The sequence below is a fragment of the Apis florea genome, unplaced genomic scaffold (assembly GCF_048593485.1).
Source record: "Apis florea isolate Af1SG1 unplaced genomic scaffold, ASM4859348v1 contig_3803_pilon, whole genome shotgun sequence".
In the NCBI taxonomy this organism is placed as follows: Eukaryota; Metazoa; Arthropoda; class Insecta; order Hymenoptera; family Apidae; genus Apis; species Apis florea.
In genome coordinates this window covers 1-233770 of record NW_028256864.1, presented here as the reverse complement: position 1 = coordinate 233770, position 233770 = coordinate 1, and the positions used below count along the sequence as shown (strand labels likewise).

General features: G+C 23.1%; 23 protein-coding genes and 2 long non-coding RNA genes across 81 annotated transcripts; 12 read left to right on the top strand and 13 right to left on the bottom strand.

The window, feature by feature from the left end:
• The first annotated feature begins 5610 nt into the window (after nt 1-5610).
• On the top strand, nt 5611-9089 carry LOC147656108 (uncharacterized). The gene is made up of 3 exons (XR_015295012.1): nt 5611-5948; nt 8215-8378; nt 8796-9089. It is a non-coding gene; the product is annotated as an uncharacterized LOC147656108 (long non-coding RNA).
• LOC105736725 (uncharacterized) lies at nt 6726-8369 on the bottom strand. Its single transcript, XM_031919554.2, has 2 exons — nt 7831-8369; nt 6726-7724 (listed from the first exon to the last, which is right to left on the bottom strand). Exons 1-2 carry the CDS (start codon nt 7972-7974, stop codon nt 6861-6863), a joined length of 1008 nt encoding a protein of 335 aa, XP_031775414.2. The 5' UTR covers nt 7975-8369; the 3' UTR covers nt 6726-6860.
• LOC100865754 (uncharacterized) lies at nt 8958-13860 on the bottom strand. 2 transcript variants are annotated; one of them, XM_003697973.4, is made up of 9 exons: nt 13661-13860; nt 12246-12894; nt 11930-12175; nt 11151-11848; nt 10915-11082; nt 10575-10815; nt 10348-10474; nt 10099-10280; nt 8958-9996 (listed from the first exon to the last, which is right to left on the bottom strand). In XM_003697973.4, the coding sequence occupies exons 2-9, from the start codon at nt 12810-12812 to the stop codon at nt 9757-9759; spliced, it is 2469 nt and encodes an 822-aa protein (XP_003698021.3). In that variant the 5' UTR covers nt 12813-12894; nt 13661-13860; the 3' UTR covers nt 8958-9756. The 2 variants fall into 2 exon arrangements, with proteins under 2 accessions (XP_003698021.3, XP_086772882.1); XM_086916756.1 differs by having other exon boundaries at nt 10360-10474; nt 13661-13831.
• LOC147656107 (uncharacterized) lies at nt 13770-14489 on the top strand. Its single transcript, XR_015295013.1, has 2 exons — nt 13770-13968; nt 14205-14489. It is a non-coding gene; the product is annotated as an uncharacterized LOC147656107 (long non-coding RNA).
• On the bottom strand, nt 14027-17053 carry LOC100865637 (putative fatty acyl-CoA reductase CG5065). Of its 5 annotated transcripts, none has more exons than XM_086916761.1 (10): nt 16881-17053; nt 16557-16781; nt 16240-16488; nt 16019-16164; nt 15820-15929; nt 15530-15722; nt 15214-15462; nt 14958-15137; nt 14789-14869; nt 14027-14334 (listed from the first exon to the last, which is right to left on the bottom strand). In XM_086916761.1, exons 1-10 carry the CDS (start codon nt 16884-16886, stop codon nt 14220-14222), a joined length of 1554 nt encoding a protein of 517 aa, XP_086772887.1. In that variant the 5' UTR covers nt 16887-17053; the 3' UTR covers nt 14027-14219. The 5 variants fall into 5 exon arrangements, with proteins under 5 accessions (XP_086772887.1, XP_086772885.1, XP_086772884.1 ...); XM_086916759.1 differs by having other exon boundaries at nt 16863-16991; XM_086916758.1 differs by having other exon boundaries at nt 16019-16488; nt 16881-17043.
• Nucleotides 17054-18417: 1364 nt separating this feature from the next.
• On the top strand, nt 18418-40191 carry LOC100865406 (dynein axonemal intermediate chain 7). 4 transcript variants are annotated; one of them, XR_015295011.1, is made up of 17 exons: nt 18418-18621; nt 18785-18947; nt 19019-19042; nt 19269-19396; nt 19486-19672; nt 23632-23772; nt 23839-23913; nt 23991-24214; nt 24294-24475; nt 24577-24864; nt 24957-25118; nt 28250-28403; nt 28509-28800; nt 28925-29020; nt 29116-29347; nt 29433-29540; nt 39958-40191. XR_015295011.1 is itself a non-coding variant. In XM_086916754.1 (17 exons), the coding sequence occupies exons 1-17, from the start codon at nt 18497-18499 to the stop codon at nt 40096-40098; spliced, it is 2700 nt and encodes an 899-aa protein (XP_086772880.1). In that variant the 5' UTR covers nt 18418-18496; the 3' UTR covers nt 40099-40191. The 4 variants fall into 4 exon arrangements, 3 of the variants coding, with proteins under 3 accessions (XP_086772880.1, XP_086772879.1, XP_086772881.1); XM_086916754.1 differs by having other exon boundaries at nt 29138-29347; XM_086916753.1 differs by having other exon boundaries at nt 29126-29347.
• A 4387-nt stretch (nt 40192-44578) lies between these two features.
• Syt7 (Synaptotagmin 7) lies at nt 44579-55600 on the bottom strand. Of its 6 annotated transcripts, none has more exons than XM_086916764.1 (11): nt 52537-52670; nt 49703-49850; nt 49165-49176; nt 47653-47950; nt 47427-47567; nt 47175-47322; nt 46934-47043; nt 46692-46860; nt 45416-45628; nt 45153-45255; nt 44579-44799 (listed from the first exon to the last, which is right to left on the bottom strand). In XM_086916764.1, the coding sequence occupies exons 2-10, from the start codon at nt 49765-49767 to the stop codon at nt 45155-45157; spliced, it is 1257 nt and encodes a 418-aa protein (XP_086772890.1). In that variant the 5' UTR covers nt 49768-49850; nt 52537-52670; the 3' UTR covers nt 44579-44799; nt 45153-45154. The 6 variants fall into 6 exon arrangements, with proteins under 6 accessions (XP_086772890.1, XP_031775412.1, XP_086772891.1 ...); XM_031919552.2 differs by having other exon boundaries at nt 47653-47938; XM_086916765.1 differs by lacking the exon at nt 49165-49176.
• A 5494-nt stretch (nt 55601-61094) lies between these two features.
• LOC100865519 (vanin-like protein 1) lies at nt 61095-83688 on the top strand. 2 transcript variants are annotated; one of them, XM_003697972.4, is made up of 8 exons: nt 61095-61303; nt 80173-80279; nt 81102-81242; nt 81597-81743; nt 81828-81988; nt 82049-82263; nt 82346-82450; nt 82562-83688. In XM_003697972.4, the coding sequence occupies exons 2-8, from the start codon at nt 80220-80222 to the stop codon at nt 83278-83280; spliced, it is 1548 nt and encodes a 515-aa protein (XP_003698020.1). In that variant the 5' UTR covers nt 61095-61303; nt 80173-80219; the 3' UTR covers nt 83281-83688. The 2 variants fall into 2 exon arrangements, with proteins under 2 accessions (XP_003698020.1, XP_086772889.1); XM_086916763.1 differs by lacking the exon at nt 61095-61303 and adding an exon at nt 79258-79341.
• Nucleotides 83689-84574: 886 nt separating this feature from the next.
• Nucleotides 84575-85839, top strand: LOC100865282 (cytochrome b-c1 complex subunit Rieske, mitochondrial). Its single transcript, XM_003697970.4, has 3 exons — nt 84575-84900; nt 85008-85185; nt 85278-85839. Exons 1-3 carry the CDS (start codon nt 84684-84686, stop codon nt 85567-85569), a joined length of 687 nt encoding a protein of 228 aa, XP_003698018.1. The 5' UTR covers nt 84575-84683; the 3' UTR covers nt 85570-85839.
• On the top strand, nt 85429-86814 carry MED11 (mediator complex subunit 11). The gene is made up of 4 exons (XM_031919449.2): nt 85429-85867; nt 85954-86078; nt 86145-86285; nt 86369-86814. Exons 2-4 carry the CDS (start codon nt 86003-86005, stop codon nt 86488-86490), a joined length of 339 nt encoding a protein of 112 aa, XP_031775309.1. The 5' UTR covers nt 85429-85867; nt 85954-86002; the 3' UTR covers nt 86491-86814.
• Nucleotides 86596-92003, bottom strand: RtGEF (Rho-type guanine nucleotide exchange factor). Of its 5 annotated transcripts, none has more exons than XR_015295008.1 (12): nt 91418-91998; nt 91211-91337; nt 90933-91110; nt 90530-90745; nt 90247-90445; nt 89890-90126; nt 89718-89796; nt 88152-89627; nt 87486-87720; nt 87291-87392; nt 87121-87205; nt 86596-86984 (listed from the first exon to the last, which is right to left on the bottom strand). XR_015295008.1 is itself a non-coding variant. In XM_012492765.2 (12 exons), exons 1-12 carry the CDS (start codon nt 91484-91486, stop codon nt 86822-86824), a joined length of 1815 nt encoding a protein of 604 aa, XP_012348219.2. In that variant the 5' UTR covers nt 91487-92003; the 3' UTR covers nt 86596-86821. The 5 variants fall into 5 exon arrangements, 1 of the variants encoding a protein (XP_012348219.2); XR_015295009.1 differs by having other exon boundaries at nt 91787-91990; XR_015295010.1 differs by having other exon boundaries at nt 91211-91321; nt 91787-91976.
• Nucleotides 92004-101049: 9046 nt separating this feature from the next.
• Nucleotides 101050-111891, bottom strand: LOC100865163 (uncharacterized). Of its 2 annotated transcripts, XM_031919462.2 has the most exons (12): nt 111742-111891; nt 109891-110539; nt 109478-109804; nt 108924-109354; nt 108171-108457; nt 107848-107913; nt 105564-105771; nt 105150-105401; nt 103733-103935; nt 103488-103579; nt 102313-102505; nt 101050-101989 (listed from the first exon to the last, which is right to left on the bottom strand). In XM_031919462.2, the coding sequence occupies exons 3-12, from the start codon at nt 109547-109549 to the stop codon at nt 101664-101666; spliced, it is 2130 nt and encodes a 709-aa protein (XP_031775322.1). In that variant the 5' UTR covers nt 109550-109804; nt 109891-110539; nt 111742-111891; the 3' UTR covers nt 101050-101663. The 2 variants fall into 2 exon arrangements, with proteins under 2 accessions (XP_031775322.1, XP_031775324.1); XM_031919464.2 differs by lacking the exon at nt 107848-107913.
• A 6866-nt stretch (nt 111892-118757) lies between these two features.
• On the bottom strand, nt 118758-128139 carry LOC100864924 (uncharacterized). Of its 4 annotated transcripts, XM_086916708.1 has the most exons (14): nt 127715-128139; nt 127065-127118; nt 125993-126093; nt 125466-125598; nt 125298-125365; nt 124949-125209; nt 124698-124800; nt 123489-123619; nt 123183-123432; nt 123047-123114; nt 122894-122968; nt 119439-119810; nt 119086-119346; nt 118758-118913 (listed from the first exon to the last, which is right to left on the bottom strand). In XM_086916708.1, the coding sequence occupies exons 1-14, from the start codon at nt 127801-127803 to the stop codon at nt 118795-118797; spliced, it is 2085 nt and encodes a 694-aa protein (XP_086772834.1). In that variant the 5' UTR covers nt 127804-128139; the 3' UTR covers nt 118758-118794. The 4 variants fall into 4 exon arrangements, with proteins under 4 accessions (XP_086772834.1, XP_086772835.1, XP_086772836.1 ...); XM_086916709.1 differs by lacking the exon at nt 127065-127118; XM_086916710.1 differs by lacking the exons at nt 127065-127118; nt 127715-128139 and adding an exon at nt 126637-126704.
• Nucleotides 128140-129057: 918 nt separating this feature from the next.
• On the top strand, nt 129058-140236 carry LOC100864807 (5'-3' exonuclease PLD3). Of its 15 annotated transcripts, none has more exons than XM_086916714.1 (13): nt 129058-129220; nt 133099-133185; nt 133862-134003; nt 134223-134462; nt 134542-134726; nt 134817-135186; nt 135269-135403; nt 135544-135735; nt 135841-135969; nt 136078-136217; nt 138317-138482; nt 138588-138729; nt 138824-140236. In XM_086916714.1, exons 3-13 carry the CDS (start codon nt 133887-133889, stop codon nt 139018-139020), a joined length of 2013 nt encoding a protein of 670 aa, XP_086772840.1. In that variant the 5' UTR covers nt 129058-129220; nt 133099-133185; nt 133862-133886; the 3' UTR covers nt 139021-140236. The 15 variants fall into 15 exon arrangements, with proteins under 15 accessions (XP_086772840.1, XP_086772850.1, XP_086772842.1 ...); XM_086916719.1 differs by having other exon boundaries at nt 129140-129220; nt 132977-133185; nt 134838-135186; XM_086916725.1 differs by having other exon boundaries at nt 129182-129545; nt 133012-133185; nt 138588-138687.
• Nucleotides 140237-142166: 1930 nt separating this feature from the next.
• LOC100864688 (fatty acyl-CoA reductase wat) lies at nt 142167-148542 on the top strand. 4 transcript variants are annotated; one of them, XM_086916730.1, is made up of 10 exons: nt 142260-142464; nt 144104-144274; nt 144359-144720; nt 145250-145498; nt 145610-145755; nt 145890-145999; nt 146973-147168; nt 147283-147540; nt 147616-147873; nt 147960-148542. In XM_086916730.1, exons 3-10 carry the CDS (start codon nt 144400-144402, stop codon nt 148045-148047), a joined length of 1626 nt encoding a protein of 541 aa, XP_086772856.1. In that variant the 5' UTR covers nt 142260-142464; nt 144104-144274; nt 144359-144399; the 3' UTR covers nt 148048-148542. The 4 variants fall into 4 exon arrangements, with proteins under 4 accessions (XP_086772853.1, XP_086772854.1, XP_086772855.1 ...); XM_086916727.1 differs by lacking the exon at nt 144104-144274 and having other exon boundaries at nt 142167-142278; XM_086916728.1 differs by lacking the exon at nt 144104-144274 and having other exon boundaries at nt 142194-142308.
• A 3181-nt stretch (nt 148543-151723) lies between these two features.
• On the bottom strand, nt 151724-155050 carry pasi2 (Protein). The gene is made up of 5 exons (XM_086916732.1): nt 154927-155050; nt 154467-154780; nt 154257-154386; nt 152034-152365; nt 151724-151893 (listed from the first exon to the last, which is right to left on the bottom strand). The coding sequence occupies exons 2-5, from the start codon at nt 154662-154664 to the stop codon at nt 151792-151794; spliced, it is 762 nt and encodes a 253-aa protein (XP_086772858.1). The 5' UTR covers nt 154665-154780; nt 154927-155050; the 3' UTR covers nt 151724-151791.
• LOC100863239 (formylglycine-generating enzyme) lies at nt 154927-158661 on the bottom strand. 2 transcript variants are annotated; one of them, XM_086916731.1, is made up of 5 exons: nt 157002-157919; nt 156761-156932; nt 156481-156667; nt 156217-156355; nt 154927-155050 (listed from the first exon to the last, which is right to left on the bottom strand). In XM_086916731.1, the coding sequence occupies exons 1-5, from the start codon at nt 157588-157590 to the stop codon at nt 154983-154985; spliced, it is 1155 nt and encodes a 384-aa protein (XP_086772857.1). In that variant the 5' UTR covers nt 157591-157919; the 3' UTR covers nt 154927-154982. The 2 variants fall into 2 exon arrangements, with proteins under 2 accessions (XP_086772857.1, XP_003697932.3); XM_003697884.4 differs by lacking the exon at nt 154927-155050 and having other exon boundaries at nt 156152-156355; nt 157002-158661.
• Nucleotides 158662-160065: 1404 nt separating this feature from the next.
• On the top strand, nt 160066-162192 carry meigo (Solute carrier family 35 member B1 homolog meigo). The gene is made up of 2 exons (XM_012492660.3): nt 160066-161148; nt 161489-162192. Exons 1-2 carry the CDS (start codon nt 160762-160764, stop codon nt 162065-162067), a joined length of 966 nt encoding a protein of 321 aa, XP_012348114.1. The 5' UTR covers nt 160066-160761; the 3' UTR covers nt 162068-162192.
• A 219-nt stretch (nt 162193-162411) lies between these two features.
• Nucleotides 162412-171768, top strand: LOC100864569 (sodium/potassium/calcium exchanger 4). Its single transcript, XM_086916750.1, has 6 exons — nt 162412-163575; nt 166015-166511; nt 167545-167761; nt 167888-168076; nt 168189-168497; nt 168673-171768. Exons 1-6 carry the CDS (start codon nt 163476-163478, stop codon nt 168987-168989), a joined length of 1629 nt encoding a protein of 542 aa, XP_086772876.1. The 5' UTR covers nt 162412-163475; the 3' UTR covers nt 168990-171768.
• Nucleotides 171769-174840: 3072 nt separating this feature from the next.
• On the bottom strand, nt 174841-184783 carry Hk (potassium voltage-gated channel subfamily A regulatory beta subunit hyperkinetic). Of its 6 annotated transcripts, none has more exons than XM_086916743.1 (10): nt 184711-184783; nt 181993-182071; nt 180857-181122; nt 179334-179547; nt 178615-178742; nt 178309-178515; nt 176915-177012; nt 176667-176723; nt 175864-176073; nt 174841-175767 (listed from the first exon to the last, which is right to left on the bottom strand). In XM_086916743.1, exons 1-10 carry the CDS (start codon nt 184766-184768, stop codon nt 175666-175668), a joined length of 1419 nt encoding a protein of 472 aa, XP_086772869.1. In that variant the 5' UTR covers nt 184769-184783; the 3' UTR covers nt 174841-175665. The 6 variants fall into 6 exon arrangements, with proteins under 6 accessions (XP_086772869.1, XP_086772870.1, XP_086772873.1 ...); XM_086916744.1 differs by having other exon boundaries at nt 175864-176070; XM_086916747.1 differs by lacking the exon at nt 184711-184783 and adding an exon at nt 182854-183650.
• A 183-nt stretch (nt 184784-184966) lies between these two features.
• Nucleotides 184967-193181, bottom strand: zyd (sodium/potassium/calcium exchanger zydeco). Of its 3 annotated transcripts, none has more exons than XM_003698013.4 (8): nt 193103-193181; nt 188950-189123; nt 188655-188842; nt 188261-188501; nt 187312-187437; nt 186850-187065; nt 186641-186742; nt 184967-186515 (listed from the first exon to the last, which is right to left on the bottom strand). In XM_003698013.4, the coding sequence occupies exons 1-8, from the start codon at nt 193149-193151 to the stop codon at nt 186172-186174; spliced, it is 1440 nt and encodes a 479-aa protein (XP_003698061.1). In that variant the 5' UTR covers nt 193152-193181; the 3' UTR covers nt 184967-186171. The 3 variants fall into 3 exon arrangements, with proteins under 3 accessions (XP_003698061.1, XP_012348111.1, XP_012348112.1); XM_012492657.2 differs by having other exon boundaries at nt 187312-187434; XM_012492658.2 differs by lacking the exon at nt 193103-193181 and adding an exon at nt 191136-191266.
• Nucleotides 193182-194050: 869 nt separating this feature from the next.
• LOC100864328 (sodium/potassium/calcium exchanger 3) lies at nt 194051-198317 on the top strand. Its single transcript, XM_003697963.4, has 9 exons — nt 194051-194393; nt 195127-195357; nt 195486-195673; nt 195801-195948; nt 196309-196410; nt 196504-196557; nt 196653-196862; nt 197057-197158; nt 197630-198317. Exons 1-9 carry the CDS (start codon nt 194252-194254, stop codon nt 197962-197964), a joined length of 1512 nt encoding a protein of 503 aa, XP_003698011.2. The 5' UTR covers nt 194051-194251; the 3' UTR covers nt 197965-198317.
• Nucleotides 198318-198325: 8 nt separating this feature from the next.
• LOC100866709 (peptidyl-prolyl cis-trans isomerase) lies at nt 198326-199483 on the bottom strand. The gene has a single exon (XM_012492661.3). It carries the CDS (start codon nt 199212-199214, stop codon nt 198720-198722), a length of 495 nt encoding a protein of 164 aa, XP_012348115.2. The 5' UTR covers nt 199215-199483; the 3' UTR covers nt 198326-198719.
• A 632-nt stretch (nt 199484-200115) lies between these two features.
• Nucleotides 200116-202506, top strand: LOC100866863 (cdc42 homolog). Of its 6 annotated transcripts, none has more exons than XM_086916740.1 (5): nt 200116-200244; nt 200804-201005; nt 201345-201454; nt 201521-201718; nt 201822-202506. In XM_086916740.1, the coding sequence occupies exons 2-5, from the start codon at nt 200828-200830 to the stop codon at nt 201825-201827; spliced, it is 492 nt and encodes a 163-aa protein (XP_086772866.1). In that variant the 5' UTR covers nt 200116-200244; nt 200804-200827; the 3' UTR covers nt 201828-202506. The 6 variants fall into 6 exon arrangements, with proteins under 6 accessions (XP_086772866.1, XP_031775339.2, XP_086772864.1 ...); XM_031919479.2 differs by having other exon boundaries at nt 200194-200244; nt 201818-202506; XM_086916738.1 differs by having other exon boundaries at nt 200205-200291; nt 201818-202506.
• Nucleotides 202507-203501: 995 nt separating this feature from the next.
• LOC100864210 (uncharacterized) lies at nt 203502-213604 on the bottom strand. 5 transcript variants are annotated; one of them, XM_086916735.1, is made up of 4 exons: nt 213458-213604; nt 210988-213256; nt 208749-208868; nt 203502-208647 (listed from the first exon to the last, which is right to left on the bottom strand). In XM_086916735.1, the coding sequence occupies exons 2-4, from the start codon at nt 212021-212023 to the stop codon at nt 204656-204658; spliced, it is 5148 nt and encodes a 1715-aa protein (XP_086772861.1). In that variant the 5' UTR covers nt 212024-213256; nt 213458-213604; the 3' UTR covers nt 203502-204655. The 5 variants fall into 5 exon arrangements, with proteins under 5 accessions (XP_086772861.1, XP_086772863.1, XP_086772860.1 ...); XM_086916737.1 differs by having other exon boundaries at nt 203502-208122; nt 208291-208647; nt 210988-213598; XM_086916734.1 differs by having other exon boundaries at nt 210988-212236; nt 212830-213598.
• Nucleotides 213605-233770: the final 20166 nt, after the last annotated feature.

The following is a 233770-nucleotide window of genomic DNA, read 5'->3' as shown; positions in this document are numbered from 1 at the left end:
CAAATGATATTTTGTAAAAAAGATAATGTTTAATTATATAATGTAAATATATTTTATAAAATATATACAATATTAATTGATAATATTTTAATAAAAAAAATGTTTTACATACCTCCAAATATTGATGTAAATATCAGTAATAGCATCTACAAATTTTATCATAGATTTTTAATTTTCATCAGATGTGATAATAGTACTTGATTTAATCTACTGTTTTATGATAGTAATTAGAGTATTATTTTTGTTGTTTGTTGTTGTTTGTAACAGGCATTTATAATATCTTTTCTCTTTCCTATTTGATATTATCAAATATTCATTGCCTTTTGTGTATTTTTATCTTTTAAATTTTGATCATCTACTTTTATGATTCAATGATGATTGATTATATGATTCAATCACTTCACAATAATTATTTAACCAGTCATGACTTGTTGAATAAAATATAATCATTGCTAAATAGTACTTTTATTTAATTTCAATTCTTTTATAATATTAAATTGTTTATAATTGTATATATAATTTGTAATGTTAATGTTAATATTAATTTTAATATAATTTTAATATCTTTAATATTAAGTTTTCTTTTTGAAAATCATATATCTTATTTTGAAATTACAAATTTTTTTTTCTTTTTGATTTACAAATGTTGAAATCATCAATTTCCAATTTCTATCTTCTTATCTTATTTCTTAATATTGCTATATTATGAACAATTCATTTCTTTATCTTATAAATATAACAAATATTTTTATCAACATTTTATCCTTCCAAAAATTTGAAAAGTGATTTTGACAAAATTCACAAATTTTAATCAAATTTTATATTTTTAAAATATCATATATCATTAACTCATTTTTACAACAAAATGAATTTATTAAAATCATTAGAATATATAAAATTTGAAAAACAAAAAAATCATAAGTGTTAATTTAAGAAACAAAAAAAGATCACAAATATTTGAATCATTGTTTGATCATTTGTTATTTGAATTTTATTTTTCAAATTCCTATAGGATAAAATGTTGATAAAAAAAGAAATGAATTGTTTATTTTTAATATGCCAATATTATGAAAATGAAAAATTAAAAATATCTTTGGTATTTATTGAAAGTAGAAATACAGATATTTTATTTGATTTATTTTAATTATAAAAAAGTGAATATTATCATTAAAATATTAATAGTAATAATCCTTGTTGAATTGCTATTGATCAATTCCTACCAGATGTAGATTAATATAGTTTAAATACCTTTGTATTATGTAATAGTCTTTTTAACATTAAATTGCTTAAAAGGAATATACTATTATTTAATGTCATTTCTCAATTATTTGTATAAATTCAATATGATGGAAAAAAAATAATATATTATCATACTTCATGCATTCATGCATAACAAATTTGGACATTTTATGGATCCGAATGCGAAAAAAAAAAAAATAAAATAAAATAAAAACAAATTAAACAAAAATAAAACAATCGCCTTGGGTAATTGAACATTTTCTATTGTATATATACCATAAATAAAGTCTTAAAAAAAGAAAAAAACAAATTTTCATTCAAATCTACGAGAAAAAAGATTTTCGATAAATTCATTCATATATAGTTATATATTATATGTTTTCAAAATAATTTGAAAATTAAGATCATTCATTATATACAAAAAACAATATTATTTAAAATATTTAATTGTTTACAATATATTTTATTAAAATCGATAAGGAGAGATAATTGATAATTGAGATTAACTGGAAAATATGAAATATATATAAAATTTTTATGATTTCAAAATTTTTCAGATAGAATTTTCATTTATTACATTTATTTTTCTTGTTAAAGTTTATGGATTATTAGAAAATATATGTTAATATAAATAATTTAATATTATTTGTAATTGGTTTAGTCTAATGTTTCAAAAATATTTTCGTAAATGTCAAGTTGTGTGAAAATATATTTGTAAAAATATATTTGTGAAAGTATATACAATCAGAATACATATTATTGTATATCAGAGTCGTCTTAATAGAATTTTTATTATATAATACAAAATAAGTAAATATATCAATTTTTTCGTTGCTTATAAATAATTTGTAAATCATTTTTTGTAACAATAATTTGTCAATGATTGTTAGAAACTGAATAAATATTTTTGTCATTATAGTTTCTAAATTTGAAAAATCGAATGTGATTGATCGCTCTCAATGATATAAATTATTAATAACACATGTCAATATATAAGTTATATTTCTTTTACAAAACATTAGATTTTCCAAAAATTATCAAAAATATAAAATATCTCGCGAAATATTATTTTTTAAATCTATATATACTAATAAAAAATTTTTTACGCGGAATATTTCAAGGAATCAATAGAATAAAATAATATATGTAATTGTATTAAAAAAAAATGCATTTATATTTTTTAGATTTTTTTTATAAAAAAAAAGTGTAATTAGAAAAATTGTCACTATAATGTCATTCAAATTTTCTTTTTATAATTTTTTTCTATCTCTTACTAAATTCAACTTGACCATTTGCTGTATATATAGAATATATATTGAATATTAGAATATATATTAAAATATAAATTGTAGCTCAACAAAATGAATTGAACAATATATAATTTGTTGCGATTACTAAAAGGGTCATTTCTTAGGAATATAAAAATTAAACAAAAAATTTAATCAATAGCAATAATAAAGTGCATAGGAGAAATCTTTAGAGATCAATCAATTAAGTAGAAAAAAATAGTATCATAGATAAAAACCAAAACAGATTCAAAAAAAAAAAAAAAGAGGAAATAATATATAATATAAAAATATTAATAACAAATACTAAAATCTTAATAGCATTCATTGGTATTATAGTATTATTGGTATGTAATCATAGTAAATTCATCAAGGAATTGTAACCATATAAAAAAGAAATAATAGAATATGATAAAATAAAAATATATGTATCAAACAATTATCAATAAAAAGATAAAAGATCCATTTGAAATCAGTCTTTAATATTTTATGATTTATATATAACAGGCATTATTAAAGACATAAAAAATTTATATTAAGCAAGAATATACAATATGATATTGTAATATATACAAGCAATATCAATCTTAATAATATAAGAAATATGTAACAGGTAATAATTAAGCTAAATTTAGAAAAAAATCTAGAAATTCTTATAGAAAAGTGTGTAATAGATTCTAGAAATAGATTCTAAAAAAAGGATTTTAGATTCTCTAAAATCTAACCAAAAAAAATATGTATTAATAAAAGTAAATAAAAACAAAATATAAAAAAAATAACAAAGTAAAATTTTTAGAAAGATAAGATAAATAATCATGTGGATAAAATAATAAGAAAAACAGCTAAAATAACAGTCATATTAAAATACATAATAATAATAAAAAAGATACATATTCAAAAATAATTATTAATAATCAAATCAAATAGAATATGAAATATGATTTTATTTAAATACTTTAAGAAAAAACAAAATAATTGTAGAAAGAAAATAAAATGCAGGAATCAAAAAAAATTGTAAGTTAGGATAATCACATTAACATATATAATGCACACAGAATCAAAAATAATAGATAATTACAAGAACTAAATTAATCAAAAAAAAAATGCAGAAAATACGCTATGAAATAAAGAATAACTTAGCAAAGATTATAAAAGATTATAATAAACGGGATAAAAAAATAGAAAAAAAGAAATTAATATATAATATATCTTGAAGTCTGGATGAAAACAAAAAAATGAGAAAAATACATAATAAAGAAAAATAAAAAACATCATTATTAATTAATTAAAAACTAAAATACCTAATTAGAATAAATGAAATATGTAAAAATATGAATATTACAAATAATAACTAGAAAAAAAATAAGATAAATCTTAATAAATAATTAATAAATGATGCAATTAATAATCGCAGAATGAATCTCAAAAGTACAAATATATATGATAATAAAAATATAATTCCAATTCTAATATAATTCTAGCTTATATGTAGTAAGAATTCACAATGAAAACAACATTGTGAATGTAAATAATGAATAATACATTATTACATTAAATTATTATATTATGTATAATAAATTAAACAGTAACAATAGCAAAAAAAGAAATAATAAACAAGTAATACTTTATTATCAGACAAAATAATAAAAGTCATCATTTTATGAATTAATAGAAAAAAAATCCTTTTTTTTAAAAAAAGAAAATTATTTTATGATTTAAAAGAACAAGCAAAGAAATAGAAAACAATACAAAAAGAGAAAAAGAAACTAACAAAGAAATAAAAATGAAAATTGCATGAATTCCGATACACATAAAAATTTAGGAGAAAAAACTAATAAAAAGAAAATTAAATATAATATAAAAGTAAATAAAGCAAATAAATCAAACAATTCAAAAAAATATATTAAAAATAAAATTCAAAATATTCTTATTGAGCTTCAAGACAACATTAGAAAAGGACAGGAAAAAGAACGAGAAAATAAAATATATATGTAATATTAAATACAAAGAGAATGGAACAAAAAGAAATATTGAAACTGTTCTTGTTTTCTGTTGTTTATCACATATATTGTATTTTATTATATAATTTTTTATTATATAATATTATATTATAATAATAATTTATATATATATAATAAGTAACAAAAAATGAAAACAGTGATAAAATTATAGAAAATAGTTAATATTAAAAATAATATCTAAAATAAAAGTGTTAACTTAAGTGTTAGATTAATAGAAAAAAAATATTTCAGCAAAGTAAATTACAAAAATTTGGAAAAATTAAATCATTAATATATTTTAAAAATATGCATACACATTATAAATTAAAAATACCTAAAAAAATAAATAGAAAAAATAAAAAAAATCATATTTTTATTATTCATATTATATATTTATATATTTTATAATAATTTAGTATATTTTATTTAAATTTATAGATAAAAAAATAAATATTAAATGTAATTAAAAATAACATATAGAGCGCAAAAATCTAAACATAAGATATAGTAAAAATTTTTATTTTATTATTATTATTTTACATATTCTTATATATTATTTATAACTTTTTTACTTTATAACTTTTGTATTATATATTATAAAATTTATAACTTTATACAAAAATGTAAGAGAGAAAAAAAAATGTAAATTGAAAAACAATAAAAAATGAAAAAAAAAACACTAAAATTAAAAAAATAAACATTAATATAAACATAATAATTTTCGTGAAATAAAAATCCAATACCATATGTGTAGTAGAATTATTAACAATGTGAATTTTATAAAAGAAATTTATTTTTTTTTTAATCGTGAGAAAATCTTTTGATAGTTTATAATGGAAACAAACAATAATTATATATATAGTTAATGAAAAAATATATTTTATAATTTTTTTACGCAACTATTATACTCTATATATTTTACTCTACTCGATAACTATATATATTTAATAAAATTATTCGAAAAAATGCTTTTTTTCTCTAAGATTTGGATAAATTCTCATATTGCAATATCGGCAATGCTGACACTTTCCTAAATTTTAACCGCACTTTTTTTATAACTATACAGCAATGCTATCTTCCGACAGAAATTATATCCCTATACCAAAGGAAAAAGTAAAATTAAATTAAATTAATTAAATTAAAGCTATAAAATGTCTCTCGATATATACAATATTATCAATAAAAATCATGATTCATGATTTTTATTGTCATTAAATCATACATTGAATTTAGTCTTGATTTCCCTAGATTTTGATTATGTAGTTTTATTTATTTCCAATATAACTTGCAATGATTTAGTAAATACAGACAAATGTATTATAAATTTCCTTTTTATAAAAATAAATTTTTGTGACAGTAAATGATTTTTGAGCAATAATATCTATAATTTTTTATCCAATAATTAAATCGTGTTGTATATTAAGTAAGTACATATTTGGTTTAGTACATTATTTATATCAATGATAATGATTCTGGATTGATTATAATTTAGTGCAAATGATAAAATTAGTAGTAAAATATGAGAAATACTTTATGTAAATGTTTCTTTCATAATATAGATATAGAAGAAACAAAAACTTTCATAAATAATTTTAATTTTCAACTTATATATATATGTATTTGTAAAGAGATTTGTTAATTCTACATAACCTATATTTTTATTTTATAAATTACATAGAGATTATTTCTGTGATTTTGTATAGTTTTAAATAATATTTGTGCAATTTAAATGAAATTCTTTGTCAAATATTCAACATCATTGCATTTCTTTTTTTAATACTTGTAATTTATCAAAAATAATTTTAAATAAATAGAAAGATAAATTTTTCTTTTTGTTTATATTTTGCTATATTAAATATTGTATTGTTACTTGTTTTTAAATATAACATGTAATGCTAGATTAGTGAATTTATACATATTATATTATATTATATTATATATATAAAATATATATATATATATATATATATATATATATATATATATATATATATATTAATATAATATGTATGAATTTTTATGAAAATACAAATTATATTTTATTATATATATCTTTTTAAATAATTGAAATCAAAATCAAGACATGCATTAAGAATAAATGGCAATATGGAATAAATGTAAGTTTTATGTAATTAATTAATAAATATTAATTATTAATTAATAGATTAATATATAAATTTGAGAAAAATAGAATAAAAGATGCTATATAAAATTATTTATTATAAATTATTTTTTATTTACAAAAAGTATATTTTGTGGAGTAATATTAGTTCATTAATTTATAAATTCAATGATTTATATTTACTTAAAAAAAGAAAAAATACTTTATATGAAACTAAGAAAACATTGATTCCAGAATAATAATTGGTAATAAATATCGAAAAATAAATGCGAGAAATAAATTTATCAAATGCATATTTTGACCATTACTTTTTGGACATTTACAATTTCCAGCGATACATACCGTATTATTTCGGTAAAAAAAATGTTCTAATTTATCCTTATTCTTTGTGTAAATGATTTCGGTAGGCAATCGATTATTCATGCTTTTAATATTACTTGATAAGAGTCTCATAGAACTTTTTCCATCTGCACAAATACTGTTTATTTTAATGCTATCTGTCGCAACTATATTTGCACTCGAATTTGAAAAAATACAGTTTTCAATACAAACAATATTTCCTTCGATTAATATATAACCAGGTTTTTGTAACTGAAACTTGGAATGAAGAATATTTACCGTTGAAAAATATGCGAAATTCAATGAACCAATAACATTTTGAAATTCACTATTTTTAATATATAGACTTTCACCTCGTTCTAAAAAATTTAATTCATGAATACGTTCAATTGTAACATTGATCATAGAAAAGTTGGTTATTGCTATATCAGTAAATCGCTCTTCAAAATTATCAATTCGTGTGTCCTCAATACGAAGCGTTTCGATGCTATTCAATCTAACGAATGTGTCATGAGTAATTAATGGTATTCGTTGAATTTTTGATAATTTTAGTTTTTTTATTTTTTTTGATGTTAAAAATAGTTCGAAGATCAAACGCTCACTGATATTTTGCACAATTATTTCTGTTATTTTATTCGCTTCCGTTAAACTGGAAAAATGAAGATTCACAATGGTACAAGATGCAATTCGTATACTTGTCACATTTTCATAATTGTATCCTTCCGGCAAGAAAAATTCCTGTAAAAGAAAATCTTTACAGCAAATTCTTTCATAAATTTGAAGCATTTCTCACTATTTAAGATCCATTCGATCGTAATGATAAATTGTGTGATATAAAATTTACCTCGTTTCCGATACAATGACAATTTACTGTTGTCATTTCATAAATTTTACATTGTTTACTAATATTAAGTGCAGTTGTTAGTAATAATAATATACAATTCATTACTATTAATATTATTTTCATCTCATTTCTTTTCAATTTCATATCAAAAACAAATATTTGAAAATTTCGTTTCTATAGTAGATTTTATTTAATTTTTGATTATATTATATAATATCTCGAAAAAAACTGTTTTACAATATTCAGCAATCGAATTCTTCGGTTATTATTTATTTAAAAAATTACAAATAATATTTTAATTAGTTTGCTTTTTCTTTTTTTTTTTGTTCCACTAAATAATATCACTGCAATGGAATTATCTTTTAATTTTCACAATTTTTACAGCATAACAAAAATAATAAATGATAGAAACTAAAGAAAAAAATGTAACGTGATATTAACACCGAAGTCGAACAGCGAATAAACATACCGATCAATGGTTGATCGTCAGGATTAAGATGGACACTTGTTTCATGCCGCTTTCATATTGAGTGACATGCAAATAATTCGTAAGTAACGTAGTCCATATACTAAACTTTCAATAGGGTAACATATATTAACTCAGCTATATGAAATGAATCTTCATTTTAGATTACTATGAGTCATTATAAATATATATATATACAAGAAAAATCAATTTTTTTTATATATTTATCCATTTATAATAATTTATAATAATTCAATTTTATATTGAAAAAATATATTGCAAAAACGAATTCGCCAGATATTTCATTAAATTTAAAATTTATATTATTTTACATTTTTTTTTATCATTTAAAATAAATTTATTTAATTATATGATTGATATTTAAATCTTAATAAAATCCAGATAAGAAAAAATATTTACGTAAGTATTATGATATTTTCTCAATCCTAACTCATATTTATATTTTATTTCTTTTCGATTTTTTATGCGCAATCGATAGACGATCTATTGGAATCATCTAACCGAATATTTCAAGAAAATACAATTAAACTTAACTCTGCACTTCAGGCCTTTTTCTCTCGGGCGAATCAACAACTCCAGATGATTTCCCGCACTCGTTCTGTGAATTTCTTAGCTAACTTAAAATGATTTCACACACAAATTAACGTATAAAACTTTTATATTTTAATATTTTATATATCTTTACATATGAAGAAAGAAAATTTATCGAATATTAAAGTTTATATTGTTGTTTTGTATGATATTTTAATAATAATATAATTACTAAAATGCATCTTCGATTTGTCAGAATTTTATAATTCCAATAATGTGCTCTCATATTCACTATTATTCTTATTTTTCATCTTTTCTTATTACATCTCTATTTTCCTTCTCTCTATTGTCAATTTCTTAATGAATAGAAATAATTTCGTTATTTAATAATGAAAAATCAAATTCATCTTCACTTAAACTAATTTCATTACCATAATTTCATTACGTATTCCATGCTTATAAAACTCAAAAACTTTGAAAATAATATTTCTATTGCCACTATCAAACTTGGACTAACGCCGAAAATATTCGCCGACCGTAATTCGATCCGCGATCACGGTCTAATTTCGGATAAAAAAATCTAATCATTTGATAGTATATTATTCTACACTTTATAAGATTATATCTAAAGAGTTTAGGAATCTATTCATGATATTTTAAAAAAATCAAACATAAATAAATATTGTCATTGTTCGAATTGCCGCATCGATCCAAATGATACTTGAGAGTCACTTCTGGAGTTATCGCATCGAACCGATAAGTGACTGAGACTCAAAGGAGAGCGCAAAGGATTAAATGAGAAGTCTTATTGTTGCAGATTATACATGATAATAAACGAAAAATATAATAATGATATTGAAAATGATTGAAATATTGTAATATTTCTTCATTCGTCTTTTCAATTATTCTTATGATGCTTTATAAAAAATCCGTTTTATAGCTTCTTTTCCATCTAGGCAAGCAAATGCTAGCGGTGTTTTTCCTTGATGATTCGGCAAATTAGGATCACTTCCAGCGTTAAGCAATAACCAACATATTTTTTTTTGTTTTTCCGAAAAAATATTAGATGATATAGCTAAATGTAATGCTGTATCATGATTATAATTAACGGCGTTTACCAAATCGGAAGCACAAGTATCCAATAATAGCTATTGTATGTAGCATATATAAAGAAAATAGATTAGAAAATGTTGGAAATAGATCTATAAAATTAAATTAAATACTTGTCAATGAATAAAACAATAAAATACCTTGATGAGAATAGGATCACTGTCTGAAAAAATCGCCATATGCAAAGCATTATTGCCATATTTCATTTCTTTAATTTTAGGATTTGCTCCATATTTTAAAAGCAATTTCACTGTTTCTAATGATGTGATTCCTTTTGTAAATGGTTTATGCGATTCAATCGCAATGTGAAGAGCTGTTTTACCTATAAAGAAATGATAAACATGAGAAAATTATAATTTGTTTGTTTTTTTATTTGAATCTAAACGAACCATCATAGTTACGTTTTGACAAATCAAATAGCATATTTCCTTGAATTGTTTTTAAAGCCAATAATTCACTTAATACTTCTTTATAAAAATCCCCCCCTGCCGTGATTGAATGTATCAAAGTATTACCCTATAAAAATAATAAAATTTTTAAGAAACGATATTTATTTAAGAAATCAATCGGTGTAAACAGAAAAAAAAAGAGAGAAAGAGAAAACGCAAAATCGTACCCAAGTATGATACAATTGTTGACTGATATCGATTCCTTTTTCTAACATTGTTGCAGCTAAATATCCAGCAACAAAAGAAAATTGTGGGCAATTTAATGCAGCTAAATAAAGCGCATCCTCACCGCGATTATTCATAATCGTTAAAGCTCCACTGATTGTACTCAAACGTTCTACAAGCGGTACCAGATAGGCTAGATTTTCAAGAAGTTCATTCGGATGGCTGACCAAACACATCAATTTTCTATTAGAAAGAATACAAACAATTAAAAAGTTAATAAAATTGTAAAACAAATTGTAAAATTATAAATCAAATTAGTGAATCAAATTGTAGATTTTTTACGTATATCCATCTTCGTCTTGTTTAGTGAGTGTTTTTGCTGGTTTTTTAAGTAAATTAATCATAGCCTTCTCCACTTCGTCTGGATTCAATTTTTCTTTTAATTTTTCACTCGCCTTTACAGATGGTAATAGTCTCAATAATCGAAATTGTTTATCTTCTTTGGAATGGCTAGAATCATATAATAAAATCTTGGATAATAGAATCGATGAATTTCAATGATTAAAATCAAAACTTACCATAATAGTTGAAAATATTGATTTTTGAATGAAATTGCTTTTGATATTTGAAAATTGTTTTTCAAATTCGTTATTAAATTTTTTTTTTGAAAATCATGCAAATTCAAATTTGGACTGACAGATGTGATTAATGAAGAGTCATTGTACAAAGAAGAAAAATTGTGCTCTTTTTTTGTTTCTATCGAATATTTAATATTATTATTATGGTCATCTTTTGAACAATTTGAAAATATAGGTATGTTTACAGTATAATCAAGTTCGATTGGATTAATCGTTTGAATCTTTTGAGTTTTTTTTTTTTCGGAAATATTAGTTTGTATCATATATGGTATGTTTGACCAAGACAAAGTTTTCGTAATCGTAAAATTATTACATTTATTACAATTCGAATGAATATATGATTTGTCAAAATTGTTGCTTTGAAAAGTAATTGCATTCTTCTTCGTTGAGAAATTTTGTGTATACGTTTCATCGACTTTGGGTAGATTCAAATCATCTAATTTCTTTTCAATCAATTGGTCAATGTTATCTAATAAGCTTTCATTTATTAAATCTTGTTCGAATCGTTTCTCGATTTGAGAATCGGATATCATTCGATTCGAATTTGAATTTGATGTGTCACTATAAGATTGATTTAAAGAAGATGGCGAACAATTCGAAGAATAGATTTGTACCGGTGTCCATGTTGTGTCAATCACCTGTGAATTTGTAATACGAAATTATATGGGTATTATTCTGAATTTTCTAATATAGTATATAAAAAAAGATTTATCGTTTACCCGAGAAGAGTCGATTATATTGTAATTCAAATTTTGTTGCATCAACTTAGGAGAATGCATATGAATTGCTAAAGCCGGTAAATGAGTATGACTAAATTCACTTTTCGAATTAGAAACAATTGTATTATCATTATTTAATGAGAAACTTGAAGAATGTTGACCTTCTTGAAATGCCCCATATTGGACTTTTTCTAATAACGAAATTTCTAAATCATTGTTTGAAACATTTCCTATAGGAAGTGAAAACTAAAAAAATTTTTAAATTAAGTTTTTTATTCATGTTTGATCACAAAACAAATATAATCATTATACATACATCTTTTTTTAAATTATATAATTGCGACGTATTTTGATTATTATTTTTATTAGTTTCAAAATCTTGTAGTAGATTAGACGAAGTATCTTTATAATCTTTTTTATCGATTTTATCATAATCGCTGAGAAAAATTTCGTTTGCTTTCAAATGTTGCGAGTGTTCTAAATTTATGCAATATGGTTTAATGCGATTTAACGAAGAAAGTGGCGATTTAATCGGTCCTCGTTCAATGAGATTTTTTGATTTGTGATCTTGATCATGATCGTCGTCATCGTCATGATCGTGATCGTCATCATGATCATGATCTTGATCATGATCGTAATAATTATTTTGATTAAAATCTTGATCATAATCCTGATCATAGCTTTCATTGTTGTTTAACGTTTGACAAATTGAAGTAGGTTTTGTTCGATAGGAATCACGTTGATTATCAGAATAAGTGGATGTGTGTATTTTAATATGATTTACTACATGAAAATGTTGATTATTATTAAGATGAAGATTTTCAACTTTCTTAATTATATTTTTCATATCATTCAATAAGTGAAAATCAATTAAATGCGACATGGTATTTTGCTTTCGAGATATGAATATTGTACTAATATTCGTCACATTTAATTCATAGCTTTTTATAACAAAAATATTGCGCCTGTAAATAGATTCAATAGTTATACAGATAGCTATTTTTAGTATTTTATAGTTTTTTATTTTGCTTAAAAATCAAAAAAGAAAATTGTTAAAAAAGTTCATTAATTAAAAAATCATGAAATTAGAAAATAACAACTATAAAACAAAAAATAATAAAAAAATATTCAGTAATCAATTATATAGTAAAAATTAAAAAATGAAATTAATTAATTCTTTTATTACGTTTTTATTATTGCAAATAAAAATTTTTGTTATTTTAAATTGATAAAAATATTAAAATATTAAAAAATATTCTTAAATTATTTCATAATATTTCATAAATATTCTTTTATATTATATCGTATTTGCAAATTAATATTAACGAATAGTAACTACGAATTGAATGCAATTGTGTATATATATATATATATATATGTATAATTATTTACGTATTATTGATTTATTGATCGTTTTATAAAATCGTTTTGATTAGATGGTCTATTATAGCTAATCATCAGTTTTAATGATTACCATGAATATATAGTTCATTCGAGAAGATAAGAATGGCAATAGATGGTGATAATAGTTTGTTGTTTATAACAAGGAAACTGCTTATTATTATTCCGCAAGTTTATTACATGAAAAATGTATTTAATAAAAAATTTAAATCATTATAATAGCCGCGAATATCATGAAAATCAAATGAATTTTAATTAGCACTAGTTTTATTGAAAATGTTATATCGTTTCACGATTTAAAAGATTTTAAAAAGAAAATTGTAATCTTACCCATTTATTTAAAGATAATCCCATAGCAATTTATGTATCTATTTTTGTCCGAATTTTTTCAAATTTTGATCCTCAATAAGATTTTTTCCTTTTTCTCATAAAATTATAGCAATAATGAATATAATCTAATATTTATGCACGTTAAATTAATTAACTGATCTGCTGACTAATGATGAACTTCTATTAAATGTGCGATGAATAAATATGCATGCGCAGATATCAATGACGTCTTTCAATTCCATTTACATATGAATATGTATGTATGTTGATAAAAGTATTATTCACTTTTAATCACAAAATTGATAGAGGTAAGAAAGAAAAAGATAAGAAAAAATAGAAATAAATAAAAAGAAAAAGAGAAAGAAATTGATTAATAATATTCTGAATTTATTTTATTTTGTATAATGTTATAGTATAATTATGTTTATAAAAATAATATTAAAATATATGAATAGATTTTTTTTTCATAATTGATTATTGCGTTATTCTTTTTTTTTTACTGGCATTTCCTTACTAATCACATGTTATTAAATAATAATTTCAGATTATAAACAAATCATCACAAGCTGGTTAGAAAGCGATTTGAAAAGTATGAAAATATTCCGATTTTTCCAAGTATCCATATTAACATGATAATTAACCAAATGTTGAATATTTTATTGATCCATCGCATCCTAAAAATTATTGTATTATTTTTAATGTTCTGTAACAAGTCGATTCAAAATTGAACCGAAAAAATGTTAATATTAGTTTTACACAAAAATGAAAATAAATAAAAGATATCAAAAGAATGGTATAAGATATATAATATATAATTGCGTTATTTAAACTGGATTTCTTATTTTCTGATTCCCATTTCATTTTTCCTTTTTCTCGCAATCAAAAATTATCAGTCATTATACCATCTTGATTATTAAATTATTTTTTTCTTTAACTTTTGTTGACTATTGATTCGATTACTAACATACAGTAGCATGCGCCAATTGAAATGTGAAATTGATCAAACAAATTTCAGGAATGGAATATATTCGAGACAGAGAATGAAATGCGCAGTTAAAGAATGATACGATAACACGATCATGCAATTTCCAATGAATAAGTTATTTTTTCAAAGTGAGTTCAGTTTACCTATTAAAATGTTGTTTTGCTTCTTTTAATCGATTCAGATCTTCTTTCAAAAGATAATTTTTCGCTCCAGTCAAACAATTTCTAATCAAGAAAATAATAAATTAGAAAAGACTTATTAAAAAAAAATTTGCTTGTGTGTTTTTTAATCGTTCATATTTCGCATACTCACGTATAGTATTTATTTTTATCAAAATTGCGATAATCATAGCCAAAGATTTCTCGTTCTGCCATTGGAATTTGCGTATCCAAAATGTCCAACATTTTGAAATTATAAAAAATCCATTCATTATGTAAGAAATAACTTAATTGTGTTACATGTGAATAAATAATTTTATGAAGTTTCATCAGTCTAATTAAATAAAAAAAAATTTCTGGAATGAAAGTTGTAAGTAAAGAATAAAAATAGTGTATAACAATATATTTACATCGGCTGACGACCCATTATTTTAAGAATTTCATCTATAATCAAGGCTGGTATTACATGAATCAACAATGTCAATAAAAAATAAAGAAAACGATTCGATATTATAAAAGTCTGGGGATACCAAATGATTCCTTCAACTGGTATTTCTTTATTTACTTTTAATCCTATTTCAACCATTTCTTTATGTGAAGTGCGAGCTATTTGAGAAGAGGTGCCATTGTACACGTGAGTAGTTGGATCCTTGGTAACTCTATAAATATTTTCAAAAACTTAATTTAATTTAATATTTAGTTGATTAATATTATGAATTCTTATACGTGTTTAATCCTCGTTTCCATGCTGCTGCGATTATAATTTTAATAGTCAAGTCAACAGGAAGAAAATCTCCACTTTTGTGCGGTTCTAAACGAATTACTCGTAATATTCCTTTTGCACCAGCAATCATCATTGCTACAGGTCCATTGAAGTTGTCTAGCCAGCCAGGTATGGGATCATTGATTGTTGAGATCACTATACCAGAAGAGATAACAATTTTATTATTAAGTTTTTTCTATCAACTTTTTTCATATCGCATCTTATTGCGTTTAATTTCACTATGGATGTGTACCTATTCCGGGCCGAATAATTACAGTAGGTAAATCTTTCGAATAATCATTTATCACCTGTTCCGCTATTCGCTTGGAAAATGTATATGTATTTGGCATTGAACCCAAATATCTATAAATGAAATAATCCATTCATTAAATTTTAATTTTTAACGAAGTCAACCGAGGGAATTGGAAAAGATAGGTTAATAATTTACTTACTTAGAAGTAAATACTTGCACAATTTGTTCGTCCAATGATTCTACCATTTTTATAACATTTCTCCAATCGGTTAAGGGAGGGTATACAATTTCGTCGATCACCGGTTTATCAACATGTGCGTATGCAGTACTAATGTGCACTAAAACCTGCATAAAAGTATATTTTTCAAAATAAACATTGAATACAAAATATCCAAGAACAAAAAGAATAATTTTACTTGCCGCTAAGTTTTTCATGCTTTTTGCAAGAATACAGATATCCTTTGTTGAACGAACATTAATCAATATATCGTTCTTTAGATTTCCCTCGAATCTAACATTTGCAGCTATATGGAAAATTACCGAAACTTGTTCGATTATTTTTTGTCTTTCGATTTTTGATAAACCTAAATCCTCGACGCTTATATCACCAAGAACCGGAATTAATTTTTTGAAACTAGAGTGGTTTTCTTTTCTCAATTTATCAAATAACTAAAAAAAAAATAAATTATGAAAAACACGAGAACATATATATTACAGTTAAATATTTTTCTACTAACCGGTAATTCACACATTTTCTTCAATCTATCGTCGATAGATAATCCTTTTCTTGGCCGCATTAGAATAAATATGTATCCAATTTCGGGACAAGATCTCAATAATTTTTCGATTAATACCTTTCCCAAAAAACCAGTACCACCGGTTATAAAAATATTCCGACCAGCGTAAAACGTAGCTATTGAGGCACATTCCATTGATTTCATCTTTGTATCGGCTTCGCAATTCTGAAACCAATAATGAATTTTCGACACGAATATTTCTCATTTTTACTTCTGAATGAATCAAAAAAATCGCTCGATAATTACAATTCGAATATAACTTACAGACATAATGTAATGATCTTAATGTATCTTATTTATTTTTAGATTAATTTTTTTTAACACTAAAATTCTTTGCTTCTTTTCTTATCTTTCTATCAATCGATTAGCAAAATAGCAATCTAAGCGATTAATTGTCTAGCTAAGGATTGAGACTTCAGAAAATGACGCAGAAATTGACCTTTTGATAATGTTATTTTAATTCATACGGTTCAAAGAGCAAATTCTTGAATATGTATTTATACTTGCTTTTAAACCGGATTTATATATTACCGGATATTTAACATTTAAGTGAATATTTAGTTAACCAATGAAGAATATTTCTTATTTCATGAATAGAATACATTCTATTATAAACATTCTTATTAATATTCTATTCTAATATTCTATTATTCTAATATTCTAAAATATTCTAATATTTTATTCATTATTACTTTGTATATTTAATCAAATGATTACCTTCTATCGACAAAAATATCATTTCATCAGATTTTTTACCAAAAATCTTCCAAAAAATAAATTATTTGACAAATTTTTCTTTTTAAGAAAGATATATTTTTTTTAATTATTATATTATTCATATAGAAAATAAAACACTAGCTTGTTTAACAATTGTATTAGAATTCAAGTTAAAAACTATCTGAAAAATTGACTTCTTATCTAAGAGATAAAGCTGTTTTAGTTCTATTTTTGTACAATTAATTTTATTTTTTAAATAAAAACAAATAAACTTATTTTTATTTATCCTTTTGATTATTTCTTTATTTAATATTTTAATTTTCATCATTTTTTCGAAATTAAATTATATTGCTGACTTTTTTTTCTTTATTCACAATTTTTTCACAATTTTGGTATCATCTTATTTATAGTTACTATTAAGCAACTAATTAAGAAAAAAATAGTACAGATAATTGAATAAAACAATGAAATATGTTTATTCAAATGATGCAAAAACATTTGTATTTTTTTTATAAATATTCTATGAATATTTTTATACTAAATAAATAATTTTACAAAATAATTATGTATAGTTTTCGTTAAATATAAAATGTTTTTGCATCATTTGAATAAACATATTTATTATGAAAAATATAATAATTTAACATTGATTCAGAGTAATATTGAAAAAATATTATTGCACGAATTATTATGTGTATATATATTAGTTAATACGTATTAGATGTAGAATTTAAGCATTAAATATATATATATATATATATATGAACAATTTCATCAAATCATTCATAAAGATTTATGGCAAATTCGGATATACCATAATTGTAATATAATATAATATATATAATTTAATATAATTTAATATATATAGTAATAAATATATTTAGTATAAATACAAGTATGTTATATTATATATAGATTTTTAAATGAAATTACGAATGTTGATCTTATTTTATTTTTTTTCACGTATGCCTTAACATTATGCTTTTTTTTTTTTATTATCCAATCACATTCAATATTATAAGTCTATTATAATATGTTACACATATATTTATATATTTCGTACACCCGTATCATTCGTATCATTGCTATCATTTGTTTTGGTAATGGTTAGGAATTTTTTTGTCGATCGGGATCGCCTTTTGTAAAAAAAAATTTTTCAAAATATGAATTCATCAAATCATGTTTCTTCGGAAGCATCGATATCAACATCGATTGCCCGACAAAATGGAATACAAACACCATTGACTTCTTTACACTTTAACTTAGATCAAGAAGAAATTTTGAAAAGGTATAGAATTAACAATAAATAACCCTCATATCAATTTTTCATATAATATACATATATGTGTATATATATGTGCATTCATGAGATGGGTGGAATGGTTCGATGGAATAATAGTTTACTATTATGTAATATAGTATGTAAATAATTAAAATTGTTGATATCGTAGAGAATCGAGTAACAAAGCATCAATGATTGATCAAAAAACCAAAAATCATGAACATGTTGTTTTTAATAACTCGGAAATCTCTTACGAGGAATATATAGAAGACATAGAAGAGGAAAAAGAACGAGCGAAATCCTTCGATGCACCACGTCGCGTTTTATCATTGGTAAAAAAAAATATTTATATATAATTTTAACTTTCAATTCATCATATTTAATTTAAATTTTTTTATTTCAGGTGGAAAAATGGCGAGAATGGCAGGTTATTTCGATGTATTACGTATCGAGATCGGCAACGATCGTGATTGATCACGCCGATATCTACGGCATAGCGACGTAATGCGATTCAAGCCAGTCAATCTGATTTATTTGTGTTCGGTATTTTTCAATCAGTCAGTTTGGCAAATGTATTGATATCCAAACACCGCGATCGTTTTCGAAATAAAATCTTTTCGAATCGCGAAAAAAAACATTTTTGATTGGTTTAGAAGGAGGCAATGGCAGCGTTAGTGATGGAAAATGAACAACCTGATGTATACAAGCCATGGAAAATTTTACCTATAGAAAAAAAGATTGAACCTGGTGTTGAAGTTCCTATTCGAATTGAAGATATCAGGTATTATAAAGAGAAAACTAACTCGTTGTTTTATCTTAGAAATTGTTCTATAGATCTTTCGTTTTTTTTTTTTTTTTGATATCATACAGAGATAAAATAATAAAGGACTTGCAAGATAATATCCGTATGGAACAACAATATGAGAAAGAAAGAAAGGAATTCGAAGCGGAAGAAGCGAAAAATCGTCAAAAACAATTGGAACAGACGCATGCAATTCTTTCTCGACACTGGACTGCGTATATGAAGAATATATTAAAGTTGGAAGAAGAAGAAAATGTTAGTATTTATAATTTAATTGAAAAGCTTTGTTATTTAAATGATCGAAGAATTCAGTAATTATATAGAAAGAAAATTGCCTGTCGATTTTGAAATATTATAATTATATAAATATTAATTATAGAAGAAAAAATTTTGAACAACTTTTTTTATGTATATAATTGCTTTTAGAGCTTAGTTTTCGAAATATTTGCAAAAAAAGATTGCTATTATGTAGAATTTTATATATATGCATCTGTGAGTATATGCATAAATATCTTTTTTTTATATAAACATATCATGGCAATATAAATGAATAAATGACTTAAAATGAATAATGGATGAATCAGTTAAAAACTTTTACAATATATTTCAAAATTATCGAAATTGATGAGAAGTTCTCTTGATTGTAGTAGTACCGAAAAGGTCAATCGATACGAAATTTAAGGAATGGTAGGGGAAGAGAATGAATCTCCAACTATAAAGTTTTAATTAATTATAAGTTTTCGAAATATTAATAAAAAATTTTCAGTACCATATATTGAATATATGATTATTACGTTATTACATTAAATAGAAGTTTATCTAAATATTACTAAACAATTATCTTTGTTATGATTATGATTTTTGTTAATTATTATGATATTAGTATTATACTATACTTTAATATCTATGGAATGTTTTATATCAATATCAGTGATAAGTATTATAAGTAATAATGAATGAAATTTTTATTAATTTTATATGTGTGCAGAAGATAATGTTAATATAGGATAACTCCAGATGATTCGATTTCGAAAAGTTATAAAACATTTTTTCAGATATTTTTAATAGTATATTGTGTATTGTACAAAATATGTACAAAATATATTTACTAATATTTCTGTTTATTTTTAATTGAAAAATTATACAAGTTATATCTAATTTAAAAATTGTATATTCCGAAAATTTTTTACATATTTTTTAAATTTACTGAAATTTTACCAAAAAGTAATAATTTTTTCAGAATATAATGCGTTAATATAATGTTCAGTGATTATATTTATGTTTGTATTATGAAATATTATCATATTATTAAAAAATGAGTAATCATTTTTTTATTTTTGAATTAAATGGTTTGATTTTTTACGAAATAGATGATCTACCATAAAAATGTCTATTTTATGATGTATATGTCTAATTTAATTCAAATGCAATTCCAAATTTCGCTTTTTAAAATGAAACAGAACAATCAGAAGAAAGATTAAAACATTTTACAAATATTATATTTTACAGTATAAACGAAATTATAGAATCAAAACTTAATAGAAACTTTTGCAGTAAAAACAATAGATATATTATTAAAAAATAAATTCCAATATCTCAATGCATACAGTTAAATAAGAAAATATAAAAAACAGATTGCTATCATTTTAACATTTTCTGAAAATATCAGTAAAAGAAGAAATATTGAAAAAGAAAGCTGCAACTCGAAGAATTTCAAATAAAAAAAGTAAACAGATGTAAACAGAAAATAATTTATATGCAAAATAATTTTCTAATGTAAAAATTTTACAGATTTTCATGCAGAAAATGATCATATTTTTATATATATATATAAAAAAAAAAAAAAATACTAAATGGAATATGAGGAACAATATCATATATCAAAATAAGATTACTGAATTCAGTATTTGACTTGTGAAAAATTGTTTCATGAAGAATATTCAGAATTTTTGAATATATGTTATTAATATGCAAATATTTTATGTCTTTATGAAAGAAAATAATTTTTTTTTTACTAGATTTATAACATGTATTTTTATCTGAGCTACAGCTTGAAGTGAGCATTTTTATTCCGGATGAAATAATCGTATGCATAGAATACAATTATTTTTTTTTTCAAAAACTATGATTATTTTTTCTTTAATATATAAATCTATATGTATTTATATTTGCAAATATATTTTTTTGTTTATATATCAATTAAATTTATAATATATTGATCATTTTGAAAAATTTGGATCAAAATTATCTTTTTTTATTCATAGAACACTTTTGGAGAGTTAATTAAATCAAAATAAATATAAAAGTTGATATACAAGACTTATTTATTAAAGCTTGAAGTTTATTTATTAAGTTATAAATATTGAATTTATTATGAGTTAAATAAAACGAAATAAGAACAAAATATGATATAAGACAAAATAATTTTATTTTTTTTACAAATTTTATCAAATTTTATCAAATTTTTTGTGAAATACAAATTTCAATTTATAATTTAATAATTTAATAAGTTTTAACTGACATTTTTATATATCTTATAATTTTTATGTTTGCTTTGGTCTTTAGAATCAATTTTCCAAAGACGATTTTCCATGAATATATTAACATTCTGTAAAAGTAGTATGAATAATGTGATTGGTTTATGTTTTATTCATTGTGAAAAATACTTAAGAAGAATAGATAGTCTGAATTGTATGAATATTTTAATGTTTATTCGGTCCTATAATATTAATTGTAATGATTTAACAAATGGTCGTCTTTAAAAAAAATATAAAAATGTAAAATGTAGAAAAATTTATTTTAAAAGTGTTAATCACGAAAGAAATATCTTTGAAATATTGGATCTTATCTGAGAAGAAAGTTCGAAGATAACAAATATCTCATGAGATTGACGAAAAGTTTAATAAGTTTTTAATAATAAAAAAATAGCAATACATACATAGGCAAACAATAATGATGTTTTAAACATTTCATAGAACGATTCATGACAAATAAAATTAACAAAAACATAATTTAAATATCATAATATCTCCATGAAACCTTTTAAGATTTAAGATTATTTTTTAAGAAATTTGAAGTGTTCTAAATGAAATGAAGAGTAATGTTTTCTAAAAATTTTTATTGTAATGAGATCTGCTAATCATAGAAAAAATAGCTAACAATGACTCAATTGATGAAATTAATTGAAATTCATGAAATGAAATTTGATCATTAAAAAAAATATCAAAGAAATTACATCGCCAAAGATAAATAAGATTTCATAAAGAGATTCAAGAACTTGATTTGAAGATATCATTATATATATATATATATATCAAAAACAAGAAAAAAATACATTGCTTGGAGAACAATGATTTATTTTAATTATTGAAAAGTTTACAATTGTTTGAAATATCAACACTTGTCAATAAATTAATTTGTCATCAATTTTTTAGATTCTAAAAAGGAAAGGAATTTTCAAAGAATCAAAAATAAATGAAGACCAATAAAATTATATTTTCAAAATAGAGAATTAATAAATTTAATAGATTTTTTTTAATTTTATTAAAAAAAATTTAATTTAATAAATGGATTTAATTTAATTAATAGAGGATAATTATAAAATAATAATAGAATAATTAATAGAGAAGTAGCAATTTAGATTAATCTATGTGATGAAAACAATTTAAATAATAATCTAATAAATAAATATAATAATAATCTAATAATAAATAAATAATTTTTGTGTATAATCTATTGATTTATCTATCAATTTAGATCTATAATGAAAAGAAGTTCAAAAAAAGATTTGTTCTCTGAAATATTCGAATAATTCGAATAGTTTATCTAAAAATTAAATAAATTGTTAAATTGTTCGTCATAACTTATTTTATGTTATATTAATTTTTAATTTTGATTGACAATCAAAAACTGTATAGTTATAAATTAATAAAATCTGGATAGACAGCATATTTAAATAATTATAATAATTATTTGTATAAGTAGTAAATAATTATTTGCATTTATCTATATGCAATATTCAATGTGGTACTAAAAATTTTTTATTACTATAGAAACTAGCTGAAACTAAACTTTTGGATGATATGATTTTATTAAATTTCTTTCTTCCTTAAAATTTCGATTCAATATGATACTTAACTCATACTGTATTTTATTCTTCTTTATTAGATAATTATTAAAAACTCATTTCTGCTATTTCTGTCAATGAATTTTAGTGGATTCGATATATGACTTGTGATGGTCTTCCGAATCCTGGATTGCTATCTGACATGAATACTTTTTTGTTTCTTTGGTCATTGGAAGATGAACTTGCAACTATGGATACCATAGAGGAAAAATGTCGAGTGATCATACATGTAAGTAATATCGTTTCAGCTTTTAATTTATAATTATGATTAATAGATTATAATATGGCGTTTCAGTTATTAAATAAACTTGATAAAATTATTCGCTTTTCCACGCTAATTACAAAAGAATATGTGGCTGAATGCGAAACGGTAAGCGAATTCTTGACAAGATTTTATTCCATTTCTTTTACACTCTTTTGTAAAATATTCAGTTGATTATTGAACAGATCGCTGCTCAACTTCGATTAAAGCTGCAACAATGGATAGATCTTGCATGCTATCGAATGTTACGTAACATCGAGACAAATATGACTAGAGAAAATACAAAAACAACTAGATACATTCGAACTACGAACAAAGCAATATGTTGTGTTTGGGCTCCGATCACATTACCAATAGGAATGAAACGACAAGTAGAAAGAGATCGACCATCGATATTTCCTGTAGTTGGGTATATATTTTCTTTAATTTTATTTCCAGTATTATTAAGCTATTATTAAATATAATATAATTCACATGTTGTTCAATAGAAAATGCATTGAAATAGAATTCAAAGAAATAAAGTTGAGAATTAAAATGCCAAGTGATATAGATTGTCATTGTATGGCGATTAGAGGTCTATGGCTTGCTTACGATCATTATTCGATTGGATCAAATTCTTATTGGATGTCCAAACTTCCAGAGTTATTCGATTTATGGAATCCTACTCTCGGTCCGTTATATGTATACTATATATTCTATACTAATTTTTCATTCAAATCATATCGATACATCGTTTATAATTTAATTTTTTTTTCATTTTTTTTTTATTAGGTCTTTTTGAATATTCAGTAAAAGAATATGATGAAAAAATTCGAATAGGCGAAGAACAAGCAGAAGGACGACGTTTGCGATTAGAAGAAAAAAAAGCGATACTCGAGAAGTTAGAGTATCCTTCAGTACCGCGAATCGATAGAAGAAAACGTGTTAGAAAGCAGAAAAGATCTTCGCCAAAAGATCATCAAACAGAATTCGAATCCATGTTGACTTCAATATTACCTTCAAAATCGGAATTATTACCCTATTTACCCACTCCAAATGAGATCATTCTTGAAAGGGAAGGTATAACTTTCATTTAATTTTCATGAAATGTAAATTTTGTTTAATTCTCGTTTAGTAAAATTATGCCAGATAGAATAAAATTTTGTTCGCAGAAAAAGCTATGTTAGAAAGTAAAAAACTACTATTCACTCGATGCGAAAAAACGGAAGTGAACTTGCGAAAATATAGAATTCTCGGTGGAGTGTTTCGCGTGGATATTCTCTATCAACCACCGCAACCGAAGGATCTTGGAAAAGACACTTACTTGACAACTCGTGAGTTTATATATGTCTCCTATACCATTACTCTTTAGAATAGTAATTATTCAGCAATTATTGATATAGACAATGTTAAAGTCTAACAGCCTAAAATCTAAAGTGATCTAACAAGATGATTTTGAGATTTAATGAGTTTCTCAATTGAATACTATCGTTCAAAAGACCACTTATGATTGTAATACATTTTTATATTGTAAATTTTAATTGAACTTAATAATAATTAATTTTAATTGTTTTTGTAACTGACGATTGATTGAATTCCGCAGTTTCTCACTTGTGATTTAATCTGTATTAAATCTTTCTGACTTTTATGACGACTGTTGTGACTAATTGTGATCTAATTGATAATTGAAGACTATGAATCAGAAATTTAAAAATGCCTCAATAATAAATAATCTGTTAATTATAAATTTTCGTGATAAAGTGTACGAAAATAAATAAAATTTTATTATAATTTTGCTATAGATCACATGTACCTAGCCTATTCTGAAGCTTTGAAATATCTTACATATTTTCTTACTATTTGTTTCATTGAGAATTTGCAGACTATGGATCAATATCACTCGTGCAACGATTATTATTTGTTGGCATTCCATATGTAATAATCTAATCTACTTCTGTTTTATTATAATTTACTTATGTTTTTATTATATTTTATTATGATTTCTATAATTAGATGTTTGAAGGATAATTCGTTTAGCAAAGAATGTCTTTTCTGATAAGTATTTTGCAATCTATTACTTGTTCTAATAATTCCGGTTGCTAATTTTTTCTTAAAAGATTATAATTTTTTCGACATGTTCACGTGAGTTTAATTGTAGCACATCATCTCAAAATATATATTGACTATATAAACGTTTGTTATTTGCATGTTTTCTAAAAAATAAGATTTACAATAATCCTGTTTCTATTCGAGTTTTGTGAATATTATCAAAATTTTTTATTTCCAAAATTTAGCAAATTAGTTGTCATTGTTTCTAGTGTGATACTTAATATCAAACTTTACCGATTATATCAGATAAAAGTAATGCCAAATATTTACTCAATATTTTGCTGATAAATGAAGATTTGCTCAGTGTTATATCCTATATACAACAAAATATATCCATTTCAATGAGCATATCTATTTTCCCACATTGATTAAATTAAGGATCGCCTAATTTATGTGTAATATTTTTAATCTGTTTTTCGCTAAAAGGAAATTCGGTATATCTACATAATTTTTTTAAACATAGGATGGTAAACTTATTACATTTAAAAGAAATACTAATTTGGATTTTTCCTGTTATGAAATTAATTAAACTTTTGATATTCGAAATATTCGATTTTGTTGATCTAAATTTTATTTCTAACCTATTACATAATCTGTATGTAACAAAATTATACTGAAAATTAGAGTCTAATTTCAACATTCTTACTTCAATTATTCTTCAATTATCTTAATTCAATTATCCCTCTCCATTGAAAGTTTAGAAAAGCATAATATGAATCAATAAATTATTCATATTGCATATAAGAAAATCTAAATTGTTGAAAAATGCTGAAAATGTTGAATAATCTTGAAAATGCTGAAGTTATTGAAAAATGAAATTCAAATTATCTTAATTGCTTCATAAGTCAATCCTTAATGAACAATATGACAGATAGCTGCAAATAAAAATAGGATTCGTTCATTTAAAAAAAAAAATTAATTTTTTGCATTAAAGAATATTTTTAAGTTTCATTTTATCAGTTTTATAATTAAAGATTGAAAGTAAAAGTATACATACAATGATTTAATATAAATAAGAAATATGATTATTATACATTTTTATTATTATATTATTAGGGATATATTATAATATAATATTTTTTAAAATAATTTCCTAAATAAACTCAAATGATATATTTTATTACGAATATTATAAAAATAATTTATTTCTTTTCTTTCTTTTGTTCAATTTATTTAAGATATATTTAAAGTATATAGTATATTATATTTAAAGTATATAGTAACCTTTAATATTTTCACACTTATTTACTGTTGCTGTTAAACATTGAATTTAATTATAATTTCGAAAATCTGTAATTAACTGCATTAGAATTTTTGCTAAAATATAGATCTTACACTTTATAGTTTTATTAATTATTTATTAAATTATTATTAAATTATTAAATTATGATAATTATTAAACTATGATAAAAATATTTACCATAATATTTATTTAGGTTGTTTTGATATTCTTGATCTAATAATCTTGACATATATTGTTGAGAACACTTTCTCAATTTTTAGAAATTTTAAAATCGCTCGTTATTCCTTAAAAATGTAAAAAATAAAGATATGTAATTAATTAATAAATTAATAAAGAGATATATAATAATTAATTAATATATATGGAAGTGATTAAATATCTATAATTAATATATATGGAAGTGAAAAAATAAATAAGATTAATGAATTAATTAATGATATAAAGAATAAGATATATAAAGAATAACGATATGATATAAAAATAAAAGATATAAGAATTAATTAAACTTAATTAAAAATAAAAAAAATAATAAATAATAATTATTTATAAAAAATAAAAAATATCGAATACTTATAAAATTATAATAAAATAAAATTATATAAAAAATTAATTACTATTATAAATTTTATAGCTTTTATACTTATTATTATCAATAATAATTAATTGCAGAAAAATAATTAATCGTAGAAAAATAAATAAATTCTGTTGTATTTTTTATTTACAAAATATTAAATGTTTTTCGTTTTTATGCTTTAACTCTAATAACTCTATTGATCGTGTCAGATCAGGATATTGATATAACAGACATAGATCATATTATTTTATCTGAAGGAAATTTAATTGTTTATAATTTAATAAGTACAATTTAATTTTTTTTTATATAAATTATATTTTTATTTTGCTCTCTAGAATTGACCTTCCAAAATATCATATAAACTATTACTTATTATTGAAGCTATTATAGTTTGCATTGCCAAGTCAATGTTGTGTTTCATACATTAGATATACATATACTAAGATATACATATACAAGCAGGTAGTTTTAAATCATATATTAATACTTAAAAACATAATAATTTCTAATCAGAAATGAAATCACATTCATTGTTACAGTCGAATTACCGAAAGAACCAAAATTTGTGCCATTTTATAAACCATATGAAACACCTCAGCCAGATCCAGATTCTGAAAGAACGCCGGAAATTATCGAGGCTGAAATGAAAGCTTTGGAAGTGGCAATGGATGCATTAGTCTTGCTTACCCTCAAGTCAGTTTGCGCAAATTTCTTTTCTTATACATTTCTATTAACACAAACTTGTTCTAAGAATTTGTTAAAAAATTGTTGTTGCTGTTTGTTTTGTTCTTCTGACAGATTGCCTGATTCAGTTTTTTGGTTTGAACCACCAGTGGTCGCTCATTGGTTACCAGAAAAAAGGATATGGTCAACAAAAGACATTCACGATATTAAATACAATGAAGAGAAACAAACAATTGCTTTCAGAACTGGAAGATTGGGTATTCATGGATTAGCTGGATATAAATATGCAAATCTTCCATTTCAAAGTTGGGAATTGAAACCAGAATCGAAAAAAAGTGGCTGTGTTCACATTGGAGTAATTCTCACTGTTACAGCTGCTATAGTTCAAGTTGAATTTGTTATCAGGGTACTTTCTCCAATTGAAACTTAAAATTTAAATTCGAAATTTGTTTACTTGTTTATCTAATTAAATTCTTACTTTTTTATTTACAAAACAAATTTGATTGCGAATCAATTTTATTTATACACAGGAAGATCAAGTTTGTTTAAAATCATTCACTGGTACTACATCTACACCACTTGAAAAAATTCTCGGTGAATATTTCGAATTAGAATATTTAATCGAGGTATGTGACAATTTATTTTGAATTTTTCTTTAAATCATATATTTCCATTTATCTTCTCGCGATAATCAAATAATTGACAGTAAGTAATGCAAAAGCTGCTCACAGCGGTTACAACAGGTTGGATGTGATCTCTTTCCGGAACGAGATGCTGCCAGTTATTTGAAAGGACTCCCAATCAAACACCCGATTGCAGAGAAACACTTAAGAGAATGTATGGCTCTTTTATCTACTTCTTATATTTTTTCGTGGTCACGATGGAATGCGACTCGAGACTTTCGAGAAATAGTTTTACAATTCAAAGAAGCACATGGTTGTATTGCTAAAGAGGTAACGGAAAGTCGATTACTCTTTGATTATTATTCAAATATCGTTTTCAAATTGAAATTAATTACTTATTATATTTTTTTTTCAGCGTACGAATCTGACGCTCTTGGTGACACCTTCTCGAACTATGCGTATACGTTGTACTGAAGTCAGTTCCGAATTTTCCGATTTACCGCTCGAGGATCAAGATACTAAGGTAAAGAGAAAATGATGATTATTTAGAAAGTGATTGTCATCTTCAATTTTAAATATATTATAAAAAATAACAATTTTTAACAACTTTTTCCAATATATGTAATTGTTTCTTGGCTTTAATGTTTGAGTTACTTTGTTTCTAATATTGAATTTCAATTATGTGCGTTCATGACAATGAATGCGAACCATTTATTTAATGAATTATTTATATAAGGATATTAGACAGCCAACATTCATATATACATAACAGTAAGCAAAATATATAATAAGCAAATTAATATCATTATACATAATGAGAATATTTATTTAGAGTAAATAAAATAAAACATAAAACCTTATAAATATAAATCCTTATATGATCGAAAAATGATAATAATATTTTTGGTCACATGAGACATATTTTTCGCGTTACTTTATTTATTTAATTATTATTATAATAACGAAACGAAAAACATATAATAGCTAATCGAAAGCTATCTCAAGAATTATTATTTAAATATTTATAGTTTTCAAGATATTAATAAAAATATATATATGCTCATATTTATAATAAAATGTACATTAGTATGCGATTGCTTATCTATAATCATCTGATGATCTAATGTATAAAAGTTGAATTATTATGTATGCAAATAAGTTCCTTCCTCTTTTTTTCTATGATCATAACTTCTGACTGAATTACTTCTCGTTTGTAGTACCATCTGAAAGAACGTTTTTTTATTTTTTAAGAAGAATTGTGATGAGTGCTCTAAGAGTTTCCAGTCCTATGCAACAATTTCAAGCAATATGCGAGAAACATCATTGTCATTGCTTACTTTTTGCATTCCAGCTTAGGAAATCAGCTGTTGAAATTATTGAAATGATTTGTACGGCATTGGGAGAGAACGCTTACAGAACATAAAAAGTACCAAAAAGTACCAAAGATTTAAACCCGGAAATTTTAGAAAACGATAATCGTTTAGATGCACCGAGAAAGTTTGATGACGGTGAGTTAGAGGAATTGCTCAAAAATTCGACTCAGATGCAAGAAGAATTGGTAGAAAGATTGGAAGTCACCAGACAAGTAATATCTATCTGATTGAAACAATTGAGTAAGATTTACAAGTTAGATGGATCTCACATGAATTAACCAAAATGAATAAGAAAAACAAGCTCGAGATTTTTGTTGCCTTGCTTTCATAGCATAAAAGGAAAAAGAAAATTCTGTACAAAATTGTTACTGGCGATAAAAAATAGGTCCTATATAACAATCCCAAACGACGGAAATCATTAATTCTGGAGAATCGTCGACTTCAATTTGCATTACAAATAAATTTTGCTGTTTATATCATGAGATTTCTGAGGAATTATTCATTATGAACTGTTTCCATCTGAAAGGACAATAACTGCCGAATATTATCAAAATCAATTAATGAATTTATATAACCAGCTATGGCCGTTTATTAGATAAGGAACAAGACACGTGATTTTGTAATATGATAATGCTCAGCCACATTTATTACAAATAAAACGCGGGACACAATTTATGCATTGGGATAGGAAGTTCTGCTACATACTCTTCAGATCTGGCCCCGTCAGACTATCATTTTTTTTTAAATCTGTAATATCAATTGTCGAGAAAATACTTCAATTTGAAAGATGTCCGAAAATGTATTGATGATTCATTAAGGATGAAATTTTTAATTTATTCATCAGGTGGGAAAAGATTATAGAGAATGAGAATAAATACTTTGAGATGTAATCTTGTATCTGATTATGTAAAATTTTGAATTTGGAAAAAAAAGGGGAAAGAACTTATTTGCATAGCTAATAATACCAATAGATCTGCAAAATATGAAAATGAAATATACAACAATCCTTGGATAATTGAAATTATAATAATAATGAAATCAATCATATATTAAATAATTTAATAATAGTCATAATTTTAAATAATTTTAATCTCCCAAGGATTATTTTATTTTATTTTATATTATTTTTTTATTTTATTTTATTTTATTTTTTATATTATTTCGTGAATTCAAAGAATACATGGAATATTCAATTTGCATAGATAAATACTAGTTATAAACAATAAATTATATTAGTTCATCCATTATGCATTTTAAATACTAGTATAATTATATATATAAATATATATATATATAAATATATATATATATATAAATACTAGTATAATTATATTATATATATATATTATATATAAAAATATAATTTATAAAAATAAACAGCAATCCTATATTGACGCCCTCATATATATATTTAATGCATATGTATAGACAAAATTCTGTAATAGTAATAACAATTTTTGTTAATTTTAGAAACTATGAATTTGCGACAATTACAAACATTATAATTCTTGAGGTAGTTAATTTTAAATTTTCAATCGAACTTATTGTATCAATAACTAAAGTTATCCTTGTTTTATATTTAATTTTTGCATTTTGAATATTAGAGTTATTTATTAAAATATTTTAAGTCTATTATGAGGACATAGTTTTTTGACTGATTGATTCTTTATATTTTAGATACTAACTTCTGCGGTATTATAGAAATAGTAAATAAATGGTACGGCGGTCACATAATTAATCATATTAGATATATTGCAAAATTATATATAATAATAATAATAATAATATTTATATAATATTTACAAATATATCTAAAATTAAGAACGAAGATTGCATACAAAAAAAGTTGTTAAATATTGATTTCTATCGTATAATATAAATATTTATTGTATTTGTATTTATTGGATTTATATATAAATATATATAAATGATGATCGTTTTCGAAATATTTATCGAGAAAATAAAAGTTCCGATATAATATTATTATATTATTATATTATTATTGAAATAACAAATTGAAAGATATATGATAATTTGAAAGCTTATGTCTCCAAGATTACAATGATTGTAAATATTGAAAATTTATATTTTCGATATGTTAACAAAAATATATTAGTATTTCATTCTGTTGATATATGTGTGTGTGACTGCATATACAATGCAACTAATACAATATTCATTTTGCTTATCGTTCTATTCGATTATGTTTCGATTAATTTGTGAATGATTGCTAAATGAATTATAATAATTATAATAATCAAAGTTATAATGACAGTAATATTAATATTATAATTTTGATCACTGGATGTTTTATAATTTTATTTTTCAAAAAATTTATGGAATGCCCAAATTCATTATTATTAGAAAAAAAAAACGAATCGAACGATATTATATATTTATAATAATAAATCTTTTTCTAGCTATCGAATAAACAAGATAAATTTTTCATTCGCTATAATTTATATAATATATATATATATATATATATATATTATCAATGCAGTCTAGTATATAAAGTAAAAAGCGTTTCTTTAATATTGAATGGCATTTAGTATGAATATCAACTATATCTTTGATGAAATGTTATTAAGTTATTATTTATATAAGTCGTGGAATAGATAAATATAAACATCGATTTTCTTTCGATACATTTCAGTTTTATGTACAAAGTTCAGGAGATCGATTAATTGTTATATTTACAATAATATAACGAAAATCCGTGTATCGTATAAATTGTAGACAATTATATTTACCAATTTGATCAAAAAATATATTTATTGTGTTATTATATTTTCTGATAGATATTCTTTTTTGATTACTTTAGTATTTTGTTTATATAAATATAATTTTTATAAAAAAACAGTATATAAAAAATAGTAAAAAAAAAATTTTTTTTTTGCTGACTTCTAATTCAATATTTTTTTGTATTACTGTTTTAATTTTAAATTTGCTTTTTATTTGTATTTAAATACTAATATTATTTCTGTTATTTGATGCTAAGAAGAAATGAACAAAAAAAAGAATAAAAATCATTTGAAAAAAGTGAAATTCTCACTTTAACTTTTTTTATATTAATGAAGAATAAGAAAATAAAAAGAAAATTAAAAATCACAAAATAAACTTGAAATGAAAAAATTAGAATTCTAAAACCAAGAAAAGAAATAAAGAAACTATCTGTTTCATTTATTTAGAAAACAATGAAAAAGATTGAATTCAATATTTAAATTACCAAAAATGAGTATATGAAGCTTGTGCTGATATCCCCGAATATTCTGACAATTATATTTATAATCAATATAATTTTTATTAATTATATTAAAACTATTTCGAATTATATTAACATTTTTATTGTATCCAGTACTTTAAAGTATTATTTTATGATCTCTCAAAATATACAAAAATTTCAAAATCTTAATTTAAATTAACTATTACGATGATGATTATTTTGTTGCTTTATTCTGATTAATTATAAATAAAATAGAACAAAAAAAATAAAAATATTATATTTTTTTATTTATTTAAAAAGAATCTTAAACATTGGACACTAGAAGAATTTCTATAATAATATATATATGTATATATGTATATATGTATGTATATATATTATGTGTGTATGTATATCAGCAGTGTTTCAGATTATATATATATATATATAATCATATAAGTATGTCATATAAGTATGTGTCTATATATTTAATAATATTAAGAAGCAAGCAAACAGAAGCAAATTTGAAATACTGTCAATACAACTTAAAATTGGAAACAATTTGGATTATTGGATCCCGATTTGTTTCTAAAATGATATTTTATTTTTATTTAATTAAATTTAAATATACAGAATTATAGAAAAACAATGATTTCTATGATTATTCGTATAATCATTATGAAAATAATGATATAGGACTCGCCCTTGTATTTATTCATCATTTTTAAGTGAAGAAATGTGATAATAAGATAAAAAAAAAATTTAATGAAAAAAAAAACGAAAATTTAAAGAATGAAAGTTTGGAATATGGTAATTAGAGTTCACATAGCTGATTCATATGCAAACAGCATGGAATAATATGGAATTTTTAGATTAGTTTTTTGAGTAGATAAATAATTGATAAATTTTTTTATAACTCAATTAAAAAGATATAAAAACAATAGATATCATTGTAGATCATTTATAAACATGAACATAACTAATAGATATACCTATAAATAACATATAAAATATTTTATTAATAGATAACATTCCAATTGTCATCATTAATATAATCGAAATAACAAAATGATTCATTCATTTTAATTCGATTAAAAGATCAATTAAAAATATAACTAAAATCGACAAAACATTATAGGAAAATAATGAAAAAGTTAAAAAATAAAATGCAAATTTTTACATTTATCAATCTAAAATAAATAGAAGATTTTAAAAACAAACATAAATATGAAGAATTAAAACAGTATTATTCTATTAAAATAATATAGTTAAATACGATAAATTATATTAAATTAATCATTATTCTTTTTCGTCATCAAATATTAATAAAGATATAACATAGAAAAATTAACATAGAATCGCCGAGATAAAAATTAATATAGAATCGTCGAAATAAAAATTAATATAAAATCATCGACATAAAAATTAATGTAGAACTACAGAGATCGAAATGTAAAATATCACAGTATCGATATCAAACGTATAACAATACAAAAAATTACTATAATAGATTACCAGCTTATGTTAAATGTATATTTTACAATACTGTGGACAAAGTAAAATAAAAAATATAACTAAACGTAATAACTAAAGAATAAACAGTAATTAAGCAACAAAAGAAAATATCTTGCAAATTACAAAAGTTATGTAAAAACAGATGTAACAAAAACTTCTCTTTCCCTTTTAAAAATTGAATGATTTCAAATAGAAAACAAATAAATAATAATTTATACTAGTATAAATATTATAAATAATATATACTAATTATTAACTAATCTAATACAAGCTCTTTTACTTAATCACTTTCAATCTTTGTAAGCAAGAATTTATTATAAAGTATAACAAATATATAACTTAATAAAAATAAACTGTTGAACATAATACATAATAACAGAATTAAAAGAATTGCATCAGAAGATCTAGAACTTAGTTCTAGATGATTAGATTTTCAACTTTTCACGATTTCACGTTTTCGTTTTTTGATTGATGCAAATTTCATTTTTCATTAACCACTCAATTATTTTGGAAATCTGCAGAATTAAAATTATTATTAATTTAATCGATCAAAAAAGATATAAAGTTTATAGTATATATTTATATAATAAATAATAAATAATTTTTATGATAGAATTATTTACATTATCAATCATAAATAATAGATTGTTTAATCAAATAATATGGAATAATAAGAATAATAATAATAACAGAAGAATTTACATTATTATAATATTATTATTGTGTTTTATTAATGTATTATTATTGTTATAATATAAAAACAAAAATATCTATTTACATTGATGGTAATTTCAGAAATTCATTTTACAAATAAAAATCACTATAGTATATAATATAAAATCTCATTATAGTATATATGATACGAAACATTAGGATATGAAGGATATGAAAGAACCACCATCATTATTAAAAATATTATAAATATTATAATAATTTACAAAATTGCATTAAATGTTACATAAAATATCTGTAGAATACATATGATATACTACATATGATTACTGCAATATATATAAGTAACAATAGCAATAGTATAAAAGTGATGGAAAATCACAAAAATGGAAAATCACAAAAAATGAAAAAACAAGTATTGATCTTTTTTCATTTTTAAAATATAAATTTAATTCAGAACAATATAAAAATTTTTTTTAAATTTAAGTAACAATTGTATAGTAACAGAACCAAAAATAAATTAATTAAACTAGAGATTAAAAAGAACATCACTCACAGCTAAAATACTATTACATAGCTAAAATACAAACCATAGAAAAACTATCATTAACAACATAGTTGATGAATCTATTTATTAATCAACAGTAATTGAAAAAATACCAAACTTAATAATAAATATATTGATAATATATTATTTCATAATAACTAAAGAATAATAATAAGAATAAATAAATAGAATGCATTTCAAATTATTTTAAAGTTCGGAATTCTGATTGATTATTTACAAAATTCACGTCAATTAAAAAATATGCACATATTATGTAATAATATCATAGATTAGAATAAGTTTATCTATATAAATCAATAATTAATAAGAAATTAAATTGTAAAATTTCTTTTAAAAAATTTAAATACATTAAGAATATAAGATCTAATCCAAATAATTCAAAAAGTAATTAAGTAACTTAATTATCCATTAATAAAAATAAAATCGTTATAATAATAATATAAAACTAATAATAATATCATAATAATATAAAATTAGAAAAAAGAAAACATAGGTGAATATACATATTAAAGAAGTTAAAAAAATTATACAGATATGTTGCAAAATATAATAAAAGAATATAACAAATATTTCTTCAATGCAAATTATTCATTATGAAAGACGATATAAAGATTAATAGTGCCTATAATATATATATTCTTATGTAAGATTTATTTGATTAATTATATAATTCCTTATGTAATAAACACTTATTTTGAATAAGTATTAAATTCCAGAATATTGATAAAAAATTTGTATAAATAACATTTTATTTTATTTAAATCCATAGATAAATTGTTGTATATTTTATTTAATCATTGAATTTTTTTTATAAGATTTCAGATTATGAAGGTATTTTTTTAATACAAATTTATTTCTTTTAATTATTCTCATATAAGAAAATCACTAATAATACTTGATTAAAATTGATTTTCATAAATGCATCAATGAAAAACTTTATTACTCTAATTCTGATATGAAATTACTAAACAGAAAGAAATAATAATCGAAATTTAATATCTATATTTTAATCATATTAAATTACTATTACGTTTTGTATTTATTAAAAATCTGGATAAACATTTTATTATATAATATTATATTATATTATATTTTTCCTTTTTTCTAACTTACTGCAATATTTTATTCATTAATTTTTTTCGAATAAAATTATTTCGATTATCATTATCATATAATTTAATTTGGATAAAATGCCGTACGCATTTCTTGATCAAAAGAGCAAATTTTGAGACAGAAAGAAGTAGAAAAAGAAGAATATTAACTTTTTTTAGTTTTTTAACTTTTTTAGTTTTTTAGTTTTTTTTTGAGTTTCCAAGATATTAATAAAAAAAGTTTTGATACTGAATTTTGTCTATATATTGCTGGTTGGCAATATATGTGTCAATATGATATTATTATTACTTATCTATTATTTCTATAAATATATTGCAACGAATGATGTCTAAAATGTATAACAAATCATTAAAAATCTGTTTCCTTATAGATAAGTTTTTTTTATATAGATTTCAATTTGCAAAATTAAAAATAATTTTATTTTTAAACGAGATAAGATATCTTACATAGTTATACAATATTTATATACATTGTATAGTATATTATACTAAAATTTAGAAATAATAATTTCTATATAAAAGAATATCGATATATTTATTTTTTGAAGTATTCTGCTACGCAACAATACGATATTACTATGTATTGAGCATTCTTCTATCAGCACGATACACTATCTCTATCTTACAATAATTATAATTTATTAATTATTATTAAACATGTGTATATAAACTTTTTTCATTATTTTAATATCTAGAATCTATCAAAAATGTTATATAAACACTATATATATATATATTTTAACAATTATTGAACCGTAACCTAATTTATTTTTTCATGTAGATAATTTTTCTTAATCTAATACTTTGTTTAGATATTTTGTACGTATTTTCTACAATTTTTCACAAAATATTTTACATTGTTACAACAAATTGTTTATGAATAATTGCAATTCATTATTTTTGATGGTTGAATTATTATCGTGATATTATTCATATTCGCAATAATTCAATTTTAAATAATAATAAGTATGTCTATTTTTCCCGTATATCTTCCTCTAGTATCATGTAAAGTAAGTAAATGAATAAGATATTCGTTCAGTTGAATATTGAATAAATGAAACGGACTTTATAATTCATACAATGTCTTTGTCGCTTATTTCCGACAATTATTATGTCGTAAGTAAGATATATAATTATATCTAACTTTTTTAACTTAAGTTTTTGAAAATAGTTTTCTAATGATTCTCTTAATCAAATTTCATAGAGAACATCTTTGAAAAATTTGCAGAAAGAGGAATTTGATTTATGGAATTGCAATATTAATTGTCATTTTATCTCTGTCCAAATAACAATGATTTATTGATGAGCCAAATCATTGATATATATAATTTTGTAGTCGACTTATTGTGTAATCATCCCCATTTATATTGCTCAATTACTTAATCTACAACCAAATCGTTCTTAGATGTATTATTTTTGAAAATTAAAATCATTTGTTCATCATTCTAACAGTAGACAGAATATTAACTATATTTGCAGATAATAATCCAAATAATTCTAGATATTTGTTTTTTCTAGTTTCTATTGTTTGATTTTAATATCATTGTTTTTTCCTTTTTTTATTGATGATTTCAAGTTCAAGTCTGGCCAACTTTTTCTCGCTTGCTTCTTTATCTCTATTACAATATGTCGATTCTCTCATTATTAACTATTCCATATTCCATATTGCTAATTGTAATTATGAATATGTATATAATTATATTCTAGCTTTATTTTTTTTCCATTATTTCAAGTATTAGGGGAGAAGGCAGGGAGAGTAGATAGCTTACGAATCGCCAATTGAAAAATATAGAAATAGGATTTTTCAGACGAACATCGCTATGCATCCAATTATAACGAATAAAATATAAATGGTTCAAGAATCGCAAGATCAGCAGCGAAATATGTTTAAAAAATTCTATCTTTAGACAAATGATAAATAATACCAATCCATCATTATAATCACTATTGTTATCTAACACTTATAAAATATCAAATCGATAGATATTATCTATATTGTACATTATATATAACTATTGTATAAAATATTATTTATGTATTATTACTTATTTCAATATAATAACTTATAAAATGTTTATATATATATATATCATATAAAATAAGTAAATATCTATCATATCTATCTCAATCTATCTCTCTTTTGATAAAGAATAAAAAAATGAAATTTCTGATATTGCAATAATTTAAGATCACAATTGTTAATAATTAATTTGTTAGTTTAAATAAAAAAAAAATAAATATCGCCTTGTCTTTTCTAAAAGTTCTTATCTTTCATCTGACATCTAAGCATCTATATATCTATCATATGATTCATCATTAATTTCTTTTACATTAAATATAATACACAATAAAATTAAATATTTTTGTAATATCTCATTGATGAATTATAACTCTTGAGACATAAGCTTTCGATCCTACTATCATACAATTCATTGTTCCAATAAATGAATTTCTTCATCTTGTACTTATCTTTTGTCTTTTTTTTTTATGTATAGTACTATGCTGATCTCTATCAGTTGGCATTACATACTGCCGGAATCAAGACTCGATTGTTAACGAAACAGATTACATATAAATTAGTATCAACAGTTACTCAGCTTCTTGAACGTACCAATGTAATCAGCATGTCTTCTTAATCCGATTAAATCACTTGTCAAAATGAATACTATGTAAATGTTTCATAAAAAATAAAAGGGAAATAAAATTCAACAAAAAATTCGTTTCTCAAACGAAATTTTCTTTATTCGGATATACAACGTATGTCGAGCATCAAGCAATATTCAGGAAATAAACATCTCCGTTCGATCAATTTATTAACGATATTAGTTTATAAAACAATATTTCGAAGGAAACACACAGCGATATCGAATTTATGACTAAAAAGTTAATGAATGCATTTCATTCTTGGGTTGGCTAAGGGGAAGGATAAAATAACAGAATGAAATAGATATGTAGATACGATCGAGTCGGTTGTTAAATCGCTCAGAATGAAAGAATGAAATGTGACGCAAATAATATATTCATTAAGGATTCATGAGATTTGCTCGATAAGGTATAATAAGCAATACAACAACAAGTAAACGATAGAGCATTAAATTTGTATGATCAAAATAGTATTCCACGAACTTGACTACAAGAATTTGACTAATGCAAATATCTTGTTAAGCAGATATTTGGCTAAGCAAATCTAACTACTCGGATTTATTCATACGATTTTCGACAATGAATGATCTGCATTGTCGCGAAACCGCAATTATATTTCGAACGGAGTTCGTTTCTTTTTTTGTTTATTATTTCGCTATATATCCCCCCTCCATTCCTCCCCCTCCTCTCATTTTCTATCATTTGTAAATACATAGTATTTATTAAAAATTTTTTTTTTAACATCTTGCTCTATTCATTTTTCTTCTTTTTTCATTCTTCTCTTAATAGAACAATCTTGTGTGTATACAACAAGCAAGAGAAGTTAAAAAATATATCATGTATTTACAAGGATAGGACATAATCGATTATGAAATTTCTCTCCATTATTTGTTCGCTTTTATTTTGCCTTCTTTTTTCTTCTTTTTTTTTTTTTCTTTTATATTCTTATATTTGCGCTTACTTCTTTGACTTGATCAATAGAATTCTGTTCATTTTATCTATCATTTCTACGCGTATAATATTTTCACTGTATATTCTAACGCACAACATATCAAATAATAAACACTGTCACAAAAATTTCCTCTTCTGTTTCAAAGAGATGAAATGTGATCAAGGGCTGTATATTATTTTATATTTACTATATTTTCTATCTAACATTTATGTTTCTACGTGCTTTCTTCCCTAACATTTTTCAAATTGTTTTATTTGAATGAAATCAAGTTTGTTTTTCACCTTTTCCTTATTTTTCAACTCTTCTTTTTTTTCCGTTTAGAACTTTAAACGAAAGCTGATTCATATATCAATCAAATAACTTATATATATATATAATTAGAATTTGTCAATTTAAAAGTTGATATATATACATATATATATATATAATATAAATATTAAACTTGAAAAAAAAGTCAATAAGTTTTTTTCAGATAATCATTCGAATGAATATTGAAAAAAATGGTTACGAAATATACAAATATTGTTAAAAAAAAAACAGAAGATTTCACCTTTTTTTAAATAATTTGGTTAAACGAAAAATCGAAAATCTAAAAAAAGGAAATAATTGCGTTTTATGCGATGTCCTAATATCGTATCAATTTGATTCCATGTTTTGATCAAATAATGCTATTCTTATTCTCAATTTACTATCAGATAATGACAAATTGTGTCACGCCCAAACATAACAATAATGCAAGATGAACATCTAATTTCAATTTCATGTTTGATTTGTTATATTTGTTAAACATTGAAGAATGAGTGGTTTTTATGAAATCGGTTTAAAATCTTATTAACGCTTTTATTGTAGTCGCAAACTAGAACTTGACTGGCAAGTTGCTTACGATTGAGGTAATCCATGGTATAAGGCCCAATTCGCATCCAATTCGAATTAAATTTGTACACTATGTAATATACATATAATACATATGTTGATTGAATTTAAAATATACGTTTAGAATTAACATGTGTTCCATCTATGTGAAAAAACAGAGGAAAGACAGAAGAAAAGAAAAAAATAGAGGAAGAAGAAGAAAAAGGCGAAGAGAGAGAGAGAGGGAAAGAGGTGAGAGAAAAAGAGAAATAAAATTTCGCAATAGATTGTTTGAACATAAATCTTTGGCGCCAGACAGATTAATCGCGATATAAAGCGATTATATTTTATCATTATACATCTATCTTCGTTGTTAATTTGAAAAATAAGGAAAGATATGCAATTGCAATAATGTTATGTGCACATTATAGTTCAATCGGCCACCGATCATTATTGTTGAACGAATCATGCGAAAACTTTTTCATATCCTATTGCAATTTAAACAATTGCAGTTCTTAAACTTTCTTAAATTGTTAAACAAAGCAAGTATAAAAAGCTAAAAAAAAAATTAAATAAAATCTAATAAAAAAAGAAAAAAATGTAAAAAGAAAAAGAGAAAGAAACATCCAGGAGCCGGAAAACATGTTCGATCCGCCATTCACGTTTACTTTTGGCACTTTTTTTCCAATTATGGACTAATTTTCTAAATGATCGTGTATAATCGCGTATAATCATTCAAGAACACGTTTACATTACGATAGTTGACTAAACACGATCGAGCGACGATCGAACAACATATGTATATACTTATATATTTATAAACGCATGATGAATGTATTCATTTAACAGCTAAACGCTATAAATTTTGCACATGACATTTATCAGATGCATACGCTCGCTCGTCTTCGATTCGATCAGTTGAATAAGATCGTTACAACATGTTTTTTTTCTTTTTATTTTTTCTTTTGAGGGAGGGGGGAATTTATTTTTTTCTAACAGATTTATGCCAAATTATAATATTTTTTTGTTTTTGCATTTCAACTGTTATGCAACAGTATAATATACAATCTACGATATACAAACGTTAGTCTAATTGATTTTTTGTGCTACCTGATAATTAGGTGTACACACATATGCGTATTTGTGCAAATTTTTTTAATTTTATATGCAACAGGCTCGTGTATATATATATATATATATATATATGTATGCGTATGTATATGGACAGTAAGTATATACGTGCGTGCGTGCATGCGTGCGTGCTCTCGTGCGTCGTGTTTAATGCTATCAAATATGGAAATACACATTCATGCGATGGATTCAGACGAATTTAATGTAACACGAGAAAAATCGATTGATTCTCGTGTAAAAATTCGTCGCTCGATCTCGCTAGCGTGATACGTAGCTTGACTAAAAAGCGGCACGCTTTTTACACACTCAATTATTATACACTAGTAATTTGTTAATTTGTAAAACTACATAATGTAAAAATATTCGATCAGTCATCGATCATGCTGCTCAGAATATATCTTTGCTGCAATATCGAATTTTACACTTTCAGCCTACAAACGCATCTACGCTCGTAACCTAAAAGCGCTACGCTAAACGTAGCTACGTAACGCTTTTCAATTTGGGAATAATTAGAATTATCGTTGTTTCTTTCACGACGCACTGCACATTCGACACATATACAAGAATATTCGTATTTCAGCACACAAATATCACACGTATATGCAAACGTACATGTACACGCACACTTTACGAGCGCAACATACGTATGTATAATATATGCAAAATCGCCATCTGAATTTGATCTCAAGGATCTTTCTACGTGTTATCGTCAACAACAGCAAACTATCGAATTTAACGCTTAAGATTAATTCAAGGTGTAACACCGATCACAATTTTCATCGTTTTCAAAAGATTTCCGACTAAGTCGATACAAAAATTCCGTCAAAAATATCGCTGTTTTATGGATTCTACTTATGAGAATTCAACATTATATTCCAGTGTCTTGTTCCGATTGTATTTCTATGCGATGATATATCATAAAATAAAGAAAAAAAAGAACAAATGATAAAACAAAAATAAATGTTTAAGAGGAAAAAAAGAAATGATTGATTTGATCTTGAATACAAGAATATATGGTAAACGAAAGAAATACAAATAGTGTGAAATAAAGATGAAAAATCATCACATCTATTAGTAATCTATTGATTGAATGCAACATTATTAGAAAATAATTACAGAGAATTTATTAAATTTTCTATCGTTAAATTTTTTTTTTTTTTAGAAAATACCATAATAGCATGATCGGAAGACACCGGATATAAATAGAGTTAAGATGCTTGACGCATCAAATATGGAAATACACGTTACGCATTTCGAAGCAACAGTATTACTTACTCGATACGTATTTACTCATGCAAAACAGTCATAAAAATAACATTCGATGTTAAATGTTGATAAAAATTTAAAAATAATATTGATTAATTACGCTTTCGAGCGTCTTGTCGGTTCCTCTATGTATATTATATATATATGAAAACATTGCGATGTATGAATCATGTGAGTTTGTATTGTTACGCAAAGATGAATTTGATATATTCATCGTGAAATCGTTGTTGTACATAAAAAAAAAGAAAAATAAATAAATAACCAACGAGAAGTACCGATAATGAAGAGAATAATTTAATCGTAACATGAGAGAAGTTCTTCTCGATAAGAATGTTTTACATGATCATATAATCTTGGAAACGAGGAAATCTCTTTCGTAACTTCAATCTTTTCCTTTTTTTTGTTCTGCGTTACAATCAATCAAATAAGAAGAATTAAATAAAATAGCAACCATCGATCTTGTTACTTTTAGATCTTGGACAATTATTGGGATCTGAAAAAAAATCGAATCTAAAAAACTAAGTATATACATCTATTATATGTTATTTACATTCATATTAATAAATCATAATAATATATATTTAACAGTTTTTTATATGAAATTCCAAAAAATTTTAATTAAAAAACAAAGCGACAAATAGACAAAAAATATACGATTTCGAAAAAAAAATTGAGAAAAGAAGAAAGAAATAGAAAGAGGAAATAGAAATAAAAAAGAGTAAATGGTAAAAAAAAATATGTATTTAAATTAAATTAAATTTAGATTATTAAATTTAAATTAGATTTAAATTAAAATTTTTGATTAATATTCTAAATATAATATACAAATATCAGATATATTTTAACCTTTATTCCGGTTTTAATCGATGCCATTGTACGATTGTTTGTCGTGGCTTCGTAATCATATCTTGCCAATGTTTTGTTTCGCTTGCTCCACTCCCGTTTTTTCCTGAAAGTTAACAAAATATTATTATCATTATTTATCATTATTTATCGTTATAATCATATAAATATGCATATAAATTAATCATTACTAATATCAATCAATATCAAATTTGTATAGATAATTAAACTAATCGATTGACTATTCAAAAAAAAAATCACTTTACCTGCAAGTTGAATTCGCCCAATCAATTCATTTCGGCCAATATTATCAAAGTCCATTACCATTACGTCTAACGAACATTCGCGAATTTTTTCCCACGGTACGTTGAATGAGAAGGCTTCATTAAATACTGGATTTAAAGTACATTTAAATATAGGAGTTTTTCGTTTTTCAATTCTCTTATCTCCAAATTGTAACCATACTTTTACGTACGGATCTAAATATAGAAATCGAAGAAAAAGAAAAGATTTATCGTTAAATTTTTCTCTGATTCGCAGTTTTTATTGATTTTTATTGGTTCTGTAGAAATGTCATAAAAAGGAAATATATCGACATTAAGGAAATATAAGACATTATAAATTTCTTTAAAAGTCTGCTTAGAACAATTATCTTTTTATTTTATAGCGATACCGCATATGCAATTGTGATTGTTGATAGATTTTCCATTTATAATTATCATTCTTATAATTATTCCTTTCAAAATTGGCTCATTCTGAATATATATTTATTGTATATTAAAAAATTCTTTTTTTAAATATTTTCTTCATTTTTTTTAGTTCATATAACATATAAATAAAAAATACAAAAAAAAATATAAGAAGCGTAAACAAAATAATATATTACAAAATTTTTTAATATAGCCAAATTATATTTGTTAATATTAGCTAGATTAGTTAGGCAAGCTATCTTAGAAACTACTTTATTTATTGAGTTAAACGAATCAAATATTGGTAATAAAGAAATATTTATTATAAATAAATCTTCTTTCAAATTATTTAAAAATTTTTTAAAAATATACTACGGATTTAATTACTATTAAAGTTAGAAGACTGACATATTAATATACTATATATATTATGTATACTACATATATATATATATATATTGTAGTATACATATATATTTAAAAAAGTTGTAAAAAAAAAATAAAAAAAAATTTAATCCCGACAAGAGTTCATTAAAAAAAAAAGAATATTATATTAATAATAGTAGTTGATAATACAATATATTGTGATCTGAATAATATAATAATATTTAATAAATTATTTAATAATGCTTAAAAAAGAAACACGTCTTTTATAAATGTCACTATCTTTTTCAATACAATCAATTTATGAAGAGGTTAATAGTATTGCAAATACATTTATAATTAAATATTTTTCCAATGTTGTTATCAATTATAATAATTTCTTAGTTTTTTTTTTTTATATTTTGTTCGAAACAAAAATATTCCTTTCATGCCATTTCTTTGCTATATAAAGAAATGATGATTTCTTTACCTGATTTCCCATTAATATCCTTTGCTTTCAAATTTCTAGCTTTCAAGAGTGTCAAAGTTAATACGGAATTGCTTGGATGATAACACAAAGAACACAATAATTCTCCACATTTATCTTTTGCTGGAGGTTTTAAAGCTTTCCAGAATGAAGGTTTGTCCGAAAAATCAACCTATTAAATGATCATTGAATATTTTAAACAATTTGAAAGGAAAAAAAATCGATAATCCAATAATAAAAATTACCTGACATAGCGGAAGAAACATTTCTCCAATGGAATCATCTCTTGAAAATCGATCGTAATCAAATACATGTAAATGTAACACTCGACTTTGTAACTTTTGAATTGGAAAACCTATAAATAATAAAAAAACGAAAAAAAAACATAAAATAATAATTATAATAATATAATATAATATAATATAATTTTCAATGCGATCACTGAAAAAAATCCAATTTATCAATCTATTTTAATTCGATACTTACCTTCGAAATAAAATGTTTCGTTCCATCGAGGATTTAGCGTGCGTCTCTTTATCTTCGTCTCGAGTCGGTGTTTTTTGTCCGGCAGAAGAGTTACGCGAACATAAGGATCGGACGTTCCGGATAAATCCTTTGCTGGCAAATCTTTACCCTAAATCCGAAGAATAAACTTTGTTTATATGATGTAATAATTATCTTGTAATATCAATATACATTATGTATATATGAATATATATTATATCAATATATATTAACCTGTATAATACGTAGGATAAGCGTAGTATTTTGAAAGTCATATTCCAGACTAAAATGAATTTGGCCAACGTTTTCACTGGGTTCCGAATTATCAATATACATGTCTACTAAAGACATCGATCTATTTTGTAGGAATGCTTTCTAAAATAATAATGAAGATATTTTTTTATAAAGAAAAAAATAATTATTTCTGCAAAAAAAAGAAGAAAATATGAAAAATATATACTGAAGGATGTTCTCCTTTGACATTTTGCAATTGTTTATTTTGTACTCCGATCGTTGGTGTACGAGATTCAACCGTTCCACTGGCCACATTTCCGGTACCAACATTCGTCCCGATGCTGATACCACTGGTCCCTGCATTCACAGTACCAATACCAGATACGGTGGCGCCAGATCCGCTACTTCCTGTGGCTACTCCGCTTGTCGTTAAGTTATTCGCACCGACACTTGTCCCACTAGTTCCACCAGTGCCACTTCCACTCGCCGATGATGCTGGTTTATTCGCTGGACTACCGGTTGTTCTACGACAAAATCAATTGGCCACCGTCTTTTTAAATCTCGAAATTCAACTATACATAATGTTATTCATTCCCATGTTTATGTTTTAGCCGTCATTATCATCATTATTATCATTATCTTTATTATTATCATCATTAATATCAATATCATTATCATAGTCTGATAATGATATCATGATATTGTGTTATCGTCATTGCTGTCATCGTCATTGTTGCTGTCACCGTAATTGTCATGCCATATGTATTTATATTTCAGTTTCGTTTTTTCGTCTTTCACCAAAAAAAAAAAATTATTTCTCTATTTCACATCATTTCGATTTTGTTTCACGTGCATTTATCAACTACAATGAAATCTAAAGCATTTATGCATACAATTTCTATTTTGGCATAGCTGAAGCAATCGTGACAAGATTATAGGATTTTGTCGTTGAAAGCGATGGCAACGACGATCGTAACAACTACAAACTATGAACAAGATTCTGAATGTCCATATATTTAATATAAATATATTTATATATTATATATATATGTGTCGCAATTATATAATGGCTGTCTATGTTTATTTTTCTATATAACGTAATATAACCTAATATATAACTAAATATATAGATAATATATACAACTTAAATATTCAAGTTTAAACATTTACAAGAACACAAAAAAATAATTATATTTCGAATCATTGGAATATACATTGTCAAATTTTTAAATAAATATGATTTTATTATTTTATTGTTAAAGATATTTTGATAATCAATTTCGAGAGATCAATTTTTTGTTTGTCTCTCTCTTTTTCTCTCTTTTTCCTTTGTTTTTAACGTTCAATTTCTTGTCTAATTAATCTCGATAAAAAATATTAGAGAGAATTAAGAGAGTATTTCGAAGAAACAGCGAGATAAAATAGTTTTTCATAATTGTTAAATTTGCTGGAAAAAACGTCTAAAACTTGCACATTATTTTAAATTTGACATTATTTTAAAAAAAAAATGAAAGGCTATTGTTTAAAAGACAATTTAAAATCGAAGAAATTGGAGTTTAGATTTGGGAATTTTATTTCAATTGAATTACTTACGCAGATAAAGCAGCGCCCATCCGCGAATAAGATATTCCCATTAGGAAGAAGAATTGAAAGAGAAGATAGAAGAGTCAAGTGAAGCAATGTGAGAAAAGATCGATTAAAAAATTTTAAATTATTCTCTAACTTATGATATACTTACTCCAGTTGCGCTCTGGATTCCAATAGTAACCCCAAAAGGATGCATGAAACACAAAAAATTAAAATAAAATTTTTTGAATTTTAAATCTTGATCTCGAATTTGACGAAAAAAAAAAATGAAACAAACATAATAAAAAATTGTTCTAATTCAACAGAACCACAAATATTTTTCTTGATATCATAAACCAAATATTCTTAACTTCCATTTTTATTCTAAAACGTGACTCGATTTATATTTGCAATAATAATAAATTTAAGAAAGAAAAAAAAAACAGAAAAAAGATTAATTAAATAAAAAAGAAAGTTAGCGAATTGTATGAAGGAGAGGAGCAGAAGGATAGACAAAAGACAGAAAAAGACAGAGTAAAGACATAGAAATAGAGAGAGAAAGAGATAGAGAGAACGTACCCATTTCACGAGTCATCGTTCAGACAAACATACTCCATCACACCTTATGTTCGCAAATCTTTATCGAGAGGATCATTATCATGCTAATTTTATTCTTAATTTACGTTGCCGAGTTAATACACATTTCTTACCTGGTAGTGTAATATTCGAAGAAGGCAACCAGTATTTCCAAAGATCTCGTGACTGCAGCCCACATGATTTTATTGTTCCGAGTGTCTTTAACCACGATTATTGCGTGGACGCGTTCACATTCCCGTTATTAAGCTTTTTAGATATAATCTATTTGAATAAAAGAAAAGAAAAAACGAGAAACAAAAATTCTTTCTATTTATATATGCATTTTTAATATCTCCCTTAGGTTTTATAATCTCTTTCTTCTATTTTGAATATAGATGTTTGATATAGAATTTTTTGAATTAAATATTTTTTTTCAAATCACAAAACTCGATTCACAATTCTATCTAGTTTTTAATATTTTAATAAATTTTATTTATATATAAGCAATAATATATGATAACATTTTATTTAATATATGATAATATTTAAGTTACATTATTTATAAATATCGAATTCAATGTGAATAAAAACATTTGCAATTCAAAATTGTGAATATTTTGTATTTGTAAAAATTTACATCACGACATCATTTTAAGGCATATTTGGCATCCATGCATGAAGTTTTTCGAGTAAAAATATTTCAAATGAAATAGTTACTATTATTGCGCGTACTCACAGCTTTTAATGTTCACGAATATAGAAAAAATTAAAGAATCAAACAAACTTAAAAATGTATAAGTTTTTAAGGAACTTAAAAATTTAGTTAGTAAAGAACTATAATAATAATGGTCGATAGTATCGAAAAAATCCCAAGAATTTGTTCGATTATTCAGTTGTTCAGTCGGTCGGTTAGCCCGTTAGTCGGTTGGTGGATGGAGGGGTTGAAAGAAGGGGATACGATCGATCTTAGCTACATTCGCTGGTACCACTGCCACTGTTCACGCCATCGTCGACGTCATAACCACCGCCACTGCTGTCATCGTCAACAACTGGGATAGCTATCACTATCATTTCAATTCATTATATTATTATTGTTTTTGTTACCAATCACCGCCCACAAATAACTTGATTGTTATTGCCATAACGTTGCTGAATAGCAGCAGCGTGACCAGCGACAATCATGCGACACGTGAACGAAATTAGACATACATTATTGATTTCTATACCAAAACTATGTTACAGATTAAGTCTTCTGATATTATCGATGTTTAAGAAATAAACGACAAAATTTCAAAGCTAATAGAAGATATATATTAGGTCACGCATGTAACAACGATGTTTGCAAAAGTCGATAAATAAGGCGCGCGCATACTGAGTATGTATACATTTTTGTTACGATTAAACGACAATATCGAAACAAGAGGCAATTCATTTTTTCATCTATGTATATCAACTCCGTCTCCTCTTTTTCTTTCGTCATCATTCTTTTTGAAACTTGTTATACAAAATGTTGTTTAAATGACAAAAATGCCGATTGATTCATTACCAATAATAATAATAATCATATTTGTCATATATAGGAAAATTCTATTTTTTGAAATTTTCTTTTTTCTTTTTTTTGTAAAGTGAATCATTTATATTAGTTCTTTTTTTTTAAATTTCTTTTAAATTTTAGTTAAAAATATTAGTAATGAAAAGTGCATTTGATACGAAAGAAAATTGTGAGAGAAGCGATCGATTGAAACGCACGCGCATGATAAAGGTAAAAGTTCCTGGCCGTGATATGGCTCGGTCAATGCCGAAGAATATCCAAGCAACAGGTTCCTAGTCGATGTACACGCGGACTATTAAATTTTATAAGAAAATACAAAAATATCTTTCCTATCATTGGATATTAAAAACTTAAATATTTAAATATTTATTATAAATTTAAATATTTAAAAATATTTCGCTTTTTTCACTATGAACTTTCACAGTAATCACATACTCATAATGAAATAATATCACTTCTTCAACTAGAGAATATCAATCAAAACATCAATGATGAAATTTGAGTAACAAGTTTTTATTATGAAAATATATTAGATATTTTATAAACATTCCGCACTTTTCAAAAAACTTATTATTACTACTCTTATTTATTTATCAATGCATAATAATCCAAATGTTATCAAAGATATATATTGTATTTTAATAATTTTTTATTTTGAAAATTTTATATGAGAAAAAAGACAGAAAAGAAAAAAATGGAAATGTAATATACGAGAGCATATTAAGCAAAGCAGTTGCAGAGAGAAAGAAAATAAATCAAGTAAAAAATACTTTAAAAGAATTAAGAAAAAAAGGAGAACTTATTTATTAAATTATAAGTAATTTAAATTTGTGTTAAATAAAATAGACGAAGGTAAAATAGAAAAGATAGAAACTGCTTTATTTTTTTTTGCCGTTCCATCTAATGCAAACTTAAATTACTTAATAAATAAGCTTAACTTAATAAATCAATATTTTTTTGTCATATATATAATATCAACTTTTGTATTTATTTTAATCTCTAGAATCGATTTTTGAAAAGTGTCTTATAAATACATTAACACTCTATATATAAAATAATATAGAAAAAAAATATTGTTCTCATAAAAATATTGACTTATAATCAATCAGATCGATAATTAATTATAATCGATAATGAATTGTATTCATTATATAATTCAATTGAATTATATTCATAATCGTTTCGATTTAAAAATTTTAATTAATCTGTAATCTTAAAATTTTTTAGCCACTTTTTATTCAATTCATGTATATGAAAAACATGGATAAACATTAATTTAAGATAGGACATATCACGTATATGCTTATCGTTTTTCCAATTCCACTACATCTATATTGCGATGTCGTCAAAAAAAAATTGTGTATTTTCTATATTAATATTTTTGTGCTTATTCCTTGTCATTCTTTAATTACTCACCACTCACTTCTTTAATATTTCCAATTGAAAATAAACAATTAATCAACAATATAAAATTTAAATGGAGATAAATTTAATAAAAGATATAATAGCAAAAACATGTTATCGAAGAATAACACGCAGGAATCGGTATATAAAAAAAACAAAATGCATTTAATAATTAAGACCGAGAAACGAAAGTTAGTGAACTACACAATCGTGAACTGTAAGCTGTAAGCCGTAAGCTGCAAGCCATAAGCCATAAGCCGTAAATTGTAAATTCTTCACTGCAAATTATAAATTGTCGATAAATTCAAATAAGAACGCGATGCGAAATTCTCGTTATACAATCGAAGAAGAAATTGAAATATATCACGTTCGCTTTCATGCGAAAAACGTGCACATTTTTCTCTTTCTAACTGCAATCGCGTCGCATCACTGACTAAACTTTTCTCCTAGATGGAAAAGCCCTGGTCACATATACACATCAATGCATTCAAGCCTTCGATACATTGGCGCCACCTCGCTGCTCACCAAAGGAGTATTCAGGACGCCATAGAAAATTTCTCCTACGCACCAGGGATCAAACGTTTGCGCCCCTCTTTTCTTTTCTCTCTTTCCTTTTCTCACTTCTTCCTTCTCTTTTAACCCAGACCTACCCCTCTCTTCTTGGTCAATTTCTCCGCCATGGTTATACTACTTTATCATATTCTATCTTTACCCTTTTCTACCTACATATTACTATCCTCCCTCCAATTCTATCCCCTCCATTACCACTACCACCATTACTAACTTTGCCAGACTTCTCCCACTACCGTCACCACTACTATCACTATCTTTACCATTATACCACCACCACTATCGCTTCCTACCCTCATCCTTATCAACCATATATATTTTCTTGGTCGGTATTTCATTGGCTCCCTTTCTCTCTCTCTCTCTCTCTCTCTCTCTCTCTCTCTCTCTCTCTCCCGCTCCCTCTCCCTCTTATTTTCTTTAATTTTTTTTGTTCTTTTTTTGCTTTCCTCTCTCTTTGGCTTATCTTTATTATTTTTTCTAAAATCATTATTTAATCGTAAATTTCGAGTTATTTATTATCAACAAATTATATTGCTTAATATATTCCAATTATTTAATAATATAAATTTTTTATGGATTGTGCAGTATAAATTATAAAATGATATTTCTTAATTTTTAAATATATAAAAAAATTGATTAAATAACTAAAAATAAACGAAAAAAAATATAACGTAGAAATTGTAGAACAAATTGAAAAATATCTATTTTTATATGTGAGAAAAAACCATAAATTGAAATGGCAAGTTCGATCAAAATTTATTTCTTGTTCTTCTTTTGTTTAAAAAAAGCCCGAGGCATCGTTGAATAAAGTGGGCCAGCTCCGTTCTTTCAATTATTCGTATATATCTTCGTTGTTAGATGAGAAATAAAAAAAAATGAAAATGGGTTGCAGACGCGTGCGCAACCAAGATGACTGACCGAAGTCTATTTTACTAGATAATAAACGCTGATATCACAAATTATTTGTTATATTTAACATATAATTTTATATTTTAAAATACTCTAAAATTCACGAAAACATGCAAATAAAAATTTTTAATATCCAATAATAATTAATATTAAACTAATCCATGATTTAATAATCTTAAATTTTTTTATTTCAAAGAGATAAAAATAAGCATTGTATATGTATATGATTATAGTTTCGAAAATATAGACTTGTATATATATAAGACTTGTATATATATAAATACATAATTTATGTACATACTTAAAATGCATTTTTTTACTTATTCTCTTTGAGACTTCATATCAATGTATTTTCGAATTAAAATTCGAATCATTATATTAAATTTTTTTATATGATAAATAATGTTAATACATATAAATTTTAAATATAATTTTAAGAGCAAATAAAGGAATAATTCCTTTTTTTGCTTTTTGATTTATTCTCTCTCTCTCTCTCTCTCTCTCTCTCTCTCTCTCTCTCTCTTTCTCCCTCCCCCCCTCTTCCTCTCCCTCTCTTTTCCCCTGTCTTTTCCTCTCTTCTCTCTCTCTCTCTTTCTCTCTCTCTCTCTGCATTTTCTCTTTCTTTCTTGTACATTTTCTTTTTCTTTTTTTTTTCTTTTTTTCCCTTCTTCCGTTCGTTGCTACCTCCTCTCTTCATCCCTTCGTCCTTTCTCTATAGTTTATTTTATCAATTTTTTTTTCTTTCTCATTTACGAATTTTTTTTAATTATACCACTTAATTATACTCATGAAAACATATTGATTATAAAAGAATAGAAAATGTTTCTTTTACGAAAGAAACAAAAAGAACGAAAAATGAAAATTGAAGAATAAAATCGATAGTATAAGTATTACTTCCATAAAGAAATATTACATTCTCAGCTAGATCGATTGACGACATCGGGATTTTTATTCCGAATTTTAAAATTCCTTTAAAATTTCGCATGCTTTGTAAAATTGTTGCTAAACAATTACAAAAAAATATATTCTATATAGACAAGATCAAAAAGACGAAGCAGGTCGAAGAGAGTTGATATAGGTAGCAATATAATCATGTTGTGCCCATCGTGAGAACGCGAACGATTCGCGCGTGGATAATCAACTTCGGAGCAGCGATAAGCAAATGCGCGTGATAAATGTTAAAAGGATCGAGAATGCGTAGGTTGGGAAACTAATTAACTAGATGACGATGAGACGCAATAAAAGCATAAAAAAGCCAAGCAATCAATTATTGTGCGCGCTACTGTGCCGATGCTTTCTAGCATCCTGGTTACTTGTACCACGTCGAATCGATTACGTGCTCGACGAACGGCCGAGTTAATTTACTCACAGACTCTGCGACAAGAACCGCGACAGTGCCAACTTGCTGATTCGATTGTTTTTCAGGCCATCCAACATTGCAGAGGCTGCGATTTCCATATTCGATCGTTCCCTGAACCAAACTAGAAACGGAACTACTTTTCGTATTCGTTTGTTTGTAGACTTTCTGAGCTGATTATCGAATAATGAAAACTTTTGATGCTTTAACGAACGTATTCATCTCGTATATTCTTCTAACGAACGAAAACGCGTCTCCGCTTGTTGTCGATACCGAAGAGGATCGATATATTACAGTATTATATCTTAACCGATGATGATGCTATTCCATGGGAGTAGTTGTTCGAAGAAAAATATATAAATTCAATAGCGAAGAGCGAATTACACAAATACTATTATGAATTTTCTTTTTTAATTAAATGATTATTTATTTTTCTCGTTTTTTTTACTTCGACTTGTTGAATTTGTGATACATTTTTTGTCAAATCGTGTCGCATGATTCAAACTTTTTTATGTTAATTTTGATAATTTTCTATCTTCTTTTTTTTCTTTCAGATTTCATTCCATAATATATTTATCACAAATATTAATGTAGTAAATATTGTATAATAAATACCATTGTATAGATATTGTATAATAAAAATACTTCTCTTTTATCCTTTATTATCCTTCTTTTTTTCGTTGTCGCTCTTTCTTTCAATTTTTTTTTTGTTCTTTTTTTACATCTTCTTTTCACTTTTTATAATTCTTTTTCCATTGCTATTTTTTGCACTTTTTTGAAAAAAGTAAGATTTAATCCGAAAATATCGCCCAATATTTTACACGTTTGAAATCCGCTTCTCTTTAGAGGCACTTTTATTTTTTCATTTCATTCGTTATTCTCCTTATATTTTCATATTCTTTTGTTTTTCTCTTTCAAGCACCATTAATTCCTTTTTTTCCTTTATACGAAAGATTGAAGATAAGAGAAAATCAATTTCACGACAATTTATATTACGAAGAAAAATTGTTCCGTCTACAAAAAATGATAATATGATCAAAATGTATAACGTAGACTTTAAATGAATAATCTATGATAAGATTATTTGAAACATTCGATTAAAACTAAAAAATATGTAACTTGATATACATTAAAGTATTAAATTCATCGATAACACATTAATATTCTTTAAATGTTCTATTAATAAAATTAACATTGATCCGATCTGATGACTCATTTATCTGATTAAATTCACGGGATAAATAGAATTATTGAATTATAATAATCGATAATCAAATTAATAAATATATAAATTGAATACAGAATTAACAATAATAACAATCAATGTTATAATTTTAATACAAATATTTCCTAACGAAATTGATTTTTCGCTGGAAGAAACAAAAAAAAACTAATCTTTTTTACAAATATTTTATAACTTTTCAAATATTTCTCACTTTCTTCTTTCTAATTTTTCTCTTCATTCGTTCTTCTTTTTTCTCTTTGTTTTTTCACCTCCACTTTTCTTCTTTTTTTTAACTTTCTTTCCTTTGTTTTTGTTTCATTTGTTTTTTCTCTATTTTTAAATTTGAAAATATTTTTCGAGGTAAAATCAAATGTTTATATTTCACTGGTTTTCAAAAAAAAAAAGATTAAAATTAATGAAAAAATTAAAGAAAATATCAAAGAAATTTTTTTAGTTTATTCTTCTTCTATCCGATAATAATTTTAATCTTATCATGATTTGATCAAAGAATTCGTACAAATTTGACAAGTTTAATCGAAGATTGATCAGATCAAATGTAAGGATAGTGGTGTACACGTTTGCTTTTCAATGAATCTAACAAAATGACATCAATGTGAGGAAGAGTAAGGGAAAATGGTGAAAAGACAAAAAGATTGATCAATGACTGAAGATTAATCACTGAGAGAAAATGCTTTGAAGATGTTGACTAACATTAGTTTATAATTAAAAAAAATTTGAATTATTCTAAATATTGAATTATTTTGAAAACCAATCAAAATTAATATGCTTTATATTTAATCGATCGGATCAATGTCGATTCTTCATTATATGATAAATATATTCAGCCATTGCTCTTCGATGGGAATATCCATTTCCCTCGATTTTCTATTATATTCTCGGCAAATAAGGACAAGGATAATAATAACAAGGACACATCAAGGAGTAAGTGCAACACAGAACGATGAGAATAACAATGACAACGATAACGTCGAAAAATATAGAATGACAAAGACGATAATAACGACGAAAACAGTAACGACGATGATGATGATAATAACACTAATAAGAAAAAATGAAGATCGATATTAGAAACGAGATATTCTTGAAAAAGAGATACGAATGAAAAATGTAGAGAAACGGTCCAACGATTATTATACGCTTTGTCCAACGAACGAGTCGTTTGCTAAACGCGAACTACCTCTCTCCTCTGGTATGACCTACTCGTACACTGCTCTCAGCTGCTTTCAACCCCCGGAATCCTACCGTTACCCCTATGACCAATCCCCACTTTCTCCTTCCTTCCTCTTCTCCTCATCTCTTCTCTACGCTCCTCATCACCACTTCCTTCTCCTACCTTTACTCTCGTTCCCACCCATTTCTATCACTCTGTATCCCACTCCGAATTCTCCCACTCTATACTTGCACTGTACCCCTCGATATGACTCTTTCTGGACTTTTGCTTCCCCTCTCACTCCTATCAGGATAAACTATATATACATACACATGTATAGTCTCTTTATTTTTCTGCAGTTTTCTCTTTTGTCCTCTTTTTGCTCGCATTATTTTCTTTCTTGATAGATTGCTTCGTTCGTTCCATGATTCTACCATTTTTTATATCGAATATCCTTTACCGTCCAACGATCCTGCACATATTATATAAATATATGTATATCAATTGATATATTCTTTTGCTTCTTCATTTATTTCTCTATAATCTTAATATTGTGCACATTTCTTTTCTTCTATTATCCTTTCAACCAATCCTTTCCTTATTTTCCTTTCATCCTATTTCGTTTTGTTTTTACATCCCTTTTTTTTTTACATTCTCTACATTTGTTTCTTCTTTTATTTTTACTCATGTATTTATTTTTTATTTTATTTTTCCATTTTAGTTTTTTGCAAATAACGATAATTTGTTCGTTATTCTTTTTTGTTTGACATGTTATTATATTATATTATATTTCATATTATTATATTATAATTCAGTTTCTTAAATTTTATTGAAAAAATTTTTTGCAATTTTATGTTTTTTATAAAAATTTCACATTTATATATATATATATTTTTTTGCTTTTATTTGTTATATTTGCATATATAATTCAAAGAATATAAACAGTTACAATATTTTTTTAACATATTTCAATTAATATTACATTTACATTTACATTTACATTTACAGAAATTAAATTTACTGATAATCGAATTGATAAAGTTCATAGTCGAATAATTAATTTAATTAATTCAATAATTATTATAAAATTTATTAAAAATACAGGAGAATTTAATATCTTAAATGGAACAAAATGTCTTAAAAATTGTAAAGAATTTTTATAAATTAAATAAATTAGAAATCTAAATCATAAAGTTAATGATAAAATTATATTTAATAATAAATGTCTTGTTATAATAAAAATGTTATGGAATTAATCTAAATAAATTTTCAAATATAATATTTTATAATATAAATTATTAATCTATAGCATTTCTGTAAGAGATATTTTGATACTGAAAGAATTATATACAATTAATAAGTAACATTATGATGTTAAGAATAAATTTATGTTTTTTAATTCTTAATTATAGAATGTGAAACCATAATTTTTATCTTTGCTTACGATAACTTATGATTCATATATCTTTTTATCGTTATGTATTTTTCAATGAAAATCTAATGTTCAATTATTAGCGGTTTATATGTTTTTAATTATTAGTGTGATTAATTTATTTTTTAGCAGCATTTGTTATTTTTTTACTCATTCTACATTATTCATTATTTTTGATTTATTATATTTGATATAATTGAAACACTGTTAATTCTCTTTTATATTTATTTATATTTATTTTTATTTTTATTATAAATTGAATATCTATATATCAAATGAATATCTGATCTTGATAATTATTCTTATATTTTTATTTGCTATGGAAATAAAATCTGATTTTTATTATTTATAATTTGGCTTTATTTTTTTTAAGTTTATTTTTATCTAAAATTAATTACCTATTATCTTAGTTTTATTTTTTTTTAATTTATTTTATCTAAAATTAAGTACCTATTATCTTTTAATATACTTTTTACAAAAATTAAAAAGAAAACAGATATAAACTAAAACCATATAAAACAAAATAAAAACTTCATAAATAGAAATCATAATTAAAAAGATATAAATAATAAAAGATAATAGATAATTATCAAAAAAAGATTTCCAATATATTTATAATGTTTAATTTTAATAATTAATTATAATTATTTAATTTTGAATCAAATTTGGATCAAATTTCTCTTCGTTATTAATGTTAATTATTAAAAAACAAAAACAATTAGATTTGATTTTTATTCGACACTTATATATATATAATACACAACAAATTTTATAACAGTCTATACGACTTCTTATAGTAATTACATAAGTTTTAATACCTATAATAGTTAATGTATCAAACACATAATCTGTCAAATATATTATGATATGCCAAATATTTATTATTATTATTATTATTATTATTATATTATCAACGCAAGGACAAGATTATTTTTATTTTCATTTCATATCATGAAGAATAGCAATAAATAATGATAATATGAATAACAAAACAATTGCGAAAATATGTTTAATAGTTTATCTTAGTTTTTTTTTCTATATCAAATATATATATATATATATATATATATATATATCAAAATATATATCAAATAAATAAAAATTTTAAAGAATTACAATTCCTATATGCGCAATGCACTATATGAATTTTAATAAAAAAAAAATTATATATGCAATCTATAATGTAACAAGTGGAATATCTGTTGCATTTCACCAATTTAAGTGTTGCGAAATACCAGACTTGGCAGATTTCCAATTGGCATCTTGTCTGAAATTACGAAATTTATAGCATACTACCTCTTCAGATCTTTCTTTTTTGTGATTTTTTTTTTAAGTTTGTCAGTCGATCATAGTTTCGATATTCGATAAGAACCTATCTATCATTAGCAATAATGACAAATGAATATATATGGTTTTAACATTGATTCAAATGATTTCATTTATAATTTAATGAACATATATACATACATACATATATATATTATATTATATTATTTTATTATATTATTATTGAATATATATATTCAATATTTCATATTTCATTTTGATGATTGAAAAGAACAAGAACTAAATTTCAAATAATATATAATAAATTTATTTATTAAATTTACATTATATTTATTTTTAAGACAATGTATCACGTATAGGTATAAAACATAAATTTTATGAATTATATAATCAATTCGATGAAATGTATGTTCAACTGAATATAATAATTGAAAAAAATTGCGCGCGCAATACTACGTATAATTATATTTCATTGTCTTTTTCAAAGTATTCGAATTTTTTCAAATATAATTTAAACATTTAAAACAAGAGATAAATTATATAAAAGATAAATTTATATATTATAATGACTATGTCATCATAAAAATTAATCAATTATTTAATCATAAACGAATTACAGAATAAACCTATCTATTATCTGATAGAATTTCAAGTTACATGTGTTCGGAAAAAAAATTAATTAATTATTCAAGAATTATATTCGGTTTAATTACGAAGTTAGTAAAATCATCAAAAGTAATGTTTATCTTTTGTTATATTTGTTATATATGTAATATTCATGTTTGACATGGAATATTAAATATTTATATTTAATATTTTTTATAACAAGTAAGTATTTAACATATATTTTAGTTTTATTGAGGTTAGAATTGCTGTTATGTTTTTGTTATTAATAAATATATACATTTAATAATATATTAAATAATAATTATATAAATTTAAATTTTGACGAGGTTAAAAATATAGTTATATTATCAAAACTACATGTACACATAAATATTTTTTAATGATGTATATTCATAGTTTTGTAATTTATCTATTATTTTACTTATTTAATTAAATATTTAAGAGGAAGAATTTAATAAATTATCCTATGATTTTTTCTTATTTTGAATTAAGTAAGTAAAATTTATTTTTTATTTTATTATATTATATTAACTTTAAGATTAGATTGATTAAATTAAAAATTTTAAATAGTTTATTTGATAAAAATTTTTTAAAGAATATTAAAAATATTAATATTTAGAAATTTTGTAATGAATTTGAATGCGAAAGCCTATATTCATAATTTTAATAAGTATATATATTGTTATATTGAATATATGTGTATATTGAATATAAATAAAGACACGGTTTTATTTAAACCATGTTTGATGAAAATTGATATTATTACACATTGTTAGAATAATTTTAATTTATGTTATTTATAGAGTTTACTTTATAGAATATACTTTTTTAAAAAACGTTAAGAGATATATATAATTTATTAAATAAAGTTTATAGTTATTTCTAAATATTTGATCATATCATCATATAATATTTTAATATTATCACATTATTATAATATGCGTATACTTATTTTTATTCAGATTTAGTCCTGATAATTAATATCAATCTTCTGTTGTCTATAAATAAATAATGAGTCCATATATGAATTAGAAAAATATATATCTTATAGAAATTATATTTATTATATCTACAAATTTAAAATCCAATGAGTGAAAATTACATAGGATAAATTGATTTTTCACTTTTTAATCTAGTGTTTTTGATAATTGGCTCACTTTAACTCTTTTGTGATTAAAATTTCTTTATAGTATTCTAAATATGTATAATATTTGTTATAATATTTGTTTATATTATTTAATATTTATTATATAATATTATTTAATATTTGTATACATAATAATATATTGTTTGCAAAACAATATATAATAATAAATTTGTTTGCAAAACCTTTTTGATGTAAGCAATTTATTTTTTGTAGATATTTAATTCATAAGTTTTTAGAATTCATTAATACAATTCATTAATACAATGTATATTGAAGCACCATCTAGCAGTAAATAGGTGAAACTATTGAGTTGCTTTTAGATAGCAAAATCGAAGAATTCAAATATTTAGATTTTTAGATTAAAAATTCAAAGAAATTTTTAAGAACTCAAATTAAAACCTAGATTTTAAATAATAATTCAAAATTTATTTTATAGATAATTGTAGAAAATATGAATACAATTTTTACTTTTTAATTTATTTGCAAAATCTATATATAATTTTTATGAAAATCTTAAACATAAAAACTTTACAAATTTACCTCTATATATTGAACTTTTATTATCGTTATTTATGGAATTTGAAATTTATAGCTAAAATTATAACATAACAAAATATAAAATCAATTATTATTCAATATTGTTTTTTTCTTTTAACATGTTCACTGTCCCATATATCATTGTTGCATCGATGTTTTACTCTGCCATATGATATATATATATTATTGATTCATAACACGTTCTAAATATCATTTTTGCAATGATTTAATCAATATTAAATTATATCTTATACAAAAAGATATCTAGATATATAGTTATTAATATTACATTTTGATAGGAGTTAATATTGATTGGATTTTGACACATAGAATGTGTTTGTGTGTTAAGTCAACGTGTGTGTCAAAGTGTATATATCATGTATCAAAATATCATGTATTATATCTGATAACAGAATAGTAAACGTGTTAAAATATTAACAATCTTGATACATGCAATTGAATAATGTTATCTTTTCCAAATATTTTAAGTTTATATTTTCGAAATGGATATTAATTTTTGTCTTTTTCTTTTAATAATCTCATTACACACATATACATACAAATATGTGTACTTAACATGTAATTTATATTACATATATTTTATATTTGGAATGGAATGCAACCTAAAATGATTTTTTATTTTTATTGATTTTTGGAGATACAATGTAATCTTTTACACTCTAACTTTATATAAATTATAAAAAATGAAATAAAATCTCTTGTTCGATTTATATTTTAAAACATTTCAAATATAAAATTTTATAAGATGATAGCTTTTTTGTTTGTATTATTATAATTTTTTTATTATTTTCTTTAAAAAAAATACAATTAATATATAAGTGGATAAACAAAATATGATATGAAATTAATTTTTCTTCTTATCCAAAAGACTTTATGTTAATTAAAGGTGTCTTGAGATTTAGAAGACCATCTTTGTTAATTTTCTATGTTGATTATACATGAAATTATCTCCATGTCCGTTCTGTTTTTTGATCCGTTGTTTAGTTTTCTTTGCTTAAAGATAAAACCATGCAGCTATACCGAAAACTATTAATATTGCGAAAGCACCAATAGTTTCAAAAATTGTTGTTAAAATTATATTTTTTTGCTCCATGTCAAATTCCTTTGGAAAAAGAAGTTTAAAAAAAGAAATTTCAAATAGATAAAACTAATTTACATTTAAACTAATTTATATTTCAATATTATATTTTTTTTAATTTCTTTTCATTTTTCCTTACCCTCTCAAATATATATTAAAAAATGAAATTCGCGATTACATATCTTACATATCTTCGATAATCTTTATCGAATATAATTATATAGGAAATTATAAGTTTTATATATATGATATTAAAATATAAATTTTTTAATATTTTAATATAAATTAAAATTATATATATATAATATATAAATATATAATTATTATTATATAATATATAATTATATATATTAATTAATATAATATATTAGTAAATATATATATATATATAATTACTAATATAGTTAATATATATATGAAAAATTTGGTATAGTTACAAAATTAAGTGAACAAATGGTGAAAATTAATAAAATGAAGTGAAGTTAATAAAATATATTGTTATATAATTAATCAAACATATTGTTATATAATTAAATTTTATTTTTTACACATCTTTATAATATATAGAATATATTATTTAATTAACTATTATATAATTATAAATGGATATTACAAATAATTTAAAATTAATGATTAGTATTACTATGTTTTGCTATAATTATATATATAATAAATTTTTATTTTTTATTATGTTTTAAAATCTTTATTAAAGTTTTCAAATATTTAAAAAAAATGTTTAAATTACTAAAAAAAATTAGTTAAAATTAATTAAAAAAAATTTAGTCACATGAATTATTATCATGTTGAAAAATTTCTTATCTTTATCTTTTTATAAAGCTTCTTCAAAATTTATTACATTAACCTATTTATTGATATTTCTAATTTTATTAACTAAATCTAATGATTCAGTTCTTTTCCAGAAAACTTTAATCATCTTGCAATAAATTTAATTATTTATATATAATAAATGATTTCTTTGTTCTCTCCAAATATTTTTAATTATTGTAAATCAAATTTGATTCTATCAATCGATACTAGAATCTTCTATCAGAGTGGTAACAATATTGTAAATTTGAAAAATCCATAATTAACAAATTTAATTGTTAATTTTAATTGCTAATTAAATAATCTATATGAATACTATAAAAATATATAAAAAATAAAACTTAATCATGTAATATCAATATAATTTTGATTAAGCTTTATCAATTTATTTTTATCATTTAATTTCATTCTTGATTTATTTATTATAAGTATATTAAATTTATATTTTAATATTAAATTTTAGTTAAATTATGTATTATAGGAAATATAGTTTCAATCATTTGATCTTGATATACGTATATTGTCAAGTATATTATTTCAATTAATATTTTTTTTAATTTACTGATTCTATGTTGGATCAAGTAAGTCAAAATTTAACATAATATAAACCCACCAACCCACCAACATATTCGAATATTGTTATTTACACGTTTGCTGATATTTATCTACGAATCATGACGGATAACATCTTCTGTATTATTTTTATATAACTATCTTAATGTTTATAGTAATTATTTATTATATCTAATTGTAATTGGCAACATTCAACTCAGGAAAAAAATTGAGAGCAAATGATAACTAAACATTGGATTAATAAACATTGGTACCCATTAATAAATTATGTTTACATATTGGTATACATATTACATATACATTATATATACGTTGGCTTAACATATGAAAATAATTAATTTTCGAAATATTTGCCAAAAATTATTGCACAAATTATTTACTAAAACTTATTTACTTTATTGCATTAATATGTAATGTGATCACTAGTTATCTCTTATTTTTACAGTGATCAACGTTCAAAATATATAACGAATTGATCAAAAAGTTATTTTTTTGTAGATTTTGATAGAATTAAACTATCTCAATCCCAATTTATAACAAATATATAGAATAAATACTAATGCTATTATATTGTAATTTCAATCGCTTTATTGTTTTATATTTTTTTTCGCATTTCACGGATCCAAAGGATTTATAAATTTATAAAATTTATAAAATTTATAGAATATACAATAATATCTTGCTATTAATAGAATAGTAATATTAATTCATCTATTATACATTTTAGATACTGACTATCATGTATATACATATAAGCAATTAATAAACATGTTGGCAGGCAATATATTATCATGAATATATACGTATAGGCAAAATTTAATATAGTAGTAGCAATTTTTTACAAATATCTAAAAAACTGTAAAATTTTCAAAGTTTGTATTAGCAAAATAAAAAGAAAGTGAATTCTCACTCTGTCCTTTTATTTTCTTCATTTAATTTGTTTTCAATTGCTTAATAAATAATATTCAATTAAGCTATTTTTATATATCAACTTTTATATGATTTCTAGAATTAATCTATTTATTATTCCATTATATTAACATTTTGTATTATTAATAAATTATAATAATGATTCCAGAAAAAACTATGCAATATGCACTTTATCGATCTTAAAAATATATGTATAATCCCTTCACTTTTATATAGATATTTTCCATTTTTTATACTGAAAGGAAGTTGTTATTCACCGAGGACAAACCAGAAATAAATAACATGACGATCAATTTTTTTATTATTTTGGTTCATAAAACAGAATGAAGATAGCCCTATCAAACAAATATTTTATATATAAAGATAGTAAAATTTATTTCATTTGATTTCGAATAATTCAATTTTTTAACGATTAAGCGATTATTATATTGCAACAATATTGTATCATTTTTCCTATTATTATATATATTAATTAGATTGATTTATTGATTATTATATTGATTATTAATCAATATTAACAATTTCCTTATACTTTTCTTTCTTTTTATCAATTTTTTTTTATATATTTTATTTCTTTTCTCAATTTTCTTTTATTGTATTTTTTTTATATTCATTTATTTCTATTGAAAATAATAAAGAAAAAATCCTAAAATCTTTAAAAAAATCTATATAGTTATGTATATATATCCCAAAAATATTGTAGAATTATTAATAATTATTAACAAAAAACATTTATGGAGGTTATACGGTTAATTACGAACCACATTTTAGTCAAACCGTGATAGTAGTATTAGCTATGTGTCGCCGACTAAACAGGAACAAATCTATTTCAAGAAAAGTGTGCTGAATATTATATTTATTTATTTATTCATTGTTTGTGCTATAATTTGATATAACTAATATTATTATTAAGATTTATGATTGAATGTTTTTTAATAACTCTTTAATATAATGAAAGTTTTTGCAAAGGAAAATGTTGTTCGAAATTACTCAAGAATCTCCAGTGAACGATGATTGAAAATAACGTACATTTTCGAAGTCCTCTACTTTTATTAATTCTATTTTATATCGGAATTCAAAATAATCATCATTAATATTAATTTTTAATTATAATTATCTTCTTTGATTAGATATAAATTCCATAATAATGATAATAATAATCAATATTTAAGATAATGCGAGCAAACTCATTAAATTTAATTAATAATAACAATATCTAGTATACCAAATAAAAAAGAGAAGAAGAGAGAAGAAAAAAAAGAAGAGATATAATGAGAAAAGATGAGATAAACTATTTTTCAAATAATTTATTTATTTATTAATTTATTTTATACGGGATAAAATATATACAAAATTATAATAATATAAAAATTATTTAATGATTAACTAAATAAATCGTTAAAAAAACAAATATTGTTTTCATTGATGATTACACAAAATTAATCAAATTTCAAGAAGAATATAGTTAACAGCAATAAACATTAAGAACAAAATATATATTCTTAATGTATTTAATATTAATAAAATAAGAAAATAGGTTTCATAATCAATCGATTGATTTAATAATTACTGTAAAATCACGCGTTAATTAATTGATTTTTCTTCTTCTATTTCTCAATATTCAATAGTATTCGATTAACGAACAATATTTTCAATAGTTTCATATATAATATTCATTATTCATAAAAATATTTATTATACATTTAATATATGCTTTATTTTAATAATCTATATCTATATTATTTATAAAATAAATTAAAATTTTTTTTTTCAAAAGTGCATTTATTGTATTTTATAAATATGATTTTATAATTTTAAAATTGTATTTTACAATTTATTTGATATAATTACTAATTTGATATAATTAAAATAATTTAAAAATTAAATGAAATCACAATTATCAAAAAAATATTCAGATACTTTAAAAATTTATATAAAACAAAATAATAATTTTTTATAGAAATAAAATATTGATTTTTATATATTCTTGCTTCTATAATAAGTAATAAATTTAAATAGCCAAAGATTTTGATGAAATTATTTATTACTAATAATTTATTTTATATTTTATTCCTATTTTAGATGAATTTATCATTTTTAATGTATATTACTATTTTCTATTCATTTTAAAATCTAATTGTATGAAAATGATCATGCAATGTATTAATATCATTATTTATTTAGTTTGATAATTTAAATTTGCTAATTAATGTATTTGATTATACTACTAAATTAAAAATGCATATTCTTATTAAATTCATAAAAGAAGAAATTGGAAAGGATTGATATATTTTTATATTTTACACATTAAAAATAAAAAAGAAGTATATGCTTTAATATAGAATGTTTTATATAAATTACATTAAGTTGAATGATTGTTTTAAGTAAATTTATTAACTTCTTTACTAAAAATCATATTAGTAAAGAAAGTTTCTGTACTGAAAAATATAAATTTTTATTTTATTTATATAAGATTTTTATCATTATATATTGATTTTTAGAAATTAATTTTTATAAAAATATTAAATCAATATTAATAAATTAAATATAATATATAAATTAATATAAATTAATATAAAATAAATTAAATATTAAATATATACATATATACATATATATGCCAATTCTTATTGCTTTCAATTTAAGATTAAATATTATTAGAATTATATAATTTCTAAAATTTTACATTTGAAATAATTAAGGAAGATTAATAGATATATTATATGTTTCTAAAATAATTTATCTTATGTAATCTGTAATTGCGATATGTAATTAGATGTTCTTCAATAAGTAACTTATAATGGAAATAAAATTATGATGGAAATTTATTTAAAGATATCGTTTAAATGGAAATCTAAAAATTACCAAATAAATTTGCTTGATAATTGACATATTAAAAATGCTGTACTGAAAATTAATAAAAATAAATGAATAAAAACAATTAAAAAGTTCAAAATCAATAAAATTACATATTATCTAGATATATAATTAGATATAAAAATATCAAAAATATAGTTTTTTATCCAAATTTTATAACATTATAAATATTTATAAATGAAGAAGAAAAGTTATTAATAGAATATTCATTAACTTCAGTAAATTTTAATTATGGTTTTTGTTATGTTATATGTATATATTAATGTTATAGATTTTGAGAATAACATAAGTATTGATAGTGTAAATGAAAATGAAAATGTATTTTGTATTTATTGCAATTCTTTATATTCACATTCGAAATCAAATGAACATTGGATTTAATGTCAAATGTATTCCAAATGGTGCTATACACAGTGTACTATATATAATATTTGATTGAAATTTATATGAAATAAACTATTTTTTGTTTTTATGTCTCATATCTTCCATAATTATGAATCAAAGCTCCCTCCTATATATATATATATTTAATGTGTATATAATGCTCAAATAATAAATCAGCAGATTTTTTATTTTTTAAATACTTATATACAATACTGTGACATATGTTCAAGAATATATAATATTATTTTATCATGGATATAGATAACAAAAATAAAATATATTGATTTATTATATTAAAAATAAAAAAATCTGTTAATTTACTATGTAAATATTACAAGATCAAAGAAATCCATTTTTAATAAATATAATTAAATATATTGCAAATTTATCAAACTAAATTAACGAGTGTTAATTTAATTAAGTATTTTGTGCAATTGCATAAGTATTCTCATATAAATAATTGAATTATCGAATGAATAAAAAACAATTTATTACATAAACATTAAAACAATTTAAACATAAAATAAAAATAATAAATTCATCTAAAATAAGAGTAAAATATAGAATAAATTATTAAAAAGTTGTAAAATTATAAAATAAGATATTAAAAAATAATTTTTAATATTTTATGTTGCTTAAAATCTATTATAGAACCAAGAAAATATTAAATTAATTAAAAATTCTTTAATTTTTATAAAAAATTGTTGTTTTAGTTATTTTATTATAAATTTTTAAAATATCGAAATATTTTTATAATGCGAAAAATAATTGTATTTTTTTTTATTTTTTATATTATTTTTATTATATCAAGTTAGTTAAATAAGTTGTTTATATTCATAAAGTACAATAATATAAATACAATTTCTTTTGAAAAAAACAAATTTAAATTTTATTTCTTTTATAATTAATATATATATAAATCGTTAAAATAAAACATGTTAATGTCTAAATAAATAATTCTATATATATATATATATGTGAAATAACAAGCGATGCTCGGAAAACATAAAAAATGTAAAAAGTATGAAAGATTAGACGGCTTTAATATTTAACCAATTTGAATATTAAAAGTGAAACGATATTTATAATTGATTCTTCAGAAATTTTAAAAGTCTTAAAATTAGATCGAGCAAAACTTTTTCTTCTTTATTCAAAAAGCTTGTGCGCTTTTCGTAAATCGTAATTATTAATCGTAAATATTAAAATAATTTTTGGATGTGATGCATTCCATAGCCAAATAAACTGAAATTATGAAGAAAGAAGAAAAAAAGAGGAAGAGACTCTTAAATTTTAGTTTCGGGTTTTTATTAATTTCCAAGATATTATAAAAAATTTTTAGTATAATTCATTGAATTCTAAATATAGATATATATCCATGATAACATGATGCGATTGCTTATTTATTGTTTCTATAAATATATTGCAGAGGACAGTATCGAAAATATAATGAAAATCCAAAAATGTATAATCAATAGAAATTTATTATATGTAAATTATAATTATAACAATAAATATCAAGAATGATGTTGATATTCACTGTAACTTCGATCATTATAATTTCAATCATTTAAGGATTGTTTTATATTTTACTTTTGCATTTTGCAAATTCGAAGGATCCATGTAATGTCCAAATTCGGCATCCGAATCAAATCCTTTGAAACATTTTAAACATGATATTATTAATAATTGTCTATTATCATATTAATATATGATATATATTGTAATATATATTATTATATTATTATTTAATATTAATATGTTTATTATTATATTAATATTTATTATACTATTATTATAAAAAATAAATCAAGTTAATAATTGAAATTAATCGAAACGCTTGTCAATATTCATTTCATATTATTTCGATTCTATACAAATTTTCTTTTATATTAAAGTAAATTCTAATTTTTTTTTATCAATATTAAAATTATAAATATAATAATATTTTAATATTGAAATATAACATTATAATTGTTACAGAAATATCATGAATGTTCGAAAAATTAACAAGTTATATATATCGAGATATTAATTGCGATTTTTATTTTTATTTTGACAATATATGATCGATTTTTGCTAATACTTTCTATGATATCTTATCCATATAGTATTGTAAATATTTAATGTTATTCGCGTAATATTAGAAATGTTCAGTCAGAAATATTTAAATGGTAAACTGATAAAAATGATAATAAAATAAATATTAACTTAAGAGAAGTTTTAAAAAATCTTAGTCATAAAGATAACCCAAGTTTTATAATTTGACTCTATATGAAATGATATAATAAGATACAGTACAATGAAATAAATATAATTACGTATCTATAATGTTATATAGTAACATTGATTGATGTTAGATACAAGTAAGATATTGCAACTATAGATATTATTCGTGATTATTGTTTAATAGATTTATTTAAAAATTTTGTTTGTCATTTTATAAATTTATACTATATTACTAAATTTATACTTATTAAATTTATATATTATTACTCACTTTCGTTAATAATAAAAGCTTATTTGTTTATTCTTGTATATTGCCAATCATAGATTTAATAAATTTAACAATTTAGAACACGCACGAATAAGATTATATATATACTCGTATATATCACGATTAAAATAAAATTATGAAAAATTATTGAACTAATAATTAATATATTAATATGAAACAAAAGAATAAATTCAATTTGAATTATTGAATCGAAAATTTCGTTTTGTTAATTTGTTAATATGTTAATTTGTGAATAATATTGCAATATCGATTTCAATCATTTTTCATATTTTTATAAATGAAATTTATAAAAATTTAATAATGGAAATAGAAATCCTCATTAATTTCAATGATATATTGTAGAAATCAATATTAAAGAATGTTTTCTTGTATGTTACCATTATTCACTAATTTATGAGATTTGCAAAAAAAGATTACTATTGTTAAACATTTTAGATATTTATTAGACATTTATTATTTATTATTTCAAATCAATTATAATCCATTAGGAAATAGATTTTTTACTAATTATCCATTCTTGCCTGTTGCCGCCATGTGTTTATATTAAGAGGAGATAATAATTATATGTATAATAGCGAAAATTCTATATAATAATAATCTCTTTTTTTTCAAATATCTCGAAAATTCAAGATGCAAAAAAGAAATTGTTCAAAATGTTAATTTCTATAACATCATCGAAATCAGTGACAATCCTCTTATTTCGAATAAGGAAATCATTTTTTTGTAGGAAATACTGCATCTATTATTGCAAAAAAAATATATATATATTTCATAATTACATTTTATTTAAGAAATTAAAGTTATTCTTTACATTATCTCTACATCTATCTTTAAAAAAACTAATGTGAGATTTTATGATTCCTGAAATTATTTAATTTTTATTTGAAATATTATATAATTATAAATAATTAATAATTATAATAATTATAAAATATTATATAATATTATATATTTGAAATATATCATATAATTTTATATCAATAGTTTGGCAAATATTCGATTGGATCGTTTTAAATGTACACTATATATATATATAAAATTTAGATATATCATATAAATAGTAAATACATATATAATGACAAAATTACATACATACAATGACAAAATTTTGATTTTATATTAATAATTTATTGTTATGAAATATATATATAACATTTTTTTAATTTATATTTATACAATTTCTTATTTTATTTTTTTAAATATGAAACAAAAGTCAATTTCTCATATATTTTTCACTGATAAAAAAAATATTTATAATATATTATGATCTTCTTCATAATCATATTAAATTGAATTGTAATTAAATTGTATTGAATTGAATTTCTTCATAATCATATTGAATTGAATAATTCAAATTTTTCTTGTATTTTTAATCCTTTTTGAAATATTCGATCATATTCAAATAAAATAAATACTTTATATATATATATATTTATATACTTTAAAGTTTTTTATTTAAAAATTTTTTATTTAAAAGTTAAACATGTGTAATTTCTAATATTTTAACATACAGTTAATTATTACGAAATGAAAACAATAAAATAGATTAACAAACGAAAGAGAGAGAGAGAGAGAGAGAGAGAGAGAAAAGAAAAAGGAAACAATAGCATTGAAAAATACTCACCAAATAGAAAAAGAAATTGTTTTTTATCTCATTTTTAAATCCTAAGCACGGCAAACTTAAGAAACACTTTTTTTATCGTAACAAGAATAATTAATTATATTTCATCACGTTTATATTCATTATAAACATCCACTAAACTTTCAATGATAATGTTCGTCATTAGTATTCTTTTTTTTAATCGATGTTCAATAAAATTCTTATATGTTGTTAAATAAAATTTTTACATATGTAAAATTCACTAATCTACTAAAAAATGCAAAAATTAAAAATGATTATGAACGGAAATTTTTAATAGATCGAAAAAAAAAACAAATTTTAAAAAAGATTGAAAAAAATAAGAAAGAAATAAAAGCGTAAAAAAATATTTTAAAAAAATAAAACAGAATAAAAAAAGAAAGAGAGATTGAATTGATTTAAAGAAAGAAAAGAAGAAAATAGAAGAGTTGAAAATGAAAAAGTATAAAAAAAACAACGATTAAAACAGTGAAGAAAATGGTAATCGAAAAAAAAAGAAAATCAATCTTTGATACTGATTATTAATTTGAAAAACAAGAAAAAAGTTAAGATACAAGAAAAACAACTGCATGGCAGACAGCGTCGCGACGCACTGCTGCTTCGCGACTGCTAATCCCACCGCCGCAACATCGTCAGTTTTCCATCCATATATGAACTCGCGCTCTTGCTCTACACGATCCCCACTTTTTTGATTATGGCATACCTTGCGAAATTCAAGATTTTAAGGTACACTTTATCCATAATATCCCTAACATATAATTCACATGCTTTTTTTCAAACTTTTCTCTTAGTTATATTTTTTAATTTAACAAAATTCCATTATTTTTTTCTTTTTCTAACTCTTTCTCATCGTTAAATCTCATAAATAATTCACATTAATTTAGTTTCTTTCGAAATTATTTTCATATAGATGTTCATGTACCTACACACAATAAAATTGGATATTTCTTCAAAAAATTGAAATCAAAATCAAACATTACGGAATAAAAAATCAGAATTTTATCTTAATATGGCTATTAAAATCAGGAATTCTTATATTTTGAAATTTTTTCCGAACATAGAAAAATCAGTGAAAAATGAAGAATTGAAATAAAATATTCTTCGTTTTATCGTATAATGTGGAAAATTCCCTTTATAGTAAAAATGATACATCATTTTGAATAGCTATATTATCTGTAATATAAAAAATATAAAATTCTGCTTTACGTAGACTTAATATAATGTAAAGTACTTTCTTTGATCTTAATTTTGAGTTTGAAAGATGTTGTAAAACATTATTTTGAGTAATATTTTTTTTTATATCAATTATTTTTCTTTATGTAATTAAATTTATTATCAATTTTAGTTTAGTAGCCATAGTTTGCAAAATTATAAATAAATTTCTTGATTTTTAAAATTTATCTTTATATGAATTTTTTAAAGATTTTCTTTATGATGTATGACGGAAAAATTATTAAAAAAATGCAAAACGATTGGACTCCTAGTTAGAATTAAAATTTCATAAATTGATAGATTTGTTTACGAATGTATAGCGATTATAAGATATCGTAGATTCAATAGTTTTTAAAATTTTTAAAATTAAAATTTGCTCGAAAAATTCTTACAATAAAATACAATAATAATTATATATTTAGCGATATTAAAATTGTACGTTGTTAATCAAAGTTCAATTTCTTTTTGATGAATAGTTTTTTATCAATTAAATTATTTTTATTTAATTATTTATATTTATATTTTATTAAATTATTTATATTTATATGCTATATACTACTTTATATATACAAACACATATTTAATTTTGAATAAATTATAATACATTGTTTTGATTAAAAGACTTTAACTTTATTTCATATAAAATATATAAATTAATTGACCGACAAATTGAAAATCTTCATCGAATTTACAAGTTTTATTACTTGAAGTTTTATTAATTGAAAAGAAATTTTGAAAAATAATAAATTCATTATTTTTTAATTTGATATAAAATGTATAATTTATTGATATAATGTATGATATAAAACAAATCTAAGTTTTAATAATTCATAGAAACAGTAAAATGAGAAGTTCAATAAAATTGTAAAGAACGCGAATTTAGAATCCTATATTGATAAATATTATTATTATACATAAAGATCTAATATTTTTTCTCTATAATAATATATATTATTTTTCAACTTTTTATATAATAAATAAAAATAAAAACCTTTAAGAAATCGAAACAATATATTTAAAATTTATTTGAAATAATATGCGTTTATATATTTAAAGTATAATAAATAAGAATAATATCATTGAAAAAAATTATTTATCGAAAAAAAATTGAATTTAACCAACGATATACAACTTTAATATGTTATCGCTACAAAGATACATTTAAAATTGTATTTTCAATTATAAAAAATCTTAAAAAATCTTAAAAATTTTAAAAATCTTAAAAACTATTAAATATTTTATAATACTATATATTCGGAAACGTCAATATATAAAATTTCGGAGATTTAAAAGTCTTGTATTTTTCTTATAAGATTAATATCATTGTCATTGTTTTTTCAATCATAATTAATTCAATCGTAATTTTTAGTTATTATATATTATTTTCATGTTTCTTCAGATTTGTGAAAAGTCACTATGAACAAATGGAATGAATATGAGTAAATATTAAGTATAATATTAATTCAACTATATATATTCAACTTATATATATAATATAATAATAGTGATATAATAGTAGTAGTAGTAATATATAATATATACAATCTGAAAAATAGTATATTCGCTATATTTGCTGCTACGAAAACAATATATATAGACAGAATTTAATGTATAGTACTAAAAATTTTTTATAAATCACTCAAAAACTAAAGTCAATTGCCGATTTTATAGTAGGCAAAAGTTATTCAAAATGATGCAATATATTTAAAAATTATTAAAATTAATAAAGAGGAAACTAAATCAATTAATGTTTGGAAAAAATAAATTAAAAATATTTTATAAAATCGGTGCAATTTATTACAAATATTAGAAACATAAAACAAGAAATAAAAGATATTTTATTTTATTGTTCAGATTCAAAATTTTTTCTTTTATATTTCATAGGTTTAATACATGTTTTTATACATATGTATATTTTCACATTTTTTATTTATTTCCATTATTAAACATTGAAATTTTAACATTTAATAAATAAAAAATTGAATAGTTTAAAAATCATAATAATATTGTATTATTATTAATTATATATATATTTTCGTACACATATAATATACTTCAGGGATTTGAATGTCAAATATATCTTATTAAAATATAAAATTATCATTATGTCATTTTCAAATATAAAATCGTAGAATAAAGAATTCTAATACGAAAAATATCTATTATTAATATCAATATACTTCTATTAATTTTGAACCATTTTAGTAATCTATAATATACATATTAAATTTATCAAATGATTGTCATAGTTAATATTCTTAGAAAAAATTGAGCAAATATAAAACTTCTAAATTTGAGAAAACATAAAAAATTAAAATAAGGAGCTGTTCTTTTCATTAATTTAAATTTTAAATAATTTAAGTGTTAAATTTATTATATTTTAAGATTTTATGTTTTATATTTAATATATTACAATAAATTTTTCATAACAAATCATTTATTTGTGGTTGATCGAAATGGAATAGTTAATTCATGTAATTGTTACTGCATTAGAATAAGTTATTACTAAGAATTAAAAATCGCTTTTTAATAAAATATTTCATTTTTTAAAAAAATAAAACAAATTTTATTTATTTTATTCATAATATTTATTTTTTAATAATAAAAATATATTACTTCTAAAAAAAAGCAAACCAATATAATAAGCATAAACATTATCTTTGATATAATAAAATAATAATCTTGATTAGTCTTACATTTTACTAATAATAATTTAATAATATAATAAATAATAATTAATAAAATAAAATAAAAGTATAAGAAAATATAATATATATATATACATTTATATATATAATATATAATTTCTTATATATAATATATATAAAAAAATAAAATGAAATGAAAAGCCAAAGTTTAAAATTTCTAAATTGTTAAAAAACACAGAACAATTTATATATTTGCTATAGAGATAAATTATTAATATCATCATGTTTCAAATTACGGTAACAAGTTTTCGCATGTAATTTATAGGAATATTTTACTTATTGAATTATCATTCAATATATCATATCATACATTGAATTATCATATTACATTTTCTATTATAATGTTTTTAAATGTTATTTGATATTATGATTTGATTATAAATGTAAAAAAAATTAATGTTAAATAATTAAAATAGATCAAAAAATAATCAAAAAATATTTATCTTTATTATATTTTATTCTTATAATTGTATATTTATCTACATTATTAGATTCTTATATAAAATCATATTCACTCTCGAAAATGCCATTAAAATGGATGACGTGATGAATGGATGAATGGCATGATCGATTCATGCATTGATAATGATCGAAAGTATGACAATTATTTTTATTTTGAAAATATAATTATCGCAACACCATACTGTCAGAATTTTTAACTTTAATCTCATTCCACTTATTCACATATTTTAATTATTTTAATAAAATAAAGGATTAAAAACTGGGTTTTTATTAAAATTTCATTATTTTAAATACCATCAATAATATATATGTCCTAACTTAATATAATCTAATTATATATATAAATCTTGCAATGAAATGATAATTAAATTGCATTTACACATAATAACACGATGGAACCAATACAATATTGACTGAATCGTATTTTCAAAAAGAATAAAAATATTTCGATTATCGTATTTGGATTGGAAAGGGAAGAAATGAACATAAATCTAAACTTCATCTTCGATTATTTAATATTTCCAAGATAATAATAAAAAATTTTTGATATAATATATTGAATTCTACTTATACGAGTACGCACATGTATGTATCAGCACAATGCGATTACTTATGTATTATTTTTACAGATATAGTGAGTTGCAAATCTCGGTAATTTATTCGAAATAAGAGACTCTTCATTCATCTCGATTATTTTTTAATATGTGAAATTGTGGAATTCAATATTTTGAATAATTTTTTCTTTTACATGTTATCATTCTGTCTAATTTTTGAGATATTTAAAAAAAAGATTACTACTATCCCATTTTATAAAATTTTTTTTTATCTACATACAATAAATAAAAATATAAACTTATTTATTAAAATTTATTAAGATAATTTATTAAAAATATTAAGATAACTTTTTTAAAATTGGATCAAATAATTTGAATTGTTTTGAAAAATTAGAAAAATTAGTTTACTAGATAATGTGTAAAATTTAAAAAAATAAAATTTTGAAAAAATTATATAACATATATATATATATATATATATATATATATATATATATATAGAGAGAGAGAGAGAGAGAGAGAGAGAGAGAGAGTTATAAATGTTTCAAAATAGAGTGGAAACTCAATATAAGAATGGGAATAGGAAACGTTTGAAAATTTCTCCCACTATTCGAGTATTGCTTCATATCATACAACTGCAAAAGTAAATAATAGATAATGATTTCAATTAATCCTCTTGCGGTGCGAATATAAATGCAAGATAAGTAAAAAATATCATCAGTATATTGTGTATATACAGACTTGTGTATTCATTGCGGAATATCTTCTTAATACATGGTAAAATCTTATTATAATATTACATTTTGTTTTATTTTTAAACTATCGACAGACATCATAAATTCGAATATATTTAATCTGATAATAATACTAATTTTGCTATTTTATTTCATTAAAAATACATTATATATAATATATATAATATATTTGTGGAATATGTTTCAAAAATTGACTCTAGAAATAAAAAAACATAAAAGTTGATATACAAAAATGTCAATTAAAATTTATTTATTAAGTTATAATTTTATGTTATGAAATTTAAATGTATAAAAAAGTAGAATGAGATCGTTCTATCTTCATCATATCATTCTTTTACTTTGTCTTTTCTTTTCATCAAATACAAACTAAAAATATATAACTATACTGCAGATTTTATTTTAAATCTATAGAATAAAAACTTAGAAAATATTCAAAGTAGTAGTACGCATCATGACATTTTAAAAATAAGATAAATCTTTATTTAAATCATATATCTCCATTTTTTATTCATAAAAATTTTATTTTACATAAACATTTTTAGTAACTTAATAATTTAAACTTAATAAACTGACATTTCTGTACATCTTTCCAACTTTCATGCTTATTTTGACTCTAAAATTCTTCAAAGAATTTGTTTTACAAATATCCATAATATAAAAAGAAATAAATATATTATAGTAATAAAAAATATTTATAGTTTTTTAAAAAATTGCTAAGTCTTTTTTAATTTTGATATATTAAAATAAGAAATGAAAATTGACTTACATAAATATTATAATACATATTATAACACATATTTTTCTTATGCTTTAAATGTTCTATTATAATTTTATTTTAAATTTTCTTTTTTAGATTTATTATACAACATATGATATAAAACAACGAAAAGATTAAATAACATGTGTGGAAAATTGAACGAAGTCGGATTATTATTGATTTTCGCACAATTTTCATATCAGGTAAAATCTAAATTTTTATATAATAAGTGTGGATAATTACACAAAAAACTTTTTATGAACATGACAGAAGAAAAATTTAAATTAATTAAGAATTAAATTAAGAATTTTTTTATCAAATATCATAATTCGTATTTGAATATTTTGTGCTTTTTTGCATATCATATACATTTTATTAACTTTTGTACATTTAAATTTTATAAATGTATAAATATTCACAATCTAATTATATATAATATAATAATCAATGAAATAATGTACATATATTTATTATATTATGTATATTATTCAAGAAATAAATTAATTTGTATAATAAATTCGTATAGAGTATTAATATATTCATGAAGAGTTAGTAATATATTTCTGAAAAGTTAATTTTAAAGATTAGAGTGAACACAAAAATTAATTTATGATAAATAAATAATAAATTAATTATAAATAGTTAGCTTATTTATTAAGTTATAAAGAATTTGCGTTAGATAAAATGAAACGGAGATAACAATAGGAACAAAACAATAGTGTAATAAAGTTAGAATTGTTTCAATTTACTTTCGTCTTATTCTTTTTAAATCAAATTTTAATTAATAAAGTTATAATTAATTATATTAATTAATTATTTAATTATTATAATAACTATATATAATAACTAAATTATTAATTAATTATTTATTAAGTTATGATTAATTATAACTTAATAAATTTCATAATATTTTTGTACATCAATTTTTGTATTTGTTTTTTAACTTTTAAAATAAGGATTCTCTAAAAATGCCCTCCCTCCCCTCAAATATAAATACATTAACATTCTATATATATATGAAATAGATAACTATACAGAACTCAGCAGATTACTATACTGCAGCTGTGGTAGAATTTACACCAACTTATATCAGAGATAATGGACCATTAACATTATCAAAGAATACAGATGCATACATTAAATATATTGAAAAAGCAAGTAAACAGGTAAGCTCAACTGATTATTAATTTATCTATTATTATATTTTCTAATAATTTACTTTTTTAATAGTTGTTTGTCCTGCATTGTTTTATTTTTTCCAAGATTTTATGTTAATATTTTATCAGTTAATGTATTATTTTCATTCTTAGATATCATATTGTTTTCAATAACAAAACGTTAAATTTCGCATTGAAAGGATTCAGAGAAGATTTCGATATTTTGGAATTACATTCTCAAGCTTTTATCATTACACAATTGATTTTCCGTATCCTATGTACCATAGTTCTAAATAAGTACTTTTTGAGTTGCAGGACACAATACAATTTGCTTTTGTAATATTTTGATCAAAAATTTTACAGAATGCTGATATTATCGTTTTTCCGGAAGATGGACTGACATCATTTCATATGCCTAATAGATCACATATGGATTCCTGGACAACATTAATTCCTTCCGTTCATGATAATTATGTTCCTTGTACAAATAGAAGTATCGATGTCAGCGAAGTAAATACTTTATATATTCACATTTAATAAACAATTGTTTTCATCTCAATCTTTATTTTTTTTATTTAATGTTTATATTCATAGACATTAAAAAAATTATCATGTGCTGCAAGACAAAATCGTATTTATGTAGTAATAAACATCGCTGAAAAACGACTTAACAATGATGAATGTTCTTCGAATCTTACATGGCATTATCATAACACCAATGTCGCGTTTGATCGAATGGGAAAGATAATTGCTAGGTAATTATATTTCAAAATCGATTTTATAACAATTTCTTTATTCTTTATCTTCATATATAGATATCGCAAAGTAAATCTTTATATGGAAAAACAATTTGATAAAACCAAGATACCGGAAATTGTAACTTTTGATACTGATTTTGGAGTGAAATTTGGTACTTTTATATGTTTTGATATATTATTTTCGGTACCGGCTTTAAATTTAACAAGAACATTAGGAGTTTCAAATATTATATTTACCACTGCCTGGTTTTCGGAAGTACCATTTTTAACTGGTATTTTTATTTTTTCACTCTACATATTATTTATTTTAAAAATGATTAAATATTATTTTTCATTTGTAATATTTTTTTTCAGCCGTACAAACTCAATTCGGATGGTCTTTTGCCGAAAACGTAAATTTACTCGCGGCTGGATATCATCAACCGAATACAGGAACTCTGGGAAGTGGTATTTATTTAGGTAATAATATTATGTATTAATGTTACTTTTTCATTTATAAGAAACAATTTCTTATCATTCACTATTATTATCATTATTTTCAATGCAATTAATTTTTCGATATTTTTTTAGGTCGTAATGGATTAATTAATGCTACCATGTTTAGTAATCCTAAATATCGACTTTTAATATCTCAAGTTCCAAAATCAACTAAATCTAGAGAAATTAAAGAGAGACAAATAGTACAAAAGTTAAGAAAAGAGAAAAAGAAAAATCAAAGAACGAAAAAATATATTATACGCTATGAACCATTCAACTTTTACAACAAGCCAAAGAAAGGAAATATTCTCGATTCGATAAAATTATTACATGATAATGTTACATCATTCGAATCTATTTTGTTCAATAGTTCGATAATTCAAAGTGTTTGTTATCGTAATTTTTGTTGCGATTTTGAAGCTCGTATTGATACTATCAATTTATCACCAATCCATTATCGTGCAGTAGTTTTTGATAATGTTCGATTATACGGTAAGGAAGTAGAAGCTGGTGTTCGTTTATGTGCTTTGATCCAATGTTCTAATGATTCAATTCGCTCTTGTGGTTTCATTGGTCAATCCAATACTACGTTTTTTGCTTTAAGCATTACGGCACGATTTAATGATTATCCAAAAATTTTGGTAATGCCTAGTGTACTCAATTCTTCGCTTCTTCCTTTCGAACAATGGTCATATATTGAACATACATATGGGAAACAAACAAATCTAACTATTGTTTTAAACGAACCAACAAAAAATCTCGTTACATTTGGTATATATGCTAGAGATTTTGAAAAAGATAAATGGTATTAATTTTAACAGTTAAATTTATTATTTTTTTTTGGTTTAAAATTTTTTTTTAAAGTAATGTTTCAATAAAAATATTACGCAATGTTATGAAAATATATATATACAATATATATATATATATAATTTATTTCAACTTTACATGATTATTTGTAATGATACGCAAAAATAGCAAAGAAATGAATTTAGTTTAGTCAAAAAGATAAAAAAGACATTTTTTTAAGTCATATTTTTTGAGATTTTTAATTAATTAATTTTTTAAATAGAATTATATATTATATTAATATATTGTTATAATGTGATAGTTGAATCTAACGACTTATAATAACTATTACATGATTTTAATACGAAAAATATAAAAATGTATATAATAAGTGCGAATAATAAAACAATTACAATTTATTGAAAAAAAAATTAATTGTAATAATTATTCAAAATTACATTCATTAGTTTTTAAGTATTTAAGCTATTACAGAAACACAAGTTTTTCGAATATTTTCTTTCATATTATATATTGTATTTTGTTAAAAAACTTTTTTTTAAAATCTCATAGAAAAAAGAATTGTAAGAATAATATCAGGAGATTGTGAAAAGATTCCGACTTTCTCTTCCTATCCATCTATCTAGATATGAAATATTATACTGCGAACGAGCATAATATAGTAATATACTATCTTATCGAAATCATATTCAAATGTAATATTAATGAAACATCTTTTAATAACATCAACAATATATTAATTAAGAAATTTGTTTGCAAATCATTATTAAATATTGTATCTAAAAAGTATGATATTTATAATAATCACTTATAATATTATATTATATTCAATGTCTAATAATCTTAAAATTACATGCACTTAGGATTTACTGCAGACTAGAAATGCATAATATGACTATTTACAGCTTCAATATTATAAAATATTTCATTTGAAAAAAAAATTTTTTACGAATCATTCTGAAATAATTTTTTTATTCGGTTACGAAAATTAGCTTTCTAGATAAAATGTAGTTGACGAAAAATCTTAAAAAAAACGAAAGATGCCTTTCTTCAATACATAATATTATGGTCTTATTTTATTTAATTATAGATGTGACTAATATGTATTCCTTTTTGAATGATTAGAAGCGTCAAAATCAACCAATCAGACTAGTATTTTTTTCAAAGGATTTATTATTAACCACGAATAGCGTTATATATTTATGACAAACTCTTCGTTATTTTTTCTCTTTCTCTTTTTTTTTTTTCAATTTCTTTTCTTTTTGTGATGCAGTCGCACTCTCGATTATTTCAAAAAACAAATATGAATCACAACATGAAAACATAACAAAACACTAAATAAAACAGAATTGAAAACGCAAACGAATTCCATGTTAATAGGTGATGATTAATAGAAAACTAAACACAAATGTCGTTATCTTTCCTATCGATTTTCTCTCGATTTCCAATCGAAAACTGCTTGAACGCGAGTGTATTGACATTTTATTTAAAATATCGATATGCACACACTGATTTACCGAAACCAGACTTTCAAGAATATCGTCGAAAATCTCTTCTTAATTCAAATATATCGGCTAAACGAAGCACCGATGAACGAAGAACAGCAAATTATGCTGCATCTTTCGGTATGTTTTCATAAATATTTCGACTTAGTGAAACAATGAAATAGAAAGATTGCTTTCATTACCAAAAAAATAAAAAAAAAAAATTAACATAATATTTTTACAATTAGTGGCCGGTGTTGCAGCACTTTATGGGTTAAAATCTCATATATTACATTATATATTCTTTCTTGCCCCATCACGAGGCATTTTAGCGGAAGCACAAATTGAAATTAGTTTACGAGATATACCAGTAGGAAAAGTATCAATATTTAAATGGCAAGGAAAGCCGATTTTCGTTTATCATCGGTAAGGAATCATATATAAAGATTTTCATTAATTTAGTTTTATTTCAACTTCAGTTTTCAACCTAATATTCAAAATATATTAAAAATTTTTAGCTCCCAATCCATTATAGATCAAGAAAGATTAGTAAATATTGCGGAATTAAGAGATCCTGAAAGCGATAATGAAAGAGCTAAGCGACCTGAATGGTTAATTGTCATTGGAATTTGCACGCATCTTGGCTGTGTGCCAATTCCTAATGCCGGTATAATACGTGGTGGATTTTATTGTCCATGTCATGCATCTCATTTTGATGCAGCTGGACGTATACGTAGAGGACCAGCACCTACCAACTTAGAAATACCTGAATATAAATTTCTCACCGATGATACCATTCTTGTTGGCTAACTACCGTACTTGATATTTATCACTGTTCTTTTAATTACTTTTTATTCTATTTAATATTAATCTTTATTATTTATTTCTATAAAAACTATTTCTTTTCTTTCTTTATTATTCTTATATTTTTTACATATTATTATTATTATTATTATTATTATTATTAATATCATCGCAATATCTGTTAATTATTATCTATTATTATCTTCGTTGTCTTGCTTAAAAAAATATATAAATAAATAAAAATATATAGATGGCGTTAAAGCCACATTTCAACCATTTCATGTTCGATAATTTTCGATTGTTGGTTAGTGTTTTATTTCATAATTGAATTCCATGATTGAATTTTTCATTTTTTCTTTTCTATTTATATTTTTTTATATTTTTATTTAGATCAAACGTGATACTAATTCGTCATACTTCATTTTTAAAAAAAACCAAAATGACACCACCAATGGAAAGAATACAGATTCTTGAAACAATTGAAAAAGATATTATAGTGTGTTTACAAAGTGCAGGTAATCGACAAATCTTTATTTTTTTATATACATTGATCTTCGTATAAATAAATATAATTTGTATAGGACAAGCTTTCGTAGAGCTTAGTAAAGAAAAATCTAGTTTAAAACAAGCTGAAGCACAAACTCAACAATTTTTGAAGACATTAGGACATGTGGAATCTAAATTAAGTGAACAAATTAATTATTTAACTCAAGTTTCCACAGGTAAAATGGAAAGAAAAAAGTTTGAAAAAGTTCTAATAATTCATTTAATATATTTCTTTTTTTAAAATTTGTCTTCTTCTCAGGACAACCACATGAAGGTTCTGGATATGCCAGTCAAAAAGTATTACAAATGGCATGGCATAGGTTAGAACATGCACGAAGCAGAGTAAATGAATTAGAACGTATCAAAAACAAATCAAGATGAACATATCCAATCATCTTTCTCAATTATTTTCAATGTATCAATCATAAATGTTTTAATTGAAAATTATTAGTTTTTATATATGTACAAATAATATAAAACATTTAATTCATTTATAATAAATATATTTGTAATTTTCATGCAAACAACATAAGTATCTACAATGAATGAAAATTTCAAAAATTGTATTATATTAAATAATTCAATTAGTTATTTACGTTTATATTTTTCTTTACAAATAATAGAGTTACAAACATTTTAAAAAAAAAACATTCCTATTATATCACATTAAAAAATATAAATATAATAAAAATAAACATCAATAAATAAGCATTTAAGATACCGATCCATCCATTATACCAATACTACGCTTTATTGTAGCAGCTAAAGAAAGTCTTGATCGTCTCTCTTCATCTAATTGTTTTGTCAATAATGACATTTGTGATTGTAAATTTGTCATTTGATTTTTCAATGTCATAACTGTTTCTGATAATAACCTATTTCAAATGAATATATATATTAGATTCACATTTTTAATGATGTAATTTCATATATATATTTTTTCATCTATAATACATATATTATTTATATATATATATAAATTATAATAATATAAATAAAACATTAATTTACCGATTAGTATAAAAATCCCAATTTTCACGATTATTCATTAAAGATACTTTTTCTTGCATTTTATGTGAATCATATTCCAATATTGCTAAAATGTGAATAATATTCGAGATGTAAAGATTAATCATCAATTTAAATATTTCAAAAACAAAAAAATTTAATTCACAACCTACAAGTTGATTCTCCAGAATGCATGGTAAATCTAGCATTAACAGAAAGACAGTATGCCTCAATCACTTTTAAGATGATCGCATCTTCTTCAAATTGTCTTTCATCTGCAATAGGAAAAATTGATTATTCTTTGTATTAATATATATTGTATTGATATATATATTGAAAAGTTTAATATTTTATATTTATATCCCTACTACATGAACGTGATGAAGATAAATCCAAACTGATGTCAGTTTTATTAAATATTTTAAAAGCATAAAAAGGAGGTGCTGGTCGTAATGAAGCGATATTCCAAGGTGTTTTAATTCCTAAGGTGGAACAATGTTCCATGATTGATTTGTGATGTTGTTGTTGTTGTTGTTGTTGTTGTTGTTGTTGTTGTTGCTGCTGTGCTTGTAACTGCTGTTTCCCATTTTGTTGGCTGCAAATCTGGCAAAATGAAAAAAGAAATGCAAAATAATAATTCAATAATTCATCATAATTATAATTAGAACAAAATTAATTACGAAATGTATTATTCTACTAATCACATATTTTAAATAAATAATAAAAAATTAGAAATAAACCAACAGCATATGCAAGTTAATTTTGTCTAATTTAACATTTAACATTAATCTTGTTTTTCAATTATTTTATACAATACATACAAATGTTAAAACTAAAATTTACTTCACACAACATGGCTGTAAAAAAAAAAGCATATGCTTATGTGCACTAAGCGCGCGTATATGCATCTCTCTCTTTCTCTCTCTGTGTGTCATACGCGCGCTCTCAGAAGAACATAATTAGTATTAAAACAAGCAAAAACATTAATTAAATGAGAAAAAAAAAAATAAAACAGCCATGCCATGGAAGCTTGCCTTGATCTGAGCATCCAGACAATGGTATAAATTTCTTCAACCACCAATGGGCATATAGTCCTGATTTATATATTTGACTCGTTCCGTTGTAATTGTTTTTAACAATGGGATGATTTGGCTGAATTACTCTTCTTCCAACTTTTCGTACTATAGTTTGATGTATGTACGGTATAGGTTGCGTAAATCTTTTTTGCACTTTATGCTCATATTTATTTAAAGGTACATAAATTGTATTTATTTGTGTTTGTATTTCATTTGTAGCAAGAATATGCTTAGAATTATGATCTTTTATATTAGTTTTGCACATTGAAGGATCCTGAGCATTTTCAATATGCTTCGATAAACTGCACAAATGAACGCTATTTCTGGGAGTAGAACCAAAAGGTGATGTACAAACGCATTGATATTCAAATTTACTTTCATCATTTTCACTTTCGCTAGAATAGATTCTTATAGGATGTTCAACGTTATATTTATTATTGACATATGTGCATAATTTACAAGAAGAATTAATTTCAGATGAATTCAAGCGATAACTTTCAACCATTCCTGAATCTAATGATCCAACACTAATTACATTTGCTTGAAAATCAGATGTTTGATATATTTTTTTTGGTATATATGTTTGAAATTGGCAATAATGTTTATTAATGTTTGAATTACACATAAAAACAGATGAATGATGTATAGAATTTTTGGTAATCTGTTCATCAATGAATTCTTTTCCTTTCCAACACTTTATTGAATCTATATGCTTTTCCATTTCATTAAATGATGGATATATATCTTGATGGAAGTTAGAGCCAATTGGATATGAATGAATAAGATTAGTAAAACGTGATCGGTAAAGAGATTGTGAAAGATCAACAAAATTATTATTTATATTATTATTATTCATAAAATTATTAATTGAACTTTCAATACCAATAAATGGTAAACTTTTACTAATTTCACGTATGCCATTTTGTGTTGGTTCTGTTAAACATGAATCATGTGCTAATCCTATAGTACTAAGATCAATATCTTCTAATGCATATTTCACTTCTAGTATCAGAGTAGACTTACGCAACATTGTTTGTGTCGTTTCAACAGGTGAATGTTTCGTTTTAATATTATTTAAAGCGATATTCTCTGAATTTTGAGAACAGCAATCTTGACTGTTTGTTTGCATTGGATGAAGAATATATGTTGTTATATTAGTTTTTCGCATTTTTACGTTACTCATATCTGGTTTCAGAATGTATTGCAAATAAAGCAATTTTTTCAGAATTTCAAGACGTATAATTTTTTTCTTGACTAATTTTGCAAAATATCTTGAAAGACGAACATATGGAGGTAAATTGTAACTCACGCGTGATGTCATTGATGATTTTACAAGATTACTATTTGTTGTTTGTTCTTGTATTAAAAGTTTAATCCAACGCTGTTGATCTTCTTTAGTAGCACAAAATACAAGTATATTCTCAATCATGGGCCCTAAGGTAAAATCGAAATTTTATTAATTTTTAATGTTTCATTTTGAAACGAATAAATGGTTTTAATGATAAATAAATAAATATCTCTTGCCTGTAATTTCGAAAGTATTTCTTATTTCATCTGTATCTTCTATTTGAATAATGGTAATACCTGTTAATGGAAGTTTTCCCTACAAATAAAAAAAGTAAATTCTTTTATTTATATATATTTATGAATGGAAGATATAAGAAATATAATATATAAAGAAAAATTTTGAATATACTTCATAAACAAAAGAACTCATTCTTGGACTGATACTGAGAACTAAAAGAGTTGTTGGAAAAAGAACAAAATATCTATCTCGACGATCTAGACTTGTAGTTCCATTTGCCAAAGTGACTGAGCCAATGTAAAGAATTTCTCCAAGAGAACTTAATTCTTCTCCCTCCCATCCTTTAATACCACTAGTTAAAACTTGGAGTGCTAATTCACGTTGTTTTCGTATAGATATACATTGATCCTATACAACAAAAATATATGTATTACATCAAAATACAAAAAAAAACATATTACAAAAAATTTCAAACATTTTTAAAATTAAATATATAACATGTAGATAATATTGAATTCTTTAACTTACAGCTATTTCCCTATATACAGCTATACTGCGTTGAATGTCGCCTCTATCAGGATGATTCTTTTCCGTATACCTTTCCAATTCTTGAAGCATAGCAGAATATTTGTCCAATCTTCGAAAAGGTTTACTTAAACTAGTTGTTAATACTAATATACCCGGTGATATTGCTCCATTACATTCCATGAAATTATTCAATTCATCTCTATATAAAAAAAGTTTTACTAATTCTTTTTTTTATTTAAATAATCTAAATAATTATAAAAATCTTTTAATTTTTGTAACATACCTGTATTGATCTAAAATACATACAGCCTGTGGATGATTTCCACAATACGTTATATGAATAGATTTTAATTTTGGTGCTAATGTTAAAAAGAGATTTCCAACTCTCAAAGCACAATCTTGTGTTATAGTTGCTTCCAAGTTAGATAACAATAATTGATGTATTTCAAGAACTTCATGTATATTACCTAAAAGTTGCTTGTATTCTTCTTCTTCTAATCTAAAAATTTAACATATAAACAATTTTATTTTTAATATTACAAATTTTCAATATTATTAATAAATATACATTTATGTATATACAAAAATAATATGTACAAATAAATTAATAATCAATAATTAAATAATTTAATACATATATTTTATAATTATTATATATATATTTTATATATATTATATAAACTTACATATTAGCAGATTCTAAAGGATGTAAAAAATTATTTATTAAACCTTGCAATTCTGCTACATTCACTCTTTCAGAATCTATTAAATCCTTTAATACAATATCTCGATTTAATTTTTGATGCACAGGGGATTCTTGCAAAATTTTTTCAGGAGAAGTCTTCATAGTTGAAATATTATTTTCTTTGAATGAAATAAAAATAAATAAAATAAAAAAGTAACAAAAATATAATAGAAATTATTTGATGAATTAAAATAGATTATTTTATTTTATGCATAATACCTGAAACTCTACATTCCTTAACATAATTAGATGGAAACCAACCAGTTTTGTCATGCAATGTGCCTTCCCACCAGCCTTCTTCATCTGTTTGTGTTATTGTTATTACATCTCCTTTTTTAAAACATAACTATGATAAAAATATAATAGTATTTAGAAAATCAAATTATAAAAAAATGATAATATGATACAATAGAAAATCAAACATACTTCATCATTATTTTTTCCTTTAAAGGAAAAAAGTGCAGTTACGAGTTTTGGCATATCAGGTTTTGACATGATTATTAATATAAATTAATAAAGAAAGAAAAAAACAATTCAGAAACAAATTTAAAAATGAATATATAAAAAACATAAACAATCTTTAATCAAACAATTTCATTTTACAAAAAAATATCTCTAATTTTATTTGCGTTTCTTTTTTATCAATTCATATGTATCATAAAATTTGAAATAATATAATCTTGAATACATATTCATTGAATATATGGTTTAAATAATATTTTTCAATTTTCACAAAATTACGATTCATATTGCCATTCTTGAATGTTTAATTGCATTTTTATTTATACGTTTCACCTTTGTTCTTGAATCATACGATTCGTATTCTTTTCTGATTACACGTTACCGCATTTGATTTTATTCAACAATTAGTTTAAATATACTTGATGAATTATTATATACAAAAAAAAAATTGAAATTATTCAACAATGTCATTGAGTATTCATCTAGGAAACAAAGAGGTTAGTCTTACATTCAGTTGCAACTATTAATATCTAACGTATACATTTCATGTATATGTATATGTATATGTATGTATATATGTTTCAATTTTATGTATTACGTAATGTAACTATTCAACTTATATAAATAAATAAGTAAACATATATTACGTACATATATATTTATGATATCTTCTTTTTTCTTTTTTATTTTTATGTAATATCCTGTTATAATATTTTATAAAAAAGAAAAATTTCAAAAACTTTTTTTTATGAAATTAAATATCAATACAAATTTGTTGTATAAAATTTATATAAAATTATATAATACTTACCCACATAAACAAATATATACTATAAATAAATACATATGAAAAATATATGATATAAAAGATAAGTTTTTTATAGAAAAAAATAATACGTAAGTAAATGAATTATATAAATGAGAAAATGCTGTACTTTTATTGTACCGAATTACATGCATATGGTATTACTTACATTCGCGTTCTTAAATATTACTAATATATAGCTATGATATTTTTGAAAACAATAGTTTTGATTTTTATCTGATTTTAATACGTAATAAATTCGCAATTATGATGTTAGCAAATATCTATTTTCGACAATATATTTTTTCTTGATTTTATAATTTATAGTATATATTACATACTATATAAATTAAATGAAAAGAAAAAATGAGCATATTGTTGACGCATCAATATAATAATTCGGTGAACACAATCAATCTCATAATCAATAAGTTGAAAATAGAGAATGTGCAATACAATTTTAATAAAATGATAATTTTTTTTAAATATATTGGATATACGTACAGACAGAAATTCAAATAGAAATAAAAAATGTTTAATGATTATATTATCGAATTATTATCAACGTTTTGTCATGGTCATTATTATCGCTAATACGGGCATCATATGATGAAAAATCGGGATCATAAATTCGATCGAACTATATTTCTCGTTGTATCCCGATTTTCCGTATATATATAATAGAAATCATTTTGCTAGTAATAGTCAATATGCAAATAACATTGTTTAATAACACTAATAACAAGTAAAGACAATAAAATTGGCGCGGTTTTACTACGCACACAGGTACAAGGATATAATATAACATCGATCGAAGAAATCGCCTAATCGGAAGGCTCTGGTCCGCAAAATATGGGTATTCGTCGGTGTATCCAATCGCATACATACATACATATATACTTATATATATATTTGTATTCACGTTTGTCAAAAAACAAATAAATTACTTATCTCATTTATTTGTTTTCTTCTTTTTCAAAATTTTTTCAGCTGTAGAGAGCAATACACGCGATCCATGTCATATTCTAAGAGACGGTACTCGGGTCCTTTAAACAAAATTCATTGATGTTGATGAATTTTCAATTAAAACCGACAATATTATTCACGAAGGATCCTTGAAGGTTTATGTTGATGGACGGATAATCATCAGTGAACATTATACTTTGTTTTCTTTCTTTTTTTCTTTTTTTCTTCGCTCTCTCTTTTTCTTTTCTCCCATCTCTTACTCCCTCTTCTTTTTTCTTGCTTACATGCTCATCAACTTCTGCTCTAATGAATTACTTTTTTACTATCGCTCCTATCTTTTCTCTTCGCATATCTTATTTCTTATCGAATTGGTCCTTATAATTACGATCAACTCTCTCATTCTATAAATTCTTTAATTTGAAATATTATGTACGCGCATGTTACTAACGTTTAACGTCGCTGCTCTTATCATTAATATGGTCTAAGAAAAGAGCAGAAGACGATTTTTCGTTGAAAGAGAAAAAAATGAAAGTAAAAGAACATACATGCGCATATGGAGGACGTTTGCTCGTATTAGAAAATATAATTTGTATCGCAAACAATATTTTCGAAGAAACAAAACATTTATTCGTCAATGATATTGTTCGATATTTGAAATCGAATGAAGATCAGTCTCGTGCGCGTGTTTTGAAAAATTACAAGTTAAAATTCGAAAAAGACAATTAGCGCGGTTCTTAACCACTAATTATAATCGACTAATTATGTCATTCATGCACTCGAAATATTTGATACGTTCGTTACAATGCCATGCATTAATGGCGATCTAAACAATTGCCATAGCTCGTAGAAATTTTTTTTTACTTGATGGACGGGAAGTTATTATAAGAATGGTATAGACCAAGGTAAAATTGTATACTTGAAAAGTATAATACACGCGATTTACGGGACAGTCTTCCAAAAATCTACTTACATCATATTTGCAAAAGCTTATAAGCAAATAAAATTTCACACGTGTATTACACTAGTGCAATATGTTTTCTTTTTTAAAAAAAGCTTTGTTTTTTTTTATATATGTTTAAAGACAAATTTATCTCAATGATATATCAATTCATTCTAACTTTTGATAATTATATAGAAAAAGATATACTTCATAAATTTCGATGATTTTCGAAATGTTATTTTGAATAATTCTTTCCTATACCGCTACTTAATCTTGAGATATTCGCGAAACATTGTATTATAATTTTGTTACCTTATATGTAACCTTCTGTAGTAGCAAAAGTAACAGTAAAATGAAACTTATTGTTTATAGTTTATATATATAATACTATATATTTATATAGTATATATATAAACATATTATAGCAACAGGCAATCAAAATATATAACGGATAAAATATTATTATCATATTTAATATTTATCAATAACAAGCGAGAGAATGATAAAGTGATAAAAATAAAATATAAAACAATTTTTCAAAATGTCAATGATAGAACTTATAAATTAATATTTTATTCATTGATTTTAATGATTTTAAAATATAATGTAAAGGATATGATTTTAAGCAATTCTCTATTTTCTACATAATAGCGGTTAGTTTTTTGAGTTAATAAAAAATTTTTCATATTATATCATTGAATTCTATATATGTCTGTACGTCAATATGCAACTTTAAGAGCAGTTAGGATATGATTTTTATTATTAGAACAACAAATTGAAGAATTATGGATTTATATATAAAAATAGTTTTGATCCGAATTATTGCAAATTCATAATTTACGAGATATTAACAAAAAATTTTTGCTACTATTTTATTAAATTTTAATCTATATCATTTTATCTATATCTATATATCCATATATCCATGAGAATATAAATCAATATACGATCATTGTTTATATATCGTATCTATACATATGATGCCCGGCTTTTAAAATAACGAAATTAATATATAGAGAGAAATTAGACATTTTTTTACGAAAATAAATATTCTGAAATGTAATATGCTTTCAATTGATATGAAATTAGAGAGGAACTGAATAAAAAGAAATGAATCTAAAATTTTAATTTCGGGTTATTAATTTTCGAAATATTAAAAAAATTTTGATTTGATAATTATTTAGAATAGGAAAAACCTCACTAATTTTTATATTTTTTGGAAATCGCAAAAAATCATAAAATCAATATTTTGAACAACTTTTTTCTTTAAATATATATATCATCTTCGTATATTATCGCTCTTAGTTTTCGAAATATTTGCAAAAAAAATTATTATTATTATATTATATTATTATTATTATATATTATATTATTATTATATTATTATTATATTATTATTATTATAGAATTTTTTTTATACATTCGTAACTGTATGCGATTTTCTATAAATATAAACAACTAAAATATATAATTAGTGAACTAATAAAAAATTATTATATATATTATTTTATATTAGATTTAAAATCTTAGTTTTAAATCTAATATCGAACTTGGTCAAAATTAAAATATAAAATAATTCTAGATAAATTATAATAATCAATGAATAATCATCCAAATTTCGATTTTTTTTTCGTTTCGGTCATTCAAGGATCTGAAAAATTTATATAATGCTCCCGGCATTAGATTTGAGATATTTTAAGCATATAATAAATATCTATAAGCAAATAGATTTTTGACCAGTCTACTCATTATATATTTTGGATGCCATCCGCTGGAATATTTATAAGAATAATAAATGATTGTAGACTCACACACATACATAGTATAAAATTTCTTTTATACATTTACTTATAATAACAATCTTTTTTTATCTCGAAAACTAAGAGTAGCGGTAGGAACATATAGAAAGAAAAAAGTTTTTTTAAAATAAAACGGCAAAAATCTTTCTATTCCGAATAATTAACAAAAATTTCAATACAATATATTAAATTCTGCCTTCAGACATATTATGAAGATGTATTATCTTCGTAATAATAGTCGTAATTTAGTGTTAAGTATCAAATAATTAATCACAATAATATGACGATAATAGCAATAATAATCTTAACATTTATAAGATATTGCATAAGTATCGGCAACGCGTGACTTCTAAGCCAGCCTAGTAAGGCTCAAAATATTTTAAAACCAAACTAATACTTTTTTATCTCCATGATAACACATTTATATGTTGCTGAATGTCTTTCACTGAAATAAAATAGCTAAAAAAAATAATAATGAAAATAAAAATCATTATCGGCATTGGTAACTATCTATAATCGGGAAAAAAATTTGTTCTAACCAACTCAATAATTCTGTCAATAAATCTTAAAATATAATATAGTTTAAAATAATTGCAGATAAAAAATAATCTTAAGCAACTGAAATTACGATAATGGATTTTATTTGAAGATACTATTTACTTTAGAACACACTGTGAATGAAGTATCGCTATTATATTATGTTATCAACCTATATATCAATCTATACTCGATAACGATCCATAGAAAATGCAATGATAATAAGCATTTAATGTTAATTATATTTATATTATACCAAAAATTTTATTAATATCTTAGAATAAAGTATAATATGCGATTCTAAACGATTGAAATTTTGAGGGATCAGAGAAAGATTCCTGAATATAAAATTTTAGCTTCGAATTTTTATTAGTTTCCGAGAAATATTAATAATAAGATTGATAAAATGTATAAAGATGAAATAGTTAAAAATCTATTTTCTCATGAATTATGATAATTAAAATATCTCAAATTCAATGCCGAGAAATAAAATAAAACACAAAACAATCCTTGAAATAAAAATAAAATATAAAATAGTTATAATAAATATCAACATTTTTTAAATCTATCGGATGGTAATTTCCATCATTCAAGGATGTTTTATATTTTATTTTTCAAAAAATCCAATCGTGAAATATTCAACTTCAGCATCGAATAAGACATTATAAATTCATTATAATCCATAAAGAAGCAGCTTTTTAACGAATCTATCTGTTATGTATTTCGCTGCCCATTGCAATATATTTATAAAAACAAAGGATAAATACTGACACATATATTGACAAAAACATGCACATACAGGTATTCATAAAAATGTGGGACCTTTGAAGGATTCTAAACATCAAAATGATGAAAAAAATTCATATATATATATATGATAAGGCTTAACGATATTATATAACGATATAATTTAACGATTATAAGCATTTTAAGTTTATATCAGATAGAGTAAGACGGCGAAAGAACTCAGCTGAGTTCTTTGAATGCGTGGCAGTACCATATTACAATGTTGTTTGCAAAGCAGAGCTCCTCAAAATAAATATACTGATATTTTTATATATATATCAAATTTAAATATAATATAATATACATATTATATTATAACTTCTTTTATCATTTTATATTATATTATTTAACATTTAAATCGAAATTTTATGGGAATGTATTTTGATTTGCTTCTATTTTTGATTTCGATAAGTAAATAAATAGAATGTCATACAACAATTCAATATAGATTTAAATAAAATGTTTGTATTATAAAATGATTTATTTATGGATTTAAATGATTAAAATAAATAATGATAAAAAATAAATAATATATTAATATCCTAGAATTTATTAAAACTTATTCAAATTTTTGTTAAATAAGAAGTTACATAATACATATATTATATTACATTATACTGAAATTCATTTGAAATAATGAATTAAAAAAATATATATATTATATAAAAAATATATCAATGTATTTATTTTTATTGAAAAGCTCTGCTATGCAATCGACATTGCAATATGGTAATCCCGTGCACCCAGTTTAGCCATTCTCTTCGCTATCTTACTCTATTTAATATAAATATAAAATGTTTATAATTCATTAATTAAACTTTATCGGATATATATATATATATATATATATATAAACTTTTTTTATCATTTTGATATTTAGAATCCTTCAAAAGCATTCCATATTTTTATGAATACTCTGTATAAACAGAATTCAATATATCAAAAATTTTATTCGGAATAGAAATCTTTATTGATTTCGATGATTTTTGAATATATTTTAGAAATCAACATTTTGAACAATTTTTTTCTTTGTATGTTATCACTGCAACATGTTTATAGAAATAGATAAGTAGTTGCATCGAGCTGATGTATTGTCAAAGAGCGTGCACGTATATAATATAGATATAGTATATAATATAGATATTTTATCTATATAAATAGAATCCAATGTATTATACAAAAAGTTTTTTATTAATTATTTTGGAAACTAATAAAAACCCGAAGCTAAAATTTTATATTTTGGACTCCTTTCTCATCTTCTATAATCTTTCAAATTTTCAATTCATTTTTTGAAAATTGTTCCAGAGGATTCATAATATATTTATATGTATTTTAAGTTGATAGAAACAATAAATAAACAGAGATCGTATATTGATCTATATGTAATAAATAAGTAAAATTTAATATATAATAGCAATAATTTTTATTAATATGTCGAAAATTATGAATTTATATCAATCCAGATCAGTTAATAATATAAACTTCGCTATTATGTTCTTAAATTTGTCTCAATAACTAATAAAATGAAATCATAACTGACCAACAACGTATGAATGAACTTATCAAAAATCTATTTCCAAATAGATTTGAATAGTAGTATAGTGATATTAGTTTCTCCATACATTTTGATTATCATGATATGTTTAAAACAATAAATAAACAGTATAGTAATTGCATACATTATCACAAATATATAATATAGACAAAATTTAATATAGCAACAATTTTGATAATTATTAAAAATAGAGATCCTCATCGATTTTGATAATTTTCAAGAAAAGATAATGTTCTAGAAATCAACATTCTGAATAATTTTTTCTTTTGCATGTTTCTTTACATGTGTCGCTCGGTCTTTGAGATATTTACAAAAAAAAGATTATTATTATTATATAGAATTTCTTTTATATTTATATATCTACAACCATTACTATTAATATAATAACATAAAATGAAATAGTAAAAGATTTTTTTTCATGGAATATGATGAGTGTAAAATGTCATAAATTTAACGCTGTACTTGAGCATTCCGCAGATCTGAAAAATCTATGGAATGCAAAAATAAAATATAAAACAATCTTTGGATAATCAAAATTAAACCAAAATTCCAACAATAAATATCAAAAATGATGCTGTTATTCATTATAACTTCAAATGAATTTTCGGTTTTATATCTTATTTTTATATTTCGTAATTATTTGTGGAATGCCAAAACTTTATATTGATATTTGAAATATATTAAGCTATCATAATCATAATATTTTTGTTAATGTTTAGTTATATAATATTGAAATTTGAACAATTCGGATTACCATCATTGTAATTTTTATTCCATAAATTTTCTATTGATATTTCCCGCTTCCCTAATCGATATATCAAATATTATATATTTTTTCTATATATATATATATATATATATATATATATATATATATATATATATATATATATATATATATATAAGAGAATCGTTCAAAATGTTATCTTCTATAATATATTTCAAAATCATCGAAATCAATAAAATATGCTTTCCTCTATATAATTAACATTTTCATTCTATAATTAACAAACGAAAAGAAATGTTTATTATTCTATTATTTTCCTGTATTATTGTAAGAAATTAATAGAAAATGCAATTTGAAATAATATATATTTTATGACATGAAATATATATCATGTCATATATTATAAATATTTTTTACTTATTAATTTTTTATCATTCTTTGTTTTTTCTTTTTTCTTATCTTTTCTGTTCCTTTCTCTTTCCCTTCTCTTCTTTCTTTTCTGAATCATTTAAACGACAAACGAAGTAAGGCGACAAGCTTTTTGTATTATTTGTTTACAATTATATTTAACTGATCGAATATCGAAACAATATTTATCTAGTCTAAAATAATCTAAAATATATGTATAAAAAAAAAAGAAAAAGCGTAGTTTGAAAAATATATAAAAAATGAATATATATGAAAAATGAAAATATGTAGAAATCGAAATAACTATATATATATATATATATATATATATATATATATATATATATATATATATATATATATGTACATGTTGTTTGAGTTATCATATAAAAATATCATATAATAAATTATTATTTTTTTTGTTATTTATTAAAATTTAATAGAAAATAAAAATAAGATTATAGCTACGTATCACTCATACGAGTTTTAAAACACAATTTGTTTATTTGATTTATCTTTACATAATATAACCGGATAATAATATGTATATTAAACATGCAAAGAGAAAAGAAATCGATAAGTGATTGCATCACACAAAGAAAGACTGATATAAGAGGGAGAGTTTTAAAACAAGAGAAGGGATGAATAAGCTAAAATAGAAAGATAAATAATATATATATTGAATATATAATATTTCTTATAATTTCGAAATCATAATACATAATTTTAAATAAGAATTAAAGAAAAACAAAAAACTTACTAAAATTATTTTCTATTTATGATAGAAATCTTCCCATAATTTCTTTCCAATACAATTTCATTATTATAAACATTTTTAAGCTATTCCATTATATATTTAAATATATTTTTTATCTAATATGTTAATTTTCTATTAAAATTACTTTTGATCACTATAATATAATGATTAATATAAATTATTACAAGAAATATTATTACTTTACAGAAAATGATTCAATGTATAAAATGTTAGAGATATTATGAATGTAAAATGCATATTAATATATATACACGAAAATATTTACAGGTGTCGTCTAATAACAAGATACGTACTGTAGAAATGAGAAATTGATAAATATATTCTAAATACTATTTGTACATAATATATGTATACACATGTGAATTTTTATATCTAATATTTTTGTATATATTTATTCGCAAACATAAATAATTGACTATTCGATAATAATTGAAATGCTAAATTTTATAAATTTGAAACTGAATTTATTTGCATTGGTCCATTTTTCCTTGTTCTTATAATATGTTTTTATTTTGGTTGTAATTATTTATAATTTGATGATTGATGTATTTTGTTTTTTTATCATTAAAAGAAACTAAATGATAATATAAGAATAAAACATAAAAGAAAAAAATCTGATTTGTGATTTGACAAATGTTCTTTGCAAAATTCAAAATACAAAATGGAGAAAAAATAAAAATAAATAAAAATAGAAAAGAAAGATAAAGAAATGTGTGATGCATATGTTTTTGAATAAATGCGAAAAGGATAAAAGAAAAGACATGAAGAAAAATAAAAAAAAGAAAATATAATGAAAATAAAGAGATAGAATAAAAATAGAAATAGAATAGAATAAAAATTGAAAATTAATGATTAATTGACATTTTGACTAATAATAAAAAGCCGTGTCGCATTTCTTCGTCCAAACAATTAAAGAACGTGTAAATTTTCACAACTTTTAGATTTACTATCTCTTGACCATACCTTACCTAATAAATTTCGTACTTTCAAACTGGTACTTGTACGACTACCTCGATATTTTTTCGGCGAATTATTTTCAGAACAAGATCCTAAAGGTGATTTACTACGATTTTTTCGCGATCTCTTCCGAAATAAATCTCTTGTTCTTTCAGGATTTTCAAGCTTCAGCCGAATTTGTGTAAGTAAGCCAACAAGAAGTTCGTCAACATTATGATTGATCCCAACGGATGTTTCAATAAATTTACAATCATAAGATGTAGCCATAGATTTTCCCTCTATAACATAGAGATATAAAGATATTCGTGTTATTTATTTTCGTTATTTCGTTTCAAGTCAAAAAATCACATGCTAATATGCTTATTTAAAAATATGGAAAGAATGAGAAGAAAAATACATACTTAAAACGACATACTTAATACAAAATAATATTATTTTGATATCGATTTTATTAATCTAATCTATGTACGATGGAAAGTCGATATTTCTTCATATTCTTACATATTTGAAAACTTCAAAGAAATTTATTAAATTTAAGTAACGATATAGTTAATATGGAAAGACTAAGCACAAAAGTTGGGGATCCTATATAGCCTCTTACCTTCAGTTGAGACCAATCGACTGCGAACAAGGTCAACTTTATTTCCAACAAGGATCACTGCTCGAGCTGATACATAATCGCTACGCCAAAGTGTTTGCAAAACTTCTTCTGCTACACGTATTGAAGCTCGATCGGTTGTAGAGTAGACGACGCAATAAGCATGTGGTTCATACGTAGTTATACAAGCTTCCGGCTATAAAAAATATTATTCGAAGAAATTTTACAAGAAGTAATTCAATAATTTTCATTATGATTATCAATATATTTAAAACATTAATCACATAGTCTATATTGATTATATTCGATGAATTAATGTGAAATATTTTTTTCTTTTATCTGATTTCATATGTTTGAACAAGATTCTAAAAATAATTTACAATTCTTTCGCGATCTCTTTCGAAATAAATCTCATTAATAGAATATATTATATATTCTTATATATATAATAAGAATAACAGTCGAGAATCATAATAGTTATTAAAATTATCAAAAGTTCTTTTTCTCATTCACTCATTCATTCATTCATTCTTTCCCCATCAATTTATTTTTCAATTTTTAAATTGTTGTTTTTCTTTGTTGAGACACACATTATACTAAATATAAATTATTATTAATATATAATCTAAATTATCGAAAAATAACTGTAAACTGATTTATATTATGATTTTTATCCATATTGATCACATACATATACACGATATCGCGGTTCGATGGTTCAATCGATCTCTGGACCGTTTTACGGTTGACCGATAGTTATGGTTCGATGCTTGTCAATCGCTATTCAGCATGACATACCGAGCTTTATTAACACGCTTCATATTTAGTACATTCGACCGAACACTATTATTTCTTGTCTTTCACATTCTCTTATTCAATCTTATTTTCTGTCTCTTTTTCTTTTTTATTTTTTTTTTATTAATTTTATGTATCTATCTATTTTTTTTTATTTTTCTTTTTATTATAATTTAATTTTGATTAAATTACATTATATGTGCATCTTATTATTATGAATATATTGAAATTTAATTGTGTCAAATATATTTTATCTTATAATGACTAAATTTTCTATTGAATGGGAATATTTGATAAAGAAAATTCGAATAATTAAAAGATAACTTGACTTTTTCGATATTTCTTTTCATTTTTCACATGTAATTACATATTTCATTACGTACCGTCATTTCCGCGCTAGAATGATCGATAAAAGTCAGTTCTGATTCTTCCCCAGCTAAAAGGACGCTAACAGTTTTCTCGCCTGATTCATCATCTATAAAGAAAGAATAAAAATGTAGAGGTTTAAAATAAAATTTATCATAACGTGAGAAAAAAAAATAAAAAAAGAAGTTTGAGGATTTAGAATAAAAAAGAAAATGAAAAAAAAATAATCATTATTGAAACATAATGAATATATTTTATTTACCAATTGATGTATCGTATGCATGAAGATATTCCGATGTCATAAATTGAGAAACTAACGAACTTTTTCCTACGGCTGGAGCTCCCAGCATTAAAACACGATATGGCGTTGGTCCCTGAGACGCGCTGCTTTCACGGGAACTTGCCAATGAACCCGCAGCTGAATTTCTTGCTGAGCCAGGATACGAAGCTGTTAGATGTTCCGTGCTGTACCATCATTGATAATCACGCCATGGAAGAACCGATAAAAGGACGAAAAAACAGAGAAAGAAAGAAGTACTATATAATCGATATTTATATATTACATCAACAATCAAATAAATTTGTGATTTTTTATTATGCTATTATTATTGTTTATATCATTTGCTTAATATTATTTTAACTTCAATTTTATTTCAAAGTAATTTATATTTTATAAAAAAATCTCGATGACAATCGGAAACGATGGAAATTTGTTCTTGATATATTTTTGATGTAGCATTTAAATTCTACTCTAAGGTCCAACACGTGTGTCTACGTCGCTTAAATGCTCAATGCTACACGTAAACTCACGCGTTCGATTTAGAGTAGAATCGAATAAAATTTTAATTTCCAAAATCCTTTTTTCTTTGTTATTCTTTTCTTCATCTTCTTTTTCTTCTTACTTCTTTTCTCCTTCTCCTCCTATAACAACAATAATAACAACAACAACTACTACTACTACACTATTATCACCACTGCTACTACTACAATTACTGCTATTACTATTACTACTATTAATATTACTACTATTAATACTACTACTACTGCTACTGCTACTGCTACTGCTACTACTACTACTACTACTACTACTACTACTGTTACTACTACTGCTACTGCTACTGCTACTGCTACTGCTACTGCTACTACTACTACTACTACTACTACTACTACTACTACTACTACTATTACTACTACTACTACTACTACTATTACTACTACTATTACTACTACTACTACTACTACTACTACTACTACTATTACTACTATTACTACTACTATTGATACTATCACTACTATTACTGCTATTACTGTTATTATTATTATTACTACTATTACTATCACTACTACTATCATTATTATTATTACTACTTGCCACTATCATTACCATTACCATTATTATTACTACTACTATTATTAATACTATCACCACTACTATTAGTATTATTATTATTACTATTTTACTGCTTCTATTACTATTATTATTATTACTACTACAATCACCATTATTACTACTATTTCTATTACTATACTATTATTATTGTTTCTCCTTCTATTTTCCGATTGTCGTCGTTTTCTTCTATTCCATTTCATTTGGTCTCGATATTTTAATTTTAATTGTGTTTAATTTTCTTTTTTCGACAGAAAAAAGAAAAACGAGATATAAAATAAGAAAATCTCACCTTGAATTGCTCGAAGCAACGCTATTGTTAGATCGAGATCTTCGACTTTTCAACGAATCTCCTCGATTTACAATTCCTTTACCAGTTATACTGAAATGTCGAAGCCTGTAATATTCTTCCTCTACACCAGTGTTTGGCATGCTTGCAACTCTTGATCTCTGTTGAGGAAGACATAAATAATTTGGTCTACCAGATGAACGACTTCCAGGAGTTTTAACCGATTGAGATCTACTGTGATGTGGACTGCCATATCTAAAAAATAATAATAATATCAATAATATTAAATTTAATAATAAATGAATAATAAATAATAAATGAAGAATAAAATTGTATTGTTGCAAAATATAAATACGCATGAATAAACATAACGAATAATTATAGTAAACTATATGATAATAATGATTATAATCCAACCTCATTTCAAAGTCGTGTATCTCTTGTAATGTCAATGTATTCGCAACATCTAATAATTGTCTCATATTTTCTTCTCGACGTCTAACATCCAACTCCGGATGTAGCAGTATCGTAGCAGCTCCACTCGATCCGTCCAATGAGAGTGATGGTTGTTGAACCACAATCGTTGCCGCTTGCGTTGATCTCTTATTTCCACTCGTGTTGCCTCCTTTTCGATATTAGAAAGTAAACATCCGTTATCTTCGTCCCTCAATCTTGTCTGTGATTTAGTTTGGTATTTACAAAAAGATCTCCGAGCACCGAATATCAAATATTTTTTCGTCTTTTACTTTTTATTTCCACACATATCTCTTTTTTGCCTTTTCGCGGGGTTGATATTCCCGTCATAAATCTGCCCGCGTTCCCTATCTTCATTTTTGCCAATTTCTCTTCTCGCTTGTGTAAGATGTATTTTAATACGCGATCGATCGAGAGGAACTGATTGCACGAACGAACACGGAATTGATCATGCTCATCGTTCAATCTTCCATAATTTGTACCTTTTCTTCCTCTTCCTTCATCACTTTTTTTTATTTCCTCCTTCTCCTTCTCTTTATCCTTCACCATTTAATTTTTTTTCCACCTTCACCTTCACTTCTATATATTACCACTATTACCACTATCATTACGTTCATCTTCACCTTCACTATCTTTATCAGTTTTTTTTTTCCTTATTTCCGTTTCCGTTCGTCGTTTTTGCATCTTTACCAACTATTTTGATTTTCACCGATCTTCTATCTCTATGATAATTTGGTGTAAAGAATGGATTACTCGTTGCCGCAAATTTCATAAGCGTTCCTTCATTCGATCGAGAAACGTGCGATGCCGGGAGAGTCTTTTTAAAGCTTTGAACATATAGGCGTGCATTTTTCAAGCAGAATTGCCACCCAGAATAGTTATCATAAAATTAATTTTCAAAACTGTACCAAAAAATGTTTTTCAATCATTAATAGTCATATTAATTTTATAGAATTATACATATATTTTCATCGATTTGTTTTTGCTTTTACTTGTATTGCCCTTTTTTTTCATTGTTAATATTTCAAAAATTTGTTTCTTATTTTTGAATAGTAACAATATAATTAATAAAAAATCGATATATATGATCAAACAATTTGAAGCGAATATATATAAATAAGATTATATATAATATAAGATTATTCACAGGAAAATAAACTAAAATATCAAATATGAATTCGAAACAATGTTACAAAAAAATGTAGAAAAATAATAGCAAATAAGATAAAAATAAGCGAAAAATATTATAAATATTGTTTGTCTTCAATATCTTCAACAAGAAACGTATCATAAAAAAATATCATAAATGTGGAGAAATCGAATGCAAGATAAAAATAAATATAATATTCATTAAAGAAATTTTTCAGTATAAAGAAAAAAACAATTAGAAAAAAAAGAATATATAGATACTCTTGAGATTAAGGGCGGCAATTCAATGAAATTTGCAATATGACAAATCGAGGCACTATCACCTATATTATTATAGCTAACTGATAAAAATCGGCAAATCATGCGCTTTTGGATATCGCAATATACTATCACCTCAAGCTTCGAGAAAACACAGCGATGCAACGAAAAGATTGTGAATGATGGTTCTCCTCTCCTCGAGATATTCCTTTCTAAGTACTTACAACATTTTTCACCTCACGCTTTATGCGTCTTTTTTTTTTCTTTTTTCGATTAATATCGATTCTTATATACCTCAATGATCAATATTACAACTATTACAAATATATACATAAATATTTTTTTATTTAATATAAATTAAATTATTTTATCATTTTCTATCTGTGACGAGGAGAGAGAGAGGGGGGGGGGGGAAGAGGAGGAGAGGAAAAAAGGAAGAAAAATAAAGAAAAGAAGAAATCGAAAAATCAGAGATGCAAAATTGAAATTAATCAACTAAAAATGACAAAAATGACTGCTAATATTGCTCATACTTTGATTTCCGAACGTATATGTACAAGAAAATGCTATAACAGTATGCTATATACGACAAGGAGCGAAAACGAAGGTAATCGTGAAATTAATTTCGTAGACAAGACCACCAGAAATCCGAGACACCACTAACCGAGTCCAATCAGTAATTGATCATCGCAATTTATTTCTTTTTAAATTAATTCGTTATTCTAGAATTTAATTATATTTAAGTATATTTAGTCTAGTGATTTCTCGGTTTCCGAGATAAATATCTCGAAGCAGAATTCGATCACAATCAACTTTATACCTATTGCGCAAAACGGGAAAAAGAGCCTGACCCATGAATGAATGGTTGAAACGAGGGGATGCGATTCTGAAAGAAAACAATACAATTGATATTCTTAACGAGAACAATTGCAAAAACCTGTCTCTATGTTGTCCATTTTTTTGTCTCTTGTTATTTTGTATTTTTATTTTTTATTTTTTCGCGTGCTATAGATTCTTACAAATTATTGTAAGGGAATAAATCATCCATCCCTATTGAAATATTTTAAACAAACGTGATTGATTAATTTAATCGACAAAATAATAACGCTTTATTGTTCATTTATAACAATTATTGTGACTTACCAGTTGCTTTTCTTCGAGATTTAGTCGAACTACTACTAGGTCTTCCAGAGCTGTCGGATGACTGATCATTATTAGTACGAGATTCTATTAACGATATATCCAAAGGATTTGTAGTGACGTTCATATTCAGCTTTCCTTCCTCATATTTTCTCTCATTAGATATAATATCGTTTAATCGATTTTCTCGATTTCCATCTTCTCGAGATCTACCGACGATTAATGTTAACATCGAATTTGAACTATCTCTCTCTGACTGACCAGCATCGATCGAACCTCTTACAGGTGTGCTGAAAAAAAAGTCCAAAATTTGATACTAATAATAATACTAATAATAATAATCAATGTGGAAATAAAATATATAATAGTGTTCCAAGAAAATGTCAGAAAGAAAATAAGAATTTCCGTTTGTTGTGCCTAATATATTAATAATAGCGTTGATTTTTGTAAATTATAAAGATATATTTTGTCAATAATTAACATTATTTAAGATATGAATTTGCCAATGCTTTGAAATCATCATTCCCGCATCGTTCTATTTAATCACAATTTATATATTCATTTGTTTTTTTTTGTGGTTACGTAATTCGATTGTAGATGTGTTTATAGATATACCCAATTATAAAAATACGTGATATGAAATAGGATATCAGATACTATCCATATTTTTATACTTAGTCATTTTCTGAGATGATGAGAATAATAAAATGAAAAAAAAAATGGACGAAAACGTAAAAAAAAAGATGATATACAAACCTAAAAAAGTCTGTTGTTCGAAGGTCTGGAAGAGGTGGAGTTCTTCCGGAAACAGATACCTTGATAGTTTCATTGACAGTACTATGGATTATAATAGGCGTTGAATCAATTGAAGGAGCATCGGTTTCATCAAGGAGATTTGAAATACTAGATGCACGAATGTCAAGGCAAGTAATAGGTATATCTGATTTCAAACCAGTGCCAGTTAAAGGTGGACACATTTTAAGTCCTTTCTCATCTTCAGTTGAATATTCCATTGATGGAGAGGAAGAAGTTGGAATTGGCGAAGATGAAGGAAGTGGAGCAGATAAAATTGGTTCAGATAATGGTACATCCATCGATGATGTAGCAGCAGTTGATGGTGACATCTCCGATGGAATGTCCATTAAATCAAAACTGTCATCTGGTTGTTCTCCATCCGTTGTTGTTACCTATACAATCAAATACTTTTTCTTTATTCTTAATTTATAAAATTAATTATAAATATTAAATTATAAATATTAATATTTTTATTTTCTTATAGTATAGCATAATTTTAATTTATATAATTTTACCATTGTAAGCATTGTATTAGCACTATCAGTACTAGTGTTAATTGTTGTTTCGGAAGCAGTACTCGATCCCATGACGACAACTTTCGGAACAGTGCGGCAACTTCGACTTCCGCCTGCAGATTTAAAGTGCAATCTCCGTAACGCAGAGGCAGCATGCGACAATAAATCGGTTTCGCGGGAATTTTCTGTTCCATTATAACGATGCGTAGCATTAGAAACACGTGATGTTTGCGACTGTGATTCAGCCGTTGTTGAATCAGTCCCATCATTATTCCTCGAATTGCCACTGCTTCTACGATTTGACCCACGACCATCCACCAGACATCCCTGTTTTCGAATCGATAACGCAAAAAATAATTGTTATTACTTTTTATATCAATTTATTTCTATATTTTTATTTTTCTAGTACTCACGTGATTTCTATGTTCCGGTGTAGAAGGAGAGTTTGGTGAGTTTGGCAAAGAACCCCCTGTGGGGGTGCAATGCCGCAGTCGCGCCAGGGCCGTACGAAGCCCCTCCGTCACGAGGCTCTTTTATTTGGTCCTCGCAATGCCTCGCACCCTTTCTCTCTTCTTCAATTACTTTCTTTTTTTCTTTCTCTTCCTTTTTATTTCTCTTTTATATAATATTCGTTCCCTTTATTTTCTTTCTTTTTTTGTTACACTTGTTTTATTCCTAATCTTTTTTTACTTTTACTTTTTGTTTCTTTACTTTTTTTTCTATTATTTACTTAACAATCAGTTTTTTGCAATATATCGATTAAAAAATTGAAAAGAAGAAAAGAGATTCAAATATGTTACAATACGTAATATTAATTTTATTTTCTTTTTTTTTTAACCCAGATCACCGAAATAACGTAATATATTAATCAACATTTATATATTTTTCAAATATATCATATAATTATTAATTGAATTTTATTTGAAAATTTCTATATAGTTGGCTGATCATCCATATGAAATTTGAACACCACATCTCTATCCTATTCGATTTTCACCTCTATTCTCCTTCATACCAATAACCTTTTTTCTTCGATCAACCATTGATTTATGAGCTGCGTCTCTGTAACGCAAAATGATATATTCATCTGAAGTTTCAAATGCTATTTGAATAATTGCAGAATCTTTTATTTCTTAATCATTTAAGTAAGATCCAATAAGAATTTAATATTAAATTTCATTGAATGTACCACTAAAATATATGAATATATGTAATAAGAATGCAAATGGATTCATCATACAAATGAATATTTATATCGTTTTAGATTTGATTTGATAACTACATTACCAAATATTACTTTCTTTTACGGAATCATATGTATAAAATATTTAATCTTTCCACATCCATAATTAATTAAAACTTGTTATTAACAAATATTCATTAAGTTGATATTTTTTCTTCTTCTTTTAGGTTAAACAAAATTTTTTTCGTATAATCATTAAACTTATTAATTATTACTATGTATCGAAAACAAAATCTGCGAAATAAAAATAAAAAGCACAAAGATAAATCAAAGTAAATATATCTAGAAATCAGAAATAATAATTATCAATATTATTACAAGAATCAATGATTATCAATAATATATCATTTCATTGATTGTAATTTAATTACTCAATTTTTAACAAGATATGCACGCTAATTATAACGCCATTGACGTTTTTATATAAATATATTCACATATTCACAGTATATATTACATTATATTATATATATTCGCAATTTTTAAAAAACAAACCGTTTTTTATAATTAATTTCTTTTGTCTTATTTTTTTTTATTTATAGAGATGCACTTTGCTATATATGTATATATATATATATATATATATATATATATATATATATATATATATATATATATTTATTGCAGATTTTAACTTAAAAGATGAAATTTAAATAAATTTATGAGCGAGTTTAAAAGAATTTGAATTTCTTATTTTTTATAATTTTTTATAATGCATTATGAAGCAATTACATATTTGCATGAATAAAACAAAAAAAACGAATAATACAATATGATTGAACGAATCAAAGAACAATAATCAATCGTGATGAAATAATGAACAATACTGTAAATGGAAATGTACAAAGAAAAAAAATATACAAATCAAATGAACAAAAAACAATCCACACCTAATAGATCGATCAAAATATCATTAAAATAACATTTTTTTTTTCTTTATAATTCATAATATGAAAGATAACAGGAGAGATTTGCTATATTCCTTTGAAATAATATTTATTATAATCCTTTGAAATAATACCTGCTATATCCCTTTGAAATAACAGCACTTTCTACCTTCACATTCCACGGATTACTGGCGTGTAGTAAGAGCTTCGGGAAAGGATATTAGCGCTTGCGCTTTTGCAAAGGGTGAAAACTGCTAAACTAGCAGCACTGTCGCAACCAATCTGCACCATCCCCCCACTTATTCATTTCTTTTGTTTTTTTCTATTAACTAGCTTTTTCTATTATTATATTGTTTTCTTTTTTATTTAATTCAATTTATTTTGTTTCGTATTATTTCAAAAATTTTTTATTTTGCGTTCTCCATTTTCCGTTTGTCAAAATTATTTATTTTTCCTATTTCTTGTATTGATACTAAATGGACAAGTTTAAATAAATTTTTTCTTATTTTTAAAAATCTAAGTTAAAAATCTTTCTCATTTTATAAATGAATAAATCAATTATATATTATATTTTTTAAATATTGTTTAATGCACGATGTTAAGCATTAAAAAAAAATAAATAAATAAATAAATGAAGAAAAATATAAAGAGAAAAAAAAAATAAATGATATCATATAATTAAATATATCATATAAATCATATAAATAACATTATAATTGAGAAAAATAAAGAATTATCAATTTTAGTTCAATTAAAATTAAGTATGCAATAGTATAAGTATAAATATTTTCAACCAGTTGACTGATTTTATAATTTGCTTGCATAAAAAAAAAAATAAAAAAATATTATAAATATGTATATATGTATACATATATGTATATATGTATATATGTATATATATATATATATATATATAATAAACAAATGAAATTTAATCATTTTATTGAATAATATCAAATGTATAATATCAAAAATTGAGTAATTTTATGAGATATGCACAACATCGAGTGAATTCTTTTGAATAAAGACCATATTCGTGACAAAATATTGAACCTCATAAATCTGTACATCTGCGCAGATGCACAACCATTTTCTATATTACTAGTGCCATTCACCTCATCTTTGCCCTACATTTTATCTTCCATCGTTCTACTTTTCAATTTTACATTTTTCATTTTTTCTTCATATAAAATATGTAATCATAAATTTAAAAAAATAATTTCTAATAACTAAAAAATATTTTTTCCAATCAAGAAAAAAAAATAGAGACAGAAACGTAGAGAGAGAGAGAGAGAGAGAGAGAGAGAGAGAGAGAGAGAGAGAGAGAGAGAACACAAGGTTAACAATATGTAAATGGAAGATACTCACACAGTCTCTATAATCAAACGATTTAACGCGGTTACACATACATGTTAAATCAAAACATATGCAAGTTGATCGATCGCTTTATCAAAACATTAGACACATTTTTATCAATTTTTACGTTCCACGTATTTTCGTATATATTTTATGGATATATTATTTTTCATATTTATAAGAGAATATAATAGAATATACTGAATAAAACATGAATATGGATAATGGAATATGAATAAAAAAAAAAAAAAATTAAAAAAAGAAAATAAATGTATAAAACATAAATTACTATGAAAAAATCTTATTTGCAAAACAAATTCAATATACAACAAATAATTTATAATTTTTTTTTTGTCTTTGTTCATTTCAATTAAAGAAAATCTCGTTATTGATTATATATTTATAGATATAATATAATTAATAATAACATTCACATGCAATATTGCATCTTAATTAAACGATATCTTTTTTTTTACATATAATAATAATCATTTGTACATTTATACAAATGTAAGTATTTACTTACGTGTAAGATAAAATATGCATAGATTTCTTTATATGATAGTATAATATATGTATATTTTCTCATATTCAAAATATAATAATGAATGTTATACATAAGTATAACATAAGTATACATTAGAATTTTAATCAGGAATCTTTACAAAGCAAAAGTGACAATATTCTATTTCAGATCACTAAATCATAATCTCTATCTCTTTTTACTTATTCTTACAATCGAAATCTATTATATTATTTCGCAATAATTTTCTTTTGTATTTTCATTGATTTTTCATTTAAAAAGAAAAAGCAATTGTATATACATATTAAACAATATATATTGTCTAATATATTATTGTATTTATCTTTTTTTATAATACTTATATAATCGATCCATTTTCAATAGAATACACTCATTTTTATTACTTTAATACTTGTAACATAAATAATATGTGAGTTTTTAGTTGAAGTTGAAATCTTGTATACTTCTTGCTTTTATCTTTATTTTCATTATTCATTATTCTTGTTATCATCACCATTGTCGTTGTTGCAGTGATATTATTTTAATAAATAAAAAAATCATGATTCTTAAGTATATATATTGGTTATTTTTAACTGTTTTTTCTTTTTCTTTTTCTTTTTTAATTTTACATTCAAATTAATAAATACATTCAATCAATATAAAAAATGTAAAAAAATTGCATACGTAAATATAACATATAATTTTTTGTAAAAAATTATTATTTGAATCATGAGTATTTTTTTCTATGCTTACATCGAATTTTATTTACATAGAAAGTATAAAAATTTCAATGTACATTAAATTTATAATATTTAATTATAATATTTAAATTCTAACTTGATTAATATTAATTTTGCTAATTTTTACGTGATTTATCAATACTCACTCCACAACAACAACAATAATTTTCTTTCATTCATTTTTTTCATGTATATATAAAAAAGGATATGATCGTTAATAATTATCAAAACATGTTAAATTGTATTTATAAAATAGATCAAATCAAGTTTAATAAGACACACGATAAAATATGTTTAATTTCTATCAAATGAGTACGTAACATATCAGGAACTTAGTGAAGTAGAAATAAATTTTGAGTTCATCAGAAGTAAATAAATAAAATAAAATAAATCAAATAAAAAAGTAAATATAAATATATAGTGAAGAATAAGGATCGAGCTTGGAACGATAGTTTTATGCGTATAAAAATAAGAATTTATCTTAAAAATTTATCTATCTTACGGATTAGAACCAGCACATTATCGTACTTGAATATTATACGAATTTTAGAACAGTCTCAATTGTTTATAATATAATATATTATAAATATAATTAATATATATTATTATATAATATAATATAATATATATATATTATATGCATGATGTGTATATGTGTATATGTATCTGAGAGTATGTGTGAACGCGTGCATATCGTATATATATATATTTTCTTTTTTTTGTTTACACGCGTTTATTTTTAAATTCAGCATAATTACACTCTATTTTCATTTATGAACAATAACAAATAGATAAAAATACAATGAGACTAATAAATAGTATACTCTCATCGTAAGAAAATCTGTCACTAATCGAAGAAAAATAATATTTTGATTAGGCACAATGCGTTATCAATATATAAAAGAAAACAAGAGCATCATAGATCGCTGATGCAATTCCAGTTTATATTTTAATTGTATTTTAACGAATTTTAATCAATCGCATTAGACCATACATTATTTTGCGTATTTTGAAATGCATTAATCGAGTGTTACTCTTTCGTTATCATTCTTTTCGATTCATCAATTTTTCATAATAAATGAACGTGGTAAAAAATCACTTCTAAAGTAACACTCGATATTTAATTATGATAACTGACTATGTAAGTATATATAATTCATACCCTTTTTAAAAATCTTTATACAATTTTTAAATTATTATATACAAAATGTAGCTGGTTAAGAGATAAAAAGTATTTTCTTTCTTACTGTTACACATTAAATTAATCAAACTAGCAATTATAGGATTACATTAATTTTGTTCGTGATGAATCGAACATGGTCTTATTTCATTATACCCTGCTTATATTTACAAAAAAAGCGGGTGCATAATATTTTGTCAGTTAATATAGTATATACTTTATACTGTATACTTTAAATCTTTAATCTCGGTCTCACAAAAAATGATCGAGGTATCGTTGTTTTTATCCTTAAATAGAAATTAATACTTGTGTTTCTTAATATATGAGCAAATTTTTTGCTCGTTTTCAACATATATTTATATAAAAAATACAAGTGCAAATATACAGATTTATAGGATGTAAATAGATATTTTCCGGCAAAATTTCGACCATTATATGAAACGGACGGGCATAAGATCTAAAATCTAAGATCTAAGTACATCCCTACCTATATCAGACTGAATCAACATATACATGGTTCTGCATAACTAATGGTATAACTAGAAAAAGTATGATTCTACATAAAAAAAAGTAAATCGAAAATATAGAATAAAATTTTTTTATATCAGATTTTATTTTCTACTATAGAAAATTGATTTTAAATATTCGCCAAATACATATCACTTGACTATGTCTTGAATATTTAAAATTGATTTTCTAGAAAACATAGCATAAAATTTTATTCTATAAATTCGATTTATTTTTTGATACAAAATCACTCTTCTTCCAATTACATCAACAATTAGCAATTAGTATAAGTACGATAATAAAAGTTGATTAATGTAATAATAAAATAAGAAAGAATATAATTACATAATATTCATAAAAATGTGGGACATCTTCGGAGGGTGGATTCTAGATATCAAAAAATTTATATGTACATATATTCGATAAAATTTAACGAGTTAATTAAGCATTTTAAATCTGTAATAAATAAAGTAAGAATATTTAACTAAGTATGCAGTAATAATACTGTATTGCAATGTCGCTTATGAGTCGCTAACAGAGTCTTTTAATGAAAGTAAATACATTAATATTCATTTATATATAAATTATTCTGAATTTTTTACTATTTCAATGTAATGTAATATATAATGTATGTAAATATCATATAATATAAAATAATTAACTGTGCAACATTCTTATATCTTTAGTTTTAAAAAAAAAATTTGTTATACAAATCGAAATTTATGTAACTTGTTATTTAATAAAAATTTATCTCGAACAAATTATAGCAAATTCCATAATATTCGACGTTACATGATGATATTTTAAAATCATAAATGAATCATTGTATTATATTCAATTTGCCATATTTGCCAAATCTAAATAGAAGCAAATCAAAGCTTACTTATAAAATTTCGAATTAAAAAGATTGAATGTTTTTATACGCATAATTGCTTTTTGATTATTTTTACATATATATCTGAAGTACTAAAACTACTATTTGAACCTATTTAAATTTCAGATTATTAAACCAAATAAAATTACTAATAAATTTTTATCTTTATTTCACTTATATTCAATATTTCTTATTCTTATGCAAAGAGAAATAATCGATTTGAATATTACATATTAATATCACATATCCATAAAAAATATATTCATATAGCAATTTTATATTTATATTATATACGAATGAATATTATAAATTCATTAATTTTTTTTTTTACATGTTTATTTCTTATTTATATGAAAGACCAGAACAAAGCAATACTTTAGCAATAGGAGATTATTGATTTATACTTTTTATAAATATTTTTGTATTTAATACACACAAACATAAGATTCGATTTCGAATATTTTTTTTTTATATTGATATTTTTATCTTAATTTTTCTTTCTATCTAGATTCTTTTTCTAATGCTTATAATCAGCGTTCAATTGTTAGCAATGCTATTTCAGTAATACATTATCCTATCGCGAAATTCAAACAAAATTTTAATGAAAAAATAAAATATATAAAATTAAAAGTTATATAATAATAAATAATAATCAATTACCGAAATAATTTTATTTAAAGAAGTTTATGTGAATAATGAATAAAAAAAATATCGCTAATATGAATATCGCAATAGAAACATGAAAAAGAAAAGTGCAATCCTTATATGATTTTTTTAATGGATATAAAACGCGGTATTACATATAATTAAAATATAAATATTAAATTTTGACTATTATTTTTTTCTATTTAATAATTTTATATTGAAATAAAAAATATTGAATTTAAATGAAATAGAGATAAAGATTTTTCAATTGATCTGTAAGCTTCAAATTAATCCAAGTATCATTAATGACTTTCTTGTATATATGAATAGAAGAAGGAAATTTATAATTTGCAATTGAATATATAAAAAAATACATTCAATCTTTCTAATTTGATCTTACGGGAATTTTGATTTGCTCTTATGGATTTCGATAAATAATCAAGTCATTAAGTGTCATACAATAATTCAGTTATGCATTTAAATAAAATGGTATACATTAATATTGTGAGATTTACTGAAATTTACTCGAGATAAGTTTTTATTAAATAAGAAGTACCTAATATTACGATATACTGGAATTCAAAAATAATCATTTATATGTAAAAGAATGTCAATTTATTTATTTTCATTGAAGAGCTCCGCTATTGCAATACGATACTGTGCATCTAATTGAGTATTCTCACTCTTTCGCCATCTCACTCTAAAAATAATAATAAAAATAAACTTAAAATACTTATAACTCGTTTATTAAACTTGATCGGACATATATGTATATGAATTTTTTTCATCGTTTTGAAGTCTAGAACAAATCCCGTATTTATGAACATACACTATATATATATATATATATATATATATATATATATATATAAGAGAGAGAGAGAGAGAGAGAGAGAGAGAGAAAGAGAGCAGCGCGAAAATTTTCTTTGTAAAAAGAAGAATTGAAATGAAAATGAAAAAATTATTAACTACTATCAAAAAAATTATAAAAATTAAAATACTATAAATTAAACCCTGATATGTCACGAATTTCTAAACCTAATCAATTAAATAAAACTATTCATTCTTGATTTTGATTCTTAAAAAAATTAAAAATAATTTTGATTTTTACAAAAATTAAAATATCGTATGGATTTGTTGATCGTTTTCTGTGTTTAGTTTGAATCCAGTTTGAATAATAATAGTAAGAAGAAGAAGAAGAAGAAGAAGAAGAAGAAGAAGAAGAAGAAGAAGAAGAAGAAGAAGAAGAAGAAGAAGAAGAAAAAGGAGGAAGAGAAGAAGAGGAACAAGAAGAAGAAAAATTATTAATAAGATAAAAAAAAGAATTCCATTAAAAATATTAATTCACGTGGAAGTGGCATATCATCTTAATAAAAATATGTATGCAGCATAATTTCCTACAACTGCGATATATACGATTCTAGAATTAGAAAAAAGTGATGCTAAACTGGAATACGCTTTTTCCACGTCTTCGCAAATGCCTGAAATAATAATAATAAAATTATTATTAGATCATAATCTAAAACGTTTCATATTGCAATAAATATTTCACAAAACAACTGTAAATACAACGAAGAAATATATGAAGGAAAAAAAACTAAAAAAAGTTGGAAATAAAAAAAAAAACTAATTTACATTTTTCGTTTGAAATACCTTGATTAATAAGTGTATAAGACCGTTCATCTTCAACTTGTTCTCTACGACAGATGCGATCTAATTTAGTCAACCAAAGTTTCTGTTCAGAGACTTTCATTTTAACCGCTCTTGTAGTCATAGATGTTTTTTCTATATTATTACTAAATCGCATAGAGAAACAAAAAGTTTGTTCGAAACTTAAAGAAGCTTGATTGGTTTTTAGTGATACTATTGTATACCAACTATCTTTTTCTTCCCAACTGCCATGACAAAAATATGCTACAATAATAATATTTATTCATTTTTTTTATATTTAAAATTCATGTAAATAAAAAATATAAAAAATAAGTAATGATATAAAGAATACTTACTTGTTTCTTCAGTATCACATGTTTTTCCAATAACAATTTCTGTCTGATTTGATGAGACACAACCTATTTGAACATTAGTATTCTTACAATCTCCTCTTTGTTGTTGATGATGTTCTCCTTCATATTGTTGTTGTTGTTGTTGTTGATGATGCTGATGATGATGATGATGATGATGATGATTATGATGATGTATTTGTTGATGTTGTTCATGTAATTCTTTTTGAGGTACATCTTCATGCCAAGTTCTTCTTTTAGTAATTCTAGAATGTCTTTCACTACGATGTTGTTGATGAAACGAAGTAGATATATCAAACGGTCCAAGTATAATGTATCGTCCAGGATTAGGACATTTTCTTTGACGTAATGAAGAACCTATATAATAAGAAATGGATTTATATATGTTATATTTTGTAATCATTTAATTGAAATTGAGAAATTTTTTAAATAAGAATTTCTCGAGATATTCCTTTTTTCCAATTATCGCATTTTTTGATGATCTATTGAGCTTATTATATATATATGCCTTTAAACTATCAATAGTACATATAAAATTGTTAATATTATCTGTAATCTTGTAATAAAAAATTACCATTTACAAAAACTTTAAATTTCACTAAGTAAACATAAATATGTCATTTAGTGGTATATTTCCTTTATATTATCAATAAAACTGCTATATATTTTTATAAAAAAAAATTTTAAGTTTTTAATAACAATAATCTTTTCAACAATGAATTCTTAATTTTTTATCGAATAAAAACGTAATCCTTTCGTATTTCGCTTTACTTTATTTGCAAAATTTATAATAAGAGCATTTACCTGTTTTCAACGTATATTTGTTATTGCTTAATTATAATTAAGTATTCTGTGAATGTCTAATTTTTTAAAATTAGATTCCTCAAATAACTATTATTATTTCTAGATAAAAAAAGTATCATAATATTATAAAAATTAAAAATTAGTGAAAATTAAATTTTAATATTTTTTTCACTATTGATATAATTTAGTATTAAATTAAATTACAAATATAATTTTTTTCCATTGTTTTATTTAAATACAAATAAAAATTCCTATATACAAGATGTTTATAAAAATATGGATTAATTTCAGAGTGAGTTCTAGACTTCAAAACGATGAAAAAAATTCATATACATATATGTCCGATCAAGTTTAATAAACGAGTTATAAGTATTTTAAGTTTATTTTTATTATTATTTTTAAAGTGAGATGGCGAAAGAGTGAGAATACTCAATTAGATGCACAGTATCGTATTGCAATAGCGGAGCTCTTCAATGAAAATAAATAAATTGACATTCTTTTACATATAAATGATTATTTTTGAATTCCAGTATATCGTAATATTAGGTACTTCTTATTTAATAAAAACTTATCTCGAGTAAATTTCAGTAAATCTCACAATATTAATGTATACCATTTTATTTAAATGCATAACTGAATTATTGTATGACACTTAATGACTTGATTATTTATCGAAATCCATAAGAGCAAATCAAAATTCCCGTAAGATCAAATTAGAAAGATTGAATGTATTTTTTTATATATTCAATTGCAAATTATAAATTTCCTTCTTCTATTCATATATACAAGAAAGTCATTAATGATACTTGGATTAATTTGAAGCTTACAGATCAATTGAAAAATCTTTATCTCTATTTCATTTAAATTCAATATTTTTTATTTCAATATAAAATTATTAAATAGAAAAAAATAATAGTCAAAATTTAATATTTATATTTTAATTATATGTAATACCGCGTTTTATATCCATTAAAAAAATCATATAAGGATTGCACTTTTCTTTTTCATGTTTCTATTGCGATATTCATATTAGCGATATTTTTTTTATTCATTATTCACATAAACTTCTTTAAATAAAATTATTTCGGTAATTGATTATTATTTATTATTGTATAACTTTTAATTTTATATATTTTATTTTTTCATTAAAATTTTGTTTGAATTTCGCGATAGGATAATGTATTACTGAAATAGCATTGCTAACAATTGAACGCTGATTATAAGCATTAGAAAAAGAATCTAGATAGAAAGAAAAATTAAGATAAAAATATCAATATAAAAAAAAAAATATTCGAAATCGAATCTTATGTTTGTGTGTATTAAATACAAAAATATTTATAAAAAGTATAAATCAATAATCTCCTATTGCTAAAGTATTGCTTTGTTCTGGTCTTTCATATAAATAAGAAATAAACATGTAAAAAAAAAAATTAATGAATTTATAATATTCATTCGTATATAATATAAATATAAAATTGCTATATGAATATATTTTTTATGGATATGTGATATTAATATGTAATATTCAAATCGATTATTTCTCTTTGCATAAGAATAAGAAATATTGAATATAAGTGAAATAAAGATAAAAATTTATTAGTAATTTTATTTGGTTTAATAATTGAAATTTAAATAGGTTCAAATAGTAGTTTTAGTACTTCAGATATATATGTAAAAATAATCAAAAAGCAATTATGCGTATAAAAACATTCAATCTTTTTAATTCGAAATTTTATAAGTAAGCTTTGATTTGCTTCTATTTAGATTTGGCAAATATGGCAAATTGAATATAATACAATGATTCATTTATGATTTTAAAATATCATCATGTAACGTCGAATATTATGGAATTTGCTATAATTTGTTCGAGATAAATTTTTATTAAATAACAAGTTACATAAATTTCGATTTGTATAACAAATTTTTTTTTTAAAACTAAAGATATAAGAATGTTGCACAGTTAATTATTTTATATTATATGATATTTACATACATTATATATTACATTACATTGAAATAGTAAAAAATTCAGAATAATTTATATATAAAAGAATATTAATGTATTTACTTTCATTAAAAGACTCTGTTAGCGACTCATAAGCGACATTGCAATACAGTATTATTACTGCATACTTAGTTAAATATTCTTACTTTATCTATTACAGATTTAAAATGCTTAATTAACTCGTTAAATTTTATCGAATATATGTACATATAAATTTTTTGATATCTAGAATCCACCCTCCGAAGATGTCTCATATTTTTATGAATTGAATATATTTTTATTATATTATATTTACTTAAATGTGTATTTAATAACATATTATGCACGTAATATATGACTTTTAATATAAAATGAGATGAAATATTAATATAAAAATTATGAGAAAATTTGATATTTGGAGAAAGCACGATCAAAATCATTTTTTAAAATGATTTAGAAATTTTATTATTGTTTACTAAAATGAGAAATTCATCCTTTTTTATTATTTTATTTTATATCAAAAATTCATATACTATTCATTTTATAATCTTTTCATAATCATGGCAATTTTATAAAAAAAAGAAATTTCACTTTTGAATACCTTAAAACATGATTTTAACAGATATACTCTTTTAAATTTCAAGTTACTTACTTATTAAAGTGGTATATGGCATTGTAGATGTATCTATAAGAGAACATGCTTCATCTGGCATTATAGCTTTTTGATCTAAAAATGTTTAATTTTTAAAATAATAAAGTAATATAGTTTGAGTGTTCGAAAAATAAAATGTCAAGTTGAACTTACTTGATTGCTGTAACTCTATAATATGTTGATCTCTTTTGTGAAATATCATACAAACATAACCAATATCACTGTAATAAAATATTCTTATTATACATTATAGTTTATAGATCTGTAACATGCTATAATCATTACTTACCATCCACTAGTAACATGAGCAATTAACTTTACTTTATGACCTTGTGAATTTTCTGTCGGATATAGTTTTTCTAAATTATGACAGACAATCTTTTCTTCGTGAAACATATCTCCATCAACTTTTTGTATTTTAATTTTAAGTGTTGCATTTTTATTTGTGAAATGATAAATTTTAGAACCATCTAAAGAACGCCAGTCATGATGTTCAGTAATCCATGAAGGATATTTGCATCTGTTATGTTCTTTATCAACTATAAATAATATAAAAAATTAAAATTTTTGATCAAAACAAAAAATTTTTATATACCTTTTGTAAGTTTTATAGTTGGTGATCCTTCAGAAACAGTAGTTAAGCCATTACAAGTTGGCTCGCCTGATTGAGCGAGTAAATAAACTACTTTCCCCTGATGATGTGTTTTTTCTTCATATAAAAAACATCTAATTCAAAAAAAAATAAAAAAAATCGATACTGAATATGAAAATCAATTTTTATTATATTAATAATGACTAATAATATACATGCATATAGGAAAGACCGAGACAAGTTGATACATTTCTCAGTTTCTAATTTTTTCAATTTTTGTTTAAATTAATTACCTAATAAATATACTAAAATATTGGCTCTTCTATATGTGAATATTTGAGAAAATACATATAAAATAAATTAGAAAATTTTTATTTAATGAAATCAAAATGCATCAACTTACCCCATAGCAGGACAAGTTGATACTGCTCTGTTATTAAATATTAATACATATGTAAAATATCTTGTTATTATTCCATCACTTAATAACTATTTTTATTACTTAAAATATGTTACTTCAGTCATGTTGATTATAATATAATTATAGTTTATATTCTAAATTATTATTTAAAATTTGATAATATTTCGAGTAATTTATTTTTACATCAGGATTCCTATTTTTTTTAGTAATATGTCTTAATAAAATCATTTTATCTGTTTTATATATATTTGCATTTTGATAATGAGCCTTCTTTTGTAGTACAAGCTTTGTCAAAAATATCTTAGAATATTTCATCATAATATTCTTTACATAATTGTGAACCATTTTTCTAGAAAAAAAAGAAAAAATCTAATTAGAAATAATTGGAACAAATTGATACAACATATTTCAAAGAAGATGTATCAATATGCCTCACAGAAAATTATTACATAAAAATATCTTCATAAAAAAATATATATATAAATAAAATAAAAAAAAAGTATTTATTTTTAAATAATTTAATGTAAAGAGTAGACTAATTTGAATTATAAAATTTTATGTAATATCTCTAAACAGATTAAAAAATCGACATAAAAATTTTTTTCCATAGAAATAAAAACAATGTAATATTGACATTCTATAAACAGCAATTAAATAAAAAATATATATCTATATAAATATGAAAACTATATATATATCAATATGTATCTATAATCTAGTTGTATATATAGAATGTGCAAATAATTTTACTGTATCAATTTGTCTTGGTCTATCCTATATATAGTATATACCTATATGTTTTTTCAGCACCCGATATACTTCTTCCTTTCAACGTTCCAACAAGATATTTATTACGACCATCGTTCCATACAGCAAGACATTGTAATTCTTCCGCTAAAATATGAAAAAAATGCATATCAATAAAAATAATATAAAATATATAAAATAATATATAAAAATAATATAAAAACATACTTATTCAAGAAATTTATTTTTATAATAATAATGCATATTCAATAATCAATTTATAACAATAACTTACTGTTACTCTCACTTCGTTCAATATCCGGACAAGCCTGATATTTAAGAAGTAATTTACTTTCATCAGTGCATTTTTCTCCAAGACTAATAGGCATTGCACATTCACCAAAACCTTTATCATAGGTAAATGTAAATGATGGTCCACTGAAAGGGCAAGGTATTGGTTTAGAATTAACACGAAACATTGAATATAAAGTATCATCGGATTTAATTGTATTTGAGCACATATCATCCAAAGTGGTTTGTTCAGAATTGCACCATCCTGACAGAAAAAAGAAAATAAACTACATTTGAGAAACAAAATATCAAATTATAATACATACATTTCTTGCAAAAAAATTTGGACTAACCTTCACGAAATTGAATCACATTCTCATGTCGATCATTAACAATTATACAATAATAACAATTATCACCGCTGAAATATTATATAACAATTATATAATTTTGCTTGTATCTTGTATATTAATCTTTTTCTATCTATTTATTCTCAAAAGTATTATTATTCCAATACTTACTATACAATATAAGAATGTTCTGATCGTTCTACACACATTCTTTCACCCAAAAATGTTGCATTTACAGTAATTGATACCGGTTTTCCATATTGATACCATTCTCCAGTCCATGCAATGGGAAACTCGCATAAGCCTAAGATAATTTTTTAAGACATTATTTGTTATTTCACTTGTTTTCAATTATTTCTTTAATATCATTTTAATTGTGAATTTTTTTATAAATATTTAACTTCTTCAAAAATAAAAATGCAATTGAATCAAATAACTATTCTTGTCTATTAAATAGAAATTTGCACTTTTTAATGGTATTTGTTCTGTTATCCTAATATATTGTCGAACATATAATTTCACATATTATTATATAATAATTTATAATAATTTATAAAAAAGAAAAATAAATTGTTCTATTATATTAAATCACAAAGATAACAAGAATTAATTATTTTTCTGCAATTCAATAAAACATAATATTCTTTAAAATTTGCTTTACATTTGATTTGATACGAACAATTTTTATATATACTTACCATTTGCAAGATGTACATCACTTAGATATAATAGCAACAATATTAACATTGTTGCCATATAGCAAAGACGTTTTTCTTGATATAAAAAAAATTCTTGCATTCTGAAATAATAAAATAAATATTATAAATAGATATTATAAATAATTGAATATAGTAGATAATAAATAATCTTTGTTATTATTATTATTGCTTTCGTCATTTGCAGTCATTATAAAATAATTTAATCATTTTTGTTCAACCACAAAAAATTTTTTTTCATATATAATAAAAGTAGAATTTTAATGTATTATATAAAAGATTAAAATATCATAAAATGATAATAGTATATATACAATAAACAATGGTTTCATTTATAAAAATATATATTATCTATTTATAAATATTTATATATATATTTATTTTATAAATAAATATAATAAATATAATATTTTTAAATTGTTAATATTATTTGTATCATTCTTATTATAAAATTTCCGCAATATCACAATTTAAATACATTACTCATATACTTTTTTAAAATAAAAAAATCATAATAATGAAATAAATGTAAGGAAATGTTACAATTATTAATGATTGAAAAAAACGTATGTAAAAAATTTGACAGGAGAAAATTTCCGAGAAAAATGCATTATTTAGCAAAGTACACGTGTCTCAATTGGTTTCGTTCAGTGTTTTCTTTACCGCGAATCTTGTGCATTGTATATATTTTTTCATACCCTATTATTCGTACGATGCGCGAATAGGAATGGATCTGCGCATACCAATAATTCTAAATGTTAAATTTTTACTTCATTTATTAGTCTTATTTATTGTTTTTTAAAATTAAAAAAAATCAAATTTTTTTTATTTCTATATTCCTTTTAATTTTTATATTTTATTTCTAAAAGAATATTTTCATAACATATATTATTGTTTTTTCTATCAAAATGTGTTTAATCGAATTTGTATTAATGTTAAGATGTATATCCATCCTAATTTAATTAAATCTATTTGTCAAAACAAGATGATACAAATTTTGAATAATTAAATTTATTATTTTCTTACTTTTATTATTGATATTAGAAATACTAACCTTTTTATATTGATCATCACAAACGAAAATGATGGAAGAAACAAATAGTAAGATCTAGAAAGTATCACATAATGTTCCACAAAATTCAATTTTTAGATATAAAAATATTTTTCGAATTTGCTTCAAGCAGATTATAATATAATAATAATAAATAATTAACAATTACAAAATTTGTAACACTATATAAACAATAATTTTTAAAAAAGAAAAAAATAAAGAATGACTGCAAGAAATGAAATTTTGACTTTTTTAATTGTTAAAAGTTTTTCCTGCAACAATTAATTCAATTAATCAGCAATCAAAGAAACGCATTAAATATAATTGGATTGTCTATTAATGAAGATTTTTCTTTCACTGATTCTAGCATGGAAGAACACTTAGCACCATTATTATCACTGCAGAAATTATGAAAGCATCACATTAAGAAATAAATATTGAATGTATTTTTTATCTTCAAAATGCGATTTCTAAATTCTTTTGTCGATTTTTTTAATTCTACACAAGTAAATAAGAAAATAACATAAAATTTAAAGCATAGAACATGCTATTTATTATTCCTAATTTTTAATCAGTTTCTATTGATAAGGAAATACAATATTCACTATTGTATATTAATTTTAGTCTCTTTGTTCGTTTATTCATTTGCTCACTTTAAGAAACAATGGCGACTATAGGCAGCGAGCGGAACGCCGCTGCAACTATTCTTACGGTGCGATATAACGCTGCAGCCAGTATACATTGCTACATTTATAGTCTGCTTGCCTATATATCACAAAACCAGTGTGTAGAAAAGTATTAAATTTTTCTTTTTTAAATTATATTTTATATTTGTTTTTCTTTTTCTTTTCTTTTTTCATTTTTTATTCTTTACTTTTTTCTTTTTTTAATATTTTCCTTTTTCTTTATTTTTCATTTTGAAATTTACTATAAAGATGTTACGAAAGATTTATTATTCAATTTATATATCATATTATTCAATATATTGTATTTATTGTATATATTATTATATATCATATTATTCAATTATGTATTACTCAATACATGTAATCGTAAGCAACGAGTAAAAAAACTTGAATATCAATTTTATTTCAGTTTTATTCAGTATATATTATTATATTTTATCAAATATTATATATTAATATAATATAAAAACAATTTATAGTATTTTTAAGAAAAAAAAATAATATGTTTTTAAATTATAAATTAAAAATTAAATATCGATACAAAATAAACATATGAATTGTATCATTTTAATAGACTAGGAATTTTCGTCAAATGTTTCAATACCAACATAAGAAAAATGCATAAAAAAACTAATAACATGGAATTCTAAATATATATATTTATAGACATAGTTTCAGATATTACCTTGAAGTAGAGATAAAATCATGAAAATTAAATGAAAATTAAAAAAAAAATTTTAATTATTATTAATTATTATTAAAAATATAAATTTTATTTTGCTTTATTATATTATATCTTATATCTAATTTTTATTTTATTCTTATAATTTTAAACATTATAAATAATTTTAAATATGTTTATTAATAATATATAATATATATCTTTTAGAAATTACATAGATTTTTATTAAATATAAATTTAATTTCGAAAAAATGAAATTTTAATTGAGATGTCTATTTATAATAATCTATTTAATCTATAATTATTTCTTTATAATTTATTTTAGTTTTAAAAAAATAGTAAAAATAATATTTAGAAAAAAGTTATTTATTTTTGTAAGTAATTATTGATTTTAAAATAAAATAGTTTTAATGTTTATTTCTCATATAAGATTCAAGATTGAGATAGGATATTATGAAATATATCTTTGAGTATTACATTTTTATCATTTTTTATAATTTATCATATAGCATATTTTTGTTGCACCAACATTAATAATTAAAATTAATTATAAAATTTTAAAAATTATTCACAAAATAATATTTACAAATATGTAACTTTATGTAACAGTTTCTAACATATGTTTGATAGTCCACCATTTTGAATTATCTTTTGTCTAGTGATGTTACATTTTTCCTATTATCTTTGTTCAATTTGACTTATGAATCTATATAGATTGTGCTTATAAGTATATATGATCTAAGCATAAACTTATAAAGAAAACAATAATTTGATTTATCTCAATTCTCTAGGTAGTCTTCATATAATTTGATATTAACTGGTGCTTAGTTATAATATAATCTAAATAAGATTCTTATTATTACATTGTAGTGTAGTGATGAACATTTATTTGATTCATTGATTCATAAAAAATTCATACAAATATATAAATTGCTTCAAAAACATAATAAAAGCAAAAAAATTGGTATCATGCATTTTTATAAAAAATAAAATAGAAAATTTAATGCTTGATATAAATTCTGTTCAATTTTTTTTTGGTAAATTTTGTTTGGACAATTATTTACAAAAGGTGATCTCAATTTTATGAAATTTTGGATATGTGTAGAGGAAGAGGACGTGAGTAACATGTTCTTTGTTTAAAGCATGAAACAATTGCAATTTGAAACTTATAAAAAAATATTGTATAAGTTAGTTAATAATGTAACATAAGTTATTATGTTACATTGTTCGAATATAAATATTTAAAAATGAAATTATAAATGCATTTGTAATTGCAATTAAATTGTAATATAATTATAGTAAATTGATTAAATTAGATTTTTTAGATGTTCTGAATAGATTCCCCTGTAAATAAAAAATTGCAAATTTTGATTAAAATAATATACATACATTTTTTACATATAATTTAGCTATATTTCCGAAAAATTATAATCTAGCCTAACCATACTTTATATATGTATATAGAATTTTTAAATACTTATATATTTAAAACTTATATTCGAATAATAAATATAATATAAATATAGCTTTTTTTTTTAAATAACTTTTAAACTATGATTTTCCCATGCTTTGAATAAAATACATCTATTACTCATAATTATTTTTATAATATATAATATAAAATCTAACAAAATTTTTATAAATAATTATATACGTTTTATTTAACGTTATTATTTTTCTATATATGTTATTATTGAACAAATTGATAAAAAAATTTATTATAATACTTATTTAATCCTTTAAATATTTACACTATATAACTACAGTTCGGAAAAATAATGTTTATTTATCACAGGAGAGATATTGAGAATTGAAATTAATGAAGTGTAAATATAATATAAATATAATAAATAGAAATAAAATCGTTATTCATTTCAAATATAATATGCATCAATAGCAATATTGATATCAGTGAAACTAGTTTTTCAGAAATTAGTAATTATTTTTTAATGTTAATCAGTATTTCATTTCATTTAACTTTTTTGATATCATGTGTTATACGTATATTTACTTACAAAAATATTCAAACTTACATATGTTTAATTTTAATGATTATATATATATATATTATTTGTTTGTTAATTAAAAAAGAAATTAATTCAAACTTATTTTTTTCAATAAAGTATTTATTATACTTTACAATAAATATAACCAACTTAGTTAATTAACTTGATAATAAAATAATATTAAAAATTAAATATAAAAATTATAACTATTTTTTTGCATTGTAAAAATATTTGGACTTTTTAAAAATCTACAATAAAATAGCAAATTTTTTATAAAAATTAAGTATGATTTTTATATCTTTTTGATTTTATAATTATATTTTAAGTAATCTAAAAATTAAATATTAAAAATTATTTCTAAAAGTTAATAATATATTGTATATTTTATCCTTATTTTAGATGAATTTATTTCTTTTTTTTTTAGTGTATTTTGTTATTTTTTATCAATAGTTTGAGCATGAGAATGTTTATATAAGATTCCTCAATTAATTTAAAAATACAATGTTCTTGAATATTCTTGTGAATTAAATATGTATTTTTCTTTGGTTTATTTTGTAATTCTCAAACAATAAGTCACCTTATTTTTTATTTTATATATTCTATTATAAAATTATATGTAATAATTTTTTATAACATTATATAATATATAAAGTCTCAGAACATGAAAAATCTGTTGATTTATTATTTGAAAAATTTTTACATTATGTTACAGGAAAAATAATTATAAAAAAAAAATTTTTATATTTACAAAAATATTCATAACTCACATTTAAGTTAATGAATTCAATTAACAAATATTATATATTATGCAGTTATATGAATATCCATATGCTAATAATTGGACTATCGAATGAATAAAAGATAATAATACATACTAAAAAACATAAATATATAATAAATATAAACAACATAAGATATATAATATATTAAAATAACAAATTAAAATGAAAATAAAATATAAAATATATTGTTAATAAAAAATGATCTAATATTTTTGATATAATATCTTAACTCTTGATTATTCAAAATGTTATGATTAATTAAAAAAATATTAAATTAATTATTTTAATTATTTTATTATAAATTTTTAAAGAATCTGAATATTTTTTGACGAAAAATAGTTATTACTTCAATATTTAATTTTTCAATATTTAATATTTATAATATTTAATTTTTAATATTTTATTATCAAATTAGTTAACTAAATTAACTATTGCTTATAAATTAATTAAAATTAACTAAATTGTTTATATTTGTAAAATATAATAAATATTTTATCGAAAAGAATTCAAGAATAAATACATAAATTTATTTTCATTGTAAAATATTTTTATATATTACTTCTATATATCAGACAAAAATAAATTATTATTAGTTTACAATATATTGTTTTTAATTATTTTGAGTTGCGAGTAATCACAGTGTTTTCTTAAACAATAATAGCAGAAGAATAAACTGACTCTTTCGTAATTAATATTATAAATAATATTGTTTATAAGTATTCATTCGTTTTGCATTTTTATGAATGTATAGTTATGTATTATTTATAGTTTATTTATTAAAATTATTATAATATACGTATATTAATATCAATTTTTTCTTTTTTATTAAATAGGAATAAAACATGCATTTATGTTCATCAAAATATTTTCAAGATTGCTATAAGATAGATAAATGGAACTTTTTCATTTTTTTTTTTAATAATATAGTGTATGTGATATATGGTATTGGTTATTATTCAAATAAATTTATTTAGAATATTTTATTAATATAGATAAAAAATTATGATATATATAAAAATTATTTAAATAAATACTTATCAATATATATCTTGAGTGATAAATAAATATAATTGAAATAGATACAATTTATATTTAAAATCATTATATCAAATATTGGATCGTGTAATAGTTCTCAGTTCATATACAATATTATTAAATAAAGAATTGATATTTTTTTGAACTTCATAAAAAATCTTTATTTCTTTAACAAAAATTTTTTACAAACACAGCAAATTATTATTTATATTCTATTTATTTAATACCATATTGTTTTCTATTGATCATTTATTTGAATATGATATTGAAGTAAACTTATATATATACATATATATAAATGTATAAGACAAATTCTTCAAAATTTTGTACATGTAAAAATAGCGAATATATAGATTTTCAAGAATTTTTTCAATATCAGTTTATTATTATTGATGGTATTCAATTATAAAAATAAAAATTATGAGATTTTCCATCCATATTATTAAAATTACTTTTTCTTATTTTTATCAATTTACTTTTTTTCCAGTCTTTTTATTTCTGTTTTTTTTTAAAGTTCAAATAAAAACGATAAAAATAATAATAAAAGAATTATCGAAAAAAAAATAAAAAAATTAAAAAAAGAAAAACATTTAATAATTCTTTTTAAATGTTCTTATACATTTAGTATATATATATATATATATATATATATAACTAAGTTAAATGTACATTTTATTTCTTTTTTCTATTTAAAAAAAAATACATACAATGAAAACTTATAAAGTATATACAAATTAATACAATTCACTGTGCCAATAGAGTTTTAATAAAATTAATGCAAAAAAAATGAAATGATTAGTATCAATATGAAAAAATATTATTTTGAAACTTAAAAAGACTATCTAGGTCACAGAAAGCTTTTGAGCGCAAGTCCGTCGTGAAGCAAACATCATTTTTCGATCGACTTTATTCACTTCGTAAAATACATTCTAAGTAAGTAGTTACTTAAAAAGACAGGTTAACGAATGCAAAGCTTACAATTTATATGTATATAAATTATTAGTTACTGAAAATTTTTTTCATTACAATATATTTTTATTAAATTTAATCTCAATATATTATTATAAATACTTAATTGTTCGTGTGCATAAACATGTATTCACCGATTTTTTTTTAAAGAAATATTCTTTTTTATTCTTTATTATTATTATTCAAGTTTTAAATGAATAATCAAATAAATAAAAAGTAATGAGATGATGTATTTATTTATATTATAACAGATCATATTTTCAATCCTTTAAAATTATTTTTATTTCAAAAATAATTTAAAAAAAAATCATAAAAATAATTGATTAAAAACTTGAAATTGATATTAATAATATACAAGTAACATAATATTCATAAATATATATATAGTCATACATATTTTAAATCGGTTATCATAAATATTTTTAACTAACATAAGAATTAAAAAAAGTGGATATTATACTATTCATTGTAAAAGTAAATAACAAAAATAAATAAAATATTTTAAAAAGATGAATGTAACATTCATTTTTTTGACGCTATTGTGGTTCCAACTTGAAAAGTATTGTAAATTGACTGTAAATGTTTCGTTCATTGTTTTTTTTTTTTATTTGTACAAGTTCTACAAATAATTTTTTTATAGAAACATTCGTAGTAGATGCATCGCAATGTCTTTTTTTACTTGGAAAGGAAGCAATCGTTCCGAAAATATTGAACATGCTGGACACAACTTACAAGATGGTCTTTTTCAAATCGCATCTCAAGCTTGTCATATTTTAGTACAAGTAAGTTTAATAGAATTATATAAATCTAGAGTTTCTTTTGTTTCTATTTTTATTTTGTAAATTTATGTGCATACGCTTGTGTATATATATTTGGATATTTTTTCTTTCCTTATTTCCTTACTTTATTTATTATATTCTATTTATTAATTAATTTTTTAAATTATTTTAATTAATTAACTTGTGTACAATTTTATTAATTGATGAAATTTGATTTAAAAGGTAAACAACACGCATAATATTTCGTATGGTGGAAACAATAATGTAAGAAATATTGCATATTCCAAATGTTTAAACAGTGATGAAGATTCAACACGATTGGCAGCTTCTTCTACAAATAAAGGAACTACCACAATCAAATCTTATTCAAAATATATGAAAGATCAAAACAAAGATCAAGATGTTGTCGTTCTATTACCACATCGCAAAAACAGAACACCTCTTATTAAACATAAATTATCCGTATGTACACTTACGTAAGGCTTTTTTCCTTTTATTCCAAACATTTTTATTCTGTATGCAAAATAAAATTTTATCACAGACAGTTTCGGAAAATGCTAGATTGGAATTGAATTCAAAATATACTAGCGGCAGTGAAAATAATGGTAATCCTGCTGGTGGTAGTACGAACGGTAATAATATCGTATCCGACGATGATTTCGAATTATGGGATCATTCTGGCTTTATGTTGAGAAACGATGCAGATGATCCAATAATGAATGGAAAGTTAGTATATATTTTTATTATAAATTTCAATTTTAATAAAATATAAAGAACAATTGATAAAAAAAAGAAATGATTTATTACTTATGTCAGTATTATGTGTTATCGAAACAGATGGGGAGGTGCTCAAGGATGGTGTAAGCCAAGTTGCATTCCAATCACAGTTATATTAATTTTGATTGTGCTAGTTGTTTTATTACCATTATTAGATCATGCAGCAGACAAATATGCATTAAATGATACGGATTTAGATTTCGATTCTAGCTGCATGGAAGGCTGTAATTTATCTTTTGTAGAAACTTTACCAGTAGGCATGAATTACATCAATAACACTGTTTTCCTTGATAATACTTATGATTCCTGGAGCAAACTTATTTCATTAGCACGGCAAAAAATAGAAATAGCATCGTTTTATTGGACTATGAAAAGAGAAGATGTATATTCAGACGATACTGCAAAACAGGTAAGAAATTGAATAAAGAATAAATAAATAGAGTTTAAATTTAAAAGTTGTATTTTTTTTTCAATTATATGATATATTTCAGGGTGAAGAGATTTTTCGTTTGCTTCTCCAAGCGGGAAGAGATCGAAATATTTTGTTGAAAATAACGCAAAACATGCCATCACAAATTAGTCCGAATATTAATACAGAGGTTTTGATGAAAAAAGCACACGCTAAGGTAATTGCATTGCTTTAAAAAAAAAGAAAGATACATTCCAAAGTAAATATACACACTGTGATGTTATATTGATGTTTAATAATAAAATACATCTTGACACTAACAATTTATCTATATAAATGTTAATAAAATTTCGATAGGTTAAAAGTTTAAACTTCGCGGGATTATTCGGAGGAGGAGTACTTCACTCAAAATTATGGCTTATTGACAGAACACATCTATATGTAGGTTCCGCGAATATGGACTGGCGTTCACTTTCACAAGTAAAAGAGCTTGGTTTAACCGTTTTAAATTGCAGTTGCCTAGCAAACGATTATGCTAAGATTTTCGATGTAAGTCAGTTACATCGAAATTATTTCTTTTTTTATATGAATATATAGTACTTTTTTATATGAATATTTTGAAATTAAAACTAAAATTTTTATAATATTTTATAGATTTATTGGGCAATAGGTGAAAATAGTAAAATACCATCTATTTGGCCAAACACTTTTAATACAAAGATCAACTTAAAGAATCCAATAAACTTTACTTATATGAACAATAAATATAAAGTATTTGTCGCTGTAAGTATATTTCTATGAAAATAATACTTAATATGAAATCTAATTTTAAATAAAAGAAAAAAAAAAGAAAAAAATAATATTTGTATTATACAACACCATGTATTTTAGAGTTCACCTCCACCATTTTCGCCCAAAGGTAGAACCAATGATGTGGATGCTATTCTTTATTGTATCGAAAGAGCAGAGAAATTTATTTATATTTCTGTAATGGATTATTTCCCATTGACTGTATATACACCTAAAATAAAGTATGTATTTATCAATATAATTATTGATACTTGTTAATTTACTTATTTATATTTTATTTGTATTAATAGATATGAGTATATAAAATTGAATATATGCATGTATAATACTTTATGTAGTATACTCAGATGCAGAATTAAGGAATTAAATTTTCATCGAAAAATTGTTAATATTTAAACTATTATAATTTTATAAAAAATAATTATACAACAATCAATCTGAAATCATTTTAAAAGATGAAAATTTGTTCTACTTTTGTATTTTTGAATTTAATTTTTTCAAAGATTTCTTTTTATTATTAGTATGAAAATTGAGATTTATTTTTTTTTTCTAAAATTTTATAAATTTAAATAACTACGATTTTAAAATATTTTTGTTGAGATATGTTTTAAAACTATTTTGTATAAAATTTCTTCTTTATAGTGAGCTCTGAAAATTTAATCTACAATTTTTTTTTGTTCTTTTATTGCATTTTTAAATGAAAAGTGGATTACGGTATTGGAAACATAACTCAAAGAATATTAACGAGAAATTTGCACGATCGGATATACATCTTGTATATTATACATGTGTTTAATGTAAGTGTTTAATATATGTATGTAGTCTATACTTAATGTGTTTTATATTTATATGTATTCATGAATAAATATATAATTGAATATATGTATATATAGTACTATATTTTACTATAAATATAATTATAATATATATATATATATATATATATATATATATATATATATATTTAAATTATTATAACTTTATATGAAAAATAATCATACAACAATCTATTTAAAATTATTTTAAACTTAAATTAGATTTTAAACGAGAGCAAAATCAGAAAGGATTATATAAATATTATTCTTTTTTTATGAATATTCTAGATATCGTTCTTGTGTATTGAAATATTGCTTTTATTATTGAAGAATTTCAAATTAAAAGTAATATTCGTTTCTGTACATACAAAACACACACATGTATCTATAAATCCGATCGTATAATTTTTTCGTGATGTACATTTATTTACAAAAATATTCAAACTCTTATACGTAAATTTAATTTTAATGATCTCTTTTTGTAAATTAATATATTAATAATAAAATTAATTATAGAAACTCAAATTTGTTTCTTTTGATAGAATATTTATTCTAGTTTATAAATATGTGTATTTATATATGCATATGTTATTTTATTTAATATGATAAAATAATATTAAAAATTAAATGGAATCTTAATCATTTTTTATGTCACAAAAATATTCGGATTATACTTTAAAAATTTATAGTAAAACATGTAAAATATTAAGTCCAAATATTTGTAATGCAAATAACATTACAAGTTACGATTTTTTTTAACTTATATTAATTAAATATTAAAATTAATTAAATAATTAATTAATTAATTATTATAAAATATTATATTAATATTACCATTTTATTTTTAATATTATTTTATTTCGTTTATAGTTGTATATGCATTAATAATAAATAAGTTAGTTAAATAATTAAATTAATTAAATAATATATAAATAATATATTGTATATAAACAATATATATATACAAATATATATATATATTACAAATCTATCAAAAAAAACAAGTTTGAGCTCAAAACTAACAAAGATATAAATTATTAAATTTAAGTATGTGCTCAGTTCCAATACTTGTTTACTTAAGTAACTATACTTTGGATTATGGCCGGCAATCTAATTTTCATTTAAAGTGCGATAAAACAGTAAAAAAAAATTATAAATAGTTTTCAGAATTCGTTGTAAAGGAAAGATTTTTCTATATAAAATAATATTTAATGAATCGTAAAAAATTTTTTGAACGTTGTAGAATTCGTAAAATTTTAGAAAAAAAAAACTTCAAGATTTCGCATTGTATTTGTAATAAAAAATGAATTTAATTTTTAAAAAAATTTAATTCATATAGATTTAAAATGATTGTTGTATGATTTCTTTTTATAAAGTTATAATAGTTTAAATATCAGCAATTTTTGCATGAAAATATTTCTTTAATTTAATTTTGGACATAAGTATTTCTATATTATAAATTTAACATTTGACTCTTTATTCATATCTTTATCCATATGATACAGATATTGGCCGATAATAGACGATGCATTGAGAACTGCAGCAATCGAACGTAAAATACATATACGATTGTTAATATCATCATGGAAATATTCGAGTAAATTAGAGATTCCTTTTTTGAAATCTCTTGTGGAATTAACAGATAGTTACACAGGTGTGAAAATCGAAGTGGTCAGTTTTTGCATTTATATTTGTTTACATTTCGTATATTTCTATAGTATAATTATATTCATATTTTATACATGATATTGCATTTATATTGATTTTATTTTTCAGAAAAGATTTGTAGTTCCTACTAATCCTGATTTTGATAAAATACCATTTTCAAGAGTAAATCATAATAAATATATGGTGACTGATGCAACTGCATATATAGGTACAAGCAACTGGTCTGGCGATTATTTCATAAACACAGCAGGCAATTGTTTTTTTTTTTCTTTTTTCTTTTCTCTTATTCTATTTGAACATTTACTCATGAATAAAATATATAAAATTCGTTATTAATGCATTAGGTATAGGTACAGTATTTGAGACAATCGGCGATCAAACTTTGGACAATCTTAGGCAACAATTAGAAAATATTTTTCATCGTGATTGGAATTCCGAATATTCTTATTCTCTAAACGGAAGTTTGCCATTCGTGGAACGACAGATAAATACTATTGAAGATGACTATTATCTACCATCAGCACGCTACATATTAGCGTGATAACGTCAATGATTTCATTAACAATTATACGTGCCTAATGAAAAAAAAAATGAAAATCATTTTTCATGCTTAATATTTATAATTAGAGATGAATTTGTTAAATTTCTAGACTTTCCATTTTTGATAAATATTAAACTCTTTTTTTTTCTCTCTTCTTTATTTTTTTTTATTTTTACGCACATTTTTACGATTATCTATATTCAGCAAATATCAATTTCATGCTGACGTTTTGTTTGTTCCGTGTACATTACATACACGCAAATACAGACACATTCTTCTTCCATTCTTTTTTACCATCTCTTTTTATGCTATTTCTTTGAAAATATATACATGTGCAATCGCGTATATGTCATATATACATCTACATGTGAGCATGCTCCATCTCTCTTTTTCTTTTCTATGTATATGTCCGTCATACATAAATATATATAAACTACGAGAAACGCACATACCTGAAATCTTAAGCTTATAGGAATAATCTTACATAACGGACGTTTGTGTGCCTTGCTTTAAGTGACCTTGCAAATGTCTTCTATGAAAAATCGTTTTAATGCCAGTGCCCCATGTTCCGTCCATATATGTATAATTCTTAAAAAGATATTAAATATTGTAGCAATTAATATTTATAATTTTTTGTTTTTATACATTATTAATTAAGAAAAATTGCATGAATCTGTGACATTTATTATGTGTTAATAATATATGTTTTGCAAATATAAAATATGAAATGTATCGTAAATATGCAAATTATATTGACGTATCTGATTATAAAAAAGTAGCTTCTAGTATGTTCATATAACGCTTAAAAAGTATCCATCTTTGTGCAAATACACATAATTCCACAAGAATAGCCTGATAATCGTGACAAAAAGCAATGTTTTTTCACAGCTACGTTCGAATTTGCATGACGAATTATATGCTTGCAGAACATGTTAGTTTGCATCATGTTAATCATGTTAATTTGTTTATCTATTACGAAATATAGTTCTTTTTAAACATACAATATCATGACTCGCAATGATTCGTCGTTGGATCTTTCTTTTCTTTAACTATTTTCAAACGAATTTTTCTCATTTATTATACAAATTATTTCCATCTTTTCTAAACAAATATTTTGTTTGTATTTTTTATTTTATACATTCTTATACAAAAATATATTATTATATAGTATATATAATGTTATACATAATATACAATATACAAATATATATAGTAATTGGTCTGTGTAATTATTAATGATTAATTATATTAATTATATATTACGAAGCAATATTTCTAGTAGGAGGTTATTATTCTTTCTACAGCTGAATAAGCAGATTGTCACAGAATACGTCACATACCAGAAAAAACGTACGCGTAAGCGAATAATGGCGCGATTTACTTTTAATCGTCTCTTTTTATTTTAAACGTTAGATAAAAAATATATTATAATAAATTATATATATAATGAAAGATATGTGTTCAATATATTCAAAAAAAGATTTATGATATTATAATAAATTTATATAACAAGATATTTGTTATTTATTTGTTGAGACACATATATATATATACATATACACACACATATAAATTTTGCAATATTTGCAGAAATTATTGTTCGCTAATGAATGTTTTGTAATTAAGATATCTATTTATGAATTTAATAATTATTATTAAATTATTTTAAAACATATGAATGAAGATATACAAACTCTCATATTGATTCAAATGCTGAAATGAATATTTCAGATAATCGAAATCTTTTTTGTAAGTATCTAAGTCTCTTGTCTTTCTAGCGCTTTCTCTTCCTTTTTTCCATTATTTTTTTTTTATTTCTTAATTTCAATTTTTCAATAATAAGTATATAATATTTCTATTAATATTTTCATTTTGATTTTTTATTAAACAATTATTTATAATATCAACAAACTACATTTCTAACATTTATGGACAAATTTCATGAATGTGATAAAATGAATTTTATGAATTAAAATGTGACAAATAGAACGACTAATCTTCCGTATTATTAATATTGCAATTTTTAAAAATTTCTTTTATATATTTCTATTTTTTTTAAATTTTGAAATATTATTAATTATTAATATTATTTTTATCATTCGATTTGTTTTTAAAACAATCATTAAATCTTTTTAATAACAATTGAAGTTTGAATTAAAAATGAAAAAAATAAAAATTTATTTCCTTCGATAGAAATAAATATTAAGAAAAATTATTGCAAAAAACTTTTATTGTAAAATTTCCATAACAATATATTAATTATTAATATCAACTTGAAAAATTATTTATATTAAGAGACGTTATTTTAAGAGGATTATTATTCATAATATTTCATGTATATACTAACGAGGTATATACTAATAAAATTATACTTTTTTAATCAATATTATAAAATATCTTTTAAAAAAGATATGTTTAGAAAATACTACATAAAATAAAAGAATTTTCTATAAATAATAAAAATTACTATATATAATTAAAATAAATAAGTTCTATATATATATATATATATATATAACATATATATATTATATGTATATTATATATATATTTTATATATATATATATATAAGTAAAATTTTTAAAAGTTCGAAACTTATACATTATTTTATATAAAACAATAACAATTAATTTTTGTGTAAAAAAAGTATACACTTTAATGTAAAATGAAAATTGTATAAAAAATTGAATATAAAAATATAAAAATTAAAGTAAATAGTTTGAACAAATAAACTAAAAATTAATTTTCATGATAAATGAAGAAAATACTGACTTACAAATTAATAATGAAACACTAATATACTCTGTAATAATTTTGAAATCATTTAGTTTAAGTATATGTAAGCTTTTCTTCTTTTCTTTTTTTAAATAAGATTATTAAGAAAAATTTTTTTTATCTTCAAAATGTTCTTTTTATAACAAAATGTTCAAAAATGAAATTTCGCTTATGCATATGTGTCATCAAGGGATTAAGAAAATCTGAATTGAAATGCAAAAGTAGCTGAAATAAAATGAAATAAAAAAATATCAAAGAGAAATGAAAGGTAAAAAGCATAAGAGAAAAGAGGTAGTTGACTGGGGCCGCGTGTGATTGAACGATTAAGGAAGGGGAAGGAGAGTTAAAGGGTAAAGAGAAGGGGCAATTGATGAAACAGAGTAGAAGGAGAAGAAAAGAAAAGTAAGACTGACGATGCCAAGAGTGACAATTCTGAGGTATATCGCTTGCAAAATACTCGAGGTGGCATAAGAGAAAAATCGGTAGGTTCACGTGAGGAGAAAGTTTTCAAGGTATATCTAGTGTTTGTTTGTTCTTCTATTCATTCGATCGTTTGATTGTTTGTTTTTCATCCGTTTTTATGCTTTTTTATTTTTTTAATTTCTTGGTGTTGTTTTCTTAATATTTTGAAAGTGTGGACATTGATTTCACGAAATATCACGGATAAGGTCAGTGAAATTGTGTTATGATTTATCATATAAATTTACTATTCCTGACATTATTATAATATAAAATATATAAAATTGAATAGTATATTCAAATCGTTAGTTGGTTATAAAATTCATTTTATTAATAGAGACATAACATTTAATTAATAATCTATAATCGATACAAATCAATGTCTAATGGTAGAAATGTTTCATATAAAGTACATATGTAAAATAAAATATAAAATTGAATGAAGAATAAAATTAAAACAATTCAGTATTTAATAATAACTCAGTCCTTTTTTTTAATGATTCTAAAATATAATATAATCTTCATTTCGTATAATCATATAAAAATAATATTAAAGAAAAAAGAATGGAAAAACATATCTGTCATGATGCAAAAGGATGAAACTCTAAGTAAAATGTATATGATATTTCAATGTAAGAAGTTATTTTTCTGATTTTCGGTATCAACTTTAATTTATGTCGGAGTTGTATTTCAATCATAACTTTCTTCGTCAGACATTCACTGTGAGTTTACCGCCAGTTAAAATTCGTGTCGAGCTCAGCAGGAAGGAATCGTTTAAATGTATTATTTGTTGAAATATATGTATATGTATATTCATCGAAAAGTTACGAACAAGTTTGATAAGTAGGATATTTATTGTGACGATTCGATATAACGGTTGATTATGAGATGATCATATAGGAATTCGATAAAACTGTGACGCAGATTAATTTAACACTTTTCATATAGCAATAAAATTTTGAGCTTTGAAATTTTTCATATCAAACAGAATATTTAATAAGGAATCTTCTAAAGTTTACTTATACAACATTCACAAGTATATTATATGATATGTACATATAAATATAATTTATATAATATAATATATTATAATATAATAAAATAATTATATAATATAATATAATATAATATATATAATATATATATATATATACATATATATATAATATATATATATATTTATTTATTTATTTATTTATTTATTTATATTTACGGATATCATTATTGAGTAGTATTTCTTTGAATATAGACCTTTGCATAATCACGAAATATTTTCATTGATTCCAAGAATGATAAACAAAAATTGCATATTATTTCATAAATTATTAGTTAATTATAATTTAAAATTCTAATTCCATGAAATTTCGAATCAACTATAATAGTATCTCCTTCTGAATAACATTTTCATTTTTGTACTATTTGATTTCCATCTTTATAAAAAGGAGATTGCTAATAATGAAATATCAAAAATTGATCAACAAATGTGAAGATATATACCAAAAATTTCGAAAAATGGAATTTTTGAAAAAACGAATGAATTTTTGGGTTTTGTGATACTATTTCAATAGATAATAATTTTATTTAATAGATAAGAATTTTATATAATTTTTTAATATTTCTGAAACTAATTATTTTAACATTTACCGAGGAAATAAAAAGAATTAATGATTTAAATAGACAAAGAAAACGTTTCTAATATAACTAATTTTGCATAATAGCATCTTTAAAGATTACCTTAAAACTCTAAATTATAAAATAATAAAATATATATAATATATAATATACATTATTAATATAATTACATTACATTAAAATCATAAGAATCGAATTTGGAACGATCTTTTATAGTGAAATGATGAGGGCAAACTGCCGATTGGCAGTATGACTTTCGATTTGGATTTGGAACATGGTAAAAGACGCTGCGACCAAGTTCATGATCAACTTTCACTCCGTGACGATATATGCGGTTTCTCTCACACTAGCAACCGCGAGAGTTCGAACTGCGGTGTGGAACGAATAGTAGATTTCAGATTAACATCTTACAGTTGACGTGTAATATCACGCGTATTAATTTTCTTCTCTTTTCTGATTTGTTTTCTTTAGTTGTTTGATCATTTACTTCGAAACATCACGCAACGAACACGATGGTGGAAGTTTTGGTAGAACCGTGTGGTCAAGAAGCAATAGTATCAGATAAGAGTTGCAAAATAAACGATAGCCCAATGGAACGTTTGACTGAAAGTAATGGTTGTGATTTGATTTTGGAAAAATCTTCACTCAGTCCTATTCAGAACTTCTATAATGGACAAAGCATTTTCGTTACTGGTGGTACCGGATTTATGGGCAAAATTCTGATCGAAAAACTCCTCCGGGAATGTCCTGGAATTTCATTTATTTATATGTTAGTACGTCCGAAGAAAGGCAAAGATATGCATCAACGTATCGAAGAACTTTTTGATGATCCGGTAAAAATTTCTATTATTTTTTTTTTTCTATTTCTTTTTTCTTTTTTCATTTTTTTGCATTTTCTATCTTCTATCATCTTCATCTTTTCACATTTTTATATAGTTTGTTTACATTCTTTTATTTTTTTATTAAATTTTTCGACTAAATATTTTTCCAAGCACTGTTTTTCTTTCCGACACTATCGATCATGATATTCGCTTTTCCTCGACACAAGATCGATTATGATCTATTTTTTTTCTTCTTCACTTATTTATCAACTATATATATACTCTATTATTTTTTTAATATCTTTTCTAACTTTGCAATTTTTTTCATAATTAATTCTTTTATAGACATAATCCATGAAGATATACATACATATATTTATATTTATAATAATCATATATATATATATATTATATATATATATATTATAACAATATATTATATCTATATGAAAATTTATAAATAAATTAACAAACTCATAATTAAAACTATAAAGATCGATCATATATAAATACTATTATTAATGATCAATTTTTTGCTTAGCTATTCAATAAATTAAAAGAAAAGCATCCAAAATTTCGATATCAAATAGTTGCGATAGCCGGAGACTGTGTTCAACCTGGTCTCGGGTTGTCTTCCGCGGACAGACAAATGATAACGCGAGAAGTTTCTATCGTTTTTCACGTTGCGGCTACGGTCAGATTTGACGAGAAAATGAAACTCGCTGTACCTATTAATGTTCGTAGTCCCAAAGAAATGATAGATCTTTGCAAGGAAATATCATATTTGAAGGTAAGTTATTTACATATGTGTAAATAACTAAATAAATATCTATATGTATAATTTATTGAAATTATAATTATATCGTAAAACAAATTTAATAATAATAAACGAAATTTTCAGTCGTTTGTTCATGTGTCGACTGCATATGCCAATTGCCCGCATGATCTTATTGAAGAAAAAATATACGAAGCACCAATGGATGCGCACAAGTTAGTAACAATCATTGATTACATGGACGATAAATTGGTTGAAGATATTACTCCGAAGTAAGAAATTTTTTTAAACAATTATATAATTTAAACAATATAATAATTGAATTCGAAATAATCAAAATTATATTCGATTTGTTCATTTTTTTTTCATTATATTTATTTATGTTATAATAATTTAATTCCTACAGATTATTAGGTGCATGGCCGAATACATACACTTTCACAAAAGCAATAGCAGAAAGTGTTATTGTAAAAGAGGCCGGCGAATTGCCTATTGGAATATTTCGACCTGCCATTGGTTAGTAATTTACAAATATAATGCTTAATATCATCCATGATTTTAAATGATTTTCTGGTCATTCCAATCGTCTTTTTAATTTGTTTCAAATTTCTTTACTCTCATAATTACTTTTTATATTTTACATATATATATACAAAATATATAAGATATATATGTCTTATTCAATCGATTTATTCAAATATGTATTCAAATTATAGATAATGTTTTAGAAAAATGTTTTAAATAAAAGTTTAATAATTCCAAAGAGTATATAATTTTACACAATTAATATTTTTACGGATAAAGAGTATATAGCATCATTTATAAACATATGCAATTCAATTTGCAGAAAAATTATTTTTTTCTTCATATTCATTTTTTATATTTAAATTCACTACATTTAGATATTTAGATATTTTGCATATAATATATAAATATATTCATAGGATATCTTTAAAGAATCAATTTTAGAGAAATAAATATAAAAGTTAATATATAAAAATATTGGTTAAAATTTATTTATTTTAAATTACAAACAATTAAGCCTATATTAGATGAAGTAAAGCGGAAATAGAATGCAATAGCTGTGTAATAAAAACAGATTCTCTTTGTCTAGCTTTATCTAACGCAATTTTAATTGTTTATAACTTAAAATTAATGAATTTCAATTGACATTTTTATATATCAACTCTTGCATTTATTTTGGCTTTTAGAATTAAACTTATAGAGTTATAAATTTATTTTATAGAATTAAATTTCTAAAAGTGTCTTATAAATATAATATTTTGTATATAATAACGAATATATATTTTGATTCATATCGTGTTTATTTTAAGTAGAAGTAAAATATAATAACATTATTGGGAAAAAAAATGATATGAAAATAGCAACATATCTATTATAAAAGTATAAAGTATAAAGAAAATATAGAGAAAGGAGGATATCGGTCAAATATAAATAGAATATAATTAATTGAGTATTGAATTTTCAGTAATATCAACATATCGTGAACCAATTCAAGGATGGATTGATAATCTATACGGACCAACGGGTGTTGCGGCTGGAGCTGGTACTGGAATTTTACGATCAATTCATTGCGATGGATCTATACAAGCCAATGTCGTTCCTGGAGATTTAGCAGTAAATGCTTTAATAGTTTCCGCTTGGGATGTAGCGGATCGTCGAAAGTGAGATATGAAATTAAAATTTTTCTATCTGATATTTGATTTCAATCTCCCATAACATTTTCCCTTTTTTCTCATGCGTGATTTATTTATTTAAATCTTTATCTACATTTACAGATCTACAATTAGTAAAAAAGAAAAAAATGATATACCGGTTTACAATTATGTTTCAAAAGATAATCCTATAACATATGATGAATTGAAAGTTTTATCTGAAAAATATGGACTTGAATTTCCCACGAGTAGAGCTATATGGTATTATAGCTTTCGAAATAACAAATACAAGATTATTCATTTGATCTATGTCTATTTATTACATTTATTGCCAGCACTTTTAATCGACACAGTCATGATCTGTTTAGGAAAACAACCTAGGTAATAAATTTTTATTTTTTCCTTTTATTTCATTTTTTTTTATTCTTTTATTCTTTTTTTTTAATTTTTTGAAAGGATGTTAAAAGTTTATAAAAAGATACATAAATTTATGAGTGTAATCAATTATTTTACTGTCAAAGAATGGAAATTTGCGAACGATAATGTTAAAGTGTTAATAAATAAACTATCAGAAGAAGATCGTGAAAATTTTGCTTGTGATATTACTCAAGTTGATTGGGATCATTACTTTCGAACGTATGTGCGAGGACTTCGTATTTATCTCATAAAAGATTCTTTAGATACTCTTCCACAAGCACGTATTAAATGGCAAAGGTAAATTTAATTAATAACCAATTTGATTTTTTTTTTAATTCTAATAATTAATAATTCCAGTTCATGATTGAATGTTTGATTTACAGATTATACTGGAGTCATCAGGTACTAAAATTAATTCTTGCATATGGCTTGTTGCGAATATGTTGGTTAATTATATCTTTTTTCTTTTGAAGTGATATATGTTAATTTGCGTATTAAATGTGTTTTATACATATATAACGAGTGCGCTCAATTACGTACATGTATTTGTATGTGCATATGTATTATTACATCAATTATAATATTTATGCATTTTTCATTCATCAAATATAAATTAAAATCAAATTTGTTTTAACTCACACTTATAATCTAAAGTGAGATTATCTTTTTGGATAATTTTAATAATTTAAATAATTTTGAAAAAATAAAAAATAAAGAAAGAAAGGAGAAAAAAATATGGGAAAAAATAATCAATTTCAATATTAATTTGTTAATTAAACAAATTTATTATTTCATTTGCATTTTTTGTATTTCTTATTTAATTTTTAAGAACATTAATTAACTTAAGATTTTAAAATAATGAGTAATAATTTTTTAATAATTTAAAATCTTCGATTTAAAAAAATGTATGAGTGTTAGAAAAATTTATATAAAGATAACTAAATAAATATAATTTGCTTCTTTTCATTTTTTTCTTTTTTTTTTTGTGATGTATTTTTATAGGACGATTTTTTGTTTACTCAAAAAACTCAATTTCATTCATTTTTTTTTTATTCAAAACTTATATTTTTACAAATTCATTTTTAATAAAAAATATATAATTTCTTTTTTCTAAAAATCAAATTAATTCGATTTATTTATTTTTTCATTATTGTTCATTGAAAACATAATTAATATGTTTAATTAACAATTCTACATTCTTGAGATTTATATTTGCATATAGACCGTTAATATATTCGTGAGAGTATATCTTTGAAAAATTGATAGCAAATATAAAAGTTGATATATAAAAATATTAGTAAAGTTAGACTTATTTATTTTATTTTTTATTTATATTTTTTAAGTTATAATTGAATATAAATAATCGAAGAAAGTTTATTGAATATAACAAAAATTTTTTTATTGATAAAAAAATTATATTGATAATTGATAAATTATATTATATTATATCACGAATAATGAATAAATAAATAAATACAATATTCAACACATTCACATTTTTTTCGAGATATGTTATTTAGATTTGATCATGTTCAGCTATGATGAATATTTTTTGTAAAGGAAAATATTGCTTAAAATTATTTTAGGAATCTCCAGTTTAGAGATGTTCCAACATTTTTGGAACCTTCTATATTAATTTTTTTGTATCATTATTTTATTTATTCATTTTATAACCTTTTAAATATTAAATATAGCAGTAATGAAAGTAAAGAAAAATATTGCTCAAAAATTATCTCAATCTCCATTTTACGGATATTTCAATATTTTTGGATATCAATGATATTTTGCATATCAATTTCGGTTTTTTTGTATCATTATTTTATTTATTCATTCTACAATCTCTTAAATATTAATAATATAATAAAATTAAAATATTAATTAAAAAATTTTATGTTTTATTTAATAAAATCGCTCAAAAGAAATATAAAATATATCTAAATAATCATATCTATAAATATAAAGTTTCAATTCATCCTCTTCTAAACTTAAAACATTATATTGATTATGAAATCAATATAATTCAATTTAAATTTGTTTAAACAAAGCGAAACAACATAATGGATATAAAGTCTCTCCTTATTTCTTACAAATTTTAATTGTTTATAGTTAATAAGTTTCAACAATATTTTTATATACAATTTTTTATGCGCAATCGACGATTTATTGGAATTAACTAACCGAATATTTCAAGAAAATACAATTAAATTTAGCTCTTTGTACTCCAGGCCTTTTTCGTTCGGGCGAACAATTCCAGACGATTTCCTACATCCGGTGAATTTCTTAGCTAACTTAAAATGATTGCACAAATTAATGTATAAAATTTTTATATTTTAATATTTTATGTATCTTTATATATAAAAAACAAAATTTATCAAATATTAAAATCTATATTGTTGTTTTGTGTGATATTTTAACAACAATGTAATTATCAAGATGCATCTTCGATTTGTCAGGGCAAGTATTATAATAAAATATCGTTTGATATCTTTCACTTTTCTTATTTTATTGAGAGCAAATCTTATAATCCCAATAATGTGCTCTCACATTCACTGTTTATAATTCTTATTTTTTATCTTCTTATATATCTTTATTTTTGTCACTATTTTCCTTCTCTCTATCATCAATTTCTTAATGAATAGAAATAATTTCGTTATTCAATAATGAAAAACTCATCTTGAACTAATATCTCAATAATGTGTTTTCACATTCACTATTTATTATTTTTATTTTTCATCTTCTCTCATTATATTTCTATTTTCCTTCTCTCTATCGTCAATTTCTTAATGAATGGAAATAATTTCGTTATTTAATAACGAAAAATCAAATTCATCTTCATTTAAACTAATTTCATTATCATATTCTATGCTTACAAAACTCAAAAACTTTGAAAATATTTCTATTGTCATGACTGTCAAATTCGGACTAACGCTGAAAATGTAATTCGATTTGCGATCACAGTCTAATTTCAGATAAAAAAATCTAACCATTTGATAGTATATTATTCTACACTTTATTATTAAGATTATATTATATATATAAAGAAAGAAAAAAAAAAAGATATAAATATAAAGATTTTAGGAATCTATTCATGAAGCGATATTTTAAAATATCAAACATAAATAAATATTATCGCCATTCGAATTGCCGCATCGATCCAAATGATACCCGAGAATCTACTATAATATATACTCTACTATATATAATCTACTATAATAATACTACTTCTAGAGTTATCGCATTGAACCGACTGGAAAATTGGAGCGCAGAGTTAAGTTTAAATATCTTTTATTATATAAATTCTTTATATATAATTATAATTAAAAACCAAAATTAATGTTAACATTTATTATTTATATTTTTCATTTTTTTATTGAAAAGAGATTATAATAAAAATGTCTTAATAATAAAAGTCTCAAAATTAGTTATTATTATTAGTCTTATTAATATAAATTTCGCATAATATAAATATTGTAAACTTTTATGAATTTCTATACTTAAAAATTCATTATTCATTATAATTTTGGACGAAATATTAAAATAAATGGACGGAAAAATGTACTTATTTAAAATATTAATATATTCGTGTAAAATATCTGGAAACCAAATAAAATTAATATACAAAAATGTTTATTGAGACTTACTTAACAAGTTATAAACAATTTGGCTTGTATAAGATAACTATAAAAGCGAAGAACGAAATTATAATATGACGAAACAAAGGAGAAAACAAAGCTATTCATTTTATTTTATATATTTGTACATTTATTATAATGTACATTTTTTTTATTTTAATTATTTATAAATTAATAAATTAATAAATTAGTCTCAATTGGCATTTTTGTATAGCAATTTTTATATTTTTTTTTATTTCTAAAATCGATTTTTCAAAAATGTCTCACGAATATATTAATAATCTGTATACATTGTGATACAAAAGCATATAATATTAATACATGATATATCAATTTTTCTTATCTTATGCTCATTTCATTATGATATTCAGTATATATATATATATATATATATATATATATATATATATATATATATATATATATATATATAAAATATATATATATATATATATATAAAATATATTCAGTTAATTTTTTTATATTAACGACATGATAAATATAAAAAAGATGAGAGTGAAAATGACAACGGAATGAAATATATGATAATAAAATTTGATAAAACTTAAAAATTATTTAATTGTTAATTTGCAGGCAGTGCCGATACTGCGCTATGTGGTGTTGTTGGACGAGAACCTGCGATAGAATGTGTAGTAGATGCATTCAATGATTGCATAGTACCGATCTAAAATAAAAATCGTCAATTATACACAATAAAAAATAAAAAATAAAGACAGTTTTAGATATCAAAAAAAAAAAAAAAATAAAAAAAAAGATAAAATTTAAATAAAAAAATTTCAACATTAAATAAAAAAAAAAACTTACTCTCAAATGAGCCAAATCTTCTAATCTTGTAAGATCACATAATTCCACATATAGAGAATAAACGATTAACCATCCGTAAATAGAAAAGCAAATGAATATTATCCATAAAATACACATTGTAATATTATAAGCAAATATCATATCATTTACTACACTATAAAATATAAAAGCAAATAATCTGAAAACAGTGAAAGCTGCAAAACTGTAAAGCCATGGTATCATTTTCCTTTCATATTCTTTTCGTAAAGCAGCTATTAACATTAAGGATGTTGCAAGTACTGCAATTCCACTAAGCGTAGAGAACAAAGCAAACACAACTAGAGTATTACGTACTGTAATAAAACATTAAATTAAAATATTACAAATAATTCATTATTTATTCTACAGTAATAGATAAAAATATTTGCATATTTTTTAAAATGGAATTTTAAAAATTAAATCAAACAATTTAAATTTTTTTGAAATGTTAAAAGAATTAGTTGAGAATGTATAAAAGAATTAAATAATATGTAAAAAAAATTTTTTAAAAATTGCTATTAATTGGAATTGTAAAGAAAAAAGATTATGATTTTTTTATTTGAATCTATATCTATATTTATAATATATTATTTATAATATATAATAAAAATTTAAAGTCATAATATATAAACATTCATAATTAGCATATTTTAAAAGCATAAATAATAGTCTATATATAAGGTACTTAGATAAATTATAAATATTTATGCTTTTAAAATATGTTGAAATAATAGTAACTTTATATATTATTAAATATTATTATAATTCATATTATAATAAATTATTATTATTATAATATATAATATATAAACATTTTTTTCATATTAGTTGCAAATAATTGATAACATTTATTACTTAAAATTAATTTGCAGAAAATGATCGCTCGATATTATACAATATAATTAGATTTATTTAAATTTATTCCAAAACAATTCTCAATTTCTATTGGATTCTCAACAATTCTTTTTCACATTTATTTATACAGATTTTGTATTATTTACAAAACTATTATCTTCTATTCCATTTAATATAATCTTGAATTAATATTCATTGATTTTTTCTTTCATTAATTTAAAGCGTTAATTAATATATATTATATTGATTTGTTATTTCAAATTGTACTTAATTTATATATTATATAATTTATATAATTTATATATGATATGATAAATTATAATTGTATAGATTCAAGAGCAATATTTGTTGTCATTTCCTAGATAATTATTTGGTATTTTATAATGTTGTGTAAGTTATATTATAAAATGTATTATAAAATGATATCAGTCATATTAAATTTTAATGAGATTGTAATTTCATTTACAATAAGTTGATTTGAAATTTCAATAAAAAATAGCAAAATTCAAAAATTCAGAAGAATAATAAATATTAATGACATATGCAATATATTTTTAATATATATGCATTTAAAAAAATAAATTTTTGTTTAGGTTTCATTTCATAATTTGTTTCTATAAAAATATGCTTTTTTATAAATATCTGCAGTCTAATTATACAAAATGTTCCAAAAATATGAAAATATTTGTATACTGAAGATTCTTGATAATTTTAAATATTTTCCTTTGGAAAAACTTTTATTATAACTTTCTTAATAAATTATTAAGAGAAAAATCATGGAAGGTGTCAGTATATATATAGTTTAGTCAAACTGCGACGATAATGTTATTTATATATTGTCGACTGAGCATAAATAAGTCTAAGCAACATATGTAAAAGAAATTTTTTTATTGAATATAACAAATATTTTTTTATTAATAAAAAGTTATATGGAATTATCTCATGAATAATGAATAAATAAACTATTTTACATTAGATTACAATTATAAATCAAAAGTCGTAAAAAATTATAATTTTCATTATACTTTTAATTATATCTATATAGGAGCATTAATCGATTTGATGAAATTTATAGTATATATATTTAATATATTTAGATTTACGAAAGTACGTTCTAAATTTTTATTATAAATTTAGATAAGAAAATTAAAAATTGTGATATTTTTTTCTGTGATTATTTTTTTTACACATTATCTAATAAACTAATCTTCTAAAAAAAAATTAAGTTTTTTAAAAATTTTTTTTTAATTCAATTTTAAAGAAATTATTCCATTTTATTGTGCAAATATTTTTGTTCATCATTGTATTAATTTTATTAAAAAAAATTATTGAAAAGATATATTTTTTTACCATGTCGATTACCCACGTAAACAAATTCATAGGATATTATATAATAACCATAATGTGTTGAACCTGGTGTAGCTTGAGAGAGACAATAAAGATCGAATATTGATGTACAAATAGTAAAGATAGCTAATGACTGAAATAAAATAAAATATCAAATGACAAAAATAAAATATCAAATAGAACCTGGATATTATTTTTAAATTGCATATTTACCAATGAAAATAATGCTGTAAACATAGCACCTCTTTGAATATCTAGTAAATAAGCATTTGTTAAAATTGGTTTTTGATACCAACATGTTTTAACGCTTCGCATTGATCGCGAAGATTTTAAATTTGCGCTGCTACGTGTAGTAACGTGAGAATATAGCGATGGTGTACCCATACTAGGAGATTTCTTTCCGTAATTCATTTGAAAATTAATATGTTTTCTTTATCTATAATTTCATATAATTTTTTTCTTAATTTTTTTTCATATATTTTGTTCCATTTGTTCAGATTAAAATTTTGAAAGTATTCCTTATTACACTGTAACAAAAGAGGTTAACACTTTGAGAATAATATATCATATTATTTCCATTTTACGATGATATAAAAAAAGATATTCTAATGATAATTTATAATAAAAATTCAAATCAATTAATTCACAAATATATACATAAAATCATACTTACCGTTTTAATAATCATCTATTATAATCATAAGCCAACGCCCGATGTTTTAAATTCTTTTAACGAAATATGTCGACAAAAGGCGAAGACATCCGAAATAAATTATATGTAATTGAAGGAAAATAATCTAAAAAAAAATGTGAATTTTTGTCGATTTTAACAAATCGAAATCTGTTAAAAAAATTGGTACATATTGGCCAAAAGTATCATATTACATTAACATTATATAATAACATATATAAATATATATAAATATTATATATATAGTATATACATAAACAATAGCATACATGACAATAAGAAAAAGTGGAAATATTATTTCATTTCTATATGATTTTTTGTAGCGACAAAATAAGAACATATTGATTTTTAACCATATATATATATATTTATATTATATATATATATTATAGACACGATTTTAATTGTCTTGAACTAAAAGATAAAAGTATATAAAAGTATAATAAAAGATAAAAGCTTATTAATTACAATTTATAAATACATATTTTATTTTATTCTATTATTTATTAATTTTTATTTTTATAAAAATTATTTATATAATTATATATATTATATCTTAAAGTGTTCATTAATGTATATTTTGGAAAAAATAATTTTGCAAAAATTAAATTTTAACTGAAATTGATATATTCAATCTGTAATTGTTTTGTTATAATTTATTTAAAAAAATAATAAGAACAATATTTAAAGAAAAATTATTTATTCATAATTGTTGATTATAAAATAAATAATTTTTATGTCATATAAGAAATAAACATGTTCAAAATCAAGAATATAATATGAAATATTATAAATATCTGTAACATAATTATGATCTTGATGAATAAAACTTTACATTCCTTTCAATTCAATTCAATTCAATTTTGGATTTAAATTGCATTAAATATCTCATTTATATATTACTATTTGTAGCATATATTTGATGCAGTATAAAATCATTAAATTTAAAAATTTTTTTTTCTTCATAAATAATATATTTTCTTCAATATCTTTGTCTTAATTCGCGAATTATATTTATAGTTTAAAAATTAAATAAATATGTATATGTACATATATATTAAATAGAATTAAAATTAAATTAAAATAAAGTAAATATTTGGATTGTAATAAATATTTGTATGAAAAATAATTTTACTTTTAAAAACTAAATCTTTTTTTTCATTTCAATGTGTATATACTATATAATATAAAAAAGTAATAAAATATATAATAAGAAATATTCAAATTATTTATTTAAAAGTATTCATTTATAAAATTAAGCTGATAACGCACATCTAAAACCAAGATTTCCAGCTGTTGTATCAGGAGTATTTTGGCTCCGTGCAGCACATCTATATCGAAAACAATAACTCTTATGACAAAGATAGGAACCACCCTTTTTTACTTTGTTTGTACCATGACTTGGTCCAGTCTGAAAATATGTTTCATATAATATAGAAACGTTGTCAAATAGTTTAAATAAAGAAAGAGAAAAAAAAAGAAGAAAAGATAGAAAAAAAAGAAAAAAAAGATTAGATATAAATAACTCTTATATACAGGATTAACAGATCCGCCTCGTGTTGTGATTTCAATTGTCCACCAATCAAATGTCCATTCCCAAACATTTCCTATCATATTATATAATCCATATTTATTTGGTGGAAATTCTCTAACAGGTGATGTACCTTCATATCCATCTTCTTTGGTATTATTATTTGGGAAATCACCTTGCCATGTATTTGCTCTGAAAATTATTTTTAGATATATATATTATTATATTTTATTTTTATTATATTTTGATTTTAATTATCAAATTTTAATATATAGTTTTATTCACCTGTATTGACCATTTGGAATTAATTTATTTCCCCATGGATATAATCTATCTGACAATCCTCCTCGACATGCAACTTCCCATTCTGCTTCAGTAGGTAATCGTTTTCCTAACCAATTGCAATAGGCAATAGCATCGTTCCATGATACATGAACAACAGGATGATCCATTCTATCTGGATTATTCAATTTTAATTGTTGCTATTTCCAATTAGGTAACAAGCAATCAAAAAGATGAATCATACTCTTAATATCTGATTCAGGACCCTCTGGATGTAGCCAATTTGCATTTTTTACTTGTAACCACCAAGGAACTTGAGCAACAACAAGCGTTACATTCTCTTGACTTTTTTGTTTTAATAGACTTCCAAATACGAATGAATCTCCGAATCTTTCTGCTTCTGTTTTATACTTAGTGACATTAACAAATTTTGCAAAATCGCGATTACTTACTTCCGTCTTATCTATGTAAAAACTATTTAAATATATTTGCTGTTTTGGTCCTTCGCCATCAGCAATAAAAATTGGATTATTTGTACCAATCGCGAAAATACCCGTCTTTATCTTAATCATGTTTTTTAAATGATTTATAGAATTCACAGATTTTTCATAAACACGAAGAATATCATTCGCTAAACAAGAATCTTGTATTTCTTTTTTATAATAATTCTTTATATTAGTTTGTCTGTCAAAACTGCAACTATTACAATGACAAGATTCTTCATTTGAATCATCTATTTCAGAGCTTTCAGCTATAGAACATGATGTTATTATATTTGTGAATATAAACAATACAATCAATTTCTTTTTTATAATTCTTATTGAATTTTTCATTTTAAAATAGATTATTAAATAAAGTTATTAAAAACTTTTTAAAATAATTTAAATTAATTAAAATATTGGTTAAGTGATTGTAAAATTATAAATATATTTTATATAAATTATAAATATTTATAATCAAATGTTTAATTAATAGTAAAATTCATTATGTGCCGAAAAATTTAAGTAATTGTAAATATATATACATAAATACATATATGATAAAAAAATTAAAATAGCAGAGATTAAAATTTTTATATAATAGAGAAAAGAATGTCACATAGAACTACATACATTAATGCAATTTGAGCATACTATGCAATGAATAGTACAATAAAATGTCACTTAATATCTTCATAATTCACATATTCACTTATATATATATATATATATTAATATGAAAATATTTCGTTGCAATATCAATTTTCAAATTCTTATCTAAAATCTTTTTTAAATAAAAAAGATATTAAAGATTATGATTTTGAACTCATTCTTTTTAATTTATAATTATTTTAATTAAATATTAACTTATAATTTGAAATTATATTTTCAAAATTATTGATAAATATTAATTAATAATAAATATAAATAATTAATAAATATTAATATATTATTTTCATTAACAAAATTCATTCAATAAATTCTTTTTTTTGATATAAAAATTAATATATTTATATATGTTTATTATTCGGTAATAATTTATTGGGAATAACTATATTCTCAATAGTTGAGAAATATTTTTCAGAGGTAACATTAATTAAAATTTGAGAAAATATAAATTTAATTTAAATTAATATCAATATTTTAAAAATTAAAAACATGAATTAAAAGGAGTATAAATACATATATATTTAAATATACATGATAAATATATGTATATGTAATTATGTGTATTCATCCATATTTTTAAAATGACACATACTGAAATATATATTTCTATATATGAATCGATTTCTAATATATCTAATACAAAATTAAATGCAGACTTTTTGCAATATTTGTATATTTTTATTGGATTATTTAAAAAAAACTAATTGAAAAAAGGTCAATAGAATGTGGTTACTATGTAATATAATCATGTTATATATATTAAGGAGCGTTTTCATGTGAAATTAAGTATTATAACTTTCATTATCATGATTTTTATGTGATATTAAATTTAATGTTATGACAAAATCATGATATTTAATATTATGATCGAAAAATCATAATTTATCATATGAAAACATATACATCTCAGATGGCATAATAATTGTATCATTTTAGTCTCTCCTCAGTTAATTTTTTTCCTTTTTATTTTATTTTTAATTATGTGATCAAATTCTATAAATTTAAAATGTGTCTGGCAACTTTGTCTTTAATAATAGTAATAGTAATAATAATTTCAAAGAATTGATAACTAAATATGGAAAAGGAAAATTAAATTTCAACTATATTTTAACTATATGTTGTATTTAGCTCAAAGAAGTAACTATTTGATGTATATTATCTATTGATGTATGCAATGGTTATGGAATACTCGACAAAATGCACGAAAATTAAATAATTTTTATTAATCACAAGATTATTTTTATTATAGATGTTTGTTGAAATGTAGTCAAAATACAAAAATATTTCATAAAAAATTTTTTTTTTAAAATCTCTCAGAATTTTTTGATGTTCATTTCTGTGTTCCAATAATAGATTCTATTCCATTTGCGAAAGATATATCAATCAATCAATCATGGATGGATATATTAACTCATCAATTTCTTTATAAATCAGTAAGAATAAAAACGTTTCATTATTACGTTCGAATGTCAAAATATAGAATATACAAGAAAAAATACATAAAAGAAATTTAAGTTGAAAAAATCAGAAGACATTCTTTATCATTTTTTTCGAAATAGCAAGTAGCAATAATACTTTAAAGCACTTAAAGGCATTTACTGAATTTTTAATTAGATAACAATGATAATTTAGTTTGGAATCTTCAATAAAGAATTTTCTGTCCATTGAATTTTAATTTTCTTTTTGTTAGTATTACTTTCGTCATGAATTAATGTATTCATTGTTATTATTATGTATTTATATATAATTAATTTGAATTTTGCCCTAAATTTACATATTAATATTGTTAATTGAAATCAAGTTCACATGAAAACAATCAATTTGAATCTAATTTTTCATATTGTTCAGGTATTAATGTTAATATTTAAAAAAATATAAGTTTTTAAATACAAATCTATATTATAATATTTTTTTAAAATCTTTTATTTTATAAAATTAAAAGTGAGAATTTTGCAAATATAATTTTCTTCTTAATATATACAAATTATATAATATAACTTATAATGTAATGAAAGTAATATATATATATAGAACATACAGAAATTTATATACAAATTTATATAACACAATTATAAACTATATTAATCTAATTTTAATATACATTAAAATTTATAAATAAATGCATAAATAATTTTTAACTGAATTCTTTAATTGAAAAATAATATAAATTTGGCAGGTATATAGTATTTATATTCTCCAAGTGGATTGGATAAAAATTCAACATAACATTATGCAATTCATAAAAATCCTAGAAATGAAAAAATTTTATGCAAATAATTTTGAAATATTGAATTATTAAATATATTCTGATATTTAAAATAAAAAATCATTTTGGATTTTATCAGAAATTTATAAATAATGAAATTTATAAAACTATATATAAAAAACATTCACAAAATTTTAGTAGCAGTTTTAGTTTCAAATTAAATATCAACCAAATGTCAATTTATGTGATCAAAATGATATCCTAAAATAAATAATAATTTTTTCTCTTTTTATAAATCTTATTATTAAATACATAGTATATATTCTGAAATATTATTTATAGAAAAATATTATGTAAGTATATATATAAATATTTCTAATTATTTTCTTCAAGAAATCGATAGTTCATCGATATCGATTTTTTGATACTTGATATTAGCTTTTCATATGTATATACACATGTATGTATAATTTAAGTACAATTTAAAACATAACCTATAGTTAAATGCCACGTATTATTTATTTGTAATCTATGTATGTAGAATGTCTCCAACATTTTTCTTTTCATCGTGACATTGGTTCATGATCAAAATAATAATTATATCATAGAACTTATGATTATTCTAATATATTAATACATATATAAGTACAATGACTTCTACGAAACAGTTCAAACTTCTGTTTTGTGCTCTCGGCATTTTTGTATGTTATTTTCATTTTGGTATGTTACAAGAAAAGATCACACGGGGACAATATGGAGATGAAAAAAATAGTGAAAAATTTACGTATATGTTTTCTTTAGTTTTCTTCCAATGTTTAATTAATTATTTATTTGCCAAGACTAGTTTATTAACAATCATGAAGCAGGACGAAGATACTACTCCAAAAACTTATTATGCGCTTTCTGCCTTAACTTATTTGCTTGCTATGGTATGTAGTAATATGGCATTACAATTTGTTAGTTATCCAACACAAGTTATTGGAAAAGCTGGCAAACCAATTCCTGTAATGATACTTGGTGTATTATTAGGAAATAAGGTATTTTTTTTTTATTATATATTATATTGCTATTCATTGCAATTCTTTTCATATTTCTTTTGATTTTATTTTAATATTTATATAAAAAAAGAATTTTCAGAATTTGTACATATATAATTTTTAATTATTATTATTATTGTTGTTGTTGTTATTGTTATTATATATTAATTTTTAGTTATTTTTCTATTAATATCTATTGTTTTTTTTAATATTTAAAATTTATATGTACTTATATTAAAAATATTATTCATAAATATTATATTATATATATATTATAAATTTGATTTGCCACAAGTTGTATATTTTATATTTCATAAAAATTTATTATATTATTTTACAGGTTTATCCAGTGAGAAAATATTTGTTTGTCTTCTTGGTAGTCATCGGAGTAGCTTTGTTTATGTATAAAGATGTCAATCCATTAAAAAAGCATTCAGAGGGACAAACAATCATTGGAGAATTATTGTTATTACTTTCATTAACAATGGATGGTTTAACTAGTGCTGTACAAGAAAGAATGAAATCTGAACATAATTCTAAATCTGGCCATATGATGTTGAATATGAATGGCTGGTCTGTAATCTTTAGTGGCATCGTCATTATAGCTTCAGGAGAACTTTTGGAATTTGTTCAATTCTTACACAAATATCCTTCTACTATATGGCACATAGCTACTTTTTCTATAGCAGGAGCATTTGGACAATATTTTATATTTCTTACTGTTGCAGAATTTGGTCCATTACCATGTTCCATTATAACTACAACTAGAAAATTCTTTACAGTTTTAGGTTCAATACTTATTTTTGGTAATAGTTTGACTTCTAAACAGTGGATGGGCACATTAATAGTATTTTCGGGATTACTCTTAGATTCTATGTATGGTAAAGATAAATCTCCTAGAAAAGATACAACGAAGTAACAAATGAATACAAGCATATTAATCAAAAGATTCTAATTTGTCAAATAATGATCTTATATCATAATGTTTGTATATATACTACATGTTGCATTATGTTGAATTATATTTTACGAACATTATAAAAATATTTTAATTTTATTTCGTTTGATATCAATATAATATATGTACTTAAGAACGAAATTTTGAAGAAAAAATCATAGATTACATATTAAAAATTACATATAAAAAAATCATATTTACATATTATATATTTTGTATGTTATATATGCATAATACATATAAGCATATGCTTGCATATATTTAGGAATATATATATATATATATATATATATATATATTTTTATTCATACATATTATATCTACATAATATTTGAGATATAACTGATGAAGAAATAGCAAGATTGCAAATATAATAAGTATTGATTAATGTTACTCCTTCATCTTCTCTAAAATTTTGTTAATTTCATTTTATAAATCAAAAAATGTGTAGTTTTGTGCTTGAATAAATTTTTTATCTTGCTATTTTATCATTATAGATTTATCATATGTAAAATTATATATGCATCTTTTTCACTCTCATATTAATTTTATTAGACAAATAATTTTATAATTTTTTATAGCATATATTTATAATAAAAAATATAAATAATATTATAATTGTTAATATGAAATAAAAAAGAAATATAATTATTCGATTTGCGAAATTTAGTTATTTTTATTTATATAATTTATATAATTAAATTTTTCTATATCATTATTATTATATAGAGTATATAAAATCAGAGTATTCAAAAATATATAAAATTAGTATGATTTACATTAAAATATATAAGTTAACAAAAAGAAATATGAAGTATGATAAAATTCTAGTAATAAAAATTTCAGATTACAATTCTAGTAATAAGAAGTTCTAGATTATTAAATGTGCAGGATTATTGAATTATATTTCTAATATAATAGAATAAAATAAATAATATGAAAAAAACAATTTTGGTTAATGTAATGTAATTTGTAAACAAAAATAAAAAAAACAGTATAATATAAATAATAAAAATATAAAAATGATATTTGAAAAGACATAATTATGATTAATATATCAAATTATTGGAATGTTATTGTTAATTGAGAGATTGTTTAATAGTCTTCTTTTAGTGAAGATATCTAATTTGTCACACAATTACTTGTAAAGAGATTTTAAAATCGGATTTCGTTATTGTTATCGACTACTGACAATATGTTGACGATGATTAAAGAGATAATAACGGCGTTTAGATGGCTGTTAGGAAGGGAGTAATCAGTTGAACGTAATATAACATAAATGCGAAGACCATTTCTCAAAAAGTAGTTTAACGTATTTTAGCAAACAATTCACATTGAGAAACAATATTTCATAGATAACGAAAGGTATATGCGAAATGATTATACAATGATTATATCCTTGAAAAGTTACACGTGTATCATTGTGCTTTTGATATCTGTTTCGATAACTTATGCGATTCTCGAAAATGGTAAGATTCAATTAATTTAATACATAATTCTTTAAAAAAAATATATATATAAATATATATATATATATCGTAGTAAAAAATATTTAAAAAAAGTTAAATAATTTTAAAGGACGTGTTCTGATATCTTTAGTTCTTTTTATGTGGATGTGTCAAGGATTTATGAAGGTCAATTTTGCTTTTTAAAAGAAATATATTTTTTAATACATTATTTGATGTAATTTAATATTTTTTATAAAAAAAAATATTAAATAGCATGTAAAAAAATTAAAAATTTAGGAGATACCGATTTGAATTTATTATATGAAAGATAAAAAAAACATGACAAGCAAATATAACCGTGTGTTTTTTATCTTTCATACAATAAGATTTTACAAAATTCAAATTGAAATATATTCTAAACTAATCATTTTTTAACAGAGATCAATATAGTTTTATAAAAAATGTCGAGCTACATCAACAAAGTTGATTTTCATAAATCTTCGATACATGCACACATAAAAACATCAAAAATAGTAGAATATACATTTTTTCAAATCATTCAACTTTTTAAATAAAACACACGCACACGCACACGCACACGCACGCACGCACGCACGCACGCACGCACGCACGCACACACACACACACACACACACACACACACACACACACACACACACACACACACACACACACACACACACACACACACACACACACACACAGACACACACAGACACACACAGAGAGAGAGAGAGAGAGAGAGAGAGAGAGAGAGAGAGAGAGAGAGAGAGAGAGAGAGAGAGAGAGAGAGAGAGAGAGAGAGAGAGAGAGAGAGAGAGAGAGAGAGAGAGAGAGAGAGAGAGAGAGAGAGAATATGTTAATATATTTGTGTAATATTTTTGATCAATTTTAGAGATTAAATTAAATATACAAGTTCAATATACTAAATATATTATAAAGTTATTTATTAAGTTATGACCAATTCAAATTTGCGTTAAATATAGACAATACACAATAATAAATGCAGATAGAATAGTATAATTTTATTTTTATAAGTTTTTAAAAGAAACTTTAATTTCATAAAACTGAATAAATAAGTTTTAACCAATATTTTTATATAGGAAGTTGCGTTTTTTGTTTAATTCCTTATTTAGAATTACTTAAAAGAATATATCTCATATAATCCTAATATATGTGCCAGAGTTTTTCTGGTCAAAATTTGTGTTTGTGTATATTTATAGTATATATATTTATAGTTATAATTATACATAAATGCGTAAAAAAAAAAGAATTAAAAATTAAGAATAAATAAAATAAAGATATATTGATTAAAAGATAATAAAAAAGAAATGAGAAATGTGACGGAAATATTTATTGCGAATAATATATATATTGGTCTTAAAATTACATTATTTTTATTTAATTAGGATATTTTGAATAAATATAAAAAAATTAAATGAAAAAGTGCATAAAAAATTATATAAAATAAAACGATAAGAATAATTAATTAATGTATTGAAAATGAAACATAATTAAAATTATGCAAAATAATTTTTTTGTATTTATTAACAGAGAATGTGAAATTTTTGAATAGATCTTATTTAATGAAGATTACATTGATTAATCTTCATAAATATCATAAATATATCATAAAATAATAAAAATATCATTTTGTTTATATAATATTTATATATAATAAATTTATATATAATATAATAACACAAGTATACTATTATATTTTCTTTATTTGTATTATTTATTTATATTTCTTTCATATTTTTTTATGATTTTTTAATAAAATATTTTATCGTTTTTTTATTCATAATTATAGTATCTTTTTTTTTATAAAATGCATATAATATTGCAATATTTTATAAAATATTCTCTATATGATGAGACTTGTCTCACTAATATAAAATAACTAATGTAAAATTGGAATAAAATCAACATTTAAACAAATTTGTTAGAACAATCAAACAAATTGATAATATGAAAGTGTATTACGTGTTTTATTCATCAAATGTTTTATGAGTTTATTCTATAATATATTTTGAATTTATTCGTCAGAAAATGCATTCATTATAATTTGGTGCATAGTTTAATAATATCAAATATTAATAATGAGGATTGTATCGAATAAGGTAAGTATATATAAGTTCCTTATTTCTATATGATGAGATCTTAATTTCGTTCTATCACATACTTCTAAGGGAAGTCTTACTTATATAGTATAAAAAACATTTAATTCATTAATTTTATAAATTCTCCCCATTTAAATGATTATCGAAATCAAAAAGATTATGTTTTTATAAAAATATTGATTGATATGTTTAAATTATTTAAATAAATCTGCAGTTGTAACTATAAATTAAAAATTTTTTGTACGTATTCACTTGTTTTTTACTATTTAATATTTTTTATAGCTTTGAGAAAGAGAAAGAAATGTTTCACTTATAGAATCGTTCCCGATTTCGGCCAATATTATTCGAGCGCATGAAGTGAATAAATCATTAATGAAAAACGAAATAATAAAACAAGCGGTGAAAGATAATGGAAAACAAAGATACTTTATAATTGAACAGAAAAAAGAAGACAAGAAGTGTACGGATCGTTCGATACATGATTTTCCTGAGGATTTGTTCACACACGAACAGCGACGTCATGGAGCAGTAGTATTACATGCTTTTCTTGGATTATATTGTTTTTTATTGACGGCATTCGTTTGCCATGATTATTTATTACCAGCCATTGATTGTATATGCACTAGTTTGAATATAAGCACCGATGTTGCTGGAGCGACATTTCTTGCAATGGCTAGTTCTTTTCCTGAATTGTTTGTGAATATTATTGGAACGTTTTTAACCGAATCAGATCTTGGTGCCGGTACAGTTGTTGGTAGTGCTGTATTCGATACCTTCGCAACTCCAGCTTGTGGAGCGTTGATGACTTTTTATGTAAGTATATTGTTTATTAAAAATATATTATATTTATATATTTGAAAATAATTGTTATGAAAATTATTATAATTATGATAATCAAAAATGAAATGGTTTGTTATATAAATGATATTAATACCTGTCATATGACTAACGCATAATATTCTTCTTATTTATAATAATCAAATATATGCATGCATGTACATATAATCAATTGAAAAATCTTCATACATTATATGTGATCTCAAATAATATAATATTAAATAAAAATTTAGTTATTCAATTTTTGATGAAATTTTGATTATATTTGAAATATAGAACAAGAATGAAATATATATTAATATAGATTAATATAGAAATATATATTAATATATTATATATAATATAATGAAACATTTTTGGAGAATTAATTTCAGAAATCAAAACGAAAGTTGATACACAAAAATATCAGTTAAAGTTTATTTATTAAGTTATAAGCAATTTAAGTTTAGAGTTAAAAATTGAGACAAAAATAGAATGCATAATGATGTAACGAAGAATATTTTTATTTCAATTTTGTTTCACTTCATTCAATACAAATTATAATTATTAAATAAATTGTATTTAAAATAATATAAAGAAGTACTAAAATTTTTCATTCTTTCAAAAAGACTTTCCACCAAAAAAAAATTATTTTATATATAATTTATTAAAAATAGAATTTTCAGATTAGGAATTTTTTTGTAAGATGATATACAAAAATTTCTATGACTGATTGTATATCCATGTATATATATCCATATATACATGAAGCATTTTTTAGCAAATACTGATGTAAATATATATATATATATATCAATATTTCATATAATCTTGTCGTCAAGGTAAAGATTTTTAGAGCACAATAAACATCTTTTTAACTATATTTAAATCGATCATATCGAATTTATTTTTTTTATTTATTATATAATCTCGTTAACGTTATATTATTTATTTGTTTCATTCAAATGTATCTCTATCCTTGATGTTATTTCTTAATTTCTAATTGATTTTTTATTTTTTTTTGATATAGGCAATACCATTAGAATGGCAAGTATTGTCACGAGATTGTATAATGTATGTGATATCTGTTGGAACATTAGTAATAATAATGTGGGATGCAAAGATTCAATGGTACGAAGCAATGATCTTGTTAATATTGTTTTGTTTTTATCTAATTTTGCTCTTTTGCGGTAAACATATTAGATTATGTTGCGACAAAATTTCTTTTAATTCCAACTCTATAAAGCGTAAGTGATATTAATATCTATATATATTTTTCAATTTTTATATCATATACTCGGTTGTTCGTTGAAAAATTTTAGAAAATAACTGTATATTAAATAATAAAAAATATTTTTTATTATTGATCATAGTATCCACTATTGATTTGAATGAAAATTTACCTCCTAATGGCTCATATAAATTGCGTCCTCAAGACAACGCAGTTGTTGTAGACCATAAAAAGAATTTGAATATCCAGAACTTAGAAAGGCAGCAGAATCGGATATATGATTCTGAAAATGTAGAAAATTTTAAGAAATCGATGAAGCGTTCAATTTTTGGTATACTGTAGTATAATTTTATATAACATTATATTATCTACATGATATTGTTTTTTAAATAGGATAAAAAATATAAATATAAAGGAAATGCATTGTATTATTATGTTTGCAGAATATTTATTTACTTGGCCAATAGAGCGAACTATTATTGAAAAATGTTGGTTCATGTTTGGTTGGCCATTAAAATTTTTATTATTTATAACGATACCAGATCCTAAGATTGAACGATTGAAACATTGGTATCCGTTGACTTTTATCATGTGCATGATTTGGATTGCGATATCTTCGTATTTAGTTTCTTGGATGACAACGGTTATCGGTGATATCATAGGTATCCCTGATTCCATCATGGGTCTTACATTTCTAGCAGCTGGTGGAAATATGCCAGAAGTTGCATCAATTGTAATTTTAGCAAAACAAGGTAAGTTCTCTATTTTTCTTTTTTTCTTTTATTTTTTGCCTTTAATATATATATATATATATTTTTTTTTATATATATTTTTTATATTTTTATGAAACTCAAATAATTGAATGAATATATAAAAGATTTTGTACATAATATATAAAGATTTTTTTATGAATATATGTATGTATAGGCGACGGAAATATGGCAATGAGTAATACATTGGGAGCAAATATTCTTGACATCTTACTTTGTTTGGGTTTACCATGGATAATAAAATGTCTCATGGAAAAAAGATATGTGGAAATCGAATCAGGAGCTTTAAAATATAGTGTATTTTCGACAGTTATTTGCGTAATTATTCTTTATACAGTTATAGCATGTTTTAAATTTAAATTGAACAAAAAAGTAGGAATTATATGTTTATTTCTATATACGATATTTATAATATTTGCAATTCTTATAGAATTGAATGTTTTTTTCATTATAAATTTACCAATGTGTGATTAGTGAATTATTAATTTCTCTCATACATTTCATTCTCATATACAGTTTATGTTTACATTATGCATTTATATTTGTCTATTCTCTATGCGATTCTTAGATTTCATTATTGAACAAATTTCATAATTTTTTTCATTTTCATAAAATAAGGATTTTATTTAAAATGAAAAGAACGAAAATAAACTTGCTTTTATTTTTTAGGGATTTTAATCACTGATAACATATCGTGGCTAAATAATATTGATAATTAATGATAGATAGATAATTAATGTAGAATACTGATCATTTTCATACACTTTAAATTTTATCTTTATTAATCAATAATTCACTATATTAAATTTCTAGTAAAATAAAAAAATAATAAAACAACAATGTTATTATAAAATAACAGTTTTATATATTTTAATATATAATAGCAAAAAATAAATTATTTATTCTAAAAATTTAAAATGATATAAAAATATTCTTTTATCACAAATGGTTTTACACAGACATATACTTAAATAAAATCTTATCCTCTACTTTTATTTAGTATTTAAGTAAACTTTTTAAATATATTTTTAATAATTTATATATAATTTTTTATTTTTTAACACTGCAGCAATTTCTTTGTTATGTTAATTTAAATTTGTTATAAAAATAAATAACTAAACTTTTTTTTACTTCGTCTTCTATATATTTTTTATTTTATATGTTTTTCTTTTTTATATTTTATATTATATTTAATTATGATCTAAAGCATCTTTATTGAATTTATATCACGAGTATAGATCTCTTATCGTCTTTCATTGCAGGTTTGACATATTGTTTTTTAAATTTTTTTAATAGAACGACGTTTAAGAATTTGTATAAAGAATCGTATTGGCAAATAATAAAAATTTGACATATTTTTTATCAAAAATTAATATGTCAAATGATCTATATCTGTGTGAAATGCAATAACAATGAACAGAATTAATAGATCTCGTTTGTAGAATATAGCCTGTGATACAATGATATATAATATAATAATATAATATACATATACATATAATAAGAATATTCTAATATTTTTTGCAACAAATTATATGAGAGAGATTTGCATTGGATAAACAATGATTCATGGCATTTTGTCCGTGTTATCAAACTAAAGTAAAATAAAATTTAGATTAAAATATTAATTTTATGAAATGACTTGTATAATTTTTGGATAGAGATTTTTTGGGTCAATATAGAAAAAGATATAAAACAGAAAAAAAATAGGGAAGATTTATACATAACAATGATATTTTATTTTTATATAAAGTATTGCAAATTATACGAGTCAATGAATCATAACGAAAAAATATCGTAATAATAAAAAAATAAAGAATTGCATATAAATTATTAAAAATATATTATTAAAGTTTAAAAAATAATTGCTTAAAATTAAAAATAAACAAATTTTTTGTATTTAACTAAAACTATGTAAAACTGTCTATAATGAAAAACAAATTTTGTTTTAAGAAACTATTCTAGATTCTTAAAATAAATAACTTATTTTATTAATTATTTTCTATATTAGAAAAGTAATACTTTGTAATAATTTTAATTTGTTTTTATTTTATTATATTTTTGTTTTATTAGATGTTTAATACAATAAACTATTGACATATAATAAAGATAAAATTCAGAGTATTTGTAAATATAATAACTATAGATAAATATTTATAATTATTATAATTTTGAATGTTTTTTAAAAGAATACCAAACGCTAATGATTAATTTCGTCTTATTCCTTAATCTCATTAATCTTATAAATAGTTGATCTCATTAATTTTATTAGTTCAAAAGAAAAAATTAATTTCTGAAGGTTCAAGTAATAAGATATATTATCTTGCAGTATTTTTTTCACAGAGCAAATCCATCATCAACATTTGTATACAATATCTTTAATATTATACACATGTTAATGATAGATTTGTTATCGAAATTTCAGTGTCAAAACTAACAATTAAAAATGGATAAAGATTATCAGTTAAAAATAAAAATAAAAAAGAAAATACAAGTTAAACATAAAAGACATAAAAATGAAATGAAGAGAAAAAAGAAATGCTTAATATAAAATATATATGTCATAATATATGTCAAAATAAAGATGATCAATTTTATCTATTTGTTTTTTATCATATTATAGCACGATTGCACATCATTCAGTAATATGATACAATTTAATAAATTCTATGATATCATTATTATATCATATATAAAAAAAAAATATGATGTAGAAATGATAAAATGTATTCATGTCAGAAATAAACAAGTAAGATAACGTTTTCCGTCTAAATAAATTTAATAATATATTCAATTACTTCTTTGATGCGACGGAAAAAAATCATCACGTTCATATTTATATTTTTATACAAAATTTTAACATGTACGGTGAAACTTGTTAATATTTATCTGATAATATTAATATATAATGATATAATATATGTAAAAAAAAAAATAAAAGATATAGTATGTATAAAAAATAAATAAATTAATATTTTAATAATTATGAATTACATTAATATAAATAATATATATTTTCAATATAAAATACAATTTATTTTTATTCAAAAAATGTATTGAAAAAAATTTTTCGATATTAATTAATCAAAACAATGTATCATTAATGTACATATAATTTGTTTCGATAGATTTATAAATTGAAGAAAATAAATTCTATTTTTCCACACATGTACACATATGTGCAGTACATGTAAACTTATTATGTAACTAGCAAAATGATAATAAGAAAGGTGTAATGGAGTAATGCACAAAATAATATGTTTCTTTTATTTATAATCATTTCAAAATAATTTTCTAAATACTTAATACATTGCTTAGAATGTATAAGTTTTCGAAAAATTTTGAAAATGTTTTTTTTTATGAAAATGTGTTTTACATTCTCCTAATCGTAGCTTTATTTATTTAATGAAATATATATTATTCTGTTTATTTCGATCGTGATCGTGATCAAAGGAAAGAAAGAAGTCAGAAGGATAGAAAATACATCTAATAAATCACAAATATCAACAATTATGATAATGATTAATGACCGTTTTTGGCCCCTATAATTTTAGGGTTTTTTTGAAAATAACAATACAATTGTATTCTTAAAAAATAAAATATTTTACGAAATGTATAAAATATATATAAGATATATATGTCATTTTGAAATTTTAGCGTAAATAATAAATTTGCATATAATTATAGTATAATTGATAAAATTATATTTATATTGGATATATTTATTTGAATTGGATTTTATTATATCTTTCTTTTTATCATATATAATATATATCTATATAAAAAATATAGATAGATAGAAGACATGTTAATTTAAAAAAAAGTCACTATTCGATGAGCATTTATTCTTATTTTGTGACAATTGCTAAAAATACGCAATAAATAGATATAAATATATATATATATATATAATTTATAATATAACTCTCAATCTTATATAATGCGATTTTAAATCCAATTCGATAACATTATATACTTGACTTATACATGTATAATATACACTATTTGTTAATTAAATTTTTTTTTACTTAAATATTTTTTTAATTAAGTACTCGATTGATATATTATATCAATTTATAGATTTCATTAAGAATAGATAGAGACTTATTCGATTTAATCACATAAAATTTTATTGATCTTCAATTGTAATTGTAATTAATCAGTTTCTTGTACTTTTTTTCACTTATAATTAAAAGATAATAATTAGTTTTGAAAAAGAATAATTAAATAATTAAATAATTAAATAATTAATTATATTTAAATGAATAATATATCAATTCATAGATTGATTATATATATATATATATATTAAATTAAATAATATATAATATAATATATAATATATATATATATATATATATATATATATATATATATATATATATATATTCGAAACGAATATATCTTTTCTTAAAGACTTTCAATAAAAATATTAAATCTTATATCAATTCTTCATATGCATATTCTAGCTATCTATTTATAAGAGGTATAAATCATATCATTTAAAATAAATACATTTTGAATGAATATCAACTTTGAATATGTTCAATTCAAAGAATCATTAAATAACGAATGAACAATCTTGCTTCGGATATAAAATTGATAAAAATATTTGAGAAGAATCAATTATATAAAAGATCAATCATTCATATAAAAGATTTATCTATTTATTTCCAATTTGATAATTAAATATATCATATCATGACAATATTGCTCTTTTCCGACTTCTTTCTTTATCCTTACTCTTTTTTATTTTCTTTTCTTCATTTCTATTTATTCTTTCTTATCTAGCTTTAAATCATATTTTATCAATTATTATTAATTACACTGAGATTATTGGCGCGGAACACAATTGAGGCATTTCGTGTATTTTAACGATCGTTCGCACCATAATTATTTAATTAACAACAAAACGATCGACGTTTTGGCAGTTTAATTTCTTTTTAACGATTTGAAATTCTTGAAATTGTTGGATTTTCTGAAAAATTTGCATGACAGTTTTCTAATTATTTAATTGCCATGTTTTTGAGATCACGATAAATATATGCACGTCTGTATATGTACGTTTATTTAATGAATTTGTTTATATTATGAAGTTATTATATATAATATATTATGTTCTGATAAAAATTTGAGTGGAAAATATAAAGATTGTAATTTGCATGAAAAATCGTTAAATAATTAGCGCTAAGTAATTAGTGAAAGCTTAGCTCTACAACTTAGCTAGCGTAACTGGCATACTTATAATCATATTCGTAATGATTGGTATTCGAATTTTACCATTTTTTTTTACCGATAGTTAATCTCATAATTATTATCAACCAATCTTATCAACGAATATGCCATTATTTTGAGTGTGTATGTAATATACGTATATTTATCCTATTATAATACACACTATAGATCAAAGAATCGCTAAATGTCAACGTAATTGTAGCAGTTAATAATTACGAATATACTAAAGTATTATATATTTACAATCATTAACAATTGGAACTTTTTATTATTTCATCATTTTTATATTTTATCGGAATTTGATTAAATTTGAATTTAATTCAAATTTTATCCAAGTCATATCTTTCTCCTCATCTCTTTTTTATTTTTCAATTATCATTTATTTATTTCATTTTTTTCACACCCCCATTTTTATTTCATTATGCATTAAATATACATAAATTTTATCTTCATGAATACTTCATTTATCCAATTTATAAATGATACAATTTGAAAATGACTTTATTAATTTACGAGGTTTTACGCAGTATGTCATTAGGACGGTTTTCATTCGAAAAATCAAATGCAAAAATGACATTGCTCTAAGACATTGCATTTAAATATGTTATAAATATTCATAAAAGATAGCGGATAGTTGAACGAATCCAACGAGAATAGAATGGAAATGTTCTTATATCACACTTCTGCTACGTGTATGTAACAATCTACAAAATGTTTATTCTTTATCATTATCTTTTTTTTCGAGTATTATCACGTATTTCTTCCTACGTGAAATTTCATGTAATTTCTATGTTTATCGCTGTTCGTGCTTTCATATATCTAACTATTTATTTACATTCTTATTTAACAACTTACCTTAAGTACGCCTATTTATTTATATATTTATCCGTCTATACCACTTACCTATCCTTACATAATTTGTTCGGTAAGCTAATTAACTAGCAAAATGACTAGTTAACTAACTTGAGCCGATCTGTAATTATGAAGGACATAGCAAGAATTATTTACGTGATATTTGATAAAGGGTCGAACAAATGATTGAAAGTGAAAGGAACAATAGTGGTAAGGTTTGAATTAATACATTGAAAAATATATCAGTAATGTACAAGATCACGTGAATTTGCCGCGTTTCATTCAACTTATTCTTGTGATGTATATATTTGATTTTTTGTAACATAGATAAAATGTGTGAAAGAATAAAATAAAATAATATAAAAAATTTTTTCAAATTGAAAAAAATAATTATACTATCTTATATAGTTTCAATAAAGAATTTACAATAATTTTATCTAATTTCGAATGAACTTTGCATAGGAAATCGTGAACTTATCATTTTTTTTTAAAACTTATAATCAAATAATTTTAAATCTTTTTTTCTTGTATTTAAATTTATCTATAAGAAAATTGCAAAAAGAATAATTGTTCAGATGCATCAAGGAATGAAAATTATGTTTGGAATTTATCTTGCAAATATTTCTCGCTAATTATTTATAATTTTAATTGCAATTGCAATTGCAACTGCAATCGTATCTATAAGTATTGTCGTTGATTCATTTTTATGTGGATATAAGTACATAATATGTACATGTATTCGCGCTTAACACGTTGAGTATGGGACAACGTGCACTAATAATTAATATTTCTCTTTTTTTCATTTAAATTTATGTGACCTCTCTTGGCACAATTTTGTCATCTTCAATCCAATTTTAATCGATCCAATTTCATTCGATCAAGATCAAACTATATCTAAATATACGTAAATATATCTAACATTGTTTCATTGTATTTCGCAAAATGGTAGTTTGCCGGTTAGTTCTTTAGTCTGTTCTTGATCTTGACTATTAGCACCTTCGCTTTTTGGGCTACCTCCATCCTCTAAAGAGCCCCCACCACTTCCGTGGGGGCAAATTGATTGTCATCTGAGTGCCAATGTTGAAATCATCGGAGGTCGTGATGGTTTATTATCGAGAATTCTTTCAATTTCGTTCATTATATTAGCATTTAATTTTGGAATTAGCTGGAACGATGTAGCATTTATTGTCATAACGTTTTGCATAAAAATAATAAATAATAAAAATTCAATTTGAATTTAAGAATATATTTTATGTTTTACCTGTAAACTTTGAAGACTCTCGTATAATTGATCAATATTTGATGCACCGAGAAGAAGGCACTGAACACTTTCATTTTTTAAAGACCATGCAATAGCCAATTGTCCAAAGGAACAGCCGAGTCGTTCGGCAAGTGCACATACGTCTCGTAGTTTATCCGAATATTTTCGTGTTTCGTCATCGGCTGATTTCTCTTTCCAACCATATTCCTGCTAGAACAAGAAAAAAAGAATGTATAAGTAATATTTTTTAGACGTTATTTTTTTTAATGTCTAATGCTAGTTATGTCATATTTTTACATAATAACAAACATAAATATTATGAAAATAAATTTATTAATATTAGTAGTTTATTAGTATTAGTAATTATTTTAGAGTTTTAAAAAAATTTTTAAAAAGCTTTAAAAAAATTTTTAAAAAGCTTTAAAAAAACTTTCAAATAGTATGCTCAAAATTTCTTTAGAGTTAGTCAAAAAGATGATTTTTTTGATAAGCAAAAATTTGATTTTGATTATATTTATTTAAAATTTTGTCATTTTTTCCGTTTCAAAATATATTTTTATTATTATAAAAAGCAATTATAATGTTATAATAAATGTGTTTAATATGTGATTTTTATTTAAAAATCTTTTTATTATTTTTAAACTTTAAATAGTAATACATATATATAATGCATTCTTAATATGCAAAAATATAAACACACACACACATACACACACACACACACACACACACACACATATATATATATATATATATATATATATATAATATATATAATAAATTATATTAGTTTAAGTACGTACTTCTTTATACAAAGATTGTGTTTCGTCTTCTGTCCAACTGAATGACGAATACTTGTTCTGGAAGTAAAAAATAAACGTTGCGAGAGAGAGTCGGTGGCAATAGTCATCTTTCTACATATTCTTCCATCGCCGTTAACGTGTTGTATATGTATGTATTACCTACATATATTTATCAAACCAACAGCATTCTTGCATTGTGAATTGTCAATTTTTCTACATTATAAAAAAATTATCTTTTTGAACGTTACCTTATAGGAAGATCTTGAAAAAAAGGAGACACCACAATCTTCAGGTTTCGAGGAAACCATACCAATCGTTACCGTGGACCATGCCATCAGACCAACACCTAAGATAAATAATTTCTTTAATTAGTAATTAATTTAAATAAAAGAATCCTCACTGATTTGGATGATTTTTAGATATGTTGTATCAACATTTTGAATGAATTTTTCTTTTATATATTACCGTCGATCGATTTTTAATTTTCAAAATATTTGCAAAAAAAGATTGTTATTATTATATAATTAAATTTCTTTTATATCTATGTGTCCGCAGTTGCATGTATATAAACATGCAATAACCAGTTATTCTCTTATATTAATTTAATTATATAATTATATTACATTAATTTAAACACATGAAGTGAGTGAAAGACTAAAACAATCTATTTTTTCATGCATTATAATAAATTTAAAACATTTTAAATTAATTTAAACGAATTCGAAGAATCTATGAAAAATAAAATATAAATTTTGGATAATCGCTATTATAATGATCGAAATTCTAATGATAAATACCAAAAATAATACTGATATTCATTATAATTTCAGTCATTGTAATTTTATGAGAATTATTTTATATTTTATTTTTGCAGTTTGAAAAATGGAATGTTTAAACTTGATATAAGATATTTTAAGCCATAACTTATAATCAAATAGTTTTTTGACCGATCTACTTGTTATATATTTTGGATCCGATATTTAAAAAGATAAATAAATGGTGATCACGCACATTCAGTCACTAATGTACGTATATATATATATGAGAAAAATTCTATATAACAATCTTTATATTCTAATAATAATCTTTTTTTATAAATATCTTGAAAAAGTCAAGTGACTGTAATATACAAAAGAAAAAATTGTACAAAATTTTTTTATAATATCTAAAATTATTAAAAGATGAGGATTTCTTTATTCCGAATAATTATTATCTCTTTTAAAATTGTTATGTTAAAGCGATATATTTTCCATATATAGTAAATTTATACATTTATGGAATATCTTTGAAAAGTTGATTCTAAAAATCAAAACAAATCAAAACAAATACAAAAATTAAAGTTATTATTAATTATTTATTAAATTATAAGCAATTTATGTTTGCATCAAATGAAATGAGATATAATATAATAGAATAAATGAAAATTCTATCTCTATTACTGTGTCATCTTAATTTCGTTTCATTTAACATAAAACTTAAATTACTCAATAATTTAATAAAACCTCAATTGATATTATATATCAACTTTGTTTTGATTTTTATAATCAACATTTTTACGAATATATTAATCCTTCTACATATATGTATAATTGAATAAAATGATAAATAAACATATATTCCAATAATATATTCCAATAATTACCGATTTTATTATATAACTCTGGCATATAAAGTTCTGGTTTTTCTCTATAAAATAAATGATATTCGGCTTGTTCTACAATTGGTGTGACACAATTAAATTGTCGGCAATTCGTATAAGCTTCCATAATTTCGACTGGAGTCCAACGAGATGTTCCCCAATACATTACCCATCCTTTGCTTATTACGTAATTCATAGCACGTACTATCTCTGAAAGAAAGAAAACGTTAGAAATATTAAATTTACAATCATATTTTTAATTATTTAATAGTATTGATATTGATGTGTAATGTAGTAATTGCAACGTACCTTCCATGGGACACATTGGATCTACTTTATGAATCATTACAATATCGATATACGATAATTGTAACCTGACTAAAGATGCTTGGACTGATTCGATTATGTGTTTCCGTGATAATCCACGACCTTCCGCTCTACGATCAAGTTTTATAAATTATAAAATTTTACATAAAATATTAAATAGCATTTGTTCAATTGTTCAATAATTTGACAAACTGACAAACATTTTTCAGTTTTAATAGATTAATCTTTTTGCATTTTATATATATATATATATATATATATATATATATATATATATATATATATATAATATAATATACATATTTAAATGTAATAATTTTCTTAAAATTTTTTACATAATATATTTATGATATATTTTTAAAGAACTAATTTTAAAGATTAAAATAAATAAAAAAGTTGATATGCAAAAATGTTGCTTATTTATTAAATTATTGAACAATTATATAACGTTAGATGAAGCAAACTAGAAACAGACCAAATTAATTCGATATAAACAGTACAAAAATAGAGCTATATCATTCTATTTTCTTGTTTCATCTAATATAAATTTAAATTACTCATAACTTAATAAATAATTATTTTTATTTTTATTTCTATTGTATTTGTTTTAATTTCTAAAATTGATCCTCGAATGATATTCGATAACATATTAACACTTTTTACATATCTATAACTTCAGTAATAATTTGACCGATACTTACTTCGTATTCCAATATATTTTAGTGGTAACAACGTAACTTGAACGATTCCAAGCACGACGTAATAAAATTCGTCCAAATTGAATTTCTGCTCTATGACCGCTATGGGCTTCGCTCAAATCGAACACATTTATTCCACTTTCGTAAGCTAGGGCAACTACAGCTTCTGCTGTTTCTTCATTACTGCAACCTCCCATGCCAAAAGTTGTCCATGTACCTAAAGATATAAAGTAATTTTATTCATTCAACCGTTTTCAGTTGCCGCATATGATTTAATTTTTCATTTCTAACAATTATTTTAATATTTCCATGTTTTTATACACCGTTTTCATACAAGATTCAAAAATAGATTTTAAATCATTACACATACCTACTTACCTCTTAGTTTTTATTATCATTATTATATAATCCATGAATATGCTTAACTACAAAATCATAATTTATTATCTCTCGTATATAATAATCAACTTTTTCTTATTTCTTTCATTCCTTTCTTTCCTTCATTACTCACCTAAGAAATCCATTCTTGAATTTTATATATTTATAAAACATTTGTTTATAACAATTTGTTGTATCAATGTTATCTTAAATTAAAGCTTCAAATAGCATTTTTTATTGCATCTTCTATATACAATTTTAATAAGCAGTTTCGGATATAATAACAATAACAACAACGATGACAACAAAAATAACAATAAATATAAATATGCATATCGTTATATTCGTTTTTTTGACTACATATAGTATACATTTTTATTTATTTTTTATTCATTGCATAAATTTGATTAATATCTATTCAACGAATCAAGACATTATATATAATTATAAATAAAAATATGTATATGTATCTATATACATATAGGTTACATTTATTAATTAGCATGAATTGCCACTATTATTGGTTCCAGTATAGAATTTGTCATTTCATAAAATGAATCAAATCATTATAGTTGATTTTTTATTTATTTCTTGCTTTTTATATACTTATTATGTTATTTTTTATTATTTTTATTATATATTTATATTTTTATTTACAATAAATAATCTGATAATAATAATGATAATAATAATAATACATAAAAATTTCTGTAATAATTATAATCGTTTGAAAAGTTCATAATATATTCTTATTCTACTTATTCACGTGCATTTGTTTAAAACAGCTGATTTGTTGAATAGATTTTAGAAGAACATACTTACATAAAAAGCTTGTATGTTTACATTAACAGATGATAAGGTTCCATCAATAAATTCCAATGTGAAAAAGAAAAAAAAAACAAAAAAAATAAAGATATAAACAATATAGAAATAGTAAAAAGTTAAAAGCGTCGAAAAATTGCTGATGGATCATAGAAAAGCATAATTTTCATTTTATTCTAAAGCATAAAAAAAATATTGTTAACATATTATTGGCAAGATACTACTTAAGAAAAAGATATACTTTAAAGCATACATTAAGAATAAAATAAATGGGTAATCGCGATTCTGATCGTTTCTACGAAAGTGGAGGAAAACATTCAGCGTACCTAATCCAACATTGGAAACACGTAGACCGCTTTTGCCCAAGTTGCGGTAGCGAATACCTGGCGAAGGATGCTGTAAGCGTTGCGCTTGTGCGGCAATGCAGTTAGTCAGTAGCTGTTCCTTCGTTCCAGCGGTATTACTGCAGTGTATACCAGAATCCACAGTACCACCACCGCCACCGCCACCGCCACCGCCACCACCACCGGCACCACCGCCTCCGCCGTTGAATTCTTCCATGCAATCTAGACTCGCTATAGGTGCACGGCAGCTGCGCGTATAAAATATATGGAGTATTAATAGAACAGGATCGATCGAATACTCGATACAACCATGTAAACATTTAAACGTTCATAGCAAGTCATTTTATGAAATTTTTATCATTCATCTATAATACGTTTAAATCAAAAATTCATAGATCATAAACATTTTTCCTTTTCATTATATACTTATATATATGATCGCTACGAATTGATTTTATATTATTTATTGGTTTTCCCATCGAGAATACAATTTCGAAAGAAAGTTTTATTATAACGAAGTAAAATTTTTAGATTCGAAAATAAAATATAATATATAATATTTACTATTATCATTATTCTCACTGTACATATGCATGCGCGTGTATACATGTATGTTGAAATATAAAAGCAAATAGATAAATAATTTTGACTGTAAAAATAAATATTCATTAATTTAATAATTCATTAATTGTCAATAATGGTCAATTATTAATTGTTAATGATTAATTGAGATTATTAATTTGTATTGGTTTAATTATTAATATTATTAATAATATTTGTCTCTTATGTTTCATGACCTTTTAAATCAATTAAAATATCAATTGTTATATTTTTAATGATCACGACAATGATTAATCTGTTTTATAATTTTATGATTGATTTGTGATATCGATACATGCGATATGCATACATATATATATATATATATATACATATATATATATATTATAAAATATGCATATTACACGCTAATAGAGAGAAAAAATTAATGCGACAAAGAAACAAGAACGAAAACGAATAATAAATAAATAGATAATAATCTTTACATAACTATATATATATATATATATATATATATATATATATATATATACGTTATCGATCAAGAATTCACTCACCGATAAATAGTAGGTAGCGGATAGTAGTCATCGTCCTCCATGCTACTATTTGTATTCGCATTGTTATTCGTATCATTTCCTGCCGTGGATGCATTGCCAAGGTTACATAACATTAAACGAGACATTTCTTTATATCTTCAATAAATTTGTATACGCATACACACGTATACATACGATGTAAACGGAAATTTTTTGAAGAGAATAAAAATTGCAAAAAGACGCGAAGATGAAAGGTTTAATTGAAAATGATTTAATCAAATAAGTTTCGATTCAATTCGAATCCGATTTCGCTTATTTTTTCGAATTCGAAGACAAATGTTAAATATCATTTCATAAATTCTATATTCATATTTGTTAACAAATCAATAAAATTCGTGAATCATTTCCTGATTCTAATTCTAATCTTAATTGTTCGGCGATCAAAAGTTTATTTTCAGAAAGAAAAGTTTTCTCACACAATTGATAAAACTTAAATATTAAAAAGATGGAATTATTGATATATGTTGAAAAGCATTATTATATCACTGAACTGAATAGAATGGAACATTGAGCGATTCAGTTCGACGAGACAATCTGTATTTTCAAATTACGATATATATATGTACACATATATATATATATATATATATATCGTATCGTATATATATATCGCATTTATCGTGCGTTATGTAGGCACTAGTTTTTCTTTACTTAAAATATTTAGGCACCACAGTAAAGAACATAAGTATATAGATATTGTTCGCGATTAATTTCATACGTGATATTACAACATTTTGTAAAATGTCTTTCCGGTTCGATCACAATGTTGGTCAAACACTATAACACAATGAATATTTTGTTTTAAAAGATAGACGTCGTTACCTAAAAACGAACGATGGTCGATATGAGTATCGATATGTGGTACAATTGCTGGTGTGAGAGAGATAGGGCACAATAATTATTAACCCCAAATTGGATATTAACAATGTCACTAAAAATCCATTTATAGATTATTCTCTGGTCCAACTGGTAACTTTGAAAATCCAACAGATATAATTTTATAGAAGGAAATTTAGCAATCTTAATCTTAGTTCTTATAATAGTGTTATTTTAAATTCTGGTTCCATTTTTTCTCTTTTTTTTTTTTATTTCTGTTTAGAATTCCAATTCCAACTTTTTATCACTCTTAAAATTCAAATCTTGATTTGATATCGATTTAATTATTTATCCGATTTGTAGTTATGAAATATATGACAATTTCAAATCAATTCTCATTGCTATTCGCAATATAAGTATAAATATTTTTCATAAAAATATTCGATGCGAATAATTATCTTTGTGATCCTTCGTTTTAATTGTTGTTTCAAATCGTACTTGCCTTTTACGATGTGTCTATCAAAATACCATTTTCTTAACGATTGATCTTGCGTAACAATTTATGAAGATATAGATGACACATTTCTTGAAGAATAATAAAAAGAGAAAAATGTCAAAAAAATAAAAACACCGAAACGTAGAACAAAAAAATTTGTGAAAATATTAGGATCTTATTGTAGAGACGGCGAGTGTTATGCCTCCTACGTGGTAAGCAACACTGCACAACTTCGATATACTGCGACTCCCTCCTTTACAGCAGCTACGAGCTACGAGCGTGCGTGCCTTTGCGTCTGTTTCGCTACGGGCATCTTCGAGACTATAATGCGCGCGTGCGCGCTCGTGTACCGATTGCGCATCGTAGCCTGTGCATCACGCCACGTTATCCCTACCGTTCTTCCTCGATTTCTAACAGGGGGTTGCGGTTGTTTTCAGAGCGCATGACGTTACCGTCGTCGCATTCAATGCATTCAGCGCATTCGCCGCATTTGCCGCATCGAGCCTCTCTTGGAATTATATCTCTTACTCGCTTACTATTTATCCCATATCTCACTCATTGTTTAATTTTTTATTATATTTTTATTCATTTTTTCCGACTTTAGTTTTTCCGACCGCGTAGAATATAATTGTTTTTTTATTATCTTTCTTTTTATTTGTTTTTGCTTATAAATTTGTTTATTCATTCAAAATGTTTCATCAATAAATTCTTATCTAATATAAATATATTTTAATCATCTTATGTTTTAGTTATGTAAATATATATAATATACAACAAATTTGTTTCTAAAACTTTACTAAATATATAACATACAAATGTATAGAAATATATAACAAATCTAAATATATATAAAATATATATTTAAAATTCATGAATGTTAATGATATAAGGATTTATTGTTAGAAATTGTAACAATAATCATTTTGCGACAACACCGCATTGCGGATTTAGCGTGGTGACGTGCAACTGACCCCTTCCTGAACAGTCACGTTGTTCGACCTATCAACCTAATATGCACTCGACTTATTGTCGTTTAAAATAAGAAGATATCAAAGATTCATTTCTTAATATATTCATTCTTTGTTATGTTTGTTTGACACATGTGCATACTTAAATAAATATAAGATAAGGAACATTAATGTATTGCAAAAATTTATTAAATCCCCATGCTATAAAGATTTTGATTATTTTCTATATATTTATTATATTAAAACATGTCGAAATGCTAAGATAAGCAAATGTATATTTAAAATTTATCTGTGTTTTATTCGAAACAATAAAAATGCTCTTCAATCTTATTAAATTATTTCAATTTTTCAAAAACAGAAGGCGATTATTTATTTACTTACTTATCAAAATTTACTTACTTATCACAACGTGTTCCGACGTGTTTCTGTTCCTTGCTGAAACGAATCTGCGCCGCATAACAGTCGTGTACTTTTCTCAATTCACAAATCAACTCCTTCATTGAAATCGTGCCAAAGATTTCAGAAATATTGATTACAATTTCCACCTATATATAACCATATTGCAATTGTATAATTTTTCAATTATCAATAGGATTTTCGAGTTATTGACATTTTTTCAATAAAAATCGCTATAGGATTCAAGCGAAATAATCGATTTTTTTTTTAATAACTTATTACAGTACTTTATTAAACATGTTAAGTTCTTAGAGATTACCTAAATATACATCCTGTGGCGAATTTCAGTACACGTCAATTTTATTTTATCAAACAACCTTGATATCAGTTTCGATATATAATTATCAAAACTTTCGTAATTTCCTTATTCCGATAATCAATTATCATGATATTTCGTAACGATAACCGATTATCGAAATTTTATTTAATCACTCGTACTTAATAACATACGTATCTATATTTAATGTTTGATGTACATATGTGTTGTATTCTCGAAATAAAATGTAAAAGCGGCAGTCTTTTCTACGCTATCGTATATCGTATCGCATATGTATATTTACATATAATGTTTAGTATACAATATATTTAATATATACATATTATATTTTTATTGACATATTATTCTTTGTTTCTCATATTTTATTATATTTTTTTATAAATTTAAATTTTTTTTATCGAAATTTAAGATAAAATTATAATCTTATTTTATTTAATAATAATATTATAATAATATTTATTAATATATTATTATTATATTATAATTTTATTTTTTCTAAATCCATTTATATATTAATACTTTCCATTGTTATGAACATGTGAATATGTCTTACTCTTCGAAATATGTACGCATAAATGACAAACTTTTATTTATTTATTTACCAAAAAATAAAATTTCTTTCTTTCCTTTTTTTCATTTACATTTCCTAATCACGTTAAAAATTGATATTGTTCACAATAAATCAAATATTTAGACGATAGCGCAAGAGAAAGAGTTTGAGAGATGAAGATGATTAAAATGCTTGTTATATTTTGATCGCAATGAAAAAAAACGGATAAAATATACGAAAACCGAATGATAATGATCATGAATAGAAAACGAAAGAAAAACGAAAAAAAAGTTTCAAAAAGGACAAAAAATTGATGGAAATGAAATTATGAATTTACAAGATAAAAGATATGTATAGTTGGTTACCGATTATAAAGAAAAGAATATGATATGGAATAACGAAGCCTCGAAGTAAAAGGCTGTCTCCTTGAGAAATGAGACGAGAGAAGAAATAGTTTTATATAATGTAAAACAGCATTCTTCAATTCACAATGTTGTTCGTAAGTTCAAGAGAACATACGAAGGTCAACTAAACACTGTATCAAATATCATTAAGCAAGTCTACTTTTGATTTCAGATCATTTGACCGTCCTCTGGCACGTGGGTAAATTTACCCTGAAGAATACATTGAGTTCTATCAACGAGGCTAATATGAGGAACACAGCATACATACATAAACAAGCTCGGCCAACTTTTCTATCGAGCTGAAACTTATTTGAAGCAAAAGCAATGTAAAGTAACATTAATGTCGACAACAATGATATAGCACTGTATTCAAGCCCACCAGAATTTATACTGATATAATGTTTTCCTGGTTGTGTTGGTGAAAATGAAGATTTGATTAGCCATGGTAGACCCAAACACAACAATATATCGAAAGTGTTCGATCCTATCGAGTTGCTAATACCCATTGAACCATGTCCTGAAACAAAATAAATGGAAAAAATTTAATGTAAGAAGTTTCTGTAAGCTATTTCTATATTTTTTTTTAATATTATTATAGAATATGATGAATTATCTTTTTCTCATATTCGCATATTATTTTACCTTGTTTTGCTACTATTACACTTGATACAGCCTCTGGCACGCTAGTACCAGCAGCGAGAAAAGTAATACCCATAACGGAATCTGGTATTTTCAAAGTGTCTCCTGAAATGAAAATTATGATTTTTTCTTTTTTTTCTAGCTTTCCTTTAAGCCAATTCAAAAAAATTAATTTTTTTTTTTTTTTTACTTGGTATCACTTTTTTTATTACCAATTATAGTGATCATCCATGCTACTACATAACTTAAGGATCCAATCCAAATAATGCACATAAGGAATGTTATTGGAAACCAATTTTTAAATCGTGGTTTTTCGCAATCTGGTATTGTACACATAAAAATTAAATGAATCGGCCAAGTCATAATCCATGCTGTTTTTCTTATCCATCCAGCTCTTGCTGGCCATACCAATAATTCGTATTCATAATCTGAAACAATATAAAAAAATGTAATTATTTTATTTTATTTTTTTTTCTTATTTTTGATTTCTTTTACTTTTCTTTTGTATTCTTTCTAACCTTCCCTTTCCTTTTCTTTTTCCTTCTTATCCTATCATTCATCATCTCATCAAGATACAATATTGAAAAAATTTAAATATTATATGAAACAATTATTATTTTGTTTAAATTAGGAAATAGTAAATTTTTACAGCTATAAATTTTTATTATACTTACTAGGATCAGGATTTTCTTCTTGTGTTTTTGTACCTCCATTTTGTAATGGTACATCTATATGTTCGACTTGTTCACCGGTCGTTTGTAATTTATCAGATCTTGCCATGTGAATTTCTGTGCTGTCTTCTAGAAGGATTAGCACGTTATATTATATATTAAATTTTATTGAAATGAAAAAAATGAAAGAAAAATTGTAATTCGATAAAATATCTTTCTTAAATAGATTAATATTTATAATTTGCAATTATACATTATACATATAAATATTTCAGATAAATATATATATATATATATATATTTATATTATATATTATATATCATATATGTATTATATAGGATGTAATATATATTGTGTATATATATATATATATAAGTGTTAATATATTTGTAGAATACTTTTGAAGAATCGATTTTAGAGATAAAAATAAGCATAAAAGATGTTATATAAAATGTCAATTAAAGTTTATTTATTAAGTTATAAATAATTTAAGTTTGTATTAGATGAAAGCAAAGTAAATCGAGACGAAAATATAAGAGATAGAATTGTATCATTCCATCTTGTATTATCTAACGAAAATTTTAATTGCTTAATAACTTAATAAATAAATTTTAATCGATATTTTTATTAACTTTTGTATTTGTTTTGATCTTTAATCAATTTTTAATTCTTTTCACGAATATTAATATCTTATATATACATTCTGTATATATATAACTACAACATATATATATATATATACAAATAACATATATATTATATATATATGAATTTATATTTATAAAATATATGTATACATGTATATGCGTATACATATATTAAAATAAAATAATTGTAAGATTAAAACATTATTAATAATACCATTCTCTATTAATACTTAAATCTACTTGAAAAAAATATTCATCATTTAAAATTTATTTGCTTTATTGTTAAAAACAATGTAACTCTTACCTGTCGCATGTCGATGGTCATCCGATAAGGATCGGTCAGCGTTATGTGTACGAAATCGTGTGCATCGCTGGAATGATTTATCCCAATACATAACAGCGATGTATACGATGTACAATAATACTAGCGTTAACGCTTCGTACCATTCTACTCGCTCATCGTGTATAATACATATTAAAATAGCAACTGTAACACCATAGGCAAGACAATCTCTGCTAACTGGCCACCAGTCTAAAGGAACTACCTGTATATATTTAATTAATATATACAATATCTATAATTTTAGTTATAATATAATATATAACATATATATGCTATATTAATATTAAATTTATCTTAAATAAATAATAAAATTTCATAGAATGATTTGTTATTGTTCAAATTGTTAGGAACTTACCATACCAGCACCAATACCGCAACAAGCCGGCACTGCGAGAATATTGAATACAGCCGAGCCTACTATTGTTCCGACACCGATGTCACCTTCGGTGATAAATGTACCGATTGCGTTTACGAACAGTTCCGGTGCCGATGTTGCTGCAGCCATAAAAGTAGCACCTGCTACGTCCTTGGACATCGAAAGTGCTGAAATTGAAATTTCAAAGCATTAAGTAGCATTGAAAAATTTGAATTGTTTATTTGCTATTTCTTTAATTAATAAACTGCTTAAATTGAATAGCAATTGTTCTTACCGTGACATATCTTTTCTACGGCGGGAACAAAAAACTTGTCGCAAACTACTGCTAACGCGATAAACAGGTAAAGCGAAACGATTACGTGTACTACGACAGCTCCTCCTTGCCTTTGCTTCTCATCGAAAAGATCGTGTGGAAAGTCTTCTATTGCTGCAGGTGTACAATTTGTACCTAAAATAGAAAAAATTTTTAACATTTATATATATATATATATATATATATATATATATATATATATATATATATATAACATATATCGTTAAAACAATTAATTAAATGAATAGCGAATTTAAAAAATAAGTATCTAATTTCAATCAATCAAAATCATTCAATCCAATTAAATAATTCACCATGAATTACCATTTATTATTATTATTTTTTATTTTTCTTAGTTTCTGTTATATCTCATAAATTTTTGTTTTACTTTTATTTATCTTTTTTCTTTTTTGTATCGAAGAAGGAGAATATAAAATATCGCAAGAAAGAGAAGGATGGTGGATAGAATTCTTGCATGTCACATATTTTATTTTTAAGATTATCTATTATATTTCGCTTGACTTCCGTTTAATTACTTAATAAATTTTTGTCATTCAAGAAAACGTTTTGGACGCTTTATTGCAATATTAAAATATCAAATAAAATTTAAAAATTATTCGATATTGTTTATATTCTATCAGTATACAATTTTGGTCAAATCTATTACATAAGTTTCAAAGATTTTGCATATTTTGTATACATATAACACGCTTGGATACAACGTCAAACACTCGCTCTGTTCTGTAATTACGAATTTATATAATTGATTGCATTCGCTCTAATAAAGTCATAAAGATCATAAATATAATCAGTCCATCGACCTTCATTGTTTTTTTTATTGAATTTTTATTTCTTAAAAAATTTTTACTCTGAGTAATTGAAATTACTATGATGTAACGACTATGATAATAATTGTATATAACAAAAATAAACAATTGTCATGTTTATTGAATACAAAATCTATTGTATATATAGTGAAATAAATATACATATGTAATTTTATATCATTGTAAATTATTTTTATAAATCTTCGATTCCTTTTTTAATTTTCATCTTATTTTAATTAATTTCGAAACGAGATAATAAATTTAAATAAATAAATAAAATAAAAAATAATACGATGTATTTTATAATGTAATTATATATATATAATAATAGAATACATACCATCTTACACACTTTTCTATTGTTATGTTTTATAATATTGAAATATAATTAAAATAGAATTAATAAAAATATATAGGATTCAAATAATCGTTCATGTCAAAATTTATCAAGAGGTATTTCTTGGTTATACAAAGAATTCAATGAAAATCATTTTCATGCATACTTAAAAGTATCTAAAGCAACATATATATATATATATATATATATATATATATATATATATATATATATATATATATATATATATATGCAAAAATGTGTAAACTTAAATACATGCAAATACATGTGTGTGCAAAATTATAGAGATTATATGTAGATTTTGCATGGATTCTATTAATTATACAAGATTTTTAGATAATATGTAATTATAATATGTAATAATATGTAGTTAATAAAGCGATTGAAAAAATGGAATATATGAATATAAACATGATTTGTATTTTTACTGATAATAATAAAAAAATCATTTAATACATAAATGAACCAATAAACATTGTATTATGTTCAAATTAGTAATAAATATTTTATCAAAATCTTTTATTTTAAATTGTAAGAAATTTGTTATATTTAAATTGTAAGAATTTTTTTAAAATTCCATGTTTTCATTAAATTTTTTCTTTTAAGAGATATTAATATCAATTGCTCGCTAATCGTTGTTAACTAAAGTCATTGTAAATGCATTCTTTTGATAGATTTCATATATTGAAACTTGTATATACTCAAAAGTCATACAAAAGACAATATTAGATATCAAGATATTTATATAATAATCTTTTTAAAACAAAAACTGTCAAGTTATACATTATTGTTTCTTCAATTGTATTGATTTTTATTACCTTTATTAATTTATTAAATTAAGTTAAAAATAATATAAAAATTAATGTATAGTTATATCTATCATAATCATTAGAAATCAGATTTAATTCGAAAAATGATATTCCATAATTGGTGTATATACATGAAAGACCTTGTTTCTTCACCTTCGTTCTTAGATCTTAGTAATTCTTCTCCTATGACTTCTTACAGCCGATGTAATGAAGAAAATGATGCACGTATTGGTGTCTTGTACAGGTTACACAGCTGTATAGTTGATGTGACTTCCTACCGATTAAGCAACCTAAAGAAGTTAAATTGCTCTCATTCAAGTTGGCAGAGGAGATGCCATTCATGTCTAATGTACGTCGTATAAACTAGATATAACGTGGCTTGACCATTCGGTGTCGAACCATTTTGTCTCGTTGGAAACAAACGATGATCATCGACTCGATCATCGATCATTAAATGTTGATTCTCAATCAACAATCTTTTGATTTTTTTTTAATAGAATATACTTTTTTTTAAAAAATATTAAAATTTTGTTATATATTGTGTGTTTTTATTATCAATAAAGTCTATCATATATGATGCCGTTTTTAGCGTTAATAGCGTTTTTAATTTATCTTTCTTTGCCTTTCTGTAATTAATGTTTTTTTTTATTTATTATTTATTCAATATTATATATGCATTTTTATTTCTTCATTTTTGACATATATTTCTTTCAATGTATTTATTTATTATGAATCGTTTAAAGAGAGGAAAAAGAATTTTTATTACAAAAATTTTAACGAATTCCAAGTAGATTTAAAATTTCTTGAATTCTGAATTTTAGAGCATCATGAATAACATCGCTCATTTTTAGAATTCGTTTCTTTATTCATTTCCTCTTGGATATGCTCTTAAAAATTGTAATGCTAACATTATACATGATCGAATGTATTTTAAAAAACATATTTAAATATAAAATCATATTTAAGTGAAAAAATAATAACAATTGATGAAAATACAAAAATCAAATTAAAGTAAAGAACGAATCATGCAAATATTACATATATTCATGTTAAAGCAAATTATGATACAATTATGACATAAATAAATCAAATTTTTTAATGTATCATTAGAAGACACTTAAAGAAATGATTTATTAAGTTATTGTATGAAAGAATTTTAAAAAATTTATATTTTTATATACACATATATAAAAATGCAATATTGCAATATAAAAAAACGCCATGCAATATAAAAAATGAAATATAAAATTAAAGTTAAATGAATAAAAATAATAGAAAGTAAAGAGCACTAAAAAGAGTTAAAGAAAAGAATATAAGAAAAAAAAAGAAAGAGAAAGAGAAAAAGAAAGCAGGGATGGGCAAAGAACAAGATTACTCGCCAATTAAATTGCTTTGTAAATTTTTGAATATGTCTATGGCATGTCACGATTCTCTTATCAAAATAATGATCACAAAAGAAAAATAATGAATATAATTTAATTTATAAGAATAAATATTTTACTTTACGCGATATTATGCTTTGATAAATCTTCTATATAAAATTATTTTCAATCAACATATGTTGCTCTGTTTTTACTTCTTTATAATAATCATTAAAAACTAAATCACAAGTATTATTGCACAATATGCAACACCGCACGACACATCTGTAGATAGAAAAATTAATTTAATTTAAAATGCACTCTTTGCAATATTTCTCTAGCTTTCTTTCTTGCATTTTCATTCGTTTCCTTCCTGTTTTCTTTCTTCTTCTCTGCCTCATTTTCCACCCCATACTTATCCTCTTTCATTTCGCTTTTCCTTATGATGCATATTCTTCTACTCTTTCCTCTGTTGTTATTGCTGCTGCTAATGCTGATGCTAACCATCCTGTTGTCCCTCCTCCTTCTTTTTCTCCTCCTTCTCCTCGTCTTCCTCCACCTTCTCCTGCTCCTTCTCTTCCTACGACTCCTCCACCTTGTTCGATACTTTAATTTCAATTCTTTAATATTATTCCATTCTATTTTTCACCATCAATGAAGCACAACCCATCACTCTAATTACCTTTATATCGATCAAATTTGTCGTATCATAAAAAAACATTTTTTTTGCAATAATATTCAAAATATATTTTAACGAACCTCCTCCTAAGTCAGACGTATCCATGTTGTCAATCCCGTTGTCACACATATACTACATTAACAACTACTCCGAAGTCCGGCAGCGTTTGTTAGAATCGCCCCTCCCTCTAACTCTTCTCATCTCTCGCGCATCGCGCCCGCTGAATCGTGCCGCGGTCAAAATGCGAAATTGTCATTACACTAATCGTCGTTATAGCTTCCTTGAAAATTGAACGTCGTATCGTATATGTTATATTCTATTCCGACACAATCAACTATTTTGCTTTACTTAATTTTTTCAATTTTCTTTTCAATTATTTTAACAGCCATCAATTTCTTTTTATTTGGTTATTTTCAAAGAAACATATAATGATATAATAAATAATATTTACAAATGTTATCATAAGATATATAACGTGATAAATAAAGGAAATAATAAATTATAGAAATAGAAAAAAAAATTACAAATTAATTTATAATTGAAAGAAATAACTATGTTGTGAAATAAATAATTTAAAAAAATAATAGATATTATTATTTTTATATATAATTATTATTTCTATATATAAAATAAAATTAATAATGAAAAATTATAAATAAATTTGTTATATTATATTAATTATAATTTGATTTAAAATTATATAGTTTAATCGAAGGAAATATGTGTGCATGCATATGTGTGTGTGAAAGAAAAAGAGAAAAAGAAGAGAAAGAAATAATTCTTGTTCCATTTTTCAAAGATGGAATATTATTTTAATATTGAAATATATATAAGTAAAGTAAATGTAGTTTTACTTTTGCATATAATAATTATATATTATAAAATAAATGATAATGAAAATAATATATATAAAGTTTATAATATTAAAATAGAATAGACATAATCAATATATTATGAATAAATAGATATTTAATTAATAGATAATTAGAGATTTCCAATAAAAGGAACATTCCTATTGTTGGATTATCAGTAAAGGGATGTCTTTATAAGCTCTATATAATATCTTATCTGTGTAAAGTTGAAACCGATAATGCTAGTAAACGAAAAACATCGATGCGATTTGACTTAGCGAATCAAAATTAGTATCATACGGAACGGCAAATCACATCTTTGACTCGATCACTAAAGGAAAATTTTTCTAATTAATTAATTAAAAAAACGATTTTAAAATGGTAAAAAAACACAGACAAATGATAGGTTACAAAATATATTACATGATTATTATTCCTACAATGTATTTGATTTTCATAAATATTTTATCAATATTTTTTCTAAATAATACAACAAGTGCGAGTAATCCTACGGATATACGTAAGTTTTGTTTTCTTAATTTCTCATCTTTTTAATTTTTTTCCTTTTTTCCCTTCTTTTATATGTTTTATATATAGGAAATATATTATATCATTTGTCATTGCATTTGTTACTTTAATTAAATTTCTCCCGCATTGCTATAACGATTAGCTATCCTCTTACAAAGTAAATGAACGTCTAATAACAAAGATAGGTAATAAAGAGCAATTATGTAGACATTCAATGATTACAATGTGTGCATGTATATATATGGATTCATGCGGTTACGTTACACGAAAAAGATGGAGGTGATATAGAGATACTAAAATTCAGAATGAATCATTACGTAATATGTTCATATATATATATAAAGTAAATATTATGTACTATATTATATATAATATTTATATATAATATATATTATGTGTGTGTGTGTGTGTGTGTGTGTGTGTGTGTGTGTGTGTGTGTGTGTGTATCATAAAATAGATGATACTAATACAATAATATATAAATAATATATCTTGTAGAATTTTTAGAGAAATTTATATATTATTTAATCAAAAGATAATATGATTTAAACATTCTATTCAAATATTTCATTTGTTCTTTTATTTTTATTTAAATATATTCTATTTGTATCAAAAAGTATCATTATATTTTTTTTTAAATAATTTACATTCCATTATTATAAATTTAAATCATATTATATATTATTTATTATTGTAGAAAGATATATATACTATTTTTTTTTAAGAATTTCGAAAATTATTACAAATTGGATTAACTACTATTGAATCTGGAAAAAACAGAACAGATAATTGTACTCCTCCAGCGATCAAAGAATTTCCATCTGATGGCCTTACCAGAGAACAAAGACAATTGGGATTTATATTGATACATTTTATAATAGCAATTTATATGTTTCTGTTACTTGCTATTGTTTGTGATGACTTTTTTGTGCCATCAATTAAAAAAATTTGTGATAGTAAGTTATACATAATTTTCATTAAAAAAAAAAGAAAAAATGAAATTTTTTTAATTTTAATTCTCAAAATAGAAGAAAAATTATAAAAGAAATATTTTTAAAATCATTATATATATTTGATTTTTTAGAGATTAACGTTTCAGAAGATGTCGCAGGAGCGACAATTATGGCAACAGCTAGTTCTAGTCCAGAATTATTCATTAATATTGTAGGTACTTTTATTACAGAGGGAGATTTAGGTGTTGGTACGATTGTTGGTTCTGCGGTTTTCAATATATTAGCGGTACCTGCATGTTGTGGTTTATTTGCAAATCAGGTACAATTCTTTTTTATTTATTAATAAATAAAATGCTATTAATTATATATGAAAAATTATATAAAAAAAATATATATATAAGGAATGAAAAAAATAAAAGGAACAATTAAAGTAAATTTCTTTATAGATATTGAATTTAGAAGCATGGCCTGTAACGCGAGATACTATTGCATATGCAATCACTGTTCTTTTATTAATTTTGACTTTACAAGATGGTCGTATTGAATGGTACGAAGCATTGATTCTTGTTCTCTCATATTTTTTATATATTTTAGGTAAGTTTATGATATATATTATTAAATTGATCCTCTATCACTATATTATTTTTTATTATTTTTTTTATCAATAAGTAAAAGTAGTAGAAGAATGTGCTTAAAATTCAAATAGTTTTAAGATTCTAATATCGAATGATATAAACTTTTTTCTAAAATATATAATATATATAATTTAATATAATAATTTAATTTAAAGAAAACATTTATATATGTATTATATGTATATATATTATATATTATAAAAAAAATATATATTATATTCTATTATTATTATATTTAATATTATATATATTTATAAATATTTTTGCGTAGATTATTTATTTTTCTAGCTCTATTATATGTGAATTTTTATCGTTTCAGTAATGTGTTTCGATCGTAATATACATCAATTTATTCGATATGCAACAAGAACAAAAAAAAAGTATAAGAATCTTTCTGAAAAAACTCCTTTATTTTCTAATGGTATTATTTACATTGATTAATTTTTTACTCAATTCTATAAATTATATGTAATTGATTTTTGTTTATAAAAATATTATTCATTTATTCTTTCAGATATTAAAAATACAGATATTAATTTATTAGAATCGAGTGAAGAAGATGAATCGCGTAAGTAATATGGATTATATGAAAAACATATAGTGTAGTATACATAGTATACATATAATTATAAAATACAGTAAGATATTGTTTTTGTTTTCTAGTTGAAATTGTAAATATGACGAATTGGCCAAAATCGAAATGTGAACGAATTTGGTGGTTGATTACTTGGCCTATAAATTTTGTGCTTCTTATTACGATTCCCGATTGCAGAAGAAGCACATTAAAATCTTGGTATCCCCTTACTTTTATTATGTGCATAATATGGATAGCATCTACTTCATACATAGTTGGATGGGTCATTACTGTAATTGGTATGCATAATAATTTTTATTAAACAATTTCATCTATTTAATTGGTAGATTTTATTTATAATAAATATTTATAATTAGTTATAAAAAATATAATAATATGAGTTATATAATATAAACATGTATAATAAATGCACAAATACAATATAACAAATATATAATTAAATGATATTATGTGATAATAAATATTATTTTAGGCGATACATTTAGAATTCCCGATTCTATAATGGGATTAACTTTTCTTGCGGCAGGAATGAGTGTACCGGAGGCTGTGTCGAGTGTTATTGTTGCGAATCAAGGTAATTTAATTTTTTTTACGTGTTGACTTTTTGATATAGTATTAATATGAGACATTGATTAAAATCAATTTCTATTTGAACAAACTATTTTTATTCGGAAACAATTGATGATCTTTCATTATCATTTATTATAATCATTAAATCGATCAAAAAATAGTAACTATCGAATAAAAATCGTGATAATACTAATATGCCAAGTTACGATAATACATCAAACGATATTTAGGATCTGGTCAAATTTGTTTCATTTTTTCATACATAGATAACTAATATTATTTGTATAATATTATTGTATTTGTAATATGTTAACACTTTTATACATGTATATTTATAATTAAAGTAAAATTTCATGATATTTCTAATTAATAATTTTTTTTTTTATTCTAATTTCTATTTTATTTTTCAATATTTTTGAATCAAAATGTATCTTTTATAAATTTAGTAATTGACATATAATTCTTTTAATTTTAGGACATGGAGCTATGGGCATCAGTAATTCAATTGGTTCGAATGTGTTCGACGTGTTACTTTGTCTTGGATTACCTTGGTTTTTAAAAGCAGCACTTTTTTCGAAAGAACCTGGCAATTATTATGTAACGATTAATTCTCAAGGACTAATATATAGCTCCATATCGTTATTTTCTACTCTTACCGTTCTTTATTTATCTCTTTTAGTTGGCAAATTTAAATTAACACGATCCGTTGGAATAATTTGTCTTACTATGTATATGATTTTCTTAATATTCGCTTCTATCTTGGAACTTAATATATTCTTCATGGTTAATTTACCTATATGTATTGATTGATACTTTAACAATTTATGACTTGTTATATTGTTATTAGATTTTAATATAAAGATAGAATTCTTTTCTTTAATTCTTTTGTTATTTGCTGATGCACTTATCGCATATTTGAATTGTTCAATTATGAATTTAATATCAATTCTATGATGAATGTGCTATACTCATTGCAAATAATTTTTTTTCTTTTACAATATATTATTCTATATATATAGTTGTATGAATGTATGTAAGTATTTGTGTGTGTGCGCGCGTGTGTGTGTGTGTGAATATCAATGAATTTAAATATATTTGTAAAATTTGAGAATTGAATCTATGTATATTTTTTGAAATATATATATATATATAAAATTGATAAACTTAATAATTCATTTACATTGTTTTTACATTTTATTAAAATATGAAAGAAAGTACATTTATTTTTATAGTCTTTCTATTTTTTATATTCTTTTATTTTCCAATTATTTGCATATTAGTTAGTTATTATTAATGTACTTTATTATGAAGTAAGTTCTAATGCAAATATGAGAATGAAAGAATATGTCAGAAAATAAGATATATATTTTCAATCACTTTTACATATAAAACAAATTATTCTATTTGTTGTTGCTTGTTCTATATTATGTTCATTTTATAAAAATTAATGGACATATTTTAATAAAAAAATATATATATATATATATATATATATATATATATATATACACATATATTATGTATATATGTATACAATATATTATAAATAATCAAGCTAAAATATTTTAGAGTTGACCACAATTGGTAATCATAATTTTTTGATAAGTTTTTCCAGTTTGAGAACCATAACTTTCAATTTTTTTTACTATACCCATACCATCCACTACAGAACCAAAAACTACATGTTTATTATCCAACCAAGTAGTCTTTACAGTAGTTAAAAAAAATTGTGAACCATTGGTATTAGGTCCAGAATTTGCCATGGACAATATGCCAGGACCAATGTGTTTTAATTCAAAATTTTCATCTTCAAATTTTTCTCCATAAATTGATTTTCCTCCTGTGCCATTATGATTAGTAAAGTCTCCACCTTGACACATAAATTTAGGAATTACTCGGTGGAAGATACTTCCTTTATATCCAAAACCTTTTTCTCCCGTACAAAGAGCCCGAAAATTTTCTGCTGTTTTTGGAACTATATCTGTTCGTAATTCCATTATGATACGACCTAATGATTTATCATCAGCTGATATATCAAAATATACACGAGGTAATCCCATATTTGCAAAAATCACTTTAATTTCACTTTAGTATTCACGAATAAAAGATAATGAACAATATTAAATATACATATGTTTCTTTAATTAAATTTATATGTAATATTAAATTTCTAAATTTTTTTATTCTATGCTTATGTTATTAAAGATGCATAAAAGATAACTCAACTTAATAAAATTATTGAACAAAAATAATTAGGTTACTTCATTCCATTTAAAAAAGTATAAGAATAAAATATAATCGATACGCCATCTATATTATTATGCTATATCAAATTAAACATGAACTATTTGTATTTATGATATGTAACTAAGTTAATATATTTATTTATATATATATGTATATATTACATATTATTTCGAGATTATATTATCTATCTATCTATCTATCTATCTATCTATCTATCTATATATATATATATAGACTCTATATCTTCGAAATATTGAAATATTGAATCATTGATTGTTGACTTTTCATTGAAAAATTAAAAATTTTTGAATAGAATATGTTATCAATATCCAGTAACTTATTTTAATTAATTTTAATTTTATTTTTTGATTAATTTTAATCAAATTTCATACATTATCTATATATAATGCATAAAATGATTTAATTTATATATATTATATATTGTACATATTATATTTTAATATTTAATGCAAATATATATAAGAAATTAATATTAAAAACAGATTTTGAATAATAAAAATATTTTATAAATTTATGACCATAATATATAAATTATATTTTTTAAATATTTTATATTATTCTTTATTTATTTTTTTAATTTGAATAAAATAAATTAATAAATAGAATTATTTTTAATATCTTATCATAATAAATTATATAGAATCGATGAAAATCAAAAATAATTTATTATTAATGCAAAAATTATTTATTCTTAGTAGGATAAAATATCCTAGATGGCGGTTGACTCTATATCTTCGAAATAATGAATCGTTGATCGTTGACTTTCTATATTTGTTTGAAAAATTTGTGACAGTAAAGTGTGTTGTCGACGCCCAGTTACTTGTGAGTGTTTTAGTCAAATTTCGTGTATATTTTCTCTTTTTTTAAATGTAATTTATATTTTAATATGGATTAAATCGTGAAACATGTCACTGAATATATTTGATCATACATTTGAATAATAATTTATCGAAATAAAAGTCGATAGATTTGATAAAATACCAAAAATGGCGATCTGAAAAACAATTATTTCATCACAGATCTATCTTTGTAATTATGTTGAAAATTGAAAATTGACGATCGTTATTCTTTTCATTTGTTGTATAAATATTTTTTTTTATTTGTGTGGCAAATGTACCCTTTGGAATTCAAAATATATTTTCACTTATTTAATAAAATATACGTTGAAGAACATAATTGGACATGACGGGATATAATGAGACATGATAAAAAATGATAAAATTTAATTATATTGAATTAAATCAAATATTATAAAACATAACTTTATATTGTTAATTGATTTAATATTTTTAATTGATTATTAATATTTATATAAGAAAGTTTCTTATGTATAAAATACATGTATATGTTTAGTAACATGTTATACTTTTTTTTTGCACAGGAATATTTTAAGAAAATAGAAAAAATGCAAACTATTAAATGCGTTGTAGTTGGAGATGGTGCAGTAGGTAAAACATGTTTGTTGATTTCATATACTACCAATAAGTTTCCATCCGAATATGTTCCAACAGTATTCGACAATTATGCTGTAACTGTTATGATTGGTGGTGAACCATATACTTTAGGATTATTTGATACAGCTGGTAAGTATCATATATTTATTAAATTTATAATTTATTAGACTAGAAAAAAAAAGTCATTTATAAAAATAAATATACATATTGATAGATACTGTTAAAAATAAAATCATATAAAATTTATTTTATTGAATGAAATAATTTCTTTTTAATCAGAATTTACATTTCTCTATTTATTCCTTTAGAAGATTTTATTAATTATTGAGAGAGTCTTGAATAATCTTAAATATATGTTTATTATATAATCATTTATTATATTTACATATTTTATGGTCTTTATATTATATTATCTTGATTTTTATATATATATATATATTATATTAAACATTAATAATTCATTTAAAGGTCAGGAAGATTATGACCGATTACGTCCTTTGAGTTATCCTCAAACTGACGTATTTCTTGTTTGTTTTTCGGTTGTATCTCCATCATCTTTTGAAAATGTTAAGGAAAAAGTATGTATATATATTTATTAACTCTATTTACAAAAATGATTTTTTAACTCAAAAATTTTTTATCAGTGGGTTCCAGAAATAACTCATCATTGCCAAAAGACTCCATTTTTGCTAGTTGGTACTCAGATTGATTTGAGAGATGATGCAGCAACTATTGAAAAACTTGCAAAAAATAAACAAAAGCCTATATCGGCTGAACAAGGTGAAAAACTCGCCAAGGAACTTAAAGCAGTAAAATATGTGGAATGTAGTGCTCTTACACAAGTATGGTTCTGTTTGTGATCTCGAAAAATACTATATTCTTTATAGTTATTTTTTAAATGTTTCTTTAACATGAGTAATATTGTTTTTTTATTTTTTTAGAAAGGTTTAAAAAACGTATTTGACGAAGCAATTCTAGCAGCATTAGAACCTCCAGAACCAGTTAGGAGAAGACGATGTATTGTTTTGTAGAAAGCTTTTAACATCGTTTTTAAAATCTATTAGCGCTGTTCGAACAATGACTGTGTGAGTTTGTCATACGGTGCATACGAAAATACTTCGACTAACGATAGTTCGTCTAATTATTGGTACGATCTATCTTTCGTTTTCATCTCATTCGATTCGCAAAAACAAAAAATAAAAACAAGCATTTTATATATAAAAGATATGCACACATTATATACACGTACATTACGTGTTTACATGTGCACGTGTACATATATGCATATGTATAAATCTATCAATACAAAATATATATATATGCTCGCATGCGTGCTTTCACACTTATGCATACATACATTTATCCGTTTGTGAAGATACTCATGGAAGAAATATGATCGATGATTGATTTCTGTTTAATCAATCTAAAGCAGCGAGCGAACATTGATGCTTTTTGGCTATAACGCGAAAGAAAAATTGTAATAATCGTCAACTGTGAACATCTATACAAATTTCGTATCAAAAATACTTGTAAAACATTCTTCTATTTAATATGTAAGACGTTTTTATTGATAAATTAGTAGTGTGAATTTTTTAATAAATCAGTTTAAAAAAAAAGACTAAAATAGAAATGTGTGTACATTTTTTATAAATTTTTGTCTTTTATTGTTACATTGTTTTTAAATTATATTATTTTTGTTGCATTTAAAAAATTAAATAAAATAGAATTTTTTATAAACTTTATAAATAAATTTTACAAATGATAGCAATGTAAATAATCTTTTTTTATAAAAAAAATCAAATGATAAAAATATTAAAAAATCTTACATCATTTTCTCGATATTATGCGTTTTAGTTTATAAATGAAAAAGAATTTTTTATTTTAAAATCAATTTCATTTTTCAATTTTTTGTTTCAAAAATAGGAAATACAGGTAAGTTATCAATAAACATAGTGAATAATGTTCATTTTTTATAATATTTATATATATTATATTTAAACTGAGAAAATTTGAATTTTTCATTTAATAATAATATAAAAAAAATAATATAAAAAAAATTTTCACATTTTATTTATTTTTTAAATGATTAGAGTTTTAAGATAAGTATATTCCTTTTAATTTAATTACAATATTTAATAAGTATTTTTTGATTTTTTTAGAATAATAAAACTTCAAACTTCAATATGGTTAAATATTTATTTACATGAATTTTTTCATGATAATATGGAGTAATTAAGTAAATTATAATATATGTAAAATTTATTTCTAAGACTTGTGTGTATCATAAAAGTTTAGTATTTAACTTTAGATTAAAATTTATTGCATTCAAATTCGAATATTATTTTATTTTCTATTATATTATATTGATACTTTATTTTTAGATTATTTATGATTATATTTTATGATTTATTACATTGATACGTGTATATCTAAATGATTTATGCTAAAATTTGTTCTTGACAAAAGTCTACTAAATTTTATAAAACAAGATATATTTTTTTATACTTTACTTTCAATAATTCATGAAAAATATTACAAAAAAATATGGTGTTACACATATATCGTAAATACTTACATTTTTTTTGAATTTTATAAATAGTATATATGAAATGTTTTACACGAAAATATTGTTTTAATAATTATTCATTTTTTATTTTATGTTTAAACATTGTATTTTTATTATAATACAAAGAATATGAAATACATAAATTAGTTCTAAAAGCAAAATGCTACTTATTATTTTTATTATTATTTATTATTTTTAATAATGATTAATTCTGTGATTTTTTTTTCTCTAAATAAATTAATGATCTGCAAATCATAGAAATTGATATTTAAAAATATTTTATAAAGTTAAATTGATATCGTTCATGAAATTTGTGGTCATCTGAAGTTTCTATCATCTAATCATATAATAATAATACATATAATACTGATATTTTTGAACAAAAAAACAAAGCAATGTAATATTGCATTTTATATATATTATATACATATTATATACATACACACACTATATATATATGTTATATATATACATATACACATATATATATAATACACGCACGCACACACACACATACGTATATATTGACGTTAACTTAAATCTAATGTTTTTATTTTTACATGTTTCACATCTTTCTTTCTTTTTTTTTTTTTAACTATAAAATTTTTAATTTATTTATTTCTCAATTCCACTGCAAAAATTAATTTCAATCTATTGAAAATAATTTGTATCAGCTGTACTTACATCTGCACATCAAAATTGTGAAGACATCCTTTGGTTTATTTGATATCCCTGTAAGTATATCATCGTGACTAGAATCCATTATAATGTATTTAGAATCTTGCCATATGATAAGTGGCAAACAATTTTTTAAAATTATACAGATTTTGAGTGCATTTTTTCTCTATAATTTATTCTATAATTAATTAATTCGATTCGATTCGTATTCAATTCGAAAAAGGGCAGTTTATCTATTTGCGTGTCTTAATAAAAATGCAAATATTTTTATCATCGCTTATTGTTGTTTTATATGAACAAAAATGGATGAATTCGTTCCCTTTGCTTAAGAGAAATAAGTAGTAAACCTCTATTTTGATATTTATTTATATGTTTTAAGTATGTGTAATAAGAATAATAAATTCATTATTATTTGAAATATTCAAATAATGATTGCATTATATGATTCTTTGTATTGTGACTTATGGTTTATGTGTATATATATATTGTGTATATATATATACGTAAACACATACACTTAACGATTTGTATGAATTTAAACGTTCATGGCATAATATATAGAATTTTGCGCATGAGTTGGTAAAGCTTGAACACCAGTGGAATTATGTGTGACATAAGAATTTGTTGTAAGTAAAATTCCGGATTGCGAAACATCGTGGGATGGTACATTAGCTGCTCCTTCAGGAACTCCACGTTCTATTGTTGTATAATTGTTAATTATTTGTTGTTGTTGTAGTTTCGAAGGTGAACAAGGAATTTGTAACGAAGAAGATGATGAACAAGATGAGGAGGAAGATGACGAAGAGGAAGAAAAGGAACAAGTTGAAGAAGAAGAGGAAGAGGAAGAAGAAAAAGAAGAAGCAGATGATGACGTTAAAGATGACGATGATGTCAACGAAGAAGATAAGGTATAGATAGTTGAGGAAGAAGAAACAGTGATAGTGGATGGTGCAGAAGTTACGAGATTGTTAGAAACAGAATGAATAATCCCTGTATGATTTGGAAAAACGAAGTTCGAGGTTTGTTGAGATATTTGTTGAGGTGTAACTATTGGTAGAGAACAGAAAGTGGATTGTAGAGAAGATGATGATAAATACGAAGATGATAATGCAGGAGAAAACGAAGTGGAATTAGTAGGAGCTGAAATAGAATCACACAAAAATGTTTGAGTTGATTGAAAATCAGAGGAAGGTGTGAGAACGGTACGTCCTAAATGTAGTTGATAAAATCGATAAGAACCTTCGGATGTTGCTATTCCGTCACCATTAAAGGAAGCACATCTCGATGGCGCTATTACGGTATAGGAGGATGAAGAAGAAGATGTTACGGATATGGTGGATGGTAAACGATAAAAGGTTGGTTGGTGATTGTGGCGATGATATGAATGATGTTGTTGTTGCTTGTGATGATGAAATTGCAACGAATGATTCGCAGTATGAGGAACTGAAGAAAAAGCAACTCCGGAAATTCGAAAATCATCTGGTTGCTGACGATGATGCAAATGGAGATGCAAAGTTTGTTGCGTAGGTTGTAATGTAATTGAATTAGACGATGTGAGCCGAGAATCTAAAAGAGAAGATCCCGAGAAATGATTACTGAATGAACCAGAAGAAGGAAGTGGCGAAATATGATCAAGATTTTGAGAAATATTTGTTATTGGTGATACTGAACGATGGAAATATTTCAATTGCTGCGTTGTTGATAATGATGGTTGTGTTTGCGTTTGTGTTTGCAATCGATGATCATTTTTGTTAGATCGAGGATATGGATATCTTTCAATATGATTCGCGTAACTAGGAGAAGGATGAGATGGCAAAATGCGTTGAATATTTTGATAAGTTGGATCGGATATACCATTATACGGAACAAAATACATGGTTCGATAACACTTGCCATTAGTAGGAATTCCTTTATACGTAGTTGTAGGCACTATGTTACATCGATAATTAGAAGGAGTTGCAATGGATTCTTTTCGTCGAATTTTTCCAGAGAATCCATTTGTATTTTTATCTTCATTGATACCAGCAATAGCATTATTGCCATCAATCTCCTCAGCTCCGGTTGCAACACCTCGTGTTGATCGTGTATTTGTAATATTTAATGGCTCTTGAAAATACTGTTGACTATTTCTCGAATCTTGATAAAAACGAAAGTTATTATCGTTCGCTGGTAATCGAGAATATTGTTGTATAAAAACATCGTCTGTATACTGTTCGCAATCCAAAGAATTTTGAGCAGTAACATTAGTATTCTCTACAATAGTTTGATAGATATCATCAATTTGTTTTTGCATTGTATTTATTCTATTAATTGTGTTCGCATCTTGTTCATCAGCAACTAAAGTATCGACAAATGTGTTTGATGTAGAACCATTTATTGTTTCATCATATAACGCGATTCGGCTATCAAGTTTAATACAATTATCTTCGTAATATGTCGGTAGCGAAGAATGAAAATTTGTTTTAAGAACATTTGTGTTATCATTTTCCAGACTTCCACATTGATGAAATTTTTCTTCGATATTATTATCTTGCTGTTGTCGTTTGATGCCGGTTACTGATGGTCTACGGTTAAATCCGTAATCATTTAATTCATCATCGTCATCGTCATCATTGTCATCATTATCGTTCTCAATATCATTATTCCTACTAATATTATTGCCGTTACTGTAATGGCGATTAATAATGCATTGCATTTCATTAATTACAGTACGATTTTTGTTTCCATTGTTTTCATGTTCATTAATATTCTCGTTGTAAGTAAATCCAACTTGCTGACTATCACTTTCATTTCTTTCATCAACAATTTTATTGATTTTATCTTCAGTGTTATAACCAATAATATTATTCATTATTGGATGGTATTGATTTTCGACTTCATTATAACGTCGTTTTAGTTTTTCAGTTCTAAATTTGTCTTGTTCTATAAATGCCAATAATTCATCTGTTGTACTATCTCCTACATCTGGTTTGTTGATATTTGTTGGTGTTCCTTTAGTAATGTCTGGTTCTACATTATTTCGATCTTCTTCACAAAATACTGTTTTGATATCTTCTAGATTGTAAGGTGAAAAAGTATTATAAGTATTATAAACTGTAGAACTACGATTTTCCATTCTAGAATTATATTGATAGTAATCTTCTTGAGTATCTGAATTATTAACAGTTACGCATGACAATGGGGCAAGACTGGCTAAAAATTGTTTACGAACATCAGAATTATTCGTTTTCAAAGAATTTTTTGATTGTTGATTATCTTTAGCGATATTGTTTTTTCCATTATTACCAAGACCTAGATCAGGTAAATTTGAAGGAATATTTTTTTTATGTGCAAACAAATCAGTTAATTTTTTATATGTCGAATGATTGTGTATGTTATCTAGAATTGGGCTATTACCAGCTGAAGAAGTTTGTTTATAATAATTGGAACTCGCAATAGTTGTTGTCATAGCTGTTGTCGTCGCCGTGGTCATTACAAATGAAGAATTTGATATTAATATTGTTGTCATTGCTGTTGTAGTTATCGTGGTGGTAGTCATTGTTGTTAAATCAGGCAATGCATTGAGTTTCGTAGCGACTGGTATCGGTGCCGATAATGTTGTTACTGTTGACATTTCATTAATGCCTGCTGTATTACGAATAAGTGTTTCCGTTGATAACAATTTATTTTGTTTGTGTTCTGATAATGGAGCATGTGTCGAAGCAAAACATTCAGCATCGATTTCAGTATTCGATGAATCTATGACATCTTTAATAGAATTTTGATAAATATCATCTTCTTCTTGATCCACGCAAGTAAGTTGACGTATTCGTTCCTCTAATGATAAATTCTTGGAAGGAATTTTCTTTCGAGAATTTGTACGATATTTATCAAGAAAACTTCTTCGAAGAGTATTTCTCTCGATCGTTCTTTTAATTGGATTCGTTGTCTCTTCATGGAGAAATACAGTTTGATTTTCAGAAATTTTCGATTTTTTCGTTGCACCATAAAAACGTGAATTATCTGTAGTAACGAGAAATGTCGGGTTATCTTGAGGATCATCAAGAGCATGCGTCGAAGAAATCATTTTTCCAAAAGGGACTGGTGGCGGCGAAACAAATTTTGGATTAGGAAATAATTGTCTAACTGCCGAATTTGGTTTAAGACTATTACCCATTAAAGAAGAGTTACCTAGTTTAAAAATAAGGGAAAACTCTTTTATATCAGATGGAGTTTGATTTATCGCAAACTGGTTTTCATTGTCATTTTCAATATCGTTTATCATTACTGGTTGCGTATTATGATCATTGGTAACATTGTGACAATGAATTTCTTTATTATATCCGATACAATCAATAGAATTATTTTCACTGATTGTGCTATGATTATTTGTTATATTATGGGAAGTAACATTTTCTTCGGAAACATTTTTTCGATTAACTTTCTTTCCATTTTGCAAATCAATATCTTCACTGATTTCACGTACAATACGGTGTTCGGTAACAGTTGTCATAGTTATAGTCTCCACGAGATATCGATGATGAGATTCTATAAAAGAAATAAAATTTACTTATATTGTTTCTTACGAAGAATTAATTTTATATTTTTTGTATAAACAAAAAAAAGAATTAAGAAAAATATAATTATACCATTAGAAGTGGGTTTTTGTTCGTCCGTTTTTTGTATATGTTCATTATTATTTTCTGTTATTTTATGATTGCATCTCTTTTCCATTATTTTATGATTAGATTCTCCATCAATTTCCGGGTCTGTAAAATCATATTATATCATTTAATTAATTTTAGTATATACAAGTATAAGAAATATATATAAAATATATGCGAATATATTTAACGCAAAGAAAGATATCAAATATTTTATAGAAAACTGATTTTATAATATATATATATTATTTTATATAATATGATTAAAATCAGTTTTCTACAAAATTCAAATATTCATCCTTTGTAGCATGTAAACACCGGAATTATGGTACATTGTACTTCCTGTAAAAGCTAACAATTCGTGGTAAGCATTCATTAATTATGCGATCGATGTTTATACATTTATTTTATAGTTTTTTTTTCATTCTCTTTTCTTTATTTTTGGTTTTTTAAAAATGTTATTAAATTATTAAAACTATAATAATGATTATGCATATATAATTGAAAAACAATAATCGATATATTATTTAATAAATTAAGTTAATAAGTTAATTATTTATATATATTTTGCATGTAAAATGAAATATTCTTAATATTAGTTTTTGTTATATAATATTGTTATCAATATACACATGCAATTAATATAAAAAATATTTGTAAGTGCACTAGTTAATTTCAAGAATATTGTAGAACTTTGTTAATTAATAAATGTCCAGAAAATGAAGAATATAAAATATTAACAAATATTTAAGAAGGTAAAAATATATGTATAATAAATATTCGTATAGTATATTTTATTAAATATATCATATAAATATAGAAATATAAACATAAAAAAAATAAAAATTTAAAAAAGTATGTAAAAAAAATATATACAATTTTTAATTATATTTAATTAACATATAGGATTAATAAATAATGAATTGCGAAAACATTATTACATAATATGGACTAAAAAAAATTAATGAACATAGTGATCTTACCATTTCTCCATTCTCCTTATCTGTTTATAATATATAATATATATAACATATCTTGAAATAAATTTTTATCTTTTTACATGTTCAAATTAGAACATTTATATTTAACGAAATATATGACTGTACGAATATTTATTACGCATATATTTTTACTTTTTTTTAGATATTTGTTTATATTTCAACATAGATATAGCAATTTTTTTATGTGAATTATTTTATAGATTTCTAAAAAAATATATAATATTACTTGTTTATATTATAAAATAATATTTATAAAATATTACTTATTTATTGAAAATATTAAACAACAGATATAGATATTGTAATTTTTTTTGTATTATTATATAAATTATTCTATGAAGTTTTATAAATTCTATAAGTTTTATAAAATATATATATATTATTTATTTATTGATATTTTGTTAAATGAAATTTCATAATGAAATTTTTGTTAAAATTACTTACTGTATGAATACTTTTTACATAATTATTAACTATGAATTATTATTATTATTATTATTATTATAATTAATAACTATTAATAATAGGAAGAAAGTTTGAATTATACGAAATTATGTTTTTTATATAAAATATTAATATATTTATAGAATCTTTCAAAAATTGATTCTAAAGATGAAAACAAATATAAAAATTATTATATAAAAATATCGGTTAATTTATCAAATTATGTAATTAAAGTTTAATATAATAAACATTAGATGAAAATTGCTCCGTTACAATCATTCTATCACATTATCACCATCTTGTTTCATTGAATGCAAATTTAAATTGTTTGTATAATAAATAAATTTTAATTAATATTTTTGTGTAACAAATTATAAGAGTTTAGTTTGTCTAAAATCTTGCAGAAATTTTCTACGAATATATTAACATATAAATATATTGATTGTATAAATATATCAAGAAAATAGAATTGTTATAAAAACGCTGTAACTTTTTTCGAAATATATTATTTATTATTATGCATTTTATATTATACAAAGAAATGATATGAAAATGTGTGTAAATATTATCATTCTATAATATATGTATGTAATATGTTTTTCTTACTGATTCGAATGTTTTTTTCGATTTGTATTTATAGTTAATTAGAAATTATTTGGAAAATAATTCCTAATTAACGGAAAATAAAATAATATTAATAAAAAAAATTAATAAGAAAATCATTTATTAATAATAAAATGCAACGAATTGTCAGGTATTTTTATTGAGATAAAACTTACCTAGCTTTCGTTCGCAGTGAAGATAATCTAAGGATGATCGTAAACAACATTCTGCTACGTTAGAAAGTTGTCCATTAGAATAAACATCTTTGTAACCTTCTGGTGGACTTAATGTTTCTTGTTGATGTTCTTGCTTTGGAAGCAATGATGGTCTATCTACTGATGATTGTGATAATGGTGGTGGTGGAGGTGGTGGTGGAGGTGGTGGCGGTGGTGGTGGTGGTGGTGATGGTGGCGGTGGAGGTGGTGGTGGTGGTGGTGGTGGCGGTGGTAATGGTGGTGGAGGAGGTGGTGATAGCGAAGATAACGACGATGTAATTGTCAATGATGGCAATACAAATTCACCCATTCGTTTATGATTCTCGATATCCTTTTGTTCATTAATCCGTTTATTTTTATCCCATATATTCCGCGACTTTGCTATTTTTCTTCCTTTTCTTTCATCTTCTTCTATATCAAATTTTCTCTCTTCAGTTTCTGTACTTTTTCGTATTTCGATTTTTTTTTGTATAACGTGCTCCTTTGTTTCTTCAATCTCTTTCATTTCTTTATTATCCATTAATTCTTCTTCTCTTTCTATTTTTTTGATCTCTTTATGTCTTTCTATTTCTATTTCATATTCTTCATTATCTTCATTTTCTAGATGCAATTCTACACATTCGAATTTTTTGTTACTACAACTTTCTTCTCTTAATGTATTCTCGTGTATTATTTCTTCATCTCTTTCCATATTATGGTATTGATTATTATCCGATAGATTAAAATGAAGATTCAATTCGGCTCGACATTCTTTACAATTTCCTAAACGCATTAATTCATGTTCTTGACAACAACAATCACAATCTTCTTCATAATCAGCACAACATTCTTCCTTTATTAATATTATATAATCAGCAGCGAAAAATTCATTTAATTTTTCGTTTATTACAACTCGATTTTTCTGCGATTTAGTTTTAGATTGACCAGGTTTTTTTAACAAGGACTTGAGAATTTTCGCAGGCTGTTCCGGCGGAAGTTTGCTTCCGTGCTCCTTCATTATTGTGGCTTCTTTCCTTCTATTCTCTCTGTACCTATATATTTTTTTATGTGTACAGTACTCCTTTCTCCACTTATTGTGTACATGTATAGGTTACAACGCTATACATATGGTTTTTTCCCCTACTATAATTATCAAATGTTTTCAACATTCCTTTGTAAATGAAATTCCAACTCTACTTCCAATATTTCACTCTACTTATATACTTGTATTCTGTTTGTATATATATAATTATATATACATACATATATATATATATATATATATATATATATATATATATATATATATATATATATATAATTAATCGTTTATACGATCGATTGAGCGATCCTGTTAAGTAATTATATCATCGAATAGCAATACCATTCTTTCTGATTTTTAATTTCTGTTGATTTATTAATTCGATAATACGTTACATCGATAAATAAGTAATTGTATAGTAATGAATCATATTGTAAAAAAGAAAATAATAATAATCGTAAATTAAGAATTAAAAATATATAAAATATATAAAACCGTGATGTTTCAAAACTTGTTAATTAAAATATTCATACTTGTGAAAAGTAGATATCAATTAGTTTTTTTTCAACATTGTAAACGATAAAAACAAAAACAAAAGTGAGATAAAATTATTATTTCCGTTTAAATCGATATATATTTTTTAGTGTTGTTATTGTTATTCAATATCACATATATCAGAAATTATTACTTTTAAATTAATTATAAAATTGACAAAAAGAAATACAATACTGATGAATAAACGAATAAAGAATCGAATGATTAAAATATTTGATATTCCATACCGTATTTATGCAATATACTGTATTTATGCCATAATATAACTTAAAGCTTTCTCCATGAATTTTAAAACTTTCATGTTTTCTATACACCTATTTTATTCCTTCATAACAATGATTATTTGAAATATTATCCGACACCGATCACTGTCACCAACACATCGTTATTGACACTCATCGGCAATAGAATGGTCATTAACCGTACTGCCGTAACCACTGTTGCTGTTTTCGTCACAATTGTTAATATTGCGTCGTCGCTTTCGTCATTGGCATCGTTTTCTTTCCTGAACACTCAGTATTTCATTCGTTGTGCGCAAGCGAACGCTCGTTTTAGGTATAACTCTACCGTTTATCGATCTTGGACGGCGAACGTAGGCGCACTTCTAATTGACACAACGCACTGCCATGATTATCGTGGTAACTTGTATTTTCACTATAAATATACGTACATACATGCATATTTATATATTCATATAATTTTTTATTTAGCTATGTCATATGAATGAAATATTATATCCGAAAAATATAATTAATATCAATATATTTTATTTATGAAATGAGATTTAAAAAGAAAACTATAACGAAATGAAATAATATTATTTTAACAATATAAATGAATGTTTATACACTTAACTATCCATTAAAATTAATTAGAATCCTAATTCACAATGTATCAGAAGCAAATATTATCACAATGCAACAATCCGAATAGAATGCACCATAGGTTTTCTCATTCGAAATGAACAGTGAGGCTATCATCGGAGCGTTTCAACCTCGAGAGGACACTAGCTTACAACCTTGCATCAAATAGATCATTAATGCGCAACATGATCGCGCATTGCGTCATTTATTTCAATTTATCCCGCGTAACAATCAACAGGATGATATTAAGAAAAGATCAGTTAACAAAGAATAACAAGAATTATTCAAGATCAAAATCATAAACAATATAAATTATTACATACATAATTATACAAAATTTTAATTTCAAATTATTTTGATAGTATAATTATTTTAATTGAAAAACATTTATATAGATTTGAGAATATAATATCATTATTATTATATTTTTGCTTTCTTATTTATATATAATTAAATAGGACTTTTATTTTTTATTTTATATTTATATTTTTATTTTATATGATTGATTTATCGGCCATCACTTAATTTAACTTAATTACTTTATATAACAATAGGACAATTTTTATATACTTCTAAGATAATTAATTTTAATAAATTAAAAACAATAAATTATTTAAAAAATTAATAAATTTAATAAATTATTGATATTGAATGAAAAAGTTACTAATACAAATAATAATTTAATTAAATATTAAATATTTTATAAAATTAATATTAAATTATATTAAATTAGTAATAATATTATATTATAATATAATATTATAATATAATATAATATTATAAATATTATAATATAATATAATATTATAAATATTATAATATAATATATTAATCTTTTATATTATATACATTATATGTGTATCTGTATATACATTATATTATAACATTATATTACAAATGATAAAATTAATAAATTACTCATAAAATAAAAGATTAATTAACATTTAAATATATATACTATATTATAGACTAGATATAAAAATAAACCAATCAGCTTAGATTTTTGAGAACCAAATTTGATTGCTATATCGATTTTTAATTGCTTATGAATGATAATTACATGATGAAATAGTTATTAAAGTATTAGTAAGAGTTAAATGACTTAATATATATTTGTGTGCTGTTCGGCAAATAGTCACTATTTGATGCAGAAAAACGGTTTTTAAATAAATAATTAAATTAATAATAAATAATTTCTTTAAATAAATAAATATTTGCAAAGATTTTTTTGACATATTTTAATATTTTTTTTCAATATAAGTTTTAAGTTTTCAAAATAAATATCAACTGTTTTTGCTATAATAGCCGTCATCGAATTAAGTGGAATACCCAACAAAGTAGGCATTTATAAAATGTCTCATTTACAATACAAAAATCTGATTATTCGTATAAAGTATCGAACGATGTGCCAAGCAATATCAAAAAAAATTTAAGAGCCCTATACAAAGAGCAGATCATGGCGTATATTTTCTCTCTTTTTTCCACTCACAAATAACAAAATTTCGAAAATGTATAAAAAAAAAAAGGAAAATTAGAAAGAAAAAATCTATAATTTGGAAAGAAACATTAGTTATAAGCAAAGCATCTCTAATAAATGCTAAACTTTTATAAACATTTTCGTTATTTTATTTTAGCGCTCAATTACTTTTTTTACTTTATATTTTTTATAAAATTTCTTGCATTCGTTTTCAAGAAATTAAAAATATATTTAATTTATCAAATACCATCATTATATAAATTTAAGTTACATTTAATACTATTTTACTCCTGCAAAAATTATTTTTATTATATTTTTATTTTTAAAACGATATCAAATACGGAGGACAATACAATATAAGAAGGAATAAAAAAAATAATAAATATTGTTACTTTAAGTATATACTTTATAAACGTGTTGAATATTAGGTTAAACTATAATTTAAAAGCTTCTATTAAAATCAACTTAATTCGACATTGACAATTATTATATACATATGTTAATAATATATGTTTGGATAAGCAGTATTTAATATGTTAATAATGTCTGTATATATAGTTTTCAATGTGTGATTGAAAATTTTTATTAATATTTTGGGAATCAATAAATTCTGAAAATAAAATTTTATATTTAGATTCTTCCTCACTCTTTTTCTTTCTCTAAATATGATGACAGGTCGCCTAGAACTTTATTCATTATTTATTATATAATAATTAATATTTAATATAATATTAATTAATATTAATTATTATTTAAAAAATTCAAGGAATTTCACTAATTTGGATTTCTCTTTGTCATTGCTATCTCTTTATATAGTCTTAGATTGTTTCATAGATTTCTATTTAAATATGTGTTTTAAATTGTGTGCATGTCATTCATTTGAATTAATATGGTATTTATAATTTGCTAAGAATCCCATCACAATTACTTTTATGTTGATAACAATGCGAAAATGATAATGAAAAATCCTAATTTTTTTTTTGAATCAAAAAATACATCGAATGATTAATTTACTCTTATATCTAATCTATGATACGACTTTCAATATATTTTTTTTTACAATTTGGGATTTTTAAAAGTTTCTTTATCATTTTACCATTTTCAATGCTATTGATAAAATAAGATTACTAAGACTAAGAATATTTATAATAGTTAGAATTAAAACTATATTTTAATATAAATTACAAATAAAATATAAAATAGATTGTTTTGTAAATTTAAACAACGTGTATAATTTCATATTAAAATGTATATATTCTTATAAAGCAATTATCTAGAATAATGATTTTGCATAGAAAATATCATGCTTTTTTATATTAATCTTGATTTTAATAAATTATAATTGTAAAAATAAGTTTTTATTTTTGAAAATATTAATCCAAAATATTAATCCAATGTATGTAATTATTTTTTTTTATTATAGAATTTAAGTTTTTTTATAATAAATAATTTAACATATAATAATTTTTTCTATATAATTATATCTAATTCAAAAGTTATTAACAAAAAATTATGAGTATATTTTTTTTCGTAATTTTTTATAAGTAAAAATTTTAATAATATATTTAAAATATTTTTAAATATCTGAACAAAAATTTTAAATAATATGAAATTTACGAAATTATAAATTGTTATTTACATATTTAATAATTGTTATACATATTTAAACTTTATCTTATGCATTAATTTATTTTGCAATTTTTAACTAAGTTTTAAATAAGTTTCGTGATATTAATTTGTAAATTTCAAAAAATATATTTCTTGAAATTTTTAAATTTTTAAAGTTCTACATAGAATTCAACATGGAAATAATAATTTGTTATTCATCTTATGTGATTTCTTTAAAAATTTAGATTATTAATATATATATTAATATAATTTATTATATATTAAATATAAATTGTAATTTATATTATAACATCATAAATTAAAGTATTAGTAAAAACTTGCAATCTTAATACTGTACACATTGTATAAAAATATTTTAAATCTTGAATTTATTTAATTGTAAATTATAATATTCTCCTTAAATTGATAATGAAAACTATGCAATATTCTTATCGCTTCTTATTTGTTGATATGTTGATAAAAAATGAATGTAAAATTTTTAACGCATTATATATATGTGTGTAATTTTCATGTTTCAAAAAAAAATTTCAAATTGCATTTTTTAAATTCTTAAAATGTATTACATTAGCTATTATATAAAAGCTATAAATATAAATTGTGTAACCAGTAAAATGAACTCAAAAAATTAACTCATTTGAAGAATTTAAATATTTTTTGCAAAAAAATTATATATACGGTATATATACAGTATATAAATGATAGCAATTCGAGACCAGGCTTTGTTAATTATAAAAATTAATTAACGACGATACGATTTTTTTTGAAATGATTGAATAATTGAATTTCACAACTTCATTCGATTTCGAAAACTTGAAAGTTTATTTCTAACAATAAGTTTTATCAATTGTTTTGTGTCGATGGTGACAAAGGATCACAAGATATATAGAGATTCAGGATTTACTATTATTAATTTTTTGTTATTTTTTTCTATATATATATAATTATATAAACTTATTTTCATCATCAACAAAATCACAGGAATATATTTTTATAAAGGAAAAAAATTAAAATTATAGAAATTTCATTTTTTTCTAATTTAATTATATTTAAAAGCTAATAAAAAAGTATCGAATTATATGATTGATAATACAAGCATATTTTTTCATTAAATATCTTTGATATTTCTATTTCTTTTAATAATATGTTGCTTCATATGGTCTTCTATCCCTTCTTTCTAATAATACTTTTAATTCGCTTTCAATAATAATATTGCTATTAATTTTTTTTATTTTTTTGAAAATCAAATTATCATTATACTATATTAATATTCCGCTGAATATTGCATCTATTTTATTCAATATCCTTCATTAAAATTTTCTTGCAATATTCTAGACAATAATCAATAATTTTTTTTAGTAGCGAAGTATAATATATTCATATCCATTTTTTTAAATTGATTATTATATTGCGAAAAAGAAATGATTTAAGATAAGGAATAATTTCATAGTTACATTGCAATACATTAGATCGATCAGATATGTCCAATCATACATTTCATATCTTCATATTTATTAAAATTTTAATCCATAAATGAAACGATTACTATGTAATTATTCATTTCATATAATTCCAATAAGATATATATATATATATTTTTCTATTTTTTTTATTTTTATTTCGAAAATATTTTTTAAAATTGATATTAATTCGAACATTTATTTTTAACTTTTAATTAATAAATATATTAAAAACTATTTTAATTAATGATATATATTAAAAACAATTTATTTGAATTATTTCCTTAATATCTTAATATCTATTAATTTTAAAATATATTTTTATTCAAAATTTAACTGATCAATTTACAATACAAAAAGTAAATTATTTAAAAAATCAAGATAATCTTAAAATCTTTGAAATATTTTCACCACAAAAAAATACATAGCTTATTATATACATACTATACTATACTATACTATACTAAGTTGGATAAACATGTTGATTTCTTCCTTAAAGTAGAAATTAAATACAAATAAATTATAATGATTGCACAATAATCAAAATCAAGTTTTTTTTAACTAAAAAAATTAAAAATTGTAAAAAAGCTTAATAATTGTGTTTAAAGAAAATTTTTTATGACAATAAATAATAGATAGTAAATAAGAATAATTAAAGCTGTTTTATACTTAATCTACTTTAATAAATTCAAATAAATTGAATTATAAATATAAATATTTTTAAAAAACCATTTATTTATTTAATAAATATATATTAAAAAATTTTATAGATTATGTACAGTAATAATCTTTTAAAAAGAAGTTTCAATTTGTTCCGATTTGTAGAATTTGTTTATATAAATGCAGAAGAAAAAATCTGAAAAAATTGGTTTTATTTGCTACTTTTTGCATTAAAGTTTAAACATTTTAGGAAAAGATTTAAAAAATGTACATATTGATTTTAATGAAATTTTGCAAAAATACACATTACATTTAAGAATTTAACTGTGACACATCTTTTCCAGATATTTTTTTTTATTTTTATCTCTTTCTTTATTACTTTTTTATTATTCTTTTCTATTTTTTAATTCCAGTAGCTCTTTTTATGTTTCTACAGTTTTTTAGTTTTATTCAATATTATTTTCTTCCTCAGTTTGCTCAATATCATTAATATTCATTTTATTTTTATTATTAGAATTGTCCATAATGAATTTTTGTAATCACTATTTTCTTCATATATCAATTGGTTCTCTTTTTTATTTTTGGTCTCATAATCCAATTTAATTATAATTAAATCCTAAATTTTAATTTTCATTAATTTTATCTTCATTTTTCATATTATATAATAATTATAATTTGCATTAATTATTCCTTTTGATGACTTTCTGTTACATTATTATTTCATTTTTCTAATAAAAAATTTAATATATTCAATATGTGTTATTTGCTTTTTATTCTACAAAAAAACCTTTAGCTATTTTCAATTTAAAATTTTTAATTTTTTTTTGTCCAACAAAAAATAAACTATATATCTAAATTTTTTCAAATAATTTTCTATTATTTCAAATTTTATAAGAAGTTTTTCCATATGAATTTATTTTATATCTGATATCTACATATGAATTTATTCTATATCTTATATGTTATCTTATCATGGCATAGTATCTTAGCAAAAAAATTCAATAATATTTTGAATCATATTATTTTTATTATCTTAATAATTGACTTGTTTGCTCTTTTCACATCATTACATGAAAATATCAATAGAAAATTTGTGTTTTATTCTTTTTTCCTCTAATCATCCTTTAATTTTTTTTTTTATAAACTTGCATTCATTATCTAATCATATACATATTACTTTCAATTTTGGTTTGGTTTTTTTTTTTAAGATAATCAAATTTTTTAATTCTCTTACAGCATGTCCTTTTTCTTGCAACAATTTCATAAATAATATATTTGATTATCTTGATTAGTTAGCATATATTTTTTTTCATCATAACTGAATTGGACTATTTAATTTATATATCTATTTTTTCATTCATTTCTATCAAAAAAATTTTCTTTTTTAATTTCTTTTAATAACTTCTTTATTTATAATGTTGCAAGTCGGTTTGTTCATAATAAATGATCTTACGTAATATTCATTTCCATGCAAATAGTAGTCATTTAGAACAAAAGAAGTTTCTTTACCTTTAACACTTTTTGATAATATTTGAAATCACTCATTCATATCTTTTTATTTTATTTTATTATTATCTTTATCTTTTATTTTATTTAGTTTTGACATTTTCTATTTTTTTCTTTCATATATCAAATTATAATTCTTATTATTAATAAAAAAAAAGTGATATAACATTATTTTGTGATATAAATTAGAATGGAAAAATAATTGGTCGTTTCGATTAGATATTTCTAGGACAAATTCTTGAATTCTGCACTTGATTCTATTTTCTAGTAAATAATGTCTTTAAATTCATTAAATTTTGCAATATAATCATTGTTTATTATTTTCGATTAATAATAAATTTATATTTAATTCAGATGTATATAATATATTTTTTATAAGTTATTTTTACTTAATTGATTACTATTTTTATTTTACCTTGTCACTATTTTCTTAATTTCTTTGGAAATTAATTCTCAAATTCTTTCATCTTTATTTGTTAAAGAAATTTTTGTTTTTCAATTATCTCATCAAATATCTTTCATATGACTATATTTTTTTGTTATTTATGTTAATTTTTTTTTTTAATTCCATATTCTCAAATATTTGTTTATTTATATTCATTAGAGCTTTATCATTATAATATTTTATCTTTACTTTTCTATTTTTTAATTTTTTCCTCTTCTTCAAAAATTTCTTTAGGTATTATTTATTTCCCATGTAATGATATTCTTTTGATCTTTTTGATTTCTTATAAATTACTGCAACATTATAAAAATTTTGATAATTATATCATTTTTTATCATAGCATTCATTCATTGTATATTCTCTTTTTTCAATTATAATAATTAAAATCATTTCTTAGTCTTTTTTTTTACTTTTCTTTATATTCTAATTTTTTTTATTTATTTTTCAAACTTCTTTTTTTCGAAGTAAATCTTATATCATTCATCTTGATCTTTGAATTTTCAATATTCTTTGAATTTCTGATTAGAATATACATTTTTAATTTACAGTTTTCAATGTTTTTATGTAATTGTATATATTATTTATATTTTTAAAATATTTAGATTTCCATATTTTTTCATATTTAATTTTAAATAGTGATTTTATTTTTTTTTTGTATTGTTATTATAATTTATTTGAATAAAAATCATAATTTAATTGCATTTCTTACTATAATATTTGTGCCTTGTTCATAAAATTAATGATTATCATTCTTTGCATAATTCTTCTATTTGTTCTATTCTTTTTTAATTCTTAATTTAAAATTTAATTTTTTTTTGATATTTATTTTCATTTTCTTTCAATTATCAAGAATAAACTTTGAACTATTTTTTTCTAAAATTTTTAGATTTTAAGTTTTGAATTTCTTCATATCGTCATATGAATTATTCTTTATAGAGTGAAAATATATATATATATATATATATAAGTGTATTTTTGCAGGCATTGAAAAATTCAGTAAACTGTTTCTTGAATTAATTACAAATAAAATTATCATTATTTAATAAAATTCGATTTTATTTTCATATAATATTTCATATAATTATAATCATATAATCATATAATTATAATATATCATTATTCAAATCTTTGTTACCAATAATAAATATTTTATTAAGATATAATATATCTTTTATAATATAAAAATAATATAATATATAATATAAAATATAATCTTCTTTTATTTAAGATTTTATTTGAGTTTTTAAACAGTTCTTTATCAAATCAATCAAAAGATGCATTTCTTCTTTTCATTTAAATATGTAAATATAATTTTGAGTCCATATTAAATCTATATCAGAAATAGTATCAATTTCTAATATGATTTCAACAATTCTTCATCCGATATATAATATAAAATTATATACTTTATATAAAATTAATTATAAAATTTAACTTTCAAATATACATTTTTATTATTATAATTAATGTCATTTGATTTTTTTTCATTGATCATTCTTTTGTAATTCTATATAAAATTAATGCATTTTTACAATATTCTTTAATTTTCTTAACAATTCTTTTCCATATTAAAAACGAAACATCTGAATTTATTAATGCTGAAACAATTTAATCTTGAAAAATTAATTATAGTAAACAATAGTAAATATAGGTAAATAACTATCAACGTCAATGGAATTGGATTTTTATAAATTTATATATTTTTTTTTGTATATAATATTTTTTATAATATTTTTATATGTTAATTGCAATCTTTTTTTATATCACTTTTGTACTTATCTTTGGTTATATACGTTAATGTGTTTTTTTTCCGTTTTTATTATTACATTATTCCGTTTTTTTTATTTACCTACTTATTTATTTAATTATTTTATTTTCTTTATTACTTATTGTTATTTATTATTATTAATTTTACTTTTTTCTGTCTTTCTGAACTTTTTTCTTGTCCTCTTCAACCTGTTTATAACCTCTATACAATATATTTCTAATAGTAATTTTTGCTCTTTCAAATTTACCTTTTATGATCTAGTATCCTTTAGACCATAGTATACATTTCTTTTTCTTGTTTAATTAATATTTATAATATTATTCTATATTTTCTATACTTCATTATTGCTATTTCTTTATATATTTAATCTTCCTTTTCCATTCGTATAATTGTATTGATAATTGTATAAGAAAGTATAAAAAATAAATGTTATATCAATCATAATTATTTATAGCATTATTCTATGTTTTCTACATTACTTTACATCATTCTGGATTGATGGGAATTTTATACAAAATTTTTTAAATCTTTTTAATTAAAAATATCGCAAAAATGACTTTGATGTAGATTTTCAAAGTTTTTTTTATTACATCATATAATGCGAAAACGTCTCAAAAGAAGCACAGATTGCAAATGAATTGTTCATTTAAAAACTATTCTAAAGTTTCATATATTATTTTACTCAATATTTTTATGTTTTTATTAAAATATTGTAATGTAAATAGTATGCAATTGATAAAACAATTAGATATATTATTAGATATATTATATATTAAATTGCGAAAATTTATACATGAAAATTCAGCAATAAAAACAATTATTTTTAGAAGAAATATCAATTCGATGCGATTTTTATTAAATTAATGATTTATTGATTAAAAATTAATATTATGTCACTTCAACACTCATCAAAAATCACATCAATCTCACAGTGAAAAAGAAACAGATTATCATTACACGATAATAATTACAATGAATAAATATAAATTAAAAAAAAATATCATATACATTTCAAAAAATGTGGTTTGCGTTTTAACTTGTATAATCTATTGATAAAAATTTTATCAAACTGTATAATGATTTAACTGAATATGACATATTTCTTTTTTATTTATATTCCTCATCGAATTATGAATGAGAACACTGATGATTTATTCTCCTTTATTATGCGGTTGATTTAATGAGCACTCTGATCTCTGGAGAGTGTTAGGATGGTATTAATTTTTAGTCAATAAATTATTAATTTGGCAATTCGTATCATACCATACCATATTCTTAACAAATTTGCACGAGAAAAGACCATTATAAACGGATTCCAAGTTGTGCTGGATGTAACAGCAATTTTCAGAAATATACAATTTATATAATAAATTCGATTGTGCATTTGCTAGAATTCTTTGTAAGTCTTTATAATTTGGCTAGAAAACATCATTCTCAATGTTTTCGAATAAGCGATTGAAGGGAACAGACATTTTCGTGGCAAGACAAACACTATCGTACAAAATCTATCATTCCATGTAGCACTCCAAATTTGAACGAGAAAAAGCGACTCTAAAAACAGATTCCATGCTGCGTTTGGTTGTAACAGCGATTTTCAGAATTCTACAATTTCTATACTTAATTCGATTTTGCATTATTCAATCGAAACAACAATTCAAACACAGCATGGAATCCGTTTTTAGAATCGCTTTTTCTCGTTCAAATTTGGAGTGCTACATGGAATGATAGATTTTGTACGATAGTGTTTTTCTTGCCACAAAAATGTCTGTTGCCTTCAACCGCTTATTCGAAAACATCGAGAATGATGTTTTCTAGCCAAATTATAAAGACTTACAAAGAATTCTAGCAAATGCACAATCGAATTTATTATATAAATTGTAGATTTCTGAAAATCGCTGTTACATCCTAGCGCAACTTGGAATCCGTTAATAATGGCATTTTCTCGTGCCAATTTGGTAAGTTACGTTGATTTCAACCGGGAAAAAAAGATTTTGAACGAAATTGATGCTCTTGGCCTCGAAAAACTATGTTACCGCAAATCGGTTATTCGAAAAAGTTGAGAATTATGCTTTCTTATAGAAATAAATCTCCTTAAATCGAATTTTGACTAATGCAAAATCGAATTAAGTATAGAAATTGTAGAATTCTGAAAATCGCTGTTACAACCAAACGCAGCATGGAATCCGTTTTTAGAGTCGCTTTTTCTCGTTCAAATTTGGAGTGCTACATGGAATGATAGATTTTGTACGATAGTGTTTGTCTTGCCACGAAAATGTCTGTACCCTTCCACCGCTTATTCCAAAACATTGAGAATGATGTTTTCTAGCCAAATTATAAAGACTTACAAAGAAATCTAGCTAATGCACAATCGAATTTATTATATGAATTGTAGAATTCTGAAAATCGCTGTTACAACCAAACGCAGCATGGAATCCGTTTTTAGAGTCGCTTTTTCTCATTCAAATTTTGAGTGCTACATGGAATGATAGACTTTGTACGATAGTGTTTGTCTTGCCACGAAAATGTCTGTACCCTTCAACCGCTTATTCCAAAACATTGAGAATGATGTTTTCTAGCCAAATTATAAAGACTTACAAAGAATTCTAGCTAATGCACAATCGAATTTATTATATAAATTGTAGAATTCTGAAAATCGCTGTTACAACCAAACGCAGCATGGAATCCGTTTTTAGAGTCGCTTTTTCTCGTTCAAATTTGGAGTGCTACATGGAATGATAGATTTTGTACGATAGTGTTTGTCTTGCCACGAAAATGTCTGTACTTTTCAACCGCTTATTCGAAAAAATTGAGAATGATGTTTTCTAGCCAAATTATAAAGACTTACAAAGAATTCTAGCAAATGCACAATCGAATTTATTATATAAATTGTAGATTTCTGAAAATCGCAGTTACATCCTAGCGCAACTTGGAATCCGTTTATAATGGACTTTTCTCGTGCTAATTTGTTAAGTTACGTTGATTTCAACCGGGGAAAAAAAGATTTTGAACGAAATTGATGCTCCTGGCCTCGAATAACTATTTTACCGCAAATCGGTTGATCGAAAAAGCTGAAAATTATGATTTCTTATAGAAATACATCGCCTTAAATCGAATTTTGACTAATGCAAAATCGAATTAAGTATAGAAATTGTAGAATTCTGAAAATCGCTGTTACAACCAAACGCAGCATGGAATCCGTTTTTAGAGTCGCTTTTTCTCGTTCAAATTTGGAGTGCTACATGGAATGATAGATTTTGTACGATAGTGTTTGTCTCGCCACGAAAATGTCTGTACCCTTCAACCGCTTATTCCAAAACATTGAGAATGATGTTTTCTAGCCAAATTATAAAGACTTACAAAGAATTCTAGCAAATGCACAATCGAATTTATTATATAAATTGTAGAATTCTGAAAATCGCTGTTACAACCAAACGCAGCATGGAATCCGTTTTTAGAGTCGCTTTTTCTCATTCAAATTTGGAGTGCTACATGGAATGATAGATTTTGTACGATAGTTTTTGTCTTGCCTCGAAAATGTCTGTTCCCTTCAACCGCTTATTCGAAAACATTGAGAATGATGTTATCTAGCCAAATTATAAAGACTTACAAAGAATTCTAGCAAATGCACAATCGAATTTATTATATAAATTGTAGATTTCTGAAAATCGCTGTTACATCCTAGCGCAACTTGGAATCCGTTTATAATGGCCTTTTCTCGTGCCAATTTCGTAAGTTACGTTGATTTCAACCGGGAAAAAAAGATTTTGAACGAAATCGATGCTCTTGGCCTCGAAAAACTATGTTACCGCAAATCGGTTGTTCGAAATAGTTGAGAATTATGCTTTCTTATAGAAATACATCGACTTAAAACGAATTTTGACTAATGCAAAATCGAATTAAGTATAGAAATTGTAGAATTCTGACAATCGCTGTTACAACCAAACGCAACATGGAATCCGTTTTTAGAGTCGCTTTTTCTTGTTCAAATTTGGAGTGCTACATGGAATGATAGATTTTTTACGATAGTGTTTGTCTTGCCACTAAAATGTCCGTTCCCTTCAACCGCTTATTCGAAAACATTGAGAATGATGTTTTCTAGCCAAATTATATAGACTTACAAAGAATTCTAGGAAATGCACATTCGAATTTATTATATAAATTGTAGATTTCTGAAAATCGCTGTTACATCCTAGCGCAACTTGAAATCCGTTTATAATGGCCTTTTCTCGTGCAAATTTGGTAAGTTACTTTGATTTCAATCGGGAAAAAAAGATTTTGAACGAAATTGATTCTCTTGGCCTCGAAAAACTATCTTACCGCAAATCGGTTGTTCGAAAAAGTTGAGAATTATGCTTTCTTATAGAAATAAATCTCCTTAAATCGAATTTTGACTAATGCAAAATCGAATTAAGTATAGAAATTGTAGAATTCTGAAAATCGCTGTTACAACCAAACGCAGCATGGAATCCGTTTTTAGAGTCGCTTTTTCTCGTTCAAATTTGGAGTGCTACATGGAATGATAGATTTTGTACGATAGTGTTTGTCTCGCCACGAAAATGTCTGTACCCTTCAACCGCTTATTCCAAAACATTGAGAATGATGTTTTCTAGCCAAATTATAAAGACTTACAAAGAATTCTAGCAAATGCACAATCGAATTTATTATATAAATTGTAGAATTCTGAAAATCGCTGTTACAACCAAACGCAGCATGGAATCCGTTTTTAGAGTCGCTTTTTCTCATTCAAATTTGGAGTGCTACATGGAATGATAGATTTTGTATGATAGTTTTTGTCTTGCCTCGAAAATGTCTGTTCCCTTCAACCGCTTATTCGAAAACATTGAGAATGATGTTATCTAGCCAAATTATAAAGACTTACAAAGAATTCTAGCAAATGCACAATCGAATTTATTATATAAATTGTAGATTTCTGAAAATCGCTGTTACATCCTAGCGCAACTTGGAATCCGTTTATAATGGCCTTTTCTCGTGCAAATTTGGTAAGTTACGTTGATTTCAACCGGGAAAAAAAGATTTTGAAAGAAATTGATGCTCTTGGCCTCGAAAATCTATGTTACCGCAAATCGGTTGTTCGAAATAGTTGAAAATTATGCTTTCTTATAGAAATACATCGACTTAAAACGAATTTTGACTAATGCAAAATCGAATTAAGTATAGAAATTGTAGAATTCTGACAATCGCTGTTACAACCAAACGCAACATGGAATCCGTTTTTAGAGTCGCTTTTTCTTGTTCAAATTTGGAGTGCTACATGGAATGATAGATTTTTTACGATAGTGTTTGTCTTGCCACTAAAATGTCCGTTCCCTTCAACCGCTTATTCGAAAACATTGAGAATGATGTTTTCTAGCCAAATTATATAGACTTACAAAGAATTCTAGGAAATGCACATTCGAATTTATTATATAAATTGTAGATTTCTGAAAATCGCTGTTACATCCTAGCGCAACTTGAAATCCGTTTATAATGGCCTTTTCTCGTGCAAATTTGGTAAGTTACTTTGATTTCAATCGGGAAAAAAAGATTTTGAACGAAATTGATTCTCTTGGCCTCGAAAAACTATCTTACCGCAAATCGGTTGTTCGAAAAAGTTGAGAATTATGCTTTCTTATAGAAATAAATCTCCTTAAATCGAATTTTGACTAATGCAAAATCGAATTAAGTATAGAAATTGTAGAATTCTGAAAATCGCTGTTACAACCAAACGCAGCATGGAATCCGTTTTTAGAGTCGCTTTTTCTCGTTCAAATTTGGAGTGCTACATGGAATGATAGATTTTGTACGATAGTGTTTGTCTTGCCACGAAAATGTCTGTACCCTTCCACCGCTTATTCCAAAACATTGAGAATGATGTTTTCTAGCCAAATTATAAAGACTTACAAAGAATTCTAGCTAATGCACAATCGAATTTATTATATGAATTGTAGAATTCTGAAAATCGCTGTTACAACCAAACGCAGCATGGAATCCGTTTTTAGAGTCGCTTTTTCTCATTCAAATTTTGAGTGCTACATGGAATGATAGACTTTGTACGATAGTGTTTGTCTTGCCACGAAAATGTCTGTACCCTTCAACCGCTTATTCCAAAACATTGAGAATGATGTTTTCTAGCCAAATTATAAAGACTTACAAAGAATTCTAGCTAATGCACAATCGAATTTATTATATAAATTGTAGAATTCTGAAAATCGCTGTTACAACCAAACGCAGCATGGAATCCGTTTTTACAGTCGCTTTTTCTCGTTCAAATTTGGAGTGCTACATGGAATGATAGATTTTGTACGATAGTGTTTGTCTTGCCACGAAAATGTCTGTTCCCTTCAACCGCTTATTCGAAAACAGTGAGAATGATGTTTTCTAGTCAAATTATAAAGACTTACAAAGAATTCTAGCAAATGCACAATCGAATTTATTATATAAACAGTAAATTCCTGAAAATCGCTGTTACATCCTAGCGCAACTTGGAATCCGTTTATAATGGCCTTTTATCGTGCCAATTTGGAAAGTTACGTTGATTTCAACCGGGAAAAAAAGATTTTGAACGAAATTGATGCTCTTGGCCTCGAAAAACTATGTTACCGCAAATCGGTTATTCGAAATAGTTGAGAATTATGCTTTCTTATAGAAATATATCGCCTGAAATCGAATTTTGACTAATGCAAAATCGAATTAAGTATAGAATTTGTAGAATTCTGACAATCGCTGTTACAACCAAACGCAGCATGGAATCCGTTTTTAAAGTCGCTTTTTCTCGTTCAAATTTGGAGTGCTACATGGAATGATAGATTTTGTACGATAGTGTTTGTCTTGCCACTAAAATGTCCGTTCCCTTCAACCGCTTATTCGAAAACATTGAGAATGATGTTTTCTAGCCAAATTATATAGACTTACAAAGAATTCTAGGAAATGCACATTCGAATTTATTATATAAATTGTAGATTTCTGAAAATCGCTGTTACATCCTAGCGCAACTTGGAATCCGTTTATAATGGCCTTTTCTCGTGCCAATTTCGTAAGTTACGTTGATTTCAACCGGGAAAAAAAGATTTTGAACGAAATCGATGCTCTTGGCCTCGAAAAACTATGTTACCGCAAATCGGTTGTTCGAAATAGTTGAGAATTATGCTTTCTTATAGGAATATATCGCCTTAAATCGAATTTTGACTAATGCAAAATCGAATTAAGTATAGAAATTGTAGAATTCTGACAATCGCTGTTACAACCAAACGCAACATGGAATCCGTTTTTAGAGTCGCTTTTTCTTGTTCAAATTTGGAGTGCTACATGGAATGATAGATTTTTTACGATAGTGTTTGTCTTGCCACTAAAATGTCCGTTCCCTTCAACCGCTTATTCGAAAACATTGAGAATGATGTTTTCTAGCCAAATTATATAGACTTACAAAGAATTCTAGGAAATGCACATTCGAATTTATTATATAAATTGTAGATTTCTGAAAATCGCTGTTACATCCTAGCGCAACTTGGAATCCGTTTATAATGGCCTTTTCTCGTGCAAATTTGGTAAGTTACGTTGATTTCAATCGGGAAAAAAAGATTTTGAACGAAATTGATTCTCTTGGCCTCGAAAAACTATCTTACCGCAAATCGGTTGTTCGAAAAAGTTGAGAATTATGCTTTCTTATAGAAATAAATCTCCTTAAATCGAATTTTGACTAATGCAAAATCGAATTAAGTATAGAAATTGTAGAATTCTGAAAATCGCTGTTACAACCAAACGCAGCATGGAATCCGTTTTTAGAGTCGCTTTTTCTCGTTCAAATTTGGAGTGCTACATGGAATGATAGATTTTGTACGATAGTGTTTGTCTTGCCACGAAAATGTCTGTACCCTTCCACCGCTTATTCCAAAACATTGAGAATGATGTTTTCTAGCCAAATTATAAAGACTTACAAAGAATTCTAGCTAATGCACAATCGAATTTATTATATGAATTGTAGAATTCTGAAAATCGCTGTTACAACCAAACGCAGCATGGAATCCGTTTTTAGAGTCGCTTTTTCTCATTCAAATTTTGAGTGCTACATGGAATGATAGACTTTGTACGATAGTGTTTGTCTTGCCACGAAAATGTCTGTACCCTTCAACCGCTTATTCCAAAACATTGAGAATGATGTTTTCTAGCCAAATTATAAAGACTTACAAAGAATTCTAGCTAATGCACAATCGAATTTATTATATAAATTGTAGAATTCTGAAAATCGCTGTTACAACCAAACGCAGCATGGAATCCGTTTTTAAAGTCGCTTTTTCTCGTTCAAATTTGGAGTGCTACATGGAATGATAGATTTTGTACGATAGTGTTTGTCTTGCCACGAAAATGTCTGTTCCCTTCAACCGCTTATTCGAAAACATTGAGAATGATGTTTTCTAGCCAAATTATAAAGCCTTACAAAGAATTCTAGCAAATGCACAATCGAATTTATTATATAATTTGTAGATTTCTGAAAATCGCTGTTACATCCTAGCGCAACTTGGAATCCGTTTATAATGGCCTTTTCTCGTGCCAATTTAGTAAGTTACGTTGATTTCAACCGGGAAAAAAAGATTTTGAACGAAATTGATGCTCTTGGCCTCGAAAAACTATGTTACCGCAAATCGGTTGTTCGAAATAGTTGAGAATTATGCTTTCTTATAGAAATATATCGCCTTAAATCGAATTTTGACTAATGCAAAATCGAATTAAGTATAGAAATTGTAGAATTCTGACAATCGCTGTTACAACCAAACGCAGCATGGAATCCGTTTTTAGAGTCGCTTTTTCTCGTTCAAATTTGGAGTGCTACATGAAATGATAGATTTTGTACGATAGTGTTTGTCTTGCCACGAAAATGTCTGTTCCCTTCAACCGCTTATTCGAAAACATTGAGAATGATGTTTTCTAGCCAAATTATAAAGCCTTACAAAGAATTCTAGCAAATGCACAATCGAATTTATTATATAATTTGTAGATTTCTGAAAATCGCTGTTACATCCTAGCGCAACTTGGAATCCGTTTATAATGGCCTTTTCTCGTGCCAATTTAGTAAGTTACGTTGATTTCAACCGGGAAAAAAAGATTTTGAACGAAATTGATGCTCTTGGCCTCGAAAAACTATGTTACCGCAAATCGGTTGTTCGAAATAGTTGAGAATTATGCTTTCTTATAGAAATATATCGCCTTAAATCGAATTTTGACTAATGCAAAATCGAATTAAGTATAGAAATTGTAGAATTCTGACAATCGCTGTTACAACCAAACGCTGCATGGAATCCGTTTTTAGTGTCGCTTTTTCTCGTTCAAATTTGGAGTGCTACATGAAATGATAGATTTTGTACGATAGTGTTTGTCTTGCCACGAAAATGTCTGTTTCCTTCAACCGCTTATTCGAAAACATTGAGAATGATGTTTTCTAGCCAAATTATAAAGCCTTACAAAGAATTCTAGCAAATGCACAATCGAATTTATTATATAATTTGTAGATTTCTGAAAATCGCTGTTACATCCTAGCGCAACTTGGAATCTGTATATAATGGCCTTTTCTCGTGCCAATTTGGTAAGTTACGTTGATTTCAACCGGGAAAAAAAGATTTTGAACGAAATTGATGCTCTTGGCCTCGAAAAACTATGTTACCGCAAGTCGGCTGTTCGAAATACTTGAGAATTATGCTTTCTTATAGAAATATATCGCCTTAAATCGAATTTTGACTAATGCAAAATCGAATTAAGTATAGAATTTGTAGAATTCTGACTATCGCTGTTACAACCAAACGCAGCGTGGAATCCGTTTTTAAAGTCGCTTTTTCTCCTTCAAATTTGGAGTGCTACATGGAATGATAGATTTTGTACGATAGTGTTTGTCTTGCCACGAAAATGTCTGTTCCCTTCAACCGCTTATTCGAAAACATTGAGAATGATGTTTTCTAGCCAAATTATAAAGACTTACAAAGAATTCTAGCAAATGCACAATCGAATTTATTATATAAATTGTAGATTTCTGAAAATCGCTGTTACATCCTAGCGCACTTGGAATCCGTTTATAATGGCCTTTTCTCGTGCCAGTTTAGTAAGTTACGTTGATTTCAACCGGGAAAAAAAGATTTTGAACGAAATCGATGCTCTTGGCCTCGAAAAACTATGTTACCGCAAATCGGTTGTTCGAAATACTAGAGAATTATGCTTTCTTATAGAAATATATCGCCTTAAATCGAATTTTGACTAATGCAAAATCGAATTAAGTATAGAAATTGTAGAATTCTGACAATCGCTGTTACAACCAAACGCAGCATGGAATCCGTTTTTAGAGTCGCTTTTTCTCGTTCAAATTTGGAGTGCTACATGAAATGATAGATTTTGTACGATGGTGTTTGTCTTGCCACGAAAATGTCTGTTCCCTTCAACCGCTTATTCGAAAACATTGAGAATGATGTTTTCTAGCCAAATTATAAAGACACACAAAGAATTCTAGCAAATGCACAATCGAATTTATTACATAAATTGTAGATTTCTGAAAATCGCTGTTACATCCTAGCGCAACTTGGAATCCGTTAATAATGGCATTTTCTCGTGCCAATTTGGTAAGTTACGTTGATTTCAACCGGGAAAAAAAGATTTTGAACGAAATTGATGCTCTTGGCCTCGAAAAACTTTGTTACCGCAAATCGGTTGTTCGAAATAGTTGAGAATTATGCTTTCTTATAGAAATATGTCGCCTTAAATCGAATTTTGACTAATGCAAAATCGAATTAAGTATAGAAATTGTAGAATTCTGACAATCGCTGTTACAACCAAACCCAGCATGGAATCCGTTTTTAGAGTCGCTTTTTCACGTTCAAATTTGGAGTGCTACATGGAATGATGGATTTTGTACGATAGTGTTTGTCTTGCTACGAAAATGTCTGTTCCCTTCAACCGCTTATTCGAAAACATTGAGAATGATGTTTTCTAACCAAATTATAAAGACTTACAAAGAATTCTAGCAAATGCACAATCGAATTTATTGTATAAACTATAAATTTCTGAAAATCGCTCTTACAACCTAGCGCAACTTGGAATCCGTTTATAATGGCCTTTTCTCGTGCCAATTTCGTAAGTTACGTTGATTTCAACCGGGAAAAAAAGATTTTGAACGAAATCGATGCTCTTGGCCTCGAAAAACTATGTTACCGCAAATCGGTTATTCGAAATAGTCGAGAATTATGCTTTCTTATAGAAATATATCGCCTTAAATCGAATTTTGACTAATGCAAAATCGAATTAAGTATAGAATTTGTAGAATTCTGACAATCGCTGTTACAACCAAACGCAGCGTGGAATCCGTTTTTAAAGTCGCTTTTTCTCCT

Coding starts and splice junctions, on each gene's coding strand:
- LOC105736725 (XM_031919554.2), bottom strand. CDS start 7,974: ATGAAATTGAAAAGAAATGAGATGAAAATAATATTAATAGTAATGAAT. Junction 7,725..7,830: donor GTCATTGTATCGGAAACGAG/GTAAATTTTATA, acceptor TTTCTTTTACAG/GAATTTTTCTTGCCGGAAGG.
- LOC100865754 (XM_003697973.4), bottom strand. CDS start 12,812: ATGTCGCATTTAATTGATTTTCACTTATTGAATGATATGAAAAATATA. Junction 10,475..10,574: donor AACAATTGTATCATACTTGG/GTACGATTTTGC, acceptor TTATTTTTATAG/GGTAATACTTTGATACATTC. Junction 9,997..10,098: donor GTGATCCTATTCTCATCAAG/GTATTTTATTGT, acceptor TACATACAATAG/CTATTATTGGATACTTGTGC.
- LOC100865637 (XM_086916757.1), bottom strand. CDS start 16,886: ATGTCTGTAAGTTATATTCGAATT. Junction 16,782..16,862: donor CTGTAAGTTATATTCGAATT/GTAATTATCGAG, acceptor TATTGGTTTCAG/AATTGCGAAGCCGATACAAA. Junction 14,870..14,957: donor GATAAAAATAAATACTATAC/GTGAGTATGCGA, acceptor TTTCTTGATTAG/AAATTGTTTGACTGGAGCGA.
- LOC100865406 (XM_086916753.1), top strand. CDS start 18,497: ATGAATTCATCAAATCATGTTTCTTCGGAAGCATCGATATCAACATCG. Junction 19,043..19,268: donor AAAAATGGCGAGAATGGCAG/GTTATTTCGATG, acceptor TGATTGGTTTAG/AAGGAGGCAATGGCAGCGTT. Junction 23,773..23,838: donor AATGTCGAGTGATCATACAT/GTAAGTAATATC, acceptor ATGGCGTTTCAG/TTATTAAATAAACTTGATAA.
- Syt7 (XM_012492736.3), bottom strand. CDS start 55,461: ATGGAAATCGCAGCCTCTGCAATGTTGGATGGCCTGAAAAACAATCGA. Junction 47,323..47,426: donor TTATCCTACGTATTATACAG/GTTAATATATAT, acceptor CTTCGGATTTAG/GGTAAAGATTTGCCAGCAAA. Junction 45,629..46,691: donor GGATATTAATGGGAAATCAG/GTAAAGAAATCA, acceptor TTCTATATTTAG/ATCCGTACGTAAAAGTATGG.
- LOC100865519 (XM_003697972.4), top strand. CDS start 80,220: ATGTGTGGAAAATTGAACGAAGTCGGATTATTATTGATTTTCGCACAA. Junction 81,744..81,827: donor GAAGTATCGATGTCAGCGAA/GTAAATACTTTA, acceptor TTATATTCATAG/ACATTAAAAAAATTATCATG. Junction 82,451..82,561: donor GGGAAGTGGTATTTATTTAG/GTAATAATATTA, acceptor ATATTTTTTTAG/GTCGTAATGGATTAATTAAT.
- LOC100865282 (XM_003697970.4), top strand. CDS start 84,684: ATGTCGTTATCTTTCCTATCGATTTTCTCTCGATTTCCAATCGAAAAC. Junction 84,901..85,007: donor AAATTATGCTGCATCTTTCG/GTATGTTTTCAT, acceptor TTTTACAATTAG/TGGCCGGTGTTGCAGCACTT. Junction 85,186..85,277: donor CCGATTTTCGTTTATCATCG/GTAAGGAATCAT, acceptor AAAAATTTTTAG/CTCCCAATCCATTATAGATC.
- MED11 (XM_031919449.2), top strand. CDS start 86,003: ATGACACCACCAATGGAAAGAATACAGATTCTTGAAACAATTGAAAAA. Junction 86,079..86,144: donor AGTGTGTTTACAAAGTGCAG/GTAATCGACAAA, acceptor TAATTTGTATAG/GACAAGCTTTCGTAGAGCTT. Junction 86,286..86,368: donor TTTAACTCAAGTTTCCACAG/GTAAAATGGAAA, acceptor TCTTCTTCTCAG/GACAACCACATGAAGGTTCT.
- RtGEF (XM_012492765.2), bottom strand. CDS start 91,486: ATGTCAAAACCTGATATGCCAAAACTCGTAACTGCACTTTTTTCCTTT. Junction 89,797..89,889: donor TGAGTTCTTTTGTTTATGAA/GTATATTCAAAA, acceptor TTTTATTTGTAG/GGAAAACTTCCATTAACAGG. Junction 89,628..89,717: donor AAATACTTTCGAAATTACAG/GCAAGAGATATT, acceptor ATTTTACCTTAG/GGCCCATGATTGAGAATATA.
- LOC100865163 (XM_031919462.2), bottom strand. CDS start 109,549: ATGGGATCGAGTACTGCTTCCGAAACAACAATTAACACTAGTACTGAT. Junction 105,772..107,847: donor TTTCCCGTTTTGCGCAATAG/GTATAAAGTTGA, acceptor AATATCGAAAAG/GAGGCAACACGAGTGGAAAT. Junction 103,936..105,149: donor GTTGCTTCGAGCAATTCAAG/GTGAGATTTTCT, acceptor ATGATGGTACAG/CACGGAACATCTAACAGCTT.
- LOC100864924 (XM_086916708.1), bottom strand. CDS start 127,803: ATGTATACTGGCTGCAGCGTTATATCGCACCGTAAGAATAGTTGCAGC. Junction 126,094..127,064: donor GTGATGATCAATATAAAAAG/GTTAGTATTTCT, acceptor TTATTATTTCAG/AATGCAAGAATTTTTTTTAT. Junction 123,115..123,182: donor GCTCATGTTACTAGTGGATG/GTAAGTAATGAT, acceptor ATTTTATTACAG/TGATATTGGTTATGTTTGTA.
- LOC100864807 (XM_086916714.1), top strand. CDS start 133,887: ATGTCTTTTTTTACTTGGAAAGGAAGCAATCGTTCCGAAAATATTGAA. Junction 135,736..135,840: donor ATTATGCTAAGATTTTCGAT/GTAAGTCAGTTA, acceptor AATATTTTATAG/ATTTATTGGGCAATAGGTGA. Junction 138,483..138,587: donor CAGGTGTGAAAATCGAAGTG/GTCAGTTTTTGC, acceptor TTTATTTTTCAG/AAAAGATTTGTAGTTCCTAC.
- LOC100864688 (XM_086916727.1), top strand. CDS start 144,400: ATGGTGGAAGTTTTGGTAGAACCGTGTGGTCAAGAAGCAATAGTATCA. Junction 146,000..146,972: donor AATATTTCGACCTGCCATTG/GTTAGTAATTTA, acceptor TTGAATTTTCAG/TAATATCAACATATCGTGAA. Junction 147,541..147,615: donor TGTTTAGGAAAACAACCTAG/GTAATAAATTTT, acceptor ATTTTTTGAAAG/GATGTTAAAAGTTTATAAAA.
- pasi2 (XM_086916732.1), bottom strand. CDS start 154,664: ATGAATTACGGAAAGAAATCTCCTAGTATGGGTACACCATCGCTATAT. Junction 152,366..154,256: donor TTACGTGGGTAATCGACATG/GTAAAAAAATAT, acceptor GTTTTATTACAG/TACGTAATACTCTAGTTGTG. Junction 151,894..152,033: donor AAGATTTGGCTCATTTGAGA/GTAAGTTTTTTT, acceptor TTTTTATTTTAG/ATCGGTACTATGCAATCATT.
- LOC100863239 (XM_086916731.1), bottom strand. CDS start 157,590: ATGAAAAATTCAATAAGAATTATAAAAAAGAAATTGATTGTATTGTTT. Junction 156,668..156,760: donor ATTCCAAATGGTCAATACAG/GTGAATAAAACT, acceptor AATAATTTTCAG/AGCAAATACATGGCAAGGTG. Junction 156,356..156,480: donor GAGGCGGATCTGTTAATCCT/GTATATAAGAGT, acceptor ACATATTTTCAG/ACTGGACCAAGTCATGGTAC.
- meigo (XM_012492660.3), top strand. CDS start 160,762: ATGACTTCTACGAAACAGTTCAAACTTCTGTTTTGTGCTCTCGGCATT. Junction 161,149..161,488: donor GTGTATTATTAGGAAATAAG/GTATTTTTTTTT, acceptor ATTATTTTACAG/GTTTATCCAGTGAGAAAATA.
- LOC100864569 (XM_086916750.1), top strand. CDS start 163,476: ATGCGAAATGATTATACAATGATTATATCCTTGAAAAGTTACACGTGT. Junction 167,762..167,887: donor TAATTCCAACTCTATAAAGC/GTAAGTGATATT, acceptor TATTGATCATAG/TATCCACTATTGATTTGAAT. Junction 168,077..168,188: donor GATGAAGCGTTCAATTTTTG/GTATACTGTAGT, acceptor TTATGTTTGCAG/AATATTTATTTACTTGGCCA.
- Hk (XM_086916743.1), bottom strand. CDS start 184,768: ATGCGGCGCAGATTCGTTTCAGCAAGGAACAGAAACACGTCGGAACAC. Junction 179,548..180,856: donor TGTTTCCAATGTTGGATTAG/GTACGCTGAATG, acceptor TTATATCTTTAG/GTACATGGACAACTTTTGGC. Junction 177,013..178,308: donor AGAGTTATATAATAAAATCG/GTAATTATTGGA, acceptor TATTTATCTTAG/GTGTTGGTCTGATGGCATGG.
- zyd (XM_003698013.4), bottom strand. CDS start 193,151: ATGTGTGACAACGGGATTGACAACATGGATACGTCTGACTTAGGAGGA. Junction 189,124..193,102: donor TACGTCTGACTTAGGAGGAG/GTTCGTTAAAAT, acceptor TTTCTATTTTAG/GTACAAATTGTACACCTGCA. Junction 186,516..186,640: donor TGTAATAGTAGCAAAACAAG/GTAAAATAATAT, acceptor ATTTTGTTTCAG/GACATGGTTCAATGGGTATT.
- LOC100864328 (XM_003697963.4), top strand. CDS start 194,252: ATGGTAAAAAAACACAGACAAATGATAGGTTACAAAATATATTACATG. Junction 194,394..195,126: donor GAGTAATCCTACGGATATAC/GTAAGTTTTGTT, acceptor TTTTTTTTTAAG/AATTTCGAAAATTATTACAA. Junction 195,674..195,800: donor GTGGTTTATTTGCAAATCAG/GTACAATTCTTT, acceptor ATTTCTTTATAG/ATATTGAATTTAGAAGCATG.
- LOC100866709 (XM_012492661.3), bottom strand. CDS start 199,214: ATGGGATTACCTCGTGTATATTTTGATATATCAGCTGATGATAAATCA.
- LOC100866863 (XM_031919479.2), top strand. CDS start 200,828: ATGCAAACTATTAAATGCGTTGTAGTTGGAGATGGTGCAGTAGGTAAA. Junction 201,006..201,344: donor AGGATTATTTGATACAGCTG/GTAAGTATCATA, acceptor ATTCATTTAAAG/GTCAGGAAGATTATGACCGA. Junction 201,455..201,520: donor TTGAAAATGTTAAGGAAAAA/GTATGTATATAT, acceptor ATTTTTTATCAG/TGGGTTCCAGAAATAACTCA.
- LOC100864210 (XM_086916735.1), bottom strand. CDS start 212,023: ATGAAGGAGCACGGAAGCAAACTTCCGCCGGAACAGCCTGCGAAAATT. Junction 208,869..210,987: donor TCACTGCGAACGAAAGCTAG/GTAAGTTTTATC, acceptor ATGATTTTACAG/ACCCGGAAATTGATGGAGAA. Junction 208,648..208,748: donor ACAAAAACCCACTTCTAATG/GTATAATTATAT, acceptor TTTCTTTTATAG/AATCTCATCATCGATATCTC.